This window comes from Musa acuminata, chromosome BXJ1-3, assembly GCF_036884655.1.
Source record: "Musa acuminata AAA Group cultivar baxijiao chromosome BXJ1-3, Cavendish_Baxijiao_AAA, whole genome shotgun sequence".
Classification (NCBI taxonomy): domain Eukaryota; kingdom Viridiplantae; phylum Streptophyta; class Magnoliopsida; order Zingiberales; family Musaceae; genus Musa; species Musa acuminata.
In genome coordinates this window covers 38,798,563-39,076,893 of record NC_088329.1, presented here as the reverse complement: position 1 = coordinate 39,076,893, position 278,331 = coordinate 38,798,563, and the positions used below count along the sequence as shown (strand labels likewise).

Below are 278,331 nucleotides of genomic sequence, written 5' to 3'. Positions count from 1 at the left end.
CTTTATATTTTTCAAAAAAATATGAAACTAACTTTAGACATCTTTTTTCTATGCATTGGATGCCAATTTGCATATACTCCAATTTCTTTATTTATTTTTTTCTAATATAAGGTGTACACTCAAAGTAACAAAGAGGATGCAAGGGTCTCTTGTGTGCAAAAGTTCAGTTCATCCCTTTTGCCTCAACCCAAGAATTTAGATGCAAGGGTCAGGTTTCACATTCCCATTGGAGCTGCCATAAACATTAACACAAATAGACGTTGCATTTTGGGCTTGCTTGTCTTTTCCGTTGTACTCCAAGCTAATGTCACTGAGCTCCACTCCCTCACATGGTGCAGCCACACTGCAAACTAGTTTATAAGCTACTGGTGAGGCAAATGTCCCCGTGATATTTCTATACTTGATATCCGTGATCTTAACCAAAGAAGGATCCTACATAGAGAAAGGAATGATGCACAAATTTCAAGATTGAGTCCATTTAAGAACTCTAATGATATATTTAGTAGTAGTAGGAGCAATAAGGTATACCTTTCCGGGACAATTAGCATTTGGGCAATAGTTCTGATCTATGATGATAGGGTTATAGACATTGTTCATGATGATGTGTTCAAAGAGGAAATCAGTGGCCTTCAAACTAGATGAAGAAGATTGCCATGTCTTGATCCTCATTCCATTTGTTGTACCGGTAAGATTGCATTGCATCACTTTCAGCCCGATGACATCTTTCTCACCAGCATTTTTGCCGAGACTACCGACGCTGATGCCATGGCCAGGACCGCATAACACATTAAAGATGGTCAAATTGGTGCAGCCCGAGCCGATGGAGATGCAATCATCACCAGTGCCGATGACCGAGTTAGCAACCTGGATATTGGTCGAGTCGGCGATGTGGATGCCATCAGTGTTGGGGCTATCTCCAGGAGCACTGATCCTAATGGAATCAAATGTAATATTTCTTGATTGAAAGACATGAACGTGGAAGAACTTGCTGTCGATAAAATTGATGTTGCTGATGGTTGCGTTCGTGACGAAACTAAACACCAAGGTCTATACAGTAGTGTTGCAACAATTGTTAGTGCATTTCAAAGTGAGAACGAAGTAGTGTTAATTTCTGCATGGTTAGAACAAGGAAGACAAGGCTAGCATACCTTCGGTAGGGGTTTGCAATTGAGTATCTTTTTGCATTGGTTATAAGGCCATGCAGAAGCTCCTTGTCCATCGAATCTTCCACCTCCTGAGATAACTAGTCCATTAATGTACTGAAAATCGAGCCAATTTTCTTTGTAAACTTCGAGATGGGTGGATGCTAGTAGCTGCCCTTTCACTTGCATCACCATTATGCCTTTGCAAGGCCCTCTGAAGATTGTTGGACCAAGCAGGTATGCACCCTCTGGGATCACTATCGTTGTTCTCCCTTCCACCGTGCATGCCGCACTCCATGCTGCTTCGAAAGCCTACCATGTCCATAATTGTTACAACAGTGAGTATGAAGTTGTCGTTATAACCAATACAAAATGTTTCTTATGTTTGTCCTCTATTCCACTCAATCTTGCTATAATTTAAGTTAATGAAGATGTTTAAATTCATGAGAAAGAAGACAAAAACTATTGTTTATAGTAATAACTTATAATAAACATGAAGAGCTACCTTTGTGTTATCAGTTTGGCCATCTCCTATTGCTCCGTAATCTTTCACATTGTAAACACCGATAGCCATGTCTACCCTCACCCCACTTAAGATGAGGGATAACAAGCCAATCACAATAATACTTAATTCTACACTCATTATCAAAAGTCTTCTCCGCGATCGATGTATACTCCAAATTAGCACTTTTGTTTGCGTATCAATAATCTGAATGAAGTAATCATTTATATTGAGGGCATGCAAAAGGCTTCGTCTCGTGTAATCAACTTGTAAATATATTTTAAGTAATTTTTGACCACTAAGTTAACGATTACTTGCTATTTATATATATGCTTGCGGTTGAGAAAGATATGTATGATTACTAGTTTGCCATTTCACTACTCTATTCTTGGCCTATTTTCAACCAGAAAAAACCTCTTCCTTCGTACGGTGTTGTCTCCATAATTTGTAAACTTTGTGAGCAATAAACTCTTCCTTCGTAAGGTACTATCTCCATAATTTGTAAACTTTGTGAGCAATATTGGTGTGATGAATATCCAAAATCTATAACTTTTATGCTATGTAGAAAGTGAAAATGAATCATGTATAATGTCATTGCATTCAAAATATTTATGTATGTGAGATGAAAGGATGAATTAAAAGAAGAGCACCACAATCAACATATTAAGTTTTTGGTTTCTGTTTCAAAATTTTTGTATGATATACATTTAGAGGATGAAATGTGATCTAAATATGTTTAAAATATAAAAAAGGAGGTTTGAGCTAATAAGTTTATGGATTTGATTGGATTACGATGAATAATAGTAATTGTTAGATATAAATGAACTATCCCATGAGTTTAAAATTTAAACCCTTTTGGACAAAGATAATTGTGGATTGAATTGATGTCCAATGTGATATTTTTATATGATATCTTAGAAACTCCAATTCTAGAGAACACAAGGCTTGAAAAATTATTTATTATTATATTAAATTTTATGAAATCATATAACTATTAAAACTAATATTATATTTTTGTCTAAGCTACTTTTCCGAATAATTCATCTGTATTTTTGTTTTTCTTTAATCCTTGAATCTCTTTATCATGACAACTTTTTTGTTCTTTTATTAATATTTTTTTATTCCTTTAATGGTAATTTGAAAATTAGGTAACTATATCAGCATGATCAAATATCAAAATTAATCAATCTCTAGTACAATATAGAATTCATTTAAGTAAAAGAACCCAAAATTTTCAAAAATATACCAAGTCAAGTGTTGTTTTAGATTTTATTTAATTTTTTTCATAAAAATGATTGTCCAATAAAATCTCTTCGATACTAATTATTATTATGACTAACATCATAAATGTATGATATCTTTTCTTAGATCATTTTCTTGTTATCATATCTTCTAATTATTGTACCTGTATTATTAAAGTAAGTATTTTTTTAACTATCGTCGTATAGGTAAGTTATATTTATATCGATATTCGTGCTTAAGCAATTAAATTTTATATTCACCTTTTGATATTTTATATATTATCATGTGTAACTTAATGTGCATAAAAGTTTATATTTATAGTATAAGTTAACGATATTATTTTTATCATATTTTATGTGATTGAAGTTTTGTTTAATTTTTTATTTTTTTTTATTTTTGTTAATTATGATATTTTAGATTTTTACTATATAAAATTTTAAATTATTTATATGTTTTAAAGTATTTTCATAAGTAAACATATAGTCTGAATTGTTGGAACAACATTTCAACTATGACCGAGGGCATAGCATTATAACAACTTGATAATATTGATAACTATACTTTATTATTATAATGTCATAAAAATTTACCTTATATTTTTCAGAAAAATATGAAGCTAACTTCAGATATCTTTTTTCTATGCATTGGATGCCAATTTGCATGTACTCCAATTTCTTTATTTATTTTATTCTAATATAAGGTATACACTCAAAGTAACAAAGAGGATGCAGAAGAAGGGAAAGGAACTCTTGTGTGCAAAAGTTCAGTTCATCCCTTTTGCCTCAACCCAAGAATTTAGATGCAAGGGTCAGGTTTCACATTCCCATTGGAGCTGCCATAAACATTAACACAAATAGACGTTGCATTTTGGGCTTGCTTGTCTTTTCCGTTGTACTCCAAGCTAATGTCACTGAGCTCCACTCCCTCACATGGTGCAGCCACACTGCAAACTAGTTTATAAGCTACTGGTGAGGCAAATGTCCCCGTGATATTTCTATACTTGATATCCGTGATCTTAACCAAAGAAGGATCCTACATAGAGAAAGGAATGATGCACAAATTTCAAGATTGAGTCCATTTAAGAACTCTAATGATATATTTAGTAGTAGTAGGAGCAATAAGGTATACCTTTCCGGGACAATTAGCATTTGGGCAATAGTTCTGATCTATGATGATAGGGTTATAGACATTGTTCATGATGATGTGTTCAAAGAGGAAATCAGTGGCCTTCAAACTAGATGAAGAAGATTGCCATGTCTTGATCCTCATTCCATTTGTTGTACCGGTAAGATTGCATTGCATCACTTTCAGCCCGATGACATCTTTCTCACCAGCATTTTTGCCGAGACTACCGACGCTGATGCCATGGCCAGGACCGCATAACACATTAAAGATGGTCAAATTGGTGCAGCCCGAGCCGATGGAGATGCAATCATCACCAGTGCCGATGACCGAGTTAGCAACCTGGATATTGGTCGAGTCGGCGATGTGGATGCCATCAGTGTTGGGGCTATCTCCAGGAGCACTGATCCTAATGGAATCAAATGTAATATTTCTTGATTGAAAGACATGAACGTGGAAGAACTTGCTGTCGATAAAATTGATGTTGCTGATGGTTGCGTTCGTGACGAAACTAAACACCAAGGTCTATACAGTAGTGTTGCAACAATTGTTAGTGCATTTCAAAGTGAGAACGAAGTAGTGTTAATTTCTGCATGGTTAGAACAAGGAAGACAAGGCTAGCATACCTTCGGTAGGGGTTTGCAATTGAGTATCTTTTTGCATTGGTTATAAGGCCATGCAGAAGCTCCTTGTCCATCGAATCTTCCACCTCCTGAGATAACTAGTCCATTAATGTACTGAAAATCGAGCCAATTTTCTTTGTAAACTTCGAGATGGGTGGATGCTAGTAGCTGCCCTTTCACTTGCATCACCATTATGCCTTTGCAAGGCCCTCTGAAGATTGTTGGACCAAGCAGGTATGCACCCTCTGGGATCACTATCGTTGTTCTCCCTTCCACCGTGCATGCCGCACTCCATGCTGCTTCGAAAGCCTACCATGTCCATAATTGTTACAACAGTGAGTATGAAGTTGTCGTTATAACCAATACAAAATGTTTCTTATGTTTGTCCTCTATTCCACTCAATCTTGCTATAATTTAAGTTAATGAAGATGTTTAAATTCATGAGAAAGAAGACAAAAACTATTGTTTATAGTAATAACTTATAATAAACATGAAGAGCTACCTTTGTGTTATCAGTTTGGCCATCTCCTATTGCTCCGTAATCTTTCACATTGTAAACACCGATAGCCATGTCTACCCTCACCCCACTTAAGATGAGGGATAACAAGCCAATCACAATAATACTTAATTCTACACTCATTATCAAAAGTCTTCTCCGCGATCGATGTATACTCCAAATTAGCACTTTTGTTTGCGTATCAATAATCTGAATGAAGTAATCATTTATATTGAGGGCATGCAAAAGGCTTCGTCTCGTGTAATCAACTTGTAAATATATTTTAAGTAATTTTTGACCACTAAGTTAACGATTACTTGCTATTTATATATATGCTTGCGGTTGAGAAAGATATGTATGATTACTAGTTTGCCATTTCACTACTCTATTCTTGGCCTATTTTCAACCAGAAAAAACCTCTTCCTTCGTACGGTGTTGTCTCCATAATTTGTAAACTTTGTGAGCAATAAACTCTTCCTTCGTAAGGTACTATCTCCATAATTTGTAAACTTTGTGAGCAATATTGGTGTGATGAATATCCAAAATCTATAACTTTTATGCTATGTAGAAAGTGAAAATGAATCATGTATAATGTCATTGCATTCAAAATATTTATGTATGTGAGATGAAAGGATGAATTAAAAGAAGAGCACCACAATCAACATATTAAGTTTTTGGTTTCTGTTTCAAAATTTTTGTATGATATACATTTAGAGGATGAAATGTGATCTAAATATGTTTAAAATATAAAAAAGGAGGTTTGAGCTAATAAGTTTATGGATTTGATTGGATTACGATGAATAATAGTAATTGTTAGATATAAATGAACTATCCCATGAGTTTAAAATTTAAACCCTTTTGGACAAAGATAATTGTGGATTGAATTGATGTCCAATGTGATATTTTTATATGATATCTTAGAAACTCCAATTCTAGAGAACACAAGGCTTGAAAAATTATTTATTATTATATTAAATTTTATGAAATCATATAACTATTAAAACTAATATTATATTTTTGTCTAAGCTACTTTTCCGAATAATTCATCTGTATTTTTGTTTTTCTTTAATCCTTGAATCTCTTTATCATGACAACTTTTTTGTTCTTTTATTAATATTTTTTTATTCCTTTAATGGTAATTTGAAAATTAGGTAACTATATCAGCATGATCAAATATCAAAATTAATCAATCTCTAGTACAATATAGAATTCATTTAAGTAAAAGAACCCAAAATTTTCAAAAATATACCAAGTCAAGTGTTGTTTTAGATTTTATTTAATTTTTTTCATAAAAATGATTGTCCAATAAAATCTCTTCGATACTAATTATTATTATGACTAACATCATAAATGTATGATATCTTTTCTTAGATCATTTTCTTGTTATCATATCTTCTAATTATTGTACCTGTATTATTAAAGTAAGTATTTTTTTAACTATCGTCGTATAGGTAAGTTATATTTATATCGATATTCGTGCTTAAGCAATTAAATTTTATATTCACCTTTTGATATTTTATATATTATCATGTGTAACTTAATGTGCATAAAAGTTTATATTTATAGTATAAGTTAACGATATTATTTTTATCATATTTTATGTGATTGAAGTTTTGTTTAATTTTTTATTTTTTTTTATTTTTGTTAATTATGATATTTTAGATTTTTACTATATAAAATTTTAAATTATTTATATGTTTTAAAGTATTTTCATAAGTAAACATATAGTCTGAATTGTTGGAACAACATTTCAACTATGACCGAGGGCATAGCATTATAACAACTTGATAATATTGATAACTATACTTTATTATTATAATGTCATAAAAATTTACCTTATATTTTTCAGAAAAATATGAAGCTAACTTCAGATATCTTTTTTCTATGCATTGGATGCCAATTTGCATGTACTCCAATTTCTTTATTTATTTTATTCTAATATAAGGTATACACTCAAAGTAACAAAGAGGATGCAGAAGAAGGGAAAGGAACTCTTGTGTGCAAAAGTTCAGTTCATCCCTTTTGCCTCAACCCAAGAATTTAGATGCAAGGGTCAGGTTTCACATTCCCATTGGAGCTGCCATAAACATTAACACAAATAGACGTTGCATTTTGGGCTTGCTTGTCTTTTCCGTTGTACTCCAAGCTAATGTCACTGAGCTCCACTCCCTCACATGGTGCAGCCACACTGCAAACTAGTTTATAAGCTACTGGTGAGGCAAATGTCCCCGTGATATTTCTATACTTGATATCCGTGATCTTAACCAAAGAAGGATCCTACATAGAGAAAGGAATGATGCACAAATTTCAAGATTGAGTCCATTTAAGAACTCTAATGATATATTTAGTAGTAGTAGGAGCAATAAGGTATACCTTTCCGGGACAATTAGCATTTGGGCAATAGTTCTGATCTATGATGATAGGGTTATAGACATTGTTCATGATGATGTGTTCAAAGAGGAAATCAGTGGCCTTCAAACTAGATGAAGAAGATTGCCATGTCTTGATCCTCATTCCATTTGTTGTACCGGTAAGATTGCATTGCATCACTTTCAGCCCGATGACATCTTTCTCACCAGCATTTTTGCCGAGACTACCGACGCTGATGCCATGGCCAGGACCGCATAACACATTAAAGATGGTCAAATTGGTGCAGCCCGAGCCGATGGAGATGCAATCATCACCAGTGCCGATGACCGAGTTAGCAACCTGGATATTGGTCGAGTCGGCGATGTGGATGCCATCAGTGTTGGGGCTATCTCCAGGAGCACTGATCCTAATGGAATCAAATGTAATATTTCTTGATTGAAAGACATGAACGTGGAAGAACTTGCTGTCGATAAAATTGATGTTGCTGATGGTTGCGTTCGTGACGAAACTAAACACCAAGGTCTATACAGTAGTGTTGCAACAATTGTTAGTGCATTTCAAAGTGAGAACGAAGTAGTGTTAATTTCTGCATGGTTAGAACAAGGAAGACAAGGCTAGCATACCTTCGGTAGGGGTTTGCAATTGAGTATCTTTTTGCATTGGTTATAAGGCCATGCAGAAGCTCCTTGTCCATCGAATCTTCCACCTCCTGAGATAACTAGTCCATTAATGTACTGAAAATCGAGCCAATTTTCTTTGTAAACTTCGAGATGGGTGGATGCTAGTAGCTGCCCTTTCACTTGCATCACCATTATGCCTTTGCAAGGCCCTCTGAAGATTGTTGGACCAAGCAGGTATGCACCCTCTGGGATCACTATCGTTGTTCTCCCTTCCACCGTGCATGCCGCACTCCATGCTGCTTCGAAAGCCTACCATGTCCATAATTGTTACAACAGTGAGTATGAAGTTGTCGTTATAACCAATACAAAATGTTTCTTATGTTTGTCCTCTATTCCACTCAATCTTGCTATAATTTAAGTTAATGAAGATGTTTAAATTCATGAGAAAGAAGACAAAAACTATTGTTTATAGTAATAACTTATAATAAACATGAAGAGCTACCTTTGTGTTATCAGTTTGGCCATCTCCTATTGCTCCGTAATCTTTCACATTGTAAACACCGATAGCCATGTCTACCCTCACCCCACTTAAGATGAGGGATAACAAGCCAATCACAATAATACTTAATTCTACACTCATTATCAAAAGTCTTCTCCGCGATCGATGTATACTCCAAATTAGCACTTTTGTTTGCGTATCAATAATCTGAATGAAGTAATCATTTATATTGAGGGCATGCAAAAGGCTTCGTCTCGTGTAATCAACTTGTAAATATATTTTAAGTAATTTTTGACCACTAAGTTAACGATTACTTGCTATTTATATATATGCTTGCGGTTGAGAAAGATATGTATGATTACTAGTTTGCCATTTCACTACTCTATTCTTGGCCTATTTTCAACCAGAAAAAACCTCTTCCTTCGTACGGTGTTGTCTCCATAATTTGTAAACTTTGTGAGCAATAAACTCTTCCTTCGTAAGGTACTATCTCCATAATTTGTAAACTTTGTGAGCAATATTGGTGTGATGAATATCCAAAATCTATAACTTTTATGCTATGTAGAAAGTGAAAATGAATCATGTATAATGTCATTGCATTCAAAATATTTATGTATGTGAGATGAAAGGATGAATTAAAAGAAGAGCACCACAATCAACATATTAAGTTTTTGGTTTCTGTTTCAAAATTTTTGTATGATATACATTTAGAGGATGAAATGTGATCTAAATATGTTTAAAATATAAAAAAGGAGGTTTGAGCTAATAAGTTTATGGATTTGATTGGATTACGATGAATAATAGTAATTGTTAGATATAAATGAACTATCCCATGAGTTTAAAATTTAAACCCTTTTGGACAAAGATAATTGTGGATTGAATTGATGTCCAATGTGATATTTTTATATGATATCTTAGAAACTCCAATTCTAGAGAACACAAGGCTTGAAAAATTATTTATTATTATATTAAATTTTATGAAATCATATAACTATTAAAACTAATATTATATTTTTGTCTAAGCTACTTTTCCGAATAATTCATCTGTATTTTTGTTTTTCTTTAATCCTTGAATCTCTTTATCATGACAACTTTTTTGTTCTTTTATTAATATTTTTTTATTCCTTTAATGGTAATTTGAAAATTAGGTAACTATATCAGCATGATCAAATATCAAAATTAATCAATCTCTAGTACAATATAGAATTCATTTAAGTAAAAGAACCCAAAATTTTCAAAAATATACCAAGTCAAGTGTTGTTTTAGATTTTATTTAATTTTTTTCATAAAAATGATTGTCCAATAAAATCTCTTCGATACTAATTATTATTATGACTAACATCATAAATGTATGATATCTTTTCTTAGATCATTTTCTTGTTATCATATCTTCTAATTATTGTACCTGTATTATTAAAGTAAGTATTTTTTTAACTATCGTCGTATAGGTAAGTTATATTTATATCGATATTCGTGCTTAAGCAATTAAATTTTATATTCACCTTTTGATATTTTATATATTATCATGTGTAACTTAATGTGCATAAAAGTTTATATTTATAGTATAAGTTAACGATATTATTTTTATCATATTTTATGTGATTGAAGTTTTGTTTAATTTTTTATTTTTTTTTATTTTTGTTAATTATGATATTTTAGATTTTTACTATATAAAATTTTAAATTATTTATATGTTTTAAAGTATTTTCATAAGTAAACATATAGTCTGAATTGTTGGAACAACATTTCAACTATGACCGAGGGCATAGCATTATAACAACTTGATAATATTGATAACTATACTTTATTATTATAATGTCATAAAAATTTACCTTATATTTTTCAGAAAAATATGAAGCTAACTTCAGATATCTTTTTTCTATGCATTGGATGCCAATTTGCATGTACTCCAATTTCTTTATTTATTTTATTCTAATATAAGGTATACACTCAAAGTAACAAAGAGGATGCAGAAGAAGGGAAAGGAACTCTTGTGTGCAAAAGTTCAGTTCATCCCTTTTGCCTCAACCCAAGAATTTAGATGCAAGGGTCAGGTTTCACATTCCCATTGGAGCTGCCATAAACATTAACACAAATAGACGTTGCATTTTGGGCTTGCTTGTCTTTTCCGTTGTACTCCAAGCTAATGTCACTGAGCTCCACTCCCTCACATGGTGCAGCCACACTGCAAACTAGTTTATAAGCTACTGGTGAGGCAAATGTCCCCGTGATATTTCTATACTTGATATCCGTGATCTTAACCAAAGAAGGATCCTACATAGAGAAAGGAATGATGCACAAATTTCAAGATTGAGTCCATTTAAGAACTCTAATGATATATTTAGTAGTAGTAGGAGCAATAAGGTATACCTTTCCGGGACAATTAGCATTTGGGCAATAGTTCTGATCTATGATGATAGGGTTATAGACATTGTTCATGATGATGTGTTCAAAGAGGAAATCAGTGGCCTTCAAACTAGATGAAGAAGATTGCCATGTCTTGATCCTCATTCCATTTGTTGTACCGGTAAGATTGCATTGCATCACTTTCAGCCCGATGACATCTTTCTCACCAGCATTTTTGCCGAGACTACCGACGCTGATGCCATGGCCAGGACCGCATAACACATTAAAGATGGTCAAATTGGTGCAGCCCGAGCCGATGGAGATGCAATCATCACCAGTGCCGATGACCGAGTTAGCAACCTGGATATTGGTCGAGTCGGCGATGTGGATGCCATCAGTGTTGGGGCTATCTCCAGGAGCACTGATCCTAATGGAATCAAATGTAATATTTCTTGATTGAAAGACATGAACGTGGAAGAACTTGCTGTCGATAAAATTGATGTTGCTGATGGTTGCGTTCGTGACGAAACTAAACACCAAGGTCTATACAGTAGTGTTGCAACAATTGTTAGTGCATTTCAAAGTGAGAACGAAGTAGTGTTAATTTCTGCATGGTTAGAACAAGGAAGACAAGGCTAGCATACCTTCGGTAGGGGTTTGCAATTGAGTATCTTTTTGCATTGGTTATAAGGCCATGCAGAAGCTCCTTGTCCATCGAATCTTCCACCTCCTGAGATAACTAGTCCATTAATGTACTGAAAATCGAGCCAATTTTCTTTGTAAACTTCGAGATGGGTGGATGCTAGTAGCTGCCCTTTCACTTGCATCACCATTATGCCTTTGCAAGGCCCTCTGAAGATTGTTGGACCAAGCAGGTATGCACCCTCTGGGATCACTATCGTTGTTCTCCCTTCCACCGTGCATGCCGCACTCCATGCTGCTTCGAAAGCCTACCATGTCCATAATTGTTACAACAGTGAGTATGAAGTTGTCGTTATAACCAATACAAAATGTTTCTTATGTTTGTCCTCTATTCCACTCAATCTTGCTATAATTTAAGTTAATGAAGATGTTTAAATTCATGAGAAAGAAGACAAAAACTATTGTTTATAGTAATAACTTATAATAAACATGAAGAGCTACCTTTGTGTTATCAGTTTGGCCATCTCCTATTGCTCCGTAATCTTTCACATTGTAAACACCGATAGCCATGTCTACCCTCACCCCACTTAAGATGAGGGATAACAAGCCAATCACAATAATACTTAATTCTACACTCATTATCAAAAGTCTTCTCCGCGATCGATGTATACTCCAAATTAGCACTTTTGTTTGCGTATCAATAATCTGAATGAAGTAATCATTTATATTGAGGGCATGCAAAAGGCTTCGTCTCGTGTAATCAACTTGTAAATATATTTTAAGTAATTTTTGACCACTAAGTTAACGATTACTTGCTATTTATATATATGCTTGCGGTTGAGAAAGATATGTATGATTACTAGTTTGCCATTTCACTACTCTATTCTTGGCCTATTTTCAACCAGAAAAAACCTCTTCCTTCGTACGGTGTTGTCTCCATAATTTGTAAACTTTGTGAGCAATAAACTCTTCCTTCGTAAGGTACTATCTCCATAATTTGTAAACTTTGTGAGCAATATTGGTGTGATGAATATCCAAAATCTATAACTTTTATGCTATGTAGAAAGTGAAAATGAATCATGTATAATGTCATTGCATTCAAAATATTTATGTATGTGAGATGAAAGGATGAATTAAAAGAAGAGCACCACAATCAACATATTAAGTTTTTGGTTTCTGTTTCAAAATTTTTGTATGATATACATTTAGAGGATGAAATGTGATCTAAATATGTTTAAAATATAAAAAAGGAGGTTTGAGCTAATAAGTTTATGGATTTGATTGGATTACGATGAATAATAGTAATTGTTAGATATAAATGAACTATCCCATGAGTTTAAAATTTAAACCCTTTTGGACAAAGATAATTGTGGATTGAATTGATGTCCAATGTGATATTTTTATATGATATCTTAGAAACTCCAATTCTAGAGAACACAAGGCTTGAAAAATTATTTATTATTATATTAAATTTTATGAAATCATATAACTATTAAAACTAATATTATATTTTTGTCTAAGCTACTTTTCCGAATAATTCATCTGTATTTTTGTTTTTCTTTAATCCTTGAATCTCTTTATCATGACAACTTTTTTGTTCTTTTATTAATATTTTTTTATTCCTTTAATGGTAATTTGAAAATTAGGTAACTATATCAGCATGATCAAATATCAAAATTAATCAATCTCTAGTACAATATAGAATTCATTTAAGTAAAAGAACCCAAAATTTTCAAAAATATACCAAGTCAAGTGTTGTTTTAGATTTTATTTAATTTTTTTCATAAAAATGATTGTCCAATAAAATCTCTTCGATACTAATTATTATTATGACTAACATCATAAATGTATGATATCTTTTCTTAGATCATTTTCTTGTTATCATATCTTCTAATTATTGTACCTGTATTATTAAAGTAAGTATTTTTTTAACTATCGTCGTATAGGTAAGTTATATTTATATCGATATTCGTGCTTAAGCAATTAAATTTTATATTCACCTTTTGATATTTTATATATTATCATGTGTAACTTAATGTGCATAAAAGTTTATATTTATAGTATAAGTTAACGATATTATTTTTATCATATTTTATGTGATTGAAGTTTTGTTTAATTTTTTATTTTTTTTTATTTTTGTTAATTATGATATTTTAGATTTTTACTATATAAAATTTTAAATTATTTATATGTTTTAAAGTATTTTCATAAGTAAACATATAGTCTGAATTGTTGGAACAACATTTCAACTATGACCGAGGGCATAGCATTATAACAACTTGATAATATTGATAACTATACTTTATTATTATAATGTCATAAAAATTTACCTTATATTTTTCAGAAAAATATGAAGCTAACTTCAGATATCTTTTTTCTATGCATTGGATGCCAATTTGCATGTACTCCAATTTCTTTATTTAGTTTATTCTAATATAAGGTATACACTCAAAGTAACAAAGAGGATGCAGAAGAAGGGAAAGGAACTCTTGTGTGCAAAAGTTCAGTTCATCCCTTTTGCCTCAACCCAAGAATTTAGATGCAAGGGTCAGGTTTCACATTCCCATTGGAGCTGCCATAAACATTAACACAAATAGACGTTGCATTTTGGGCTTGCTTGTCTTTTCCGTTGTACTCCAAGCTAATGTCACTGAGCTCCACTCCCTCACATGGTGCAGCCACACTGCAAACTAGTTTATAAGCTACTGGTGAGGCAAATGTCCCCGTGATATTTCTATACTTGATATCCGTGATCTTAACCAAAGAAGGATCCTACATAGAGAAAGGAATGATGCACAAATTTCAAGATTGAGTCCATTTAAGAACTCTAATGATATATTTAGTAGTAGTAGGAGCAATAAGGTATACCTTTCCGGGACAATTAGCATTTGGGCAATAGTTCTGATCTATGATGATAGGGTTATAGACATTGTTCATGATGATGTGTTCAAAGAGGAAATCAGTGGCCTTCAAACTAGATGAAGAAGATTGCCATGTCTTGATCCTCATTCCATTTGTTGTACCGGTAAGATTGCATTGCATCACTTTCAGCCCGATGACATCTTTCTCACCAGCATTTTTGCCGAGACTACCGACGCTGATGCCATGGCCAGGACCGCATAACACATTAAAGATGGTCAAATTGGTGCAGCCCGAGCCGATGGAGATGCAATCATCACCAGTGCCGATGACCGAGTTAGCAACCTGGATATTGGTCGAGTCGGCGATGTGGATGCCATCAGTGTTGGGGCTATCTCCAGGAGCACTGATCCTAATGGAATCAAATGTAATATTTCTTGATTGAAAGACATGAACGTGGAAGAACTTGCTGTCGATAAAATTGATGTTGCTGATGGTTGCGTTCGTGACGAAACTAAACACCAAGGTCTATACAGTAGTGTTGCAACAATTGTTAGTGCATTTCAAAGTGAGAACGAAGTAGTGTTAATTTCTGCATGGTTAGAACAAGGAAGACAAGGCTAGCATACCTTCGGTAGGGGTTTGCAATTGAGTATCTTTTTGCATTGGTTATAAGGCCATGCAGAAGCTCCTTGTCCATCGAATCTTCCACCTCCTGAGATAACTAGTCCATTAATGTACTGAAAATCGAGCCAATTTTCTTTGTAAACTTCGAGATGGGTGGATGCTAGTAGCTGCCCTTTCACTTGCATCACCATTATGCCTTTGCAAGGCCCTCTGAAGATTGTTGGACCAAGCAGGTATGCACCCTCTGGGATCACTATCGTTGTTCTCCCTTCCACCGTGCATGCCGCACTCCATGCTGCTTCGAAAGCCTACCATGTCCATAATTGTTACAACAGTGAGTATGAAGTTGTCGTTATAACCAATACAAAATGTTTCTTATGTTTGTCCTCTATTCCACTCAATCTTGCTATAATTTAAGTTAATGAAGATGTTTAAATTCATGAGAAAGAAGACAAAAACTATTGTTTATAGTAATAACTTATAATAAACATGAAGAGCTACCTTTGTGTTATCAGTTTGGCCATCTCCTATTGCTCCGTAATCTTTCACATTGTAAACACCGATAGCCATGTCTACCCTCACCCCACTTAAGATGAGGGATAACAAGCCAATCACAATAATACTTAATTCTACACTCATTATCAAAAGTCTTCTCCGCGATCGATGTATACTCCAAATTAGCACTTTTGTTTGCGTATCAATAATCTGAATGAAGTAATCATTTATATTGAGGGCATGCAAAAGGCTTCGTCTCGTGTAATCAACTTGTAAATATATTTTAAGTAATTTTTGACCACTAAGTTAACGATTACTTGCTATTTATATATATGCTTGCGGTTGAGAAAGATATGTATGATTACTAGTTTGCCATTTCACTACTCTATTCTTGGCCTATTTTCAACCAGAAAAAACCTCTTCCTTCGTACGGTGTTGTCTCCATAATTTGTAAACTTTGTGAGCAATAAACTCTTCCTTCGTAAGGTACTATCTCCATAATTTGTAAACTTTGTGAGCAATATTGGTGTGATGAATATCCAAAATCTATAACTTTTATGCTATGTAGAAAGTGAAAATGAATCATGTATAATGTCATTGCATTCAAAATATTTATGTATGTGAGATGAAAGGATGAATTAAAAGAAGAGCACCACAATCAACATATTAAGTTTTTGGTTTCTGTTTCAAAATTTTTGTATGATATACATTTAGAGGATGAAATGTGATCTAAATATGTTTAAAATATAAAAAAGGAGGTTTGAGCTAATAAGTTTATGGATTTGATTGGATTACGATGAATAATAGTAATTGTTAGATATAAATGAACTATCCCATGAGTTTAAAATTTAAACCCTTTTGGACAAAGATAATTGTGGATTGAATTGATGTCCAATGTGATATTTTTATATGATATCTTAGAAACTCCAATTCTAGAGAACACAAGGCTTGAAAAATTATTTATTATTATATTAAATTTTATGAAATCATATAACTATTAAAACTAATATTATATTTTTGTCTAAGCTACTTTTCCGAATAATTCATCTGTATTTTTGTTTTTCTTTAATCCTTGAATCTCTTTATCATGACAACTTTTTTGTTCTTTTATTAATATTTTTTTATTCCTTTAATGGTAATTTGAAAATTAGGTAACTATATCAGCATGATCAAATATCAAAATTAATCAATCTCTAGTACAATATAGAATTCATTTAAGTAAAAGAACCCAAAATTTTCAAAAATATACCAAGTCAAGTGTTGTTTTAGATTTTATTTAATTTTTTTCATAAAAATGATTGTCCAATAAAATCTCTTCGATACTAATTATTATTATGACTAACATCATAAATGTATGATATCTTTTCTTAGATCATTTTCTTGTTATCATATCTTCTAATTATTGTACCTGTATTATTAAAGTAAGTATTTTTTTAACTATCGTCGTATAGGTAAGTTATATTTATATCGATATTCGTGCTTAAGCAATTAAATTTTATATTCACCTTTTGATATTTTATATATTATCATGTGTAACTTAATGTGCATAAAAGTTTATATTTATAGTATAAGTTAACGATATTATTTTTATCATATTTTATGTGATTGAAGTTTTGTTTAATTTTTTATTTTTTTTTATTTTTGTTAATTATGATATTTTAGATTTTTACTATATAAAATTTTAAATTATTTATATGTTTTAAAGTATTTTCATAAGTAAACATATAGTCTGAATTGTTGGAACAACATTTCAACTATGACCGAGGGCATAGCATTATAACAACTTGATAATATTGATAACTATACTTTATTATTATAATGTCATAAAAATTTACCTTATATTTTTCAGAAAAATATGAAGCTAACTTCAGATATCTTTTTTCTATGCATTGGATGCCAATTTGCATGTACTCCAATTTCTTTATTTAGTTTATTCTAATATAAGGTATACACTCAAAGTAACAAAGAGGATGCAGAAGAAGGGAAAGGAACTCTTGTGTGCAAAAGTTCAGTTCATCCCTTTTGCCTCAACCCAAGAATTTAGATGCAAGGGTCAGGTTTCACATTCCCATTGGAGCTGCCATAAACATTAACACAAATAGACGTTGCATTTTGGGCTTGCTTGTCTTTTCCGTTGTACTCCAAGCTAATGTCACTGAGCTCCACTCCCTCACATGGTGCAGCCACACTGCAAACTAGTTTATAAGCTACTGGTGAGGCAAATGTCCCCGTGATATTTCTATACTTGATATCCGTGATCTTAACCAAAGAAGGATCCTACATAGAGAAAGGAATGATGCACAAATTTCAAGATTGAGTCCATTTAAGAACTCTAATGATATATTTAGTAGTAGTAGGAGCAATAAGGTATACCTTTCCGGGACAATTAGCATTTGGGCAATAGTTCTGATCTATGATGATAGGGTTATAGACATTGTTCATGATGATGTGTTCAAAGAGGAAATCAGTGGCCTTCAAACTAGATGAAGAAGATTGCCATGTCTTGATCCTCATTCCATTTGTTGTACCGGTAAGATTGCATTGCATCACTTTCAGCCCGATGACATCTTTCTCACCAGCATTTTTGCCGAGACTACCGACGCTGATGCCATGGCCAGGACCGCATAACACATTAAAGATGGTCAAATTGGTGCAGCCCGAGCCGATGGAGATGCAATCATCACCAGTGCCGATGACCGAGTTAGCAACCTGGATATTGGTCGAGTCGGCGATGTGGATGCCATCAGTGTTGGGGCTATCTCCAGGAGCACTGATCCTAATGGAATCAAATGTAATATTTCTTGATTGAAAGACATGAACGTGGAAGAACTTGCTGTCGATAAAATTGATGTTGCTGATGGTTGCGTTCGTGACGAAACTAAACACCAAGGTCTATACAGTAGTGTTGCAACAATTGTTAGTGCATTTCAAAGTGAGAACGAAGTAGTGTTAATTTCTGCATGGTTAGAACAAGGAAGACAAGGCTAGCATACCTTCGGTAGGGGTTTGCAATTGAGTATCTTTTTGCATTGGTTATAAGGCCATGCAGAAGCTCCTTGTCCATCGAATCTTCCACCTCCTGAGATAACTAGTCCATTAATGTACTGAAAATCGAGCCAATTTTCTTTGTAAACTTCGAGATGGGTGGATGCTAGTAGCTGCCCTTTCACTTGCATCACCATTATGCCTTTGCAAGGCCCTCTGAAGATTGTTGGACCAAGCAGGTATGCACCCTCTGGGATCACTATCGTTGTTCTCCCTTCCACCGTGCATGCCGCACTCCATGCTGCTTCGAAAGCCTACCATGTCCATAATTGTTACAACAGTGAGTATGAAGTTGTCGTTATAACCAATACAAAATGTTTCTTATGTTTGTCCTCTATTCCACTCAATCTTGCTATAATTTAAGTTAATGAAGATGTTTAAATTCATGAGAAAGAAGACAAAAACTATTGTTTATAGTAATAACTTATAATAAACATGAAGAGCTACCTTTGTGTTATCAGTTTGGCCATCTCCTATTGCTCCGTAATCTTTCACATTGTAAACACCGATAGCCATGTCTACCCTCACCCCACTTAAGATGAGGGATAACAAGCCAATCACAATAATACTTAATTCTACACTCATTATCAAAAGTCTTCTCCGCGATCGATGTATACTCCAAATTAGCACTTTTGTTTGCGTATCAATAATCTGAATGAAGTAATCATTTATATTGAGGGCATGCAAAAGGCTTCGTCTCGTGTAATCAACTTGTAAATATATTTTAAGTAATTTTTGACCACTAAGTTAACGATTACTTGCTATTTATATATATGCTTGCGGTTGAGAAAGATATGTATGATTACTAGTTTGCCATTTCACTACTCTATTCTTGGCCTATTTTCAACCAGAAAAAACCTCTTCCTTCGTACGGTGTTGTCTCCATAATTTGTAAACTTTGTGAGCAATAAACTCTTCCTTCGTAAGGTACTATCTCCATAATTTGTAAACTTTGTGAGCAATATTGGTGTGATGAATATCCAAAATCTATAACTTTTATGCTATGTAGAAAGTGAAAATGAATCATGTATAATGTCATTGCATTCAAAATATTTATGTATGTGAGATGAAAGGATGAATTAAAAGAAGAGCACCACAATCAACATATTAAGTTTTTGGTTTCTGTTTCAAAATTTTTGTATGATATACATTTAGAGGATGAAATGTGATCTAAATATGTTTAAAATATAAAAAAGGAGGTTTGAGCTAATAAGTTTATGGATTTGATTGGATTACGATGAATAATAGTAATTGTTAGATATAAATGAACTATCCCATGAGTTTAAAATTTAAACCCTTTTGGACAAAGATAATTGTGGATTGAATTGATGTCCAATGTGATATTTTTATATGATATCTTAGAAACTCCAATTCTAGAGAACACAAGGCTTGAAAAATTATTTATTATTATATTAAATTTTATGAAATCATATAACTATTAAAACTAATATTATATTTTTGTCTAAGCTACTTTTCCGAATAATTCATCTGTATTTTTGTTTTTCTTTAATCCTTGAATCTCTTTATCATGACAACTTTTTTGTTCTTTTATTAATATTTTTTTATTCCTTTAATGGTAATTTGAAAATTAGGTAACTATATCAGCATGATCAAATATCAAAATTAATCAATCTCTAGTACAATATAGAATTCATTTAAGTAAAAGAACCCAAAATTTTCAAAAATATACCAAGTCAAGTGTTGTTTTAGATTTTATTTAATTTTTTTCATAAAAATGATTGTCCAATAAAATCTCTTCGATACTAATTATTATTATGACTAACATCATAAATGTATGATATCTTTTCTTAGATCATTTTCTTGTTATCATATCTTCTAATTATTGTACCTGTATTATTAAAGTAAGTATTTTTTTAACTATCGTCGTATAGGTAAGTTATATTTATATCGATATTCGTGCTTAAGCAATTAAATTTTATATTCACCTTTTGATATTTTATATATTATCATGTGTAACTTAATGTGCATAAAAGTTTATATTTATAGTATAAGTTAACGATATTATTTTTATCATATTTTATGTGATTGAAGTTTTGTTTAATTTTTTATTTTTTTTTATTTTTGTTAATTATGATATTTTAGATTTTTACTATATAAAATTTTAAATTATTTATATGTTTTAAAGTATTTTCATAAGTAAACATATAGTCTGAATTGTTGGAACAACATTTCAACTATGACCGAGGGCATAGCATTATAACAACTTGATAATATTGATAACTATACTTTATTATTATAATGTCATAAAAATTTACCTTATATTTTTCAGAAAAATATGAAGCTAACTTCAGATATCTTTTTTCTATGCATTGGATGCCAATTTGCATGTACTCCAATTTCTTTATTTATTTTATTCTAATATAAGGTATACACTCAAAGTAACAAAGAGGATGCAGAAGAAGGGAAAGGAACTCTTGTGTGCAAAAGTTCAGTTCATCCCTTTTGCCTCAACCCAAGAATTTAGATGCAAGGGTCAGGTTTCACATTCCCATTGGAGCTGCCATAAACATTAACACAAATAGACGTTGCATTTTGGGCTTGCTTGTCTTTTCCGTTGTACTCCAAGCTAATGTCACTGAGCTCCACTCCCTCACATGGTGCAGCCACACTGCAAACTAGTTTATAAGCTACTGGTGAGGCAAATGTCCCCGTGATATTTCTATACTTGATATCCGTGATCTTAACCAAAGAAGGATCCTACATAGAGAAAGGAATGATGCACAAATTTCAAGATTGAGTCCATTTAAGAACTCTAATGATATATTTAGTAGTAGTAGGAGCAATAAGGTATACCTTTCCGGGACAATTAGCATTTGGGCAATAGTTCTGATCTATGATGATAGGGTTATAGACATTGTTCATGATGATGTGTTCAAAGAGGAAATCAGTGGCCTTCAAACTAGATGAAGAAGATTGCCATGTCTTGATCCTCATTCCATTTGTTGTACCGGTAAGATTGCATTGCATCACTTTCAGCCCGATGACATCTTTCTCACCAGCATTTTTGCCGAGACTACCGACGCTGATGCCATGGCCAGGACCGCATAACACATTAAAGATGGTCAAATTGGTGCAGCCCGAGCCGATGGAGATGCAATCATCACCAGTGCCGATGACCGAGTTAGCAACCTGGATATTGGTCGAGTCGGCGATGTGGATGCCATCAGTGTTGGGGCTATCTCCAGGAGCACTGATCCTAATGGAATCAAATGTAATATTTCTTGATTGAAAGACATGAACGTGGAAGAACTTGCTGTCGATAAAATTGATGTTGCTGATGGTTGCGTTCGTGACGAAACTAAACACCAAGGTCTATACAGTAGTGTTGCAACAATTGTTAGTGCATTTCAAAGTGAGAACGAAGTAGTGTTAATTTCTGCATGGTTAGAACAAGGAAGACAAGGCTAGCATACCTTCGGTAGGGGTTTGCAATTGAGTATCTTTTTGCATTGGTTATAAGGCCATGCAGAAGCTCCTTGTCCATCGAATCTTCCACCTCCTGAGATAACTAGTCCATTAATGTACTGAAAATCGAGCCAATTTTCTTTGTAAACTTCGAGATGGGTGGATGCTAGTAGCTGCCCTTTCACTTGCATCACCATTATGCCTTTGCAAGGCCCTCTGAAGATTGTTGGACCAAGCAGGTATGCACCCTCTGGGATCACTATCGTTGTTCTCCCTTCCACCGTGCATGCCGCACTCCATGCTGCTTCGAAAGCCTACCATGTCCATAATTGTTACAACAGTGAGTATGAAGTTGTCGTTATAACCAATACAAAATGTTTCTTATGTTTGTCCTCTATTCCACTCAATCTTGCTATAATTTAAGTTAATGAAGATGTTTAAATTCATGAGAAAGAAGACAAAAACTATTGTTTATAGTAATAACTTATAATAAACATGAAGAGCTACCTTTGTGTTATCAGTTTGGCCATCTCCTATTGCTCCGTAATCTTTCACATTGTAAACACCGATAGCCATGTCTACCCTCACCCCACTTAAGATGAGGGATAACAAGCCAATCACAATAATACTTAATTCTACACTCATTATCAAAAGTCTTCTCCGCGATCGATGTATACTCCAAATTAGCACTTTTGTTTGCGTATCAATAATCTGAATGAAGTAATCATTTATATTGAGGGCATGCAAAAGGCTTCGTCTCGTGTAATCAACTTGTAAATATATTTTAAGTAATTTTTGACCACTAAGTTAACGATTACTTGCTATTTATATATATGCTTGCGGTTGAGAAAGATATGTATGATTACTAGTTTGCCATTTCACTACTCTATTCTTGGCCTATTTTCAACCAGAAAAAACCTCTTCCTTCGTACGGTGTTGTCTCCATAATTTGTAAACTTTGTGAGCAATAAACTCTTCCTTCGTAAGGTACTATCTCCATAATTTGTAAACTTTGTGAGCAATATTGGTGTGATGAATATCCAAAATCTATAACTTTTATGCTATGTAGAAAGTGAAAATGAATCATGTATAATGTCATTGCATTCAAAATATTTATGTATGTGAGATGAAAGGATGAATTAAAAGAAGAGCACCACAATCAACATATTAAGTTTTTGGTTTCTGTTTCAAAATTTTTGTATGATATACATTTAGAGGATGAAATGTGATCTAAATATGTTTAAAATATAAAAAAGGAGGTTTGAGCTAATAAGTTTATGGATTTGATTGGATTACGATGAATAATAGTAATTGTTAGATATAAATGAACTATCCCATGAGTTTAAAATTTAAACCCTTTTGGACAAAGATAATTGTGGATTGAATTGATGTCCAATGTGATATTTTTATATGATATCTTAGAAACTCCAATTCTAGAGAACACAAGGCTTGAAAAATTATTTATTATTATATTAAATTTTATGAAATCATATAACTATTAAAACTAATATTATATTTTTGTCTAAGCTACTTTTCCGAATAATTCATCTGTATTTTTGTTTTTCTTTAATCCTTGAATCTCTTTATCATGACAACTTTTTTGTTCTTTTATTAATATTTTTTTATTCCTTTAATGGTAATTTGAAAATTAGGTAACTATATCAGCATGATCAAATATCAAAATTAATCAATCTCTAGTACAATATAGAATTCATTTAAGTAAAAGAACCCAAAATTTTCAAAAATATACCAAGTCAAGTGTTGTTTTAGATTTTATTTAATTTTTTTCATAAAAATGATTGTCCAATAAAATCTCTTCGATACTAATTATTATTATGACTAACATCATAAATGTATGATATCTTTTCTTAGATCATTTTCTTGTTATCATATCTTCTAATTATTGTACCTGTATTATTAAAGTAAGTATTTTTTTAACTATCGTCGTATAGGTAAGTTATATTTATATCGATATTCGTGCTTAAGCAATTAAATTTTATATTCACCTTTTGATATTTTATATATTATCATGTGTAACTTAATGTGCATAAAAGTTTATATTTATAGTATAAGTTAACGATATTATTTTTATCATATTTTATGTGATTGAAGTTTTGTTTAATTTTTTATTTTTTTTTATTTTTGTTAATTATGATATTTTAGATTTTTACTATATAAAATTTTAAATTATTTATATGTTTTAAAGTATTTTCATAAGTAAACATATAGTCTGAATTGTTGGAACAACATTTCAACTATGACCGAGGGCATAGCATTATAACAACTTGATAATATTGATAACTATACTTTATTATTATAATGTCATAAAAATTTACCTTATATTTTTCAGAAAAATATGAAGCTAACTTCAGATATCTTTTTTCTATGCATTGGATGCCAATTTGCATGTACTCCAATTTCTTTATTTATTTTATTCTAATATAAGGTATACACTCAAAGTAACAAAGAGGATGCAGAAGAAGGGAAAGGAACTCTTGTGTGCAAAAGTTCAGTTTATCCCTTTTGCCTCAACCCAAGAATTTAGATGCAAGGGTCAGGTTTCACATTCCCATTGGAGCTGCCATAAACATTAACACAAATAGACGTTGCATTTTGGGCTTGCTTGTCTTTTCCGTTGTACTCCAAGCTAATGTCACTGAGCTCCACTCCCTCACATGGTGCAGCCACACTGCAAACTAGTTTATAAGCTACTGGTGAGGCAAATGTCCCCGTGATATTTCTATACTTGATATCCGTGATCTTAACCAAAGAAGGATCCTACATAGAGAAAGGAATGATGCACAAATTTCAAGATTGAGTCCATTTAAGAACTCTAATGATATATTTAGTAGTAGTAGGAGCAATAAGGTATACCTTTCCGGGACAATTAGCATTTGGGCAATAGTTCTGATCTATGATGATAGGGTTATAGACATTGTTCATGATGATGTGTTCAAAGAGGAAATCAGTGGCCTTCAAACTAGATGAAGAAGATTGCCATGTCTTGATCCTCATTCCATTTGTTGTACCGGTAAGATTGCATTGCATCACTTTCAGCCCGATGACATCTTTCTCACCAGCATTTTTGCCGAGACTACCGACGCTGATGCCATGGCCAGGACCGCATAACACATTAAAGATGGTCAAATTGGTGCAGCCCGAGCCGATGGAGATGCAATCATCACCAGTGCCGATGACCGAGTTAGCAACCTGGATATTGGTCGAGTCGGCGATGTGGATGCCATCAGTGTTGGGGCTATCTCCAGGAGCACTGATCCTAATGGAATCAAATGTAATATTTCTTGATTGAAAGACATGAACGTGGAAGAACTTGCTGTCGATAAAATTGATGTTGCTGATGGTTGCGTTCGTGACGAAACTAAACACCAAGGTCTATACAGTAGTGTTGCAACAATTGTTAGTGCATTTCAAAGTGAGAACGAAGTAGTGTTAATTTCTGCATGGTTAGAACAAGGAAGACAAGGCTAGCATACCTTTGGTAGGGGTTTGCAATTGAGTATCTTTTTGCATTGGTTATAAGGCCATGCAGAAGCTCCTTGCCAATCGAATCTTCCACCTCCTGAGATAACTAGTCCATTAATGTACTGAAAATCGAGCCAATTTTCTTTGTAAACTTCGAGATGGGTGGATGCTAGTAGCTGCCCTTTCACTTGCATCACCATTATGCCTTTGCAAGGCCCTCTGAAGATTGTTGGACCAAGCAGGTATGCACCCTCTGGGATCACTATCGTTGTTCTCCCTTCCACCGTGCATGCCGCACTCCATGCTGCTTCGAAAGCCTACCATGTCCATAATTGTTACAACAGTGAGTATGAAGTTGTCGTTATAACCAATACAAAATGTTTCTTATGTTTGTCCTCTATTCCACTCAATCTTGCTATAATTTAAGTTAATGAAGATGTTTAAATTCATGAGAAAGAAGACAAAAACTATTGTTTATAGTAATAACTTATAATAAACATGAAGAGCTACCTTTGTGTTATCAGTTTGGCCATCTCCTATTGCTCCGTAATCTTTCACATTGTAAACACCGATAGCCATGTCTACCCTCACCCCACTTAAGATGAGGGATAACAAGCCAATCACAATAATACTTAATTCTACACTCATTATCAAAAGTCTTCTCCGCGATCGATGTATACTCCAAATTAGCACTTTTGTTTGCGTATCAATAATCTGAATGAAGTAATCATTTATATTGAGGGCATGCAAAAGGCTTCTTCTCGTGTAATCAACTTGTAAATATATTTTAAGTAATTTTTGACCACTAAGTTAACGATTACTTGCTATTTATATATATGCTTGCGGTTGAGAAAGATATGTATGATTACTAGTTTGCCATTTCACTACTCTATTCTTGGCCTATTTTCAACCAGAAACAACCTCTTCCTTCGTACGGTGTTGTCTCCATAATTTGTAAACTTTGTGAGCAATAAACTCTTCCTTCGTAAGGTACTATCTCCATAATTTGTAAACTTTGTGAGCAATATTGGTGTGATGAATATCCAAAATCTATAACTTTTATGCTATGTAGAAAGTGAAAATGAATCATGTATAATGTCATTGCATTCAAAATATTTATGTATGTGAGATGAAAGGATGAATTAAAAGAAGAGCACCACAATCAACATATTAAGTTTTTGGTTTCTGTTTCAAAATTTTTGTATGATATACATTTAGAGGATGAAATGTGATCTAAATATGTTTAAAATATAAAAAAGGAGGTTTGAGCTAATAAGTTTATGGATTTGATTGGATTACGATGAATAATAGTAATTGTTAGATATAAATGAACTATCCCATGAGTTTAAAATTTAAACCCTTTTGGACAAAGATAATTGTGGATTGAATTGATGTCCAATGTGATATTTTTATATGATATCTTAGAAACTCCAATTCTAGAGAACACAAGGCTTGAAAAATTATTTATTATTATATTAAATTTTATGAAATCATATAACTATTAAAACTAATATTATATTTTTGTCTAAGCTACTTTTCCGAATAATTCATCTGTATTTTTGTTTTTCTTTAATCCTTGAATCTCTTTATCATGACAACTTTTTTGTTCTTTTATTAATATTTTTTTATTCCTTTAATGGTAATTTGAAAATTAGGTAACTATATCAGCATGATCAAATATCAAAATTAATCAATCTCTAGTACAATATAGAATTCATTTAAGTAAAAGAACCCAAAATTTTCAAAAATATACCAAGTCAAGTGTTGTTTTAGATTTTATTTAATTTTTTTCATAAAAATGATTGTCCAATAAAATCTCTTCGATACTAATTATTATTATGACTAACATCATAAATGTATGATATCTTTTCTTAGATCATTTTCTTGTTATCATATCTTCTAATTATTGTACCTGTATTATTAAAGTAAGTATTTTTTTAACTATCGTCGTATAGGTAAGTTATATTTATATCGATATTCGTGCTTAAGCAATTAAATTTTATATTCACCTTTTGATATTTTATATATTATCATGTGTAACTTAATGTGCATAAAAGTTTATATTTATAGTATAAGTTAACGATATTATTTTTATCATATTTTATGTGATTGAAGTTTTGTTTAATTTTTTATTTTTTTTTTATTTTTGTTAATTATGATATTTTAGATTTTTACTATATAAAATTTTAAATTATTTATATGTTTTAAAGTATTTTCATAAGTAAACATATAGTCTGAATTGTTGGAACAACATTTCAACTATGACCGAGGGCATAGCATTATAACAACTTGATAATATTGATAACTATACTTTATTATTATAATGTCATAAAAATTTACCTTATATTTTTCAGAAAAATATGAAGCTAACTTCAGATATCTTTTTTCTATGCATTGGATGCCAATTTGCATGTACTCCAATTTCTTTATTTATTTTATTCTAATATAAGGTATACACTCAAAGTAACAAAGAGGATGCAGAAGAAGGGAAAGGAACTCTTGTGTGCAAAAGTTCAGTTTATCCCTTTTGCCTCAACCCAAGAATTTAGATGCAAGGGTCAGGTTTCACATTCCCATTGGAGCTGCCATAAACATTAACACAAATAGACGTTGCATTTTGGGCTTGCTTGTCTTTTCCGTTGTACTCCAAGCTAATGTCACTGAGCTCCACTCCCTCACATGGTGCAGCCACACTGCAAACTAGTTTATAAGCTACTGGTGAGGCAAATGTCCCCGTGATATTTCTATACTTGATATCCGTGATCTTAACCAAAGAAGGATCCTACATAGAGAAAGGAATGATGCACAAATTTCAAGATTGAGTCCATTTAAGAACTCTAATGATATATTTAGTAGTAGTAGGAGCAATAAGGTATACCTTTCCGGGACAATTAGCATTTGGGCAATAGTTCTGATCTATGATGATAGGGTTATAGACATTGTTCATGATGATGTGTTCAAAGAGGAAATCAGTGGCCTTCAAACTAGATGAAGAAGATTGCCATGTCTTGATCCTCATTCCATTTGTTGTACCGGTAAGATTGCATTGCATCACTTTCAGCCCGATGACATCTTTCTCACCAGCATTTTTGCCGAGACTACCGACGCTGATGCCATGGCCAGGACCGCATAACACATTAAAGATGGTCAAATTGGTGCAGCCCGAGCCGATGGAGATGCAATCATCACCAGTGCCGATGACCGTGTTAGCAACCTGGATATTGGTCGAGTCGGCGATGTGGATGCCATCAGTGTTGGGGCTATCTCCAGGAGCACTGATCCTAATGGAATCAAATGTAATATTTCTTGATTGAAAGACATGAACGTGGAAGAACTTGCTGTCGATAAAATTGATGTTGCTGATGGTTGCGTTCGTGACGAAACTAAACACCAAGGTCTATACAGTAGTGTTGCAACAATTGTTAGTGCATTTCAAAGTGAGAACGAAGTAGTGTTAATTTCTGCATGGTTAGAACAAGGAAGACAAGGCTAGCATACCTTCGGTAGGGGTTTGCAATTGAGTATCTTTTTGCATTGGTTATAAGGCCATGCAGAAGCTCCTTGTCCATGGAATCTTCCACCTCCTGAGATAACTAGTCCATTAATGTACTGAAAATCGAGCCAATTTTCTTTGTAAACTTCGAGATGGGTGGATGCTAGTAGCTGCCCTTTCACTTGCATCACCATTATGCCTTTGCAAGGCCCTCTGAAGATTGTTGGACCAAGCAGGTATGCACCCTCTGGGATCACTATCGTTGTTCTCCCTTCCACCGTGCATGCCGCACTCCATGCTGCTTCGAAAGCCTACCATGTCCATAATTGTTACAACAGTGAGTATGAAGTTGTCGTTATAACCAATACAAAATGTTTCTTATGTTTGTCCTCTATTCCACTCAATCTTGCTATAATTTAAGTTAATGAAGATGTTTAAATTCATGAGAAAGAAGACAAAAACTATTGTTTATAGTAATAACTTATAATAAACATGAAGAGCTACCTTTGTGTTATCAGTTTGGCCATCTCCTATTGCTCCGTAATCTTTCACATTGTAAACACCGATAGCCATGTCTACCCTCACCCCACTTAAGATGAGGGATAACAAGCCAATCACAATAATACTTAATTCTACACTCATTATCAAAAGTCTTCTCCGCGATCGATGTATACTCCAAATTAGCACTTTTGTTTGCGTATCAATAATCTGAATGAAGTAATCATTTATATTGAGGGCATGCAAAAGGCTTCGTCTCGTGTAATCAACTTGTAAATATATTTTAAGTAATTTTTGACCACTAAGTTAACGATTACTTGCTATTTATATATATGCTTGCGGTTGAGAAAGATATGTATGATTACTAGTTTGCCATTTCACTACTCTATTCTTGGCCTATTTTCAACCAGAAACAACATCTTCCTTCGTACGGTGTTGTCTCCATAATTTGTAAACTTTGTGAGCAATAAACTCTTCCTTCGCAAGGTACTATCTCCATAATTTGTAAACTTTGTGAGCAATATTGGTGTGATGAATATCCAAAATCTATAACTTTTATGCTATGTAGAAAGTGAAAATGAATCATGTATAATGTCATTGCATTCAAAATATTTATGTATGTGAGATGAAAGGATGAATTAAAAGAAGAGCACCACAATCAACATATTAAGTTTTTGGTTTCTGTTTCAAAATTTTTGTATGATATACATTTAGAGGATGAAATGTGATCTAAATATGTTTAAAATATAAAAAAGGAGGTTTGAGCTAATAAGTTTATGGATTTGATTGGATTACGATGAATAATAGTAATTGTTAGATATAAATGAACTATCCCATGAGTTTAAAATTTAAACCCTTTTGGACAAAGATAATTGTGGATTGAATTGATGTCCAATGTGATATTTTTATATGATATCTTAGAAACTCCAATTCTAGAGAACACAAGGCTTGAAAAATTATTTATTATTATATTAAATTTTATGAAATCATATAACTATTAAAACTAATATTATATTTTTGTCTAAGCTACTTTTCCGAATAATTCATCTGTAATTTTGTTTTTCTTTAATCCTTGAATCTCTTTATCATGACAACTTTTTTGTTCTTTTATTAATATTTTTTTATTCCTTTAATGGTAATTTGAAAATTAGGTAACTATATCAGCATGATCAAATATCAAAATTAATCAATCTCTAGTACAATATAGAATTCATTTAAGTAAAAGAACCCAAAATTTTCAAAAATATACCAAGTCAAGTGTTGTTTTAGATTTTATTTAATTTTTTTCATAAAAATGATTGTCCAATAAAATCTCTTCGATACTAATTATTATTATGACTAACATCATAAATGTATGATATCTTTTCTTAGATCATTTTCTTGTTATCATATCTTCTAATTATTGTACCTGTATTATTAAAGTAAGTATTTTTTTAACTATCGTCGTATAGGTAAGTTATATTTATATCGATATTCGTGCTTAAGCAATTAAATTTTATATTCACCTTTTGATATTTTATATATTATCATGTGTAACTTAATGTGCATAAAAGTTTATATTTATAGTATAAGTTAACGATATTATTTTTATCATATTTTATGTGATTGAAGTTTTGATTAATTTTTTATTTTTTTTATTTTTGTTAATTATGATATTTTAGATTTTTACTATATAAAATTTTAAATTATTTATATGTTTTAAAGTATTTTCATAAGTAAACATATAGTCTGAATTGTTGGAACAACATTTCAACTATGACCGAGGGCATAGCATTATAACAACTTGATAATATTGATAACTATACTTTATTATTATAATGTCATAAAAATTTACCTTATATTTTTCAGAAAAATATGAAACTAACTTTAGATATCTTTTTTCTATGCATTGGATGCCAATTTGCATGTACTCCAATTTCTTTATTTATTTTTTTCTAATATAAGGTATACACTCAAAGTAACAAAGAGGATGCAGAAGAAGGGAAAGGAACTCTTGTGTGCAAAAGTTCAGTTCATCCCTTTTGCCTCAACCCAAGAATTTAGATGCAAGGGTCAGGTTTCACATTCCCATTGGAGCTGCCATAAACATTAACACAAATAGACGTTGCATTTTGGGCTTGCTTGTCTTTTCCGTTGTACTCCAAGCTAATGTCATTGAGCTCCACTCCCTCACATGGTGCAGCCACACTGCAAACTAGTTTATAAGCTACTGGTGAGGCAAATGTCCCCGTGATATTTCTATACTTGATATCCGTGATCTTAACCAAAGAAGGATCCTACATAGAGAAAGGAATGATGCACAAATTTCAAGATTGAGTCCATTTAAGAACTCTAATGATATATTTAGTAGTAGTAGGAGCAATAAGGTATACCTTTCCGGGACAATTAGCATTTGGGCAATAGTTCTGATCTATGATGATAGGGTTATAGACATTGTTCATGATGATGTGTTCAAAGAGGAAATCAGTGGCCTTCAAACTAGATGAAGAAGATTGCCATGTCTTGATCCTCATTCCATTTGTTGTACCGGTAAGATTGCATTGCATCACTTTCAGCCCGATGACATCTTTCTCACCAGCATTTTTGCCGAGACTACCGACGCTGATGCCATGGCCAGGACCGCATAACACATTAAAGATGGTCAAATTGGTGCAGCCCGAGCCGATGGAGATGCAATCATCACCAGTGCCGATGACCGAGTTAGCAACCTGGATATTGGTCGAGTCGGCGATGTGGATGCCATCAGTGTTGGGGCTATCTCCAGGAGCACTGATCCTAATGGAATCAAATGTAATATTTCTTGATTGAAAGACATGAACGTGGAAGAACTTGCTGTCGATAAAATTGATGTTGCTGATGGTTGCGTTCGTGACGAAACTAAACACCAAGGTCTATACAGTAGTGTTGCAACAATTGTTAGTGCATTTCAAAGTGAGAACGAAGTAGTGTTAATTTCTGCATGGTTAGAACAAGGAAGACAAGGCTAGCATACCTTCGGTAGGGGTTTGCAATTGAGTATCTTTTTGCATTGGTTATAAGGCCATGCAGAAGCTCCTTGTCCATCGAATCTTCCACCTCCTGAGATAACTAGTCCATTAATGTACTGAAAATCGAGCCAATTTTCTTTGTAAACTTCGAGATGGGTGGATGCTAGTAGCTGCCCTTTCACTTGCATCACCATTATGCCTTTGCAAGGCCCTCTGAAGATTGTTGGACCAAGCAGGTATGCACCCTCTGGGATCACTATCGTTGTTCTCCCTTCCACCGTGCATGCCGCACTCCATGCTGCTTCGAAAGCCTACCATGTCCATAATTGTTACAACAGTGAGTATGAAGTTGTCGTTATAACCAATACAAAATGTTTCTTATGTTTGTCCTCTATTCCACTCAATCTTGCTATAATTTAAGTTAATGAAGATGTTTAAATTCATGAGAAAGAAGACAAAAACTATTGTTTATAGTAATAACTTATAATAAACATGAAGAGCTACCTTTGTGTTATCAGTTTGGCCATCTCCTATTGCTCCGTAATCTTTCACATTGTAAACACCGATAGCCATGTCTACCCTCACCCCACTTAAGATGAGGGATAACAAGCCAATCACAATAATACTTAATTCTACACTCATTATCAAAAGTCTTCTCCGCGATCGATGTATACTCCAAATTAGCACTTTTGTTTGCGTATCAATAATCTGAATGAAGTAATCATTTATATTGAGGGCATGCAAAAGGCTTCTTCTCGTGTAATCAACTTGTAAATATATTTTAAGTAATTTTTGACCACTAAGTTAACGATTACTTGCTATTTATATATATGCTTGCGGTTGAGAAAGATATGTATGATTACTAGTTTGCCATTTCACTACTCTATTCTTGGCCTATTTTCAACCAGAAACAACCTCTTCCTTCGTACGGTGTTGTCTCCATAATTTGTAAACTTTGTGAGCAATAACCTCTTCCTTCGTAAGGTACTATCTCCATAATTTGTAAACTTTGTGAGCAATATTGGTGTGATGAATATCCAAAATCTATAACTTTTATGCTATGTAGAAAGTGAAAATGAATCATGTATAATGTCATTGCATTCAAAATATTTATGTATGTGAGATGAAAGGATGAATTAAAAGAAGAGCACCACAATCAACATATTAAGTTTTTGGTTTCTGTTTCAAATTTTTGTATGATATACATTTAGAGGATGAAATGTGATCTAAATATGTTTAAAATATAAAAAAGGAGGTTTGAGCTAATAAGTTTATGGATTTGATTGGATTACGATGAATAATAGTAATTGTTAGATATAAATGAACTATCCCATGAGTTTAAAATTTAAACCCTTTTGGACAAAGATAATGGTGGATTGAATTGATGTCCAATGTGATATTTTTATATGATATCTTAGAAACTCCAATTCTAGAGAACACAAGGCTTGAAGAATTATTTATTATTGTATTAAATTTTATGAAATCATATAACTATTAAAACTAATATTATATTTTTTTAATATATTTGAACGAATATAAGGTTAAAATAACTACTAAAAACAAATAATACTATAAACTTAAAATAATTTCATTTGTTAAAATAGCATTGATCCTGATGGAATCAAACGTAGTGTTTCTCGATTCAAAGTTATGAATGTGAAAAAACTTACTGTCAACAAAAGAAATGTTACTAATGGTTGCGTTCATAGCGAAACTAAACACCAAGTTCTATATAGTAGTGTTGCAGTGATTTTTAGCGCAATTCAAAGTGAGAATGATGTGGTGTTAATTTCTACATGGTTATGGCTAGGAAGACATAGCTACCACACTTTGGGTAGGGGCCTATAATTGTGTGTCTTTTCGCATTGGGTATAAGACCATAAAGAAGCTCCTTATCTATTGAAACTTCTGCCTCATGAGATAAATAATTCATTATTATTCTAGAAATCGAGCCTATTTTGATTGTTATACACGAGATGGGTGGTTGCCAGTAGTTGTCCTTTCATTTGCATCACCATTATGCCCATGTAAAACCCTTTGAAGAATGTTAAATCGAGCAGGTCTGCTCCCTCCGAGATCACTATCGTTGTCATCCTTTCCACCGTGCATGCAGCACTCCTTATCGATTTGAAAGCCTACCATGTCCATAATGGTTATAATTATAAATATAGAGTTCTCATGATAACAAATAAAAAAAGTTTCTTATATTTTTCCTTTGTTCTGTTCAAATATTTGCAATTTAAGTTCATGAAGATGTTTAAATTCAAAAAAAAGAAGACAATAACTATTGGTTATGGTAATAATCTATTCTAAATATGAAAAGTTACCTTTGTATTATCAGTTTGACGATCTCCTACTTATAAGTCAAATAATCATTCTAACATTAAAATAAATTATCATTATAAAAATTTTAAATTAAATTATTATTATGCATCATGAAAGTATAACAATCTTAATATCAAATTTTTAAAATATGAATCAAGATTGATTAGAGAAGATTTTACCTCTTCTCGACTTTCCTCTCCTTAGGATCATATCCTCCGGAAATCATCTTTTCAATTCTCTCATTGTTAGGCTCGATACGAAATAAGGAACGAGGAGCCCCTTTATATCAGTGAAAATGCGATCTCTTCCAAAGATAAATAATAATTTTATTTTATTTTAAATTTATTTATATTTTACTCTTCTGTACAAAGATAAAAATATAATATTCATTTCTTATGGTTCACACACAAAAATAGAATATGAACTATTTACATCCTAAAAATCATATCACTCATTAAGAAATAAATTAATTAATAATTTAATTTAGCTAAACAAATTCACTTGTCCACATGATTAAGGAAATTAATTTTAATCATTTCCTTAACCATACTACACAAACAAGTAGGAAAATAATATATATTAAATAATATATTATTTCTAGTAATTAATTTATGGTAAGGGTGAAATTATCGATGATTACAATATGATTTATAATGTGAGGGTCTACATATATGTTACGATGTATGGTCTAGGAGTGAATGTGTTCGCTAGGACATGTAGTATGAGAATACACATATATATTATAAAATATGATGCAAAAGTTCATAGATGTATTATGATTTCAACTATAAGTACTATGATTATCATTGCATAATTGTATTTTGATTTACTTTAAAGTAAAATTTTTATGTCTTTATTAGGTAGTTGTCATACCATTTGTCATGACATGTTTTATGCATTTATAGATATATATGATGTGGAAGTGCATGTAGATGCCATGATGTATGATTAGGAGTTCATAAGTATACTATGATTTTTCATTGTACATACCATGACCTGCACACATGAATTATGATTTACTCTAAATAAGAGTTATATCTTCTTATTATGCATCTTTCATGTTACGAGATGGTACGTTGCTAAAGAGGTCATACTTAAATAAATTTACAATGAAATATCTTTTGCAATCATAGATATGTGAGTATGAAATTGTATGTAGATATCGTGAAATGTGATGTGAGAATTCATAAATCTACTATGTTTCTATTACATGTATTAGGACCTATCCATGCATATATATATCATGATTTATTTTGACTTAGAGCTACACCTCTTTACTCTATATCTATTATTTTATAGGGTTGCAAGTTGCTAAACAAGTCATAAAAATGTGAGATTACAATGAAAAGTTTCATTCAAATGAATTAAGTTGTACGTAACATAATACAAGCTCACTTAAATAAAACACAAAAAAGCTTATATTTACTAAGTCATCACTTATTATAGATCCTATTTTATATATAAGAATATTATTAATCCATCCATATGATATGCAAAGAGGTGAGTAGGTATGGGCCTTTGTCAAAATAGATATAGATAACAACCTCTGAACATATTTTTATGTACATATTTTTTTGGATCAAATATACATATGTGGTTTGAGATTATAAGTTTATAACATATGTACAACTATCAAGCATCACGGTCTATAGGTGAGGTCTTGCATTTAGTTTAGCAATAAAATTTTTTTTTTTCTGCTACCCTCTGTTTGATAGTTGTAGTAAACTAAAAAATATCATCTTATCTCAATCATAAATGTATGATATATGTAGAATTTGAAGTAGTATGTTACATGAAATCCTATAACAAGGCTCAGGTGTGTTCCTAAGACTATATCAGACAACTTAAGTAAACAATACTTTATCTTCGCAAATCCTCTAAGATTGGAGTGCTTTTACCAGGCATACCCCTAATGTAGTGTTTAGAAGATGCATTGACAGCTTGGCACCAAATTTGCGACCAGCTTAGTTCTTAGACTTGGTTAATTTCTGACTCAAGATGTGTGTAATGATTAGAATATTATCAAACTAAAAATTGAAACATATATCTCAATTAATTTGACTAATGCTAAGGCATGACAACTAATAATATAGATTTTTCAATGTATTTGAATGAATACAATATTAAAATAAAAACTAAAATCAAATAACATTGTAAAGTTAAAATAATTTCATTTGTTATATGAATCATTATTTATTTTTTGTTACAAACTTACATAAAATGTTTATATTTTTTAAATAATAAAATATTTTTTTAGTCTATTAAATAATTATGTATGATATATACGTTTATAATTTGCACACAAATACATTGATTGAAAACATATACCATGCTACTTTATAAGCTGACTTGACGAAATTATCATTTACTTATTTTTTTATTATAAATATTCGATAAAACTTTGTAATTCTCAAACCTCATTTTCATAGAACAATAAGATAGCATAAATCTATGTGAAAATTTAAAATTCTAATGATAATTAAACACATAACCAACTATCCTTCATATTTTCTATGGTTTCTTTTTTTCTATTCTTTATCTTTTCCTACATAACCTTCGATGTAAGTCCATATTTTTTTTAATCTGTAATTAAATTGATTATCTAATATCATGTAACATCATATTAAATATGGAAAGCAAAAATTAATTGATCAAAAATCTTAAATGCTTTGTCTAATCTACTTTTCCGAATAATTCATCTGTATTTTTGTTTTTCTTTAATCCTTGAATCTCTTTATCATGACAACTTTTTTGTTCTTTTATTAATATTTTTTTATTCCTTTAATGGTAATTTGAAAATTAGGTAACTATATCAGCATGATCAAATATCAAAATTAATCAATCTCTAGTACAATATAGAATTCATTTAAGTAAAAGAACCCAAAATTTTCAAAAATATACCAAGTCAAGTGTTGTTTTAGATTTTATTTAATTTTTTTCATAAAAATGATTCTCCAATAAAATCTCTTCGATACTAAGTATTATTATGACTAACATCATAAATGTCTGGTCATGTCTTTTCTTAGATCATTTTCTTATTATCATATCTTCTAATTATTGTACCTGTATTATTAAAGTAAGTATTTTTTTAACTATCGTCGTATAGGTAAGTTATATTTATATCGATATTCGTGCTTAAGCAATTAAATTTTATATTCACCTTTTGATATTTTATATATTATCATGTGTAACTTAATGTGCATAAAAGTTTATATTTATAGTATAAGTTAACGATATTATTTTTATCATATTTTATGTGATTGAAGTTTTGTTTAATTTTTTATTTTTTTTTATTTTTGTTAATTATGATATTTTAGATTTTTACTATATAAAATTTTAAATTATTTATATGTTTTAAAGTATTTTCATAAGTAAACATATAGTCTGAATTGTTGGAACAACATTTCAATTATGACCGAGGGCATAGCATTATAACAACTTGATAATATTGATAACTATACTTTATTATTATAATGTCATAAAAATTTACCTTATATTTTTCAGAAAAATATGAAACTAACTTTAGATATCTTTTTTCTATGCATTGGATGCCAATTTGCATGTACTCCAATTTCTTTATTTATTTTTTTCTAATATAAGGTATACACTCAAAGTAACAAAGAGGATGCAGGAGAAGGGAAAGGAACTCTTGTGTGCAAAAGTTCAGTTCATCCCTTTTGCCTCAACCCAAGAATTTAGATGCAAGGGTCAGGTTTCACATTCCCATTGGAGCTGCCATAAACATTAACACAAATAGACGTTGCATTTTGGGCTTGCTTGTCTTTTCCGTTGTACTCCAAGCTAATGTCACTGAGCTCCACTCCCTCACATGGTGCAGCCACACTGCAAACTAGTTTATAAGCTACTGATGAGGCAAATGTCCCCGTGATATTTCTATACTTGATATCCGTGATCTTAACCAAAGAAGGATCCTACATAGAGAAAGGAATGATGCACAAATTTCAAGATTGAGTCCATTTAAGAACTCTAATGATATATTTAGTAGTAGTAGGAGCAATAAGGTATACCTTTCCGGGACAATTAGCATTTGGGCAATAGTTCTGATCTATGATGATAGGGTTATAGACATTGTTCATGATGATGTGTTCAAAGAGGAAATCAGTGGCCTTCAAACTAGATGAAGAAGATTGCCATGTCTTGATCCTCATTCCATTTGTTGTACCGGTAAGATTGCATTGCATCACTTTCAGCCCGATGACATCTTTCTCACCAGCATTTTTGCCGAGACTACCGACGCTGATGCCATGGCCAGGACCGCATAACACATTAAAGATGGTCAAATTGGTGCAGCCCGAGCCGATGGAGATGCAATCATCACCAGTGCCGATGACCGAGTTAGCAACCTGGATATTGGTCGAGTCGGCGATGTGGATGCCATCAGTGTTGGGGCTATCTCCAGGAGCACTGATCCTAATGGAATCAAATGTAATATTTCTTGATTGAAAGACATGAACGTGGAAGAACTTGCTGTCGATAAAATTGATGTTGCTGATGGTTGCGTTCGTGACGAAACTAAACACCAAGGTCTATACAGTAGTGTTGCAACAATTGTTAGTGCATTTCAAAGTGAGAACGAAGTAGTGTTAATTTCTGCATGGTTAGAACAAGGAAGACAAGGCTAGCATACCTTCGGTAGGGGTTTGCAATTGAGTATCTTTTTGCATTGGTTATAAGGCCATGCAGAAGCTCCTTGTCCATCGAATCTTCCACCTCCTGAGATAACTAGTCCATTAATGTACTGAAAATCGAGCCAATTTTCTTTGTAAACTTCGAGATGGGTGGATGCTAGTAGCTGCCCTTTCACTTGCATCACCATTATGCCTTTGCAAGGCCCTCTGAAGATTGTTGGACCAAGCAGGTATGCACCCTCTGGGATCACTATCGTTGTTCTCCCTTCCACCGTGCATGCCGCACTCCATGCTGCTTCGAAAGCCTACCATGTCCATAATTGTTACAACAGTGAGTATGAAGTTGTCGTTATAACCAATACAAAATGTTTCTTATGTTTGTCCTCTATTCCACTCAATCTTGCTATAATTTAAGTTAATGAAGATGTTTAAATTCATGAGAAAGAAGACAAAAACTATTGTTTATAGTAATAACTTATAATAAACATGAAGAGCTACCTTTGTGTTATCAGTTTGGCCATCTCCTATTGCTCCGTAATCTTTCACATTGTAAACACCGATAGCCATGTCTACCCTCACCCCACTTAAGATGAGGGATAACAAGCCAATCACAATAATACTTAATTCTACACTCATTATCAAAAGTCTTCTCCGCGATCGATGTATACTCCAAATTAGCACTTTTGTTTGCGTATCAATAATCTGAATGAAGTAATCATTTATATTGAGGGCATGCAAAAGGCTTCTTCTCGTGTAATCAACTTGTAAATATATTTTAAGTAATTTTTGACCACTAAGTTAACGATTACTTGCTATTTATATATATGCTTGCGGTTGAGAAAGATATGTATGATTACTAGTTTGCCATTTCACTACTCTATTCTTGGCCTATTTTCAACCAGAAACAACCTCTTCCTTCGTACGGTGTTGTCTCCATAATTTGTAAACTTTGTGAGCAATAACCTCTTCCTTCGTAAGGTACTATCTCCATAATTTGTAAACTTTGTGAGCAATATTGGTGTGATGAATATCCAAAATCTATAACTTTTATGCTATGTAGAAAGTGAAAATGAATCATGTATAATGTCATTGCATTCAAAATATTTATGTATGTGAGATGAAAGGATGAATTAAAAGAAGAGCACCACAATCAACATATTAAGTTTTTGGTTTCTGTTTCAAATTTTTGTATGATATACATTTAGAGGATGAAATGTGATCTAAATATGTTTAAAATATAAAAAAGGAGGTTTGAGCTAATAAGTTTATGGATTTGATTGGATTACGATGAATAATAGTAATTGTTAGATATAAATGAACTATCCCATGAGTTTAAAATTTAAACCCTTTTGGACAAAGATAATGGTGGATTGAATTGATGTCCAATGTGATATTTTTATATGATATCTTAGAAACTCCAATTCTAGAGAACACAAGGCTTGAAGAATTATTTATTATTGTATTAAATTTTATGAAATCATATAACTATTAAAACTAATATTATATTTTTTTAATATATTTGAACGAATATAAGGTTAAAATAACTACTAAAAACAAATAATACTATAAACTTAAAATAATTTCATTTGTTAAAATAGCATTGATCCTGATGGAATCAAACGTAGTGTTTCTCGATTCAAAGTTATGAATGTGAAAAAACTTACTGTCAACAAAAGAAATGTTACTAATGGTTGCGTTCATAGCGAAACTAAACACCAAGTTCTATATAGTAGTGTTGCAGTGATTTTTAGCGCAATTCAAAGTGAGAATGATGTGGTGTTAATTTCTACATGGTTATGGCTAGGAAGACATAGCTACCACACTTTGGGTAGGGGCCTATAATTGTGTGTCTTTTCGCATTGGGTATAAGACCATAAAGAAGCTCCTTATCTATTGAAACTTCTGCCTCATGAGATAAATAATTCATTATTATTCTAGAAATCGAGCCTATTTTGATTGTTATACACGAGATGGGTGGTTGCCAGTAGTTGTCCTTTCATTTGCATCACCATTATGCCCATGTAAAACCCTTTGAAGAATGTTAAATCGAGCAGGTCTGCTCCCTCCGAGATCACTATCGTTGTCATCCTTTCCACCGTGCATGCAGCACTCCTTATCGATTTGAAAGCCTACCATGTCCATAATGGTTATAATTATAAATATAGAGTTCTCATGATAACAAATAAAAAAAGTTTCTTATATTTTTCCTTTGTTCTGTTCAAATATTTGCAATTTAAGTTCATGAAGATGTTTAAATTCAAAAAAAAGAAGACAATAACTATTGGTTATGGTAATAATCTATTCTAAATATGAAAAGTTACCTTTGTATTATCAGTTTGACGATCTCCTACTTATAAGTCAAATAATCATTCTAACATTAAAATAAATTATCATTATAAAAATTTTAAATTAAATTATTATTATGCATCATGAAAGTATAACAATCTTAATATCAAATTTTTAAAATATGAATCAAGATTGATTAGAGAAGATTTTACCTCTTCTCGACTTTCCTCTCCTTAGGATCATATCCTCCGGAAATCATCTTTTCAATTCTCTCATTGTTAGGCTCGATACGAAATAAGGAACGAGGAGCCCCTTTATATCAGTGAAAATGCGATCTCTTCCAAAGATAAATAATAATTTTATTTTATTTTAAATTTATTTATATTTTACTCTTCTGTACAAAGATAAAAATATAATATTCATTTCTTATGGTTCACACACAAAAATAGAATATGAACTATTTACATCCTAAAAATCATATCACTCATTAAGAAATAAATTAATTAATAATTTAATTTAGCTAAACAAATTCACTTGTCCACATGATTAAGGAAATTAATTTTAATCATTTCCTTAACCATACTACACAAACAAGTAGGAAAATAATATATATTAAATAATATATTATTTCTAGTAATTAATTTATGGTAAGGGTGAAATTATCGATGATTACAATATGATTTATAATGTGAGGGTCTACATATATGTTACGATGTATGGTCTAGGAGTGAATGTGTTCGCTAGGACATGTAGTATGAGAATACACATATATATTATAAAATATGATGCAAAAGTTCATAGATGTATTATGATTTCAACTATAAGTACTATGATTATCATTGCATAATTGTATTTTGATTTACTTTAAAGTAAAATTTTTATGTCTTTATTAGGTAGTTGTCATACCATTTGTCATGACATGTTTTATGCATTTATAGATATATATGATGTGGAAGTGCATGTAGATGCCATGATGTATGATTAGGAGTTCATAAGTATACTATGATTTTTCATTGTACATACCATGACCTGCACACATGAATTATGATTTACTCTAAATAAGAGTTATATCTTCTTATTATGCATCTTTCATGTTACGAGATGGTACGTTGCTAAAGAGGTCATACTTAAATAAATTTACAATGAAATATCTTTTGCAATCATAGATATGTGAGTATGAAATTGTATGTAGATATCGTGAAATGTGATGTGAGAATTCATAAATCTACTATGTTTCTATTACATGTATTAGGACCTATCCATGCATATATATATCATGATTTATTTTGACTTAGAGCTACACCTCTTTACTCTATATCTATTATTTTATAGGGTTGCAAGTTGCTAAACAAGTCATAAAAATGTGAGATTACCATGAAAAGTTTCATGCAAATGAATTAAGTTGTACGTAACATAATACAAGCTCACTTAAATAAAACACAAAAAAGCTTATATTTACTAAGTCATCACTTATTATAGATCCTATTTTTTATATAAGAATATTATTAATCCATCCATATGATATGCAAAGAGGTGAGTAGGTATGGGCCTTTGTCAAAATAGATATAGATAACAACCTCTGAACATATTTTTATGTACATATTTTTTTGGATCAAATATACATATGTGGTTTGAGATTATAAGTTTATAACATATGTACAACTATCAAGCATCACGGTCTATAGGTGAGGTCTTGCATTTTGTTTAGCAATAAAATATTTTTTTTTCTGCTACCCTCTGTTTGATAGTTGTAGTAAACTAAAAAATATCATCTTATCTCAATCATAAATGTATGATATATGTAGAATTTGAAGTAGTATGTTACATGAAATCCTATAACAAGGCTCAGGTGTGTTCCTAAGACTATATCAGACAACTTAAGTATATAATACTTTATCTTCGCAAATCCTCTAAGATTGGAGTGCTTTTACCAGGTATACCCCTAATGTAGTGTTTAGAAGATGTATTGATAGCTTGGCACCAAATTTGCGACCAGCTTAGTTCTTAGACTTGGTTAATTTCTGACTCAAGATGTGTGTAACGATTAGAATATTATCATACTAAAAATTGAAACTTATATCTCAATTAATTTGACTAATGCTAAGGCATGACAACTAATAATATAGATTTTTCAATGTATTTGAATGAATACAATATTAAAATAAAAACTAAAATCAAATAACATTGTAAAGTTAAAATAATTTCATTTGTTATATGAATCATTATTTATTTTTTGTTACAAACTTACATAAAATGTTTATATTTTTTAAATAATAAAATATTTTTTTAGTCTATTAAATAATTATGTATGATATATACGTTTATAATTTGCACACAAATACATTGATTGAAAACATATACCATGCTACTTTATAAGCTGACTTGACGAAATTATCATTTACTTATTTTTTATTATAAATATTCGATAAAACTTCGTAATTCTCAAACCTCTTTTTCATAGAACAATAAGATAGCATAAATCTATGTGAAAATTTAAAATTCTAATGATAATTAAACACATAACCAACTATCCTTCATATTTTCTATGGTTTCTTTTTTTCTATTCTTTATCTTTTCCTACATAACCTTCGATGTAAGTCCATATTTTTTTTAATCTGTAATTAAATTGATTATCTAATATCATGTAACATCATATTAAATATGGAAAGCAAAAATTAATTGATCAAAAATCTTAAATGCTTTGTCTAATCTACTTTTCCGAATAATTCATCTGTATTTTTGTTTTTCTTTAATCCTTGAATCTCTTTATCATGACAACTTTTTTGTTCTTTTATTAATATTTTTTTATTCCTTTAATGGTAATTTGAAAATTAGGTAACTATATCAGCATGATCACATATCAAAATTAATCAATCTCTAGTACAATATAGAATTCATTTAAGTAAAAGAACCCAAAATTTTCAAAAATATACCAAGTCAAGTGTTGTTTTAGATTTTTTTTAATTTTTTTCATAAAAATGATTCTCCAATAAAATCTCTTCGATACTAAGTATTATTATGACTAACATCATAAATGTCTAGTCATGTCTTTTCTTAGATCATTTTCTTATTATCATATCTTCTAATTATTGTACCTGTATTATTAAAATAAGTAATTTTTTAACTATCGTCGTATAGGTAAGTTATATTTATATCGATATTCGTGCTTAAGCAATTAAATTTTATATTCACCTTTTGATATTTTATATATTATCATGTGTAACTTAATGTGCATAAAAGTTTATATTTATAGTATAAGTTAACGATATTATTTTTATCATATTTTATGTGATTGAAGTTTTGTTTAATTTTTATTTTTTTTTATTTTTGTTAATTATAATATTTTAGATTTTTACTATATAAAATTTTAAATTATTTATATGTTTTAAAGTATTTTCATAAGTAAACATATAATCTGAATTGTTGGCACAACATTTCAACTAGTGACCGAGGGCATAGCCGAATAACAACTTGATAATATTGATAACTATACTTTATTATTATAATGTCAAAAAATTTACTTTATATTTTTCAGAAAAATATGAAACTAACTTTAGATATCTTTTTTCTATGCATTGGATGCCAATTTGCATGTACTCCAATTTCTTTATTTATTTTTTTCTAATATAAGGTATATACTCAAAGTAACAAAGAGGATGCAGAAGAACAAAGAGGATGCAGAAGAAGGGAAAAGAACTCTTGTGTGCAAAAGTTCAGTTCATCCTGTTTGCCTCAACCCAAGAATTTAGATGCAAGGCTCAGGTTTCACATTCCCATTGGAGCTGCCATAAACATTAACACAAATAGACGTTGCATTTTGGGCTTGCTTGTCTTTTCCGTTGTACTCCCTCACATGGTGCAGCCACACTGCAAACTAGTTTATAAGCTACTGGTGAGGCAAATGTCCCCGTGATATTTCTATACTTGATATTCGTGATCTTAACCAAAGAAGGATCCTACATAGAGAAAGGAATGATGCACAAATTTCAAGATTGAGTCCATTTAAGAACTCTAATGATATATTTAGTAGTAGTAGGAGCAATAAGGTATACCTTTCCGGGACAATTAGCATTTGGGCAATAGTTCTGATCTATGATGATAGGGTTATAGACATTGTTCATGATGATGTGTTCAAAGAGGAAATCAGTGGCCTTCAAACTAGATGAAGAAGATTGCCATGTCTTGATCCTCAATCCATTTGTTGTACCGGTAAGATTGCATTGCATCACTTTCAGCCTGATGACATCTTTCTCACCAGCATTTTTGCCGAGACTACCGACGTTGATGCCATGGCCAGGACCGCATAACACATTAAAGATGGTCAAATTGGTGCAGCCCGAGCCGATGGAGATGCAAACATCACCAGTGCCGATGACCGAGTTAGCAACCTGGATATTGGTCGAGTCGGCGATGTGGATGCCATCAGTGTTGGGGCTATCTCCAGGAGCACTGATCCTAATGGAATCAAATGTAATATTTCTAGATTTAAAGACATGAACGTGGAAGAACTTGTTGTCGATAAAATTGATGTTGCTGATGGTTGCGTTCATGACGAAACTAAACACCAAGGTCTATACAGTAGTGTTGCAGCAATTGTTAGTGCATTTCAAAGTGAGAACGAAGTAGTGTTAATTTCTGCATGGTTAGAACAAGGAAGACAAGGCTAGCATACCTTCGGTAGGGGTTTGCAATTGAGTATCTTTTTGCATTGGTTATAAGGCCATGCAGAAGCTACTTGTCCATTGAATCTTCCACCTCCTGAGATAACTAGTCCATTAATGTACTGAAAATCGAGCCAATTTTCTTTGTAAACTTCGAGATGGGTGGATGCTAGTAGCTGCCCTTTCACTTGCATCACCATTATGCCTTTGCAAGGCCCTCTGAAGATTCTTGGACCAAGCAGGTATGCACCCTCTGGGATCACTATCGTTGTTCTCCCTTCCACCATGCATGCCGCACTCCATGCTGCTTCGAAAGCCTACCATGTCCATAATTCTGACAACAGTGAGTATGAAGTTGTCGTGATAACCAATACAAAATGTTTCTTATGTTTGTCCTCTATTCCACTCAATCTTGCTATAATTTAAGTTAATGAAGATGTTTAAATTCATGAGAAAGAAGACAAAAACAATGATTTATAGTAATAACTTATAATAAACATGAAGAGCTACCTTTGTATTATCAGTTTGGCCATCTCCTGTTGCTCCGTAATCTTTCACATTGTAAACACCGATAGCCATGTCTACCCTCACCCCACTTAAGACGAGGGATAACAAGCCAATCACAATAATACTTAATTCTACACTCATTATCAAAAGTCTTCTCCGCGATCGATGTATACTCCAAATTAGCACTTTTGTTTGCGTATCAATAATCTGAATGAAGTAATCATTTATATTGAGGGCATGCAAAAGGCTTCTTCTCGTGTAATCAACTTGTAAATATATTTTAAGTAATTTTTGACCACTAAGTTAACGATTACTTGCTATTTATATATATGCTTGCGGTTGAGAAAGATATGTATGATTACTAGTTTGCCATTTCACTACTCTATTCTTGGCCTATTTTCAACCAGAAACAACCTCTTCCTTCTTACGGTGTTGTCTCCATAATTTGTAAACTTTGTGAGCAATAACCTCTTCCTTCGTAAGGTACTATCTCCATAATTTGTAAACTTTGTGAGCAATATTGGTGTGATGAATATCCAAAATCTATAACTTTTATGCTATGTAGAAAGTGAAAATGAATCATGTATAATGTCATTGCATTCAAAATATTTATGTATGTGAGATGAAAGGATGAATTAAAAGAAGAGCACCACAATCAACATATTAAGTTTTTGGTTTCTGTTTCAAATATTTGTATGATATACATTTAGAGGATGAAATGTGATCTAAATATGTTTAAAATATAAAAAAGGAGGTTTGAGCTAATAAGTTTATGGATTTGATTGGATTACGATGAATAATAGTAATTGTTAGATATAAATGAACTATCCCATGAGTTTAAAATTTAAACCCTTTTGGACAAAGATAATGGTGGATTGAATTGATGTCCAATGTGATATTTTTATATGATATCTTAGAAACTCCAATTCTAGAGAACACAAGGCTTGAAGAATTATTTATTATTGTATTAAATTTTATGAAATTATATAACTATTAAAACTAATATTATATTTTTTTAATATATTTGAACGAATATAAGGTTAAAATAACTACTAAAAACAAATAATACTATAAACTTAAAATAATTTCATTTGTTAAAATAGCATTGTTCCTGATGGAATCAAACGTAGTGTTTCTCGGTTCAAAGTTATGAATGTGAAAAAACTTACTGTCAACAAAAGAAATGTTACTAATGGTTGCGTTCATAGCGAAACTAAACACCAAGTTCTATATAGTAGTGTTGCAGTGATTTTTAGCGCAATTCAAAGTGAGAATGATGTGGTGTTAATTTCTACATGGTTATGGCTAGGAAGACATAGCTACCACACTTTGGGTAGGGGCCTATAATTGTGTGTCTTTTCGCATTGGGTATAAGACCATAAAGAAGCTCCTTATCTATTAAAACTTCTGCCTCATGAGATAAATAATTCATTATTATTCTAGAAATCGAGCCTATTTTGATTGTTATACACGAGATGGGTGGTTACCAGTAGTTGTCCTTTCACTTGCATCACCATTATGCCCTTGTAAAGCCCTTTGAAGAATGTTAGATCGAGCAGGTCTGCTCTCTCCGAGATCACTATCGTTGTCATCCTTTCCACCATGCATGCAGCACTCCTTATCGATTTGAAAGCCTACCATGTCCATAATTGTTATAATTATAAGTATAGAGTTCTCATGATAACAAATAAAAAAAGTTTCTTATATTTTTCCTTTGTTCTGTTCAAATTTTTGCAATTTAAGTTCATGAAGATGTTTAAATTCAAAAGAAAGAAGACAATAACTATTGGTTATGGTAATAATATATTCTAAATATGAAAAGTTACCTTTGTATTATCAGTTTGACTATCTCCTACTTATAAGTCAAATAATCATTCTAACATTAAAATCAATTATCATTATAAAAATTTTAAATTAAATTATTATTATGCATCATGAAAGTATAACAATCTTAATATCAAATTTTTAAAATATGAATCAAGATTGATTAGAGAAGATTTTACCTCTTCTCGACTTTCCTCTCCTTAGGATCATCTCTTCCGGAAATCATCTTTTCAATTCTCTCATTGTTAGGCTCGATACGAAATAAGGAACGAGGAGCCCCTTTATATCAGTGAAAATGCGATCTCTTCCAAAGATAAATAATAATTTTATTTTATTTTAAATTTATTTATATTTTACTCTTCTGCACAAAGATAAAAATATAATATTCATTTCTTATGGTTCACACACAAAAATAGAATATGAACTATTTACATCCTAAAAATCATATCACTCATTAGGAAATAAATTAATTAATAATTTAATTTAGCGAAACAAATTCACTTGTTCACATGATTAAGGAAATTAATTTTAATCATTTCCTTAACCATACTACATAAACAAGTAGGAAAATAATATATATTAAATAATATATTATTTCTAGTAATTAATTTATAGTAAGGGTGAAATTATCAATGATTACAATATGATTTATAATGTGAGGGTCTACATATATGTTACGATGTCTGGTCTAAGAGTGAATATGTATGCTAGGACATGTAATATTAGAATACACGTATATATTATAAAATATGATGCAAAAGTTCATAGATGTATTATGATTTCAATTGTAAGTACTATGATTATCATTTCATAAGTGTATTTTGATTTACTTTAGAGTAAATTTTTTATGTCTTTATTAGGTAGTTGTCATACCATTTGTCATGACATGTTTTATGCATTTATAGATATATATGATGTGGAAGTGCACGTATATGCCATGATGTATGATTAGGAGTTCATAAATATTCTATGATTTTTCTTTGTACATACCATGATCTACTCGTGCACACATGAATTATGATTTACTTTAAATAAGAGTTATATCTTCTTATTATGCATCTATCATATTACGAGATGGTGCGTTGCTAAAGAGGCCATACGTAAATAAATTTACAATGAAATATCTTTTGCAATCGTAGATATGAGTATGAAATTGTATGTAGATATTGTTACGGTAAGTAACTTTTTTAGCCGTGGCCTCGGGGCCGTCGCGGCTTGGTTCGGGTCCGGAAGGCGGTGATCTCCGTGGGGGCGCTCCTCGAGGTCTCCCGGCGGCCGAGCTCGGTGGGTCGGGTCGGCGGTTCGGGTCGGCGGCTCGGGTCGGGAGGCAGCTCTGCCGTAGCTTCGGGAAGAGGCGACACCGTCTCGCACCTGCACACAGGTCAGGCCGGGAGCTCGGCCCGACCCCTCCGACGATCAAGTTAGAGAAATGCGACGGCAGTTGTTCGGGGAATCCAGCCTGACCTCTTCCCTCTGGCTTGAGGACGTTTATAGGGGAACTCGGCATTCTCGGGTGCGCCATCCCGTCGGTCGGGGCCGTATCTCTGATGGCGTCCGACATCGCTGAGGACGTTGCGTATGGGAACGGGGGATCGCAGGGTATGGGCGAGCTTCAACCGCTACCCACTTCTGTCTCGTTCTACTGCGCTGGGTCAACTGAAGGGGCTGTGGGCTCAGTGAGGCTGACGTCCGGACGCAGGCCGTTGCCCTGGTTGCCCTCCCTGGGGCGCCGCGCCTGTCCACGTGCGGGGGGCGTCGCCGAGAGTGGGGTTTACCATTTTTTGCCATATCATATCCCTCCCCCAAAGGAAGCCATGGCTCGGTATCGGACGGTGGGGATTCGAGGCGTGGCTTTTGATCGGTAAGCGGCGGTTCTTTTCGTGGGTCACGATTGGGACTCATGTCTGGGGCAAGCAGGCCGCGCTACGTAGGTGCTTTGGTCGGGAAGCACGCCTCGGGCGGGCTGGCCACGCCGAGATGGTGGTCTCGGGGACATGCGGCCGAGGAGCGCGTCTCGGGCGGGCTGGCCGCGCCGAGGAGGTGGTCACGGGAAACATGCGGCCGAGGAGCATGTCTCGGACGGGCTGCGCCGAGGAGGTGGTCTCGGGAAATATGCGGCCGAGGAGCACGTCTCGGACGGGCTGGCCGCGCCGAGGGGGTGGTCTCGGGAAACATGCGGCCGAGGAGCACGTCTCGGACGGGCTGGCCGCGCCGAGGGGGTGGTCTCGGGAAACATGCGACCGAGGAGCACGTCTCGGACGGGCTGGCCGCGCCGAGGAGGTGGTCTCGGGGACATGCGGCCGAGGAGCACGTCTCGGACGGGCTGGCCGCGCCGAGGAGGTGGTCTCGGGAAACATGCGGCCGAGGAGCACGTCTCGGACGGGCTGGCCGCGCCGAGGAGGTGGTCTCGGGAAACATGCGGCCGAGGAGCACGTCTCGGACGGGCTGGCCGCGCCGAGGAGGTGGTCTCGGGAAACATGCGGCCGAGGAGCACGTCTCTTTTTAGGCGTTGAGAAGTCGTAGTGGCCGTTCTCCACGTCGTTTCCTGCAGCGGCTTTGGGTCCGCATTTATGATGGGGTGTTCGTTGGTCTTCCCTGATGCGAGTGGGTGTGCGGATGAGCTGTCGGCCGCTAGGGGGAGACGAAGGGACGTCTCTTTTGGCGGGTTTTTTCTTACATGAATGGCGTACTCTGCCCGTTTTATGATTTCTGCTGCTGAGTCTTGGACCTCGTAGTTTTTTTCTGCCATCGCACCTTCTCCTCTCCTACGCCACCATCCCACAGTCGCTCCCTCGTCGTCTCTCTTGTGCGTTCAAAAAGCCGGTAAGGAATGTCCTTCTCACCTGTCTCTTCGCCTTCGTCCCTCGACAGAGTCCGGGAGAGCATGCCTCCGTCTTCCCCGGACGAGGAGGCGGCGCGAGCCCTTGAGGCTCTAATGTGGCCGCACGACCTCGACTCGGTGGTGAGCGGGTCGTCGCTGGAAAAGCTCCGGGAGCGTTATTACATCCCGGAGGAGTTTGTCCTGGTTGCCCCTGATCCGGGGCAGCGGTCATATGACCCGATCCCTCGAGGTTTTGCGCTGACCCAAGATGCCCTAGAGGCTGGGTTGCGCCTTCCCCTTCACCCCCTCATTGTTTCCTGCCTATCTCTCTGGCGGATTTCGCCTTCCCAGGTGGCGCCTAACTCATGGCGGTACCTGGTAGCGTTCTTAGGGGAGTGTTACTATGCTAACATCACCCCTACCCGAAACCTCTTTCTCTCATGTTTCCGCCTTCTCAAAGGGCCGGGGGGCTATTTCGTGTCAGGCCGGGCTGGCTTTCGCGTTGGGGGAGCCCCTTCGAATAATAAAGGGTGGAAGGGGCGGTTTTTTTACGTTAGCTGGCCGAGGGATTGGGGCTTCGGAGTTCGGTGGGCGGTGAGGGTGATAGATAACACAGTCCCGGACTTGAGCGACGAGGAGCGTCGGGACTTGAAGAGGCTTCGGGCAATCCTTCCCGGTTCCCAGGCCATCCGAGCTATGACCGAGGAGTGGCTAGCCGAGGCGGGTCTTAGCCCGGCTTTCGGGGGTATGTTTATAGAGGGTGTTCTCCACGTTTTATTTGTTTCCACAGTTTGTGATGGTTTTGCTTGTCTCCTTCGTAGGAATGAAGCTCCTGTCCCTTCGCGGTGGTCGCTCCTCGTCGGCTTCTTCCCCGCGCCAGTCCGCTGCTTCCCCTCCGCGTTCCCCAGCCGACCCGTTGCCTGGTTCGGCGGGTGCCCCATTGGAGATCCCCGAGGGACGTCCGTCAAAGAAGGCGAGGACGACGGGTCCTGGGAAACCCAAGGCGGGGACTACTTCTTCAACAATCGTGGGCGCCAAGCGGACCACTCGGGACGAGGGGCCTTCCCGAGTTGAAGGGCCTAGCCAGGGGGCGGCCGGGAAGAGGGCGAACCTGCCCACGGTGGATGATCTGTGCGGGCTACGCACAGGGGCCGGCGAGCCCCTATGGGCAGCGGTGATGGGCGAGCTTCCGATAGGGGAGGCTTCCGACCCGCTGGTCGCCCGATGGAAGGGGCTGTCCCGAGGGGACAAGGTATGGGCCGGGGGAGATCCCACGGCTACCTTTCTTCGAGGCATGCTCCACCCCGACCTGGCTCGGGACCTGTACACCCTGCCCTCGGAGGCCATGCTCAACAAGGCGGGGAGGTTTCTGACATTGGTAAGCATTTCGCTAACTCCGGTCATCCCTGTGACTGTGCGCTGACCCTTTTTTTCTTGTGGCAGGGCCTCCCTTATTCGACGGCGCTGATGGACCGAGTGCGCGACGCTGGCCAGATAATCTAGGACTTCAGCGAGCGCAACTCCGAGTTGTGTCGTCAACTAGAGGAGATTCGGGCTGGGTCGGGCCCCGAGGCGGTAGCGGCTGCGGAAAAACGCGCGGCCGATTCCGAGGAAGAGGTGGCGCGCCTACGAGCAGAGCTCGAGTGGTCGGGTGATTCGGTCAAGGAGCTGCAGGAGTTCCTCCGTTTGGATCGGGCCGAGCTCCGCCAGTCGAAGTCAGAGGCGCTTGGTCTCTCCAAGAGGGCGGAGAAGGCCGAGGCTGAAGCCCGCGCTGCTTCCGAGGCGTTGGCTGAGGAGGTTCGCCTCCGCCCGTCAAAGGACAAGGAGGCGATCGAAGCCTACAAGAAGTCCGAGAACTTTGAGCTCGGACTGACCTGAATGGGGCGAGTATCCTACGAGTACGGATACAGAATCGCCCTGGGTCGCTTCGGCTCGTGCCCTCCCGGCTCCGAGGTGGAAAGGGATCCGTTCGCCTCTCACCCCGTGGACCTGGAGGTGGACATGCCGGAGGACGTGCCGTTCGACGACCACCCGAAGACCCCGGGAGAGCAGTGAGGGTCGTTTTTGTATGTCGGGGTCGAGGGTGTGAGGTTTTTGTGTATGGGTTTTGGCTTCTGTATCCCCTCCCTTTTAATAAGATGGTCTTTTCCTCCGATTTTCTGTGTTTGCGTAGTGTCTATGTCTTTAGACGAAATATTTCCTAAGGTTTTGTATGTTCCAAGTCCGGGGCACGGGGTCGCCATCCATTGTTGCGAGTCGGAACGTCCCCGGTCGTGATACTCCGATGACCCGATAGGGTCCCTCCCACTTTGGGGCCAGTTTCCCCCTTACTCGGGTGGGGTGGCTGACCTCGATTTTGCGCAGGACCAAGTCCTCTAACTTTATCGATCGGGGTCGCATGCTCCGGTTGTAGACCCTCGCTACGGCTCTTTTGTAAGAAAGGGTTCTCTGGTGTGCGTCGGCCCGTCTTTCCTCGAGCAGGTCCAGGTTTGATCGGAGCCCTTCGCCCGAGGCTTATTCGCTGTAGTCTGCCGTCCGCGGAGTCGGGATGGCTACCTCGGGTGGCAACACGGCCTCGGTCCCGAACGTGAGGCTATAGGGAGACTCCCCGGTCGGGGTCTTGGGGGTAGTGCGAAGCGCCCACAGGACGCTCGGAAGCTCGTCGATCCAAGCCGATCGGGTAGCAGATACCCTTCTCTTGAGTCCGTCGACGATGGCCCGGTTGGTTACTTCAGCTAGCCCATTCGCCTGGGGATAAGCCACCGAGCTGGGCCTCAGTTGAATTTTGTGCTTAGCGCAAAACTCTTGGAATTTCCTGCCGGCGAACTGGGGCCCATTGTCGGTGACGATGGACTGGGGCAGGCCGAAACGGGTTATGAGGTTTCTCCACACGAACCTTTCCACTTGCGACTCCGTGATGGTTGCTAGGGGCTCGGCTTCAACCCATCTGGTAAAGTAGTCCACTCCCACGATGATGTACTTCCGCTGGCCGGAGGCGGGCGGGAGAGGCCCGAGTATGTCCAGCCCCCATTGCGCGAATGGCCAGGCACAGTCGACGGGGGTGAACAGGACCGCCGGCCGTCGGGCGGTGCGGGCGTGCTCCTGGCATGAGCTGCACCGCCGCACGAGAGCTTTTGCGACCTGGCGCATGGTCGGCTAGTAGTACCCCTGTCGGAGTACCTTGTGCGCCAGGGCTCGTTCGCCTATGTGTTCCCCACAGGCTCCTTCGTGCAAGTCGGACAGAACCGTCCAGGCTTCGCTCGGCTCCAGGCAGCGCAACAGGGGGCGCGAGAAGGACCGCTTGTACAGCCGTCCTCCTTGGTGTACCACGCCTGCGTCCGACGCAAGCGCCGAGCTGTAGTTGTATTGTCGGGCAGGGCCCCGTCCTGCTTGAAGCGTAACATCTCCTGTACCCAAGTGGCCGGCGCGCTGTGAGCGACGGTGGCGACGACCTCTATGGCTCGGCGGGGGAGTTCTTCGGTCTCGGGCCGAGCCCAGGGGGCCGGGCCGGACGCCAGTTTAGCCAGGGTGTCGGCTCGCTGGTTCTCGCTCCTGGGAACGTTCGACAATTCAAAATAGGCGAACTTGGCGGCCAGGCTTCTTACCTGTGCTAGGTATTTCGCCATAGTCGGGTCCCGAGCCTCGTATTCGCCGTCGAGCTGCCTAGCCACCAGCTGTGAGTCGGTGATGACGCGTATGTCGGTCACCCGCATTTCTAGTGCCAATTGGAGCCCCGCCAGGAGAGCCTCGTATTCTGCCTCGTTGTTGGTGGCCCTGAACCCGAAGCGGAAGGAACGCTCAATCGAGCGGCCGTCAGGTGTTACCAGTACCAGCCCCGCGCCGGCGCCTTTTGTGTTGGCCGAGCCATCTACGTGGAGGGTCCACGTGTCACGCGGTGGCTCGAGTTCTTCGCCTGTATTCGGGGTCAGCTCCGCGATGAAGTCTGCCACGGACTGGGCTTTGATGGCGGTCCGAGGTACATACTGTATGTCATGCTCGCCGAGCTCCACTGCCCATTTGAGGAGACGCCCTGCAACGTCGAATTTGGACAGAACAAGCCGAAGCGGCTGATCAGTTATTACCTCTATCGGGTGGGCCTGGAAGTAAGGGCGGAGCTTCCGTGCCGACAGGACGAGCGCCAGCGCCAGCTTTTCGATCGGCGGGTAGCGTTCTTCTGGCCCGCTCAGCATGTGGCTGACGTAGTAAACCGGCAGTTGATCGCCGGAGATTTCTTTGACTAGAACCGAACTGACTGCGTGCCGGGAGACAGCAAGGTAGAGGCTCAACTTCTCCCCTGGGGAGACCGAAGCGAGTCGAGGGAGGCTGGCCAGGTGTAGCTTCATCTGCTCGAAGGCCCTCTCGCATTCCGCCGTCCATCGGAAGTTCTTCGGATCCTTCAGGGCCTGGAAGAAAGAGTGGCAGCGATCTCCCGATCGGGAGAGGAAACGCGATAAAGCGACTAGCCTCCCGTTAAGGCGCTGCAGGTCTCTGATCGTCCGAGGAGGCTGCATGTCAATGATGGCCTGTATCTTTTCCGGGTTGGCGTCGATCCCTCTCTCGTGTATGATGAATCCGAGGAATTTTCCCGAGGTCACGCCGAAGGCGCATTTGGCGGGGTTGAGGCGCAGGCCGAACCTCCGCAGAGTGTCGAATGTTTCTGCCAGGTCGGAAGGATGAGCCTCCGCCGTTCGGCTCTTTACGATCATGTCATCGACGTACACCTCGATGTTTCGTCCGATCTGGTGGGCGAACATCTTGTTCACCGTCCTCTGGTAGGTTGCCCCGGCATTTTTCAACCCGAACGGCATAACTTTGTAAAAATATATCCCTTGCTCGGTGAGGAAGGCTGTATGTTCTTGATCTTCGGGTGCCATCCTGATCTGGTTGTACCCGGAGAAGGCGTCCATAAACGAGAGTCGGGCGTGGCCGGCCGTGGCGTCGACCAGCTGGTCGATCTTCGGCAGGGGGTAGCAATCTTTTGGGCAAGCATTGTTGAGACTGGTGTAGTCAACGCACATCCGCCAGCTTCCATTAGGTTTTTTGACAAGGACTACATTGGAGAGCCACTGTGGGTACCTTGCCTCTTCTATGAAACCGGCCGTCAGAAGCCGATTTACTTCTTCTCGGATGGCCAGTTGCCGATCCGGGGCCTGCCACCTGGGCCTCTGTTTCACCGGGCGGGCGTCGGACGAGATGTTCAGGCGGTGCAGCGCGACTTCCGGGTGGACTCCCGCTAGGTCGGCTGGCGTCCAAGCGAAGATGTCGGCATTGGCTCGCAGAAGGCCGACGAGCTGCCGTTGTTCTTGTTCGGGGAGTCCCGACCCGATTTTGACTGTTTGATCGGGCCTTCCTTCGACCAGTGGTAAGTCGATGGTGGATTCCTTCGGCTCGGGGCGGGGGTTTGGTTTTTTTCTCTCCCGGGGGTCTTCCAGCGGGGATTGGATCCTTGCTCTCTTGTTTAATGACACAGCGGCCAAGTAACAGCGCCTGGACTCCCAGGAGTTTCCCGCCACTTCCCCGACCCCATCGTGGGTCGGGAATTTGATGGTTTGATAGTAAGTTGAGATGACGGCTCGGGTCTTGTTGAGGGTTGGCCGTCCTAGAATGGCGTTGTATACCGCGGGGAGGTCGACCACCAGAAAGGAGGTCATCACAGTTTTCGCCTTCGGGAAGGCTCCCAAAGTTAGGGGCAGGGTGATGACCCCTAGTGACGAGATTGAGGCGCCGGTGAACCCCGTGAGCGTTGAGCATACCGGCTTCATGTTCTCCTTTACCAGGCCGAGCTTTTGGAAGGCGTCCCAATAAAGTATATCGGCCGAGCTTCCAGTGTCGACCATGATCCTTCTCACTTGCGCGTTGGCGATTCTGGCTGATATCACCAACGCGTCGTCATGCTCGGCTAGTTCAGGTCCCTCGGTCGGGAAGGTGACTTCGGGGCCTTTTTCAGGTTTGGAATCTTCAGCCCGGGAGGCCCTGGCGTATGCTCTTCCGCCCGCCATGGAACTCCCTCCGGACGCCGAGCCGCCGGTTATGACATCTATGTGTCGCTCAATGGGGCCCTCCGGGCGTGGCGAGAGCTCCTTGTCTGGTCGGAGGTATGAGCCGAGGTGCCCTCGGCGGATGAGCTCCTCAATTTGCCTTTTTAATTCTCGACACTCCTCGGTGTCGTGACCGGGCTGCCGGTGGAAACGACAGTATTTAGAGCGGTCCGCGAGCTCGCGCGGACTCCTCATTGGGTAGGGGTCTTTGAGAAGGCCTTTCTCCTTAATATGGAGAAATATTTCGGTCCGAGAAGAGTTCAGGCCCGGGGGAGGGGACCTAGGTACCGCATCGCTGAGGCCGCCGGCCCTGCGCTGGGAGGTAGCGGGCTGCTGCTGTTGGGACTGCTCTGGCTTGACCCTCTTGCGCTCGTCACGCTTCCCGACCATCCATGCCTCGGCAGCGATGTACTGGTTCGCACGCTGCAACATTTCGGGAACCGAAGTAGGGGGTCGCTCCACCAGAGACCAAAAGAATCGGGTAGGGCGCAGGCCCATCATGAACGCCTGTGCTATCAAAGAAGGGTGAGCATCAGATAGCCCGCGGATTTGTGTGGTGAAGCGGTTCACAAAGTGAGAAAGGGGCTCATCCTCCCTCTGGTTGAGCCCGAGGAGCATCGCCACCGATGGTTTCGGCTTGGCATGAGCTAGGAAGTTAAGCTCAAAGTCCCCGGCCAACTGGTCGAAAGAGGCGATGGTCGCGGTCTTCATATTGCTGTACCACGCTCGGGCTGGGCCCCGCAGGGTCGTCGGGAACGCCCTGCACATCAGGGCATCGGACGTCCTGTATAGCGCCATTTGGGCGCGGAAAGCAGCCACGTGGTCGGCCGGATCGGTGGCACCTTCATAGGCATCTAATGACGGGAGCCGAAAATGCGGCGGGATTGCCTGCTCTTGAATCTCGGGGATGAAGGGGGACCCCTGGTGTTGTTCGGTCCCCGGGTCTCCCCTGGTCCGGCGAACCTCACGCTGCACCTCGTCCAGCCGGCGGCCTACGAGGCGTAGCTGGGCCCACAAGCCCTCCGCCGAGTCTGAAAGTGGGGCTACGGGCGTCGGGTGCGCCGCTGGTTCCTCCGCTCCTCGGCTTCCGGGTTGGGTCGATTGGCCCGGAGGCGAAGCGGGAGACTCGGGGAGCGGTGCGGGGTTTTGAGCGGCGGGCCATTGTCGCGGTGGAGGTAAGGTTGAGTGTGAAGACGTCGGGGGAGAGACCAGCGGGATGATGGTCTGCATTACTCCCGTGAGGGCCCGAACCTGGTGCGTGAGGTCGCAGAAGGCTTCGGGCGGCACGGGTGACGGGCCACCGGGATTGGTGACGGGGGGCGATAAACCCGGGTCGTTGAATAATCGCCAATAGCGCTCCGAGATCGCAGCGGGGCGCTCGTCCCGAATTCCCTCCTGTTGGGGGTGCTCTTCCGTCGCGCCGGTCGTGTGCGACCGGATGGTTGGGAGTTCGTCGGAGTGAGCGTGCGGATCGCTCGACATTCGGACGGGCCCTCCTTCTAGCGCCATTATGTTACGGTAAGTAACTTTTTTAGCCGTGGCCTCGGGGCCGTCGCGGCTTGGTTCGGGTCCGGAAGGCGGTGATCTCCGTGGGGGCGCTCCTCGAGGTCTCCCGGCAGCCGAGCTCGGTGGTTTGGGTCGGGAGGTCGGTTCGGCAGGTCGGGTCGGCGGTTCGGGTCGGCGGCTCGGGTCGGGAGGCAGCTCCGCCGTAGCTTCGGGAAGAGGCGACACCGTCTCGCACCTGCACACAGGTCGGGCCGGGAGCTCGGCCCGACCCCTCCGACGATCAAGTTAGAGAAATGCGACGGCGGTTGTTCGGGGAATCCAGCCTGACCTCTTCCCTCTGGCTTGAGGACGTTTATAGGGGAACTCGGCATTCTCGGGTGCGCCATCCCGTCGGTCGGGGTCGTATCTCTGATGGCGTCCGACATCGCTGAGGACGTTGCGTATGGGAACGGGGGATCGCAGGGTATGGGCGAGCTTCAACCGCTACCCACTTCTGTCTCGTTCTACTGTGCTGGGTCAACTGAAGGGGCTGTGGGCTCAGTGAGGCTGACGTCCGGACGCAGGCCGTTGCCCTAGTTGCCCTCCCTGGGGCGCCGCGCCTGTCCACGTGCGGGGGGCATCGCCGAGAGTGGGGTTTACCATTTTTTGCCATATCATATCCCCCCCCAAAGGAAGCCATGGCTCGGTATCGGACGGTGGGGATTCGAGGCGTGGCTTTTGATCGGTAAGCGGCGGTTCTTTTCGTGGGTCACGATTGGGACTCATGTCTGGGGCAAGCAGGCCGCGCTGCGTAGGAAAATAATTTTAATCATTTCCTTAACCATACTACATAAACAAGTAGGAAAATAATATATATTAAATAATATATTATTTCTAGTAATTAATTTATAGTAAGGGTGAAATTATCAATGATTACAATATGATTTATAATGTGAGGGTCTACATATATGTTACGATGTCTGGTCTAAGAGTGAATATGTATGCTAGGACATGTAATATGAGAATACACGTATATATTATAAAATATGATGCAAAAGTTCATAGATGTATTATGATTTCAATTGTAAGTACTATGATTATCATTTCATAAGTGTATTTTGATTTACTTTAGAGTAAATTTTTTATGTCTTTATTAGGTAGTTGTCATACCATTTGTCATGACATGTTTTATGCATTTATAGATATATATGATGTGGAAGTGCACGTAGATGCCATGATGTATGATTAGGAGTTCATAAATATTCTATGATTTTTCTTTGTACATACCATGATCTACTCGTGCACACATGAATTATGATTTACTTTAAATAAGAGTTATATCTTCTTATTATGCATCTATCATATTACGAGATGGTACGTTGCTAAAGAGGCCATACGTAAATAAATTTACAATAAAATATCTTTTGCAATCGTAGATATGTGAGTATGAAATTGTATGTAGATATCATGAAATGTGATGTGAGAATTCATAAATCTACTATGTTTCTATTACATGTATTAGGACCTATCCATGCATATATATATCATGATTTATTTTGACTTAGAGCTACACCTCTTTACTCTATATCTATTATTTTATAGGGTTGCAAGTTGCTAAACAAGTCATAAAAATGTGAGATTCCCATGAAAAGTTTCATGCAAATGAATTAAGTTGTACATAACATAATACATGCTCACTGAAATAAAACAAAAAAAAGCTTATATTTACTAAGTCATCACTTATTATAGATCCTATTTTATATATAAGAATATTATTAATCCATCCATATGATATGCAAAGAGGTGAGTAGGTATGGACCTATGCCAAAATAGATATAGATAACAACCTCTGAACCTATTTTTATGTACAAAGTTTTTTGGATCAAATATACATGTGGTTTGAGATTATAAATTTATAACATATGTACAACTATCAAGCATCACGGTCTATAGGTGAGGTCTTGCATTTTGTTTAGCAATAAAATTTTTTTTTTCTGCTACACTCTTTTTTATAGTTGTAGTAAACTAAAAAATATCATCTTATCCCAATCATGAATGTATGATATATGTAGAATTTGTAGTAGTATGTTACATGAAACCCTATAACAAGGCTCAGGTGTGTTCCTAAGACTATATCAACAACTTAAGTATACAATACTTTATCTTCTTAAATCCTCTAAGATTGGAGTGCTTTTACCAAACATACCCCTAATGTAGTGTTTAAAAGATGCACTGTCAACTTGGCACCAAATTTGCGACCAACTTAGATGTTGGACTTGGTTAATTTCTGACTCAAGATGTGTGTTATGATTATAATATTATCATACTAAAAATTGAAACATATATCTCAATTAATTTGACTAATGCTAAGGCATGACAACTAATAATATAGATTTTTCAATGTATTTGAATGAATACAATATTAAAATAAAAACTAAAAACAAATAACATTGTAAAGTTAAAATAATTTCATTTGTTAAATATGAATCATTATTTATTTTTGTTTACAAACTTACATAAAATTTTATATTTTTTAAATAATACAATATTATTTTAATCTATTAAATAATTATGTACGATATATACGTTTATAATTTGCACACATATACATTGATTGAAAACATATACCATGCTACTTTATAAGCTGACTTGACGTAATTATCATTTACTTATCTTTTATTATAAATATTCGATAAAAATTTGTAACTCTCAAACATAATACAAGCTCACTTAAATAAAATAAAAATAGCTTATATTTACTAAGTCGTCACTCATTATAAATCCTATTTTACAGATAAGAATATTATTAATCCATCCATATGATATGCAAAGAGGTGAGTAGGTATGGGTCTATGTCAAAATAGATATAGATAACAACCTCTCAACATATTTCGATGTACATAGTTTTTTGGATCAAATATACATATGTGGTTTGAGATTATAAGTTTATAACATATGTACAACTATAAAGCATCACGGTCCATAGGTGAGGTCTTGCATTTTGTTTAGCAATAAAATATTTTTTTTTCCTGCTACACTCTCTTTGAGAGTTATAGTAAACTAAAAAATATAATCTTATCTCAATCATGAATGTATGATATATGTAGAATTTGAAGTAGTATGTTACATGAAGTCCTATAACAAGGCTCAGGTGTGTTCCTAAGACTATATCAGACAACTTATGTATACAATACTTTATCTTCTCAAATCCTCTTAGATTGGAGTGCTTTTACCAAGCTTACCCCTAACGTAGTGTTTAGAAGATGCACTGTCAACTTGGCACCAAATTTGCGACCAGCTTAGAGATTGGACTTGGTTAATTTCTGACTCAAGATGTGTGTTATGATTATAATATTATCATACTAAAAATTGAAACATATATCTCAATTAATTTGACTAATGCTAAGGTATAATGACTAATATGGTAAAACGAATATTAGTCAATCATTTACCAAATGATAATACCAAGGGTTCGAAATTTCATCCTTTATCCTTACTCTTTGATTGAAAACTCGAATGTTATCCGATAAATTATTTAAAGTTTCTAATTCAAACCCTGTATTCACCCCTCGCCAAAAGACAAAGGTTCATGTGGATATCAACTAGCAAAGCATGTAGTTAACCACCTCATTCGACAATGACAACATGTAGCGATTGTTCCAAAAGAACTGCCTCATTTTTCTCTCTTTATATCTTCTACTCTTTGATTGATTAAGCAACAATGCTTTGCGGTCATGTCAATATAAAAACATCAATAATTTTCTACGTATCATGTGCCTTCATAGTATGAATTATTTATGCTCAAAATTCCATGCTGAATCAATCTTAATGGTTATGATGTATTGTGCCTAAATATTTGAATTATAATTAATTAATTAAACCCCTGAAACTAAAATGCATAGGTTTGGTAACAATTAATTTCTCTTATTTCATTTTCTCCTCCTTATAGTTTCCAAAGAAAAATGGACACCAAGTGAGTTTGTTAAATTTTAAGTTTATATAGGGAGGCTTCTTTCGGATAGGTCTTTTGGGAGTTGATTACATTTTACTCCTTATAGTTAAACCTCTTATAGTTAAACCTCTTTAACATTCCAATCGTTAGACTTCAAAAATATACATTAAAATTCTTATAGTTAAACATTTTTAGCATCCTAGTCCTTAGGCTTAAAAAAATTTACATTGAAATTTCTATAATCATAAAAAAAATATAGCATGTGACAATAAATACATAAATGATATAAAAATAATAAAAAAAAGATAATTTTATCGATGGTGATAGAGGATGATGTCATAAATCACTATTATAATGGTGGTCAACGAAAACAATAATATGGTCGACCTTATCAGTGTCACAAATGGTACGAAAACAATAAGCTAAAAGATAGTTTTGACTCGATCTATATCTTTTGTTAATAAAATCAATAATGTTAGGATAAATAAGATTAAATATTTTACTTTTATAATTATATATATGTTAATATAAAATTGAGCCCAAGAAGGGTACCTCAAAATAGAATCATTTATAGTCTTTAAAAAAGAACAATCAAATTGGTTTTACACCAATTCAATTCAGGTTTAGTTTTGATTTGGTAGATTTTTCAATTCAACCTGAACACCCCAATTAATAATGTTATCAGTGACTGAAACAATTATTATCCCTTCTACTATAAATGTTGTGAACTGCATCCCGAACCAACTCATAGCGTTGGTTTGGTGGGATAGAACATGATTTGCTCTACGTTATTTTCTCTCACTGTGAGAGAAGACCCTTTCGTAGAACATCAGATATTCTAATCTTGAGAAATCAAAGCGAAGGTTTTCATGAAAAACCCACACTGGTTTATGTTTAGCTTCATATGTTTACCAAGAGTTGGATCGAGTAGGATGTGTCAAACCTAAACCACAATGACCAGTCATCCTAATTCATTTGTTGAAGGACCAGCACAGTTTTGACAGATTGAACACAACTGGCCATCATTCTCTTTTGATTGGTTTATAATTTGTTGGACAAAGCCACATGATTTTGGAAGACAAATGATGAAAAAGAGTGGTTCTGATAGATACAGACAAGCTCAATAATTAAGTTTGTTGAGCAGCATGAAGAAACCAGTAGAAGTGGGTCATCTTCTGTAACACTCATTGGAATATGGAAGAATTAAAGAATCAAGATTTAAGCTAGAACAGTATTTTCCTGATAAACACATTAACCATATTACTTGGGACTAGGAACTTTTTCTTAACCAACATTATTCTGGGGTTAGGGGTGACCTAACATCATGAGATATAATAAGGATTTAAATCTCAATACAAGTTCAGTAACCATTTGGATTAATATGGAATTGATATATCAAAGCAATGCAACCAACCATCTACAAGCAAAGAGGAAAAGGAGATACAAGAACAAAGAAGTGATGCATAATACAAGATTTGCTGTGTAACTTCATGATTTGCAGCACCAATTTTACAGTAAAAGACCAAACAATTTTGAGATCTAAATGGGTGAAATTCATGTGCATGCATCTTCAATAATCTATGCACTTCAACATTTATAAGAACTATCAGAAGTAGAGTTAAGAGTCATCAAAACACATCACAAGTACCCAACCCAAGAAAATGCTGTTGCCACAAAGCCTTGGACATCAACTGCTTAACAAGATGGAAATAATAGAACCAATTCACAAAGATTAAAATCATTCAGAAAAGCTTTTGCTGACCACCCACCATCAATGACATAAGCAGCAAATTAAAGCACAACCCTTTCCCCGAAGAACAGTAAAAGAATGTTGATGGAGATTTGTTCTCACTGACCCAATTAGGAATATGAAATAGAAGCGAAGTTATCAAGATGAGTCGAAGGAGAGAAAACTTTACTTATTAGATCTAAACTGTTGAGAAATTAGGGTTTGTTATTGAGGAATCGCAAAAGTTTGCGACACTAAATAATTATTGATGCCATTGAATTTTGGGATCAAAAAGATTTTGGTCTAATTCATAATCTTACAGAAACTTATTCCCTTCAACACACTCACCCCAAAAGATCTTGAACTAACATCCATAAGAAGGAAGAGGAGAAGATAACTACCCAAGAAGAAGCCGCAGGCTTACGACACCATGGGCAGGGCGGTGGCGCAGTCGAAGCCGCAGCTGCATCGCGGGCACTCATCGAAGTTGGAGACGGGGAAGGAGGCGGAGAGGGGACCGACGTAGAAGCTGATATCGTAGTCGTTCCTCACCACCTCGTTGATGCCGAACCAGGCGAACAAGACCTTGACGCTCACCCCCTTCAAGTCCATCAGCGATCCCGACTTTACCTTCCCGGTGATCTTCCGGTCGTACTTGAGTATGTACCCTCCCTCCACCTTGAACTCGCAATTCCCGCTGAGGTACACCTCGAAGCCCCCATCCCCGTTCAATATGTAGCTCTTCACGCCCTCGGGGAGGATTCCCTTGGGGAAATCGAACTTCTCCAGCATCTCGTAGGCGGAGGGAGTCTCGGAAACCGAAGCCTCGAGGGCGAGCGCGGAGATCAGGAGGAGGAAGAGACAAGATCGAATTTTGAGGACCGGCATTGCCGACAGGTGGGATTTGGCGACGGCTAAAGACTGGAATTCTTGTAGAGAAATCGGAGAACAAGGAGTAGATGAGAGTTTGGGCTTCAAAGGAAAGGGGTTTTGATGCCGGAGGAAGGAGGAATTGATTTCAAGAGAAGGAAGAAGAAGCGTGGTTTCATCGAAGACGAGAGAGAGAGACAAAAGGGTTGGCAACAGACTGGAGATTTGGATGCATTGGAGTTGCGTCTAAGAACGCTAAAGACCAAAACATATACGTACTCACAAGAGACCAAAATCCTTTCCCCAAACCAATCCATCTAAACTTCATCACCTGGCTAAGACGATCAAAGTTTGTTTTGGATCTTTGCATGCCATCATATGAGAAATAATCGATTTTTTCCTTCCAAGAAAATATTATCTACTGGTCTCTCCATGATTTTCCAAACTCCATATTTTTTTATTTTTAGATTAATCTTTTTATCATAATAAAATTTTGCTTAAATATTAATCAAATGATGATATACGAGACCCACTTATCACGGTTGAAAGCCTGACGTATCTTTTTGTTATACAACTGCCAACATTTTTATGAGTTCCAAGTGTTGTCACAAATTACTCATCAAAATTTTCCCTGGACAATACGATGGTGATATACTAAACCCACTTATCACAAAGTTCCAATAGAAGGTGCTAACTAGTCATATCACCACAAAGTTTTAGGATCAAAACTAGTCTCATTTGTATGACTTGCAAGTGGCACGACCTACTCATCAAAATTATACCAGGACACTAATATAATAGTGATATACTAGACTCATCATAAAGTGCTAACTAGCCTGATGGGTAAAAACTTCGTATCATCACAAAGTTCTGGGATCAAAACTAGTCTCCATCATTTTCCTTTTGTAAGAAGAAAAAGGTTGGTTATGGAGATGATGTTTGCCATGGTGGATTCCATCTCTTTCTCTGAAGAAAATGATTCATCTTGGAAACAAATAATGCTCGACTTGCTAATTCCTGAATACACCATTCTTCTCCTACTACTTACTATGCATGAAGTTGGAAGCAACCCCCTCTAATGATTAACCAAATCAAATTCATAATCTGGCACAAGTTTAGGTAGCAACAAAGATTTCCTGATACATCATCCTAGGTAACAATTTATCTACATTGGCAGTTGGCACATCAGGGATGGAACTCAAGTCTCTCAACTGTTACTAAGAAAAATTTACTACTGCACAATACCAAAAGAAAACTATGGCAGTATCATGTTTTCTTTAACCAGTAGCCTGAAGAAATAAATCCAAATGCATCAAGATAAATTATTTGAGCAATAAAATCATATGAAGAGGCTCTTACTTGACACAAGTCAAATCAACAAGAGAATGATGATGAGAAAGTAGACACCGTTCCATCTTCTGTCAAAATTATGACAATCTTCATTTTCGTGCTGAAACGCTTGGGAAATTATGCTAGTGAAAACACTTGAAATGGAGAAAATTTTGTGTTAGAAATCTTAACTCCACGTGTGAGATTCTTGTAAACATCATCACCTCTGCTACCAGATGGCCTTCCACATCTTACTGGAGCTTTTCTGCAAACAGTTGCTTAGACTGCAATGAAGCACTCATCTACAAAACCAATATTAGGATGCAATGAATCATTCGATAAAGTTGAATCTCACCTGATTAATCTTTAAATTCAAATTCTGACTGCTAATCCATTAACTCATGACTTGGAAAGAACTGCAATCTAAAAGGATGACCTATGCATACTGCAGTGACTCAAAAGCAACAGCAGCTGCAAGCTGCAAAATCTACTTCTTTCAGTAAACACAAGTGCCTTTAATAAATTGGTCTAAACACATGTGCAGCTTTCTATCTCCACCTGCCTTTCACAAATGTCGTTGGGTATAGATGTCGAAATCTATAAAACAATTGGGCCAAGCAGAGTCTCCACCTTCCTTTAATAAATTGCACATAGAGAAATTTGGAGATACTATTGATATAGACGGAGTGCATCTGTCAACAAAATGGCATCTTCTCTTGACTGGCCTGTTTTCCAGACCTTAAAATCTTCATCGAAAAAGCCTTCTCTCATCCAATACCTTAGAGATACCATGTCAAACGGTCCTTGTTCATTGCCAGAAGGGTCAACATAATGCCATGTCTTGTCTTCATCATCAACGTGGTCGCTTATTCGCATATTGACAGTTATCTTAGAATCTTGAACTCCATGGTCTTCTTCGATTTCAATTACATGACCACTGCCAGAATTATTGACATCAGCAGCTTTTGGCAGTTGGCACTCTGCAACAAAGACCAGGTCAATAGAAGAAAGATTATATTCTCATGTAAAGAGTGGAAAACAATGAGTAACAGCTCCATTGTGCAACATCTAAATGAACCAGAGTGCTTTTGTTGTAGAGCTGTGTTATAAGGACAGCATATGGCAGGAAAAAACATAATTTGAGAAATCAGAATAAGAGGTGAGAAATCGGAAAGTTCAAAATGTTCATAAAAGGCAGCAGGTGAAGATGGTTTTTGACCAAAGACGATCGACCCAGCTGAAGTCCAAGTTCGGCCACTGCCCAAAGATTCAGGCCCAGGCTCAAGTTCGGTCAAGCAGCATCAGATCCAATTCAATCCCTCCTAGATCACTAGGAGTTGCACTCGAAGTGAAAAGGCTTCACTGATTATGAGTCTAGAGTCCCCCGCATGGGACTAAGAGTTGGACTCCAATTGAGAATCCTTCTCTAGTAAGAGTCGTCCCCCTCTACAATTATAAATAAAATGGTTTGGCAGCCCCATAGGAGCATGGAATTGAGAGAGAGGTGACAGCAAGAGAGAACCATTTAGAAGTCCGAGATATTGCTCAAGAAGTCGAAGCTTGTTACTTAGGAAGTCTTTTTGTAATTACATGATCAGATATTCTTTTTTCAAGAAGCAATCAAGATCATTTTTCCCTTTTAGTTTTCTCTTCTTCCACCATCTCTATCAATCCTCCCACAGAGCGTAAATCCGCTCAGAGGAAGGATCAAGATCCCCAAATCCTTCCCCTAAACAGAACAAGTGGTATCAGAGAGTCGATCCTCAGCTGTGCATGTTTACGACGAATATAAAATTCAAGTGAACTTCAGGATTTGGAGATTCAACACCAATCGTCGACGAAAAGAGATGACAATGCAATGCAATAAAGTACTCCAACAGCATCGCCAAATCTTGTTGCCCAAGTCACATAGCTCATGCAAAAGATGAAGGATATAATGTGTCGGATCCAATCCCAAGCCAACAAGACAACAAAACGCGACGCAGATAAGTGTGTCGCAGCAAAGACACTCTGTCAGTATAGCCTTGTTATTTATCTTTTGTCTCGTTGTTAACTCTTATTGTTAATAGTTACTTATTGTTAATAACAATGATATTAACTATTGGTTAACTCTTGTTAATAATGGTTAATGGTTGAGTTCTTTAACAATGGTTACACAAAACATGAGTTCTTTAATACTTTTATAGATGGTTAATCTTATGTAATTTGTTGTTTTGGTGGCAATCTTTTGAATAAAAAATTATATGAAACTCATATATTATGTAATTTCTATTTAACGATTGCTTTTATCCTTAATAGTATTTTTTTATAATTGTTATATTGGTAAGCGCCTCGCTTCGCTCCACCGAGCACCTTGGGTGTTTTTCAAACCTTGGCACTTTTGAGTGTCTTTGACAACACTACCTCTTCATGTCAAGAGGGAAATTACTGCTAACATACTAAGGTAACTACCACTACCTTAAGTAGTTTTCCTCTTGACATGATGTAGTGGTTTAGTTAAGACCCCATGATCCTTGTAGTATAACAATGATGAGTCAGTTCCTATAACTAATAGAGTCTAAGTTCATGGGCAAGATAATTAAGTATTAGGTACTATAAATAGTATCTTGCACTGGAAACATGAAACAAGCATTGAGGATTTGTTCTAAGCTTTATTTATTGCTTCATACTAGTGTTCTTGTTTAGTAGCATCTCTTTCAAACACTTGCAATATTTTGTTTTGTGTTTCCTTGTTCTTCTAACCCTATTATTTATGGTATGAGAGTCAAGTTCAAGCTGAACAGGACAATTAGGAAATTATCATGACATCTAATAGAAAACCTATAAGCATTTCTCAACCTCTTATCCATACCTTGGGAAAATGCTATGAGTTTTAGTGTATTAAGATAAAAACTCTATTCAAGTCTTAAATTTCAAGTCTCAAAAACGTTGGGAGTTAGTAGAGAACAGAAACGTTGTTCCATGTAAAAAATCTAATAAGCTATTTTTCTTCATTTAATAGTTTGTTCACCTACTACTCAAGGCAAGTTTAGTTGATACTTCAAAATGAAATTCAAGATTCATCGAAGGTTATTACAGTAAAATTTCAAACCATTCATCGTGATATTTAAATTTGTTCATGAAAAATAATAAATTGGTTCAAGATTTTCCATCACGAGTGACTTCAATTGTTAGACAAATGAAATCTTATGATGAACATCATCATGATCATCTTGTTGTTGTAAAAGTTTTGAGAAACTTGACTCTGAAATTTGATCATATTGTTGCAAAAAAAAACCACTTCTTCATTTGAACTAATGGGTTTGTTGCAAGGTCACTTGAAAAAAAATGAGGAAAAGACATTTCAAGTCAAGGGCAGGCTTCCACTTCAAAAGATCAGGATTTTGTGCACAGGAAATGGAAGAGGAAGAGGTTACTTTGACGGATATGATGAACAAAAGTAATCAAAAGTAGTCAAAGTTTGCATAGCTTTCAGCATTAGTTGTGAACATTTTGTTGCAGCAGTCATGTGAAATGTTCTTCATGTTTTGTAAAGGAACTCTGGACAGTTTGATTGGTCTGTTGCTTATGATGTCTCTTTTCATTTGACAGATATTCATATGTTCCTATCCAATTTAAGTCAAAGATTTCTTATTTCCAAGGAAAGGCGGACTTCAGAGATACTGAAACGTATGAGTTTTTGTTCAAGGATTATTGGGAAATTATAAGAGTGAAATTCAACACAATTATTGCACAAAGTTTAGTCACATAAAGGCATATTATTGGAAAAGATAAAACATACGTAAAAGAAAAAAAAGAAAATAGCAAGTTGTTCATGACTCACTTGCAAGTTAATAATGTCACAAATAATATTTGATTTTTGAATAATGGATATTCTAATCATTTGTTAGGCATTGTTTAGAGTAGAGAGTTAGACCTTGTGATAATGAGCAAATCCAAGTCGAAGAAAAAAAAATAGTTGAGGTGAAAACTAGTCAAGGTAAGGTAAAGCATCTTGGCAATGTTTTCTTTGTTTCTAACTTGTCACATAACTTGTGGCTATGCCAAGTGTGGGACAATTCAGGAATGATGGATATGCAGTTACATTTGACAACGATTCATACACTATCAAACAAAGAAAAACATTTGGTTTAATTATAATAAATGTTTGTATGACTCAAAACAAGATTTTTTACTTGATGTTTCAAATGCTGAAAATAGCATGTGCAAGTCAAAAAAAATAAGTCTAATTTATGTCATTTAAGATATAGACTTGGGCTAAAAGTTTTCAGGCAAAAAAAAATTATTTTTGCCTTTTTAGATTGCCTAAAATTAATGTACATGATGTATGACAAATAAACGAAGAAATCTTGTAAAAGCACAACTCATTGTCTCGAATTAGTTCATGTTGAGCTATGTGGACCTATGAACATAAAATCTTTTAGCAAAAGTTGATATTTTCTATTATTTAATTATTATTATAATCACATGAGTTGGTATATTTTCTAAAATACAAATTTGAAACCTTTGATAATTTAAGAAAATTCAAGGAATTTGTGAAAAGTCAAAGTGGTAGTTGCAGAAAGACATTTCAAATAGCCAAAGATGATGAATTTTTATCTAATGAATTTAATGCTTTCTGAGAAGAAAATGACATTTGTAAGGAATTGATAGAAACATATACATAGAAGCAAAATGGTGTCGCCAAATACAAGAATCGAATGGTTGTTGAAATGACAAGAAACTTGCTTAACAGCATGTAACTTCCAAATCAATTTTGGGCTTACAATTTGTTTACTTGTTGTACATTCAACATTTCACCCATATGGGCTATTCTAAATTAAACTCCTTGTGAAGCTTTGCATGATATGAAGCCAAGGGTAAACCATTTAAAAATTTTTGAATGTATTATTTATGCTTTGGTAGATTCACAAAATCGTTATAAACTCGATAAAAAACCTGAAAAATACAAAATAATTGGTTATTCTTTGTAATCTAAAACATATCGGTTATATAATACCCTTAATGACAAATTTATTATTAACAAAAATTTCAAGTTGGAATTAGGAGAATACTGAAGGTGAAAACACATTCAAATTCCAGATCCAACAAATTCATCATCTGCCAACAAATTCACCATCAGCCTCTGATAATTCCATAGATGAAACTCCATAAAAAAAATAAAATAGATCTTTAGTAAAAATTTATGATTAACATTTACTTTGTTTATTTCAGATCCAACAAACTTTGAAGAAACACTTGAAAATGATGAATCAAAAGAAATGAAACCTAGGAGTTAATAAACCTGCCTAAACACAAAAGGTTATAGGACTGTAATGGTTGCTCAAGATAAAGTATAATACAGACGAAAGTTTTTAGAAGCGGAAGGCAACTATTATAACTCTCAACAGATATGCCACCACCAAACTGCCACCCATACTATATGGGTATTATACGTATTATAACTATTATAACTCTCAACAGATATTGTAAATTGTACCACCAATTTACAATAATAACATGCATAATTTAACCAGAAGAAGATGCATATACTTTGCTTAAATAATGTGTAACTTAAGCCCATGTGAAAGCAGCCAACCTGAAGAAATAGGTGGACCATTGGTAGTCTTCACCTTAGTTTGAGATATATCAGCAACCACTGTTGGAATCTCTTGAAGAAGGCGCTTTCGCTCTTCAGATGTACGAAGCTTTTCTCTTTCATCAATATAAGCAAAAAGTGTAGAAGCCAGAAAAGGTCAAGGGTTAAATAATGTCAAATGAAGTTTTCTAGTTATTAAAAAGAAAATAATTGAATGCATGTTATGTTATACATGGTAAGCATGCATCCATGTTTTTTATCCTAAATCTAAGGATATTCTCTGCGCCATCCTTTCTCATTAGCTCGATCTATCAGTTTTTGTAACTTCAAAACTTCCTTATCAATCCACTGTGAAATGAAATATTTAATCAGCCTCATAAGAATAAAATAAAAGATAATTAGCATATTAGGCAAGAAATGAACTAGAGATCTTGTGATATGTAAATATTTCCTACATCTGTTCCCTTGCATAAAAGAACTATGGTGGTATCAAATAGTAACATGCAATGGGCCAAGAGCCAATCCCATTTTATCTATTGCCAGCATCACTTATTTATTCAACAAGAAATAATAGGAACCAAAAATTACAAATTTGACTATTGTATTTTACACAATACAGATATACATACATGATTCATTATGTCAGCATGAACACTTCTGATCTTCTTTTCAAGCTCTGCCTGCGAAAACAATAAATTTTAGCATATAACAACATAATTACAACAATATACACTTTTGAGCTCTCTGAAGACAAGTAGATGTCATATACACTTTTGAGCTCTCTCAATATACACTTTTGAGCTCTCTGAAGACAAGACAAGTACTAATTCATGAACCGGCTTCAGCCTTTAGGAGCATGGCGGACCCCTACAATAGCTGGAGCGCATCTACTTTTCTTCGCCGCCAAGAAAAGACGAGTTGAGCCTCGGGGAGCCACTCGTAGTAATAGTACAAAGGAATCTGCTTTCCTTTGCCACTAAGAAGAATTAGAAATATATCAGGTGAAAGGATAAGAACGCGATGGGGCCCAATGAGTACCCGGTTCTCACCTCTCCCTCTATATATTTCCTAGTTCAGTCTCTTGCAGGACACGGTCGAAAAACCAGAGTTCTACTTGAGGAAACTAAGAGTCTCTATCCAGTCTTTTGTAAGCATTTTAAGCTTTCTATAGTTCTTTGTGCTTATCATTTCTTACAAATTTCTGGAAGTTCCGCTACTTATTTATGCGCTATTCTAGTTACTGGTATCAGAGCAGCATCCACGTCAAGCCGGATCAGTTACAACACCGCTGATGACGAAACATTCAGCGATGAAGAGGAAATCCGAAGCCATACAATTGCTGTCGAAATCCAACTATCCGACGATAGCGAAGGTGAAACAGAGGAATTACGTGATAACCTTAACTATTGGTTTCAGGATAATCACGTTTCAGAAGGTGGTGGGGAACGGGAACTACCATACCCCCAAAAATTCAAAGAAGAAGTAGTAGCAGCAAGCCTAGAGGAAGACTTGGCAATGGAATATCCGCAACTAGCAAGACTATCTCAGCAGATATACTCATCCTCCGCTGTCTCAAACTACAGACCACCTGCAGATACTACCATGGGGCCAGCAAATTACCCCCAGCAGTAAATGTTGAGTCTACAAGCCAGAGACCAACGTATGAAGGCTACACAAGGCAACCAAGGTTCAAAGCAAAAGATTTTTCAGAAGCTTGGAACCTTCCATCAGTCTTCCAGCAACAAGGAGCCATGTTCATAATCCCATCCCAGTTGGGAATGTTCGACGAGGTATTCATGAGGTGGGAATCTATCACAAAGAATTTGGTTTCCCTTCAAGGATTTACTGACCCACAGGCTAAAATGGAATTTATTGAAAACCTACTGGGCGAATCTGAAAAATTAGCCTGGATACAATGGCGAATGGCGTATCCAGAGGAATACCAACTTCTGATGGCCAACGCTGATGGCACGGGAGGAACTCAGAATATCCTCTCGCAACTAAGAACAATATTTATTTTAGAAGATCCATTTCAGGGATCAACAATCGCCCAAGAAGAAGCATACAGAGACCTCGAAAGGTTATCCTGCACTAACCTGAAATACATTATACAATTCCTAAATGATTATATGAGGCTTGCATCCAAGACAGGACGGTTATTCACAAGCCCAGAGCTCTCGGAAAAATTATGGTCAAAGATGCCTGGAGAGCTGGGAAGGAAGATAAAGGGAGCGTTCGAAGCTAAATACAGGGGAAATACGATAGGGGTCATCCCAAGAATTCTTTTCTCCTACAAATACTTAGAAGCAAAATGCAAAGATGCTGCATTCAAAAGGGCATTAAAAGACTTATCTTTCTGCAGTGAGATGCCAATCCCAGGATACTACAATAAACTGGAAAGGAAATTTGGGGTACGAAGATCCACTACTTATAAAGGTAAACCCCACTCATCACATGCCAGGATTGAGAAGAGAAAGCACCTAATCAGAAATAAAAGGTGCAAATGCTACCTGTGTGGCGAAGAAGGACATTTCGCAAGGGAATGCCCAAATGATAAAAAGAATATCAAAAGGGTAGCAATGTTTGAACAACTTGAGCTTCCTGAAGACTACGAGATTCTATCAGTACAGGAAGGAGAAAACCAAAGTGATGCCATCTACTCCATATCTGAAGGAGAAGACGTTGAAAACCTAGAATATGGTATCCACTCTTTTACTCAAAAAATTTTTGCACTAATTGAAGATGGCAGGACCTGGTGGATAGGACCCGAGTCGGGCTACAAAGCAAGGGTCCAAGTCTCCCAAACCCAAGCCGAATGCCACCATGTGTGGGAAATCAACGGGGACCTACCAGCAAACCTAGAAAAGTGCAACTGCTGCAAACGAATCTCTCAAAGAAGACACAAGAGGCACTGCCCCTTGTGCAAAATCACCTCATGTGGGATGTGCAGCATGTATTACTTTGACAAAAGGACTCCTGTAGCACAAGAAGAACCAGTCAGGTACGAACCAAGAAATCTCCTTCAACAACAGCAAGATTATATTAACCATTGTGAAGCAGAGATTAGGAAACTTAAAATGGCCATAGAGTCAAGACAGGAAAAGGCCAAGGAACTTGAAGAAATGCATATCCAAGCAATTACCACAGCACAAGAAAACCTACGCCTGCAACAGGAAGTACAGGAATGGAAAGAAAAATAGAGCCAGCTTGAGCAAGAAGCCATGGAGGTCGAAAGACTAAGACTGGAAAAGGCTGACTTACAAAGAGAAATACTGGAAAACAAAGAAGAAACTGAAGAAGCATTCGTTCTATTGGCGGAAGAAACCCAGAAGGTCCTATCAGTAAAAACAAAAGAGGCAAGCGGCCCAAGAAAGGCCAAAAATATGTTGTTCAACCTGAAGGTACAAATAGAAATACTAAACATTCCGCCATTCGAAGTTAATGCTATATTAGATACTGGAGCAACAACCTGCTGCATAGACGAGAACGCTGCACCAGACGATGCAATGGAGGCAAATCCCTACACAGTACATTTCAGCGGAATTTCCTCGAAGATGACTGCGAACAAGAAATTAAAGGGAGGTAAGATGACAATAGGGGATAATACCTTCAGAATCCCCTATACTTATGCCTTCGCAATAGAATTAGGAGACAACATCCAGATGATAATCGGATGCAACTTTATCAGGGCAATGCAAGGAGGAGTTAGGATTGAAGGTAACATGGTTACTTTTTATAAAAACCTAACAACTATCAACACCCTGCCTTACATCCCAACAGCCGCAGCAATAGAAGAATTGGACCTAGAGGAAGACGATTATATTCAGATCCAAGAGGCAGTATTTTATTCAGCAGAAGCTCAGCAAAGCGACAAATATATAACGGCCAAGTTCGGAGGCCTATTGGACCAGCTGAAAGTCCAAGGATACATAGGGGAGGATCCCCTAAAACATTGGGGAAAGAATAAAATAACTTGCAAACTGGAGATCAAAAACCAAGATTTTGTGGTAGAAGACAAACCACTAAAACGTTGTTGGATATCGGGGTCATCAGGCCAAGCAAAAGTAAGCACCATCCTTGTCCAGGCAAAAGAGGCTTTCTCCAGGCATGTGAAAGCGTTGTTGGATATCGGGGTCATCAGGCCAAGCAAAAGTAAGCACCGAACTACTGCCATAATTGTCAATTCTAGAACTACTATTGACCCCATAACAAGAATTGAAAAGAAAGGAAAAGAGAGGATGGTTTTCAACTACAGGAGGCTTAATGACATCACAGAAAAAGATCAATACAACCTTCCCGGCATCAACACCATCCTTAAGAAGGTCAGCAATAGTAAAATTTACTCAAAATTTGATTTAAAATCTAGCTTTCACCAGGTAGCTATGCACCCGGATTCTATAGAATGGACCGCATTCTGGGTCCCCGAAGGACTATATGAATGGCTGGCAATGCCCTTTGGTCTCAAAAACGCCCCGGCCGTGTTCCAAAGGAAAATGGACACCTGCTTCAGGGGCACAGGACATTTCATTGCAGTATATATTGACGATATTCTGGTCTTCTCAGAGAATGAAAAAGACCATGCACAGCACTTAGCTCGAATGTTGGAGATATGTCAGGAGAACGGCTTAGTCTTAAGCCCTTCAAAAATGAAAATTGCGGTAAGAGAAATTGAATTTCTCGGGGCAATTTTGGGAAATTCTAGAATCAAGCTACAACCCCATATTATCAAAAGGATCATTGGCTATCAAGAAGAAGATCTCACTACAAAGAAAGGCCTCAGATCGTGGTTAGGAATCCTAAACTATGCAAGAAACTATATACCCAACCTGGGCAGGCTTTTAGGCCCGTTATATTCAAAAACAAGCCCAACTGGAGAGAAAAGGCTAAACGAACAGGATTGGAAATTAATTAGAGACATCAAAAACCTGGTACAAAATCTCCCAAATCTAGAGGTACCCCCATAAGACTGTTTCATAATACTTGAAACAGACGAATGCATGGAAGGATGGGGAGGAATCTGTAAATGGAAAAAACAGAAACATGACCCCAGAAATACGGAAAAAATATGTGCCTACGCTAGTGGAAAATATAGTCCAATCAAGTCCACCATAGACGCTGAAATGCATGCAGTCATGAAAACTCTGGAGGCGTTAAAAATTTATTTTCTTGATAAAAAGGAGATCATCATCAGAACGGACTGTCAAGCAATAATAAGCTTCTTCAACAAGTCTGCTCAAAACAAACCCTCAAGGGTCAGGTGGATGGCCTTTGTGGACTACATTACCGGAAGCGACGTGGAAGTCAAATTTGAGCACATCGAAGGGACCAGTAATATTCTAGCCGACTCTTTATCACGACTAATAAATATTTTGATTTCAGGATAGCCGAACGAACAGATACTCCTACTAACAGAAGCCACCCAAGAGGTTCAAGCCCAGCCGAATCCAAGGGCAGCAATGCACCTGAGTCAACTAATAAACCAGGTGACCTCTTCACACAATACCAACAAGAACTGGATAAGCTCAAATCCAGAATGCAAAGGCCAGGAGGACTCCCACTCAATGAGATGGGACTCGCGGAAAGAAGACTCGGAGCAATTCAAAAGGAAGCCGCCCGACAAGCATGTGAGGCACTTCAGCAATTCAGGAATATCCACTCAATGAAGACAAGAGAGTATCAAAAAAGGAGTGGAGGAAAAGACAACCGGTACAAAGACTGGCTACCAGTTGTCCTCCAGCAACAACAACAGCTGGAAAGAGCTTTGGCGTTAACAAAAGATGTTTCACAAAGGACAGACAGGAATAAGATAAAAACTACTTTATGAGCAAAACAAATATAAATTTTCAAGGAAAAGAAAATAATGATATATGGAAATAACAAATATAAATTTTCAACACACTGTTGCTCTGTGAAAAAAGGAAGAATCACTTGTATTAAACTTAAGATCTATGAAAACCTCAGAGATATTTTGTCAGGAACCACTGAATCAGAATGCATTTCGATTCATGAAGGCTATATACATGCACAAGAAATGTGGGTCAAGCAAATTATTGTACACCTTGCTCAACTAATCCATATTCCATTCAAATATTGTCCTTTCCTGACTTGTACATGAGAATGCAAAACACGAGATGTTTTCTTATAAAAGAATGCAACTTTGGTTTCATTCTTTTCTTAATATCTTAAACAAGGAAGAACATGACATGAAACTATATCCATATCAAGTGCCATGAACTCTCTATACTCTGATCTGCATGCAAACCGCCCAGTTTCATGCATGGTCAAAATTTCACAGTTTCAACCAGTTTGATTACAAACCAATCAGTCTCGACTGAAACCAGTTGAAACATCCCAAAAAGGCCCTTGACATACCAAATTGATCAAATTTTCCTCTACCTGACTATCTCTCCATATCCCCTCTTCAGCTCACCTTCTACACCCAAAAAATTGTCCAATTCGGCCAGTGTTTCAACTTTCAAGTGCTCAACAAAGAGTGTTCCTCAAGGCTCTGACACCAGATGGGAAGGGGAACTAAGAAATCTTTTTTTTTTTCCCTTTTGTGCTGACACAATACCAGTCAAACCAGTGACTAGCACAGAAATGGTATTTGCAAAGGCAATCCTTCATTTTATTTTGTGAACAAGAGATATGATATCTCCTATTCTCCTGCCATGTTCACTTTTGCGACAATATAACAGACAACAGTCAACCCATATGTTAGCCAATCTCTTGCCCTATTGTTCACAAGCTTTTCATACACATGTAAGTTTCGTTCGCCACAAAAAATGTGACCTTCATATCTCCAAATTTCCATCAACAGCTTACGAAATTTACAATAAAACATTTGAAATTATTCAAGGAAATGAAATTATGAAATTCTTCAAAAAAACGACCCATAGTTGGAGTTGGCGGCACCTATTTATTGTAACAAACAATAATTATCAGAAAGATAGGAACAAAATAGAAAAATCTAGGCTCAAAGGTTTTCTATCACAACAAAAATAGTTTAGGAAAGATAAACTTACAACAGTGGGTCTTTTGAAAAGGCCTTTATTGGCCAACTGGAGAAGATCTTCACACTCATCCTACAATCGTAGATATGGAAAGTTTCACTGGACTTGCATAGATACCCACAAGTGTAGTTTACTATAAGAATATGAATTTTGAAACTAGCATCCTAGCAAACTTTATAAAAATAAAACATTCTATCTATAGGCAAATGTCATTCTTCTTTTAACAAATAAATATCCAGGTTACAAAAACCAAAAAGTGAAACAACTTTTCTTGTACAATACATGTTCAACAACCACAGAGCATACCTCATCAAAGTCATCATCGGATAGAAAAAATAATTGAACATCCGCATGATAATTGGAAACACGTAGAACCACATCTGTGGACATTGTGCCTACCTTGTATGTCTGTAGAGCCTTCTTAACACCTGTTAAAAAGTAATTGAATGATAAGTTTTCCAGAGAAACATCAATACTGTCCTTTATTAGGTTTGGAAACTAAAGCCAAGATGGCCTAGTGGCAATACTATTGATATATCATATATATGCCTTTTCTAGGTCCAAACACCACAGACGAAACAATCATCTATTCTTTTTAAGGAAGCAAATCACATCTTGATTGCTGCAACATGCCATTTTCAAGGTCATGAGAAGTGACCCTTTCTCAAACTGGATGTAAATTTGATTAAAAATTTTGTGAACACATGCAAGAGCACTATCAAACCTGTGACCTGCCCTAGCTTGTACCTCTTTTCAGGAACAAAGTAGAAATCTTCAGGATCTACCTTCACCCTCACAAAGCAGCCAGTAACTTTTTCTTCAAAAGTATCAGGACTTTTAAGAAATTCCATAATTAAAGATCTCTTCAAGTACACCGAATTTATGTTTTTCCTAACTATGGAAGCATAACAACTTTTAGGTGCTGCAGAAATATCTTCCTTATATTCCTTTGGCTGTAATTTATGTTCATCATATCCTGTGTTTTGCTTCTTTCGTCTTCCAAATGTGTCACCATCTTCTGAGCTAAAAGAAATTTCTTCATCTGAATCATCATTTGTGGCAAAGTGACTCTCCAACAAACTCTCTATCTTATGAAACTTCACTTTCCTTTTTCTGAATAAAGCATACAGTCTCTCATCACATATTACATTTTTTTTCTTTTTATTATCTGGATCATGAAGGTTGTTTCTATCAATGTAGTCCTTTATTATTTCACATGCATCCAACAGTGTAAGTGGTTCATTTGTGTCTCTACCAACAGATATAAGGAAGTTTATCAGCTCCACTGAACCCCAACTAATAAACACTTTTTTCTTTGACCTGGACCTCTTAATTGGTTTCTTCATTCTACCACATCTCCCTTTCAAATCCTCAAGAAATGACAACCCATCGTCAGAATTAATTTCCAAATCATCACCTTCAGATTCGACATCCTCTTCCTCAAGTTTGTCAGAATCTGATCCACCCTTGTAATTTTCACCTCTTTTAAGAAGAGCATTCGCTGCCTGAAGATCAATCAATGTCAGTCCTTCCTGATCCTTTATTATTTCCCAATAATCCTTGAACAAAAACTCATATGTCTCAGTATCTCTGAAGTCCACCTTTCCCTGGAAATAAGAAAAATTCGACTTCAATTGGATAGGAACATAGGAAAATCTGTCAAATGAAAAGAGACATATACTACAAATCAATCAAACTGTCCAGAGTTCCTTTACATAACATGAAAGATTTCACTTGAGTGCTGCAATAAAATGTTCACAACTAATGCTGAAAGCTATACAAATTTTAAAAGTTGCTAACATTGAAGATCATTCCAGAAATCAATTAAGGGTGCAGAAGCATAAAGTTTAATGCCAAAGGAATCTGTAATAATTAATGAAGATTTATGCAGAGGATACCCCATCTGAATCAACATCTATATTCTCTTCTATTAAAATTGCTAGCTTTAAGCAATTGTTGCAGAAGCCCTTTGTTCTTTTCTTGACTTGCACAAACTCAGCTTCCTTTATGCATGAGTAGCACACAGAGTTCGGGCAGCAGTAACATTGGAGAGCTGATGCCTTTTGGCAGATAAAGCAAGAATGCCAACCTGTCAGGTACATCAGGTCAACAAATCATGTCAAACCAAAGAGAAAGAATGGCATGGAATCACCATATCACAATCTTCATTCAGAGTAACTCCGAAAAACAGATCTTACTGCTGGTTTATCAAAGGCTTGCTACCAAAGCTTGGTTAGAGAGAGTCCAGAACACAGCATTAAATGATCTATCAAGGAAAATTTTCTTTCTATCAAACTTAACATGAAACCTACAGTTTTCCCTATTCTACACAATCAGTCTCACAATATGGAGACTGGGGACTACTCATCAGCTAGAAGGTTTCATAGGCTTATTGACTGCTAAATTATATTCTGGAATACTTTCACAATGTAACAACTGCTGAAGAATTATACCATATGCTGTTTGCCACAACCAGAAATTAAATGGAGTAAACATGTTACACCAAACAGCAGAAAAAACAATGATACTGCAATTTAACCAAAAGATGTAGGAAAGAACTGAGTTCAAGGCATTTACCACAGGTCCAACGTTCATCACTCTCCATGAATGAGGGATCCTTACCCACACATTGAGGATGGTAAGCTTTAAGACAATTCCTAGAAGGAAAATTGCATGATTTAGCATTGTGTATTCCAGCATATATCTCCTGAACCTACTCCTTTCACATTTTCGAGAACACAACCACTAGATCAAATGAATATTACAATGGTCCAAACATCAACCAAAGTTCAACAAAAAAGGTAGATCATGCAGGTGCTGTAGTGCCAGAGAAACATTGATATACAATTATACAGATAGATAGAGGATGCTGATCTGACATAATACACTTTATTGGTTAGGTTCCAGTACCAGTTATCTCAATAACAAGCCTCAACAGCAAAACGTATGACTCAAGAGGATCTTAAATAGTGTCACTAGGACCAACCAATGCCAATTAATCAGTCCATAATTGAAAAAGATATCATTCAGATACATAATTAGACAAAAGAGCATACTCGGAGTAACTTGTTGGGGGTTGTTAATTTCGGACAGTGAATCTATATAAAGAAATGGAAGAATATACCAAACAAAAAGCATTAGTAATTGATGCTGACATGACAGCTGAAGTAAATCATATAAGTTATAGGAGACAAATATAGGTACCACTAAGCACTAACACATATAGACATCAAATATATACGAGACATATAGGTCCCATGGGACAAAGCATTTGTGAAAAACATTTAGGCAATCCTAAACAAATCTACCTGAAAAGATCTAAAGAGGCAGTATAAGACTTGTTATAATAATTGAGTGCATCAAACATGGTATTTAAAGCAGATAATGTTATGTTTGAGTGGACAACAGATGATCAATATGGCTTGGTGACAAAGAAATATCAATAAAACATCCCTTAATTTAGGTTTCAGGTTTGAACTCCCCTAATCTGACAACAGTATCAAGTTATCAAGGGCATGAACAATCTGATGAATAAGCATTTGCTCACATGATGCAAGTATCCAATCAATGGAACATAACCAGTCCACTTCAAGAGGATGGCAATGGTCAAATAACTGACCCTGATTATGGAGCTTTAAGGTTCCGTGCTTCAATTTATATGCACCAAACCAACAACTTTTTCAACAAGTATCTTTTATCATAAACTTCAACTATTAACATTCGTATGTTCTACAAAAAGGACATACAGTAAGATAAATCTATTTGATGACTGAATGCCAATACTGACATTAATTATCATAAAAACGCAATATCTACTGGTAACAAAGTTTTTCAAGATGAAGAAATAACTGCATGATTTTATCAATAAGTACCAATGACCAACCAAAGAAGTTTGATAAGAAAGCTATCAACTAAATAAACCACAATATTGAAGCAGCATGAGATTTATGTATTAGGATATAAACAAATGGCCGATGTAAAAAAATGTGGCCACTAAGATTATACTGTCGGGAGTCAGACTCATGCACTCTACAAAAGAAGTATGGTATTGAATGGTCTTAGTTTACATGGATTTCAGATTACCTGTTTCCACATTGCAGGTTTTGGATTGTCCTACCATCTCTTCAGTATGGTCTCAAAAGAAAAAAAAACTCCAGTGAGCCTAAGAAAGTATTGCTTTTAGACTAGAATTTTCCGTATGTCTTCTCCAAGATTTTTTATAAAATCGCAAATACAATCTGTCATTCAATTATGTGTTTAGAAGAAAGTGACTTATCTAATGCATATTTATTTTAATGTAGTAATTAGACTTGCTTAATATGATATTAACCATCCCCGATATACAGATTTTTCTTTTAACATGTATCTATGAACAATCCAAAACTTAGCTAACTGTTGCAAGTAAACCTTGCTGAATTGATGATCTTCATCCTTCAAAGCTAAATTCTTTAGTATAGAATTTGTTTAGTATATGAATGACCCAAAACAGAATTGTCATCACCTGCTTCCAATCTTCATGGTTGCCAAGTCAGACAACTAGTATATGTCAAATGTCTAAGCTACGCGGAGTGACACACATGCAGCTACACAACATAGACTAATTAGAACCTTGAATTTTGCTTATTTATGACTGACAAGAAAATAAATCTAGGTCATGACAATTAATCCCTCTGTCGAGAGATGACTAATTAACAGTTTGTACTTGTAGAACCAACAGATAGAGACATTATTTACTACCACATCCCCAACGACTGGTTCACTTACTAGACTTGAGCATGCATTTGGCGTGTTATTCTTTGTGTTAACCATTTTTTACGATGTCGGTTTTAGATTAAAGATGTATTAGTAAATGAGAGTACTACCATGCACTTTTTGTACATATATGGAAGGATATTATAATCAAAATACCATCTTCATGTGATTATGCAACAATGAGAACATAATGGGGTTAGCCCTGCAATACTCACAGTGCCCTCCTGCTGAACTAAAGTCCTTTCTCTTCCACTGATCAATTTAAATTTGGATAATATAAAATCTAAGCTACAAATTAACAACATTTTGACGCAATGGAAACATCAACATGCTAGATATATGTCACACAACAAAGAGAAACAAGACTGTGAAGCAACCAAGAAAAAGCTATAAACAGAGTAGTAATAAAACTTTAGCAATTGACCAAGCTGAAGAATTACCTTCAATTTTAATGCCCATTCAATTATAGACAAGTATTAAATAGGTTAATTTTTAAGGGTACAACTCAATGCCATAATTAAGTTGCACCTTTGTAACCAAGGTAACTAAGGTGAGTCATGGAAATAGTTACAGGAGACCCTCCCAAACACCTTATTGGTGGTAGCCTCCTGCACCAAGCAACTCTTTTATTAAAGGGATCATGTTGAAAATGACCGTCCATAGTTCGTAACATCTAAATTTCTGTGATACTTATAGATGAGTATTTACCAGAATTTATTATTAAAAAAAATAAAAATAAAAAATTGAATAGAAAAAGCTTCAGATATTTCATTAGCAGTTGATCTCTCGTGAACAACAAGGATAAAGCAGCACAAGCCCTGATAGAAACCAATTTGATAATGGTAAAGATCTGTTTAAAATTTCGCTGTGCATTGGTGCAAGTCATCAATTTGGCACCATATGGACGGGACCTATCGAACAAGGGCTAATAAATAACGAACAGGCTGCCGAGTTTAGTATAATACTCGATCAAGCAAATATATGGATCACATAGGAGAATATATGGAGAAGAGATAATTATGCTATCAATGAAACGTTGACACCTGAAATACCACAACGAGAGTCAAAAAGGGAAAAATAAGAATGTAATCCCCACAACAAGTTGACATACAGCAATAAAATAAGCCACCATCGATGAGTGTGAAAGTAGGAAAAAGAAGAGAAACGAGATCGAGCTCACTTGAAATCGCAGACCCGCAGGTGCCCTCCATCCTTGCATGTGAAGCAGTAGTCCTCCGCTATCTCCTCCTTGTTCAACTTATTCTTCTTCATCATTCACCCTCCTTTACCCAGATACCGACTAAAGAAAAATTCTTTAAGTTATCCCCTTCACTCCTCTGCTCTAAGAACCCCAAAGACCTCCACAAAACCAGGACTATTTCCCCCACTCTCGTATTGCATGAAACAATCGATCGGAGACGCAGAAATCCATCATTCCTCTCCAAAGTCAAAACAAAATCCAAATTGAGCCCACGATCCAATCGGACTCCCGAGATCAGGGAAGAGCTCACCGAAACCTTTAGGGCGGGTTGGGCGAAGGCGAGAACCCCACGCGGAGAATCCACCGAACGAGAGGGGGCAGTCTCGAGGCTCTTGCACGAACCTCTTCTTTTTCCCTGTATTCTTTCTGTAATGTGTTAATGGAGAATCGCATTTCTCAAATGACTCTTATGTCCTCAGGATGAGAGTGTCACCCACGAGGCGAGCAGCGAAGCAGGCCCGTCCGATGGATAATCGGCGGTCGAGATGGGGAGAACGATGAGGGCGGTGGGGAAAAAGTGTGTGGGCGATTGGGTCGAGGAGGAGGGTTTAAACTTTGAACCGGGTTTGGTTATCTTTAATCGGGTCCAACTCGAGTAAATAAATGATGTCCCAGCTGGCCGTCCGATGGAAAATGGGCGGACAAGATGGGAGTACTGAGGTCGCGTTAAAAACACTCGTGGTCGGCAGGATTCGAACCTGCGCGGGCAGAGCCCACATGATTTCTAGTCATGCCCGATAACCACTCCGGCACGACCACATGTTGTTTAAATTGTTTATCTATAGTTATATTTATCAGAATAATATGAATATTCGTGTGATTAATATTACATATCGGTGGTTTTTTCTATGTTTTAATATTATGTATAGCTAATTATGATTAATATAAGTTTTTATTGTCGGTTAATATAATAATTATTTTTATATTTATCGAAATATGTATATACAATGGATTTTAACTGAATTGGTAATTTCCAAATAAGATAAACGTCACAACCACTTTTGGTTTTCTATGGTAATATTCGTCTTAAAATACTATACTGCTTGTAATTTTGACTTTGGAGACTTAAGCAATGGGGTCTTTACCTTTCAATATGACAAAAATGTACTATCACTTTACAAACATCTTATCGAATCGGCTGATAATTTGGATAAATATTACAAAAATATCTGAATAGACGGCATCATTTCGAAAATATCCAAAATACCGAAAAATCGCCCTATAGTTTTTTATATAATATTTCTAGAGGAAGTGTGATTTAAGCACAAGACTTTACGATCATCTGTCAAAGTTTTTACTAATTAAGTCAATCGATATCTTTCTTAAATATACTAGAAGCTAGTTAATATTGCTATTATAGATTTGTCTTTAATAAGCTTTATCTATTAAGTTTATAACATATTTTTTAATGAATAAATGATGAAGACAATATTCAAGCTCAAGACATTACGATAAACTATTAAAGTCTTTACTAACTAAATTAATTTGTTTATAAATGATAAATGATAGATGTAAGATTTGAGCATGAGACTTTACGATAAATTATCAAAATCTTTACTAACTAAGCTAATTAAGACACTCAAACTGTACTACAAATTAGGAGGAAGAAACTTATGAGAGTGGTGGGGAGATAGTCAGGAGAGGATGGAGTAGGAAGAAGGGAACATATTTGTGATCAATTTATTATTTTAATTTTTTAAAGAAAAGTATTCTTCTTCATATATGCAATATTTGGATTTATCTTGAACTAATCATTACCATTAATATTCATATCAATTATTTGGCAAAGCTTTGACATATCATTTTTTTTTTATGTGCATCTCAAGTATTATTATTTACTTCATCAAAATGCATGTTTAGATAATTTTGACATGATGTGTTTGGTAATGCATCTGTGCTGGTTTGTATATGCTTTGTTATCCATATGAGAGTGATTTGATTCTAATTTGCAAATGTTATACTGATTTAACCTAAATTTAAGCTAATATTAGCTAAGGAAAACTCAGAAATAGGGTTAACTCAATATAGTGTAATATACTCTTTTTTTGGTGGATAAAAATATATGATTGAAGAATGTTGATTATTTCTCATAAATGGGTCAAATTATGTCATTATTCGATTAATCCAATCCAACTGTATCATCTTTAAAATAATTCAGTATGATATCTTTGATAAATAGGTTTGAATCTCTTACGTTACCTATTTGACTTGTGTGTGTTGAGAATAAGACTCGAGTTGGGTCAAATCGTGTCATTATTTGGTTAATCAGATCACGTCAATACTTCAAAATCATATTAAACCAATCTAACTGTATCATCTTTAAAATAATTCGGTCTGATATCTTTCATAAATAGGTTTGAGTCTGTGATAGCCGTAAATCCAGTGTTGATAGTCATAAATATACGATGTGAAGAATGGTGATCGAGAGAAGACCTTTCGTGGGTTGGGAATGTGACAGATTGACTGTTCCAAGTGAATTGGACTAATGGTTTGCATAGATCCTTAGAATTGCATTTTGAATAGGTCAAGAAAAAAATCCTAGGATTCCTTTTTGATCGTTTGACCAAAACAAGTTAGTCTTCCCCATCCCCTCTCTCTCTCTCTCTCTCTCTCTCTCTCTCTAAAGCAACAAGAACTCACCGACCGCGTTGCAGAGAAACGAGTTGACTTGGTAAAGGTTTGCAAGTATCCAACATGAATGAACTGACGGCTGGACCAAACTAGGAGATGACCTCAACCCGGTCAGTACTAAACCTTCCTTCCTCTATCACCTTTCTATTCCGTTTACTTTTCATGATTCAGATAACACGCAATAACTACTGCCCTCAAACTGGACTTCCTACTTCTCAAGTCTTCTTGCCATCAGACCACCAATCGTCGTCCCTTCTCCAGTGGACAGAAAGAAGAGAGAGAACAGTAAGGCATGAAAGAGGTAAACAGGGATGAATCGGTCAATGATTTGCTCGTTTCGTGAAGGAGGACACTCATTGACATGATCGGTCTCTTCCTTCAGCTAATGCATGAATATTACACCCATATCTCCATATCATCCACGCTTATATCTCCGTACAACTCACTCCCCATGGACACGTCACTGTCTCCCGCCTCTCTCCGGCTGACCCTTTCAGAGCTGACATCCGACGATGGCGGTTGCCGCCGCTCCTCGCGCCAGGCGGCTTCCTGCATCTGCGCGTCGACCGCCATCCCCGACTCGGACGCGGCGCGTTGCACCGACGGCGGCGACAAGCAGGCCCACGTCAGCGCCACGGCGCGGTCGGGGAAGTTGAGGCGGCCGGCATGGCTCGGGCCTCTGAGGAAGAAGACGGCGGTGTCGTGGGCCACGGCCGCGGCCTCCGGGGTGGCGTAGGAGCCGAGCCACAGGCGGTCGCCCGTGCCCGGCACGCGGATCTCCGACACCCACTTGCCCCATCTCCGGCGGCGCACGCCCTTGTACTTCGTCTCGCCTCCTTCCTGGCCGTGACTCATGGGACGGGTCGATCGGAGACGGCAAGCTGCGGTGTTCGTCGAAGCACGGGGGGTTTATAGAGGTGAAGTTGATCGAGTTGACGTGAGCCGTGGTCAACGTGGACTTTTTGAAAGCCTGGAGAGGTTGACGGGCATAAATCTGGAACACAGATTAACCACAAGGGTTGGCCGTTGGAACAGGACAGTCAACATTTTCAAGGTCAAACACTTTCGTACGGTCGCCGTTGATGCGGTTGGAGGAAAACATTGCATACTAATGCGAAAAATGTTCCATATGTTTGACCGATTATTGATGATTTAATCTTCGTGACGTGATGTGATTACTATAGAATTATCTATTTGTTGGAAATCCCCAAAGGCTTATTATATTTATGAGATTATGAAACATAGGCAGAAATTAATCAGCATTAGGGAAAATTAAAGGAAAAAAAAAGGTTACATACATCCCTCCAATTGTCACATCACGGATCTAGTAATATTTCAAAGGTATTGACTATGACTGAGGAACCGAACCATAAAAGAAACCAAAGGATTGTTCCACACATGCGGAATTGACTTGGGCAATAGTAAACCATGTCGGCACCTCCCGCTGATGGATTAATTCAACCTGTGGGTCCCAACCAGAAGAATTCAACCTGTGGTGGTAAATTAACTGGGATGAGAAAATCTATGGATGTTTTTTATGGTGCATTAATCACCAATTCTTTGTCATTATGTTTATTATATGATATGATATGATATGATATGATGACAAACTCTAGTAAATACTAGAAAGAATAAATTACATGTTTAATACTAGTTAATATACACTCGTAAATAACATCCATCTAATCTTTTTGTTTATCTTATTCTTGTCGAAACTCATTTAAAATTAAGAATCGTTATATTATCGTGTTGATAGTTGGTATCGATTCATGGATGGACTATGACATGCTTATCAGTACCGATATATTACATCTTGATATGTTAGTATTTATCAATTTTAAAAAATAATTAAAAAAATTTTATCCAGATTTAATGATAGTTTATTATGTTTAATTAATAATATATATATATATATGTATATATGATTAACCTTAATTAATCATAGAATAGATTAACACAATATATATATATATATGTTTAATAATAGAATAATAGAATATATAACCTTAATTACTAATATTAACACAATAATATATATATATATGTTTAATAATATTAACACAATAACCTTATATATAATAATAGAATATATATATATATATGTTTAATTAATAATAGAATAGATTAACCTTACTTACTGTTAATTTGGACATAAATATAAGATAATCGATCAAATTGGGACTAACACAAAAAATCATTTTAATCATGTTTAATCTTCGTAAATATATATTAATATGCCTTCTGGTCGTATAACATAATAAATAAAACTTAGAAAAAAGTTAGTTAAATAACTTTAAATTTGAGGGAAATTTCACTATATCTCGAGTTCCAATCCTAAACCAATAGCTTGATTACCACTAATCACTAGTTAAGAATTTTAATAACAAACAAGAGTGTGAAGGATAATGAATGAAATGGAGAGTGAGTGATAGAAAGGAACGAAGGAATTTAAAGCTCGAAACAGGCCCTAATAATTAATTTGATTATAGTGGTCAAACTTGACTTGATTTGGATCGATATCAGTCAAATATCAATTAATACTTACACAAATCAAATCAAGCCATCTAAACTTAATGGATCTAAAATACCACATTTCAGTTTGGCTTCTTCGAATCATCCTAATGTTATCAACACTAATTGGATTGTTATATGTATTGCCAACAGATTATATGGAGAGCTAACATTCCAATTTAGTATAATTATATGTGAATCAACTATAGTTATGGTGTATAATACATTATATATAATAAGCTGTGGATTAATCCGATAAGGTGTATCATATACATTATTTATAATACACATCTAATCACTTTCTTGTTACACACTGAAAATTGATTTTTCTGCATCATTTTTTCACTGTTTTAGTTCTGTAATGAATTGATCTTAGAATGAGTGTATAGGTTTTTCCACCTTTTAAAAGAGAAAAATAACTATAATATGATTTATTATCATTATTCAAAACAGTTGATGAGAGAGCCCGGCCTACCTCGACATCCAGCTCAGTCGATAGAAAACTTCCAACATCAACTCGTGGACCAAGCTATGTCGACACATCAACCATGACACATTTGTTCTGGAGACATATCAACTCGTGGACCAAGCTGTGTCGACACATCAACCATGACACATTTGTTCTGGAGACATATCAACTCGTGGACCAAGCTGTGTCGACACATCAACCATGACACATTTGATCTGGAGACATATCAACTCGTGGATCAAGCTTTGTCGACTCATCAACCATGACACATTTGTTCTGGAGATATATTTGTTCTCTTTGACAAAATAAACTACAATTATGATAATAAAAGGTCAAATAGTGGGCTAAATATAACTTCATTGAACATCTTCAATGATGATGTCCCGTTTGACAAGAAACAAATGGACTGCATTACCAAGTCATAACGACTTATTATTGCCTTCGGATGTTAATCCAGAAGTTAAAAGGAAGACCAGCTCTTTTTCGTTTTCTTTCTTTTGGGATACAAGAAGAAGAAGACCAGCTGTTTGAATAGAGACTGCAAGTTTCTCCCTCATCTCATAATGCCACTGCCTTGTCTGTGGTCCTGCCACTGCCTTGTCTGTGGTCCTGCCAAAGCTGAAAGCTAAATGAACTGCCAACTAAAAAGCTCAAACAGTCAATGAAGACTACTTCAGATGACAATTAGATCCCATCAATAAAGGGGAGAGGAGGACATGCATGAAGTTGACCCCACTCCGCAAATAAGGGTAATCTCTTTTCTTCATCTGTCCCTTCTGCTGTCTCTTTAAACCTTTTGGATATTTTGTTGGCACAGTCTGCAATGGAAGTTTCAGTATACGCAAGAAGGGTTACAATTTAATGTGCAATACAAACATAGAAGCAACAACACGTTCTGCTCATTGCATGCAGCTTTAATCTCTTTCGAGCGACCTTTGTTGATGTTTACAAGGAGTCACTAGTATTGAACTGGGCAGTACATTGTTGTCAGCCCCTGGTTCTTGTTGTGGTTTAGGAAGAACATCTGAAAGTATTATGTGCCTTGGTAATCATTACTTCTTGTACAAAGGAGATTTAGTTGTTGACTTTATACATCAGTAGAGTTGAGTCTAATGTTGTATATTCCATATGGATGCATTGAAGAGTATATATAACATTGAATCTCATTTGGTACAAAAGAATATTGAAAACAGATTGCTGATACAAAGGAGGTATGGAGGACAGATTAGATGTCCAATGATCAATTATGATAACATCTATTCTCTTAAAAGCACACCAACAGTGATAGAAGATAAAAAAAAACCTTAAGAGTGCCATTCATGCAACTTCATATTCTCATACCTCCAGCTAAGGATTTAACCAAAACTTCAACAATCAGCATATAATAAATAAACAACATGAACAATTAACATTCAGAAGTTACTAAAAGCAGCTGGAAAACAATTTTAAGTGGAAATAGTTAACCCCCTTTTTTTTTGGTCAGAAGTAAGAAGACTTGCCAAGCAGAAAACCAAAAAACATGGTAAAATGCCAAGAAGGTAATATTCCATATTATAACTTTGCATAGATCAGCTTCTACTACTGAAGACTTGAATGAAATACTACCTATCTCCATGAATCCAAGTATTCTTTAGACAACAACAATTTTTTTGCTTCTCCTCATGGCAACAGATCCAATTCCATAACCTATACTTCAACAGCTTCGAATGAGAAGCAAAAAACTGTGGTCGCCAAGTGAATTCTCCAAATGAGAATACACTTGGGGAATACTTGCGATAAAGAATACTTTCGACAAGCAAATTCTGCAGCAATTCAATATTATATATATTTCTCCGAACGAGAAATCACAAGAGGCATACTTGGTAAAGAGCAAACTACTTTGAAGTATTCTCATTGACAAGGCATCCATTACATTTCATTCTGCTGCCGCTTCTATCAACTAAGGTGACAAAAAAATAAAAAAAGAAGCATAAACAAAGAGAGGCACTGAGTGCCAAAAGGATGGCAACAGATGAACTAAGGCATCAGTAAATTAACAAGGCATGATATATCATGATTGCTATGTGATGAATTAAAGCATCAGTAAATTGCTATGTGAATACAAACTTTGTCTGAAAAATTCATGTGCCAAAAATGTTGAATCCATGAGAGTGAACATCAGTCCAAAAAGTTCGAGTGCCAAAATAATAAATCCATGATAATAAACATACACCAAAAGCAATCAGTAAATTCAATATGGACTTTTTCCTCAAAATTCTGATTCCTTTAGAGTCTATAATAAGACATAAAACAAATGTATTAACAAGAAACAAAATGAACAAGCAGACCATTAGAGGTTACTATCTGCATTAGTAATTCTACCAGCACAGCACAGCACAGAAGTTCCATCACAAATGACTGAAATTAATCACCATCTGAGTGTTTCTATTACAACTTAAAGATCGTATGAACTTGTGTCACTAACTACAAACTAATGGATATCCAATCCAAAGCAACTATCACAAAGTTTTTTGAGTCCTAAAACAAAAAATTGACACATGTTAACCTATGATTTGGCAAATCAAAACTGTCAATCAATCATTTGCATTGCAATTGAAAATACTAAAATGTGAATGCCACATTAAGATAGAGTAAACACGGTACTGGCAGTCGCAACATATGACATATGCATACTTTGACAAAACAATTAACTTGCATAAGAAAATATGCTAACATTAATCTCATCAGCAACAAAACAGATAGAGCACATCTATGGAAATAGAATTATCTTAGATATGACAGACCAAAACCATGTAGGACTTGTTTTTGTAACATCTGGGTGTTATCATTGCCTAAACCATCAAAATCAGGAGAATGAAATCAACTATTTAACTCATTCAAACAATCTCCAGCTGCTTTGTTCACCGCAATCATGATTGCCTCACCTTACTCTTCTTAATTTTCTTCACCTTCTCCAAATTCTTTGTCTTCTTGATCTTCTTTTTTGTTCCATCAGCTTTGGCAGTTTCTTCAAGTTTCTCTCCATCATTTTCCTCCTCCACTTGCTTATCCACTTTCCCCTTCTTCTTCCTCTTCATCTTGCTATCTAACGATACACCTGCACTCGATTTATCACCTTCTCCTTCGATACCATCACCATGGTCATCCTGTTCTCCATCATCACAAAGTTCTTTGTTATCCTTCTTGCCTTTCTTCTTGATACTCTCTTTCCTTTTTTCCGTCCCTTGCTTCTTCCTCTTTTTCTTCGTAGCACTCTTCTCAACTTCCTTATCATTGCCTTCTTCACCATTCTCATTTTCCTGCACACCATTATCATTATCCTCTCCTCCTTCATCCATTTCCATGTATCTTGTAATCACTTCATGGATCCGTCCCTTCTTATTCTTCCTCTGTTTGTCCTTCTTCTGGCCAGAGAGCTGCTCATCCACTTCTCCAACGTCGACAACCTCGCTCTCACCATCATGCTCCAGATCTTTCTCCTTATCCACATCCATAGATGCTGGCACGTTGATCTTGAGGCCCATCTGTGGGACGGCCTGGTAGACCGGTAGGGCGACTGAGCCAGCGGCCTTGATGAGGACGGAGCGCACGTTTCCCCACCCCTTGGGCACGTGCTCCACAGCCCCTTCAACGATCGCGTTCACGTTGTCTGCGACCTCCTCCGGAGTCATCGAGGCCCGCCCAACCTTGACGACGGTGCAGGTGCCTTTCGATGGTGGATAGAAGAAGGCGGAGTTGAGGCAGCGGCGAAGCTGGAGGGGCCAGCCGGGGCGGGAGAGGTCGAGCGGGAGCGGGGCCTTCCTCTTGCGGAAGAACTCCTTGCCGATGAGGCGAGGGAGAAGGGGGATGATGCGGCGGTCGGCGAAAAAGAGGTTGTACGAGTCGCAGAGGCGGCGGCGGGCCTCGTAGGGGCGGTAGTCGGAGCGGAGCGATGAGAGGCCGATGACCGCGTCCACGGAGAGGGAGAGTTCGCGGGCTCGGTCGAGGAGGGCAGAGGCGGAGGCGGAGGGGGAGCGGTCGTCGAAGAAGAGGCAGAGGGAGGAGGAGTGGTCGGAGAAGAGTGGGTGGGGGACGGGGAGGAGCTGAGGGTTGACGCGGGCGGATTTAGTGTTAGAGGGGAATCGGTGGAGGGAAAGCTGAAGGTAGAGGAACTCATCGTCCTCGAAGAGCTGCGCCTTGCTGTCGCGGGAGCGGAGCCACTGGAAGAGCGCGTCCGCTGCTTTCGTTACCGCCTCGCGGTTGATGCGAGACGAGCCACTATTGACGGGTGCCGCCGCCCCCGCCGCCATTACTCTTCACAGGGAGAGGGAGAGGAGAGGAGAGAAGGCGCGGGTGTGGAGACGAGACGAAAGAAAAGAGGGGCGACGAGGGGAAGCCGGCCGCGTCCTAAAAACCCTAGAAGGCATCAAATCGGGTTATCGGATTCGGATCCTTACCGGGCACGAAAGATGCAATGTGGACATCACTTTAATCAATATAAATATTTTCATAAATAAATAAATAAATAAATATATCATCTTAATTAATAGTCTTAAAATTATTTCTTTCTACTTAAGTATAGAAAACGAGATAGATAGATAATCGATGAATATGATAAAATATAATTGAAATATTCAAAAAAATTCACATCAGATCCATCAGAATCTAATTAAGGGATTTAAGAGGTTTGTATATGTATATGTTTCTGAATACTCTCCACAATCCATTCAAATTTGATTTAAACATATCAAATATACACAACCAAATACAAAGTAACTCTGATCACCGAAAGGCACGCAATCACATCATCTCATAAAAGGAAGGGTTGAGATGCGCAGTCTCACCCGAGTCTTGTGTGAGTCAAGAGAAGACCAGCAGACACAGAATCCATTGCCATGGATTCCCATATGTATGTGCACAGTGCGTATGGCAATCTGAGCTCTATACATACTGCCACCAAAAGAGAATCCAAATCTCCCTCTCACTCTCTCTCTCTCTCTCTCTCTCTCTGGTTGCACCACCAGCAGTAGTGACGAGTAGAAATAGATCTTCTTTCTACACTGCTATCTCTCTTCACTGGTTCTTGCCAGTCAGTGGCTTTCTCTCTCCTTTTGCCTCCCTTTCTTGGTTTCAATCCGTAGCCAAAAAGCCCCATGGATGAAAGGATCCCACTGCTGTTTACTTCCAGTATTCCCCTTCTGGTGTTCACTCATCTCCCTCCCCTCACCACTCCATGAGGTCTCCAGCCACCTCAGACAGAAAAATATCTGCCTCCTCCTTGCCTCCTTTTCTCGTGTGATGTGATGTGGGGCTTGTGATTCTTGATCTTCTTTGTGGTTGAGAATGCGATTAATTGGTTCATTATCTGTTCTGGATTGGTTTCTGATTTCGTTTGATCTTGATTTGTTTATGATTGCTAGAATTTCTTGGGGGTTCAGTATCCAGTCGACCTGTTCATGTTAAATGTTGAATTTTTAGCCACTTAAATATGTTCAGTCACAAAAATTGTTGCTTGTCATGGTGATATCTTGTGGAGGCTCACAATTGGATGCACCTGTTTGTGCTGGTTTTGTCTTAATTACTATGCTGCATCATATACTGAGGAAAAGGAACCTATTTTGGTGCATATTGTGTGACTTCTGAATCTACTTATAATAGTAATTAGCTAATGGTTACAGGGCACCTTTTACATCACTTTGAGTTGGTGACTATTGCTAAATTGGTTTGGTCTTGCATTGGATGTTTACCAAATACATAAGCCATTGTGGATTCCAGAATAATTATGATTTGTGCTGTCATTGTGATGTATGCCCCAATATAGACTCTCTCCATTAATGAGCAATGGTTTATTAGTTTGGTCAAAACTGTATTAGCATTGAGAAGCAAAATTCTTGTTGTCATTATAGAGTACTTAGAGGCCTAATGTTTTTTTTGCATTGCTCGGTACTTGCCATTTTGAAAGCTGTGGAGCTATTTTCGCATGTATTTGGCTGGATTGTTGGCTGGGAGGCAAAAGTTGGGACCATTTCCGCAAGTATTTCCATTTTTCTGTAGGCTTCTAAACCAAGGTATGCTTTCCTATGTTGCTGGACTGGCTGTTGTAACATCCAATTTTCCAATTTGGTTGATGTCTTGGCTTCTGATATGCATTTTCTCATTTTCCATGATCAGGCAACGTTGGAAAATTCATTTTGGTGAATTTGCTTGTTGAATGAATTGTGTTTATTTTGGAATTAGTTCTTTGATTTTAGCAATCTGCCAATGGAATTATTCATAGTGACACTAGAATTGCACTATACTATCTCTTACCAAGTTGAATATTTATAGATCACACTGACATCTACATTTTTTCCCCCCTGAATCCTGCATTGCCAGAAGCTTTGTGCGCTGGACCACCCCTCATCTGTTTAAAAAGTTGGATTTCTTTTCTTTCTTTTCTTTTCAAAATGGCCAATTGTGTTATCTTGCACTCTTTGCTTTATTTTCCAGTTCAGGTACACAAATAATTTTTTAGCTTTTGATATTCAGAGATACATATGGCCTTCTTGGTTTCCAGCTATGTTCTTGGATGGTCTTCTGGTTTACTATCACTATTTTCTGTGAGTTAATAATTTCCTGCACATAGTTTTTCATTATTTATACACCCCTATCTTGATCTGATAAACTATGCTCATTGTATAATTAAGCAAACTTAGCTCAAGTGCAGGAAAATTATATCAGATTCTTCCATATCATCTGCTTCATTCATAAATTTGAAACGAAATTCTGCTCGCATGAGGCTTCTGCCACAAGAACTTCTTTTTCCTTCTAATAAACTCCATCTTCGGTATTGAGATATCAATGTTGCTGCAGAAATTGTGCGGGCTTCCGGTTTAGCACCTAACCAAACTTTTGTGGAACATGAGAGAATTGAGCATGTCACTCCATTATGATTAATTGGGCACCCATCCAATGGTGGACTGATGGATCTGGGGGGGCGGTCGGGAAATGCACACAGAGGTAATGCTGTTATACTGTTTGTTGAGAACCATATTTATGTATATAATTATATGTTCGACCCTCTCTCTCTATATATCGTATACATGTATGCATATATTTATATGTATGTACGTACCAATCTGTGTATGTTTGTGCATGTGCGTATGCAATTGCGAGCCCCTTTTGTCTTCCTCTAGGAATCATTGATTTCTTTACTATCCAAGTGTACAATGCTAGAACTTGAGCTACTTCTAAATATTGGGAAAAAGAAGCCTGATACTGTAAGTCGATTGATAAAACAAATGCTAAAAGTTTTCTAAGCCTAAACAGGTTGAATTTAGAGCTATATAATGTTCCTAAAATGGAGTTGCAGTCATAGAGAAAATTACATGAAATGTTTTCAGAGATCTGCTGACTTATATAGGATAATTTTCTAATCTAGAAGACACTCTTAAGATGCACTTTGGGTGATTGAGTTTTCAGTTATATTGTTTCATTTCATAAAATTACATGCTGCTGAAATGTTTGAGTTGCAAATATGGCCGTGAGTCACTTATAGTTGTTTCCAACACTATGAAATATTTGATATCAGCTCAGCCTGGAAGCAATAGCAAGACAATGAGGTAGTTGTAGTTTTTACCTTGGAGCAGATATCATCCATAATCAAGATTTTTGTACTTGATGCCGAGAAATTCACTTCATTTGACTTTTTTTTTTTCCTTTTTCTTTTTGAGTGTGTCTGTTTACTTCTGATTGACCCACCCAGGCAACTTGTGCTTTGACTCCTACGGCAGACACTTCCACCCAAGATTAGATTTGCATCCTGATGTTAATGGTCAACCATGGAGCGCTCTAATTAAAAATCTACTACCGCTTACTTTGGAAGAAATTAGTAACTTGCATTTATGTCATATTAATTGTCCTTCATCTTTTTAATAAATATAGAATTGCTCTTGGTTTTGAAGCTGATTTCGATTAGATGTGGTGTTGAAACTTTCAGCAGGGTCTAAAAGTTACTTTTGTTCATTGTTGAATGGCAGCAGTCAGATTCAGTCTTGTCTGGGTTTGCATTAGGAGGATAATTTTTATCACACATGTGATTTAACTTTGAAGGTTTGATATAGTAGGAAGTATGAATAGGTGAAGCTCCAAATGTAATATAATATTTAAAAAAAAAAATCATGGTGATTATCAGTCTCATAATTGTGGACAATTCTTGCTATTGTTAGGCTCAGTGATCGGGAAGAGGAGATTGTGTCCAAGTTGATGAAACTCGTACATTTCAAATATGCATCCGCCTGTAGCTTCACCAAGAGGGGTGTGCAACTGCAATCTACCACTGTTTGCTGTAAATCATGGAATTCCCTCCCTCTCTCATTTGATTACCAACTTCTTGGTATAAGACTGCCATTGTGTCCTCTTGTTTTCACCAACTTAAACCTAACTTTTCCTTAGGTACCCAATGATTATCCTGAAAGAGGCTCGAAAAAAGGAAGGAAAAGAGGAGGTCGAAGAACAATTGGTAGGTGTCAGAATTTCCATTTGAAAATATGTCAAGTAATGAAAATTCATGCCGACACCCACAAACACAGTCGACCAAATCTTTCAGGATCATTGTTGAATTGATTAAAAATTGAATTTTCATTATCCTTCCTTTCCTTGCATGTAAAGATTTATGAATGTGCTTGGGTTGGGGTGGTAACATCGGCAATGTTGATCATGGAATCCATTGCCATGCTTCCTGTTTGAAAATATTTGGTTGAGAATCAATAAACTAAAAGATCAAAATGTTATTAATGCCGATTTAGGTGCCACGAGGTCCAACTAGTCTATTAGATTTCTGACAACTTCTACTTTGATGTCATTCAAATTTAGAAGAGCTAATATAAGATATTTTGCTCAATATAGTATTTTTTTCAATATTCTTCTTACCTGGGGTTATCTGCAATGTGAGAATTTGTTTTGTGTTTGAAGTATTATCACCAATGGTTACTTTTCCATTCAGGAAAATGAATACTTTCACAGAACAGGGATCCTTCAAGCATCAGCTCCAGGTTGGAATGGAACTGCTGGAGTTAATACGAGCCCTATCACAAAGAAAGTCATCAGGTTAGATATTCCGTTGACAAGTATCTTAACGCATGCGGAAATTTTCTAACTTTGATTCTTTGTGATGTCTCTTCTCTCTACCTAAATAATGAACTCTAAACAATGCTTTTAAGTAATATTTGTCATATGACCATTTCCTTCTTGAATATATTTCTAGGATGTTTAATCTAAAATTTATTTTTGTTCTCTAACAAACCATCGAGTTTTACAGAAGCAATATAACTACTTGTCTATTAACTACTCAATTTGTGTATGTGACCAGGAAGAAAAGCTAAGGGATAACCGTGAAACTAGCACCTAAATGAGCCACTGCATGTACTTGTGGAAGCAGAGTTTACAGCAGACATAGTTGACCTTTGTTTAAATCAAGCTGTGACCATATTGGAAGATCTTTTGAAGCCCATGGTACATATAATCTCTCTCGGAATCTGTCTTCATCGGTGTGCATGCTCATGCTTTCTTGTACCGTGCACTTCTGATACCAAATTTTGCATGCAAGCACAATTGATTGAGACTGCTCAACTCTTCATCTTTCAGGTTGAGTCCATGGATTACTACAAGAATCAACAACTGAGGGAGTTGGCTATACTGAATGGTACTTTGAGAGAGAAAACCCTCATATGAGCCCCAGCGCATCTCCCTTCAACAGCACAGGAATGGAACAGGCGATGATCTGAGTTTCTAGTAGATCAACCCAATCTCGATTACCAAATCCAGGTTTTGTTACCTTATCAGAGAATTTTTCTGATACACATGGCTGCTAATTGAAGGTGCTGAGATCAGTAATGGTGCTGGGATCAGTAGCAGGGCTTTGGACCCCAATAAGATGATTTCTAGGCAGTTCTTTGGATTGGTCATATCCTGCGATACAAAAATTTTCTGCATGATAATTGCCTTTAACTTCTGCGCGTGAACGCAGCTCTTGAATTTGTTTAATTACTTATTCTTTATTGTATGTTTGCTATTGTAATAAGTTCAAATCAGAATGGATTCAATGACATATGATTATAATAGATCTTTTTATCTTTGGTTTGCCTATGTGCTACATATCTTTCTTTACTCCGAAATTATCTTCATGAATTCATCAACATCACTGTAATGGTGCCTTCTTACCCTGCAACATCTATTCGTTATGATGCATTCTTCTGGTTTATATGCATTTCCGTTGGACCCAACTGTGACCATAATCTGAGCATCTGCTCACACTCTTTGGTTATTCCACATGACATCTAAAATGCATCTACTTGAAGCATTTTGGATATATGCTCTCTTTTTGTTTATAATATTTTGTTTTTTGTTCAGTGTATTATGTGTCAAACATAATTTTGTCACAGAAAAAATGATGTGCAAGTCAACCTCCATGAAGACTTGATAAGTGCAAAATTGTCTAGACATGATGAATTCATCGCGTCAACGCCAATTGTTCTCTCCTTTCTACTTCTCGTCTTAAAAAATTATCTAATTTAATCATTGGAGGGATAAATTATCTAATTTAATCATCTAATTTAATCATCGGAGGGATTAAGTCTAATACACTTGACTCCAATCATTTTTTACACTCTTGAAAGCTTTCGAATGCGTAATTCAACTTTCCGTATCCTCGTCATCCGTCCTTTCTTCCTCAATCACCCTTCGAGATTTATGCCAAGGGCGATTGATGTCTTTGCGGTAGCCATGGACTCAAAACCTAAGTCGGTTATCGACATAATTCAGATTGACAACGACTAGTCTTGGGCTTGGAATCATCAGATCGGGCTGTCTCTGGATCAACAGTCCACTTCTGGATTAACAAGACTACTCAGGATTGAAATGCTTCTCTGGAGAGTGGGTTTTTAACACATTGACAGTGATTTGGCTGATGATACTAAAATTCAATGTGGAAGATAGAGCACCACAAATCATTTACTTGGTTGATGCATCATGGTGAACTTTGAACTGTGATAGGTCAAGATGATCTTAGAGTGTTGTTACCAAACAAAGGAAACTATCTGCTTACAATCTGGCATATGTCAGCTGAGAAAAATACACTCTCCCGTTCTAGTGATTTAACAGTCTTCATAACATAATGTAGATAATAAAAAGAACTGATCTTAAAAAGTTGTCAAGATCGTTTCCTAAACTCCACCTAATCAGACTCACTTGATTCGGCATCACACAGAAGAAGACTTTATAACAGCCTGTTAAGTACCTCAAGGATTGGAAGAGAAACCGAAAGCGACCGGATGAACTTACTCAGAAGGAGCTTCTGAATGGCACGATGAAAATTTCACATTTGTATCAGCTGAGCCCAACATCATGACAATTTAACAATGAGTGAAAGCACATCCTACCCATTCATCATAATAAAGACAAACCATTTTTGGTGTTATGTTTCTCGATCGCCCTAGAAGCATTTCATCCATGGAATGACATGTGACAGATAACAGATATTAAGTTGCAAACATTAGTGCCCAAGGATAATGCTTAGCAAGTGATGTGAGTCAAGAGTGCAAAGTTTTGGATAGTTTTACATGCATTTACACAGAATTATTTGAAGGTAGGCTAGGGTGCAGTTTATCTCCATTTATCGATCTCTTTTGAGGTTGCTTTTATCAGCTTTCTTGTACTCTCCATAAGTTCATCAAACAGGATTTCAATCTGATTCCTGAAGAAAAAAAAAAAAAAACAAGGAATGATAAACATTAAAGATTTATGCTTGGCATTAAAGTTAAAATGCAACAATTAACGGATGGCGGCAGCAAATATGACTTTTCATCATGAGGACGACATCAAGAGCAAACTTAATGATTAGCCAAGAACTACAATTTAATGGCTAAAACTAATATGCTTGGTAATGTAGTCAATATCAAGAGTTTTAGACCTTGGTTAACCTTCACTGGGTGGAAAAGGTGGAAGATCCAAAAGAATGAATCTGGATAATGGAGCACTAAGACATGGAAATTGTCAGTAAGCTCATCAACCAGGAAGTTGAGCTAAAACAAATTCACTGAAGCACAATGGTCTTTGGACATCTGTAGAACAAAACATGATAATTGCTCAAGATAAAAACTAATAGCTATTAACATGATTTAGTGTCTTCGACTGCCTATATTAGGCTTAGCAAATATCAATGATCTGTGTAAGCAACACCATTATGATGACTTCATGCTTATTTTGTCAGCTAAATTGTATTCAATACTTATCATCAATTTGATTGTGTTGGTTTTAGAAAATCAAATACCTGTTCCTCTCAATGTTAAGATGAGTACCAAAATCGGACACAAAGTTAACACTTAAGAAACAGGATGTCATTCATGATACTTAGTCATGTTAGACTTGGTTAAAAAACAAAAAGAAGGATTACTTACTCAGATGAACCATTTCGCACTTTATGGAACAACTTTCCCACATTTGTATATCTTCGGTTATCATCATATGCAACTCCTCTCCCAACACCATAACCAAAACCTAACCCTATTCCACATCCAGCTCCAAATCCAAATCCAAGCTGTAAACCAGGGAATCCAGCCCCTATTCCTGCACCTGTTTAATGAGATGGAAAGTACAGACATTCATATACATCAGTCAATTCACAAACCATATGTAGAGGCACAATCTTAGGTAGGCTTATAGTTCATATGGCGTATGTACTGCCTAAAGAAAAACCTTTACCACTTTAAAGTTTCAAAATATGATTTATCATTAGATGACACTAAAATCATTATTATGCACATTGATGATTCGCATATTATTATGCACAACAAGAAATCAAATCTATATATATTGGCCTTCTATTATTCGTCGGAGACAGCAGCAACCTGTGGCGGCAATTGCTAATTTGCATAACATATTCTTGGTTGCATATTATGATTCAAAGAACATAAAGATAGCAGGCGCTCATTACAAATCAAAATGCTTATTTTAGTTCTCCCAATCGAGTCCATATCTACTTCACAAACATCTATAGATGAATTTTGTGTCAAAGATCCGTGCTTGCCAACTAACGGTGGATAGGCATGAGAAGTTTTCCTTCATTATAAAAGAACATTCGACCAAGGTTAGCAATACCGCTTATGTTCTAAATCCCGCAATGAGATGGGGGAAAAGGCTATTTCTAGCACAACCTCCTCTGAACTGGTAAATCGTGTCACTGATGTGCAATACATCCTCGAAGCAAAGTTCAAAGATATAGCAACCGAACCTATCAAGAGTCAACCCTTTCCAAACACTAAGGGTTTTGGAGACTCAGAGGAACCGAAACTACCAGAGCTTTCTAGGATCAACCAAAACAAGGGCAGAGAGGAAGGGAGAATTAGTAGAGAAAAGGATACATGTACGAGTACGAGGAGATGGATATAGTGGCCACCACCTCCGACGAGACCGACGCCGAAGCCGACGCCGCAACCGGCACCGAAACCGATGCCGGGCCCAACCTTCCCCAGATCCTTCGCCTTCAGCACCGGGAGCCGCCACAGCAATCCCTTCTCTTCCCCGCCGCCGCCGCCGTTCCAATCCATGGCGCTCCAAACAGCCCGCTCTCGCTATCCGTCCCGACGCCGCTCACTCCCGATATCTACCCGCGGCTACCAAAAATATCTCTTACTGAGTTGGGGTATAAAAGCCACGGTGGGATCCACCGTCACAAAATCGTGCCACTAGAAATCGCGTTCCGTGCCTCCGGCGAGACAGCTGATGGGTGCGAATCGAAGAGACGCGGGTATCCTCAAACGATCCGATCCGATTCAAATTTCATCTAATCCGAATCCGATTTGAACGAACGAAATAAATCCAAATCTTAGCAAGCAATTAACCCATAAAACTTGGATTATTTGCAACGCAACGCATAAATAATCAAAATAAACATACGAGGAGAGAAAATTGGTGGAGACTTGGCACGTTAGACCCAATTTTGGCGGGATTCGCGCCAAATCCAACAGAATCCGAACGGAATAGAGTTCTTACGTGTAGACCGTTACGGAAAACAAGAATCACCAACGGAATGGAAGCAAGACAGAGAAAGCAAACATGATCCGGAATTAGGAAGGATAATAGAGAATAATTCATCTCAACCTGGTAAACACCTAATCCTAACTCTCCTATTTTAATCAGATCCCCCCATTCAAACTCTCGTATTTAAACCCACTGCAACGCCATTTTCCAGTCATTATTCTCTTCAATTCCCCTTTCATAGATTGGGTTAGAGAGAGAGCGAGGAAGGATGTCGAGTGGAGGTGCGACGGCGGAGTTGGTGGTGTCGTTCGGGGAAATGCTGATCGACTTCGTGCCGGACGTGGCAGGCGTGTCCCTTGCGGAGTCGGGGGGGTTCATCAAGGCGCCCGGAGGAGCCCCCGCTAATGTCGCCGTAGCCATCACCAAGCTCGGTGGCCGCTCCGCGTTCGTCGGCAAGGTCTCTGCTCGCCCCCATCCATTTTGGTCTCTGCTCGATCGATGGATCTCGGTCTCCTCCTCCCGTTCTCGTTCCACGAGATATTCAATCTTGTAATTCTGGTGCAGTTTGGAGATGACGAGTTTGGTCACATGCTGGCGGACATACTGAAGAAGAACGGGGTCGATGCCGAAGGGGTTCGGTTCGACCCCAATGCGCGAACGGCCCTCGCCTTCGTCACCTTGAAGAGCAATGGCGAGCGAGAGTTCATGTTCTACCGTAACCCCAGCGCGGACATGCTCCTCACCGAGTCAGAGCTCAACCTTTCCCTCATCAAACGCGCCAAGATATTCCACTACGGCTCCATCAGCCTCATCTCCGAGCCCTGCCGGACCGCCCACCTCGCCGCCATGCGCGCTGCCAAGCAAGCTGGTATACTCCTCTCCTACGACCCCAACGTGAGGCTTCCTTTATGGCCGTCCGAGGAAGCTGCTCGAACCGGCATCAAGAGCATTTGGAAGGAGGCAGACTTCATCAAGGTGGCATTTTATCCCATTTCTGCGGGCAATGCGCCAAACTTAATCGGGTTTGAGTTTCCGCAGGTTAGCGATGATGAGGTTGCTTTCCTGACGCAAGGAGATCCATGCAAAGAGGAAACTGTGAAGACGCTGTGGTACGATGGATTGAAGCTGTTGGTGGTCACAGACGGTGAAAAGGGTTGCAGATACTTCACAAAGGTGCCTTCTTTTTAATATTGTAACCTTGTGCAAGCGTCGGATACACTCGTTTGCTAGAAGAAAGGCATCTAATCATATTCATTTGCTGTGTTTTTTTCGGATTTGGCATGCAATTTCTAGGATTTTAAAGGACAGATACCAGGATATGCAGTGAAAACTGTTGATACCACTGGAGCCGGAGATGCATTTGTTGGTGCCCTTCTGGTTTCAATTGCCAAGGACAACTCCCTCTTCAAGGTTCTTCTTTTCTTCTTTAGCACTCCTTATTCGTTGTCCTGTTTTCTTTATTCTGATCTGCTTAAACACATCATTCATGCTTTTAGAATGAAGAGAAGCTGAAGCAGGCACTTGCGTTTGCGAATGCTTGCGGAGCAATTTGCACGACAAAGAAGGGAGCAATTCCGGCTCTTCCAACTGCATCGATGGCAATGGAATTGGTTGCCAAGGCGAAATGAGTTATCCATGTCCCATATGCTTGCTTATCTCATGCGTTTTCTTGATTATTTATGAACCGAGAAACTTCATCTTGTCTCAATAAAAATTATTCCTAATGGTATCCATGTATTTATCTTGTATTTTATCAAAACCGTGACCCCTTATGTTATCAAAACATAATTCCTGGTTTTGTTTATGCTATTTAATATGATGTGCCTACATTAGCCATTGTTTAGGAACAGTGACCCACCCCTTATCCTACATCAGGCTTTTAATGGATTAATCACCGGAAACACGTCACCGTGTTTCCCTTTCGAAGCCTTTTAGGGCTCTACACATCAAAATGAGATGCTTTGGGACAAATCATTCATTCATGCAAAACATGGTAGGCTAACTTACGAGAACGTTTAATGGCCAGTATAGGCAAACTAATCCTTGACATTTGTAAAATACTAATGCAGTAGCAAAGCGAAACTAGCGATAACAAGATTGATAGAGAAATAGAAAGATTGGCAAATGAGCACTGTAGTTGTGACAAAACTGGATGGTAGAGCAAAGTTTACAGTATCATTACCGAATGTAGTCAAAAGTGAACATTTCCAGGAGGTCTGTCTCCAGGTAAGAACTCTGTCGACAAGGTTGGCATCATCATATCTGCATGTGTTCACCCTGTAAAACAGTTCATTATTTTCAGCACTTTTGCCCCTCGCTTCAGTATATGAGCAGATAAGACCACAGAAAGCATAAATACCCCAAAAGAAAGCAGAAAAGAAGGGCAGTGTATGCATCATTAGATGATTACGTATCCACCACTGTCAAAACTACCAGTCCAAAACAGACATCCAGGAGGTCTGCCTCGAGGTAAGAACTCTGTCGACAAGGTTGGCATCATCATATCTGCATGTGTTCACCCTGTAAAACAGTTCATTATTTTCAGCACTTTTTTCTGGCCCCTCGCTTTGGTATATGAGCAGATAATACCACAGAAAGCATAAATACCCCAAAAGAAAAAAGCGGAAAAGAAGGGCAGTGTATGCATCACTAGATAATTACATATCCACCACTGTCAAACTATAAGTTTATAATGAACATTTGCTTATAAGTTTATAATGCTGTAACCCTTTATGAGAAAAGATGATTCTATCATTTGACTGAAACAATAATGCACATAAGATCCTGATAGTTTATTGCCCTGCACCACATGAATCTTCAATATTGTGAAATGTAAACTAGTTAGTTTAACATATGAAATCATTTTATACTTCTACATATCTAACACCAATAAACAGTTAAAAACATTTAACAGTGAGGAATAACAAACTGCACCTGTTAGTTGTACCATAAAAATGTCCCTATCTGCCCCAATCGATTGAACAACAGAAACTCTTACATCAATCAGATACAACTCATTGATAACAGCATTTTTATCCATCATATTATCTGAACAAAAGGATAGGCCTACAGTTATTTCTTTCAGATTGCTGTTTATGACAAAATTTAGAATATTTGGATAAGAATCACAATCTTAATCAGTCGTGATCAGGAATAATTATTGGTGGAATCTGTGGGTAAGTTCAAATAAACCAATAAAATATCTCAAAATAAATATAAAACAAGAAATAAGTGTGAAAGCCATACAGTAGTAGCTTTAATATCATACATGATAGTTTTTAAATCATTAATTAGAAAAAAAAAAAAAAGATTGAAAACTTGAGAATTTTGTACTACCTCAATGGCTGGTCCCAAGTAGCCACAAGGAAGCACCTCTTTGTCTTGTGCAACCACCTAGATAACCTTTGGCATAAAGATGGAGTCTGATGCTCACCACAATGAATTTTCATAATGCTGTCATAGACCAAACACAAATCTGAAATGAATATGGATCGCAGAGTAATTGATCTCATTCTTATGACAAGTCTCTTTTTCTTTCTGTGATTTGCATAGAAGTACCTTCTCTATTGTAGATCCATGTAGTAGAATCTTCTATTTCTCCGAATCATGTAAGAGAATATTTTTGCTTGTGATGCCATTAAAGTGAGTTTTTCCAGTACTTTATATCTGCAACACTCATTGGAAATAATTGACAGAATGTAGTGAAAGATTACATTAATGGCTGATGACAACTTAATTTTCATTCATTAAGAGATCATACATTCACTTCATTTCAAACAATAAGTAGACAAGGACTTGGTTGTATTTCTAATCACTACTTATCCAAAGACTGACTACCACTGAAATACAGAACTGGTGAGAAACAATGTGAACAATCTAGTGAAAGCAAACATGTCTGATGACAACTTTATTTTGATTCATAAAGAGATCATACATTCACTTCATTTCAAACAACTACTTAAGTAAACAAGGACATGGCTGTATTTCCAATCACTACTTATCCAAAGACTACCACTTAAATACAGAAGAACTAACTAAAACATCAAATAATGAAAAAAACCATAAGAGTTACTGTTCATACAACAACAACACAAATTAATAACACTCGAAAGCAATTCCATTTCTTATTCAAGTCTGGACTAATCTCAATTGCTAGTAAAGCAACTATAAAACATTCCCATAGACCATTCTAAATAAGAAACTATCCTAAATAAATTTATGTCGACATGCATACATACCCACAAAATTGACAAAAAAAATCTACCAAACACCCCAAAAGCAAAGCAACAAGAAGTCTTAAGGTTCTCTTTTTTTTTTAGTTTACCTCCCCGACTTTCCAGTGGCTGCTGCAGGCAGAAGCTATAATTAGTTGGCTGCTATCGTTGCCATCATCTCCTATTCCTCATCATCTTGTGTTCTTCTTATGAAGGATATGCCTCAGTGTTTACAGCCTTGGCTTGGCCATGTCCAAACAATTTCATGTTATAAAGCTAAAGAATAACCCAAAATTGTATTGGCCCAATCCAGATTAGCTGGAACTTATCATGTCAGACTCATACAGTGAACCATTTTAAGATTTATGACAAATAAGAAACTCAAGTTCAATATCAGACAGAAATATTTGAATTTAAGCTGCTTCCAATGAAGGTAATATAATTATTTATCCATATATATTCTTTTTTTCTGCTTGATGATGAAGTAATCTCAAGGAACAACTTAAATACTTCCTTTGGTACTGAAAATACCTAATTGCAGAAGTGTAAAGTGGTTATCGCTTGAATTGCAAGACAAAAAACTTGACTTAGAAAATAGACATTCAACATAAGATGTTAGAGGCATATAATCATTTTTTTTTTAATAAGAGTGTTTTTAATCCAGACATACACAACCGAGATTATCGATTGCCACTGCTATTGAATTTTCAGGAGCCAATGAACAAGTCACCAATCACTTGAAATGGTCTTCACTTCTTTAAAAACATATCTCTGAATTCATCATTTGATTTTGGCTTTTTATTATCTTGATCAGGTTTTGCTTCCGTTTTAGTCTATCCAAGAAGTCTTACAAATGCTCTTGGCGTAGCAAAAGTAACACTCCCGGTGAACTTCTCATTGCTACCATGCTTATCCACAACAGTGATTAGAGAACCATCTTCTATCCTGCGACCATTGCCTCTTGTAAACCTTCTACCTGCATAAGATTGAATCAGGAAGAAGTTTTTATATGGACAGTGATGCTAAAAGTTGCAAAAATCCAAAATCAGCTTGTAGGGGAATTCAATCCAGAAGTAGTAAAATTGATTGGGGACAGAAGTGAGAGTAGATCAACAGGCCTTAATTTATCTGGTAAATTCCTTGTTATGATATTATCATGACGGTTTTCCAAATTCTACTAGATAGTCTAAAGGATTGTTGAAATGAGGTGATCTTCTTGGCAGAAAGGCGAAAATCAAAATGATCAAAATTAATATAAACAGGATTATCAAACATAGTGAATTGCTGAGCAAGCATGGGGAGCAGTGTCCTAAAATGAATAAGAACAGTACTCTTACCCGAGTCAAATGGAAACGGAGGCAGATCCGACATCAAAAGAAAGGGAAAACCCACATCCAATAATGGGTGAATTAAAATACGTGAATACTGTGTTCTCCAACAATATTGCCTAAATGAAGGAAAACAAATCAGATAACAAATTGTCTCAATTTAATATGGTCAAATTTAATAGTTTGAGTTATATTGAGATGATACGAATAGCACATCCATCAGCAATTACTTAGATATAGTAATACATATCCAGATTTTTTTAGGAATATAATAAATAATCATGTTAATCCTAGATCTGCATCCAACAAATCTGTAAAATTTACCAATATTATTCTTTTTCTTCGTGAAATAATTTGATCTATGGATAACGTTATAGAAAAATCATAAATTTCTCACAGATCACAGAGTTTGTATGAAGGTCCTGAATGCCAGTATGTTCCATAGAAGAAACTACTAATCTGGAGAGTACAAAAGCACACAGAAGATGATGCTTTTCAATTGTGTATTCTGCCTATAAACAAGAAAATATGTTGTAGTTCCTTGACAAAGTGTGCTTCCTACAAATTAGTGATAATTTCCTGTTACATGAAATAAATGAGAATGACCAATTGAAGTAGCATTAAGTCGAAAAAAAAAAGAAAGAATAAATGACTTCTGTGGACTGTGGATCTAACTGTAATGATATTTAAGAAACTTTCAATCAGCTAGCAGGGACTTTTGGTTTCATAAATTTGATGAATTTAATAACTAAACTAGCAAAACATCAAGAAAATATGAACTTGATATCTAGAAAAAATTAGGAAAATATGAATTTAAAAACTAAATAATTGGTTTTACATCTACATGTGGAAGACTGATTACTGGGAGCAACATAAGAAAAGCTTAGATGGCTCGTTCACAATTTTCAGGTTTTCCTGAGAATGATACCACAAAGCTGGGATAAAGATTACTCTGCAAGAAGTGATCGAACAAAGTCTTAAGATAAGAACAACTTAGAGTTGCAAAAATGCGATTGATCATATAAATAAGCATTTCAAGGTGACAAACAACTGAAAAAGTCACCTTAGCAAGGGTATAAAAAATTCATTGCCTTGGAACTAAAGATTATAATTCACATAACAGGGAACATATATTGTTATGCATAATGCAAGAACTTTCTTACAGGAGCAAGACTTTTCTTGAAGGATATTTCTTACTGATATGTCTTCGTATATATTATCAGGCATCTTTGGACTAAAACTAGATAACCTTCAGACACAAGAGATGTGCATGTATCCACAAAAAAAGGGAACAAATTGTATTATTTTGTCAAAAGTCCATATAAAAGATGAACTTTCTTGTACAAAACATTATTAATGGGCTTATGGCATATGACAGAATTCCTTGCTTAGGTTTTGGCACATGAACACTCATATTCAAGAATACAAGTGCATACCAAAGGAGTTTGAAGGTGTCTTCCATCCGTACTTGTAACTTTATCAAATCGAACAATTATTTCTGAAAAGGTTGGTCTCACTATAGGCTCGGGATTCCTACATTCTTCAATCAATATGCAAAAAAAAAAAAAAAACATACTCTAGACACGATTTGTTTGTCATCAGAAGTAAATGATATGGTGAATGTCTGTTTAACCACTGAAAATGACAAAGACATGGAGAAAAATTTTATAATGATTGATTCCGTCATCAAATTCAGTGGCTAGTGTAGAACATCACAGTTTGAATGAACATTATACTCAATTCATAGTAGGTATCAGCCAAAACATGAAGTTTGATTGGTGGAGTGTTGTTATGTTATATAAGAATTCCTCAAGGCCCTATAAATGACATCACTAGCTTTGGCACATTCTTACATTTTTCAAATTCAAATTTCAGTACAGAGTTAATGGTTTCCTAACCATCCTTACAGAAAATAATTATAGGGAGCTCCTATTTGCTTTGGACAATCTTTTGAAAGTAGGTAGTTACATGCCTGGCAATTTCAAGAGCAATCTAAGAACTTAATAAGGCTGCAGAAGTCCCTGAGTTTTAACAGCGAAGAAAATCAAAACATAATATGTAAGGAACTGAGATGAATATCATAAGGCTAAAGATAAGAAGATAACATTGTGGTAAGATGGCCATGAAAGTTTTCAATAGAAAAGCAAGAAAGATGCATTACTTATATATCATAAGGCAGTAAATGTTGTATACTTCCACGTTGCCTTAGCACTTGGCATCTGCAGCAGCCTACCAAGCAGTGAACAGGCTGTGAACAATCTAATTTGTATCAGTTGATTCTTGTTCTTTAACTTGACATTTAATGAACATGTGGAAGTAAAAAGGAAACTACATGCAGCAGAAAGATGAGATTTTTACCTTGCTACCCCACCGATTTCTGGCATCAACATTGGCTTTCCAGCAAAGCAAAGGTTCAAGACATCAACGTGTCCCTCACATGCCGCTATATGTAGAACCGTCCTACCGTCCAGATCAGTGCTGCTCACGTCGACGCCGTCCTTCAGGAGCACCTCCACCCTCTTTTCATCCCCATGGCAAGCCAAGAACGTGAGCTGTATGGCGGAGTCAAGGTTCTCCGGCACCGTGATCTCCTCCCTGGGGAGGTTCCTGCTCCCGTGGTTCGGATCGAGCGAGGATTGCTACCCGAAGATAAACCTCATCAGGTTGGCGACCTGCGGGTCGAAGGAGAAGTTGCGCCGGAAACTAAATCTCCCGCTTCTCCTCAAAGAACCCACCGAAAGCTGCCGCGCTTGAGCTGGGCCGCCACCTCCATCTCGGTCGGTCTCAGCACCTCGAATCAAAGCCCCCATCTCTCACCAATCACCCTAGAAGGGAAGAATCACGTCTTTCGAAGAGTATTCGGAAGAAAACGAGGGTTGCGATTGGATTGGCAGGGAGGCAGGCCCCGGCTTCAATCGATAACCGGGGATGAGATTGGGGATGGAGGAGAGGAAATTGGATGTAGGTGATGAAGGAGGAGATGAGGGAAGGAAATGGAGGGGGGACTTTGGGGGGTGGAAAGGAGGTTGCAGGCCCTAATTTTTCTGATAACGGGGGACAAAGCAAGCAGCTATTTATTCGAGCGCGGGTGGGGAAGGCGCGGGGAATAACGGTATAGTGTGGCGTTGGCGCCTAATTTTGAACACCCCCTTCACGTTTCAAAAAGGGAATATAAAACAATTTTAAAAAGGTAATATTGGCCATTTTATTTTTTCATTTCCCCTCTTTAAAATTATGTCATAGTCATGGTTGATAAAAAAAATTAATTATTCATCAATAATCAAACCATTTTGATAAAAAATTAATTATTCATACATACTACACATACACTATAGTAATAATATTTTGATCGACCGGAAGAAAAAAGAAAAAAAAGAATGAGAAATAAAATTAAAAAAATATAAAAAAAGATAAACAATAAACAATAAGTGGATGATGGTAGAAGACGATAATCAAATAATAGAGCCACAAAGAAATTGGAAAAGCTTATGACGAGCCCTAAAGAATCGAGGGTTTATCATATTTAAATTAAAATATTATTTTTGATTAAATTAGTTTAAATCATCCAAAATGGATTGAGTTTGCATATTAGTTTGGTTCATGCTCGGATCAGTAATATTGATTGATTTAGACGAAATAAAATTTCTAATATAGATTCAAGTTACTTATGTTTACGTATACGTGATAGAGTGTAATCATATACCTAGTATCATTTGACATTCGTTAAAAGAACCTTAATCAATCAAGTTAAGAACCAACCTTATTACTGTATCAAGATCCACCCTCGTTTTAATTATGAACTATTAAGGACAAATAATTAAATCTGAACCATAATATGCATAATGGTTTCTGGAGTTTATTCATAAGAAAGAAAACTACTAATTCACCTTTCCAGGAAGAAAGACTTGACTGATGATTAGCTTGATGTTTATAATTTACTTGTGTTGCCAAGGCCTCAACCAATTTGCTCAGCTATTAAAGGGTAAGCATTTATTTTCCAAGAGATGAATATGATAATGACAGAGTAAATAATGTTTATACTCTGTGCTTTTTTAATTCCTGTTTTTTTCATATATATTTAGTTGACTGGTTGCTTAGGCCCTAGTTTTTTGAGCTTCTCCAACACTCGTTGACCTACAAGTTGGTCAACTGCTACAGATGCATCACCTTGCTTTAGAGAACAGATGTCATAAAAGTCAACATAAGGTGTAAAACCAGGCATTCTAGTTTTATAATGTTTTAACTTCTAAGACCATGATTTTAGATGTAATTTCTCTGTCATATTTCATATATGTCAACTTTTAAGATCCATGAAAGAAAAAATATGTGATATTTGAAAGAACTTTCAATCTCAAAAGAGTATGAGAATCCTTGTTAATTTCTTACTTAGTTGCAGCCACAACATAGACCTTGTCATTAAAAGAGAGATACATCTTATGACACCACAGTTTATAGTATTATTAAATTAGACCTATCAATTTAATGGATCAGTTACCATAACAAATATAACTATGATATCATTAAACTTGATATGATTTCTGCTACACTAATTCATGTATTTGTAATTTAGGTTGATGCAGAAGAACTGCTACATGATTGACTATATGCATTAATGCTATAGGTCTTCAGGATGTTGTCACCTTGAAAGGGGTGGAGTGCATGACTCAGTTGGATGTTAGATCATGAACATCATCCATGACCTATAAAATCATGACACTGGGTAAGAGATTACAAGTTTGAAATGATTCAGTATCTGTTCTACTGCTTTACATCTTATCCAAAGTCCAGGACATGCTTAATTTTTGGAACTCAATCTCCATTCATTTTTCTGAAATGCAACTTTGTTGAAGTGGAGGATTCTTCTCTTTCATCTGAATAATTAATCCAATACATTGACTGCAACCATCTTTGCTCCTCTACTGCACTATCACATCAGTCTTCTCATTGCTTCCCCAGACATATGTTAGTTATCTTGGAATCTATGAGAATAATATTGGTGCCAAACCTGTTGACATGCAGATACCTTGGCCAGGTTGAGGAGACTTCAGATGACAAAAGGACTTGGAAAATTCATATCTATGGCCACATAGAAGCTGCATTTTAGGTTTATATAGTTGTTGGGTATGCTGATGCAAAAGTAGCAGAAGAGCTATATATAGTACTGAATCAACCTATCATCATCGGATCAAGGGGGAGCATGTTGACTTCTTGCCTTGGTGGCCATTTCTTTGCCTCAGAAGCCTCTTCATTTTGGTGCTTTACTTTGACAGCAAGTCATGCAAAAGAAAAGGAGTAACAGAGAAATGAGTGAAGGTCAAATATTTGATGGTGATTCCATGTATTATATAAAAATGGGAAAAGAATTCTTTTATTGTTTTGGAAACTCTCATGTGAAAAGTACATTTCCTACCGCATACTACACACATGCATTTTATCCATGATATTACATGTCATTGTAGTCTAATTAAAGTGAAACAAGTTTGAGATTCTAAACATGGAATTGGCTATTTTGTTCTTTTTTACTCCAAACGAGCCTCATGGGGATGTGTTGGATTAATCGATGCAAGTAGGAGCTCGATGTCAATGAAACTGCAAACTCCAACACTAGATCTTGCCTGCTAGGCTTTCACTGTTCATCAGAGACGACCTCACTGACTTTTCAAGTCTACTGGTCTTCTTTGAAACCTATGTATATGTTCTTTAAAGAAGACATAGGAGATCTGATCATACTCCATCTTGAAGTCCTCTCACAGGCTGAACAATCCATGTGTTCATGCAATCTAGCAACCACATCATTGTCATCTTCTCAGATGACTACCAGCCATTGGAAACTGCTATTGCTATCCTCCTTAATCCTTCTCTTTTTCTGGCTGAATACCATGTGCGAGTTAAGACTCTCTCTCTCTCTCTCTCTTTCTCTCTCTCTGCTTTCAATGGCAGCAAGTGGCAGTGAGACAGAAAGCATGTATTTAAGGAGGACGATACGGGGTGTGAAGGTTTGTGTCTTCTCCTCTTAATGATCTGCTTCCTGTTCCCTCCGCTTTCAACTTTTCCTACCCCTCTCCTTTTTCTCTTACAGTGTAGGAAAGCGTGCAGCTTCGCCAAATTCCAAGAAGAAGGAATGGTCAAAATAAAGAGCCCATGGTCTTGGCGCTGTCCAATTAATGCTTCCATCCCCCCATCATTAATTGCTCGGCCCCCCGTCCTCCTCCTCCTCCTCCTCCTCCTCTCCCTTTTAACTACTGCCTTGCCTTTTTACTCATGGGAAAAGAGATGTAAACCTCTATTCTCCTCGAATGGATCCAAGTGACTCCCTTTTGTTTTCTCATCCATGTGTCACATTATTCTCTTTGTAGGGATCAGTGCCCAAGTTCGTCTTCCCTCCTCGTCTCTGTGACAGCTACACACCCCTGAGAGCATGATGGAAGGATGCAGGAATATCTTTATCCCCCCCTAACTCTCTTTCTTCCACTGATGATAAGAAAACATGGCCATTGCTGCTTCCGAAAAGGCTGAGGGATTCACGTACAGTTGATCCTACCGGGGCGACCGTTCCCATGCACGTGGGCGTCGATCGTGGCCGTCAAATCAGGGACGTACGTCTGTGTTATTTGATTGGACGCGTCGTGGGTAGAAACCCTTTTCTTATTCGTTTGCACTGCCTATCCGTATCTCTCGTCCGCGTGAGGAGGGGTCAAAGGCTTTGATCAGTATTTTTGTCGTTTAATCACTGGCAGTCACGGAGATCGATCCTTCATCATATCTCCTACCAATATACGAGCTCAAAGATGCTCATAACCAGCCATGAGAGAGTTTGAACTCCGATACTTCAATGATGCTCAGTAAATACGCCTTAAATCCTATGCCACTGACTTCTGTTGCGTTCACTACCGTTTCCTGAAGAGTCGAACACCGTAGAGAGAAAGAGAGAGAGAGAGAGAGAGAGAGAGTCAGAGTACAGGGTGTTCATTTGAAGGAAACAAGGGGATAAACGGAAGAAGAAGAAGAAGAAGAGAGACGAAGCATAATGAGGATGGATGGGAGGGACGAGGCATGCACGGGTCACATCCGTGGGTTCACCGGAGTCAGAAGCCGGGGTGGCGCATGCAGCAGGGCAAGGGAGGAGACGTGAGCAGAGGCGGATCACATTGAAGGACGCGGAGGGGTCATCATTGCTGAGGCACGTCACCATTGTCACCGCATGTAAGCGTGTTCTCTTTACTGCGTCTTTCGAAGGCTGCAGAGGTGAGGGCGAGAAAGAGAAAGCCGAGACATGTATCGTTCTTCCACGTACAAGCTCATGGATTTCTTCGTCCCTTCAAATCGCCTGCTGCTTCATCTGGTCTTGTTGGGTAGGTGGGGATTGGTGATGACGGTACGTGCAAACGGTGCCAATACATTTAACACCCCACCCTGTGCAGAATGGCATTTTGGGGAGGCCTTCATGGCTCCTTTCATTAATGCCTCCCACCCTTTCTGTTTCAGAGAGCCTCGCCTTTCTTGTCTCTCCTGCCATCCTCTGCAATATGCTTTCTGCCTTCTACACCTCCCTCCCTCGTAATCTGCATTTTTACCCACATAAACACAGAGAGAGAGAGAGAGAGAGAGAGAGATTGTAGTAATGCATGGGATCAAAAAAGTCAGTCTTAATTTGATCTGAGGCATCTTTTACATGCCTTCGCCTACATCTTACTCTAGCTTGGATCTTCTCAGCAAGAGTGTCAGATCCACAATAAAATGATATGAGTGAATGAAGAAAAGATATATACACTTTCTGTTTATTAGGATCGATTCCTTACATAAATCCTTAAATAACATCCAAGCTTTTTTTTCTCATGCAATCTAATGGATAGTTGTATTGCCAACTCATAGATACATTGCATGCATGAACCGTTTGTAATCTACTCAAAACAAAAGGATAGAGAATATAAAAGCTGCTATGAGTAACAATTTGGTTATCTAATTAAGAACAGTGCAATAAAAATTGATGTATCAGTATCCAAAAGTCAGGAAACTGCAACAGGAGATCATAGAAAGACTAGCATTGTTACATATCAGGATCAAGCGATAGAAATGGTCCGACTTTGCGTTGAAGGAAGGAAGCCACAACTTTTCTTTGTAGTTTTGACTGGTTGTCAAAAGCTAAGACTCCCAGGATATGCTTCTACCTCAGTTTCATTGTTCTCCAGTTCTTTGACCTGCAACTTCCGCAAGTTGATCCTGTGAGCAATATGTGCAGCAGGAAAACAAGTACGCAGTAGAATTCTTTCCTTGTCATATGATCAATCTAAACATAAATCTGGGACATGAATTAATGCAGTGAACCTGCTATGATCAAACATACCCATATGATCAAGTACAAAAATTGGATCATCTTATGCAGTGAATCTGCTAATTTATTCTAAGGTGTTTTTGAACTTTATAATGACAAAATAAGGCAAGTATCTGAAAAGATATGGTAGAAAAGATAAAACATAGAATCATTAATCTACAAAACAATGTCTCTCAGTAGCTGCAAAAGCATTCTGTGATCTGACAACAATTTAAAGTGCCAGGTGAAAATTTCAGTGGTATCAACAATCTCCATTTAATCGTTCACCAGTTAATAAAAATCTGACAATGATAATTTAGAATGTAAACAATCATGAAATATAATCTCCACTATGCTGCCTTTATGGAAATATATCTTCTTTTTTAGGTAAAGAAGGTTGATCATCTCATAAATATTCATGCAAGTAGCAAATATGGTTTTAGATATCCAATCAGCACCTTTAAGGTTTATACTCATAGCACAATCAATAGTCCATTTATGGATTTGGGGTATATAAAAAAGCTGTAGCTGATATCAAAATGTGCACTTCTCAGAAGCACTATGTTGAACTCAGAATCCTTTGAAGAACATCATCATGAATTGAATGCTTCCCTTGGCTAATACAGTAAGTTTTGGTGAGCAAATGACTCTGTCAATACCATAGTCATTGCAGTTTAATCAATTCACCGTTTGATGCTTAACATCTGAATGAAAGTAAGATTGCTCCCACAAAACTTTGTTCAAGAAGGAATTATTCATGGAAGGGAGAGAGAACATAAACATTAAAAAAAAGGTAAATAAATTGAATGATCTTTGCTGTTCTTCATGAAGGGGAAAAAAGAGCAATTAATTAGATGTAGTTTCAGAAATACTTCTGAAGTTACATCATCTCTTTTACATTCTTATATTTTATTTCATAGCAGAAAAAAGAACATAGGTTTTCAACCTTGATTTGTACTATAATTCTGAAAATTACAATCATATGTTTGTCTTTATCTTTGGCTTCTCTTTATGCTGTAGAAATTACTTCTATAGTTCAATAGATACTAATCTATGTTCCTTGTTATGTGTAGATAACAAATAACATGCTGTCTTCTCTATTACTTTGGACGCCACAGCAACCTCAGCACTAACCTCCAAAAATAAGCATACAAGAGAAGAAGAGTCCGTGCAAACCTGCTTGAGGTCTCTACAAAGGACCGATGCCTGATCGCTCATCCCCGCCGGCCGCGCTGGGTCTGGGGAACTGCCCACCGAACAGCCCAATCGTGGCCGCCGTCGTCGCGTTCATGGCCGCAGCCGCCAGCCCTGCATCGTATGCGCCGTTGGCACCCAGCCTCGCCGCCAGATCTGCGTCGTAGTTCCTCATCATCATCTGCTGGCTGTGGCTTGGATCCCTCGCAGCAGCCGGGAAGCACTGATCCCGCCCCAACCCGAACCCGGGTACGATGTAGCCATGCCCCCTGGCGGCGGCGGCCGCTGGGGTCGTTGCACCGAGGCCGGTGGTGGAAGCCGCGGCGGCCGCGGCCACGGCTGCAGCGGACTGGTACTTGGAGAGCTCGGACTTGGCGAAGGAGAGGTCCATCTGGAGCTGCCGCAGCTGGTGCTGGAGGATGGAGATGACGCCGACGCACCCGTAGACGGGGTCTCGGAGCCGCATGTCGGCCTCGTACGCGAGCGAGTTGACGGCGTCCTCGCGCTGGTAAGGGTGCAGCTCGTTGAGGAGCTTGGTGACGTTGCTGGCGCCGAAGACACGGTGCACGTGCACGAACTTCTGCGGCTGGTCCGGCGGGAAGTAGGGCGCGAACACGCAGTCGGGCTGGCACTTGCGGCGGAGGAACTTGCAGGCGGCGCACGGCGAGCTCGTCGCCGACGGCGATGCGGACGCCGAGGAGGACGAGAGCGGGACCTGGGCCGACGAAGACGCCATCGTCCGCAAGCAGAACTCTTGATCTGAGGAGAACACAAGAGAGAGAGAGGAGGGGGAGGGGAGAGGGGAGAGATCGTGATATTACATGACGAGAAGAGATAATATTCTAAGGAAAGAGTAATCGCACGAACATGGAAATATGAACTGGTAAGGAAATAATAATCGATACCATTTCCATCAATGGGAGTAGGAAAGCAATAAATCCAAAACAAGAGGGATTTGGATTCTGATTTGGCCTCAAACACCTCAAGAGAAAGGAAAGAAAAGAAGAAAAAAGGTAGAAAATATGTCCAGTCTGTGGACTCCATAATAGCAACAAAGAAACCTATAAGCCAACTGTGTGTAACCAAAGCTTTCTCCTACTTCAAAGAAAGTAGGGTTCAGTGTGGTATCTGATCTACAGTTCAAGTTTACATATACTTTGAGGCAAAATTCGGAAATAAATAGGAGGAGGAAGAGAGAAGCGAAGCGATGCAGTGGAAGGCATAGGATCATATACCTTTTGATCCCCGCAAATGCTCGGCCCCGCCCTCCGCTCGCGGCTGTTCCTCCTTTTTTGCCTCCCTGTCGAAGTCGTGGGATTAAGAGGCAACAGCAGATGGAGGGTGTGCAAAAGCGAGTTGGAAGAACAGATAAAACGGGGTGTCGAGAGAGAGAGAGAGAGAGGATGCACCAAAAGATGGTGGAGAGAGATAGAAAGAGAGCTGCAGAAAGGAAGCAGCTAAAGATGGTGGGGGAGATGGGGCGGTGGAAAATTTTGTGAGAGAGAGAGAGAGAGAGAGAGAGTGAGAGAGATAGAAAGTTGATGTGATTGATGTGGGATGTATATGAGATCGAAAGGATGAAAAGTTGCTGATGTAGTTGTCTTCTCATGATTGTTATTAAGGAAAGAAGAAAATTGATGTGATTGATAGAAAGATGATAGTAAGAACAAAGAATTCGTTTTTGTTCTCGTCCTACTAAATTATCAAATTGATGCGACTAATAGAAAGGGGATGGTAAGAACAAAGGATTCTTTTTTTTCATTTTTATCCTTATCCCACTAAATTATCAAATCTGTTTTATTTTCTTATAATATTAAGTGATGAAAATAATATTCCTAGAATTTTGTTATTAATAGTATAGTTTGATAGACTAGCTTGATGTATTTTCATCGATTTTTAATAGAGAATAAGAAAAAATCAAAATTGAAGAATGCATCACTTGTTCGGGAATCCAAGTTCGAACGGAATCAGGTTTGATCAAATTTAGTTAGAGAACCTTAAAAGATTCAAATATGGTGTAGCTAAATTGATTATAGTCGAAACAAAAAAAACTATCAATTGTTCTAAATCCAATTTCGAGTTGAGTTAGGATTTGATAAATTTCAATTAGGCGATGATGTTAAAGTCATTTATTTCGAACCCAAATTTGACTCGCTCCATCAAAAAAGTCTATTATCACCCATGATAAAATTATAAAATTAATTTTTAATTATATTATATGTATCATTAAGTTGAGACAAAAAACAAAAAAAAAGACTGCTTTTTATCACAATCAAGATTTTTATTATACTTCTTAATCCAAATTGGGGATAGTTCCTTCCAATCTCACTACCCTCCTCTCTTCTCTCTCGCTCTTAGAATTAATTGAGATGTCCAAATGCATGTATACCAATAAATGCATGAGGAACAACATGTGATAACAAACCACTTTTCTGTCTCAATATATCCACCCCTATGAATGTACACATTGAAGAATGACATGTCATGATAACCACAACTCATCCCACCCTCCTACTCACTTCAACAATATGTAGGAATGGTCCACAACAACAATAAGAATAATAATTATGAGACACATGCAATGAAGAGGAACAAAAATTGTGGGGCTCCAAGTGGAGAAAGCATCACTTTCAGCTCTAAAAATTAGGTGAGCATGGTACATTTCAGCTATAAATTCATGTTACATGAATCTAGAATGGTGGACACATATGTGCTACATATCATAATGTTACAAATTTGCGTAATTCAATTTCAAGCTGTCTAATAAATTGTACTCTGAAGTCGGTAGAGTAGGGCCTATAGATAGTCATTTTGTACAAACTCGAGGTAGAATCCTATGTTTAGTCTCACATTGGAAGTAAAAGAAGATTTGATTTAAGGTATAAGGATTTGAAAGATGTACTGACATTGGCTTGAGATTAAGTATTTTTAACCGATCATTCCTTCGAGTCAGATCATACGACAAAACGCTAGTCTTATAATTTGAGAGCTTGAGGCCTACTTGTGAGACAACAATCTATGAGGATATTGTTCGACTTTGTTGAACTAGATTTGCTTATGTGTGTGATTGATCATATTACCGTAACATTCTGTTCTTGATGCATAACATTGAATTAGGTGCCTAATTTTCTTGAGGGCATGCCTTACCTCTAGTGGAGTGCAAGTTACTTAGTGCAATTCATGTGGCAAAAGAGAATTCTTCATATTAATATGACTAATAATTTCCGTCAATTATAGTTGTCAATCTCTCTATAGGAATATAGAGAGATTGGTGTTCCATAAGATGATAAATCCTTGAGTACATCTTATGGTCTCAGTCATCATCTAAATTGAATGCATGATGTATGTAGCACAATTCCAAAACAAGTTTAAAGTAGATTAAGCAGAATTAATGAGTATTCTAAATCTATGTTTAGAGATAAAAATCAAAATAACTCTAATGAATATTCAAACCCGAGAATCTGATTGAGATGGACTAAATAGTTAAAACAATAAATGTTATTAAGAGTATTTTTCCTATTTTTCTAAATACAACTGTTTCATGCAACATTATCATTCTATTGAAGTGTCAACTGTTCCATGGACTGGTAGGAACCAATTGGGGTAGTCCACCATTTGCCATAATCTCTTCCTGCCATGAATGTATTCACATCATATAAAATCATCAATTTATTCATTTTTTTCTTCTCCAACAATTTTTATTTAAAGACCAATAATTGCTATAAAATACCTACAAGTAACAATTATAAACAAGTACCAAAAAAAAAAAATACACATGTTACGGTGGATAACGCATACGAAGAGAGATGTGATTTTTTTTCTGGCAAAGGTGATTAGTGGCGAAACCCTAAACCCTTGGTATTTTCGACCTTAACTTAAGTAGATCCGGTGCACTACCATCAAACCTGATATTTTAATACACAATTTAATTTGCAACACATACAAAATATAATTGCATGTACATATTTTTTTAATCATTTTCTTTTTCAAAATTATGTGTGTATATATATATATATATATATATATATATATATATATATATATATATATATATATATATATATATATATATATATATATATATATATATATATATATATATATATATATATATATATAGAGAGAGAGAGAGAGAGAGAGAGAGAGAGAGAGTAAATGATATGCTTGCAAATAATCAAATCCAATTTTAACGTGCAACCTCTTATGAGTACCACATATGACATCTTAATCCAAAAGTTCACTTGCAATATATATGTAGAGATATAATTGCATGTGTACATGATATAAATGATTAGTTTGCAGATAGTCAAGTCAAATTGTAACTTGAACGCAGCTTAGAAGTACGACATGACCTTTCAATATAAATGTTCAGCTGCGACATGCAAAGGTATATGGGTATATCATTATTATTATTACTTATAGAGAGAGAAGGAGGGGAGAGCTAAGTTGACGCACACGAAGAGTATTCTACCGAGGTGACCGATCCTTACCCTGACCCTGCTGACTCAAGTGCTTTGACTTCATTGCAAGACATGTCAACGTCACACATAGCGACCTTTGGGAAGTGTGTGTGATCTCTTCAGACCCCCTCCTCCTTCCATGCTCCATCTTCCTCCTCTTCTTGGGGATTGGTGCATGGCCATGTGCACATTTTGCTAACGTTCTACTCGTCGTTCTTTGATGGCAAGTTTTGGCCAAGCATGTGCATCGATCAATGTGAGTTTGACATGCTTCCTCCTGTCGACGGATCCCAAGAGACGCTTCCGAGTATCATCGTAGATGACTGTTCACACCTCGAACACAAGATCTTTCGACTTGATATTTCATGGTAATTCTCTGGAATTAATCTACCAGCAGCAGATATAAACGCGACTCGAGTACGAGAATGTGCGTCCAAAGACGAGGACGTCACGGCGGTATGCTGCAAGGTTGGTATTCCATCGAACACCCCATTTTCTTCACCTCGAAACCCTAATCCGAGAATTGTTCTCGACATTTCCTATGGGATTTGGGCTGTGGGTTTCTGCTACTGCAACACATCTAACCCATGTAACCTGAATTCTTGGTAGGTATTGTGAAGCATAGCATTGGCATCATTTACGGGCACACTCGCGGGTGGGAAGAACATCAATATTAAATTAAATTTTTTAATTAAATATGATTTTAATTTAAAAGTTTTAGTAACTTTAATTTTTTCTATGGTAATTAGAGTCAAAATCTTGAGTTTACTTTTTCTATAATTAGAGACTCGTGTAAACTTTGTATACACAATTGGAAAGATAGATGAGGTATCACCAAAAAGATTGTCTATAAATTTTATCTCTTCAAGAGATTTTCTAATGTGGTATCTGATAAAGGACCATTCGATCGATTGATCATTGGTGTGACTCGTAGGCTCGTAAGGAATTGTTCGCTTTCGACGGTGGGTATACCGGTACAATTTTACCCTTTCAAAGCTCGTGAACTCTAAAAAACACATTTGAGAGTAAGAGAGATCCAATAAACTTATGAGTCATTGGTTCCCATACTCCACAATCAATGTGAGACTAAATGATCTTATTAGTATCAAAACGTTTGATCTTAAATACCAAATTAGATCTTGAAGAAATAGATCAAGAGAGAGAACAATCATGGTGAAAAAAGAAAAAAAATATAAGAGGTGAAACTTATCCCATTAAGAAATTCGTTAAAGAGTCTTTTTAGAGAGAGAAAATCAAAGAAAGAAATAATAGAGAAAGAAAATCCAAGCATAAAGGAACTACAGAGAGAGTAAATCTAAAGCGGGGAAAACTATAGAGAGAGAAAACCAAAGAGAGCAAAACTACAGAAAAAAAAAATCCAAGAAGAGAGAAACTATAAAAAGAAAAAAAAAATTAGAGAGAGAAAACTTGGGAGAAAAAAACTATTAAGAAGAGGAATGAAAAGAAGAGATCTTAAAATGATGTTGTGAATAATTATTCACAATATTGATGAATAGCATATTTGATTGCAACGACTGAGGAGATACTACGATCAAGATTGTAGTAGGAGAAATATGATTGATGGAATAGGAATAGATCACTACGACATCAATTAATTTGATAGACAAAGATAGGTCGATTGAAAGTTTGATCATTTAAAAATAAAAGATTAAAAGTATAGAAATTTACTGTTATAAGTTATTTTGGATTCCATTATTATCAAGATTTGATGAAAAAGATTAATGAAGATGGAAAACCATGATGAGAACTTTTCTTTGATGATTTTAAAGATATGATAGATGACAGAGATCTTATACTACTCTCCAAAGAACCGAAAGAATAGTTCATTTTCAATATAGAATAAGATAAAAGAGCAATGAAGCTCATCACTCAATTATTCCTAGATAAAAGCATTATTTCATGGATCTCTAAAGCTAAGACCAGAAGAGAAGTATGATTGATCTTAGAAGATACTTATAAAAGATGTATATATCCTCTTATGTTGTTTGAAATAAAAAAGAATTGTAAACGTAGAACTAGAACAAAGTCAAGATCTCTTAGTAAAAGAAAAACTTCTCAAGTAACCCTTAGAGCAATTGAGTTAAAACTTCTCAAGTTCCTTGTTGGCTGGACTCTTTCAAGTAACCCTTGGAGCAATTAAGAGGCAGAAAGCCAAGTTGGGTGGCAGATTTCCAACAATGTTGATGCCAATTGTCTGCCATAATGTTGTTGTATGTTTGATGTTCCCATCAAGTCCCCATTATTAAGAGAAGATACAAATATGCTGTCATCATCTTAAAGAATACTATTGCATTTATAGTTAAATTGGCTTGTACTTATCTACATATTCTGGTGTCATTTTGCTGCGCATAGCTGAATCCCACAATGACTTGTTTCAACCAAAACAGCAATTGGAGACAACAAGCAGAAGAAATCAGAAGATGAAGTTGACTTCTCTTTTTGTCATATGGAGGAGCTGCAATGAATGAAGAAATTTGGATAAGCAACCCATGTAAGGATGTGAGGTGTGTGGATGTATTGTGGCAAACTCACAGCAGCAATACATTGTTGATGAAAATTCTCAACCAAATTAGTGTAACGATAAAGTTGCTCTTTTGCGACCAAAGTGATCAGATTCATCTTTTTTATAACAACCTCCATCATATCAACAGGATGGGAACTACAACGAAGTTGAAGCCACTCAATATACCAAATCAAAGTATATGAAGTTAATCTCGGACTACTACTATTATTGATCCCACTGAGCAAGCTCTCAAAAGATCAAAAGACAAGAACGATGCACGGAAAGTGATCATTCAAGATACCAATGTGAAAAATGCATGACATTGTTAAGCATGAATGAAACTGATTCCCTCAGGGGTAGGTAAGTGAAGTATACATGGCACAAGTGGTTCGTTTCAAGCAAAATGACATCAAGAATTTGTCTAATAGGCGCAGTTTAATCTGATGCAGCAAGGCATTTAACCAGAGGCATGGAGACAATCTACAACTAATGCTCTCTGTGACACCAAGTTACTAAATATGGAAGGTTTGTAAATCTGGCTCATTCATCTGGCTTGATCATTGCCAAAAGACTGAGCCAAACCAATATCATTGGGTGCTCAACTCAACCTAGATGAAACCAGTCTTAATTAAATGGGACAAAGTGAAACTGCAATAAATCAAATGAAACCATTGCAGAGGTTATCTTTGAAAAAAATACTAATTTGGAGAAAGAAAAATACCATTTTTGAATAGCATCTTGAAGAACTCACTCTTCAGACGTGTGTGGCACATCACTGGGTTTATTACAAGGTAGGAGCCAGGCAAAGAATCCAACATGAGTTTTGCGGTTCAACCTTTGGTCAGAGTATTCAACTAACATGTTCCACAAGTCACCAACCGTCCATCCATGCGACAAGATCCATTGTCTCACCTGTTGCAGTGGTCGACACATAGTCACCCTCGAAGATTAGAATTCTGAAAAAAAGGGGCAGTATGAAATATAGTGGCTCTCTTTTTGTCCATTCAGACATCAAGAGTTGCCTTTAGACTTAAATTACCTCTTCTAATCTTTGCAAAGCTGCTTCACCAAATGTGTAATAATGGATGAAGGGTCTTAATGCCTGCATCAGGGAAATGAATTAAAATTTAAAAGGTTAAAATAAAGTGATATGAAGAAAATATTATAGCATTCACAAAATGTACATCCGATACAATATGACCAGATAGATCTACAGATAAAACCATAAAAGTTCAAGACTATGGTAATCCCTGGATTTATCTAATAAACATTAGAATGTTTCTACAAAACATTTTAATACATTCTGAGATTTCTCTAGTCAAGACAGCACAAAAAAAGATGACCAAGGATGTCAAGTTAAAGTCGGCATATCACAAATTTGCAGTTCTATGTGGCAAAATGCAGTGCAAGCAGCTCCATGTTTATACTAGGTCACATTTTATAAGCTGTTACAGAATTGAGATATACACATTTATCAAGTTTCCCAAGCTATGTAATTTCAAAGGGGAAAAACTCCAACCACTAGTGGAAAGTACCTGTGATGCAGCAAGCCACTGGATTATACTCTTTATTTCAGGATCACCGCCAAAAACTCCACATCCCCAGTTTCCAGTTGCAATTCCAACATTATCCTGTGAGTCCATCACTTGGGAGCTTTCACTGTCACTATTTCCTTCAACCTCACTTCTATTTTCATTTTCAGAAATCCCAGTGCTCTTCTCTTGGTTAGAACTATTTGCATACCACTGACAAATATGCAAAAGCAATAATGAAGAATAGCAAAGGGTTCCAGCATGTACAGAAGGGAAAAAAAAATGAAATTTCAATGTAAGAACATTAAAACACTTTTAAGGAGTCAGAACTCAACTTCAGAGAAAAACTTCAACAAGGAAAAACATAGAAGGTACAGGAAAACAACAAATGTTTTTGGCCCCAAAGATACTGAGATTATGCAGATTTTGTGAAACCCAGTATGGTTGATTCAATGTCATTTCAGGCTTTCAGCAAAGATAAATTATGTTGAGAACATTAAACAGTATGTGCGTTTTCTCCGGATCTTTGTTTGCTAAAATTTCTGGCAGGATAAATATAGCAGGTTGCATTAGGAAATTCATCATTGTTGTAAATGATTGATGAATATCATTTTTGCATAAACTAATGTCTCGAAATAACCTTTAGGCGACGCTTGTACACTGACTGGTCCAAGAATCCACAGAATGCCTTGTTTGTCTCCCTAATCAACAGAAATAATTGCATAAGAAAAGGTATAATAAACCAATATAAGTGACGAAGAAATATTATCATAAACTCATCTTTAATAAATTTATCAGGAAGGACTAAACAGGATGTACTATAAGAGACATACTTCTTTCATCTTCATTTGTTACTCTACAGAAAAACAAAAACACTGCAACTTAATGTTTCCTGATACTTAATGCAGATTTCTCAGAAATGAATCACAAATAACATTAATTAGTCTGAGATACAGACACTCTAAATTCAAGAAACTTGATTCTTGAGTAAGAGATTCTGTTTGAACCTTTGCATGCATTATAAAGAAGGAAAAAAAGAAAGGAACAAAACAAGGGAAACCATAGTTAAGGATCTAATCTTATGTTTTTTCACACAATATTTTCCTATTTAAATTAGTTTGCTGGATAGAATTCATAATAATAATAACAAATGCAAGTACAACAATTTCAGGCTTTTCTCTGGACCCCGGTTATGATGTACTAGTTAATAAGATTTTTATTGGAATCTGCATCCGTCTTCACTTTCCTTCATACTTATGATGTACTAGTTAATAAGATCTCAGAGTGCATTATACAGTAGGTATTATCTACTACGACAACTTCACACAGACTCAAGTTGATGTCATTACTATGATATTTGAATAGTAAATAATTGTTTGTTGTTTTTTTTTGTTATTCTAGGCAGATATAATGATGATGCCGTCATGAAATTCAGCCTAAGCAGACATGGCTTGGTTACCTAGAGGTCTTAGAATAATAAAAATTTTCCAGGAACCTAGTGGCGTGTGTTTGGTGGCACATTTGATACACTTTGTAAAGATGCTGAGTATTTGTAGGACCAGGTGCCCAAAATAGTAACTCCCACAAGCAATTTAGGTGAGACCTTGGTCGTTACAGAAGTCATACGATTGAATTGATCCCAATATGTCTGTAATTTAGTGACATCAGAGTACAAGATCTAGATGGAGTCAATCATGGGTTTCTTGTGATTACCAGACCATATTTGCTAGACCACCAGAATTTGTATAGCAGAGTATATCAGGATCTAACATATGTATGTTAAGTTGTTAACCATTCACCGTATGTGGACACGAAAGATCTTAGGCACTTACAGGACCAAGCGACACACAACTCCCACTTATGCCTAGCACTTTCCAGTGAGGAATTGTATTGCTATGAGATGCAACAAGTTGACTAACTCCTCGTCATTATTCTTCCATTGGTATAGCAAAAATCTTCTTATGGAGATGAATAAATATGAGATGTAACCTCAAAGCAACAAATGTTGATTCTGAAAACTATATGTTTATGATGGTAGGAAAGTTCTAAAAGATAACAGCAATAGAATAAAGCATGGAGAATACTTAATTGATAATGAGATTTATCTCTGAAATAGAGAAAAAATAATTCATAAGAATATATTCCACGAAAAAGTTAGCATACCGTACAAGGCCTTCAACTTCATATTGCCACATTCTCGGACTGCATAAAGCATCTATGGCAGCAATCCGTGTTTTCCGTCTGCCTATTGAATCATATGGTTTGTTATCCAGGTAGTCACCAACAAATCGGAATGAGGAACCATATCTATCAAGCAAAGAGACGACAAGTGACAAAGAATTAGGGAGATCCTCAGGATAGCTGTGATATGTTTCATGCAAGTAACAACGAAAATGAGATAATAAATATATAGAATGCACGAACACCATGACACTAGTATAGATATATATTGTAAAGTTAGTCTGGCATTTATGGCTCTACAATATGCAGGGTTAAGAGGTTACAATAACACAATACGTTTTGGAATATCCAAATTATAAACAAATAGGTACTTATGCAACCACAGGTTAAATTTTGTCCTCTTTGACAGTGATTGCAATGCATTAAAAACTATCAGATTTCCATCAAACATAGCTGGCAATGAACAATCACCAACATATGCATGTGGCAACCCAACTTTTGGGAAAAACTACAAGACACAAAGAAGCACAAATCAACAAATATGATAGGCTACAAACCGCCCATAAAGATATTATCAAATCTGAAGAATATGGGCCAATCAACAATGGATTAGAAAAAGAATGACAGAATTTACTGAACTATAACAAAATTATTACAATTATAAAATAGCCAATACGAAGATTTAAACCTTAGGGCTTAAAATGTGTCATATACATGTAAAAGAACTAAGATAAGTAATGGGAGAAGAGGTTTTTTTCTGAAAATATCAGAAACCCAATAATCCTATTTCAAGATACATCTAAAACCATTTGACACAACTCCTAATGGCTTAAGGACACTCCTAATCCAACCTACAACAAAAATAGGGCTAAAAAATATTAATACAACTCAAATTTTGATCATAAATTGAATAATATCTATGATATCAATCTTGTGAAAATCAAGTGGGTTTATCAATCATTAGCATACTGAAATTAACATGTAGCAAGTACTTCTTCAATGGTGAATTTGTCCAAGATGACACATGTTGGTCAAATTCAGGTGCATTGGAAAAAGTAGTTGCTAAGTTATTGCTGAATCACGTTATTATTATTATTATTTTTTTTTTTGCAACACTCTCGCCAATCAAATTCGGGATAGATCATGGTGAGCATATTGCTTTCTTAAGTGCTTCCTACAGCTTCGAGTCACGTAGCTGCTGTTGCCCTGATTGATGACAGGTCCGTTCAAGCTACAGGATTTCTCACCAATAATGCCTCCACATCGATCAAATGGCCTTTCTCTTACTTCAGGTAGCCTTGATGGCATGGCCTTTCTTTCACTTCAGGTAACCATCTTGGCTTAGCTTGACTCATGGATTTTAATCAGATCACATTTGTAAAAGCAAAAAAAAAAAAAAGAACCAAGTAAGCTATTGCATGGTTTTCACTAGAAATGCAAAATAGCAACATTCCTACAAAATATTTCGGACCCAGCAAAGTAAATAAGTATGTATATAGTAAATTTTATTCTTGTTTTGAGTGTACATAAGCAACTCACAAACATGATAATCTATACATTTCACAAATGTACCTACCCCATGTAACAGGAAAACCTCTCAATACCAATAATTTCAATAGCCTCATTATCTTCCATACAAGCCATGAAAAGCATGCCAACAATTAGTTCTGGATTTATCATGAATCGGATCTCTTCCTGTTTGACAATGCAGTGAGACAGCCGTTAGATTGTTAAAGATATTTTGCAGTTTACACAGATGGATGGCCCAGTGGCAAGATGAACATATATATCATTTATTTAATCACCCACAGGAAGGAAAATTCATTACCATAAAGCACTTATTTCAGACCAATAGCTATAAAATAGAAAAGCTACAACACTCAAGAACCACCTTTCACCTTTGTTTTTTGGCTTTTCATACCAAGGTCCATCATTTCAGGTACTGGTGCTGTACCAGTAATTGCGGGGACCAGTGTAGCACCAGTCCAGATTGGTGTACCGAGTGTTGATACACCAGTATGCACTGAATTTCGGTACATGCTAAAATAATGTTAGAAAATTTTAGAAAAACTATTTAAACCTAATTTCTCCCCTTTTCTAGTTATATACAATCAAATTATACAGTTTCTTTTGAAAAATAAGTTATAGATTAATGAAAATCTATCATCTAGAGAGGCAATACAAATTGCAACATTTTCTTATACAAAACTGAGCCTTGCTCTTGCTCTGTTAGCATATTTAACTCTGATATTGCACAAACCTTCGTGTTAAGCACGCAAGAGACCTTCCCTGATAAATCAAAATAGACAATTGTAAACAATATAAAGGTCTATAAAATACTAAATGAGAGATGCACTTGGGATACATGCTTGTTGCCACATTCTGAGTATTTCTATGTGAGAAATGCACTTGGGGTGTGACACATATAAAGGGTGGTTGAGCATAGTCATGCACATTGATCCTCGTTTACTGCCTAGAGTATGGCCTAAGGCCCAAGAGAATGGCTAAAATTGTATTACAATGATAATTTTCCAACACATTGCTATACTCACAAGAAGAACTCTAGATCTGGCATGACCCAAATCAAAACTACATAGACTTAACAAACATATGAAGACCAACACCAAAAATGTATTCCATGGATTCTGATAAAGCTGAATATGGAATATCTTGCATTTCATAAGTTTTTGATGATTTTTATTGGACTATACGCAATCTATAAATCATTAAATGCCCAAAAAATTAAACAAAGAAGAATGGCTTAGTGCATTAGGCTACTGCCAATGTGGCATCTATAGAGGGTCACTATATGCATCCTTGCTTGGATATTGTTTCCATGACTAAAGTCCTAATCACCCAGGCCATAGAGGTGTAACATAAACAAACCTACCTTATGAGCTAAGGTCAACAATCTCACAATGAATTTGGGTTTGGCCCAAATTTGAACATTATCCTGGTGAAAACTACAGCCAGAAGCCTAAAACTTGAACAATTCAAGCCACTTAATGCAGCTCACAAGTCTAACATAGTAGCACCTCTATGTACTTTAAAGTATAAACACTAAATTTGTGAAAGATTAAAGGTAGAGTTTCCTCTATAAGCACAGAAAGACACAATCAAAAGCGTCTTTACTAAAGAAGTAACATACTCAACCTTCAAAAATTTCCCCAACTACATCAGCCATATGTCTATTAATTACTTCGACATCAGCTACCTCACGTACCAACAAGCCCATGTTCCTATGCATTTTGCAGTTATCATCTTCACCATGCCATAAACAACTTTCCTCTGATGGAGGATTTGCTCGGACCTTGCCAATGGCATGCCTTCTATCCACAAAAATAAACTAGTTGTGGTCCTAGTTAAAAATGAGAACCTAAGCTAGCCTTGTTTGCATTTCCATCATTTAGGCTCATTTTAATGATATCCCTCAAGGACAGTCTTTTGCATTCTGAAGTATAAGATATATGCTGACAGTAAATTTCATCAATGGCTAAAATTAAAAGCATTGACAACAATATGGCTCACGAAATTGTGTCTAGTCTTGAATTGTATGATACAATGTGGCTCATCATATTGTCATATAAAAGATATATAAAGGAAATGCTAATTGGTTTTGGATATATCTCTCTGAGCAACATCAGACTAATGATAATTGTAAGGCATCTATATAAGCTTTAAACCTGCTATCACCTATTTATAGCCATAAATCCAGGCTTTAATTGCATTACTAGATTATCCAACAACCAGACTATAAAATTGCAAATAGTAACTGCCACCAAGCAGAATCAAAAGAAGCAACTAGACTGACTTTGGCAGATAATATGACTTATGCAAAAAGTTCAAGGAAAACCTGCACACAGCCCCATTTAAGGGCACCTCCTCCAAGATACTCATTTGCAAAATCTACTTCAATAGCTTCATGTGGCTGATCTTCGATCAAGCCTGAGGAAAAGACCTATAAAGAAAAAGATATGATGAGAATTTCAGATGCACATTATAAATTAGCATGCTTTACTGATGCAAGAATTCAGATGCACAGCACAATTTTACCTCAAAAGAGCACAGAGGAACAGTAGATGTACTCCAGTTAGCAGATGTAGGATATGTAACGCCGTGATCACTGCTTTCCCGAGGAAGAACTTTTCGCTCAAAGGAAACATATCCGGTGGGCATTCGTAAGCATATCCTCTCAAAGAAGTGAACAAGGCATCTTACTTTCTGTTCTTGACAGTGTTTTCCATTACGATTAAGTGAACTAAAAAAATTGACATATTCAGTCATTTCAATAGCAACATGGCAGAAATATGCAATTAAATAACTAAAAAAGTGAAATAGTTCACATCACATCCAATATGATAAGGACACGTCAAATCATCAAATAAAAAAAGGAGATACAAACAATGGGGATTGCACAAGAGAGTAGGATGGGGAAAAGAGGACTTGGCATAATCAGGAGCACAAAGTTATTGGATAACTCACCAACAGAACAAATATAAACACTATAAGATGATGCTTACTGTCAATTGTAAGGTATTATAAAGGCAATCATCTATGAGATATGCTGCAAACACGCTTAAAATAAGCATCAAGGTCAGGCTTACTATAAGGTGAGCGAATGAAAGATCAGCAGTTTTGAGGATCATCTCCTTGTAATATACTTAGGAATATGGACAAATGATTGAAGCCAATTAAACTGCCTAGCTACTGGTAGAAAACTGCAAGTTTCAGAAGTCAACTGTGCCTTCATCCTATTTATCTATACCTCTGAATGATGCTAAATCGCATTTCAACATCAGTGAGGTTGACTCACGCTGTAAATTTGGACAGTGAGATGATTAAAAATTGTTAGCCATGTCAGGCCATGATTGTGGGTACGGAAATGTGGTACAATAATTTATTTGATACATAGTAAAAAGAGTAACCCTAGTTGGTATGCTACTTTAAGTTGTTTGGGATTGTTTATTATATATGGATATAATATATCATTCGCCACTCCTTTACTCAGGATAATCAACTCATATGCCTTATGTAAGAAATAAATTGACAAACAAAGAGCAAATGTAGCATATAATTTTTATATGAAACTACATATAAAAAGTAAAAGGAAAACAATTACTAAGGATTTATTTAAAATATTTTAATTACCCATTTATGGGTTACTTATTCATGTACCTGTTGTGCATCAGTGTGGCCTCCTTAAATGGGGCCAGGCCACATCTAATTAGGCAGGTGTTAGTCACAGCTCTAATTCAAAAAATTAAGCTGCTGGGTTTGAAAAGCTAAGCCAACGATGAAATCCCAAAGATATGAGAGAGAGAGAGAGAGAGAGAGAGAGAGAGAGAGTCTCTCCTTCCCCACCATACCCTCACCTGTAGCAGAGGCTCATAACATTGATGGTGGATATGCAAACAACAACAAGAAAGAATGGTGGGTGGCAGTTGGTTAGTTTTTCTTCCCTCTCCTCTTGCTCCCTCTTCTCCTCCTCCTCATGTTAAAACTGAGGAATTTTCTTCTATATTTAGCTTTTTATTGATTTTACTAGAGATATGAGTCACATACAATCATGACCTAGGACAAGAAAGTCACATGAACCGGGACATGATGGGTTCATGGTTCCATGGGTGCTATATGGCCATATGAGCAGAGCTACAATAATTTCCATGCAATTGAGAATAGGCTTTCAACTGATGAATTTTGCGGTGATAAAGCTGGTTATATAGGTAGTGCAGGATTCTTAAAACTGTAGGCTGTTATCAGATGGGTCCAGCTTCATCATATGCTGCATCACAAAATCTAAGGCAAAACATAAGAGTTACAACTTTGGTCTTCAAAGTTTTTCATCTGTATTATAAATATAAATTTAGTAGGTAGATAATTGTTGCTACTAATGATCATATAACAATGTAAATATACATTTGTGGCAAGATGTTTTCAGATTAACAATTATAATTATTAATTAAAGCAAGTATTGAGAGTCAGCATATACATACATGACTAAAAACTAAAAGTTGCTTGCGTTATGCCAAGGAAATGAAACTTCATAGGCCACTAGCTAATGAGACCTTTTCTTTTCAGAGCAAACCTAAAGATACACATAAAGCATAATGCTTGAAAGAAAGTTTAACTGAAATTAAATCTGTCCTGCACCTGTTGTTATCTAAGAGATATTATGTCAAGTGCGACTTTACTTCATTTGCTTGAATAAAACTGAAATGACAAAGTCAGGACAATACAGTCCATGAATGTCTAAGTGCACTTACAAATATAGCGTAAGGACTAAGTCACTACAAAATTTCAAAATAACTGTCAGAATCTAAATGTACATAGTTTTCTGTGCGTGACTTTCAGAATCCATTCAGTGATCATTAACGAAGAGATGTGTACATATGCAGAACTAAATTTTGCCATCCAATCAAGTAGAATATAGCATAATCATATAATACCATAAACCTCCAGGGATAAAGAATGAGTCTAAGAGCCAGCACAAAGTACTTACGCAAACAATACATCGAAATTGATGATTGGAGGACATCTCACATCCCTATCACTAGTGGGAAACAAGCAAAACATTGCACAAGAGAGCAGAGCGGCTGTCAATTCCTGATGAGGCATGAAACGCCAAATCAATCAGGATACTATATGTATCAAGATACAAAAATGTGAGTAAGATATACAACAAACAATCCCATTTAGCTCAACATCACGGAAAAAACCACAATGGAGAAGAAAGACTGAGTAAAAACCAAATGGAACACTCAATCGTTGGGTTGACCATTTAAAATTTTTCACCTGATTAAGAAACACTAAGCCTGGTTCTTGAGGTCCCATGAAGCGAAGCCCAGCCTTTCCTTCACCAAACATTTCGTCGGACTTCAGATAATGTGCTTCTAAGAGAGAAGGTAAACGTAGCAACAGTCTAGCCATCCCCGGAACGACCTCTTCGAACCACACCCTCGAATCCATCGCAGACATCATCTGCCAAAACGAAAGGAAAAAAAAGAAAGTCGATTCACATACTAAAAATTCGGTTATTCTCGCAGGTAAACTGCATACTAACAGCTCCCTATGATATTCTTTACTTAAACTGGTCAAACCCGAGCCCCTCAAAGACAGAGGAGGAGAAGAAAAAGAAGAAGACCTCATCAAAGAAGAGGGCGTATCCAGAAGCGGTACGTGGGGTCAATTCCCGGGAGGAGAGGCCGAGGGAGTCCCTGAGGTCGAGGATGGCGTCGAAGAGGACCCCGCCGGAGCGGACGCGGCTGACAGCGGGGCCCAGGGCGAGGGCTTTGAGGGCTTCGAGGGCCTTAGAGGGCCAGAGGAGGGTGGAAGATCGGAGGAACAAGGGGAGGAATGGGAGGATGGAGTTGAGATCCTCCCTCTTCTCCATGTCGACGCTCGAAATCGCGCAGGGGAGAGCAAGCAAAGACGAGCGAAGCCAAACCCCACGACTCCGCCGTGACTCGTTTTAATGCTGGTCAAGATTTTGGGTCGGAACAAAGCTCGGGCCGAGGAATTTTCCGGATGATACGGAACAAATCGGGCCCTCCATTATCCAATATAACATCTCAGCCGTTCATTCGTCGACTGGCTCTGGCCATTAATTGAAGAAAGTATCTCGTAAAACCTTAATGATGTGTTATTATTGTCGATTTTACATTAATTTAAGAAAGTATCTCATAAAACCAAAATTATCTTTAATACTTTCACTCTTTTGCATGGAACCGATCGGTCCACAAGTCTATGGGAGGGATTAATGAACTGTCAAATACAAAGGATCTGTCATGTCAATGATATTTTGGGATACAAGAAAACTAAGAAAATTAATGGAAAATTAAAAAAATGAAAAAGTCAGAAAATAATTTTTAAAAAACAATCCAAAATATATAAGCCTAATTTAATTGACATGTGAGAGGGAATAGCATAGTGTAGAACTGGCTTTGAGATCGAATTTTATATTAGAACCTATCTATTGCAACATTTGGAGTTTAATTGGTATATAATGACCTCTTTGATTAATGCTTGGGTTCTTATTGGTATATAATGTCCAACTAGCTTTAGAATTACTGTTAATTGAATTAAAATTTTAGTTTTTCTTGCAGACTAACGAGCATCACTATTCGAGACATCTCATCCTAAGTGTTAGAGGGGCTATTGGTTGTTGGAGAGTTGGAGCTACCATTAATTGGACTAGTTGAGTAATTTGGGAGATTGACTATATCATCTTGATTAATATTTAAACTTTTTAAGTGAAATTCAAGAAAATCTCTATAAGAATCATCATATGAGTGGGGATCCGTCTGTACGATAAGAGAGTATGTCTCGAGAATAATAAGTATGGATTGTTGTTCATTGTGGTGAAGAAGTAATTGGTGAAAAGCAAAACGTTCTCACTAGAATGCTCATTTAGCAAGTCAATAGGATGATGTTTTTACGATATAAATCATCATTTTATGATCAAAATAATGTAAAAAATATCAATGATCTAGCATCAACTTGACTTAGTTCGAGCTAAGATACACAAGAATTTTAGGTACAGTCAAAATGCTTCAAATGCTCAATAAAACGTCAACTAACACAAAAGAAAATTGAGATTGGATGAATTTTTGTCTATATGACACTCTAATTAGTAACAAAACAAAAATTTAAATTTAAATAAAATAGTAACTAACCTAACCTCAATTATTGTGTCATAATGAACTTTTTATAATGAGTTCAATAGAAAAATAATATTTTATGATGTGAGTGAAATATTCTATCAATGATTTATATTGGGCTGATGTCTATGCTATCTCTTTTGTGTTGACTATGCTATCATGTGTATGTTAGAATGAATATTCTTACATCTTTAATGATAAAAATGTTTGTGTATTACTCACCCTACATCATTAAAAAAAAAAACCATGATTACTTATTTGCACTAGTTTCTTCAAAGATTTTCATTGATATTTATTTATGGTTTAATTAATGATAAAAATGATGGTATATTACTCACCCTACATCATTAAAAAAACATAATTACTTATTTGCACTAGGTTCTTCATTTTCATTAAAATTTATATATGGATTTATATAAGTTTTTTCCCTTCATAGTCTATTTTTTAGTGTTGTTCGTCCACAAAATATTTAGCTATTCTATTTTCTTAGGCACAATGTTTATTTATCCAATATCATTAGAAGAAATTTCTCATGTTATTATGTGATTCCCTCACAATTCCGAGCCCCATTCTCTAAATTCCTTTTTCAAATATACAAAATTTATATATGAAATAATCTACCAACTAATCAATTTACTTTCACAATAAAAAAAAAGTCTACTAGCATTGCTATAAGTTTTTCAATAAAAAAATAATTTTTTTTGAGAAAACATATAAATCACTCTAAGAATTTAGTTCATTATAACTTGAGTTGAATATATATATAGTTCAATCAAAAAATAAAGAAAACAACTAAACTTGATGTAGATATAACCCACCTTGTGATTCAATCACTTGATTTCTTATTTTTCATCAAATAAAAAGGAATAATATCCCTATATTTAAAGGAAAATATTACCTTTCATGTATATACAAAAACCTAATGCCTCTAAGATAAAAAATGTTGAGATGGATATATGAAATTCCTAAGAAGAATAAAAAATTTTATTAATAACTAGGTGTAACTCCACTACAAAATAAAATGAAGGAGAAATATATGTGTTCTCTTAAGAAGTTATAAGTTGGGACAACTAATATTAGCAATGCAGTGAGAAACAAAGAGAGACCTAAACATATTTTAATGAATATTATAAATAAAAAATTTAAATACTCTTGATTTGAGAACTTAATAGTGATAAATATGCATGTGATATATTGTAAATAATTGAGATATTATGGCTTGCTGTGTTTTTCTTTGTTCTTTAGTACTCTTTGATTGGTGACATGAGTGGCTCAGTGGGCATTCTCAGACTGGTCCAAGAACTGGATTTAGCCATCTCAAAAGATTGTAGGAGCTTAGGTATCATTGTCCTATCAACAACAAGAAAAGATCCAGATTAATCAACTTTTACAAGTTGGCAAAAGCTTAAAACATATGGGTGCATGTGAGGACATGCTTATCTTGTTAACCACTCCATTCCATCTGTGCAGAACTGCTGTGGGGGGAAGAAGCTTTGTTGCAAACTGAAGTCACAAGCTTTGTTGATGAGGTTTTTTTTCTTCTCTTTCTTGAACTCTCCAATCCACCCTTCATCATGTCATCACAATCATCATAAAGTGTGAGAGGATTGCTTCTTGGGAGGGTGCTGTGTGTTGGGTTGATGCTGCCTTTTCAGGGTGCCCATCTCTTCCCTTCCCTTTCACCTCCTTAGAATGATTCAGGCAACTCCTGGTTTTTTCATCTTGATTTATTGATTCATATTATCGTAATTCATTCTTATATTTTAAGGCGTTATCTTATAATATTTTATCTTAGACGAATTAATATAGAGCATAAATGATAAAGATAAGCGACGAAGACGAGAATTAATCTTAACTAGCTAATTTAGTTCGACGTTTTCATATTGATAGTAAGATAATCTAATATCTAATGTTGAAAAATATAAATTTTGTTAAATAAAAATATTTAAATTATGTATTTATCTTGATATTAATATATTTACTTCAACATATTGGGAAATATTTTTTATTATTAGCATTTTAGTATATTTTGATGAAACTGATTCACTCATCGCAGGCCGATTCAATCAGTCTGTGAGGTGAGGTGAAAATAATAAATCACTTTTTTTTGAGGTGTGAAAGAATACAAATATTAACAAAGAAAAGTATATTATTTTATATGTTTACTTTGGTATTTGAAAGATTTACTTCAGTAAAGATAATAATATGTAAAAAAGATCTTTTTTTGTTAGTGTTAGACCAATTTTTGAACTAAGTTATACTCATCAATCACATCTCTATTTTCAAAAATAAAAAAAAAAATCTATGGTAAATCTTTCTAAAAAAACTTGCTCTTTTGTAGAGAAATCACTCATCATATGATGTAGCAAAAGTGACAGAGTCTCCACAGCTTTGAACTATTATTCCATCTGTTCATGGCAGCATCAGCTCTCACAGTAAGAAAAGATGATTCTGGAAATAGATTGAAAGAACTACAATAAAAAGAAGAAGTTGAGAACCACAGTAAAAGGTAGATCGAGCCACTCGAGTTTTCTCAATCTTTATTGAAGCAGATAAAAGAAATATGCACACAAGAAGAACAAAAAGAAACACACAGCACCTGCACGTAAATGTCCCCACAAAGGAAATAAAGCCGATAGAATCCACAGCAAGCAGTGTGCATGAAGAAGAAGGAAAGCTACTTATTCCATGGCTTCTTTTTACTCCAACTGCTGGAGATATAATATGGCTACATCGATCGCCATGGCAGAGAGGCAGGCAAACGGCAAGCTCTTCTGCCATGGTGATCCTGCGTTTGGCCCCTTCGTTCTCCCTGGTTCGCAGGCCTACCACCGTCTCCATGCAGCACTCCGATCTGAACACCCAGAGAAAACGATGGAGGCAGCCTCATGTGTTCTTGGATACGATGGACACCACCTTGTGCCAATCCCACAAGGACTCGCCCCTGTTCCCCCCTCTGAATCAGGCAAGTTCTTCTCTCTTCTTCGTCCTCGTGTTGCTGTTGATCTCACGATGAGGGAGGTTTGTGGCAGAGTGTGTTGGCAATCATATGTGATGATGAGCCAGGGACAAATCTGTACCCATTGACCAAGAGAAGATCCAAGTCTGCCATCCCCGTGTCTGCACATTACAGGATCATTGACTTTGTGGTGAGCAACTGCATCAACAGTGACATCACGAAGATGTATGCTCTAACTCAGTTTAACTCTACCTCTCTAAATTCTCACATATCGAGAGCTTATTCTGATGTTAAGCTGGGGAAGGATGGTTTTGTGGAGGTGTTGACTACATACCAGAGCGCTGAGGACCTCAGTTGGTTTAAGGTCTGTTGTAACATGCACCATCCTCATCTTCTACTTCATCTTCTTGATGTTGTTGAGAGCACCGAGACTGATGCACAGAGTTTGCCTTTTGTGATCGTAGGGAAATGCTGATGCGGTCAGGAGATGGTTGTGGCTGCTGGAAGAGCATCAGGTGAAGGATTTCTTGGTTCTCCCTGGTCACCATCTCTACGAGATGGATTACAGGAAACTGATCAAGGCTCACAGAGATAACAGAGCAGATATAACTATTGCGATGGCTAACAACGATCGAAACTACGATGCAAGTCATGATTTCCTTCTGCACACCAGCAAAAACCAGTTTCATGGTCTGATGTTAGCACCAGCTTCAGTTCACAGTCCATCTGCAGCAGTAAGTTGTCATCCTTCATCAGAGCAAGAGACTGCTCATTGCTCTATGAATAAGAGAAACCAAGATATGTCAATGGCTTTCTATGTGCCGAACTAAGTGATCATTGTTTTTTCGGATTAAGGTCACAACCACTACAAAATACCCGGTTTCGAATGCTGAGAACATGGGGATATATGTCATCAGAAGGGATATTTTGATCGAACTTCTGCAGGAGCAGCTACCAAAGGCAAATGATTTTGGAACAGAAGTATTACAGGGTGCAATTGCCTTGGGAATGAAGGTTGGTACCTTCTTGTTTCAGCTCACTGATTTGTTCCATTGCTGTAACATAATTCTCTTATTCATGGATCAGGTTCATGCTTATATGTTTGATGGACATTGGAATGATCTCAGAAATATCGAAGCATTTTACCAGGTCAATATAGAGAGCATAACTAGATCGATGAGCACCAAGTTAGTTCTTCTGCTCACAGAACAAGAGAACAGCTTTAGTTTCATCTCTCTCTTTTGTTCTGCTGACAAGCTTGTCTTGGTTGCAGCTTCCATGGCAGGCATCCTGCAATCTACACATTGCCAAATTATCTGCCACCAACTACAATATCCAATGCACTCATAAAGGACAGCATTATTGGTGATGGTTGCCTCCTAAATGTAGGTGACTAGCTTCTATCATCATCAAGAACTTTAAAGCAAATTATAGCACTGCAACTGTATGATTGATTCATGTGTTCATTTCGTATAGTTGCAGCGATCCATTATGAAGACAAGATCATCATAATTATCTGTGCTTGTTTTATGATTGAGTTACATCTGTGTGCACATGTTACAGACTTGTAAGATAGTTGTTTATGATCGAATAACCAGGCTATAACCTTCTATGTTTGATTATGTTAAGAGTAGAGGTGCAAGATCAGTAACTCTGTGATTGGCACGCGAACATATGTCGGTGATGATGCAGTGATCAAGAAATCTGTGGTTATGGGGAGTGACATCTACGAGGTGCGCCCTCTGTAAGATTCAAAAGATACAAATTAAACAGTATAGTTGTGCTTATTTGTATGGATACATCAGATCGAGAACTTATTTCATATAATTCCATGTTTTCTTGACCTTATGAAAAAGATTATTCTTCTCACACAAATTCACAAGTTCATATTTTGTTGCTACCAATCAACGCTTTTTCGATTGCTGAACAGGCAGATGTGAGTTGGAACATGACAAAGATGCAACGCTCAGAAATCCCAGTTGGAATTGGTGAAAAAGCTCATGTTCAGAATGCGATAATTGATAAGAATGCGAGGATAGGAAAGAATGTCAAGGTGAAAAAAAATTCAGACGTTTTATTCGGTTTGAGCTTATCAAGTTCGCAAATTCTTCTTGCGAATGAATTGCAAATATTTTGCTTTCATAAGATGTTTCATCTACATACTGAAACAGACTATAACAAGTAAATCCAGAAATCAGAAACTTATTCTCAAGCAATTGCAGTATTACATTCAGAGCATCATAAACAGATATATTTGTAATCTGAGTTTGATTGGCTCTATTTTGATGATTGCAGATTGTAAACAAAGATGGTGTCCAAGAGTGTGACAGAGAGGCATCTGGATACATCATATCTGGAGGCATTGTTGTTGTCCTCAAGAATGCAGTCATACCAGATGATAGCATCCTATAATTCCTCCACATAGTTTAGCTCAGATTTGTTGTCGAATTTAATTAAATTTTGGCCAAACAAGGAATAGAAATTTATAGAGAAATACTGGCATACAAAAAATTTAGGAGCCAAAGTCACTGTTTTGATCCATGTATTTTCCTCATATGAGGGAACACAAAAAAATTTTAGTTCAATAAAGAGTCATACAATTCACTTCTATTCTTAATAAACAATCAGTGCAAATTTCTTGCAATATTTCAGGGATTTGTTTTTGTTTGATCAAAGGTATTATAAAAGTATGCTACAAATTAATTACTAAATAAAGTGTTTATTTATTTATTTGCTTGGCAGTCTGTAAAATTTTTCTGCTTAGACATCACTCAAGTCTTCAGGTTTGAACATTAATCTTTAAAATCCATCATCATTGATCACAGATAACTTAAGATTGTCTTGATATAATACTCCTATTATTATTATTATTATTGTCCTACCATTACAAGCAATCCATTTTTACAAAACTTCAACAATGACTCGATGTTTTCGGCTTCAAAGAGAATGTGGATCTCAAAACCTTCAAACTTACAACACAAAAGCTAATAAACAATGAATAAAACAAGGCATTGATTCTTTATTGGAGGATTGATCTCAACTTGGCTTTGGCACATGAAATGATACAAACAAGATTTGATGTACTAAAGATTAATATTATCACATTGATTTGTTTAGTAAGAAAGAAAGTAACTACAACCAATGGTGGGGCTTCAAGCTTCAGCCTAATTTAAGATAAATCCTGATAACATGAAAAGACAAATCAAACTCTGCCTCTATAAATCATGTAATATTTTCTCTTTGTTACAAATCGAATGACAGAAGTTCTCCAACAACACGATAAAGTTCACTACAAAACATATCACATTAATAGTGGCTGCTAAGAGTAATTCACTCAGTTTGCATCTGAGAAAGCTCTCCACAGAGCAGGAAGAACCAAGGCATCTTATTTCCATGTTCTTCTTTTCTCTCTCATCTGAGATTTTGCTCTGTTCAAATCATGGAAATACTCAACAAAGATGCGTTTGCCATGGCAAATCCGAGTCCTTGTCTCAGCTGCAGTATTTTAATGGATTGCAGACAGATGGATATCTCTTGGGATTCCAAAAGGCGGCCTTTGTAGTCTTCTGGGTCTGCATCTCAAGGATTGGTGAACTGGCCTTGTCCATGTTCACTTCATGGAGCAAGGGGGAGCTCCCCTTGGGACTGAAGCCCTGTGGCTCAATGCCGGTCATCGTGTTTCATTCTCAGTCATGGCATCTTTGACACTTCTCGAGGCCTAGAACTGATCTGTCCTCAACCTCAGCAGCAATTCATGACCGCACGCACTCATTTGGCAATGTTCACTTGTTTTACATGCATTAACTCGATATCTTTATGTAGGAAACTAATCCTGTTGTTTTGGCCAGGTTCGATGTCTCGAATATCGGATTTATAGACTGGATTGATACAGATCTGATCTTTACCGATGTACTAACACATGATATAATAAGGATTTCGATGAGGAGAGTTCATTCGAGGCTTACGAATGCTTCCTTATTATATATAATAGAGATATTATTATATATGAAAGATCAGTACCACCTCAATGTAGCAGTTCATGATGCTGCAGGTTTTGATGACATAGAAACAAGAGAATCTACAGAGATGATTAAGGTAATGTGGAAGTCCAATTAATCTTCTTGGAAACATATCATGAAAAGGAATGCAGATCATAATCTGCATTCCACTTGAAGCAAGCCAGGGGGGAGGAACCTTGCTCCATTGGAGGCAAACTTGCTGATAAAAAATGTGTTTCATGTCACAACACCTCATCTCCTTCCACTTGAAGCAGGAAGTCCAAACTTGCTTACTTCTGGTATGATGACATGCAGTGTATCCACCCCAAAAGTCTCCTAAACACAGCTGCAGTTGCCCATGAACAAGACAACCTCATCCATATCATGATCAGAACCCCTCTTGCCATTCTCACTGCCTCCCTCTCTCATCTCTCCGTTGCTTCCTTTAGAGAAAGAGAAGACACCCAGGGGTCACATATGTTCCTTGATCTTTGAGAGTTGAGATTTTGAGTTGCCAAAGGGCTCCAAATTACTGAAGCACATTTAGGAAGGTGCTGCAAAATCAGACAGGTAATGGTTTTTCGATCTTGTTTCTTTTAGTATTTTGGGAATGATTGGAGTGAACAAATAATTGTGATGTAAATGTTCAAAGTGTTCTTGCCTGTGATCAAAACATTTGATGTTAAACTGTGAAGTAGTTATTGGAACTCCTGGGTAACTTCTTTACAATGTTCATGAAGATAATCTTTTTCTTAATAGATGATGAACTTGCTGCCTATTTTTGTCACATCATGTGTTCATGAAGAACTCTACTTCTCTTTGAGTCATGAATTCATTGTATAACATATTGACAAGTTAAAGTCAGAGTTCAGTGGCAAGGCTTTATTTCGAATCTTATTTGCTTGAATGCTTTGTGAGCTTCAAATTCTAAAGATATATTGTGATCTACATTCCCAATCTTCAGGCAAACTTTTTGGTGATTGAGACTCTGTGACTTGTGAAGAACCTGAAAGCTGTATCAAAAGTCAGAAACTGAAGGAGCATTTCACTTGCACTCTGAGTCGAGGTTTTCTGCGGTCTGCAACCTTATTACAGTGGTAGAATGGAAAGAAGAGAAAGGAGAACTTTGACTGAAAGACCAAGAGTGGAGTTCATGAGGTCCCAATCACAAGCCAATGCCCCAAGAAGATTTCATTCAAGCTATTACACAGTGGAATCCTTCTTTATCCTTCTCTGCCTCACAGTCTCACTGCTAATTCTTCCTCTTATATTGCCACCATTGCCTCCACCCCCTTTCTTGTTGCTGTTCATCCCAATAGGTCTGCTTTTTGTGCTACTGTTCATGGCTTACATGCCCTCACAAGCCCAGGATGTCACCTCCCCCTACTTGGAATGTGCTGAAACTTTCTCATGCACATGAAATTGGCCAACTGCGCAGATTTTGTAATTTGTTTCAAATCTATTCTTAATAATGTTCAATTGCAGAGTAAAGTGGCAAAATGTGGTCATTGTTTCAGAAGAAGTCTTGTCTGCATCATCAAATTTCTACTGTTCATCCAATCTAACCAATCTCCTTGGAGTTGGCCATGATATAAAATCTAAGTAGGCCTCAGATGCTTGATAGTCTTGTTATTATCATTATTATTATTTTTGTGATGGATTGCTAAACACAAGCATTTCACTTGCAATCAATTGGCAATAACATTTCCTTCAAAATTTACATTCAACAAAAGAGGGTTCTCATTTATTCTTGATGAAGCAGGTTCTCATTTATCTGTAAAAAAACAAAGAAAAACTTGTGATTGCAGTCCATTTATTCATCCACACTAATGTCTATCTCATGTTCTTTTGTCTCATCAAGCAAAATTATTTCATGATTGGGTCATCAAGCTCAAATTTGGATCAACATTCATAATTATAACATGTGTAGCACCACCAAATTTAAACAAAAATTAATGAAAATACATTATAATCTCCATAAGAATATAAAAATAAATTTATAGTGAAAAATATGAAAATAATGATTTTATTAGGGATATGTGTATCTATTATATATAGAGAGAAAATTCCCAAAAACACCCTGAGTTCACCATCTAAAAGACAATATTACCCTGCGCAGCATCCAGGCCTTCGTCCCTGCCGTCAAGATCGTGGCGGTCGATAGTCGATAACGACGTCCGCACTGGTGCCAATGGCTCTGCCCTCACCCACTTCCTTGTCCCGGCCATGGACGACCTCCATGACACCCTCACGTCTCTTGGCCTCAACCGCGACATCGTCGTACTGTCCTCGCCACACCGTCCTACCAACCCTCCAACGTAGTCTTCCGCCCGGACCTCCCCCTTTACATCTACCCCTCCTCGCATTCCATGCCGACACTGGCTCCCCTCTCTTCGTCAACGCCTACCCCTACTTCGTGTACGCGAAGGATCCATTCGACGTCACACTTGAAGAGACTCTCCTCGACCCGGTGTCTGTCGCCTTCACCGACCCGGCCGCCGACCTCAGCTACGCCAACCGCGCCATTGCGGTCGTAGCGTCGCCTTCCTTGAAGGGCGACAGGGTCGGGGTGCAGGAGTCAGAGACGGGGCCCGGAGAACGCAGCACGATACAATGGCAAGCTGATTCAACCGGTGGTAATGCAGAAGGGGACGTCGTTTTGGGCCTACATCTTCGCCCTCTTCAACGAGAACCAAAAGGCCGGGCCGTCCTCCGAGCACAACTGCGACCTCTTCAAGTCTGACGGCACCACTTATTCTCGAAGAAAGAATTTGCCCAATTAGGGGGACGACAGGGCCTCACGAGACAGGGTTGGGGCCTCGCAAGGGTGGAGGCAACCACATCGGGGCAGAAGGTGGCCACAACGGGAGAAGGGGATGACAGGGCCTCGCGGGTGGTGGGCAGGGTCTCGTGGGACGACAGCGTCGCGGGGCGATGACAGGGGAGGGGGACGATAGGGCAGGGCCTCGAGGGACGGTGGCGCGACGGGGCAACGACAGAGGAGGGTAATTTCGTCTTTTAAAAAAATAAATGATACGTGAGAATAAAATAAACAGAAATATTTAAAAGAATAATTTATAATTCATGGCAGGCTAACTCGGATCAGGTTGCTTGGGTTATTCGACCCGCTAATCTTAGCCCAATCCGGTCAATTTTATCGATGTTTACTTGATCGTCTGAGCCCAACACACAATTCTCTTTAAGCCCGGCCCGAGGTTCAACCGGCCTAATTCGCAACTCTACCGCACGCCCTAATTGTTTCTGCCCATCCCATTAGACCCGGCAACTCTCGGCCTAAGCGAGAGAACCAAAACAGAGTCGCCACCTCTTGGCCGCTGCCTTCTTTGTCAGTACCGTCACGACCGCCACTATCACCGCCGCCTGCTGCGATGAAGCTCGACGTGGACGCTCTGCGGTACCTTTCCAAGGACGATTTTAGGGTTCTAACGGCCGTCGAGATGGGCATGAGAAACGTATGTTAATCTCTTCCATTCCATTGAATCCATAAAGAGCGAAAAAGAACTTTCTTTTTTACTTTCACGAATTGTTCCTGTGTTTTCAGCATGAAATCGTACCAGCCGAGCTCGTCGATCGTATAGCCGGCCTCAAGTAAGCCTCCAAAACATCGATTTTTATGGTATTGACGAATATTGAGATTTCATGCTTGCGATTCAGGCACGGGGGGACGTACAAGGTGTTGAAGAATCTGTTGAAGCATAAACTCGTGCACCACGATTCATCCAAGTGTGAGTACACCAGAAGTCAGGGATTTCAATTTCGAATTTGTTTCGAATACGTGGAATTTACTTGTTTTGTTGCCTTTCTCCGTGCAGATGATGGTTTCCGCCTCACATATCTTGGGTACGATTTCCTCGCTATCAAAGCACTTGTCAATCGTGGTGTGGTCGCTGCCGTAGGCCGTCAAATTGGCGTAGGGAAGGAGTCTGGTATTCTATTTCTTGTTAGATTAGCAATGCGTTCATTTGTTTTCACGTTCTTCTTTGCTTTTTCTCTTTGCGATAATTGTGATCAAAACGTTATGATCTATGTCAAAAGACATTTTTGAGGTAGCCGCAGAAGATGGGACAATTATGGTGATGAAACTGCATAGGCTGGGGAGAGTATCATTCAGGGCTGTGAAGTCTAAGCGTGACTATTTGAAGCATCGGAGCAGTTACAACTGGCTCTACTTGTCACGGCTTGCTGCTCTCAAGGAATATGCTTTCATGAAGGTCTAGTTCTTTCTACACTGTTTTCCTCTTAGAATTTTTGTTTTGTCTTTATGACATTGTTCACTTCTGTGGATGAAGGCACTAGGAGAGCATGGATTTCCTGTGCCAGATGCTGTTGACTGTAATCGGCATTGTGTAGTCATGTCCCTTGTCCAAGGCTATCCACTGTAAGGATCTTCCGGGGAGGCATGAGTGTTTGCTTTTCTCTACATGACACTGACTTCTATAATTATCATTGTAGTTTAGGGAGGCTTTTATTCACTTGGGATTTTTGTCTGCAGTGTCCAAGTGAAACAGTTGCAGAACCCAGATGAAGTATTGGAAACAATTGTTGGTCTTGTTGTTTGTCTAGCAGAACATGGTCTTATACATTGCGATTTTAATGAATTTAATATCATGGTACGGATGTTTCTTGATAGTCTCTTGAATGATGTGGAGGAAAGCACTAGCTTCTCTGTACTTATTTTTTTCAAAATATCTGATCCAAATTATGTCAAATTTCTTTGTCAACACTTTTGACTTCAAAATGACTTGGACGTCCATTTTCACAGTTGATATTTGTTTTTTAATATTTTGTCCCTACTTAAATTGTACAGGTATAGGTATTTTCTTTTTGAGGGGGTGGGGAACACAATTTACCCACCTACAGTGTGACACTAGTTACCAGTGCTTACCTGTGATTAGAGGAGGAATACTTAGCCCACATGAGATCTGATCCTTGTTCCTTGGGTTTTCTAGTATACACATGACATCAAATTCAAAACGTGAATGATACATCTGTTGTGTTATCAGCTCTTCCTCACCAATATTATCAGTAAAAGAGTTGACAGTGCTTCAAATTGATGAAACTGTATTTATATCTTTTAATTAAGTAGGGGCTGCTGACTAGTTTAAGGCTGAAATGGGGAAGCAAGACCTTAATGTCTGTAGATATGAAAAACAAAGACCACCTAAACAAAACTCGGTTGATTATCACTTTTTAAATCATAGTTAGGAAATGTGAAGTCAGACACTACCACAGGTTGGGTAGACTGTATTTTTTTCCTTAAAGTAAAGCTAGTTAGTTTGTGTTGGATTATTCCATTTCGTCAAGGATAAACATGCTAGTTAGTGCATTTCAAATCATATCTGGGCATGCAATATTTTCAAATATTTGTGTGTCACATCGACCTGTCTGGCCTTCCTTGTAATTTTAGCTCAATTAAATTTTTTTTGAGCTTTGATATGTGAGCATGGAAGGATTGTAGATCATGATGGTTCGGGCATAATTTTGGCACTTCCAAATTGTCCTTGCTTTTTAGATGCACGACTTGATTATAACTTTAAAATGCAAATGGTTACAGGGTGTCAAATATGTCAACTGTCTAATTGAAGTTCTGGCAACTGACCTGTGTTCATCTGGATATTTGTGGGTGATCTTCTGTACTAATGAGTGTTAGATGGAAACTATATTGGTGAATTTCGATTTGCAAGTATGCAGTGTTTTCCGATAGTTTGGTGCCCTTTAACAAAGGAATCGTCATTCCCATGAATTACCAGACAAGGACCTACACTTTCTTTTGTCAAATATTTAAGAACCTTTTGTAAAGCCAGATAATTGTTCCCTTTTTTTTGGTCTATGACTTAACTGTAAAGTGAATATATTTTAGAGTGATGTTTATTTTTTTGAAACAAGACTGAAAAAGAGACTATGATGGTTTTTTGGCAAATTGGATATCAGATTGGAAAAAGAGACTATGATGTTTTTTGGCAATATATTTTTTTGCATATCTCTGGTCTTCTTATATGAAAAAATAAAACAACAATAATCCATAATGTAGCAATTATTTGGGATGGCTACATAGATCTTTTCTTGTCACTGAGCTTTATTTAAGATAATATCACTTGGTGAAGTAAGAGCAAGCCAGTTCACTTTCTATTAGGTTTCCCTTTGCTTCTTCTCACACCATTAATTCTAATCATGCTCACTTTATTTAATTGGGGGAATATGTAGGCCTTTTTCAAACATGAATGTAGTGTCCTAAATAGTTTTTGTTTTCAATTTATACTTTTTTAGTGCTATATCTGATTGTTCATGTGTATAAGAATTCTTTACTTTATCTTCTCCCACCCTTCCATCTCAACAATTTTACTTTTGCAAACACTAACTTTTTGTATATGTCATCTTCTAACTTCTCAACAATCTAATCTATACAACGTGGTTGGCCTCACAGTTAGTTGGCTGTCCTATATCCATATGTTGTTCAATTTCTACTTGTCTCATCTTTCAAATCTTAGTATCTCTTGTAGTAGATTTTCTTTTTTTTTTCTAAGCAATAATAACTTTTGCCTTTACAAATTTGTGTTCTTTTTTCTTCACTTGCATTTTATGTCTGTTCTAATTTTGTTCTGTGGTTGCCTTTCTAGATAGATGATAATGAACAGGTCACCATGATTGATTTCCCTCAGATGGTGTCAGTATCTCATCGCAATGCAAAGATGTATGCGTCTCTTTTTTTTGTTCATTTCTCGATTATAAGTACTATTGTGGCATTAGTCAAGGTTTTACGCATCGGTTGGTCTGACCAAGTATTGGCTGTGAACCATATAGTTCGATATTGATACAATTTACAAATATTTTATTATTTAATGCAATGATACTGTATGGTACGGATTGGTATGCTATCCGGTATACCAGTAGTGTACTAGTCTGGTAGGTTACTGAAACCAGTATTGGACATGGTATTTAATACTCGACATAGATAATCAGCAATTTATCATTTTTAACCACTGGATACTATTCTTAATGGTTGATGCTTGTGACCGTTCCTAAATCAATTTTTTTTCTAGGTACTTCGATCGTGATGTTGAGTGCATCTTCAAGTTCTTTAGTAAGAGGTTTGTAGCCAAATATGCAAAATTGTACTTTTGATACTTTATTAATTACCTGGTGTTATCGATCTGGATAGCTGTTTTCTTTCGTTCATTAAGCCTTTTTTTGTATATTCTGTTGATGATCGCTTTTGAGCATTCATTTTTTTTCATTTGTAAGTATGACATTTGAATCTTTATAGCTGATACTGTGGCTTGATGCAGAAGCTAAATTTCTGGCAACATACAAAATAATCAGCCCAAACTTTTAACTAGAAAATTATGAGTATGAAAGAAACAACAGAAAATAAATATTGAAATTCAAATTGACCTTTTGTTGTTTTCAAGAATAGTATTCTATTTGTTAGTAACAAGTATTTCCTCTCTTGTAATTGGATTTTTATATATTATTTTCAAACAAGGACCGTCGCACCATGCCGTGCCAACCAGTGGAATTGGTTCCTTGGCAAATCAGTGTGTTCCGGTTGGTAATAGCATATCATGTAATGGTGTGTACACATTGGTTTTCAGAAAAAAAATGGTCGGAAAATAAAAGTTTTTTATAGGTAAATTAGTATATAAATTATGTTTAGATAAGAACAAAGAGTATCAAGCTATAATGAATAGAAATTTTAGGTTATGAGGAGGAAAAATTGAATTTATCTTTTTAGATCTGTTGAGAAACATTGGGGTGAGAGAGTTATAGTGAGTGAAAGAGGGAAGGAGGGGATCTAAAGCCCCAAAAGAGGTCCCAATCATCAATTTGACCATTGGGGTCATACTAGACCCGTTTTGGATTTGTATCATTTAAATTCTGATCAGTACCTACAATACATACCTGTATATCGACCGAGAAAGGATACGTTTTGACCACAATGGCTAGATATGATACATGCTCTGTACATACATTTCATATTTCTGCATACCATCCGTAATGGGCTGGTCCGCGTACTGGTCAGCTTGTGGACTGGTACGCACTGCCTGTTTCATACCATTTTGGACAGTATGTCAAACCTTGCTTTCAAAGGGTGTGGCCCATCTCTATAGGAGGATGAAGTAGGCCAGTTCACAAATGGGGCAAAGAACTTGCAGATGCCTGCTCAACTGAAAGGGGCACCTCTTGGTGCATTTGGGGCAGTGATGATTCCTGAAATTGACTCTATTGGCGTATCCTTGCTTGCACCAAGCAGGCAGTACCAATTAGCTTTTTCTTTAATCAAAGCATGAGATGTATACATCTTTAGTTGCTTCCTATATTGTTTAATGTAGTTGCCAGTTGACTCATGTATAATATTTCTAGCATTGCCAGCCCTTATGTTATTTCTTTAATCTTTTAAACTTGGAAGCTGAGTGCTTCTCTCACTCCCTTTTGTTCTCCCCTTCCTTCCATTTCTTTGTTCCACTTCCTTTATTTTCCATACACAGTCATTGCTCAATTCCCCAGACTGGGGCCATACCTTTTCAATCGAAGCCAGGTAAACAGGCCATGTAAAGAGCCACCTACTGCTTAAGTTGTTTAAATGGCCTTTGTGGTGTCTAATCCCTTTATAAGCTGTTGAAAGGCTACATTGCCAGTTGAGTGTGTCGGTGGCAATGATAGTGGATTTATAACATACTGGCTAATGACAAAAACTTGGTCTGTTGATATGAACATGCAATATAGTGCTCTATGTTGATATACATCACTGGAAATGCCAAGTTTTTCTTAAATTTCAGAAATACTATGTGTTCCTTGTGATTATGATTGCCTATAGCATTGAGGACATATATTCCTGAAATTTTAGATTTCAAAAGAGTCTAGATATAGTTTGTAATATATATTGCTTTCATGCTTTGTGCTATATGCATTTTGCTGAGTTGTTTCCTCAGCATTTTTTTTCTCCTTCCAGGTTCAATCTCTCATACCAAGAGTCTGAAGACGAATATGACGAGACAGAAGCTGATGTTGAGGAAATTGAAAGGCCATCCTTTTCTTCAATTGCTAAAACAACTGGTTTCTTGGACAAGGAACTTTCGGCCAGTGGTTTTACACGAAAAGATCAAGATGACATAGAGAAGGTAATGGGATATGCATTCACATAGTGAACAATTTACTGCCATTTTTTCAGTTGTTCAGTTCTGTTATAATATATCAATTATTAAACCATGCTATTGTAATTAAGTTATTGCTTAATAACAGCAATTTATGGTTGTTGCTTTCTTAATTTGCCAGTCTTATGGCTTGTGATAATAATCTTGTCATTGTTTTCCATACAAATTGCAAAATTTGGCAGCTTTTCACATAGTAAATCAATCCTATTTATTGCTAAAAGTAAAACCATATATTGTCGGAACTTTTATTGTCGGTTTTGGTGGTACTATTATTGTATCATATCTTTAACCTTTCTAGTCTACTATATTTTCTTGAATCTTTGATATAAATCTGGAGCTCATCTCTAGTGTTTAAACTTTAAACCATCATTTAATTTGTTTCCATTTTCTCGAAGTAGTACTGATAAATTTTATACTATTTCATGCTCTTATTAAATTATGATAAGTCTTTCCTATAAAAGCTGATCCAATGGGTGGGAACTGTGAAGTGGCATCCATCTTTCTCATGCTAAAAGCAGCATTTTTCACATGAAAGATTGATTACAGAGCACTGAACTTATCATATTTTGTCATTGTCCTATGGTGGTGCTTAGGATTACAAATCCTTGTTTGCGCCCACTTTACTCTTTCTAAGGATTATACTATTGTCTCAGCATATTTTATGCATGTATTTTGAACTTTCTTTCTGTGTACAGTTTATCGAAGGAGGAACAGAGCAAAAGGATACTACAAGTTCTGATGATGAAGAACTTGAAGACCAAGAGCATACACATATAGAAGCAACAGATGATTCTGTAGCTGAAAATATAGATTTCTTGGATTTAGAAGATCAGGTACCAGCAAATTTAACCAACTTTGAAGTTGCAAATTGCACCAGTTTTAATGACTTTAATTTTAACAATCACCATGAACTGCTATATCTTTATACCCAATGAGTGTCTTTGACAACCACATCTTGCATGATGACAAGAAACAGGAGGATGCTGCTGCTTCATGTAATGTTAGCATACAGAATGAGGACGAAATATTGCAATCAGGAGAAAAGGTGCACCATTTATTTGTGGAACTCTTCAATATACACACATTAGACTGTTCATATTTATTTAATATTTTATATTATCATTACTTTTCTCAATTTTTGAGTGGGTGCTTATTCTAGAAAACATGTAACTCACTGATTTGTCCCTCCACCACTCAACATGAAACTCTCTTGGAAAGTGAACTTTCAAAATTTACTTGTTACAATTTTTGGCATAACTTCCATATTGTTTGGTTCTCTGTCCCAAGCTGTTAAGATGGTCTGAAAGTAACTAGTGACAACTATACATATCTAGTTCAATTATAAAGTCAGCTTATGAACATGCAAATCATATCTGCAAGCCTGTACCCATGTCTGATGAACTCAGATATTTATTTTTTACATGTTATGCAAAATAACTCGATCAAGAATCTTTTTGGATATCTAATGTGTGTGGTGTGGCATTTTGTGTACATCCATGTTTGGCATAAATTGGTAGGCTGTCAAAGATAAAAGCAATCAGGATCAGATGAAAATCATCTGAAATTATTCTTTAAAACCATCTGATCCTTGTACTGGTCAGCCATTGGACCATTAAAACCGATCCGGAAATTATTCCTTGATCTGAAATTAAATCCAACAAATAATTTTGATAATCTACAGACTTGGGATGGATACCAGGTTGAGTTGGTTTTATACGTATTATTGGGTATGGATCAACGATGTATATCCAACAAGATAGCTCACTGGAACCAACTTTGAGGACCCATACCTGCAATTTTGAGTTGTCGTATCATGTTATTAGCTTCAATGACAGCCTTAGTTTTTAGGTTGATAAAAGAACCAAGCGTTGGTATTAGATTTCTCTGTTTATTTGACTTATAAACTCTTAAAAGAACAACTAAATGATAAAGACACCCAAAGTTCAAAGTTAGCAAGAAATGAAGATGAGTTGGATGTCTAAGGCACAGAAAAACCCAAGCTTCAAGTGCACCTAGGAAGAATTTATCTTAGTTGAAAATTGCAATAGTAACGTATTTTATTATTGGCTTCTATTTTGTAATTTGTTTTTAAATTAATCATGAACTTTCCTGGAATATGTGTTGAATTTTGTGAATTAGTTAATAATAAGTGACTAATTCTGTTTGATTCTGATCGAATAATTGGCCACGTAAAATCTTGTGAATCATACAGGCCTTTTGATTATTTGAAGTATTGTGTTACTGTAGCAAAATTATTTTCATATAAAACTCACAGGCACACGCAACCAACTATGCAAGCAAACCTAGAAGTTCAGACAATTAGAGGAAACTTGTCTGCTTTATTTGTTTGGTACCGTAACTCTGCTTAGCTTGTTTGTATCATAACTTGCCTTTCAACTTGTTTGATTATCTTCTTTGTAAGACCAACACATTGCACTCGAGCAAGTTCATCTCCTCAATTAGCCATAACGTATGAAGATAAAGCTTCTTACAGTTGGTTTATCATATCAGAACTTGTCGACATCGCACATATTTCTTAACTTTTTTTGACTTCGGAGACATGTTGATTGTTTGTGTGTTGAGCATTTTAATTATGTTCACTCACCGTGTTGCTGTTACCTAAAATAGCTGGTTTATATGTTTCAGGAGAACAGTGATGAGTTAGATGATGGTGATGCTGAACTAACGAAGCGCCTCAATAAGCAGAGAAGGCGAGCCATAGCAGCTTCTCAAGGCACGCGCAAAGCCCTGTCAAGAAATTTTTACAAGGACAAGGGTGGCAAGTCTGCCCACAATTCAAAGATCCAAAGGCAATCATGCAATTGGTGACAGTAGTTGGTTCACTTGTTCCCAGATCTGAGTGTTGGCAAATGCTATAAGATCTGATTGATCTCACAGATCCCTCAAGACTAAGATTTATTACAGATCTCTACAACAGGAATTTTGTATGTTTAGCAAGGCTTTTATAGTTGTACAGTAAAAGATGCTGTATTCAATCTCTTTTTTTTTTTTTCCTGTTCTCAAGATGACTACTAAAAGATCAAAGAGTTTGATCAGAAATTTTTTGTTTGATCAAGACATCAGACTGGATGATTGATTAAACAGTAAGAAATGAGGTTTTTTTTTTTCTGATTATATATCAGCAAGCTTGATAATTGCTGGCTAACCCCAGTGGATTGAAGTGGCAGAGTTTGCTGTACTTGAGAAAGGTGGGTTTTGAGATGGTTCTTTTCTGATGTAATTTACAAGTCCTATGCAATTTATTTTTCCCAAAATTTTGATGATGACACTGCTACTAAATAATGTCACATGTAAATGTTCTCTCTTAAATTTCAATAGTTTGCATTGTTCCTCATCCTTTTTTTTTTTTTTTTGTAATCTGACCACCAAAAGAAAGACAACAAAAAAGTTTGAACATTCCCACAATTAAGCTACAGATCAATCGAGTCTTTGAAAGTCTGAAATATTTAGAACTTGTTATCCTATTTTAAACTTCTTTTTACTATACTATATAAAAGTACTATTATCTTTATTACCTTCTTATCCTCCCAATATTTTTGTTGTCTTAGCATCCTCTTCATAAGAATTATTTATGATGATCTAACTTTATTGATACGAGACTTATATCAGGACCAATAATATTACTGTAATATGTCAGCTACCATGCTGTGGTCGCCATCATGTGCACAAGATAGAGGCCATGCCTTATCCGACAGTAAGATTTGACTAGCCCACGAATGATTGTAGACTTGCAGAGCATGCGCAACGCCATTCGAAGACCCTACACCACCTACCTGCCATTCCACAGATCCTTATGAATCATGCTCACAATGCAGAAAACGAATGCCTAAATCTCACAGCAATTCAAGTTTGATGGTTTTACCATGCTCAATTATCCTCTAAATGCTTCTCTCTCTCTCTCTCTCTCTCTCTCTCTCTCTCTCTCTCTATATATATATATATATATATATATATATATATATATATATATATATATATATATATATATATATATATATATATATATATATATATATATATATATATATATATATATATATCTATATCTTTTCCTACTGAAGATGTAAATGCCTAAATCTCATACCAACCCAAACTCAAGTTTGCTGGGTTAACCAAGTTCAGTTATCTAATAAATGCTTCTCTCTCTCTCTCTCTCTCTCTCTCTCTCTATGAATTACATTCTTCAACTGTAAAATGTGAATGGCTAAAGCACAAAGCAGCTTAAGTTTGATGGTTTTGCCAAGCTCATTTGTCCACTAAATCAATCAATCAATCTCTCTCTCTCTCTCTCTCTCTCTCACATACACAATTAGGAGAAAAATATGACAATTCTCGTCCTGAATCAGCAAGGTTAGATGTTTGAAATCTTCCTCATTCTCCTTGGATCAGGGAGGATCGAGGAACCTTCAAATCAAAGTTCCCCTAGTGATGATGGAATTGGGTGCATGTGTCTGCACCTTTTCAAGTCATTCTTTAGTGTTTACTAGCGGTGCACACTGGTTTCTCTCTTTTCGGATTTGAAGGCATCCATCCTCAAAGCACATTGAGTAACTTCTCATTTCTTTGTAAACTGGAACATACCAAATTATGAGGGAAAATAGAATTGAATTGAAACAGTTCAGATCCATCTGATTTGTTTTTTATTTCAGTCTCATGTTTCAGTTCATTCACTACAACATCAATACTCAAAAGGCAAAGACAAACAAAGGCCATGGAGATTTCTACTCTATAAATGGTGCATACAAGATTTACTTATGTCTCATATAATTTTAAGATTTACTTATGCATACAACATTAATAATAGAACAAATAATTTTAATATCTAAATACATTGGTGCATACAAGATTTACTTATGTCCCATATACAATCACCAAAGCATCATAAAGACAATTTTTTTCAACATATATTCAATATATTATAAAACCCATGAAGCTCATAGAGCAAAATCAAAATTCCACAAGGATAATTTTTAGGTGAAATTCTGATACAAAATCCATTATTTCCTATGTAAAGTAATACACAAACACACATGGCATAGATATGTGGGGATCTAACACTTAACTCCTTTTCTAGAGATGAGTAATACTAATTAGCTAAGCTATGCATCTAAGCTATACTGAGATCAAGATAAAATAGTTCAAAACTATATTCAAAATGTTTTATGCCACAAGATAATGCAAGCCCTTTTTTGTTATGGCATAACAAAAACATAAAAAGACCTAAACTTGCATGAATTTTAGTTTCTAACTCTTTGATATTGTAGATCTTGTTTGTTTCTCATGGATAGGATTAGGGTCTTAATTCAAACTACATATTATTTTCCTTTTGATAATTAATGCAACTCATATACTTGTTAAATACATCTCACATTGTAACTACATCCCCATTCTTTGTCAAACATGAAATCAAATAAGAAGTTCTTTATGTTCCAATTTTCCAAATAAAAAAAAAGGGGGAGAGTTTAAGAGTAGAAAAGACAATGCTGCACTCACATGCCTGCACTGTTTCTCACATTCCCTGTCCATCCCCAAGAACTTTGTCTGCAAGTCTTCTACAAATCATGGACTCATTATTTCATGTGCAGAAGTCAAAGAAGAAGAATCCAAAACCTATTCCAGGTGGTGTTTTTTAACCCCATTCTTATTGTTCTTATACCTTTCTCTCAAAGTTACAACATAGATTGGGAGGAGCACCCAAAGGTTCATCATAAGACAATTCCAGTGGAAACTTAGTAGAACTACAAGCTTAAATCTACTTCACACATACTATTATGTTCCTACCACTTTGCATGTGTCATGCAAAAGCAATCACTTGAAGCTGGTGTAGTCCTTACCAGCCTCACAAAGAGGATTCCACCACTCCCATAGCTTCTCTGAGATCATGGGCAAAGACATGGGCAGCTGGTTGAGCTGGGGCTGTGGAGGCATCGGGAGGAGTTGATTTGGCTGCTGCTCCATGAAGCTTTGGGTGTAACCTACGAACCTGTTGAGCTCCTCGATCCCAGGCGCGGAGACGGAGGAATTGGCGGAAGCGAGAAGGGAGCATGCGGGGATCAGAGCGATGCTAGTGTTCTTGGCATGGTGAAGCGAAGTGCTGTCTTCTTCCATCGATGTGGTCGAGCTCAGAGAAGGCATCGACGCCGTCGAGCCATACACAGTAGAGAGAATGGGGGACGCCAAGTTGTGGGTCGTGCTCGCACCCTGCACTTTTGGCACCTTCTCCATGGCTGATGTCAGTGAAGATCCAACTCCGGAGGCTTCGAAGCCTGGCGGTTGCCGGCGGGGGGTGTGTCTTTTGTCGATTCCGGTTCCGCGAGAGGACGATGGCTTGGAAGCAAGTGTTGCAGGGATTTGGCAGTGATCTTCTACTCCAACTCGTTTGTGCACTCGACAGAGTGAGATCTCAGTCTGCACAAGTGGATTGAAGTTTTCTTCTTCTCGTTAGGTATCAAGAAAAGAAGAAATCTGAAGAAGAGAGGCTCATTCTCTGAAGAGAAAGCTCCCAAAGTAATCACAGCAAATAGGATTCGAAAACCTAATAGCAAGAGAAGGGATTGCTGATTTTGATTTTTTTATTCTCCTTCTGGAAATGAACTTTTAATTCAGAGAAAGTGAAGATCGACATTACAAAAACAAAGATAATATGAGAAATAATCAAGTATTACGTATAGCACAATTCAGAGAGTATGAAGGAAGACAATTGAGGCATGATGAATTAGCTCAACAAGTGCATGAAAACAAAGAAACCCCATTTTACTTCTTGTTTTTCTCTCTCTTATCCTATTTTCAAGAGAGAAAAAATGAAATCTTTAAAAGAAGAAAGAAGAAAGAAAGAAGAAATCGAGAATTTAAGAGGAGGAAAAAAAAGAATGATGATAATTAGCTTGAGGAATATTTACCTCAAAAAGGCCTTTGTTCTTTAGGGTTTTCTTCATTCTCTTTCTTGATTGTTGGATGGGGTGAGGGGGAGGGGAAGGAATACAAAGAAGCAAATCGAGACAGAGGCAAAAAGTAACAGTCATTTTAAGCAGATAAATGGTTGCTAAAATTCCATGCAAAAAAAAAATTGTTATTCACTGACAATGTCAACATGAAACTCTCACGAGCAGTAGAGATCAGCACCAGTCCTTTTGGGAGATGAAAGCGTGCTCGAATTAGAATCACAGGAAAGTTCCACAGATAACCTCTTTGTTAGGGTTTCTCATGCCTAATCTGCAGACCCAGATCTAACCACACGGTTCTGATGATGACAAAGGAGAGGGAGTTCCTCGAGATTACCTTTTGGTGTTGGTCGGTCTCGCTGTGTGGCAGGCGGTACTCGTTCATGATCCAGCTGGTTCTGATGCCTTTAGGAGCCTTCCCGGAGTAGAAGACGAGGGTCTTCTTCAACCCGATGGATCGGTGGTTCTCCGCTTTGATCATCCGGTCGGCGCCCGTCGCCTTCCAGTATCCCGACGTGGTCACGCGGTTGGGTCGATCCCCGTTCCGATACTTGCGATCTCTCGGAACGTAGAAGTACCACTCCTTCTCTCCGATCGTCGCGAATTCTGTAAGGAAGAGAATCAAACCACGACCAAACGGGGAGGGGAGGGGAGGGGAGGGGAGGAAAGAGAGATGGAGCGGCGGCGGCGGTAGCCAAACCGGGAAGCTCCCATGGGTCGTAGCGGTAGAGATCGAGGAAGGTTATGAGCTCCACGTTGAACCGCTTCCCCTCGACCTTGCGGCGGAGGTAGAACTCGATCAGCTCCTCCTCGGTGGGATGGAAGCGGAACCCGGGCATCACCAGGTCATGCTCGTGCCCGTCGCTGCCGTCGTCCCCGCTCATGGCTGCTGCAATTGCCATGAACAGATGCAGTCGCGGGTCATCAAACCCCTTCACCTCTCAGCTCAATCCTTTTGTAAGTACTCGATCGCCAACAAGTACGCCTCGTTCTGATCCGACCGGTAATCGGATGAATCTCACTGACTGCCAGATAAATTGTCATGGACACTGTTAACTCTTCAGATTCGTCAGTTCTATCTCTCTCTCTCTCTCTCTCTCTCTCTTCCGTAGCTTGGGGAGGACCCTACACGGAAAAGGAGGTGCATATGGGAGTAAATGAGAGGAAAGAGACCGCTGAAGAAGAGGACAGCAGCTCTCCACAGCCAGACCTTTTTCTTCCTTCCTCTTCAACTTCATCTCGGTTTCCTCAGCTCTCAAAGATTCTGTACACTCGGCACCCAAGTCTTTCTTTCTCTTTCACCTACATGCATGCATGCATGCCTGCAAAGACCATGGGAGATCTCAAGGATCGCTTTTAGGATCCGCTTTGGCAAGTTGCTCGAGTTGCTGTCAGGGGAGGGCTGAGACGAGGGAGAGGAATTCTACTGTGGAGTTTAGGTGTGTGAGGTAATGAGATCAAGTGAAGACCGTGACAACCTTTTACCGCCAGGCATCCGACCAACTTGTGGTGGTACACACTGCACACCTTTTAACTGCGTAATCTTCCCACTGTTGCGAGGTTCTATCATCACAAATGATTTGTGGGATGTTAATGTGGAGTTGGGAACGATTGTTGCAGGAAGTATGAGAAAAATGAAGTCATCTGCCTTCAAATCACAACAAGTTTCGATGAGTGGCGTGTGATTAATGATTAGCAGTTTCCCTTTAGATTGAGATGAAAATTTGGATTGGAGTATTAGTCAACTATATATAGAAAAATTATATTAAAATATTGAAATAGATATATGGAGTTACCGAGAAAGATAGAAAGAACATTTTTATCCCTAAATCATTAGGCGTAGTCTCGATAGATATAATAATTACTACTAATAGTCAACGAGAGATAGAGGAAAACCCAAGAAATTATCATAACAAAGCGTTGGGATCAAAGAGGCGCAACAATTTGTGAGTAAAGATGAAATACGATACAGAGAATTAGGCACTCACAACTTAACAAATTTAGGTTTTTAGATTACATCTTATTTAATTTGTAGCTTAACTTGACAATTTATTTTTTTTTAATATCAACATTGTTAATTCTTTTCCAATACGATTAGAAGAATTATTAGTTTAATAATTAGGGGAGAATTATTCTTCGATGACATGGAATAGAAAATGGATTAGAAATTGGCCTCGCATTTCGAGTGATAACTTAATATTTTTGAATTGCTTCGATATCGAATAATCATGTATAATAATGGTGATCAGTTTAATTCAAAGGTGATGTCAAACTATTTGACCATGTATGGTATAGTTGACTTAGACCCATGCAATTCAAATAGTTCAACTTATAGTTGACTTACACCCTTCTTTCTTCACCACTCGACCACCTATTATTCTTTGTTCCTTCTCAAATACTAAGATGACGTTTGTATGAGAAAAGATGAGAAACTCCAAAAGCATAATGTGGTGGTACACTGTCAAGTCAACCCTATTAAACTTTGTTTCATGTGAACCTCCATGATCTTTGCCATCCTATCTCTCTTTTGATTGGCCATACTTCAAAACTTCATCGTATTGTGATCCTAAGATTTCAAGCAACAAAGGTTGTCCCAAGAACATATGCAACTATATCACCTAAGGCAGAAAAACCTATATATCTCTATTAATGCAAGATTTGGCTGCCTGTTCTATATGGCGAAGCCGATTAAGGACCTTTTATACATTATATCTCGAGAAATAAAATATATATTTTACATAAAATTAGCAAAAAACTTTGTTATATCTTGAGAGCTCCCATTTATAAGGAGAAGAGTCGATCGTGCGTAATTTGTATAGATGTCACTTAAATCGAATCCATTCCTAAAACTTTAAGAGATCGTGACGTTATGAATTCGATAGTACGATCGATATTACAAATGTTAATCAAGTACTCGACATGTTGATCGTTTACATGTTCTCATTTTAGGCAAATTGATCCCCCTATAAGCTCCACTTTTTCATCATGTTCTACATGCTGGATGAACAATCAATATAATGTCCATATTTGTTCTTTAAGTCTTAGATTAACATTTTATCATTGATTCGCCCATTTAAAATTTTTGTATATGAATGAAAACACTGTTACAATGTTCCAAAACATCTTAAATAATTTGTATTTGCGATTGTTAACTTGATATTGCATGGAATAAATAAATGACAAGTATATGAAAAATGAATAAGCTACATATTAGTCCTATGTTACTAAAGTCACTAAAGACTCCAAAAGTAGGTAACATATATTTAAGTTTAGCATGGAATACTAAAATAATCAAGTATTTCTATAGTATTTAAGTTTAACATAGATTAACCATTTCTTGTAGAAATAATCTCAAGTACGAGCGTTATTTTTTATTGTAAATCATGATCTTAAAATTGTTAATGAAAGATAAATGACGAAGACGAGATTCAAACCTAATATCTTATCATAAAAAAATGTCTTGATAGATGCAAGATAAACTTCTACAACACAGTGGCATGTTACTCTCAAGTTGATTCTTCCAAAACTCGTGAGGTATGGAAGACCATGAAAGCTTTGTGTAATGCATGCATGTCGGCTGTGGTGGTCCTCAGACCTCATGCAAACAATCTCATCAATAATACTTGAATAAACGGAAAGAAGCACCAACAACAACAGCACGAGACAAATGAGAGAGAAGGAGATCACACCAACAAGGAAGAATTGGATCATACCAACTAGCGAGTCTTAAGCGTCAACATGAAGACCTAATTCATCGTTCGCAATTAATATACCGAGAAGGACCATATCATGAATTCTCAGTAGAGGACGTAAGCAAAATCATGTTGATTTCCATTAGAGCTCATCTCGTGCATTGACTTGTGTCTGTGCATGAGTCCCTCGAGCTGCACCAAAAGCAAAGTGGGTCTCGATGCATTGTTGAGTAGAAGAAGCCAATTTAGTGACGTCGGTGACTTCGGCGCGTGCATGGTATCAGCATCAGAGATGTCAGTGGGGAGGGGGAGGAGATGTAGAAGCGTGCACGATTGCCATGGGAGATTAGCTAGGGTTTCACAGGTCGCCATTATTGACTGCTGTAGAGATACATGCCATGGTCCCCCTCGCCGAGGCTCATCTCTTTCTCTCTCTCTCTCTCTCTCTCTGACAACAATGTTATCACACAGAGAGAGAGAGAGAGAGAGTTTTTATGGCATGATTCAAAATCTTCTTTAGTCAGAAGTGGGTTTACTTAGAATCTTCGAAACATGTAAACTCTGAACTGGAAGTACAAACGTTTGATTTATATCTCTATCGAACTTACTGTAATTATGGCTTCCAAAAGTTCCCAAAAATGTCCAAAATCTAACAGGAGCCGACTACTACATTATTCTTTTTACAGATAAATGTTCTTTTGGATGATGATGATGAACACTTTTTCACATGAATCTAAACAATCAGGCTTCAACAAGGTGGAAATAAGGTGACGTAGGAACATGGCATGTAGTCCGTCATATCCATCCGATCATACTTAAGATAGAATCTTAGTTCTAGGAGGCTAATAACATGGTGCCGACAAGAATATTGACTCGATGCCATGATCAAGATGAGCCGCTATCCTATAACCATAGCCCGATGGTTCGATATTCGACCTCATGACTTGTTGATCGTCGGAATTTACCTTAGCGTCAATCGAATAATTACCTTATCATACTATAACAGATACTTTAAGTGCATTCTATGGATATTCTCTCATTCTCTTACTTTTGCTATATGATCAATTCCTCTGAATTTTCTATCGTTTTAAGCATCGGAGAAATCTTTATCAGGTAGACCCCTAATGAAGCTTATGTAGGATCTTTGCCTAAACTCCTAACTTTTTTCTTGAGACAAATTTGGAAAGCGAATCGTGTTTGACTCTTTATATATTGGACAACCAAAATCTAATTTAACAACTACGATGCTAAGTTTTGTATATTATATATGATGAGTCTAATCCAAATCTAGCCTAACCACATCTCTCAAACTCCTAAACATCACAAGAGAAACAAGTCCAACATGCCAACATAAATATGCTAAAATGATAAAACAATGATGCAGTGATAGGAGATAACTATTTGAGCTGTCATGTGAGAAGTTGTGACATAAAGGACGCTTCACTATCCTTTGTACTCCATGGTTTCATCTTAGATTTGGCACATACTGACCATGGTCACACCAATCAACTGTACTAATACTGTGATTATTTCTAATAATTATTCAAAACTGTCAACACAATATCTCTCTCTAGAGAGAGAGAGAGAGAGAGAGAGAGAGAGAGAGAGAGAGAGATTTAGTTGTGAGTTGAATCTACTACCCAATGAAAGTTTACACTGTTCATCATCAAATGCAAATCCGGTTTTGTACCAACTAAAGCATATATTATACTCCAAATTGATAACCTAAATGTAGTGGGCAGTCCAAGTTATGCTAATTATTGATGTTTGGAGTTACACTAAATATAAGGCAGCCCTCAAAACCACTACTACAAAGATGATCATTCATTAGTTATCATTCTCAGCAAGCATATGGAACAGTTGCCGATCCATAGCTAGATTGTACTATGTGGTTTAATTTCTCTAGACTATCGTTGGTTAGAAATGCTACCATCACCATCACTACCTACAAACTTTGTCATAGATATGAGACTGAACTTAAGGAAACTGTGGCCATCGCAGGAAGAAAGATATTTGATTTGTTCGGTGAGAGGTAGCATCAACATTGTTCTTGTGATCTCCACAATTTGGGCGGTTGTAGGCCCTCATTTCATCTCACCTACCTCTGATGCACATTGTGTTTCTTCTGCTCTCACTGTTGTTAAGGTGGTGCTTCATCTTGTTCTTTGCTTGTGATAGTAGATAAAGGCGTCTTCTTTTCCTCCTTTTCGCCTCTAATAAAAATGAAACATATATTTAAGCATGATGAATGATCAACAGGAAAGACTATCTATCTTTGTTTTTTGTATTTTGATTCATAATGCAACTATGTGGATGCCAAAGTTATTTATGATCCTTCAATGACACCAAGCATTCTTTTTCTTCTTATGCTCTGTAGATATCATGTAGATGTTGTTTTCATGTTACAAGTGGATCAATCAATTCAATCACGACCTTGTCTATCTACATACATCTATCAATTGTGTGTGTGACTTGCAACTTTCTCCATCATCTTTGATCATTGGATCATGAGTTGAAGATCTTGAGAAAGAAATGCCCCTTTTGTATCTCTTTTGCATTGATCTCAAGATCACCAACTCATGATTCAACCACCATGAGTCGAGAGGAGCAAGTTAAAAATAGATGGAGTTAGACTTATATCTGAAACACTGAAAGCTTGATCTTAATAACTCGATCGATCATGGAGGTTCACAACTAAATATTAGCTCCAGTAAACATGATCACAATTACGAAAAAGCTATACATGTAAATTAAAAGCTCATGATAGCTGAATGGGAATCACTGCACAAAGTTGTATTTGGCTATAATTGCTAGACATGTAAATCAAATCAAATTCTTTTTTAAACTCTAATAAATAGAAAGAGATGAATCAAAGAGAAAAGTTGCCAATTCTTAATATGGATCACATAAACATCAAGTTGCACTACAACATGAATTTTTTTGTCTTATGCTCCTACCCTTGATGTTAGTCATCAATTCCTCCCTTGACGACACAGTCAAGCTCTACAACAATTAATTGTCATGTCTTCTGGACTCATCAAAAATTCGATGGCCAACCAAGAAATGAAAGAGCAACCTACATCGATACCTATCATCAATAAATTCGAACCTATCTCCGCAAAAGTAGGTTCTCGACAGAAAATTTAATCCATATGTTAACCTATATGCATCAAGCTTCGTGATACGCACGGAACTAGGACTGTCATGTCCGTTCCGATGTCAATTACAAATTAATTGCTAAACGATACGATCATATCAAATTGATGGAAAAAAATGAGTTCTTGCACATTCTCGATCATTCTAAGAACCTGGCCATGTTCAAGCCATCGAGAGAATGTGAGAAAAGCTTATGTTGACTGCTATAGTTAACAGTAATGAGTTTACAAACTAATCATTGAATACACAACTTTCATGCATTATCTAAACTACAAGTAGAATTACATGCAAAGAAATCAATGTAAGACGTAAAACCATCATTAAATCTCAGTTCATAGTTCAGCATCCTCTTAGCAGAGCATGAGAAATATTTGGTGCCCTAATTGCATGACCAGAAGAGAAGGGCTGTCTTTCAATGCATATGCATTGCGTACGTTAACACATAACAATGCACTTCTATTATAGTGCACGGATGTGTGTGAAGCAACGCCATTACAGCTTCTGCAACTGCCGCAACCTCACACTTGGGAAGAAGACTGAGACGAGTCGGAGTCGCTGAAGCATTCATTTCATGCGGTGGTACTTCGTCTGCATTACTACGTACGGTGAGGTGGTGCCGCTGTTGACAGCCCGGTGGTCGACGGAGGCAACAACCAGCGGTGGAGTGGGTGGAGCCGCCGCCCACGGTGTAAATGGCGGAAGAGAGATGGGGGGAGCGATCACATGGGCCAGTGGATCCAATAAATCCGGACATGGGCGATCTTGACGTTGACCGAGGGTTTGACCGTTGAATGTTGACCGAGTTTGACGGGGCATCCGTTTTGTCGTGTGCTCGGTTCCGTGGCTACCAGGGCGTGTGCGGATCGGATCCAGGTGGATTCCATCTAAGATCCGAGTCCGACAAGGTCACGTGGAATCTGTTTGATGTCATGTATGAATTTGAAGTAGCATTTAAACTAGCATGTCTAATTTCAATGTTGCACACATTTAAGTATAACTACTATTAAGTTGAATGTTCAATTCGATTATTTGGAAGTGGAAATATAAAAAAATATTGTAGAGATTATTTGTTTGTTCTTCTTTTTTTGTTTAACAGGGCTCGACCATCTAAAGTAAATATGCATGAAGTAGATTTTTCATGGGCTATTTGTGGCATCTTCAGATTAAAAACTAATTAAAAAATAATTAAATTATTATCTTATAAAAATTAAATTTATTGATGAACTTTAACTTAGTGGTCATGAAAGGATATTTGAGAGTTTTAATTGATAATCATAATCCAAATTCACCCCCAAATAAAAAAAAAGAAAAAGAAAAAAAAGAGGGAAAGGGTTAAGAGAGTGTTACCCGATCAAAGTGGATGAAGAGGCTAAAGAAAATGAATCTGTATGTTGTAGAGCGTGAAGGAGGCCTCCAACAGGCCAAAATGTCAGATGTCCTCAGTGTAACTGCCAGAATAGAATGAATGTGAAGTATATATACACTGTTGGAGGAAGGAAAAGAAAAAAGAATTATTTGGTAAAACTATTTTCCAAAAAAAAAAATACTTTCACTCCAAAGAGTTAGAAAGTCTCTTTTTTGGACACCAATAACACAGCAGTCTTTTTTGGAAGCTATTCCAAGAAATGGCAGTATTTTTTGGATCCATTGCATAGTGTATAAAAGGAATCATGCATCTCCTTCTAAGTTTATTTGTATGCTGAACTCTTAAGATAGATCATAAGTGTTACAGAGAATGGATCTGCAAAACACAATATCCGGGAACACCCTCGCTGTGCTGAAGTATGATATTGAAAGTTCAGGAGGAAGTAATTTGAAAGAGATTTCTAGAACCTCCAGGATGCAGCACTGTCCTTAACATAACAATATGACCCATCAGAGAAATTGCAATGAGAGAAACAATGACTGAATACACATGGGCTGATTGAAAGCTACAAATGAGGCAGACTGTCATAGGTGGCTTATGAATCGAAGAGGAGATACGAGATTCGCTTCTCATTATGTGGATTGCATGACCAATTCACATTTGTGAATGCAATTCTCAGGCTATAGCTTCAGTGGTGTCAATGAATTGTCATCCCAAAAAGCAAAAGTCAGTCATGTTGACTCGTTCTCGGACAGCTTTCTCTTAAGATCTTTTAGAGCATCAACTATTTCTGGGCCTAGGTTGTGCTGAAGCAATTTCCCTTGAACAGATGTTGACCTGCCAGTATGAGATGTGTAAGGACACAACACCCACCAATCTACGGTTACTAGAACTGGCTAGCAATAATGAAGCTAACAAGCAGCATTTAGTTGCATTCGCATGACAGAGAATGTCATAGAAGTTTGAGGTTTTAGTCTGCACATGAACAGTTTCTACATTTCTCCAGTACTATAGAAGGAATTAAAGTACACTATATCTGATGATAATTGATATAGTAGACTCATGGCACAAGCTGACTAGAATAGATGATTGTGTTGAAGCACTTAAGATGCACATTGATGTAATCGATAAGTGTGTAAGTCATATTTACTAAGTCTTTGCTGTAAGGTGGCTGACAGGATGATACTTAGTCAAAGATCAGGAAGATTTGGCAAACCTCACCAAGTAACAAAAGATTTTACCCAATGACCAAAGTTGTACCATAGTTACTCGTGCAGAAGGCACATACTTACACCAACAATTGCAATGAAAGGGGTTAAGAACCCATTGGCAAGTGGATCGGAAAAAGAGAAGCACAGGAAAGGATAATTCAATTATATCAGCAGTATGACTACTTCTGTTTCCATAAACCCAGTTGCATATGTTCTGGTAGAAAGATGAAGGTACAAACAAGCATGAACAAACAATAAAACAAAGGAGCAAAGAGTTCGCAAAAATCAGACCTATGTTCATTCAGTATTTGCTCGAACTCCCTTTGTGAAGCCTTTATCTGTAAAATGGTTAAAAATAGATATTTAGTAAGAAAAAAACCAACAAGGAGATGTTATAGCATTTAAAGAAATGGAATCGGTTTATTTGCTTCAAATATGATCAATGAAGCAAACACTACTGCATGATAATTGTGGAATCATCCACATTTCTCATAACAAAAAAAAAAAAAAGTCATGTAGTGTGCAGCTTGTGGAATAATCCACATCAAGTGTGCTACTAAAGTCAAACCAGTTGATCAATGGAAACACCAGAACAATTACATTCAAAAAAGCATAAAAACATCAGGCATCTCTCTGCCTCCTTACCATGCACCCTTTACAAACACATACTGGTTTGAGACAATTTAATGTTATTCCATCTCTAAAGAAGTATGACCAAATATATGAACTAGTTTATAATCTGCTGCAAAGCATACATCTGTAATCATTGATCATTTCCAATTATCACAACCTGATGGAATAACTGAACTGTTAACTTGTTGATCCTGAGGCCTGAACCACTTGCCCAAAATGTTATATGCTCATCAGACTAAGTCCTTATACCCACTTCGGAGGTAGGACTAAGTTGGGGTGTTATACGTATTCTTGTTGATGGCAAGAGATAAGAAAGTGAAGTATAACCAAGGAAGTTTAAGGGGATTGCACTGATGTATGTCCCACGATTTATATGCCATGTTTCAGAAGCACCTGACCTTTTTTAAGCATTACTCCCTAGATAAACCAAAAAACTTTCTTCCTTAAAAGACCACCATCACCAATCGAAAAGTTGATTAACGATGTGCAAATTGCACTGGTATGAAAGTTAGAAGGAAAAGTAAATTTAACAATTCAAGGAATTATTCAGGATGGATATAAATGAAAAGAAAGTCAACATCCCTCACCTCTGACACCAATGCTTTGCAGCTCCAAACAAAAGCACCCTAGACAATGTATTACAGAAGTAAACATACATAATCAATATGTAAAGAAACAGGATGAGACAACAGTCAATAAACATAAGGTGGTGATGGAAAATTCAAGTTCTTCATAAAAAAACTATTAATTCTAAACTACAGCTTTTACAGAATGAAATCTAAAACAAGTGATTCTCAAATTGATCTGAGAAAATGTGCATACAGACAAGTCCACCAAGACTTTTTCTAATAACATAAAATAAAATGTTCTGATGTTGAAGAAATTGTAGGTATTTAATCTTTAGAGGGAAAATGAAGAAAAAATATTGCGACCAGAATAAAGTGACCAAGGATCCCCTTGGTTCAGTATTATAAAAGACATGGAATTCTCAGTATCACTTTATACAGAAACTTAGCCAGGAGTCCAAAATCAGTATGTTTTCAAAATAACAAATAATGAAAAAAAGTTCCAAACAATGCATATTGTGGAGCAACTGGAGTCTTCATAACTCACTTTTAGAAGGAAAGATGCAATTAACCTACATATCTTACTGCAATAAGAAAATAACCAATCCCATAACTACCATTAGGATTCAACTGCTGGTTGGCCCTCTCCTTTCCTAAACTAGAAACCAATGCAGATAGACCCAATTACTCTATAACAATTGTCAAACTGAATATCAGAACTATGAGTCTCCATGTAAATTAATCATATTAATGTGGAAAGGACAACATTAAGATTTAAGACCTAAAAAAACTTAAAGCCAATCAAGCTGGTAAGTCTTCAAAATCATTAATTAATTAGTAAAGTGCATACTGCCCCATGAGCTGCTTGCTGTTGGCATACATCAGATGTCACAACCCAGACTTTTGGGCAGCCATCAACCTTCAAAGCAACAACCTGCATGGACTAGTGAATGGTTGGCTGCTGTGTCAAATTCAAATGAGCGCAAGTAGGTTAGATCACAAGGGCCAGAACTCACAAGAGTAAGAAGGAAGAGATAAAGAAAAGGCCTATCTTGGGAGGTCAAATCTTAAAGAAAGTACAGACAACATATAGATGTTTAGACCATACAGCGTAACAATTGGGCGCTGAAGATAGACCAAGTATGTTTTTAGCTATCCTCCATTTAGCAATACATTATGATATTTACAGCCTACTGAAACCTAGCACAATGACCATCTTGAATTGTTTCTGTTCATACTAAACTGCTTGATAATACCCTAATTGCACGTACAGGATATAAGAAATTGGCATAATAATACAACTTAGGCATGGTACTATACAATAAAGTATATGGAATTGAGATTAGAGTGTCAGCTAACAATTGAATCAGGCAGGGCTTTGGTCAGGGGCAAGTTCCTTGTGAGAACCTGAAATCAAGCCTATGATCTTACAATGGGAAGCAAGTATGAATCTGAACTGTCCAATGTTTAAGCACAGCCATGGTGAGGCAAATCACGAGGGATCCGCACTTGGTGACAACCATTGCCTCTTCTATTTCAAGAGAACAAAAGAGGCAAGCAGCTGAAGTGAAGAGGGGGAAAGTTGCGGACAAGTTTAACCCTAAGATCCACTGGCCAGATAGATAAAAAAGAATGAACTAAATCATTTGAAAAGGGATGGGGCATGCCTGGTTCACACTCAGATAGGTAAATACCATCCAATATATTTCGGTCTATATGAAATTAGGAGCCATGGTGCATACTGCTTACTAGATACTCTTCATTAATGTTCTGCTCATATATGGCATATCACATTTGTGCATATTTGGTTTTTTATAAATTTATCCTAATAAATGATATTTATTTAATCAACATATTGATATTTGTGCTTCTTCTGAATTCTTGTATTTCCTATATTCATACTCATTATGATTTTTTTTCAAATCACCGATCGAAATCAACAATTGGAAAATGCATTGGTGATTGGACTAATTGTTTGGTTTGTGGCTGATTATTATACCTGTGCAATCACTGAAGAAACTATAAGAAAATAGAAATTCAACAAGCTCTATATAATGATTTATAGAAAGTCAATAATACAATGTGCTTTTCTTAGAAGTTGAGTCGAATCACATCAAGGCATGACAACTCTATAGTCGTTTGATATTAGGGATGACGAGTCATCAAATTGTAACTAGCCTCACGAAGCTTTCCAAGACATTGGTATAAGGACTTTTGCAAAAGGTACAGTATGATTAACCTATTTATGGTTAATCTATATTTGATCTGATTGTATATATAATTAAATGGCCTATAATTCTTTTGTGATACCTGACCACAGAAAATGAGCTATCAGTAATAAATAAGCCTAATTAGTTGCTTATTTAGTTCATTTTTAAAAGACAAGTTGCTTGTGAATTGCATATTAAAACTCTTATGTAAAATATGTTGTAAAGAAACAATAATTTCTTAGCAACCTTTATGTGCCTTCCTTTTAGTATTCATCCTAACATGTGCAGGACATGCAGATACAAAATGAAACTTCACTACTGAACAAATTGCATACCTCCTTTTCAATCCAAGCATCAGCGCATGTGTCACTTGAGAATATTACATCAATCCTGCTTACAAAAGCACAATAAGTCATATAAAGCTAAAAGTATAACCGTTATTTGAAGACAAAATTAAATATATCAAAATGCATGATTTTCAATTCTATCCACTGTAAGCAAGAAGATCAGTACATAGGCACCCAATAAACCTACATACCTGCTTTTAACCATATTATACTAAAATAAGTAACTTTAGAAACTTCTAGGTGAGTTCAGTAGATCAATATTCAGGAAGTTAGTAGGAATAGAAGGAATCTTTCACATGTATACATCAATAAATCATTTAAGAGATTAAGCGCTACCTAGGCAAGGAAATTTGGAGAACAATATCATCACAATAAAATGTAGAATGTCATGGTAGACGGCAACACCAGTATTCATAGCATGCTATTCAAGCTCCCTCCCTCTATAGCTTGCTCAAGCAATGCAAGTTAACAAAGAAATGATGGCAAAAGGGCATAAAAAAAATAAAAACTAAATACTGACCGACATCAGTTCATCGAACCATTAAACACCTACAATAAAAAGTAGGTATCAACATGTATTTGTGCTTCATCGAACCATTAAACATTGGTTGGTATATGCCAATGTGACCAATATTTCAAACCTTTCTATATCCCAATTATTGTCATTAAGGTTACATCTACAAAGTAATTAGAAGATGCAAGATTGTCACAAATTTCTTGAGCAAGATCTAAGTCGTGGCTAATCCACTACTTAAGATAATATCAACAAAGTAAAAAGTTTTTCATATAGTTAATCCTCCAAAGTGTTCAAAGGTATATATAGGATTTCTGTAATATGTCGATTAGAAACAAAAATTCTTGCCAGAAAAGAATGCATAACATTGAATTATTCAACAACCTTACCCTGCAAAACTTTCCTTATGAGTTGGAAGTCCAGACGTCATTGCATCAAACACCACGACAACCTTTACTTCTGTATTGCTTGAAAGTGCAACACCGTAAGATGTAAAAATAATGTCACAAATTTTAGATTAAGTTTTAATGATCCAATATAAGTAACAACATAAAATTTCAATTTGTAACAGCATTGGGTATAGCCAATCTTCAAACAGAATCATTGACTTTATTACCTAAGCTCAATAGAATTGGTTCTAACCAGAATCTCCAATACTCAATTATCATTTCCTAAGTTTATTCTTGAAGCAGAAGGCTCTTTTCTAACAAGTTCATTGTGCATACTATTTTTAGTCTAACATATCATCAACAAAAGCAAGCATCCACAAGCATTGCGCAAGGAGTAATAGGAATGTAAAAGAATTGCATAGTGATTTCAAGGTATATACAGTTTGTAGAAAGAAATAATGCAACAATCTACAACTAGAAAAGAACAAACCTTTTATTACACTAAAAGCTATCAGCTCATCAATCAGCTTCTGGCGAGCAATATCTAGTCTTCCCTTCATGAAATGTTTCTTCAGCTTTGCCCAATAGCCACATACATTGTATCCATCCACAAGAAGAACCGGAACAGAAGTGTCCAAGCCCTGGTTTGTACTAGACAAGGAAAATATATATATGTGACTCAAAATGAGGACTTCTGACTAACACTTCAATGTCAGCCCAGAAGAAAGAAGTTGCATCAATGAACTTTGTTCAAATAAGTAAAATGAGTACTGACTAGTATAGGTTTGTAGTTGGGTCTTTATATAGCTCTGTGTCTTGTGGAAGCTCTTCTTTAACAACCTTCTTTTTCCGATAGCTAGTGGCCGGCCTAGGGGTACTTGATTTATGACTTTGAAGATCCTAGTCCAACATAAGAGATAAAAAAATTGCTTGACAATTGTCAACGGTCATCTTGGCAAACTCAAATATCATTGATTTTATGGAATGGCAAATTTCAGTTTTCATGTGTCACATTAATTAACATACTGCACCCTGCAGTAGATTACACCCTGCCCATGGAATAATTCAATGTTCCAAATGCAGTCCATGTGGAACTGTGGATTAACATATATATATATATATATATATGAACACTCAACTAAGGCAGACTTAACAGGTCATTGCATTGGTGCAGATGCAGAAGCAACCACCCTTGATTATGGGCTTTTTACATAAATGAAGAGAAAGATAATGCAATACCTTCCATAACCTTAAAATTTGTAAGTTTTGCTTTACATTGGATGTGATCCTTGGAGGAGCTTGATCAGGGTTCTAGAAGCAGAAATACTGGTGTCAATTTTTAGAAGAAAAAGTTCAAATCCATATACGAGATATGACTTTCAATGTCTTGGAAGTAACTGTTTCCAAAAATACCATAAATTATTCAAAATAGCAGCAGGTAAAAGTCAAAACATCACAATTTCACTAAATATGCTGAATGCAACTGCTGCCCTCATTTGTATTCAATATATGAATGAATCTTCAAACTAAATCCTAGGGAGGCATCATAAGTGTGGATTTATAAGTGTTAATTAATGGTAGTATGCAAATTTTATAGAATTAAGATTTTCAAAACAAATTCGGCAACACAAAGTGTAGAATAGTAAGGTAACATGTTCAGATGTACATTATAATATAAGGATAAAAAAATAAGCAATGTAACTAAGAAAGCATTTTACATGGAAATCTTATTTTTTATAAGGGGATTTGGAAATATATAGGAGGCACTTGTCACCTCTCACAATTGCCTCATCACATGACCATGTCACTTCACCACTGATCCTGGCTCAAGTATTGATTTACTTCATATTGGCATGCTTGGCCGTTTTGCATTCCTAACAGAACCTATCAGAAATGTTGCCTAAAAATAATGGCAGAAGTCAATTAAAGATGCTAAAAATTATCAGAAAACCAATGTGAATAACCATACAACAGGAGGTTGAACCCATAAATTTGATGCTAGTTGGATTGTACTCCATAATCCACACCTTGGAGTTAAGATAACATATGAAAGACTAGAGACTTATTAGACCCACAACCTTGCATTTCTATCAATTTCTAGTGGTGGTATTCCATTATAGTCCAACTTTGAGCAGTAGCAAATAACAAAACTTTACATACATGATAGATAGATCACAAATCTATATCTTCCAATTGACATAGACATTTCCAGAACATTTAAAGATAGGAATGTATCGAATAAAAATGGTCGTTATTGCATATCTCTACACCACCTTTCTAAATTGATCTTGCAGATAAATATAATTCAACATAATATGTGAGTGTCACATACACGGCATCTCTTTTGTTTGTCAACGGTTCTAGGCAATTCAAAAATCTAAATTTAAAGAGAAAAAGAACAGTATGATTATTTTCTTGACATCATTTCTAGAGAGAAAAAACATGACAGGAACTGAATTTTGTCGACACATTTTCTTCCCGTTCCAGTTTAGAAATGCATGCCTATATTTCCAATCCCAGAAACACAAACAATCGACATAAAACAACAAGGATTCAACCTTTGACCATATACAGCTACCATTCCGCGAAGCCACACATGAACAACTTTGGGCCAAGCCCTAACTTATCTGGGCAAGGGCAGCACCAAATAGCAACGACGAAATTGACCCATTCCAGTTCCCATAACTGAATGGCCATCATAAAGTGTGGGAAGGGAGGAAGAGACATTGACCTTATGGTTGTTACTCTTGGGTTGGGATTTCTTGCAGCTAGCCATGACGACATGGGGAGAAGAGGGGGAGGAACAGCACGGCGTCAAGACGACGGCGCTCAGTCTCATATCACGGCCTGCTCCTCGCATCCTCACTCATCTCTTCCCTCCTCTCCCCCTTCCCCTTCCTTGCAGAGCTCCATTCCTAAGACTTGCGTTTTTTCTGATCCCTTCTTTTGCGTGCTGTACACATCCACGCAAAATTATACTCTTCGCTACCCTTTCTTCGATTACCGGCACATTTACTTGTGCATCGTCACCCGTTGACGTGGGTCCCGCTGGGGCCCATACTCTTCGGTCACAATCATCCATCACACCATGATGGACAGCTTTTTGCTTTTATTATTTGGCCAAAAAATATTACCGATCCGAGTCATCGGTTCCGATATTTTAAAAAAGGTTTATAATATTTTGTAAAACCCTATAACTATCTTTCAATTTGATTGTTCTTTGAAGTATAATTATTTGAAACCTACTGAGATATATATATATATATGTTCAACTATATGTGTTTTGACAAAGGTAACAAAGAAACACCATAAATCTTATGCATGAGACATTAGACCAATCTATGGTATGATGATAATTCGATTTCTAAGGTACAATGTACTTAAGGATATTTTAATAATTATAACAAATATAAAATTAGAAAAACTCAAAAAGAGAGGGTTTTGATGGGAATTACCCAATATCTTAATACCAGACATATTATATCCAAATCTATAAGCACAAAATATGTTATTTTCAAATATTGAAAGGTTAGATATGTAAAAAAAAAAATGTGACTATAATTTATAGAATCTTACAATTTACAATCCCATACTATTGATAATCCCTTCAAAATAATAAAATTATTTATTTTATTATTTATAATCATAATATTATCATTTTTAGTTCATCTCACTCTTTACCCATACCATCAACGCTCACTATCAAGGAGAAAGAAAAAGAGAAGGAAGAAGAATATATATATATATATATATATATATATATATATATATATATATATATATATTTATAAAGGGATAATTTAGAAATATTAAAAAAAGTTAAAAAAATAAAATTATAAATAACAAAAAGAACTATATATAGTAATCTTCTCATCTATATTAATTGATATTGCGCTCGCCCAAATAAATGGGAAGAAAGACGAGGGTAGACGATTTGAGGTGAGGAAGTAGTGGATTGTGTTATGGATTGCAACGAACCACGTCGCTTTGGATGTCACTGCAAGATGAGGCAGATTGGAGTCCGAACATTTGCGGCTGTCGATCACACCAAGACCTGCACAAATCACAACCGCTAATTTTAGCATAAGAAAAATATCAGACTGGACTGGATAATGATCCAATTCAACACAATCAATTCATGAATAAGAAATGTCATTTGCATCATATGATATTAAAAGCTTTAAATTAAATGGTTCTCCTAAAAGCCCCAAAAATGTTCTGAATATTTACTTTATATATATATATATATATATATATATATATATATATATATATATATATATATATATATATATATATAATATTATTAGAATAATGATGACCAAAAGAATAGCAAGAATATGGTAGGTACTAATTTAAATTTTTTAAAGCTCAAACTAGCTATGGCTAACTAAATATTTAGTTTTTTGAATGGATATTAAATGAGAAGTATGCCCATGGCATTTATATATATAAAGCTGATATATTACTATATTACTTTTTTATAAACAGATAAAGATCAACGTCAAACAAACTATAGACATAGGGCATATTGAAGTGACTAGATTTTATATTGACCTTACAGTGGTTTTAGCAAATACTCCACATGAAAAGAAATGAAACTATTATAATTTTATGATGTCAGGTACGAGAGATTATTTAAGTGACTACATTTCTTTCCTTCAGATTGAGATTTCTTGTAACCCACTAAAATTTGTTTTTGATTAAAAAACACTACATTAAGTAGCTAAAATAAGATGACATAAAAATAACACAACATGCAACCAATTACAATAAATCAGAGCTTAAAAAGAAGCCACACCTTGTTAGAATTCAGGAAAAATAAAGGGTAATATAGCAGAGAAAAAGTATTCTTTTGAGAACCCATTGGAGGAGTGTAGTGCATCTAAACTCAGAATAGCTCCTAAGCCTTCTACCATGCCCTCATTTCTAAGTTTCCAAGGATGCTTTAGAATGACCACCAAATGCACAGAAATTAGCAGCACAAGCCACCATCTATCTATAAGTCACAGAAAACTGCATTAATGACTTACACATTGGAAGTAAAGAGAAGGCGAGTGAAACATGCCAGGGTAACAAATTTTTATATATTACATGCATCTGGGGAAGATAGTTGACCAAGAGGAAGTGGGTTATATATCTTTTTGCCATACGAGCTTCTATCCTTGTGATGAATGTTTAGGTCGTATGAGTCCACCCACCACTGGACATTTAGCCTCAGCCTCGTTATCAAACTTCTTTTACACGAGTGATTTTGGTTGGATTTAATAGTATCCATGTAAGCCAAAGAGCAAAACTAGATAGGACGGTATGCCCATGAAGGCAGACATGAGAATGCACCTTAGCTTCATATCAGGCTTGATTGACCTGCTTGCCAACATCTTCCTCACTAGACTTCAAGAAGTGTGAAAACCATAGGGCTGATGATTTTGGATACCTAGCAAGACCATTTTTATAGTCCACATAAACCAGCCCAAACCTTTTAGTATATCCTTGGGCCCACTCAAAATTGTCCAAGAATGACCATGCAAAGTATCCACGTACATCGGCTCCATCCCTGTTCCAAACACAGCAAATAAGACTATTATATTTGTTTATTCAATCGAAAGGTAACTTTATATATATTATGATGTCATGTCCTAGGAGTCCGCTACAGAAAGAAATTAGAGGCATGCATAACAATGACAAATTCTCACTTCACAAAACAAAAGAAAATTTCTGATAACTCGTACTAGAGCGAGTTCCTACATCGTCACAAATTCACATTTACAGAAGACAACACACGTATCTAGAAATGATGTTATGGAGCAGAAGCTGTCCCTTCACAGAAATCCTATGATGGTCTGATTGTCCGGTTTGCCCATCAATTTTTGGTCAAGGTGTAGTGGGGGATATTTTTCACAAAGAAGTGATACGTGAATGCCAACAGTTGTGTTCCACATGAACTTCAAAAAATTTTTAGATCAGTAGTGTAAGTTTGTTAAATCAGATAGAATAGCTAAATTTGCAACACTATGGCCATTTTTCTATCCTTGACTAACTTTGAGAGATGTCTGGTTGACGAGTCAGAACTTTTGGCCCATGCGTTTGTTCTGCTTGCATTTTCAGCTAAATTTAACCGAGTCTTTCAGTCTGCCTTCTCTACAAAGCTCCAATTTTTCACTTTACTTTTTCCTAATGAATAACTGGCAAAAACACACTTTCTTAGCTCATGAGAGCTACCACCTTTTCAAGCTTGTGCACTGCCCACATGTTGCTGGACAGAGCAGCCAACTCAACACCAGAGGGATGTGGTACAGACACATCTTCCAGTCATCAGCTAGACTGTCACCTTCTTTCATTGTCTATAACAGATAATTGTCCTCCCATGACTGATTCAATTCAATCTATATCATTAATAACATAACAAGGCTATACCATTAGCATTATGCACACACCCAGCCAACCTACTGGCTGACCAATTTAATTGAATTCTCTTCTCTTAGGAGTTGCATTCACCAGGTAAAGCCACAGTCAAGTGCTAGTCTTCCAAACAAAGGCACATAAGGGTTGGACAATGCCTCAAGGTCTGCGTGTGGCTCTTTGGAGGTGCAGAAGAGACAGAAAGCCAAGGATTGTTTTATTTTTTTCCCTTATTAACCTAAATGATCTTATCAGTATAATACTCCACATGTCACCTATTAGTCTATGTACAGGACTTGATTGTGGCTTCACCATATAATCCTTTCCCACTATCCTAGGCAACCATCTACTTCTGGAGGAACTTCTGCTACTAGTTCATGATGAGATCCTTCACAATTTGGGCTAAATAATAGGCACCCCAACTATGAATTCAACAAAAGCTACAAGAAGGGGTAATAGCAGAAGAGCACAAAGAAAAGATGGTAAAGATATGTGCAAAGCATCTATAATTATTTTTGGTCAAAACACCTATAGGATTTAATTGAAGAAAATACAAATATTCACTTCAAATACATACACATATATTAACAGAAAGAAGGATGCAGATATACAGATTTCCCAATAGGATGCCCCTATGCATTCAAAGTTTTATGATCTCATTATTTGTGGCTTTCTATCTTTTTATGAATTGTACAAAACTACAAATTACCAAGAATATGCTATTATAACTTACAAGGCATTGTTGCTTGAAGACAAGAAATAATCTGACTACACCTATGATGCCAACCTTCAAACATACTTTCGTCCCAGATTTACTTAATCTTAACAATTGCCTACCATAATAACCTGCTAGAATACCTAGAAAGAGAGCAGTTAACCAGGATACTGGGATGACGTAAGTTTTGAATGACAACATTTGTTTCAATTCGGAGGTGGTAAGCATCCAAATAAATTATTTACATCCACATGCTAAGGAATTTTACAGTGAGCTTCTAGGTGTTTTGTATTTCAAAATCATAATCATGGAAGTTCCAGAAAGAATTTCAGACTTAGAGATCGAGCATATAGCTCACGGATGGTCTCAGTTCATCTTGCATTTTTTTTTCAATTATTCTGCTTTTCTTCCATTTTGGTTTGTTACAAATTTCTCCTTCCATCAAGCCTGCATTCAAGAACCTTTTTAACTTTTTTGTAAAGATTTGTTAATTCACAAACAATTATTTAACTGAGGTAGTCTTTATCCCTTTGCCAAATAGACTTCTTTTTATTGTTCTGACATGTTACATAAGAAAATATTAACAAAAAATGGCCTTTTTGTAACAATAAATAGACGTTAAAGACCACATTATTTTACTAGATATTGCACCACATGTAATGCATCTTAGCAGCATGTAAATCACCAATTAACTGGAACTCACACCTTAGTAGCATATAAAGTCGATGATTCATGTTTAATGCATTTGTAGTTACAGGCACTTCATTGGAATTTGGTTTTACAATTTGCTTCATTTTGGAGGTTAAAAATAGAAAGTTTATTTTCTCAGGAAAAGCTTGAGTGAAAAAATATCATTAAGATGAAAATTGCATTATACGATGTGTGCTTGATGCATGCAAAGCAGATTGCGTATATGAGCTTTTCCAAATAAAAATGATTCAGATTAGTGTCTAAAGGCAGTTGTACACATAAGCAAGGGCAGAAATGCAACTCGGATATCATGTATCTACAGTACAAAACATGTGCAGTGAAATTCAATAAGACACACATGAACGAGATGTAACCACTATAATTTACCTGATTGCTTGTGCAACAGCTGCAAGGTAACTCTTAAAGTATTCAACTCTCAGTTTATCATCTAGGACCTCCTCAAGAATTGCTGTTTCGGTTTCTTCTTGATCCATGCCTGTCAATTAGTGAAGGAAATTGATTAATTGTATACAACACTATGAGAAAAGCAGACTTATTTGGAACTTCATAACAAGATGCAACAGCATGGCTGATTATAAATCCCAATTTTACATGATAGTTCAGAAAAAATGTTAAAGAGAACAAAATAGCAGTCTGCACTTCAAAGTAATAATTTTCTAGAAGCTTTTGTAAGTTCAAATAATCATAACTGTAACATTAACAAAACTTACTAAAGTCTATGAACTGATTGAAACTTGAAATTTGAAACTATATTTAATTTATCAGAATCTAACAGAGTGGAATACTTTCCTATTCTTTTGCTCCTTATAAGCTGCCAAGTAGGTTTTTTGTTGGCCTTCATTGATTAGACTAAAGGATTACACATATTTAATTTTTTTAGGGTCCATGAATATTTTCCGAAAAGAGCAACATACGATGCAATCTGCATGAAATTCTTAGAGCCATGCAGAATATGACTAGAATGTGTCTTATGAGTAGGCGGAACAGTAATAAGTCTTTATATTCACACATTTAAATTTCAAAAATGCACAAGGAATAAATGAAGAGTTACCATTCTCAGTAACATAAATTGGAGGATTGTGGTAATGCATTGCTATGTAGTTAAGGACCTTCCGGATGCCCCAAGGAACTACATAAAGCCAGTCTGATGCAGCCTGCAATATACTATGTTAGCCCAAACAAAGTTGGTCACATTTATAGCAAAGAGATTATCCTAAAGGAAAATATTTATCTCACTTGTAATATTTCACAAAACCAGTGAAACTAGAGTCTTTCAAGTGGAATACATATGAGTGTCTCTAACTTTCTATATGAGAGAGTTCTTACCCTTTCACCAATCGCCTCCCCGCATTGCCATTTCTCTGTTTCACAGAAAAAAGAAAAAAAGGAAAACAATGATGTTAATATTTTTCCTACGATAAAGGTTATAATATGTAGTTGTAAATGATGATGTTAAAATACTTGGAAACCATGATTGCTCCTAAAAGGATTCCTTTGATTGTTTATGATGCTAACAAATTCAACATAAATTAAGGATTGGCATGGCCTAAATCTCACAGAAGCAGGTCTGATGTTCTGGTAATCCCAGCTCTTAATGTCACTCACTTAGATCGTCTTAATGTTACATGGATGCCTTCTTCAATAATGAATAACATTAAGACACAACTCTAGAGTATTAGGGATTTTTTCTCAGTAGAAAGGAACTAACTCTAGTGTTACACAACTTATAACTTGAGACAAGGTGATTAGACCAAAATCTGAAAGGGGCTTAAAAATTCATGATCTAAATATTACTAAATATGCTTTATTGGTACAAAGGACAACTCTCTACCTTAATCAAATAAAGTAATCTAAATTAATATTGTTTTAGCCATAGTTTACAATCTCGTACCAGAGTACCAACAACACACGATGCACCGATAAGTACCAGAATTTCAAAAAAATGGTTGAAAAATCATATGAAAATGAAAAACCCTGTTCCAAGGTTTTTTTCTCCTATTTTATCGGTAAAAAATTCAAATTAAATAAGAATCAATAGAAATTATAGTCTATAAGGATCAAAATTAAAAATTCTTATTTTTTCAAATCCATCAAAGAACTCATGGTCCTCCGTCAAAGATCGTTGCTTCCATCAATTAGAGAGATCAAATGTTTAAGTATGTACATTGAGAAAAAGAGTGATAATGAGAGTGAGAATAAGAGCGAGAAAGTGAGAGAGGAGGTAGGGAGGGGGCTTATATAAGCCTCAAAGAGCTCCGAGTGGTCAGTTTGACCATTGGGGACTGGTAAACGCCATTGAAGGTTGGTATCAGTCAAAATACAACCATATGTAATAGTCAAATTTCGACCATATCAGCCAGTGAACCATCTAGAATGTCATACCTTGGGTCAAACTGGTATATTCAACCCTATTTCAGGTACCGATGCTAGGGGGAACCCACCATTTTCGTACCATGTGCCCAGCATTGCTGTCCTTAGTTTTACCCAAATATGGGTTGTTGGGCCCATCAAATATTGTTTTCAACTCTAAAATCAGTTGGTGTTGCAGATTTTTCGTTGAAACTATGAAGAAACGACTTGAGGGACACACTCAACTGATTGGAGGTGGAAAATCCATAAATACTCTCGAAGACAATGGACCTTTCCATAATTCTATTTTGCTAAAACCCACTTTTGTTAATCCTTTTAAGTTTTAACATTATGATACAAGGTATTAGACTTGATAAAGAAAGGAAATTGGAATAATAAACAAATTGAACAGATATTTAGTTCTATTACTCGTGGGTTAGTCTGTAGAATTGGCATATCTCATTCCATGTGATGAGCTGTGGATTTGGATACCTGACTTGAAGAGTCTTGTCCTACCAAGTCAGATCACAAATTTTTGTCAGAAAAATGGGAGACTTGGTGAGAATTGTTGATGCTTCCAGCTATTCCTCAAGTATTGCTTCTCTGTTAGAAGATGATTCTGTCTCCTGACATCAGACAGATTGGCAAACTAGGCATTGTAGAGGTACAAGTTTGTTATCTCTGATGCTCATGTGGATGTGCAATCCCGTATTTATTTGATTGTCCACTTGCTAAGAGAAATTGGAATATCTATGAACAAAAAATGGATATCAAGTTTGAGTTCTTTGAAGATTCCTCCTGGAACATGGCTCAAGTAGGGACATGATCTAACCAAATTTACGCTTTATGGAAGGCTCAAAATGAAACACTTTTTAGAGAAATTAAAAGTTGATTGTCTCCTAGTTTCTATCAGGTATTGCCTATGTGATGAATTGTAAGCCAATCCAGGATTCTGAGGGATGTAGTGATAAGATATGTCAGATTCGAGTTGAATAAGATAAACCTACTAGGGATGGCTGTAAGATAAACACAGATGGTTCCGTGTGTCAACAGCAACAAGAAGGTGTTGGCTTCGTAATCAGAACTAAAACTACCTTTTGTTTGTTGGCAGTTGTCTGTTCATTCAAAATGGAAGCAGTCTGTACTATGAATTGGTAGCAACCAAAGAAGAAATTATACATGCAATCAAGGATCGCCGTTTTGGGTACCGACCCGTGATCACCATTTTGGGTACTGGACCCATTTCGGTGATCTAGTCGGACCAGTATGTATTGGTCAATACCGGTGTACAGACACATGGTACATATCGGTGTTTTGAATAGGAAAAAAAATGAGAAGAGGAAGGGGTGGAGGAGGAAGAGGAGAAAAGATGAAGAAGGAAGAAAGAAGATGAGTCAATGGAGGAAGAAGAGGAAGACGCAGAAGAGGACGAGAATAAAGGAGGAACATAAAGAGAGAAGATGAGGTGATGGAGGAAAAGAAAGTATAGGAGGCAGTGGAGGGAGAAGAGGAAAGAGGAAGAGGAAGAAGAGGAGGAAACACACCCATCAACGGCACACGATGAGCTGCATGTGGTAATGGCGGGACACGCTTGCATTCGGGTGAAGAGGGTCAGATTGGATGTGTATTAATGGGTCAGAGCGGACTGCCGAAACGAGGGCGGCCTGCGTACCGATTCATGCCTAGACAGGTACATATCGCTTGTTTCATACCAATTCGGATGAAACAGGCAGTCCTTGCATGCAATGCAGTGAAGATACAAAGAACTGAAATTTTATAAGATGCAAAGTACTAGTCAATTATCAAACAAGAAGATAACGCCACCTTGGGCTCTTAGCAAAGATATCGAGATATTTGGATGTTTTGTTGAAGATAAAAGCTCACATGTACATAGAGGAGAATAGGACAACTGGTTAGCTAACTTTGCAAAGAAATCCAAGGATTATGTGATTTGAAAAGATGAGCAGCCAGCTGAATTTATTCATAAGCAAGGGTTTCGTACCAAATAATTGAAGCAAGTAAATTATATTTTTCAGAAAAATAAGATATGAATATTATCTCCTTTTCTTTTCTGTTTCTCAAAAGCAACTCATCTTTCTACTGCCCTTGTATCATTTAGCATTAAAAGATCATATTCGTTTGATAAGACCAACCTGTCAATGACTTGTCAAACTTGACATTTATATATTGAACATAGGCCAACCTAACTGACCTCATGATCTCAAGTTGCATCTTTAAGTTGCCAAACAGGAAAACTAATTTAACAAACTTCAAACCAAAGATTGCTTGTGCTGACCATGTCAGCTTGTGCTGGTCAGCGTTCTAGTTAATACTGTCTTAAGGCTTGAGCAAGATGGATGAGATGAAGATGAAACATATCAAGAACAAGATACATATACCACAAATTGATATCCAAATAAGCAATAAGTTTAACTTTTGTCTATTAGCTTGAATTATAGATATTACAAATTGAAAAATACTATAGCATAAACATTGTAGTTTATTTTACACGAGTTGTAACCTGAACTGTGGAACACACAGATTGGCTAACTGAGGAAGAGTCTAGGGTTTGGTTCAGCCCTGAGGTGGGAGTTTTGACTGGGGCTCTATGCCCAACACTTTTGCAGCTACTGGCTATTTTATAATATTTTATTTTCCTTAAAAATATATATAAATAACAAAATTATGTACATAAATGGATCATGTGGCATAAGCAAGTTTCACAATTTTGTTTGATGATACTACATCAGTTAGGGCTCGGACCCATACCATACCGGTGGTGTATCGAGTGTCTGTACATCAATGCATATATACCGCTTTCAAAAAAACATGAAAAATCGGAGAATAAAGAAACTGCCCGGTTTCCCCTAGTCCGCGTACTGGTAAGCTATCAGAATAGTGAATACTGCTTCTAGTGAGAGAGTTTAGAAATGGGCATAACAACATTTGTAATGCAAGAATCTGAACCACACAAAAAGGATAATCAGCAGTGATGGAAGTGTTTAGAAATAACAACATGGTTAATAAGAAATTTGAAACATTGAAGATGCATGTCATGTAGGGACCTGGATTTTCCACATCTTAGTGAGAGAGTTTCAAATGGGGAGAGGCTCAAAATCTATGCCTTAGTGTAATTTGAGCTCATGTACCTCCGATGACACTGATTAGCAACTTAGTATGCACCTTGTGGTCATAATGATAAACTCAAACCTAACAACTTAGCAAATACCCATGTCAATCAAATATTTGCCCCATATATAGTAGTAGTTGGAGCAGAAACCAAAATTAAAGGGAGAAATAATCCCAGATCCATTACAAGGAACAAAATGTTATTAGAAGCTGGAGTTTCCATAGCTCAATCTTTCATTCTTTCTTCCTTTCAATTCAATCTAATATTTTCCTAAATCTTAAACTTGACCACAACTTCATAGTGCTAAATTTATCATGAATTCATGATGTCGATTGTTTCTGATCAAAAGACCATAAAATTGTATGAGTCTATTGGTGCTGCTTTAGAAAAAATGACAATAGATATGAGATGCACTTACAGCAGATGTACTAGTATTACAGTGCTCATGGAACTAAAATATTTCACCGAAACCGATTAGTTAATATATGATGAATGGACTAGTCCATCCTTAAGTGTCCATGTAATAAATGAAAAGAATGAGATCTATGTATCACAGTATAATTTTGAAATATTTTTAAAATTCTGCATTAATGAATAATTGCTTTTGTATAAAAAATATTATGTATCACAGTATCTCCTGGAACAAAAAACATCTTCCAGTTTAAACAACATAATGAGAGAACTCATTAAAATCTTGATAAAGATACCTATCCTCTCCATTTGTTGTGCTTGATAGAAATGGATATCTCCTGGGTTTTCTACATGAGCAATGAATCTGGTTGTATAATGGTTCAGACCAACGAAGTCAATTGCATTCTGCAATAACTCCTTTTCTGCCTCTGAAAATTTGGGAAGCCGATCTCCTAGCCTCTCACGCATAACCAAGGGGTAGTCTCCATAATATATTGGATCCAAAAACCTTCAAGAAGATTTTGGATCAGAGGTTTAAAAAAATATTAAAAAAATAATATGTAAATTTTGTTATTCTCTCTAAAAGTTAGCAATCAAGCAAATGACTATTTAAATATATTTTTGGGAATGATAAAAGGTGCATCCTTTCTCTCTCAACGAAAAAGAATATTGACTAAAAAGCACAGCTTATGTGTAAACAAAGATCAAATCTTTTAATTTTCCAAATTTTACATTCTTTGTAGAAAAATATCTACTCTGAATAGAGTCATAAAATCAATAACAATAGTTCAACAAGCAATGCAAATGCATCTTCCTGTTAAATGCTCTCTAGAAGGTTTTAAATTAACCTACTTGATTATTTAAGAAAGAAAAAAAAAATATCTTAAATCTAAAATGAAAGAATATGATGAAGGTGCAAGTCAATTTCTAGATAACAATAGGCTTTTATTGATGCATATAACCCTAATAAAATAATTCCATAGCTCTTAGTACAATTAGTTGCGAACATTGGAACTTGAATGAATACAAGAATGCTCAAGTAACAACCAAGCTAAGAAGTATGGACACATCAATTTGGTGGGCGTATCTGTGTCAGACATGGATATGTTGCCTACAACTACACAAGTGTCCGACACATGTCTATTATTTATTTATTTATTTTAATTTTTGGACACGTGTACCCATGTCAAAATAACTCTCTCTCCCGCATCCCCGTGTCCTTCCTCACCACTTCCGCGTCCTTTCTCACATGTCGCACACATGGGCCAATGGTATCGAGGCAGTAGCTTTATGCAGGGCCCATGTCCCTTTTAGAGCGATGGAGAAAACAAGTGCATCGACACTAGGTCTAGTGGAGTCACATTGCCTAGGTAAGTATTTTTATTTTATTCGTAAACAGTGAGGGATCGAAGACATATTAGTTCAACGGACGAGGGCCCTCGTGGGGCCCAACTGATGGCTCAAGGCGAGTGGTGGGTTCAAGCAATGATCAGCGTATTAACATTTCTCGCTTCTTCCCATGTCGCAATTCAAGGAAAGAGCAGGATGTCAAGCATGAGAGAGCAAGATGTGAAGCGTGAGAATTCATCGATTTGCTACATTGGTCTCTAGAAAAGATGGGAATAGTAGTATTTTATGTATACTAGATGTTATTTGCATACCAAGAACAACACAACAAGTGATTTAGTAGTACAAAACCTCAAGAGAAATTGTAGTAGGAATATGTATATATCTATAGCCTAATAGCCTGGAGCACCACCAAGAATGGTGGTCCAGAGCTCATGTGGGAGTAGAGGTATGAAATCTTGGGAGTTTGGAGATTTCTTATTGAACCTGGAGATCATCAATGTTAAATCATGACCCTCTATCACTGATAGCAAAACGCGAATCATACAACAGGATTAGAATACCAACGAAAATAAGGGATTCTAGGCTTCCAATGATAGAAATTGTGAACTTGTATGATGATATTTATTTGTTCACATTGTTGTGTCTATAAAATTGAAGTATAAATACTATAAAACTCATGTTAATCGAATATTATATATATGTTAAAAAATACATGTGTCCTCGCCATGTCCTTATCCTATTTTTTCTTTTAAATGACATGTCGCCATGTCCGTGTCATATTGTGTCCATGTCCGTGCTTCTTAGCAACTAAGTAATCAAGGTTTTAAAGTTTTGGTTGTACCGGTTGATATAAACTGATGTTTATTGGTTTGATGACCAACCAGTATGTGGACCAGATGATTGAAACCAATCTATTTTGAAAGATCTTTTCATCCAGTAAACAATCATTACATGATCAAAAGATTTAAAGTTATTACAATCAGGAAGTTCACTCAATTAAGGGCATATGCAAAGAAATAAGAACAATGTTCTTTTCAAGTATTCTTTTTATGAATTTTTAGCCACAGTGCAATACATTGGCAAATATAGGGAAGAATGGAACCTTATACGAGAGTTTTGGGCTTTTCAAAAATGAGGGCAGAAAAAATAACGAACAAATTTAAGAAGAAAAAATTCCTGGGATCTCAATTGAGAAAGATTGCACTATGCATCGATCTATACCCTCAAAGCATTTGAGTTAAGGTTACCAATGAATTGTGGAATTCATGTTTCTATTAGTGGAATTATTCCCATCTAGCTCAGATGCCCCAAGTTTACCCTAAATCAAATATTTTCCATATCTGCTGCTGTTGGGAAGGGCTTTGAAACGTTTCACAAAACATCTTTTGGATAAGAGAAAAAGAAGGAATCTTTTGGTTTTACATTATATGGACCAGGTTGCATTGATAGGCTTAAACTTTAAAGTATGTTTTGCTTTATGTTTTAGCAAAGGAAATTTGGGTCAGGGTGAACCTTAATAATAAAGAAATATATGCTTCATTCAAACCTGATTTGACTAGCTGGTAAGTCAATGTTGTTAACAGAAACCTAATCAGTGAACCCCATCGATCATCTTAAAAAATTTTCGATAAAGCACTGAGTTATCCTGAGAATAATCCTAATCAAATCTAGTGAAAGTCACTTTTCTGCTTATAAACAAAACTGAAATCCAATGCATCTTTCAACATTCCTTTTCTTTGGAGAAGAAATTTTCCAACTTTTAGGAATCTAAAGGTGCCAATGAACATATATATCTTCTAAATGTTAGAAAAATGCCTGATATTCATCTGACAGAAGAATACTGGTAAACCAAGTCAAAACTATTCTTTAAGTTTGTTTAGGTTCCATATACCGGGAGTACAGCCCCAGCATATAACATTCCAACAATGGACCGGGAAGCAGACTAGGGTATTTTGCTTGGTTCAATTCAAAAACAGGTGTCCTACTCAATGTTTGACCATTTCTGTTAATTATTGTCATTTGATATGGCATAGATCTGAGGGGACCTAGATTATATCCCTGTGGATTCATCCTATATCCTCAAGAATGTGCCTAAATATTGGTATATTTAAGATCGATCCATGCAGATCTGACTTAGATCTATGCAGATCTGGCCTAGCTATATGCATATCTTGCCTAGATCTGCACTTATCCAGGTCCGATCTATACAGATTCAGGCTCAATTTCCAATATTTATAAATTTCTATAAGTATATGTATGTATCTTAAAATTATTTTTTTAATACATCGTAGGATCTTATGATCTTATGATCCAGTCCTATGATCTGAATTTGTGACCCTTTTATGAACCTAGGTAGAAAAGCGAGTTTGACAACCTTAATTTCAACACTCCTATTTGTTTGACAACTGTCTTTGTTTTACATCTCATTTAGTATTCTATAGATATATATTGTTTATAATTGTCTATTCTGATTCATTCAGAAAGGTCTCTTGTGAGCTCAACATGAAAGTTTTTGTAATATCATTGTTAAATCTGCTAACAGAGCAATAGCAAGAGCAAGGCTACCAAAAAATGTCTCAATTTGCATTGCCTCATTAGATGAGAGACTTTCATTACTCTTATATCTGATTTGTCAAAAAAAAGAAGCCTAATTTGATTGTATATAACCAGAAAATTAGAGAAATTAGGTTAAAACTGGGTTTTTTTGGATTTCTAACAATAATTTAATGTTTTCTCAAAATCTGATACATACTGGTGTACCAACACTCATACACCAGTATGGCTGTACCAGTCCGCCTAGTGACCAGTACAGCACTGGTGTTCAAAGTGGCAGACCTTGGTAGGAAGTGACATCAAAGCAATAAGGATCCTATATGGCATGATAATGCGGTTGTCATTTACGGCACTGCTGCATGGAGTGCCATCATAATGCCACTATAATTGACATTTCAAAGCAAAGTTGGATGCCTAGAAAGCCCTAAAACCATAACAGAAAGCGCAAAGAGAGGATGACAGCCTAGCACTTAAGCTGCCCATCTATGATGAACGCTTGGGTTACAAAGGGTGATCCTGATGAAGACCCAAGCTTGCAGCAAAGATCCATGTATCACAGAGCATCAATCCATGTATGAGGTGGTAATGAGATACTGAAATAGATTTGGTGGTTCCTCTCAGTATTAGCTTGCTGCCTAGTAGCACTAGACTTGAACATTAATAGACATCAACCTTGTAAACAGTTAAAGCATAAAACCACTAACACAAACTATGATCTTCAAATTTTCCCTATACGCAAATGCCAAGTTGAAAATATCATAAACTGACATATGTACAACTGCATTGAATTTGATAATGCTATGTAAGGGTGTTGGAGAAGAATCTATTGACCTTAAGAAGCAAACATTGAAACCAACATCTTGACATTCTATTTCAAGACTTTCCTAAAAAAGAATACTCTTTCAAGACCAATATATAACATATTACCAATATATTGTCATTTTCAAGAAACAAAATGATATATTTCTTAAAAATGAACAAATTGATATGTGATTGTATACGAGAGAAGTGATCATATGCTGAAACAATTCTTTTTGTCCTGCTTAAATTCCCCTTTAATAGAACAGGAAGCACTTGCCTCTCGGTTCTCAGCAGTTGTAGAAGAAATAGACATTTGTTTATATATTCTACAAGGAAGATGTATATGTATGCTCTTCTATCATATTACAAAAGAAATGTCCTTAATTCAGACATTTAGAAATTTGGATAAAGTAAAAAAGTTGTCACTAGACAGGAAAAACTTGCTCTCAGATGCTTATTATAATCCAGAATAACAAGAGGAAGCCATAAGGTCCCACTCATTTAAAGATGATTACATGGGCTCTTTTTCTTCCAGTGAGCTCTGTTGATGGCAATATCAATAGTTAAAATAAAATCCAAACCTATTTTTATTGTTTATCTTTATTAAAAATAATAAAAATATTTTTGATGGCTATTAGTCTAAGTTAGACTTATTTATATTCAGCAACAAACACCAGCATGTAATGCATAAAAAGAAGCTTCAGCATGAAATATGGAAAGACCAATACCAAACAGAAACTAAAGAAAATTTACCATCCAAGTTGGAAATCCAACCGCCTATCAGCAGCAATTTTATCTTCCAACTTATCAGAATATGCTTCTGCCCATTCACAATCAACTGCAATGCCTATTTCACCACCTTGTGCAGCCTGGAGCAAGCAAATACTACTATACTCAACAGAGAATTCAACTAGTTTGACTTTTTTCTACCATCAAGGATTGATATTATATCCAGAATGTTTGGTTAGGAGGCATTATGTAAAAATTCAACTCATTAGCAATATTCTATGTGGTGAAATTGTCTTGGATGGTAAGAAAAAGAATCTGAATGTGCTTCAATTGCTTTAGAATTAGTAGCTGAAAAAAAGTTACATTGGCAGATAAACCATTTTAAGTGTTTAAAAACCAAGAAAGAAAAAAAAGAGTTAACTGGGAAAAGCTGATAAACTAATCAGAGATGGCACCTTAAATTTCTTCCTATAAACAGAAACAGCAGCTGCATGAGCCAAAATTTGGTGGTGAGCAGCCAGATAAGGTTCCACAGATGAATTTTCACGTCTTCCAGGAGCAAAGATTCCACAACCATATCCATTTACAGCTGTTTGAAGAGGTTCATTGATTGTAATCCAGTGCTTCACTCTGTCTCCAAACTTTGCAAAACAAGCTTCGGCATATAATGAAAAATAGTGTCTGTCCAGTTTGATATAATATCAAGTTAGAAAGGTCATCTTAGTGTTTTCAGGATCCATAACTAAAGTTTCAATCATATTAATTGCTTAGATTAGTAAATACTAGATATCATACTATGAACACTGTTAGTTTTAACAGGAACTGGGTTAAGGAATTTGCTAATACTGTGGTTGCAAATATTAACCAAAACTTTCATATAGAATCTGTGACATCTATCAAGGTGTTATATAATAATGGTATTGGGGCTTTATCCATAAAATGCATGAACAAGATGATGGAAGATTGTTGAATTTTTAGTATATTTAAGCTCGTCTTTTGTTTTCTAGGAAGCAAGATTTTCAACCAGTAGTCTGATGGATGAACTAAACCGAAAAAGGAAAACAATAGATGATAGGTGTAAAAGTAGGTTATCAAAACAGGAATAGGTTATCAAACCAAGAACTTCTAGCTTCAGCTTCTTCGTAAAGAGGAAAAAGGATAGAGAAAGTGAGAAACTATATCGAGTGGTCGAAATTATAATGCAATAGGGTTGAACACAGAACAACCACCTAACCATTCCTATGTAAAGTTTGTTTATCCTTAAAGGATTAGCTAATTGAACACACAAATACAAATAAGCCAAAACAAAATTGCTAATTCTGTGAGCCAGAGGACAAAGCTGATTTTTCATCCATCAATAAGAATTAACAATTCAAAAAATGTTTTGAAGTAGTTGGTAAATGGAACATGGATGAAACAAGAAAGTCAAGAAAAGTAACAGCAGCTCACATCACCTTCCACTAAATTGTTTATGCAGACAATCTTATACTTTCCAAACTTAGAATGTAAACTTATGTGTTTCAATGGCCCAAGAAATGCATTTGTGACCTTGGATGTTGCAAAAGGTTAAAGAAATGCTCACTAAGTTCCACAGAACATGCATAACTTTCAAAAGATCAAGCTTTGTCTCCAAATCAAAAGTTTCGCAACACCCCAAATTTAGCAAAGGTTAGTAGTATTTTCTTTAGCGTATCCTTTCTTATTGGGTATATAATTGGAAGACCCAAACCAAACAAAAGGACAACAGATTTAATCAAAGCACCAAATATCACAATGCTTTACCAAGTTGCCTGTTTTGGTCAGAAACATTACTAAGCTTGTGATTGGCTGCTTAGTAGTTTGACAAAAATTATGAGCAAAGACATGGTTAAAAGGATCTTCTAATTTAACTAAATAACTCCAATATTTTCTGCTTCAAGGTCATACATCATAACAATGTTGAAGGACAAAACATAATTTTTGCAGCAAATTATTTATATAAACATGAATAAACACTTACCAGGATTACATGAACATATTAAATATGCTCATATATTTTTCCATCTATAGAATGAGCTCGCTTGAAGCAAGAAAAATACAGTTTTAAGGAAATAAATTTGTATAGTAGGAAAACAAGGAACTTAATGATGCTAGGAAATATATCTCTACTGTAGTCACTTAACGGTTTGAAATTTTCTACTTACACAATCTTCTCTGATAGCCATCCTCCTATGGACTCATGAAGAAAATATGGAAGATCCCAATGATATAGTGTCACATAAGGCTGTATACCTGCAGTTAAGAACATGTAAGTGCAAGTTCTTATGGGTATTTGAAAGATCAAATGGGTGATTGGCAACCTTTTTCTAGTAGGAAATTGATCAAATTGTTATAATAAGCAACCCCATTCTCGCTGATCTTAGTTCCTAATCCATCTGCCAACATGACACAAACAAAGTCAATTGTAAGTTGTAACCTGAATCACCAGCAGATGATCGAAATGTAATATGCTGTAGCAAAATATTGTACAAAAATGTTTTCACTAAATTGAATGTTACAGAAGTTATTTTTCCTATCTGGTAAGCAAAGCAACAGACTGAATCCTTGAGCAAAGTTTTCATAATTTCACTTGGCATTTTCCTCTAGAATTCAGAGATCTCAGCCCCCTATTCTTCAAGTCACAAAACTTCTATCTCAATAAATTCTATACACGTTGGATGCTGCACATTATGATATTATCCAGATCATTTTTGCCTCAGTTAAACCATTAATATGTGTATACCATGACACAAGTAGTCAGTTTAAATCTTCTGTCAAGGTTTTATATGCATTAATTTTCGCTGAATGAACATGTAAGCTCCCACTTCTAAACCACTATGCCATGGTGGATCTTCATGACAGAAAAAGTATTCATGTAGCAACATTATCCACCATAAAATGTGTTCAGCCAATTTAATAAGAGGCTTGCCTACTTGATCTAACGAAAATATTCATCTCTACTTCTTTCAATGAATTAGTAAGCTGTAGCATGAATTTGCATCATGTTATAACTAGATATCATATACAATCGCACATGAATGTTCATAGCAATATATTCACATTTATGTTTCATACAATATTACATGAAAAAATAAAATCTTGCAATGCCTTCTGCAATCTAGTAACTAAAATATCTTTCTATGTCCAAGAGCCTAAGTATCCACAAACCAAAATCCAGCCTTTTTATAAAACTCCACTATGTAATTGACAATTCTAGGGTTCTCAATTTCGATGTGTACCGTCTGATATAGGTAGTACGCATCGATCTAAGGGGATACAAGTACGTAGACCATCCACTACTGGGAGAACTAGTATTTTGACAGGTATCGAGGCATACCGACTGGTACCGTCCCGGATTTTGACTTTTATCGAGACGTACCGGTCGGTATGCCCTAGCGTGGTAGGTGGAGGTATTTTTAAGATTTTAGGGTATATCGTCGATACGCCCTAGCATACTGACGATACATACGGGTACGTACCATACCGAGCAAAGCTCGGTATGCCAATATAGACCAGTATTCAAAACCCTGGACAAATCCACCAATCATTTTAAGAATTACCAGAATTCTATGCAAACTATAATTTCAAGCTTAAAGTACTAGCAATGGAAAGAAACATACCAGGGAATATACGAGACCAAGATATGGAAAATCGATAAGCACCAAAACCTAACTTGGCCATAAGCTCCACATCTTCCTGAGCACCAACAAAATAGTGCAGACAATAACAGAAAGCATAGTGAAGTGAACTTGAATAACTAAACAGATGCTGAACTTGATAAACTAAACACTAAACAGCATATCCACCATTGATCCCTGGCCTCAAGCCTTTCTTTACTGTAGAGTTATTTTGAGTTTTTCTTCAAGCAACTTTGAGGATTCCACACAATAGTACTAGAACTTCCTTATGAGGTGTTTCATGGATTTAGACATATTGTTGAATCATATAATGTCTTTAATACTTTCTAATTTGTCTTCTTACTCAGTGACTTTCATCATATGATTCATCCCTAGCCACGTTCACCACCGCTTACTCCAATAACAAAAAGATAAAGTCAAATTTATGGATCTGAAATGAGAAAGCAAAGGTAATGGACAGGTACAGAATTTAAAAAGTAATCATAATTGGACTAAAAGATAAAATAACATCAGGAAAAAATACAAAAAAATGGAATTAAAGAAAGTAAAACTAATAAATAGGACATAGTGGTACAGGAAGAGGAGGGGGAAGAGCAAAAGAGGAAGAGAAGGTGTATGGCAATGACCGACAACAGACGACCTAGGCTCTACATGTACAGTGAAGAGGGCTCGTGTTCACAAGCCCCAAAACAGCAGTTGTTTAATAGTATTTTTTTCTTCTTCTAATGGGTGGAACCAAACCGGACCGCTCGAAATGCAGGTGGTCCATGTACCAGTTTGTAGACCAATACATACCACTCATTTCGTACCACTTCAAGTGAGGTTCAACATGAAGATTACACCATGAATAACTAACATATGCTAATCAGATACATACAAGTTGGTCCAACATGACAGTATACCATTGAATAAGATTTTATCAGCTTAGATGATTGTGCAATCCAGGAGTATCACAGAAAATCAACTAATAAGCTTATCAGGGAGTCAAAAAAAGAAAAAGTGACTGACCTTATAGCGATGGTACTGATCCACTGCAATTTCTCCATTACTCCCATCCTTTATATTCCCTAATGATATAAACAACAAATCAGGTGGATAAGACAAACTGGAAGAAGTGAAAAAGACATGAGAAAAGACCAAACCTTTTTCTTCTGAGAAAATATCCCAAATACTATCACCTTTTCCATCCTCTCTTCTTGCTCCTTCAACCTGCAAAAAATGAAAAGAATAGATAATTATGAAATTATGATGGCGATATAACTTCAAAAAGGTACTATGATTGATATGCTAAACGTGTTATTTATCATAGGCCAAAGCACATAATACTAACTGCCCTAACCAAGGAATGTAATTTTGTCCAGACTGGTATGTACATTCAGTATTTACTGGTCTGGGCATTAACCGGCACATAGATGGCACAATTTTGGGTAGTCCATGTGTGACACAAGTCTTGCTGCCTGATAATCCCATTGAATTAGGCTTTACCACTTTGCCTAGGCCTGGTAATGGGCTTGAACTGGGCAGCAAGACCAATTTTCATTTTCTTTCTCTATCCTCAACCCTAAAAGCTAAAACCCACACCACTCCCCCGTGTCTCTCGTGATCCCTCCCCCATGCCTCTCGCAAACTAAGAATGCATGATGTACACCACCTCCCACCGCATGCCACTCGCCACATGCTGGTAATCCTCTCCTCATCCTTGTTTTCACTGACTCCTCCCTCTTTCCTCCGTGTACCGCAGTATGTTGTGATGTATCAATATCTCAATGTGTCAGAAGGGACAAGGTCTGGTCATGTATCAATATAGATTCGATATCCAAAACTGAAAAACCTATGCCTTAACTATTGCCGATTAGATGGCTAAGTAAATAGAGATATGAGTGAATCCTACATGAACCAAAATCTCAATTTTTTTTTCTTTTTTTTCTCTTTTTTTAGAAACCTGGAGCCCAATTTTTTTTCTTTTTTTTTCTCTTTTTCTAGAAACCTGGACCCCAATTTTTTTAGAATCCTGCATTCCAGTTTCCTTAGATGATTACAAGGTCATATTCCAAATAAGTTAATCTCTAAGGAATTTTTCTTGTATCTCCTATTATTTGATCGAAAAAGAGTTTCATTCTTTTTTTATCGTTGTGAGATCCAAAACGGCCGGAGCCTGGAACGAAGGGGAGAAGATTGCAACGGAAAGGGGTTCGCAAAAATGGCTCCGAGAACTAGGGAGATTTAATTGAAATTACCTGGTAAGCGGAGGTGGCGACGCCGAAAACGAAATCTTCAGGGAAATCGCTACGAGATACCTCGTCGGGAATGCCGTCGCAACCATCGATCTCGCTCCGCCTACGGGCCATCGGCAAGGGAGTGAGGTGGAGAAGCAGTAGGGTGTTCGGACACCGCAGTTGTCGGTTTTTGCTGCGGGCCTTTGACAAAAGTAGGCACGAGAAAACGAGGCGAGCGACGGCGGTTTGGCGAGAAACCCGTCATGGCTTATATTAAGAATAAATTTAGAATAAATTCTCAAAAAAACTCTGTAAGTTTTGAAAAATTCACAAAAACCCGTTATTTTGAAAAAAAATTTTAGAGTACTCATATTTTTAAAATAATAATTTTATCCTTGTATCACCCTTGGCTACCTTTGCCTTCGTCGATAGCCACCATTGCATACGAGCCGTTAGTTGAGCCCTAAATCATCTATCTACCTATGTGCAAACCGTTAGTTGAGTCCTAAATCACCTACCTACCTATGTTGTAGTTGAGAATGATAAACAAGACATATTGGGGTGAGTTTGATCAAAAAAAATAAGAGAAATAAAAATAAGACGATAAATCAAGGAGACGTGAGCATTGATGTAGGATGAAGGCACAATGAGTCCTATATCGCCTGCCTACCTATGTTATAGTTGAGAATGATAAACAAGATATATTGGGATGAGTTTGATCTAAAAGACAAGAGAAAGAAAGATAAGACGATAAATCAAGGAGACGAGAGTATTGATGTAGGATGAAGGCACAACAGGTCCAACAAAAGCAAAGATAAAATAATATTTGCACACAGGAAGAAACACTCTTATGATAATTTTTAAAAATAAGATGTTGTACAAAATTTTTTTAGAACTTCAAAACTTTTGTCAAAAATTTTATAATAAATTTATGCACGTATCTTTGGCTCCCAATCGATATAACTGATGCTACTATAAGAGCCACAAAAACTCTTTTATTTTTTTTGTTTCTCTCAATTCACAAATCCAATAGATTAGAACGATCAACCAACACTTCATTATTCACCAAAATTTTACCAAGCTAATTGCAATTAATTATCAAAAAATCATCGAAGATTTGTAATGTCTAAATAAACTAAGGGGCATACAAACAAATAAAAACTTTTGAGGGCAAACACATAAAATACTTAATACTCATCCGCATTGATGGGCACACGCATGCAAAGAACTCTCATATCTCATGGGGTATTCATGCAAAAGAACTCTTTTCTTTAATTTCTTTTTGCTTATTGAGCAACTCTTTTGGTGCATGTCTACACTTGCGATGTTAGACGTGTGCCTTCTTAACAGGCGCTTCTTTTTACCTAGCTAGTATGAACAAATGTCATCCAAGACTCTGGTAACTGATGCTCCATTTATATTGTGGTGGGTCACCGATCATCACCACCTCAAGCTAGTTGAGAGCTAAGGTTAGCAAGCTGCATATAAAAAAACTGCATTCGTAAATTGTAGTGGTACACAGGGGAGAAGAGGCAATATGTACATCTAAATCAGCAAAGAAAATTTGATGTACCTGGATACACTTCAAAATGGAGAAGACACTCTTGCAGAATCAACCCACGATGGCCTCTTAGCATTGTAGTAAAAATGTGCAATCATTTGCACCAATTCATCTGATGTCCTAAACTCTACAAATCCGACGTGGAAGCATCAATTAACTATCTGGCAAAAAAGGCAATTCATATTTTGATAAGCTTTTTATATTTGAACATCTCTGACCTTTCTCTCTGTAGAGAATCTTGTTTCCTTTCAAGAATAATAGCTCGGGACACGCTTTGACATTCAGAGCATAAGCCAAGTCTTTCTCAATGTTGATGTCAATCTTGATGGTCTGCAGCACATAGTGTTGCATCACTTTTTGCCATGGTCAAAATGTGAACACAAAGGAAAAAAATGACAAGTTTTCAAAAGTAGAAATGCCTCATAAGATATCATTAGATATCAGAAAAGAGGTTTGAACTAATAAATTTAATAATGAAATAACCGGCGCGTACCCTTGGAGGTAGTCGATCCTTAGCATCCCAATATACCTTAGCTGCCTTCTCCAGCTCCTTTAACAACTTCCAGTTATGAGCTGCCCTGTGAAGCAGCAAATAGAACATTCTCAGAACACAGCAATCAGGTGCTGATCGCATAAGAAAATGCAAACTTGCCAACAAATAATGACATGTGCACAATTCCAAGATTTTTGAACACATCATTTAACTGTTTTCATTTATTTTGAATTGAAATATGCCCTTCCATGTAAGTCAGCCGCTCTTGTCAATTCAGATCAAAAATTTTAAGACCTTGGATGGAAATGACTTCATTCCTAAACTCATTCGGGTTATCCCTTTACCCTCTCTTCGTTTGCTCATGCCAACTACTGTAGATTGTATATTTTAAATTTGACACTGACAGTATAGGTTCAGCCTCAAGGGTCCGATGAAACATTGATGTTGTAACCCTCCTTACAGCTCAAAATCATGCATAACCTAACTTTTTCTAAGATACCCATCAATAATGCATCGGATAATTAGCAGATAAGCAAGCGCCGAGTGACTGGTTTGCATTGTGTATTAAAATCCATGATATGGGTGCCAATCTGGATTATTCTTCCATGCTTATGAAACAATTTACAGTCTGCAATGAGTGGTCACTCGGTAAATTTAACATCATTATATAATACTCAAAGTACCCAACATATGTCACCATATGATTGTTTCTCTTTTCAGTCCATAGAGAAACAGATTATTTCCCGTTACTACATTCCTTTTTCACACTAGATTGCAGAATTTATGTTTAAAACATAACCTTCTTCCAAATCTATGTTGCCCACTCTAAATTCCATGCCTTTGTTACCCAACCCTAGTCTACTAGACAAATAGACAAGGCTTCACATGGAGAACAATCAAAAGACGATGCCTACGCTAGTTTCGGAATCCACAATGAGGACTCTTATAACACAAATTAACCATACGATAACAATTGGGCACTCAACTGCTTCCAGTATCTCCCGATTCATTTGATGTCTTTATTTTACATTTACAATTTTTTGTCTAACATGGAAGGACTGGGCATCACTTGACTCACAACAGCAGGTTCCAGCTGAGTTAAGAAATTCATCTCCATTCACACATCTACAGACTTATACATTGAAATAATTTACTCATGCTGGTATTCTCCAACTCAGATTTACAATAATACTTGGCATTGTGAGCACTGGAGCCTTTCTGCTGTAACTTGTACTTTCATTTACGTTTCCTCCCAAAATTAGACCCATTCTTGGGTTATATAAAAAAAAATCATTATACAGCCTGCAAACTGCTAAGAAACGTGCTACATTCTTGTCGAACTGTATGGGTTTATATGCAGTACCTAGAAATCTAACAAAATGTGGATGGGATCAGCAATTAGCATTTCATATTATAACTCTAAATGACCATGAAAAAAAAAAACCCAAAGAAAGCAACTCCATCCAAAATAACATCTTGCTTTGACCTCTCACAAGTTGTTAAAGCAACATTCACTACTCTGTCACAGCTTCATCCCCACACAATTATCGTTTGGCTCTTAAGCATCTACACGATATGATTGACATTCCAATACACCTATTATAATCCCACTCAAAAGACAAGAGTATATCAGTTTCATCGTTCATGAGTACGAACATATACAAAAGAATCAAACTGCAGAGGAGAGCGAGAGCGAGAGAGAGAGAGAGAGAGAGAGAGAGAGAGTATCACCTGTTATAGCGTTCGAACACGAGAACAACGAGAGGGCTCGGGTGGAAGGCGAAGCTTTCCCACTCCAAGCAATTGATCTCTTTCACCCATCCCTCATCCATCTCCCCCTCCCAATCGATCTCTACCCCGTCTTCCACCACGTTCTTGATCGGGTGCTTATCGAAGTACTCCGACGCCCTGATTCCCCACCCGACATCCGCATCCAAAGGCCAATCCGGATCGTCCTCCTCCACCACCACCTCCTCCTCCGCCTTCCCCTCTCCCTCCAAGCCATCCTCGGTCCTCCTCTCCTTGAGCACCCCTTCCTTCCCCTCCAGCACCCCCGCGCTTTGCTCCCGTATCGAAGCGAACGTTCGCTCGAGCCGATCCCTCACGAAGTCCTCCACCGCCGCCGCCTCGCTCCTGCGACCGCGCCTCGGCTTGCCCGGTATCGTCGTGGGGAAGGCATCGCCGGCACTGGGGCCGCCCTCGACGGCCTCGGTTCCTTGCGGCGGTGGGTCGGGCTTCGGCGGCCGACGGCCTTTGGCCTTAGGTTTAGGGTTTGAATCGGCGGCAGCGGCCGATGCCGAGACGTGGGAGGAGGGGAGACGCCGAGGGGTTCGTGAAGAGAAGGTGAGAGATCGGGAATAAGGGTTACGGTTTGGAGAGAGAAGGAAGAAGTGCGGGGACGACGAGGAATGTTCCGATCGGAGACTGTACAAGGTTTCAGGAGCGAGGGTCGGAAGCAGTGACATTTCTTCCCCTCCTGAGGCGTCGGGGACGAGCAGGATAAGACGCGGTAATATATAAACGTTTTGTTCTAAAATATTTCTTATTAAAAGAAAAACATTAAACTCTAACAGCCGTTGATTAATTTCGGACTAATTTCATATTATCTTTACAGTTAATTATCTTTAACATCATGATCTTACAGTTTTAAAAATATTTAAATTCTTTTTTCTTAATTTTGATGATGAAAATACTGCATCCGAAAATTAATATTAAAATAAAATTAAAAAGTAATTGTATAATATTGTTTTAATTAATATTAGTTTCTTCTAATGTAATTTCTATGAAAATACGTCAAGAAATCAATATTATTTTTCTTTTGAACAACGGAAATAATATTACAAAATTATATTTTTAATCGTATGTTAATATTATTTTAATATATAATAATAAATATACTATTTTTACTGATAGAATCGACGACGAAAAGAAACAAGATTTAATGTTTTATGTTCAAAACATTCGTAAGAATAAAGATCTCGATATAATTTTTAAAAATATAAAAATTAAGATATTAAAAATAATAAATTAAAATAATTGATAATTAATCTGTTAATAATTTTGGACGATTAAAAAGGTACAGATTATACAATTTTTTATGTATATTTCCAAAAAAATTGAGTTTCTTTGAACATCAAATCAAAATACGTGGGATCAAAGAAGCCACGAAGATTTAGCTATAAGCCACAGGTTTTTTCTAACGCAAGCTCCAAGTGTTCTAATGAGAAAAGAAATAGAGATGGATGTCCAACTAAAGTAAAAAGCGAATATAATCCAACGCCATAAGAACATTAAATAAAACTGTGAAACAAGGAATCATCAAAAGCGTGCACATACGACCAATGGCAACATGCAACGCAAGTTTGTGTACTTTTTGGGGTTCAAAGGATCAATATTTTCATATTTAGCAATAAGAATGATGACCCATAAGAAATAATCGTTTTTGCCAACAATTGACTGCTAAGACAGTTCTACTTCAGCAAATCATGAGTGTCAAAAATATGTCTATGAAGATGAGAATCGGGACAGCATCAATGATCGAATTGATGTGAAATATTTTTCATGTTCCACAAGCTTGGAAGTCCCTCTTGAAAAGAGTACAGATCTCAAAATATAAGCCAAAATAACATAGTTGAAGAAAGAACCAACCTTGAACGATGAAGTGTATGTGCTCACCAATATTCCTTGTTATTGATAAATATTGTGGTATCAAAGTCTCCCCAACTATGACCATTCTGACTCCCAAATTGCATAGTGACTGGAACAAAGATGCCATGATACTCGACGAAAGTGGATTTCCTACCATGTAAAAGCTGGCAAAACATAAGATGGATAGGCATCATATTTGCGGGCCAGAGATTGGACCGCATCGAATCCAGCAGTTTCTCCAAAGGTACCAATTCCAAGTTCTGTGGCATGGATGCCACATGTGATAAATGCTGATGCAATCCCAGTTTTATTTGCGCCTTTTATGTCATGATGAAGGGAATCACCCACCGTGATACAATCGCATGCATCTACACCAACCATTGCCATGGCTGCTGAATATATCACCTGAAGCAGGAATCACATCACGTTAAATCAAACATGTTTACAGTAAACACTAGGTAGAAATCTAGCATGTGTATTTTGAAGTGCAGTAAAATATCATGCAATTGACTGCATTCATATTGATGTGATTAGTACCTCAAAAACAACAGAACCAATTAACTTCTTTAGCCAGCAGAATTAACTTTATATGCCACATATGCATCATTCTATGAAAAATCCGCCCCATAGAAAAAAGAAAACATTAACTTGTATACGTCATCTGGCTAAATGATGAAGTAGAAGCCTTAAATTATTCATTTAGCGCCTTAGCTTGTGTGGTTCCACCTTAAACCTATCTATTGTCTTTGCTTACTCATCATCTGCATATATGTCCTCTACATCACTATAGAGAATGGTTAAGAAGCAAGTTACATAATTGAGGCAAGGGTAAGTACACATAATAACTAGCAAAATGTCACCTTTTCTGGCTTTCCCATCCATTTTACTTCACCACCAAGCTTTTCATATTTATCTGCCAGTGTTCCTACAAGAGAGGAAGAGATAATATTACTCGTAAAAAGCTATCTGAGCTCAGAGTGAATTGATACAAAAATTGGTAAAGAGAATTAGTTAATAAACTAATCTAAGATTAAAGATATCAATAAAATCTACACGCAATAAGAGTATAGGGCCAACTTCACCAGGCATAACACGCAATGCTCTAGCTTCAACAGTAACATAATCTGGATTTGCTACTACCATGGGAATTTTTCTTTTGGCACACATCTCCAGGATTTGCCCAAGATCATCAAGACTCATGGGTAGTGATTCGCCGGAAGGAACACCAAGTGCTTCTGTGCCATGAGCAAGTACAAAATCTGCATCATCCACATTGCTCACAACTTGCAAGCCCAAGCCCTGTAAGGTCAGATCACAAGCATCTACTAAATGTGCCTTCGGTTTATCAGCAAAAAGAATGCAAGCTATATTCTGTCATTGTTAACTAATGTGGACTCTCTTAAAAGGTGATGGTTGTTTAATCAGGTCATTCGATTTCTTTTCTCACTATTATGTTGCTTGATTGCTTTTATTTTTCGATCACAGTCTTAGAGTCACAGTTTAAAAAAGGAATCGGCATGTTTTGTCCAGGTTCTAGAAATTTTATGGCATTTCCCAATTAAGCAAATTGAGATAATGTGTGAGCTCTTCGGACTGGCACATCATGGTTACACCACAATTGGCACTATAAAAAATTAGTGTATACCTCTAACCCTACATCTGAGTTAACTCTTTTCTGTCAATTGAACAGAAATTGTGATGAAGCAACCAGTATAAGGCACCAACCAACCAAGATTAATGTACAGACCCCTAACCTTAGTTCTGAGTTAACTCTTTTCTGTCGATGTAAAAACAATTGTGATGAAGCAACCAATATAAAGCAACAACCAACCAATATGAATGTGAATAATTAAAGGAAGAAATTTCAAAGTTCCGAATCTTGTTTTTAGTCACCTTTTCTTCTTCATGGGCTTCAAGGGAGGTAAATTACAAGATCATCAGTCTTCAGAGGATATCTTTGAACCTTCAATACAACTAAATGTAGATGCATAACAGCCAAGAGTAATCCATACGCAGCTAATATCCAGATTGCCACATGCGAAAGTTTAATGATCACTAAGAACATAAAAGTTCTAGAATCAAATACCAGCACAACTTTAGTTGAGATGATAATTTAGTGTTCAACTTATGCACTTAAAATGATGCGAGTTTGACATGCAAAAGTTTAATGATCATGAAGAACATAAAAGTCATAGAATCTAGTACCCACACAACCTTAGTTGGGACTTGGGATGATAATTCAGTTGTTCATCTTAAAGAAGAAGATTAGCATACCTCAAGAGAAATTGCACCTCGATCACTCCACGTCATGTGAATGCAAGATTTTCCGAGTTTTGCAAACCATGGATCATCCCTCCTGATAACAAAAGGGAAATGACACTAACAGTGATAATAATATCCTCTCATTTGCTAAATCATTTTTATAATTTTTTAATCATTTAAAAAGGGTCTTATCGCTAAAGTTACAAAAACTATAATCTCTTCTCAGATGTTTAAAATTCTGGTCTGTTCATCCATGTAAATGTTGAGAAATAATGTAGCAGCTAGTTTAGATGCGCAAGCATGTTTGCAATTTCAAAAAATCCATGAAAATTAGCAATTAGTAATAAATCTAGACTATCTGATATTCATAGTAGATGCAATACACTAGCCCTTCATCCACAATAAGATTCTTATTCAGATAATACCTTTAACTGGAGGTTGTTGATCCTCAGTCTGTGATATCTAATTTATATAAACAACTTTTCTTCCAGTCTCTCTTTCCCTATCATTTTGTTTTATTATTGTTCCCCTTCCACAATTTAATAAAATTTTATCTCTATCATTCTAGTCATCTATGGTAAAATCTTTACTCTTTTTCATTTCATGTTTTCCCTTTTTCACGTGACTAGATCCTCACAACTGTGTATTTCTTGTACCAAGCAATATATATCTGCTTTGGTTTTACTCTTGAACAACCGATAAAACATAGTTAGAAATCAAATTCAACTAATTAATTCTTCAATCCAGCAAATGCTCCTATCTCATGTACAATCAATTTTTTATGTAGTTATCCACAATTCCACATTCCATTCTGACATGTGGCCATACACCTACTCCAAGGGCTTAAGGGTGCATTTGGAAACACATTTAAAATGTGCATTGAGGGCTCAATGCATATTTCAAATGTGAATTGGTGTTTGGTAAACATTTTTCAAATCGCATTTGGATTGGATGCTACATTGTAAATGTCCAAATGCGGATGCTACCCTAAGGTAGCATCTGCATTGGAGCATTTGTGGAATGCTAATATATTTTTTTGATTTCCTAAAACACCCTACTATATTATCTAAAACCACAAGATTGTCATTATATAATAGAAACTCAAACCATAATTTTCTCATCTCTTCTCTTTGATGTTGCCCCTTCTCTCACAAGTCCACCTCCGTCGGGTCGCCTGCTCCATCTCACGCCTGTTACGCCGAAGGACGCCTAAGGTATCATTCTATTGCATCCTCCATCTTTCATTTCCTCTCCAAAATGTCTGGATCCTCTACTGTCCATCTTGTTTCACAAAAGAGACAGATGACATTCTGTTCTATCATTCCATTGATTCCTTCTCACTGGTTTGCAGTTGCTAAACTGCAGATTATTACAGATCAAGTCAAGGAAGGGTTGGATGACTAAAAACACTAGTATTTAACTAATTTTTAATGAACAAAAGACTACAATCTGTGGGCAACATGGGATTCGTGGCTGGTTATCATCAGATACGAAGCATAAATTCTATTGTAATGTTACAACCTGAGTGCTACAGTAGTGTACCATGATTTAAATATATTGATTTATTCTTGCATCTTCTAAGGGATAGATGATTTGACTTTATTGGTTAAAATTTTTACACTATAAGTTAATAGCTAGGATCGTGATCCAACAAACACCTTGGGAGAGTGCTCATGATAACAGATGATTGAATTGTACTCCATAAATGATTTCTTGTCCATAAACTTTAAGCTCTGCATCAATTTCATATTCACTAATAATCACTAAATATTAACATTCACATGGATGGTGTTGAGAGGGACTTTCTCTAGATATTGTGCTTATATAATAATAACTTTAAGTTCTGCAAAGCATATTCTCCTTTGGTTCCAAAAGCTAACAAGTTTTCCAAGTATAATTTTGAGGTATCTGTCACATAATACAAACATGGTCATATCTTGTTATCCATTTTAAATTTTTTGTACCTTTCTTACATTGACTACTTATTTATTGTTGTTGTAAATAGGGGTGAAAAATATCCCTCTTTGATATTGATTTTGTCACAACAGACAAGAGAGAGAAGAGAGGAGAATAAGAGAAGAACAACGATTGTAATTGAGGGAGGGGAGGAATGGGTAACGTACCTGCAAAACATTGGATTTAAAATCCATTATGTTCATGGGTTTTATTTTGGTTTATTACTGCAATGAGAAATTTTTTTTTATTTAATAGTACATATATTTCTGTATTATTTGTACATAAAATTATTTGGTTATTTCTTTGTTTCTTTTTCAAAATTTCAGTAAAAATTACTTCATTGTTCAATCTTTATCCTCAATCCAATCCAACCAATCCCAAATCCAATCCTACAAACATGGAAATACCTGCATAATTTATTTAGGTTCCCTTAAGAAACACAAAGGATGTATAAGTTAGCAAAGCACGAATACCAAAAAAAACACATGATGATCTATAACACACCCAGTTCCTAAATTAAAAGGTTGAGAATTACTGATACAGAAATGAAAAGCCAAATCTATTGACTATCACAAGATGATATGGGGAAGATCGATGAAAGAGAATGTCAGCTAATAATAACAATCACACTCTGATCTTATAAGCTTATGCTCTGTTTCATAATTCGTATTTAGTATTCAGATGCATAAAAGAGAGAAATCAAAGATCTTAATCAATTGGAGAATATATGGATTTGTAAAAGTTCCATCACAATAATATACATTAGGTTTGTCAACTAATGTCCAAAGGCAGAAAAAAGAAACCCTTCAGCAAAAATGTAGAAAAACTATCAGATCTGCAAACCTGGCACTGTAACCAAGAGGTCCAAAACATCTCGTTATTATTTAAATTTTAAATTGCTGCAGAAGTGGGAAAACAGTAATGTATCAACTTGCAACCATCAAGAATAACAGGAATCTGACCTTAGAAGATATTGATGAGTCAACTCTCCACTAGTGATGGCACCAGAAAAAAGAGAAGAATTAAAACCAAGGCTTTTTAACTTCTCTATCGTTGTACATGATCTCCGTGAAGAATTGCTTATGATCACAAGTTTTGCACCATGTTCAGCTAGCTTCTCTACTAAAATGGTACCATGTGGTCAGTAACAAAACATGAAACCACCATTTATTTAGAGCAAGCTAATACTAAAGCAAGAAAAATACGGCATACAAGTATAAATGGCTCCAGGATAAGGCTTTTTCCCATCATGAAGAACTCCAAATTGATCCAAGAACCATCCCTGTCACAAAGCAAGAAACAAGCATTAAGCTCTAGGCACTTTACTGCTCGGTTATTACTATCAGCTATCTAATATTTAATCTTTGATTTTTTTTGCATTCTTATCAGTTTTAATATGAATGCTCTTGATTTAACTAAATAATTGCATTATGCAAAACTTTAAGGACAGGAAAGATCCATGTTACCAACCTTAAATAATTGGGACATTATGGCTTATTGTAATTGCTGTTGATGTTGTTGTTGTTGTTCTTGTTGTTGCTGTTGTTGTTATTATGTTGATTGTTATGGGATTTCTTAAATGATAAATACATGAGGTCATACCAACTATACACTGCAAAACAGAGGTCTGTCAGCCCAGCTATACTGGGGTAACATTGACCTATATAAGGTCATATCATACCAGTGTCAGCTTATCTTGACTCAGAACAACCGGGCCCCCTTAAAAGCTTAAATTAATTATCCCGAACACTCCAATTTTTTTCTTGTGAACTTTCATTATTCATTTCTGCTTTCTTAAGTTGATGAACTGAATTTCTACATAACTCCAAACTTTTAGTTAGATTAGGCTTTCTGATATTAAATGATAAAGTATGTCATGTTTTGGGGTTTCAATATCCTGCTCTATAAACAAAATTGATGCCTTCAAATGCCAAGACTATTGTTATATCATCTGGATTCTAGATTGCTATCCTAGGTCCTTTGGTTGACATTCGTCAACACAAACATTTTAACAGAATGGAATATTGTAATGCTTTTGCTAAACTCTGTAACTTCCAGGTGACATGCAGTGATCAATATGACGTCCCTAAAGCCCATGAAACAGCACCACAGGAACCAATATCAGAAGCTAAATGGGACCAATATCAAAAGCTAAATTCTGCAACCTTCGATTTCTACTTAATGGAACCTGCAGATATCTGCACCTACACAAATTCAACTTACAAAATAGTTAAAACAGATAATTTCTCTTCCAGAGCTCATAATAGGATATGGATGCTAGTGTTATTAACTCTGATCTGCATCATGATCAGAGATTCACTACAACTTTCATCGTATGTGATTTTTATAAGGCAGTTATAAGCATCCCAAAATAATGCAATGGAATTTAAATTCAGTGTGATAAACAAAAGTAGATGAATTTTTGTCCAGATAACAATGGGGTAACAACATACAGTGAGTGGGACAGGTGTGACAAGTGCGCCCTAAAGTTCCCTAGATCTCTTTTTGCATATGGAGTTCCAAAATGAATATATTAATTGTCTAAATATACCCTCTATAATTTATAAGCTTACATATTGGTTGCCTTATGTGTTTGTCTCCTTTTTTTTTGTAAATTGATAGATTCTAAAGTAAAACTCAATTAAATTAGATCTAGGATGCCACCAAGCATTATAAACTGTTATTGCCCCATGTGTTAACTAGCCAAATCTTACTGCCCGAATAACGAATAGAGAAACAAGTCAGCCTGCATTTGGTCGTTTTTCACTTGTCTCTAATTAACAGTAAGCTTATGATTCCCAAAAAAGAAGCAGCCGGGGAAAATCATACTACTCCAAGGAAGATAAGGGGGGAAGATCATACCTTGAACCGACCAGACTCAGCTAGGGTTCGGATCCCATCCAAAGACTGAGGAACCTCCACGCTGCTGGCCATCCTGCTACTGCCTTCACCGCCGCCGGGAGCGATCAAGCACCTCGCGGCCATCCGCCTCACCTCAACCCGGCGCCTGAGATGGACGCCAAAGAATGGGACTGCTGGGATTCTTAAATCGGCACGAGGGTACAAGAACGGGTCGCAAGGGAGAGAGTTTGATACCGTCGGGTTCGAACGGATCGCTCGGCGAGAGGAGGAATCGAAGGGAAGTGGGAGGGCAGCGACGACGGCACCGATCTCATGTCCCCTCCACGCCCACCTCCCACACCCGTCATTGCTTTTTATTGCTAGAAGCACAAGACACACTTCAAGATTCGCGCTACCAGATGTACTTTAAAAATTGTGCTACAAAGTGGGGGAAAATTTTTGAATTCTTAAAATATTTTATGTAATATTCTTGAGAATTGCAGAATTTGTGTATTTTTAATAGTTTGGATAATTAAGAAAATTTTATATCACCCAAAAATTTAATAATATGACATATTCCAAATTATATTATTCTTAAAAATTAAAGGTGAAAGAAATTATGTTCAATATATGAAAATTTTGAAAACATTTCATGGGAATTAAAATCCTTGATAATTACAAACTTTATGTATTTGATAGTGTTTGGGTTAAGCTAAAATAAAGACTATTATAATGATTTTAGTTCTGATTTGAATTGTTAAAATTTTATATTTTTTAAATATAAATATTTTTTAAAAAATATTAAAAATATATAATTTAAGTTTTTTTTAAATCATCATCAAGTCTGAATCGAAATCATTGGTTCCAATTAATTAAATTTTGGATTCAAATCAATAAATCATCAATTGATTTAGTTTCGATTCCGACTCAATTTCGATTCGAACTCAATGACACTACCGAAAACTAATATATACCATATTATTAAAAACTATATAATCTATTTTGTTCTTAAAGGTTGACACAAAAACTGTGCTGCAAGGCGAAAGAAGAAATTATTTACAATTATATGAAAATTTTAAAGCAATTTATGTGAATATTAGAAGATTTAAGTATTTATAAGAAATCATAAAAATGTATATCTCACTCCCAAAACCTAACAACATGTCCTATTACCAAAATTTTTGCATTCTAATTCGATCTTAAGAGTTCATTATCATGTGATTATGATAAAATAATAATAATAAATACCAGCTCTTCTTGGAAAAATGTACTCATAAACTCAAATAGGAATTGATTTTATGAAACATTTAATTCCATAAAAAGGGCAATTAATTGGCAAGTGGTGGGGGTGCCATAAAACTATACAAGTCGAGAAGTTGATGGGATCTCATTGGATCACTCTATTGCATTGAATTGTATCATATACAAGATAGATTAGTTCCCTCTATGTATGATTCACATATGATCCAATAAGTTTATTGGATCCATAAAAAGAGAGTCTCTTCCTATTTAGAATAAAACAAAGGATCTTACCAATTGTTAGAGTTGATTTGTGGTTTTCTGATTTCTGAATATAATCTGATATATATATATATATATATATATATATATATATATATATATATATATATATATATATATATATATATATATATAATGCATTTTTTACAAAAAAAAAACACTATTATAAAGTAACTCTCACATAGAGATCTAAGGCATAAATATTATTTCAAGCTAATTATATAATTCAATCTAAGGCATAAATATTATTTGGAGTTGATTATTTTTAGTATTTCAGTTTCTATACTTTCAAAAATCGTAAAATATTTAACTCCATTGTTCCAACAAAATCTTTTTCTCTTGATTTTTAATATTATAAAATTAATTTTTAACTCTATTTAGGGATCTTAATATTTCACTTTCGTAAGTATAAGAATTTCAATATAACTTTCGAAATTGTAGGGGTCGAAATGCTAAAAATAACTAATTATATGGGATGATGTATAATTAATCTTATTATTTTACACAGTTGTAGGGTCACTATTTACATAGTGATTTGATGTATATACGTTTACAAGATTATTGCAGAAGCAGCAAACATGAATCTTAAGCAACTCTCAGAGATCTGAGGGCACAAATATTACAGCAAAATATTACTACCGAATAATAGGTTTTAATTTCCATTGAGATTTGATGTCGAATGTAGAATGCTTTTCTTTGCACAAGTCAGAAGCTTCCGATCTATACATTTGCAAGTCTATTGCAGAAGTAGCAAACATGAATGTAAATTATATTTCGGACAGAGATCTCAGGCACAAATATGACAGCAAAATGGAGTCGGTGAGCTGAGGAACTTCATGGAGATGGCTCGTTGATGGACTTGCCTTGCTCCCTCAGCTTGGCGACGGCTTCTTTCATGGCCTCCTTCCGCTTCTTGCTCGCCAGCACCTTAGCCAGCACGCCGCTCACGTTGGGGTCGGCCTTCTCCTCCGGCGGCGGCGGCGGAGAAGGACGCCGCTTCACCGCGTGAGCGCCTTGTGGGGCCACCGAATAAGCGACTCCGACGGCGACCAGGCCGTAGATGAGCTGCCTGGAATCACATTGGACGGTAGCTAATTAACACCCGCCTTATCCACATCAATCGAAGCAAGGAAAGAGGAGAAAGTGCTACCGTCTGCGGTGGAAGCGGACGGCTCCGTCGCCGCATTGTGGTTCTGCGAGATGCTGACGCCGAGGGACTCGCTGCGTCGCGGGGGACGAAGGAGGAGAAGTCGGTCGGGGAAGCAGCGGGAGGGAATGGGCCATCGTACGATCGCGCGGTCGGTGGTGCAGTAGTAGTAGAAATCGGATCCTTTTCGTGTCGACAGGAATCCAGAGAAAAAGGGAGTGTGGATAGCGTGGTGGTCCAAATGCATGGTTGGGACGCCCGCCATTGGCTGGCCTCCGGATAAGGTTTCTCACACTGAGATCAGGACGCGGAAATTGCTTTTGTTTTTTGTTTTTGTTTTTGTTTCACATTTCAATTCCCAAAACATGCAAAATCAATTTTAAGGATCTTTGCAAGAACAGTAGAGGCAGTGTGCAGTCAATTAAACAATATGATATCTAACATATGAATTGTTTTTTTTTTCTTCTGATTTAGAGAATTGTTTCAATATTTTCTGATTTATTCAGCCACCGAACAATTTATTGTTTTCCTATTTTTCTATTTATTTTTTACTTTCACCTATAATATTTTGCTGACATTTGAGTCTTTAAATAGGCCCATAACCTATGATATTATCCCAAGATACTATTTTTAGGATCAAATAAAAAATAGTGTATCATATAAACGGACTAGTCAACATGAATTGAATTTTTCATAAAAGATTCGAGTTAGATAGATATCTATATTTGTTTTTCTAATTTAGATAATTTTATATTTATTTAATATCTGAAAAGTTTGTGATTTTTTTTAATTTCTCCATGTTTTTCTATTTCTATCAAAATATGATGGATAAATGTAATATTTTTAATATTTGAGCTTCAAAATAGGTCTGCAACCAATAGTAAAAATTTGGTCAAGAAAATTTAATTGCTAGTATGCAAGACACTATTTTTAGGGTTAAATTAAAAAATAATATATCTCACAGAAGGATGGATTAAAAGAGCCTTATTTCTTTATGAAAATTTTGAATTACATCCAAATGGACATTATTATAATTTTCTAATTTAAAATTTTCTGATATTTTTGTGATTTATTCAGTGTTTGGACAATCAATGATTTTTTTTATTTTCTTCATATTTTTTTAAATATGATAGATCCATATAATAATTTTTAATATTTGAGATTCAGAATAGGTGGACAAATTATAGTAAAAATTTGGTATAGGAAATTCAACTCTTGGCATACAATACATTATTTTTGGGATTAAATAAAAAAAATAGGACATCTATTATAGTTTTGAATTGCACCCAAATGGACATATATTATAGTTTTTCTAATTTAATTTTTTAATATTTTTTCAGTTCATTCAACATCTAAACAATTTATGATTTTTCTATTTCTTCATGATTTTTCTATTTTCCACCAAAACATGATGAATCCATGCAATGTTATTTACATTTGAGCTTCCAAATTAAAAATTTCAGAAAACTCAAGTGCTGATATGTGATAAGCTATTTTTGAGGTCAAATAAAAAAATAGTGTATCATATGTAACGACTGATCAAAATACCTTGAAATTTTCATTTTATTTATTCACTATCAGAATAGTTTATCATTTCTTATTTTTTTTATATTTTTATTTCTATCAAAATATGATAGATCCATGTAATATGATATTTTTTTTAATATTTGAGCTTCTAAATAAGTCTAATTTGATCTATAAAACTTAACTCTTAGTATATGATACACTGTTATTGGGATCAAATTAAAAAAGAGTAAGAAGCACAAATCATTTGTCAAAATCTATTATAATTTTTAGGATACCATTTAATTGTACCTAAATTAATATATATCACACATCTTCTATATGGGAATTTTTTTTTTATATCTTTTAATTTTTTAATATGTAAAATAGAACATATATTGGAAAACAGAGAATCTATATATTACAAATCTATTTGTCACTGAAAATATATTATAGCTAAGCTAGTTCAAACATACTTTTGACAACGGGTCAAAGTCATCACAAGTCTCACTAAGTATAATTTCTCGTGTAAGAAAAGTCTTTAATATAAGTAATAATCATCTTTGATGAATAATCAATATTTACTATAACTTAATTTTTGATTTGATATGAAATGAAAGAACTATTGCGTTCATTATGATCTCTTCATGAAACTTGATAATTATGAAACTATTAGTTCCACCACGATCTACTATTAGTCATTTAAAGTTTTAACTTTTACCTTATAAATTATAGTTATAACATGTTTGATCTCAAATTTTCTTCAAATGATATGGTCATTTAAAGTTTTTTCAAATTTATCCTTATCTTGAAATATTATACAAGTAAGTTATTTGGGTTATAAAATAAATATATAAATAAAAAATAAAATAGCTTAAATAACACATCATCTTGAAACATTATAGGAACAATTATCATCTTCATCATCTTGTTTGTTTGTTTAATAATAACACATCATCATATTGACTATAATCATATTCAACAAATACTTATTCAATATTATCATATACGTGATAATTTAAAATAATTTACTAAATAGCAACATCTAATGCATCATAAATATTACGATTAAATGTCACATTCAATCTCTTTTTATATTCTTTCATTTTCAAAGACATCACCACTATCATCATTTTCATCAAAATAAAATGGATCGAGCTATTTAGTAATTAGCCTTCACCCAAATATGATATCTCATCTAATGTTTGTCTATCAATATCATCAAGAATAAAAAATACTTCTTCTAGATTTTATAGAAGAACAAAATCAAACAGAGAATTTAAATATCAGGTTGTTAATCAAACAAAATGGTTTATATACCACTTTATCCTTTTTTATCTTGTCTGAATAACTATTAAATTATTGAATAATATTAAAATATTTTATATAATATATTTTTTTTATCTTTTTGATTGAATGTTTGATAAAGAAAGAAAGAAAGAAAGAAAAAGGAAAAGGACCACCCACCACCCATGTATAAAGTTAAGTTAGAAAAAAAAAAAAAAAGGAGAAGAACAAGAAGAAAAGAAACAAAAAAATAAAAAAAAACAAATGGTGGTCTTTACTTTGCAGATTTCCTTAACAAAGTTAAACCATTGGTGATAAAGTTAATTATATAGGTCTAAAAGTCACTGTTTTGGATAAAAAAATAATAACTTAATTATCCAGGGGTAAAAAGATAAAGTTGTTTCAAAGTAGTAGCGGATAAGTGCACATTAGATTGGCCCGTGGAACAGTTTGTCGCACCATGGGCCGAATTCGTGGGCCGTGTGATGGGGACCGACTTGGCCCGTATTAGCGGGCCGGCTCGTCACCGACGTTGAGCTTGCCGCACCGCCCCAGAACCCTAATCCCGCGTATATATTCCTTCCCATTTATCCATTCAGTCAATCGATCGAAGAGGAAGAGGAAGAGGAGGAGGGCGTCGGCATCGAGGATATGTCGGATCTGTCGGCGTCGGGCATGTTCGTGCCGTCACAGACTGTGGGCACGGTGCTGTGCTGCATCTGCGGGGTGGCGATGCCGCCCAACCCGGCTAACATGTGCGTGGGCTGCCTGCGCTCCAGGGTGGACATCACCGAGGGTCTCACCCGCCACGCCGCCGTGGTCCACTGCCCCGAGTGCCGCTCCTACCTACAGCCGCCGCGCACCTGGCTCCGCGGCCTGGAACCGGAGTCCAAGGAGCTGCTCGCCTTCTGCCTCCGCCGCCTCCGCCTCCCCCTTCGACGCGTCCGCCTCGTCCACGCCGAGTTCATCTGGACCGAGCCCCACTCCAAGCGCCTCCGCCTCCGCCTCCGCGTCCAGGCCGAGGCCCTCCATGGCGCCATCCTCGAGCAGTCCCACCTCGTCGAACTCACCGTCCACGACCGTCTCTGCGACGCCTGCTCCAGGTCTCAGGCCAACCCTGACCAATGGTCCGCCGCCGTCCAGCTCCGCCAGCACGTCTCTCACCGCCGCACCTTCTTCTACCTCGAGCAGCTCATCCTCCGCCATAGCGCCGCCACCCGCGCCCTACGCATCGGGGAGACCGACCACGGCCTCGACTTCTTCTTTGGCTCCCGAAGCCACGCCCTCAAGTTCGTGGACTTCATTACCGGCGTGACCCCCGTTCGATCCCGCTCCGACAAGCAACTCGTCTCCCACGACCCCAAGAGCAACCTCTACAACTACAAGCATACCTTCTCCGTCGAGATCTGTCCCGTGTGCCGCGAGGACCTCATCTGCCTCCCGCCCAAGCTTGCGAACGCCCTCGGCAATCTTGGCCCTCTAGTCCTCTGCACCAAGGTCACCAATTCCATTGCCCTGCTCGACCCGTTCACCCTTCGGAGCGCCTTCCTCGACGCTAACCAGTACTGGAGGGCTCCCTTCAAGGCACTGCTCACCGGCCGACAGCTCGTGGAATACATCGTTCTCGATGTCGAGGTGGAGTCCGCTGAGGTTTCCGTCGGTGGCTTCCGGTACATGCTGGCCCATGCACAGGTTGCGCGTGTGGCGGATTTTGGGAAGAACGATACAATGTTTACCATAAAAACCCACCTCGGTCATCTCTTGAATCCGGGGGATTATGCCCTCGGCTACGATCTGTATGCAGCGAACAGTAACGACTTTGAGATCGAGCAGCATAAAGGTCTTATTCTGCCCGAGGCTCTTCTGGTGAGGAAGAGCTACCAGGAGAAACGGACAAAGAATCGTGGAAAGGCAAGGTCTTGGAAGCTGAAGAGCCTGAACATGGATGTGGATACTACCTCCAAGGGCAGAGCCGATGAGGAGAAGAGGAATACTGAGTACGAGGAATTCTTGAGGGACTTGGAGGAGAATCCTGAAATGAGGTTCAATATATCTTTGTATCGTAACAAAGAATATCAGCCATCAGAGATGGCATCTGCGGCTGATGGGGAGGATGTTCCTTCGATCCCATTGGAAGAGTTGCTTGCTGATCTTGATCTCAGTGAAGACGAGGAGAGTGAAGAAGCCGGCAACATGAAAGAATGAACCGCATGGTAATACATGTTAGTTGGATCCTTCCTACTCTTTTCTGAAAGCATTTTGCCTTTTCTTTATTATTTTCCTCTAGAATAACCTGAATCTCTCAGCTTAAGCTTATACAAAAGAATGGTTGGTTCAAAGTTTAGAGTTTGTCACCATTTTGTATTAATACCTTACGTCTGTTCCATGTAAATGTTTGACTGTGGTACTTAATTGGCTCTTTTTTGTCCTCAAGAGTCAATAATTATATTATGTTTGTAGGAGCTAGTCCATTTGGTTGCACAAGTCTGTTGCAGTAATTTACTTTGATTTGATAAAACTGAAGTTCTGTTTTAGGCTTGCATTATGTTGCTTGCCTGTTTATTTGTAGTCTTCCCTTTTATGGGTCCGAATATTCCTTTTGAACCAAAACTTATAAATGTATCATCTTCGTTGTATAATGATCAAAGTTATAACACAAAGCTACTTGATGATGACCAGCATAGAACATTTGCATATTGCAATTACCAGGCTAAAATATGTTTGTGGAGTTCATGCTAAAAATGATGTTGAAGGTATAAGGTTGAATCTTGATCTTAGTGATTCTTATGTCAAGCCAAGATGGGGCATGTTACTGAGATTCTTGAAACATAAAAAAAAAAAAGCAAACATAAAAAACTTGTAGATCATTATTTGTTTTTAAGTGAGTCAACTTGGATGATTGCTTCTGCAGGTGTCGTGATTGATACTTTATCCATCAGATAAATCCAGAAGAGTTGGTTTTTGTTGGGCATCCTAAACCTGCATAGTCGAGATGGCTATAACCGATGACCATAAAGTATTTGATTCAGTGAATCTTGAGAGAGTTTGAAATTAATATTTATCCAAGTTTTTTGTTTAGCCAGTGGATTCCTGTATACACACTGGATCAAACAGCCGGTTATTCCCTGTCTATTGAATTATCCAAATACTATTAGCAGGAATACCAGTTCTTCTTATTTAGCTGTATTTCTAACATGCAAACAGACTAGCAAGAATTTGAATATTTCAATATTCTTTATGACTTAAAATACTATTATGGCATACTTCCTTTGGAAATGTTGGATTTCTGATGGTTTTAACTGCAGTTTGGATTAGATCTGCATTTGAATTTGGCCTGTGGTAGAGGCATAGAGCTCAATAATGATGATTTGCATCTGGTATTTATTTCTTTCCTGTGTTATATCTTCAGTACCCAAATCAACCAGACTTAATATCCTGTTGTTGCTCTGAGAATCACTGACCTGTGGATTTAGACTCATAGGTGTTGACTGGCTATTGAAATTAGATATTCATTCTTGAAGACCTTATTATTTTCACTACCCAAATCAACCATGCTGAACATCTTGTTTTTGCTTTGTGAGTCATTTACCTGTAGATTCAAACCCTCTCAAGATGTTGGCTGACTATTTGAATTGGATATTAATGTCTGAGGCCATTAATTCCATCCTGCTACTGAGAATTCTCATAAAAAAAATTAAAGATAATATTATATAAATTTTGGACATAGATACCACACCTAATAATTGGATGTAAGATGACATATGAAAGGACATTTGACTGTGCTCACATACACTATTATTGCCCTATTATTGGCTTTTAGTTCTTAGTATTATATAAATTTTGGACATAGATACCACACCTAAGAAATTTCTCATTTACAATTAGTGCCCTATTATTGGCTTTTAGTTCTTAGTATTCTACTAAGATACTGTTTGTCATTCAATATGCATGCAAGCAACATTCACTCACTCCCAGTTAGTCGTATGATTTTTGATTGGCATAAATCTTTAGGATATAGGGTTGGTTGCTACTTCCTACAATGGCCTTAATTTGAAACAAGTGAGACAGCCTATAGTGTTTTACAATAATATAGAAGCCTCAGTTGTTCTTTTTAAGCATGAATTAGTGATTAGATTTAACTGAATTTAATGGGATTTCAGTATGGATTCACCATTTTTTTGGTACTAAACCATGATTAAACCATTTAAAGGTAAAGAACAAGATAAACATATATACTAAGTCATACATTTGAAAATGTGCATTCACAGCCTTTGATATTGCTTTTGGTCCTCTCAGTCATCTCATTCATTTCATGTTGGAGTTCATGTCGCTTCATGTTCTTCCTCAGTTGTTTTGTACCACGGACCTCACAGTCAACATGTTGGTGGCAAGTCCTGATATGAGCTTTAAGGCATTCTGCACTTGTGAATGTTCTCAAGCAACCAGATTCTCAAATAACTTAGTTAGCTAACAGAGTTAATAAAAGGGAATTAGTTTCACATATGATGATATTACAATGAGAAAAAAATCAAGTATATCTGAAAGCGAATGTGACCTGATAAAATAACATCTTAAATTTGCTTGGGCTAAATAAATCCTAACAAATTACAGCATATGCAACAAAGGAAATTGGAGAATTATGCAGATATTATCCACTTAATATAAACATTATATATATTCAAAACCAAACATATACCCTAACATGACAAATGAGATACCTGAAGTGAATAAAAAGACTTGCTGATTGTTTTTGTACAATTTGCATGAAAATGTCGTAATATCGAGATCCGTAACTGTACATAACATATCATTGTAAGAGAGAAAAGGGAGCGAAGAGAAAAAGAGCAAGTCGCGGGGAGCCTGCTTCTCTAGGCCTACAAAACTGTAAGGATCAAGAACCTAAAGCAAAGTGATTTACCATGTGTATCTTCATGCTTCTTCAACTTTGAGGGATACTTGAATGTCTTCCCACATCCAGGTTCATGGCAAACATATTGCTTTTGACCTTCGCGAGAAGACTCATCTTCATGAATCTCTCATGTGCCTTTTCATGTCAGCCTTTATTCCAAATTTGCAATTGCAATTGCTAACAGGGACAGTGAAAAGTCCTCCTTGGTGCGTCAATGAGTGGCGAGTCAATTGGTCCTTTCTTCTATAACTAGCATGGCAATCATCCACCGGGCAGGAAAAAGGTCTCTGTGCCAAAATGAGAAGAATAACAAACAATGAAATCAACCAAGGCCAAGACAATCAGCACCAAGACCACATATCCAAACAGAAGTGAGAATGGAAGAGCATTAACTAACAATAAAATTGCATAGCTATAATAAGAAATTCTAACATGTAGGCAACTTTTTCTCATTCTGATCTTTAAATAGCAAGTCACTTGTTATAGCAAAAATATCTGCATGTTAGTATATAAAAAATATATATAAAAAGAATATAACAAAGAATATATATAAAAAGAGATAACAATTGCATGTTAGTAAGAATATCTTCATGTGGTTGTGTAGTTAGTTAATTTCAGGAAGCAAAAATAAATGGCTTAAACAGAAAAAAAGTTATCCCAAATTTGGGTGCCTTTCTAAAAGACAAGAAAACATGCTGGCAGGTCATCTTCACAAGGTCTCAACCATCACATGACTCTAAAAAATTATGGCCAATTCAGTAACTTGCCGGCAATTTGGAGATAGTCTTAGTAGCATCACAAGGCCATTTAAGCATCAAGAAAAAGTCAGTGGCGTAACTTCTAACAAGTTTTGATATCAAAAATACCAAACTCAACAGATAAAGTAAAACAGTTAAACAGACCTCATTAAAATGCCTGATTGAGGCTTTCTTGATGGAGCTTCACAGGAGGTCCCCCATCCTGATACTAGTCCATTCAAGATTCTATGGAGCCTCTTTGCATTTTGGAGTTTGTCGCATGAGATCCAGTGCTTCACGCAAAATCAAACATGTTTCAGTAGCCCAACTCTTATACCTGCAAAATCATTTTCCTTTAGAGTTTAGACAACTTAGAATCATCTAACAAATAATTGCAGTTTCTCTGTTTAGTTAACCTACTATGCTGTTCTTCCTCTTAACTGAAACATGAATTTACAAGAGTTTATCAACATCTCATTCTCATCATTTTTAAGTATTGTACTGACATAAGTATATTATCATCAATAACTAAATTTATATTTTTGAATAGGCCCTAAATTGACCAATTTTTCAAATGAAAAAAACTCATGGCAATCTGGTCAAAATTTGTTATTTATTCAGAAGATGGTTAATATCTCAACTCATGCATCTGTTTGTTTCTACCACAAAAATTTAAAAAGTACACCAAAAGCAGGTGGCTAAAAGTGAAATTGACATAAGCAAACTCTCTATGAATAATGTTTTGAATGTATCTCAACAACAAGGTGCATCCTGGTTAGATGGAACATATTATTCATCAAAGGTAGAAGATTAAGGCAGTCTGTTGGCCCAATCAGAATTAAACTTGGTTTAAATAACTTAAGCAAAGTCCTAGAATATGGAGGGACAAAAAAATAAAAAAAATTGAAGTCATAGCGAATTTGCAAAAAACTCAAAGAATCAAGCAAGAATGCTAGTTACATTTTCAATTGACCAGCAAGGTATACCAAGCAAATCCAATGAGTCCAAAACTACAATTTTAAGGAGATAAGAGAGGTTAATGATGATCTAAGATGAAAATGAATCTCTTCACATCATTTCAATTCAAGGGATTGTGGCAGAAACCTCAATGCAGTGGCTCAGCATATGCTGCTTCATATGTGCTGGTTTGCGGAAGGATGCACCACACTCCTGGCATGCATGTTGCATTACACAGTCCACCTTGTTTATGCCTTCAACTTCATCAGATTGTGTCTCTTCCAATTCAAACTAAATAAATTTGAAAAAACAAAAAGGAACATATTATAGATGAGACACTTAAGAAAAGCTAAAGATGGTAGGATTACTTACATTATTCCATTTAGTCAATTCAACGAGGTTAAAAAATATAGGCAAAACAATTCCCATAGATTGAAAAGAAGTGGCACAATATACCCGGAAAAAGATAAAAATGGTGTTATTGCATGAACACAACATATAAAGCATCTGAAGCCTAATTGAAACTCATGTTTCTTTCATGATAAGCTAGTTTCATTAAAATATCAAAATGAATAAAAAGTATCTAGAATAAAATGATGCAAAACCATTGAAAAGGTGAATGGATGAACCTTATGACTGGCAACGATGTGCGACCTAATAAGATTTTTCTGTGACCTACAAATACCACAATATTGACAATAGTATCGTCTGACGTCCCTAAAAGCTCCCTCGTTGGTGTCATTGGGCATCTTATTGACCGAATAACATGATCCAGTTGAGACCATCTACAAAATCAGATGGTAAACTCAGAGTACCAGATAAAACTATTAGCCATTAATTGGTAGAACATAATTTCAAAAGCAGAATTATACAGAAAACATGAAACAGAACATCAATAGATCAAATAAAGAGAGCATAAAACAGAACATATTGCAACAAATCCACTGAAGGCTAGAAATTAAAATTTCAGTCCCGAATTGGATCGATCTCGTCTTAATCAACGAGAAAAACAGATATGGACTACAGATTGGAGATATGCCACATGTAAATATATTTCTTTAGAAAAGAAAGGGATATTAACAAGCCTAAGAATTGCCCAAAACTAACGAGGAACATTATCTGCAAATACATTCAAGAATGATAAGCATCAACGAAAAATCAATCATATCAATTAGTAAGCAAACAAGAACCTCAAGAAAACGGACCAAAAAATTGGATATCAACATGCAAATCAACCAAAGCTCAGGTCTTCCACTAAATAGGGGTAACTCCCCATGGAAACGAGAAATCCAAAAGAACCAAAGCAGGTTAGCAAGTACAGTCACCTTCTAGCCTACCTTCTTCCGATAAGCCAGAAGAAGAGAAGGAGAGGCAGATTCAGCGTAGAAGCCGCCGGCCAGCGTGGATATAGCAGCAAGCGGGCAGGCGAGGGAAGAGGCGGGAGCGCGCCACCAGTATGCGGCGTTCTCGCGGAGAAGACCCTATGAGCCCCCACTGTTCGCATGTGTGTGTGGATTTACACTAAAGCGGATCCAGACTTCATCGGATCCGAAAAGAAACTTCCGGATCCTAGTTACACGGATCGGATCAGGATCCGTAGAGCCCGTTCCCCTTCTCCAAGTCCGAGAATTAGAATGTTCTGTGGGAATCATTAAGCTAAACCATCTCCAATCGTAGACGGATCGGGTCAGGATCCATAACACCCGTCTCCTCCTCCAAGTCCGAGAATTAGAATGGTCCGCAAGAATCATTAATTTAAACCACTTCCAATTGCCGAAGTAGCCGACTTGGCAGTCTATATATAATGGGAGGCCGTTGCACTGTCCATCTCTCCGCTCTACCCATGGCGTCGAAGCACCACCTTCCGTCGACGGAGCCCGACCAAGGACCGGCCGCGAAAAGGAGCCGGCCGGAGCCGCCTTCCGGGCCTCTCCAACCCGGCGCCAACCCAGTTCGCGTCGAACTCAACCCGGCCGACTGCGACCTAGGTATTCATTCTTCCGCTTGGTCGTTCCCAGACCAGTTATGTCTTGCATCTACGGCTTGGGTTGTCCTAGTTCATATTTCTTCTTAATTCTACGTCTAAGGGTCCTGATGTGGTTGATTGTCTTTAATTTATGTTGGAAGCTCTTTTAGCTGGTTTTGATCGGAAAGGCCTGTCAATTTGGTGAAGTTTTGGGATTTTATTTGGATCCATAGCTGTCCGTTAGGTGCCATGGAAAAATTGGTCCTTTCGTTGAGAGGAAGTAATTTTGGTCGGGATACTAATTTTAGTGACTTCATGATTAGTGTTGATGGTAGAGTTTTATGGTGTGTATTCAAATTCTAAAAGGAATTAGCTCACCTTAGAGCTATTTCGTTTTTTTAGTATGCTCAACCTTCAAGATGAAGCTTTTAGCTTTGACAATTTTAGTTTAATTTAGTTTATTTTTTTTATCGTTTAACCATTTATGGCAACATCCTTGAATAATCCAAGGCAGAAATGTCATTGTTGCTGTTGCAGACCATCTTGGTTGTGCTAAGATATCCCCAAACTGCTTCCACAGAGGAAGCAGGGAGGGCTTTGTTCTTGGATTCCTTTCTTAAAGCAATGGCCAGCTTAGAATTGACAGCAATGCTGTGTGGGCCTTCATGTTGAATGTCAATACTGGTATTCTCCAAAAGTTTGTGGTAATGGAATTGGTATTTGAACGTGGGGAGAACTTTTTCTGTGTGATGCTAGTGTGCATGAAAAGTGAGATGGATAACCTTGGATCAAGTTTTGTTTAGACCCCATAGCTTAAGAAATGGACATTACATAAAGAATATTTAGGAAGAAATGTTGAGAAGGGCAACTAATTTAGAAATTATTGATTTTGGAAACTTAATATGGAATGATGGGCAAATGGGTGTGGCATATTCAGGTTGGCAAGGGAACACCTTTCATATGAGATCTGTCTTTTTTATATATTTATGGATTTCTCTCTCATTGCAGCCATAATTTTCCAGTTATGCAAATTTTTTACTTTATGGATTTCCTTTTAATGATAGAGAGGTAGAGAGAGAGAAAAGAAAAAAAAGATAATAACAGGAAGATAATATAAAGAAAAGGATAACTATCAGACTCGCTCGAGCTCAAGGACCAAACTCCCAGGATGAAGGCCTCGCACCTCTCGTCTTACATGTGGACAATGGAATCATACCATCGGAAGCATAATTGTTGCTTCGCACCACTCACACACAAGATGGGAAAAGAACACGATTCATTGATCTATTACAATGAATAAGCCCTTTTTTATAGGCTCAAATACAAAGCTAAAAAAATAAAAAAATAAGAAAAAATATGATCACATCAAACAAATATACAATTTGTCTCTTCCTTTGAAAAAGATAATATTCTTGACTTGATTTGAGGGACAACCTTCCTTTCTTGATGATATTATTAATTGATAGACTTCTACCTTTGTAGAGATGAATATTTAAGATCTCCAATCAAGATTTGCAATCTTCAATTAATAATGAATTTGATTTCTTCCACTTTTCCTGTATTTGTTTTCTTTTTCTTCGCCTTGATTAGATGTTGTGATGTAGGACGAGAGCAACATAATGTTTTTTTTGATACTAGAGAAATATAAAAGAGAGGAATAGAAGATAGCAACTGAAAGATAATAAGAAAACAAATGGATACCAGTATGATGAACTTTAACCAATCTGTCTAGACAAACTTTGATACCAATCTGATGTAGGACGAGCAAAATTTTCTTTTGATAATAGAGTAATGGAAAGAGAAGAAAGAAAGATAATAAATGAAAAATAATAAAAAAAATAGATAACTACCAAACTTGCTCTAGCTCAAGGAATGAACTCCTAGGATGAAGGTCTCGCATCGCCGCACGTCAGACTTGTGGATGATGGAATCATATCATCGGAAACATAACTGTGGCCTCGCACTACTCACACACAAGGTAGGAAAAGAACATGATTCATTGAATCATCTTTGGTTCATGCATTGCAATGCTATAGCCCCTTTTTATAGGCTCAAGGACAACAATAAAAAGGAAATTATAGAAATAAGAAAAATTACAATTGCTTCAATTCAAATATACGATTTGTTCCTTCCTTTGAAGAAGATAATACTCTTGACTTGATCTGAAGGATAACCTTCATTTGTTTGACAATACTATTAATTGATAGACTTCCATATTTATAGAGATAAATCTTTAAAATCTTTCATCAAGATTTACAATCTTCAATCAATAACGAATTTGATTTCTTGCAGTTTTTGCATTTGTTTCCTTTTTCTCCTCCTTGAGTATGTGTTGTCATCTGACAACTTATGACATATTATCACGGACAAACTTTTAAACATGATGTTTGATGTAATGCTTATCTATGTCCGTGTCTTTTGGTATGTTCATACTTTGCCTAGCGTGTAGAGGGATAACCGAAGGCTTAATAGTCCTATTTTAGTTGGGTTTGGTGACCGTTTTAGGCTTATAAATAAAGGTTGTGTCATGTGGACACTTGTGAGAGATTTTCGGTCTGTAGTGGACCATTTTACCCTTTGTTGTGCAACTGTTCAGAGCTTGTAAAGTCTGTTTGTAATTTGCATTGTCTATGAAGTGTTTTCGAAAATGTTTGCTTGTGAATCCCGAATGAGGCGTTTTCTCTAACCCGTTCTCTCTTTTGTGGGTCCTAAGGGACATAGGAGGCTTTGGGGAGGCTGACCTTTGCGGACGGACACGCAAGGGTGCCGCACGACTTAGGCAAAACCAGCTAAGTCCGTGACAATATGCAAAATATATCTTACTAATAAAATTTATTCAAATAACTTATAAACTAAATTACTCTTTCATCATATGCTTCCGCTACGTAGGAACTCGTCCCGAGTTCAAACAATTGAAATTTTGATTCGCTATGATAGTGGAACATCTAGCTAAATCAAAAGCTCTTATACCAATATGATGATAACGACTCCTTAGATCAATTTTGGAGAAGTACTTTAATCCCGCTATCATGTCCAACATCTCGTCAAGCCTAGGTATGAGAAACCTATACTTAATTATGATTTTATTGATGACTCGACTGTCTACGCATTCTCCAACTACCTTCCTTTTTAGGTGTAAGCAATGTAGGAATTGCATAAAGACTTGACTTTCTCTAATAAAACCTTTCTGTAGGAAGTTCATCCACTTATTTTTTTAGTTCAATATGTTCTAAGGGGTTCATCCTATAATGTGGCAAGTTTAGAAGAGTTGACCTTGGGACTAAGTCAATAGCATGTTGAATGTCTCTAGGAGGGGGCAATTTATCAAGCAATTCCTCATGGGTGAGATGTTTAAATTCTTTAAGAACCTTATCAACTTCCTTGGGTTGGTCCTAGGATTCTTCAGGTGATGATCTTTGTACTTCCCTAGTCATAAGGGCATAAATTATTGCCTCTTATTGGCTTTCATGTTTAAAAGATTTTTGTTTAACAAATGAAGGGGTTTATCCTCTTGTGGCATCTGTGAAATTTTATTAGCCTTAGTTGGCTTACTTTGGTTTAATATAATCTTCTTTCCCTCATGTTTAAGCACATAAATGTTGGTAAATCAAAAACAGGTCACATCAACGTCAAAGAGCCATGGTCGTCCTAAAAGGATATGTGCAACTTCCATTAGAAGGACGTCACACCAAACTTGTCTATGATAAGTTGCAAACTTAATAGGAACTAGACAACATTGGTTAATAAGGATAGTGACTTTATTTACCCATGCTACTTATAGGGTTGAGGGTGTGTTTCAGGTTTCAGTTTTATTCTTTCAAGGGCTCCTATGGAGACAACATTTACACTACTACCTCCATCAATGATTACCTTACAACTCTTGTCACCCACTTTAATATAGGTATAAAAAATATTGGTTCGTCTCCTCTGCCTTGGGTGTGGTTAAGATACTTCTCATGACAGTAAGGGTTGCATCGTCATTTTCATTAGCTAATCGGTCTTCATCACTAGCAACTTCTTTAGGGATGTGAGCTAATTCATTTTCAAGTATTTCATTATTTTTAAGATCATTTCCTATGTGAAGGGCTCTCGATGGGCATTGATGTGCAGAGTGTTCTTGTCTTGTGGCAATTAAAGCAACAAGCTGAGTTGTTGCTTTGTTTTAAAGTTTCAGTAACAATCTTTCCTTTGTTGTCTTTGGGACATCTAATGGTTGGATCACTAAATCGATTTTGAGTGGAGGCAGTGTTGGAAATTTTAGAAGACTCATCATTTTTACTGACCTTGTGTGTGGCAAACTCCCTGACTTGAAAACTGAACCTCCTAGGGACATAAACCTTAAGATAATGTTCATACTCCAATATCATATTATATGCATATTCCAAAGAGTTTATAATATGTGGGATTAACTCTTTCCTAATTTTAAGCTTTAGTCTAGTGCGAAATCGTGAGATAGTTTGACGAGTAGTCTTTCGAATGTCACATCTAACTATCAATTCAGCAAATTTATTACTATATTCATCTATAGACATTGTTTAGATGTAAGGTTTGGAGTTGATCCATCAAATGTTCTTGGTAGGATATAGGCATATAATTTTCTTTTAGTTTTTCTTTCATTTCATCCTGATATTCTATTGGAGTTTGACCTCAACGTTGATTTTTTTTTCAATATTGGTCCAATGGAGTTTGGCTTGACCTATGAGTTTCATTTTTTTGCAAAGCGTACTCGGTGACCTTCTGACATGTCTCATACAAATTGAAATAGCCATCCATATCGGACAACCAATCAATAAAATCCTTTGGGTCCAACCTGCCATCAACGTAGGGTGCTTCTACTTTGACCAATTTTCTGATGTCATCATTAACTTCCCTAAGATTATGTCTACCATGACCCAAGCAATTTTGGTAATTCTCGAACATGTCCAAGTTGTACATGTGTTATGATGGTACTAGTGGTGGAGCACGAGGCATTTCATATGCTTTTTTGGGCTTGTACTTGAAATGTTGTGAGTGATTTCTAGGACTGTTGTTTTTTTCTAATGTGATTTTTCTCTTGATCCAACTTAGTATGATTTGAGTTATCATCATCTTGAGTTGGATCTAGGACCCTTGAAGTTTCAGCCTTCTCAACATATTGTCTATTACCAAAGGAAACCATAGTAGTATACAAAATGTCTAAGCAAACTTGATGTCAAGCAATTCATATGCAAAAGATTCATGAATAGAGGTGCGAGGCCTTTATCCTAGGAATTTGCTCCTTGAGCCAGAGCGAGTCTGGTAGTTATTTTCTTTTTTTTTCTCTTATTTTCTCTTTTTTTTCTCTCTCTACCTCTCTATCCTCAAAAGGAAATCTGTTGCTACTCGTCCTACATCAGATTTGGTATTAGAGCAGGTTCCCCACCATGTCTACCAGAAGTGATCAACCTTATAACGATCTTTTGACTGATAGAGAAAGAGATGAACTTTTGTGTAGTCTCAGCAAAAGGTTCAAGTCTTTTGAACATGAACTACTTGACATCAAAGTTTGCCCAGATACTTTGTCTATTACCATTGTTTCCTTTGGAAAGAGACAATATGCTGAGAAGGCTGAAACTTCAAAGCTCCTAGATCCAACTCAGGATGATAATAACTGAAATCATACTGAGGCAGATCAAGAGTTGGACCAAGAGCAAAATCACATTCTAAAAAACAACAGTCCTAGAAATCACTCACAACTTCCCCCTGATCAAGTCGGAGGACTTGGAGCGAGTCCAGAATTACCCCCTATATTCCTCTTCTATCCCATCCTCAACCATCTTGCAACGAAGACCCACAAATTGATCTCTCAACATTCGAAGTCAATCAAAAGGGTGTCAAAGAGCTCCTCCTTGATGATTTTGGTATGTGATTGAACTTCTGCTTTGTTTTTTATTGTTTAAATTAATTATTCTGCAAATCGGGTGTGTCTTGCCTCCTCTCTCTCTGTTTCACCCCTTTCTTTTTTTATTTATTACCCACCTAACCATCTTTCTCTTCATATTAAGCATCCCTTTAGGGTTGTCCTACATCACTTTATTTTCAATATTTGTCCTATTTCAGATTTTGATATCAATGGAAATGGCCTTCAAGGGCAAGCATTGACTGAAGAAGGATTTGCATACTGCTGGTCTGGTGCCCGAGCAAATGTTGGAATAATTGGAGGGAAGTACTGTTTTGGCTGCAAAATTATTTCTGATCAGGCAGTTGACATGGCTGACACGCCGCCAGATAAACAACATGTGTGCCGTGTTGGTATTTCATGGGCGGCTGATCCTGTTGGGAACCTAGGAGAAACAACAAACAGTTTTGGATTTGGTGGAACTGGCAAGTTCTCAAGTTCCGGGAAGTTCTCTGATTACGGCACCAAGTTTGGTGTTTCTGATACTATAATTTGTGCTGTGGACCTTGACAACAAGCCATTGGCTTCAATTGGGTTTTCGAAAAATGGGAAATGGTTGGGTGTTGCTAGGCATTTTGATGCAAGCTCAAGAGGGCTTGGTGTGGTAGAGCTGTCACATCAGGGTCTACCATGGGAATCTGCACTTTTCCCACATGTACTTTTGAAGAACGTTGTGGTTCAGTTGCAGTTTAGCATCGAAGATGGATTGGTTCCTGAAGAAGGTTACAAGCCTTGGGCATCTGCTCTTCAGGATGCCAATGCAGTAATTGGTCCCACGTTCACAAGCCCTAGTCAATGTGAGGTTATAATGATGGTTGGTTTACCTGCCTCTGGGAAGACAACGTGGGCAGAGAAATGGATAAAGGAGCATCCTGAGAAGCGATATGTTCTGCTTGGAACAAATCTTGCTCTGGATCAAATGAAGGTTTGTGGTTTAGAAGGTTTCATGTTTTCACTTGTTATTATATGTTATGTTTTCCTAAGCTTATTCTTATTCTGGATTCATAAAAAGGACTTGTTGATAATTAGTTTCTATTTCAGGTTCCAGGACTTTTGCGTAAGCATAATTATGGAGAACGTTTTGAATGCCTTATGGATCGAGCAACTAAAATATTTAATACTTTATTAACTAGGGCCACCAAGACACCACGTAATTACATTCTTGATCAGACAAATGTTTACAGGAGTGCCCGTAATCGCAAATTGAAAACATTTGTGAATTACCGCAAGGTAGGGTCTTGGTGAATTCTATTCTATTAGCTTCTGTGCAGGAGCAAAATTGGCTTTGCATGGGGTGTTGAAATACACTAATCTCAAATTCATGACACCTTTGGTTTATCAGATAGCAGTTGTTGTTTTCCCTACACCGGATGAGCTTAGATTTCGAGCAGAAAAGCGTTTTAAAGAAATGGGAAAAGATGTACCTGCCAAAGCAGTAAATGAGATGATTGGTAACTATCATTGTATCTGAAAAAGAAAAAATCTTTATTATATTGGTTTGATTTTTTTGTGAATTTTTTTTAACATATTTTCAGTCAACTATGTTTTACCGCTGACCAAGAACATGCATGGTTCAAATGAGTTATTTGATGAGGTACCTCTTCAAGGTTCTATGCATCAATTCATTAGTGTTTCTCATGGGATAGCATAGATTGATGACATATTGCTTTTTACCCTTGAAGGTTATTTTCCCAGAAATAGGGAGGGAGGAGGCACAAAGACACTTGGATGAAATGAAACGCACACTACTGTCTCCTAATTTAAGCGCAAAAAGAGATTTGTCACCTTTTGCTCATGAACATTCCATTCGATCATTCCCTGTTCCTAATGTAGCAACTGTGGAAGCTTCTCCAGTTTCCCACTTCCCACGTAATGTTTTGTTATCAAGAACTAGAGATTATATTCTCATGATCTGATCTAAATGTCTCATTTTGTTCAGATTTAGATTTATGGGCCATTCACTTTCTTGTTAACACTTTACTGCAGGTGCTAGTGTAAACTTGTCAGCTTCCCACCCCTCTCTCTTGGTTCCCTGCCATGATAGCTCAAGTAGTTTCCAAGTAAGTACTTGCCATACTCATTTTTACGTGATGTGAATTTTCAAGTGCAGTTGATGGTTAGGCAACTCAGTTGATGAAAAGGGTAGAGGATGATCCTTGCCTTGCTGTAATATGATGTGTATTTATCAAAAGGCTTTTCATCTCAATCTTATCAGAACTAAATTTGGTGTTGGATGCTCCAGGATAATACAATGTATTCAAGTCGTGGCTCCTCTGGGGATCATCGGACAATGTTAGGATACACTGGTTTGCCTATGCAAAGTGATAGTGCATATAGGGACTACTCAAAGTATGGGGTTACTTCATGTCATGGTACCGATCCTCTTCCTTACGCGAGCTATACTGGTTCCAATTTTCCCACTGGAAATACCTATGACAGGAGCTCAATACCTTATGGTGACATGAGCCTCTATCAGACATACAACACTGCAGATGCATTTAGAAGACCTAGTTTCGACGGTTTTAGCTCCTCTGCAAAGGTTATTAACTATGAAAATCCATTGACACCAACCTTGTCCAGAAGTCCAGTTGGACAACTTCTTGATCCAGGATTTCCACACATTCATCATCCAGCTGCTAGGGAACCACCATACGAGTGGCGAAGCCCTGCCCAAAGCACTCATGGTAGGAGTTGGAATCTTGAATTCTTTTAAACCCATTTAGATTTTTTTATTACTGATGCATATGTCTTGTTATCTTTACTTCTATGCTCAGAAGGATATTTAAGAATACAGATTTTTCAAAAAATGCAGGTTCAAATTATGGAGCTCCACTACCTAGACCTCCTTATAGAGACCCCCCAGACCAAATAAACCCTCGACCTGGTCAATGGTATCACTAGCGACACCATGGTTGATATTGTCATTTTTTTCTTTTTCTTTTTGCTCTTTTTTATGGGGAGTTAAACAATTTTTATAATATGTATTCTTAGTTTATGTGTGTTTTTTTAAAGTTGATCCTTAAATTTGTGCAGTCCTGCACAGTGATAAGATCAATATTTTTTGGAACTATGCCTTGAATATTGTCTCATGAGTCAGGATTTATTTTTCTATCCGAAGTAGGAAAGACTCTATTTTAAGGCGGTATCCCTAGTTTAATTGTCCAAAATATGCAGCTGAGATTGTTCTGTGAATTTGGTGAGCCATAAATTTTCTCTTTGAGTATTTTGATTTTGATTTGGAATGATACTTGTAATCAAAATGGTGTTCTTGTTCCAAGCAGTAGTTCAGGTGGATTTCTGGCCTCAAACATCTCTGGCCAAACTATATGTCAGTTGATATATTCATTTCATTGAAGGTTCGTGGTGTGATCCAATGATCCATATAATTTGCTGCATTAGATATTTGACTTATTTAACGCTTATATTTCGTGTACAGAATGTATCTCGAATTGATACCTAGCAACCTATCTCACACTCTGACGTGAACACTATGGGTTGACACGGGAAGAAGGCTTAACTGAGGGTTTTTACAGGTAACTTTTTCTTAAGATAAATAGTTTGAAGTATTTATTTTTCTTACAGGTAGTAGCAACTTACGTTTTCTTACAGGTAGCTTTTTCTTAATTATACTGATAAATAGTTTGAAGTATTTTTATCTGAAGATCTTATCATCAGGAAATATTGGAATATGAATTGGCCAAGGTGATTATCTTATTGTTAGATTTATTATTTTATTTACCAAAATAGCATATATTTTATATGATAATTTTTATATCTAAAATATTATTTTAAATATGATATATGAGATTAAGGTTTGTTATTGTTTTAATAATTTTTTTAATCTAAAACATTAGTATTAACGTGATGTATTAGATCCATTTACTAAGGGTTGGAGGTTTGAGATATGCATTATGAACCAACAACCATATTTCATTCGAAATTTCAAGTGATAGTTACTAATAACTCTGAACAATTAATTGGACTATAATACTGATAATACTTAGGGTTTGGAATGAGGCATCTTAAGAATAAGGTTTATTATATAGTGTAAATAATATGTTTATGCTTGGATTAATTCAAATAGGCTTTTCGAATTTAATGTCCAAATCCAACTCGACATTAGGTTAGATTTGTCAGACTCGGGTTAGCCTGACCGATTTCAACCCGATCCGGTCCGCACCGGTCCGGCCCGGCTAATTCGTACCTGGCATAAATTAGGATACTAGGGTTTATTCCCGTCTTCTATAAATTAGGATGTCGCGGTCCCTCTTCCGCCACTTGGATATGGATTTTGTGTGGCTGTGGAACTACAGAGGGAGGAGGCGAAAGATCCGCGTTTGTGGGTTCGCGATCCACCACGCAGCTCCGCCGATCGTAATGTCAGTTCGATCTTTCTTTCATTTCCTGTGGTTTTTGTTCTTTTAATCGCTTTTCTTTCGTTTCCTGTGTTTTTGCGCCGATGCACGGTGCACCCCGGGCTTCTCTGAAAGTCGTATGACGATCGAGGCCCCAATGCCCGTGCGAGATTGAGTTTCCGTTCGGTGTTTCAGTTCGGTTGATGGTATCCCACGACTGATCTGTGTCAGTGACGGCCAAATTTAAGATCAATTTTTTGAAATTATTTGGATCAAATTGATGGTTTGTAGTGTGTATCTTAATATGCTTTAGAAAATTAGTGTTTGAAAAGCTGCTAAGCCGGACTTCTTAAGCCTCTTGAGGAACTTCGGTGGGTTTTCCCGTTTCTTTCCTTGGATTTCTTCTGGTTGAAATTATTGCAGATGATTGAATTAGAATCCGGGTCACCTGTGATGACATATCCACATTTTGGAGGTGTAGATGGGTCCAAGTCCCTGTTTTGCAGGGAGAACCTACTTGGAGCTGCTACATTCAGATGACATATCTGGATTTGTCTGAGGCACTGCAGTAAAACCCAGCGTAGGATTCTTTCAGTTCGTCTGTGTCAATATACTAGTAAATTTCAGAACTTTTTGAATCGATCTAATGACTTTTGTTGGTCTACCATTGATCCTTTTTCGTTTGCTGGTTCTCGTTTAAGTCTGTGATGAGGCCTTTCTCGGTAGCCTTTTCAGCTATCCCCTTTTTCGTTTTAAATTTCGTTACTCTTTTGGCTTCCATGTTGTAACTATTTGATCATAATTATAATTAGTATCTTTTTTATTTTTATAATATTTTATGATAATTAATTATTAAAATGAAAAACTTTTAAATAACTTTTGTGATGAGTTAAACTTTTAGAATCACTGGGATAAAGATGATTGATATTTTTTAAAATTTTTATGGTAATTAATTATCAGAATATAAGATTATTTTGATATGTAACTCAATTTGTAACTTGGTTAAATTATATTAAATCAATTCAAAATTTTACAGAGGACACATATCTAAGATGATTAGTATAAATTTGTATTTATTAAAAATATTATAATAATTAATAATTATTTAATATGGCTATGCATGAGTTGCAAAATGATTTGATTTTTTCAAACAAATTACTAACATCTTGAATGATCCTTGGTTATTTGATATCTCTTTGTTTAAATCCAACTCATATTGAAGTCACTAACCTTCCTCTTCGGATAACTGTAGTAATATTTAGGATAAGGTTATAAACAAGAATGATTTATCTCATCTTGATCAAAGTTGATATGATTGGTATAGCTTTTGGAGATTATTTATTTCCCCATGTACACAGATATTTTGTTGAACTTTCCATAACTGATAGGCTTAATTATACTTTGCCCTCTTTGTTATCAGGAATCAGAATCCATTGTCAACATCACCTCAATATCACTTTCTTTTACACAAATCAACCTGGTCCCAAGGTGATGAGTTAAAAGAAGGTACACATTTAACCAATAGTTACTTTTAGCTGTCATTGCCAACTAATTTTAATTTTTATGAAAAGCAATGAATGAATCTATATTAATAAGCAGCCCTGTGGTGGATATGGACTTTAGGTCTTATTTACACTAGCCACTATGCTAGATCAATGAAACCTGAAGGCACCCAAATGACCTTCTCAGGGTTAGATAAAGCTCAACACTGATGGTTCCTCTTTTTGAATCGATCTAATGACTTTTGTTGGTCTACCATTTATTTTTATCTTACGGGATCACTTGGAGCTTGTTTAGAAGCTGAAAAAATATATGTCTACGACAAAATAGATATATAATGTGAAGCCTTGACGATTAAAGAATGCATACTATTTGCTTCAGATTAAGGTATCCAACACATCTAATTTAAAACTGATTTTTCAGCATTTCATGACATATTTACCAAGGAAACTAATCCATCTTGACATACTTGCTTCAGATCACCATTCAATAAATCAAATAACTTCTTTAGCGATTTTATTTTTTATATTATTATAATGAATATAGTCGAGTAGTTAATTGAATGATCAATAATGTTAAACTTTGTTCAAATAAAGTTCATTTACTTTAATGTTATTGGTTTTACTAATAAAATAAAAAAATTAAAAAAAATTAATGTTCTAGTGGATGATGGTAGATGGTAGATGGTGTTGGTGGCGGTGGACAACGGTATCGTTGGTAGACATGTGTGTTTGTTATGGATGAGAAGAGCGACGAAGAGAGGTGAGGGTCATTTTACATCTGTATCGACATCGACGCAATTATCGAGTGGTGAAAGAGTTGCTCGACAACTGCGTTAACATCGATGTAGTTGTTTAGTGACGAAAGTGACTTGGTATTTGCATTAGCGTTGACGGAATTGTTGAGCGATAAAAGGGTCGCTCGGTATTTGCGTCATCATCGATGTAGTTTTTGAGTGATTAAAGGGCCATCGATGGAGATGCAAAGTAGCTCTCATCTCTTATCGCTGGGCTCCTCATCCACAACAAACTCGCGACCTCGTCGTCTTTCACCACCACCACCGATGTCATTCGTCATCATCAATTCGAATGTTAAAATTATTTATTTATATTTTTACGAGTAAAATCGATAATGTTAAGATAAATGAATCTGATTTACTTTTGAAATAGTAATGTAATTTTTTAAAGCATAAAAATTAAGATATAAAAAAAACTAAATAATATGTAATTATTTTTAAAAATATATAATTAAGTATTTCCACCTATCTGCTCATAACAAAATCAACCTAATTTTTATCTTGCACGATCAGTCGAATTCCGATCAGTCGTAGACCAAACATTACTGACCGGCAAAACCTGAAACCTTGTTTGATGTAGAAGTGGGTGGGTCTCATATTTGATTGAGACAATAACTTACAACTTAGAGTTGAAGTTACAATCATCATTCGCATCTGCATTGTTATAGAATTTAAGTGGTCACCACGAGGGAGACCCTCCACCTACCCTTTTGCAAGAAAGCCAGAGATCACACCAATACCCAACAACTCTATATCTATGTATATGTGGAATATAAACTTACCATCAATCAAGTATTATGTTAACAAGATAAAGATTTTTGTACCTTGATCAACGGAGCTGTTATATTATCGTCAAATGAAAAAAATAAAAATATCTTTTTTAATGGTTCAATTATTGTGAGAAAATTTTTTATTAGAAAAAAGGATTCATATTCACTTTTTTTAAAATTATTTCTCCGGATTCATTTTCAAACTCATTTTCGATGCTAATAGGCATGCTTTCCAAAGAAATACAAATAAAATCAATATGATTGTATTGTTATTATTATTATTATTATTATTATTATTATTATTATTATTATTATTATTATTATTATTATTATTATTATAAAAATGATATATAATAACATAAAATTTTCCTCTTCAGAAAAAAAAGTCAGATTGGGTTAGCTAACTAATTAATCGACTCTCTTTGTTTTTTAACAAAGAAATAATTTTATAATCATCAAAATATGTTAGATAATTGTTAGCTAGGCAGCTAATTGCTCTACTTTCCTTTTTAATAAAAATAATTTTAAAATTATTAAAATATACCGATAATTAAGAATATAGTTATTTATAATACAACTATATTTAAAAATATATTAATAATTGCAATTAATAGTTAGAGAAAGTGATTTGAGTGAAATTGTAGTTGTGAAATGATTTGAGTGTTGGTAAATAATAAATAAAAAACTATATTTTAAATATACATTGACATAAATATTATTTAGTAAAATTATATTTCAAAATTTTATTGAATATTTTATGATAAATTTATACTTCTAATATTCTTAATATTTTATTTTAGTTTTTTTATTTAAATTAATAGGTAAAAAAATAAAAAAAATAAAAATAAATGCATATAATCCTATAAAAAATTTGTATGGTCTAGAAATATAAGAAATAATAAATATAATAATATATAATATTTAAAAATAAATAAATATAATTTTATCTTATAAAAATTATAAATCATATTAATTTCTCACTAAATCATTTGGTAATATTATAGTCTTTGATAAAATTCTAAGATATTTTTAAAATTTAAAAATTATATTAGAAATGCTAACAATATCCCAAATTAGCATTAGCAAAATGGAACATTCCGAATATGATTTAAAAAATATATATATCAAATTCTCATTTACATTTGAAATATGTATGGAAAGTGAAATTTGCATTGGGGTCTCAAGACATATTTCAAATGTGCTTGCAAATACATCCGAAAGACTTAACATTAATGTAAAGTTGGATTATCCAAATACTAAGTTTCAATCATTTGGGATTGATTATATGGATTCTTTATTATTATTGAGTTATATAAAAAAAAATATAATTAATTAAATTAAGAGTACTAAAAAATTATTTATAATTTTTAATAAATTAAAGATTTAGTTTTATTAGATGGGATGCTGTTTAATGCTAGACATTAATGACCCAATGTAATCTTGCATCTTTTTTTATCAATAAACAAAATAACTATATAAATAGCTATAATATCTATTTAATTATAATTATAATAATTACTTCTCACAAATTAAAGTGAATTTGTTTGCGACAAACTTATATTCAGATAAAATACAAATAATAATTTATCTGGTAAGATTCCAAATATTATATATATGTAATTTAAATTTATTTTTTTATCATATATAATTCATAGCTTCAAATTTTAGAGGTTAGCCACGTACGTGAATTAGGAATCAAGCAAAAGAAATCCACCAACTGCTGCTCTCTTGCAGCAACAAACACGGCGTGTTGGTCCGTAACGGAGGTGGTGGAACAGAACACCCTCCCGAATCCGTACATTCTCTCTTTCTCTCTCTCTCTCTCTCTCTCTCTCTCTGCTCGCTTCTTCATCCTCCCTCTTCATTCACTGGCCATCGCCCAAAGTCCTCGTCTTGGAGGAATATCGTCGTGGTTTTCTGGACGATTTCCCTCCGACCACCGGTTTTCGGCTAGGTGTGCTCTCTGATTTCGCTGCTTCCGTCCGTCCTTTTCTTTTTTATTTGGTGCATTTTAATGCGCGATCTCGGCGAAAAGATCGATCTCTCCGGTGCTTTTCCTCCATTTCTGGTGTAGAGTGGTCAGATCAGAATGGGAGGATTGCGTGGATGCAGAAATAGGTAGCAAAACTGTTTATTTTTCCAAGAAATCGTTCTATGTTCGAGTTTTTGTTCTTCCTGTTAACTAATCAGTTCCTGGCGAGTTTCATGCGTTCTTTGAGCTGTTTTGAGGAACGGAGTTGAGAGAAATTTTAGATTTGGGAAGCATTTCCGCACCATCAGGTCTGTTCTTGTGAGAAAAGATCGATTTTTTCATGGATCTTTAAAGTAACTGGACTCTGGAATTACTGACAGATCAGAAACTCAATATTTCTCATGGACACCGATTGTTGGATAGATTGGATATAGAAAATTCCTTCTTAAGAAGTGGCTTTGGTTCTGCTGCCGCCGCTTCTTTCTTGTTCATTATTCTCTCCTGATATTTCCAATCGTTTCAGAGAATTGGAGGTGTTCCCGTTGTAGAGTCTAAAGGCTGCGGAGCATCTTGGAGATAGCAACACAACAGTTGATCTATCAAGTGGTGAGTAAAAGTATGAGAAAGAATGGGAGCCTTCATCTAGGGAGAGCATTTAGTGACAGAAGATGGCTTATTCCATTCTTTGCAAGCTTGCTGGTCTCTTTCACTCTCTTCATGGCAAATGTTCTTGGGCTATTTGCCACTCACAATCCTTGGGATTCATTGTCCTTCGATGTTAGTTTAGATGTTTCTGAGGGTTATAACATAGAGCCAGAAAGGAAAGAGCCAATGGACCAGACAGTAGCATCGGAAAATGAAGCTCCACGGATAGCTTATCTGTTAACTGGCACAAAAGGTGACAGCCAAAGAATGAGGAGAACTCTGCAAGCAATATATCATCCACGAAATCAATATATTCTGCACTTGGACCTTGAGGCTCCTCCCAGGGAAAGGATAGACTTGGCCATGTATGTCAAGGGCGATCCTTTGTTTAGTGAGGTTGAGAATGTACGTGTAATTGCCAAAGCCAACTTGGTGACATACAAGGGCCCAACAATGATTGCGTGCACCCTTCATGCGATTGCCATCCTGTTGAAGGAGAGGTTAAGATGGGACTGGTTTATAAATCTGAGTGCATCGGATTATCCTCTTATGACACAAGATGGTCAGTTGTTGTTTGATATTTAGTTGTTTATATTCTCATTTCTTCTATTGATTGAACTTGCATTTGTCAATTTCAACAAGTTATAGCTGCTGATAAATCTTTTATATCATGTTTTGTTGTACAACTTCCATGGCATTCTTTCTTTTACTATGTCAATGCCAAAGAGGAAATGGAGGAATTCGAACTTGTAATATATTACAGTTTTGTTTATCTTCGCTGACCATTTCCTTCATGATTTTTATCTTTTTAGAAATTGAAGTTTTTGATTAAAACCAGCGGCTAGAGTGATAGTTGCAACTCATGATTCTCCCTTTTCCACTCAACTTTTGTCAATAGAAGCCCCTAGTTGAAGTGAAAGTTCGAGATGGCACTCACCCCCCCCACATTTTCTACACAAATAATTTGGTGAAAAGTTTTTGTAAAAGTACTTTATTTTTTTAAAACAATAAATGGTTGATTCACTTTATTGTAGCTACTTATACTGGATTAGTTTAGATGATTCTGTTGATACACATTCTCTTTAGTCTTTAAGCATCTAACTAATATTGATGCTAAAAAATATTGGGGGGAAAATTCCATCTACAAGTATTGGCTAAAATAAGGCTTGAAATGATCATAGATCAGGGAGCCCTTGACCCAACGGAAATTACCCTGAAATGGTGGAACCAACATTCTTGACTATTATTAATTAGGAATCCATAGTTTCAATTAAACTGAGAGCTAATTATGACCATTTAGCAAAATGAAAACTCAAATCAAGAGAACCAAATCTTCAATAGAGCCATTTATCAAGGACTTTGCCCTTTGAATGTGAAGAGTTTCTTGCAGAATCAAAGAATTGTATCATGTATGGCCATAATTTTATTTACCCCAATAATGACTTATTTGATGCTTTGTCATGGTTTTTAACATGGAATCATCGTCTTAAAAACTTTTCTTCAAGAAATAATCTAATAGATCCGATTTCCTTGCGCATCTTTGAGATCTGCCACGTGAATTGGGTTGTGCTGACAAATTGGATCTGTTTTAGTATGCATTAGTCATATTGTTCATAAACACATGTATTATTTTCATTAATACATAGATTCCATCAACTAATAATAAGCATGGAGATTAACTTTCTTTTCAAGAAGAAAAACAGAAGAGTGCATAGCTTATGATTTGAGTATCCATACATGTAACTACTATAAAATCTGTTCCCATTTTAATAATGCCATCATATCTTTGTGTAGCTTACTTGTGTTAAGGTATATGTGCAGATATACTACATGTTCTATCTTCTTTGCCTAGAAACCTCAACTTCATTGAGCACTCACCTATTGCTGGTTGGAAACTGTAAGTTTAAGGCTATTTATTCTCACTTTAATTTCTTACTAAAAATATAAAATTTTCATGTAAACAATTGAATACAGGACTCAGAGGGCAAGACCAATAATTGTTGATCCAGGTCTTTATTTGTCCAAAAAATTCAACGTTTTTGAAACCAAAGAACGCCGTGAACTGCCAACCTCTTTCAAATTGTACACTGGTAAGCTGTTTTACATCCATCAACTTGAATTTGTTCCTCTGTTTGACTATTCTTTGTATCCGCATCATGAAATTCTGATGTCCTTCTATGTGGGTAATGATGTCTAGGCAAGATTCTTGTTCCTGATTTTGTCTGAGAGATTGAACATCTTTAAGGATCTAATGCACCCTTTCTGTTTCTATTTTCAGTGCATGCTAAGTGCAGACTGTAGCTTTTGATCTTATAACTTGAGTTCAACATTGATACACAGATCATAGTCTCATAAAACCCATTAGCAAGGTTTTCTTTCACCTTGGTTTGATTATAACCTATTTAGTGTATGTGCTATCTACAATAAAGCACCTCTTTCATTACATACATTGCAACAATTATCACATGTTACATCATCGGTTACTGCTGGTATATGTAATAGACACCACCACTAACCTTGTACCAAACGTACAAATTCTCAATTTTATGTTTTCCTTTACTCAGAAAGTGTTTATATTATATATAGATTACTGACTCATCTTGTGTGCAGGTTCAGCATGGGTGATGCTGACTCGGAACTTCCTTGAGTACTGCATATGGGGTTGGGAAAACCTTCCTCGAGTTCTCCTGATGTATTATGTAAATTTTATCTCCTCACCTGAAGGTTACTTCCACACTGTCATCTGCAATTCTGATCAGTTCAAGAACAGTTCGATAAGCCACGACCTACATTATATTGCCTGGGACAAACCTCCAAAGCAACATCCACGATACCTTTCCACCAAAGACTTCAACAAAATGGTAAAAAGTGGTATGCCCTTTGCTCGGAAGTTTGGAAAAGGAGATTCAGTTTTGGACAAAATAGACCGTGAACTCTTGGGGCGATCCGATGGGCAATTCACCCCAGGTGGGTGGTGCAGTCAGAGATCAGATGGGGCAGAACAATGCTCATCAAGGGGTGACGAGTCCAAGTTTCTGCCAGGTCTGGGTGCTGAAAGGTTAGAGCAATTGATGAAAAAGCTTATGTCCCAGGATTTCCGAAACGGGAGTTGTTCCTCATTGCAGTATGATCAAACTAAGAGAGATTGGATTCATAGAAATGCAGCTTAACAAGAGCAAACCCACAATTCTTGGTTCTTTGCACTATATACTTCATGATATCTCTGAGATGTCACATATGGCATAGCATGAGAGAGTCATACCTGCATCATTGTTCTGGAAGGACTATCATCAAGCATTTGGATCAACATAGCTTTGACTTCCTAATCTATGGATGTTGCAGAAGTCAATTGAGTGTCTCAATGAGTTGGAGAGAGAAATGCATACCGATATCACATATATTGAAATCAAAGCTTGGGGCCAAGCTAAAGAGAAGTGAAAGCTAATGCATTATGGCTCCTAGTTTGTACTTTTAGATGAACAAATTGTATCTGACATTGAAAGACTAGAATTTTTTTTCCTTGAATTTTGATATTCTAAAAGATCTTATTTCTTTCTCAAGCATAGTTAAGACATGTTACTATATCAGAGTTAGTTGAATATCAAAGAAAATTCACAATTTAAGTTTTATGTATTGAGTTTGAATCGGTTCCTCAGGGAAAATATTAAGAATATAAATTTAAGATTGCGGATGAGTAATTAAAATAACTCTTACTATAAAGTCAAAATCATTTTCATCAATCAGCTTGAATAATGAGTTTTTATGTCAAATTTTTTTAGGCATTACAAAAGACAAACCCAAACAAGTTAATGTTTTATAAAAAAAATAAATAAAAATTATTATCCTCTATTTTGTAGGAGAAGTTACAAAAATAATTTAATTTAAAAAATATTATTTCATGTAATCTAATCATATTATATTCCTAATCCTTGGATAAAAAAATTAATATTTTAATATTTAAAATTTAATATATACTTGTCAAATTATAGTACAAAAAATCCGAATATAACAATTTGGACGTCACTTCCTGTGCCGGGATAATGTTACCGGAGGGACAACCGATACGAAGCGCGAAACGATATATAACCCCGAAACGTCATATAGCGCTCCCCCTCTTATCCGCCTCTTACGTTCTCTCTCTGGTTTCTTCTGTTGTGGCCTCGCATGGAGACGCTAAAGCCGATGCTGCCGTCGCCGTTTAGTCTGCCTCGCGGTTCCTCATCCTACAGAAGCAGCATCTGCAAGACCCTTCCACTCTCCTCCGTCCCCGCCGCAAGTTCCGCAACAGCGGCGGCGCGGCCTCTCGCCTCCTCCTTTTTTGTTGCAAGAAAGCTGTCGAAGCCATCCCCAGTTCCCCTCTCTGGTCAGTCCTTCTTCCTCTCTCTTGCTCTCCCTCCCGCGCTCTCTTGAACGATTCATCGCAATTTTACGCTTTTATTAATCCTGTTTCTTTGACACCTATCATAAGATTATCTCAAATCGAGAGTGAATGTCCTCCTATTATGGTTGTCTTATGGCATACTAATCTGACCTTTTTGTTTAGTCTAGTCCGATTTGCAGCTTCTGGTGGTCAATCAAGCGTGAGCGTCAGTCCTGAAACAGCTGAATGGGCGATGCAAGGTGTGTTCTCACTTTTGGATCATTCGCATCATATTATTAAGCTTGATTTTTGGTAAAGTCAATCTTCTTTTTCGAGGTTTTTGATGATTATGGTGAGAAACTTTTAGTTAAAAACAGCAACAAGCCGTAATATTCCAACTATTTGGGGTCTTTTGCTGCCATTTAGCTATGTACAAGGGAATATCCTTATTTAAATTAAACTTTTTAATTACCAATACATGAAAATAGGTAGAGGTTTATATTGAAATTCCACTGTTTCTAGTGTGAAGGATCTCCCCAGAGGTTTTTATTAAGATAACTCTAAATGAACCTTGAAGCATTGAGATCAGACATGAACAAAATATTAATGATTCAAACAAAAAATATAGCAGAATACAGGGCCTTTGTTTACAACCCTTGTATCTGTGCCATTAACATAATGTCAAACTTTACTAATAATGACTAATATTATTATTTGTACATATTTCTTGTGCTATTAACTTCTCTCATTTCTATTTGTTAGATTGCAACTTTGCTGATTGTCTGCTTGCAATTTTTTGTGTTACTGAGTCTGTCCGTTAGTACTTTCTCTTGTTTACTCTTTTAAAGGGAACCCAAAAGTCCAATAATACTAAATTGGTTCTGGCAACTGCAGATTTTTATGCCTTGCGAAAGGATGTTGAAACTACTGCTCAGCGTGTAGAAGAAATAAGAATATCTGCTGGTCTGGAACGTTTAGAAGCTGATCTTGCTTCACTAGAGAAGAAGGCTGCAGATAGTTCTTTATGGGACGATCGTTCGAAGGCACAGGAAATACTTCTTTCCTTGACTGATGTAAAAGATAAAATCAAATTTCTCAATGATTTCAAATCTCAGGTTTTGAATTTGTCAACTTTTTGCTTGTTTCAAGCATTATATGACATATAACATTAATAAATGTGTAGTTGGTGTGTGAGTAACTCATAGTCATAAAACAGTAAGAAAAGTATCTCTTTCCAATTGCACAAACAGTATACACACTTCAATTTTATCTCAACCAATGATTGCAATTTCAAGTATTGCACCCATGTTGATTACTGGCTGAACCAGTATGAGTCCAGTACAATTTAACATACTGATGTATTGGTAGACGGTAGGTACTGGTACTTGAAGGGGGAGGAGAACAAAAACAGAGGAGGAGATGATGCCACCGGTGGCTGCAGTATCAGTATTTTACTGGATTGGTTAGTTCAAAATTTACCAAATATCCACGCACTGGTTGGGATCACTTGGTAATAGATGGAATCTGTTGCACTAATCTGGAATTGACAGGAATCACTTAATAAGATATTATTAATTGGTTGATGATTAGCTGCAACTGGTGTGAGATCAGCTGTGATTAGCTTAGGATCTATTGAGAATGATTGAAGTTGATCATGATGACGATGGAATAATTTCTATTAGCCAAATATCCACGCACTGGTTGGGATCACTTGGTAATAGATGGAATCTGTTGCACTTATCTGGAATTGACAGGAATCACTTAATAAGATATTATTAATTGGTTGATGATTAGCTGCAACTGGCGTGAGATCAGCTGTGATTAGCTTAGGATCTATTGAGAATGATTGAAGTTGATCATGATGACGATGGAATAATTTCTATTAGCCTAGATCATTCAGTAACTGCATATCTTGGCTGATCCTTGAGCTGTAATCATCTGCCCAAGGAAATGGGGGCTTTAGGATCACTTGGATCTTCCCATTTTGGAGCTGCCAATTAGCTGATTTTGAAATGTGTAAGAATCAAGGATTTTGAAACAAACATCCCTAAGATATAGATATAAAAAGAAGCTGCTACTTAAAACAAGTTGTTCACATGATGGGAATGGTGAGGCTAGAATTAGAATATCAATAAAGCAAAAAAACAAACATTTTACCTATCTTGCCTGCCACGTCTACATGACCCAACATATTGCTTCCCACCATTGTCGTCTCAATGAATCATGACTGGACACGGAAATAAAAAAAAAATTTCCTTTTTGGAACATGGTTAATGATGTGGCATCCCAGAGACGATCTTCACTGTGTCCGTGTTATGTATGACAATCTGTTTATGAGCATTGGCTTATGCTTGAGGAATAGTCAGATACTTTGCAGAAATAATGTGCCTTGCTTGTGTTGTCCTTCGGCACATTGGCATCTAACAGTTACTAATTGATGATATGGCAGTTGTGATTTGTAACTGTTTAAATAATCGAGTTGTTTTTTATTTAAATGTCACGAGCTGAAAAAGAAAAAAAAAGGTGAAATTATGATATTAATGGTAACTGTTGATACTTGCCCTTTGTTCTAATTTTATCCATTTTGAATTAGGTTGAAGAAGCTGAAACAATAGTTAATCTGACTGAGGAGTTGGAAACAATTGATACTGGTCTTCTTCAAGAGGCTTCCAAGATAATTCGAGAACTAAGCAAGGCTCTTGATCGGTTTGAGTTGACACAACTTCTTTCTGGGCCTTACGACAAGGAAGGGGCTGTAATTACTATAACAGCTGGTGCTGGGGGTACTGATGCACAGGTATGCAACCAATCCATTTTTCTTCTCCAACAATTTTTGTTTTTGTTAACTGGACAGTTATTGCTTCAAAACTTGTTTCCTTCTGACTCTTGTAATTAATGCTTTTTAGTAATTAGTCATATTCTAAGTGACAAAAATTACGCATGGATAGTTGTTGTTCATTAACTCCTGGTGATGTCTTTTAGTTCTGGATGGGTTTAATTGTGTCTCTGTTCTTGGACAATATTTAAGAAAAACTGTTTATGTTGATGGTGTTATAGGACAAATGTTTGATTTGCTTCAAGGTGCAGACATCTGTGCATTTTTGGAATTGATATTTTTTCAAATGGAGTAGCAAAGGTTGTGACTACTGCAATTGCAATTTGATCCCTTGTAGATGAAACAATGAATGAGGAGTTTAGGTTTTGGGAAAATGTGAAACTTAATTTACTACTCTGTTAATCTTCATAATGTATAATATTTAACATATTCATAGTACAAAATCCTTTTAAAGGATTCACCTGAATTATTAGTACTATAAGTAATAATGGATGATATGACATTGATTATCTCTTCTCAGTTGCTGTTGCAAACCTTTCATGTGTTGCTCTCTTCTTGTAAGACTTTTGCTTTATCTTCAGTGCAGGATTGGGCAGATATGCTACTTAGGATGTATGTGAGGTGGGGAGAGAAGCAAGGATACAAGACCAAAGTGGTTGAGAAATCTATGGGCGAGGAAGCTGGAATTAAATCAGCTTCAGTTGAACTTGAAGGTTGTTTTGCCTATGGATATCTATCAGGGGAGAAAGGAACACATCGAATTGTTCGTCAGTCTCCATTTAATGCTAAAGGACTTCGCCAGGTAATCCCACACCCTTTTCTATTTGTTGATCTGTCATTGTTTTTGGAGAATGAAAGAGAAGGATAAGTTCCTTTTATATAAGGATCATTACTACTTCAAGAATTAATATATTATGCGTACAGAGTGGTAGACCAACCTGTATGACCTGATATTATTAAACATGATAATAAAAATTATTAAAATAAATCTTGACCATCACCGAGCTTTATGGTTTGCTACCCAGTCTTTGATTGAACCGATAAATACCAGTTGCTACATTTTTTTCTGACTAATATTTGAAACCTTGGTATAAACCATGTTAAAACACCAAAACTTCTGCTTATGCCGGCTGGCTACTGGAAAGGGAGTGGTGGTGCCAAAGGTTCTGGACCTGCATATAAATCTGTCTGTGATAAATACAGACAACAGTCTCCTTGCAATTTACCCAGTTCTACCTATTTCTTCTGAGCCATCCGTTCACCTCCAAACTTGTTTGGAATTACATCCACTCAGATCTGATGGTAATCTGACATTTTGCTATCTCTAAATCCAATCCAACTATTTAAAATGTCCCATGTGGTGTGTTCCTTGCAGTGTTGATAATTTGCTAGATAGGACACTTTGTATGTTGCATTCTAGAATTTGTTCTGATTTTGTGCTTGCTTCAATTGTAACATCACTTTTGCTCTTCAGCAACATGCATTGTTGTCATATATGTGGAAAATGAGCTTCACTTGCATGAATCTATCACAGATGATATATTATCTCTATTCTGATTGTTTTGATAAGGATACCTGCAGACGAGCTTTGCTGGTGTTGAAGTTATGCCCCTTCTTCCTGAAGAATCTCTAGATTTAGACATACCTGAAGAAGACTTGGAAATTAGCTATTCTAGAGCTGGAGGAAAAGGAGGACAGAATGTCAACAAAGTGGAAACAGCAGTTAGAATTGTTCACATTCCTACTGGTGTTGCAGTTCGTTGCACAGGTTTGTCTTATGAAAGAATTAGTTTTAAGACCAATTTAGCCTTTTCACTAAAGCAAATAAACATCCAAATAAATTATGTTAGAAAAAAGATATTTCAGAGTAAACCTGAAACAAAAATCTGCACCTAATTAAATATCCAGTGTTGGGTGTGTACTTGGTATCAAATTATCAAAGTTCATTCACAATATTGACAGCACAAAATGCATGAGATCTGGCTAGTAGAACACCTTTTTCTTGGTAATTGCAGCATTTTTTTTTTTTGTCTCAGAAGGCTTTGGTTCATTTTGAATCAGGAAATTGGTATAATATAAAAGAATGATTGCCTTCCTTTTCTGACATCTATGATATATTTGGTCAGATTGAATGTTATCATCGGGAATAATTACAATTGTTGACCCTCAGACTATATGATACAATATACATGAACTGGTGTCAAATATCAGGCCTCTGAGAAGAATCCAATAATTGAATCTCCAAAAATTAAGACAGGACATTTCCGTAGTGTATAGATACTTGTACAAGTTTCATGTGGATGTCTACATTTACTTAATGTTTAGCTCGAGAGTTTATTTAGATTCAACTAGCATTTCAGAAAGAAAATAAAAATCTAGAACTGTTAAAGAAGGCAGAAAACTTAGTGTTGGATATAAAAGTTTTATGTCGAAGTGCTAAAACTTTTAGTGTGGTAGTGATACTATCCTGGATAAAGTTTCAAGGAGAGCGGACCCCCAATAATTGGAACACTACAATTAATTACTGTTGTTGTTGTTGTTGGATAAGTGTCAATTAGTGTCTTGGAGCGCTGTCAAGTATCTGATAAATTTTGTCTGAGATGAACAATTCAGATGTGGACTGTACTTATTTATCAATGTGCTGCTGCTATCTCAAACTAGAACCATTCCTAACCGAGGATAGCAAATCTAAATAACAGTATGGAATTTTTTTCTTCAGATTTTTCTATGCTAATTTTTTATTAAAAATCCTTCATAGCCTAGATCTTGGAATCTTGTTTTAAATTTAATATTATATATAATTTTCAAATCATTGATCACAAATTTCTGTTTAAGGCTATTCTTCAGGATCAGTTAAGATATCACACATACTGTATATCTGTATGAAACAACAGGATAAATATTCTTGTATGTCATAGATCTGTTTTTTACCCTTAAATTAAATATCTGATTTCTTTTAGTGAACTTATCACATCTGAGCCTTTGGTATATACCATATAACTAGGGAAAATATTGCAGAGACTTAGTGCCAATACATGTTGATAGTATTTTCAACTCAAGCATACGTTGGATTTTACTTCTGGGGCTCCCCAGTTTGCCACAGATGTTCATGAATACTGGTTTATGTTATTTAAGAATAGTACAATTCTTAGTTGGAGGTATTTTACCTAATTAGGCACTAATTTCTATCTGATCGACCTTTTTGATTCCAGAGGAAAGGACTCAGTTGGCTAACAAGATCAAGGCCCTGAGCCGTTTGAAAGCCAAGCTGCTTGTAATTGCAGAGGAGCAGCGTGCTTCCGAAATCAAACAAATAAGAGGAGATGCAGTGAAGGCAGAGTGGGGTCAGCAGATACGCAATTATGTCTTCCATCCATACAAGCTTGTGAAAGATGTGCGGACCGGGTACGAGACATCAGACATCTCGTCGGTGATGGACGGGGATCTTGAGTCGTTTATAAAAGCTTACCTCAAATACAAGTATACTACCAGTTTCAGTGAAGCGAGCTTAAAATAACATATTGCGTTAATTTATTTCGCCTTATTTCTTTATTTGTCGTTTATGTTGGCAATCACATTGTTACTTGACATTTAGAATACGTATCACTTTAAGCAGCTTTTAGTAGATAAAGAAAAAAGTTGAAGTTCTCTCTGTATGAATCTCATCTGATTCTTCTCTTCCTTGTACTTATTTCTGAAGTGCACCATTTCCAAATCTCCTTTTTGGCCACTGAGAATATAAGATCATAGTGTGTAAATTTATACTATACTATGAAGTCAGGAATCACACTCGTATGTTGGGATCACAAGCACTAGATTTTGAAGCACTGTCTTACACATCTACCTGATTGGTGGGACTAATCTCAGACCTTTTATCTCAAATCTGAGATGAGTAGTCCCAAATGTATAATGATTGAAGTTGAATCATACATTATATTGTGAAGATCCCTCATGATCAAATCATTGCAGCTTATTGTAGAGCTGTCAATACTTCTGGCCCCCTTCAAACCAAATGTTTGAAGTCTTATGGGATACCTGTGGGTCAAGTGGGATTCTCAACAAATCATCTTCTGGCTTCCCAGATCACGTCGAACTCATCGGATAATCAAGAATATTTTGGATTCAAGAATGTTTAGGATACTTACTTTTCGACGAAATTTCCCGGTGGGGAAATGATTTCCCTGCAGAGTTTTGTTCTAATATTTTCCTGTATTTTGATCAGGATGAATGAATGAATAGTTCTTTTCTTTCAAAGAAAAAACAAAAACAAAATCATACTGCAACTCTTACACACAAATGTTATCATGTCTCTTTTGCAGAGTGGATTGAGAAGAAAGACTTTTTTTAAGAACATTGTGTATAAAAAGATGAATTAACTAAGAACTTGGATTTGAAGAAAAGTAGGATCAATAAGTCATCAAGCAACTGAGAGCCCTCATTTGAAGAAAGGTAGAATCAACGAGTCTTGGAGTCTTTACTTCCTGTAGAGCTGTGGTGCAGATCGGACTCAGTAGAGGCTCTTGATAGTTCAGGTGGGCTCCATCAATCACATGGGAGGCACCATCAATTGGTGCATGAGCATTTGGCAGACACAGGGGATGGCCATTGTTGGTACTGAGTCACCTAAAGGACATGATTGCAAGTTTACTTGGGACAGATTCACCTGCACCCAATTTCCAATCAACACAAGCAACTCAACAAGTTTTGGAGAGAGAGAGAGAGAGAGAGAGAGAGAGATCTTCTGAACCCAATGTTTTTACACCTCCAAATTTCTCTCTCTAGAATCTATCCTAGAAGAGAAAAACTCAAACAATGTGCTTTTTTTTGGGCTTCTGTTAGAATATATTACTTGGAATAACAATTGATTCCTGCATCATTAAAGAAATACTATATTACTCAGAAGATGCTAAATGTTATTTCCAATATTAAACACTTTAATGCTAAACCTATGCCCTTAGATCTCTCACACTAAAAAGACTTACTTCATGAAACTAGAGGAATATATATAGCCTGATTAGCCTTTGCTTGCTTGATAATGTTCCTATTAACATTGTTTAACTAAACTTATCCATTCCATCTCTTCTTCATCATTTTCTTCTTTATTTTTTTCTCACTATTTCCTCCTCTTCTTTGTGAGTCCTCTCTTCTTCTCTCTCCTAAAGAGTGTTAGTGTGTGCTGATATAATGTATGTTAATATGCTGGTACCCATGGTGTATACGGGTCCCACTTGAGACCATTATGAGGTTTGGTACAAGATTACAAATCTTGATGATTACAATATTTAATTTATTGAACTAAGTTGGTTTACATGATTAGATGGATCTACTTTCATTTTATCTAATAATAATCTTATAAAAGTTTTTATTTTCATAAAAATATTAATTTCCAATATCCATCCATATTTTAACCATCTAATTTTTATTCAATAAATAATATCATCATCAATCCATCCTTTTACTTGGAGTTTTCTTTTTTCATCCAACCAAAAATAACTAAAATAAAATTCTAATTTTATTTTGGGTGATTTTTTGAAAAAAAAAACTTCCTTTTTTTCTTTTTTTTAAAGATATCATCTCTTGTTTTTAATTTTTTCATATAGTATCTTTATTTTTATAATCTAAAAAATACCTTCTCTTCACCATCATCGCTTTTAACGTCACCCGTTCTTCCTCACTCATCGTCTTTGTCCTGCTGACACTACTCACCCGTCATCTTTATTTTTACTAAAACAACAAGGTTCTTACCTAAGTCAATGGTCTTACCGTAGGTCATCGTCCTCCCTTTCACTGCTTCATGAAGTGATGAGGGCAATGGCAGTGGGCTATCTTATAGTTAGTAATTACATAAGGGCCAATGATTACTTAGACATCGTGAGAGAGTTGACACTGCTCACCCGTCATCTTTATTTTTACTAAAACAACAAGGTTCTTACCTAAGTCAATGGTCTTACCGTAGGTCATCGTCCTCCCTTTCACTGCTTCGTGATGAGGCCATTGGCAGTGGGCTATCTTATAGTTAGTAATTGCATAAGGGCCAATGATTACTTAGGCATCGCGAGAGAGTTGTGATAGGAAAAAGAGACATTACAAGTGATAGAGAAGAAGTACAAAAGTGGAGGTGAAGAGCACAACGGAAAAGGACATACCTCCTAACGAGGAATGGGAAACTAGGACGGAGACAACAAAGAAATGACACCCCATGAAGTGAGCGAGATAACACGATCGACAAGATGGAGACACAACAAGGGATAGACAAAGGATGGTGACCGAGTAGAATGATTATTAAAAAAAAATAATACGAGAGAATTTCTTAAAATTGAGTGTTATTGGAAAAATTCTTAAAAGTTACCGATTTATTTTTCTAGAATTCGACGAAACAACATTTCTTTGGGCAGTTTGAGATAACATTGGAGATGTGTCGGTCTTCACTTACAGCTCTCTGCCCATCAATCATTACTCTCCGTATATATAGTTGGGATACTGTTGCGTTCACAGCGCGCTCTGCTCACCCGTCCTAAGGGATGTGATCGATCGTCGGCTTCTTTGCAGTACGAGAGAGTGGATTTCCACTCAAAAAGGATTCCTCTTTGGGTCGGATCACGAGGAATCAATGCACCTTTCCGCATTTATGCCCTCTCTCTGTCTCTACCTATCTTCATCTTTCAACGACCCTTCGTGAACTGAGAACGGAGAGATTGATCGGGTGTCTCGTGGAGAAGATCGGGAAAGGAGGCGCCTTTTTGGATTCATCTCCGACTCCTGGGCTCCGAGCGCGCGAGCTTTCCGCCAGAGTTCGTACCAAAGGTTGGTTTTGTTGTGGGTGGGCCATTTCGATCTTTCTCGATCAGTGACATGGCAGAAGGAAGGGTTTTCTCTAACTTTGTTGATTGATTTCGACGGGGATTTTTTGTACTGGAGATCTGTACCTATCGGTTTCTTCTCAATTTTGTGGAAAGATCGGATCCTTTTCATCGGTTCTGCAAGGAAAACGTTTTTGTCGAACAAAGCCTGCAACTATTCTCGTTTCTGAGGGCAAGATCCGATGCATTGTACGAGGAGTGTCGTCGTTTCTCTTGGTGAATCCGATGGAGATAGTTGGATCTCGATGAATCTCAGAATCCAGCCTCTGTGACTTCATCTCTTTGATCGATTTCCCTGGGAAGAAAATTTTCCCTTTTTTTCTCGTCATCTTACTGGATGTGTAGTTCAATGCACATTTGACAAAACCAAAGTTTACTTCTCCGCTCACGTTGTTCATTTGAGAAAATAATCTCTCTCTCTCTATTGTATGATTGATTAGATCTCTGGAGACTCAATTTTGCTCAGTCTAAATGAGTTTGATTTCCAGGAAATTTTATTTTTGAAGTCTCTGGTGATCCATACCATGGCTCACTGCACAAAACTCGAATTTTCTGATCTGGTTCTGCCTATTTCGTCATATTTGGTTCATCTCGTTGAGGTTTCTCGATCTACTTCCTCGTGAACAATTCTGATCTCTGAAATTTTATGTGCAAGTCAGTTCTGATAGATCACTGTCTTTAGTCTTTTCTGTTCAAATACCACTAGTTATTACTTGATTCCCATAATGTGGTTGGAGGATATGATCTTTTAGCATAGGAAATGCTGAAATCAGCAATCACTTTGCTCTGTTAGAAATCCACATCTGGTTTTGTGTCATGCTCCTCTGTTTCACTTCAATTCTCTACTGTGGGTTGCATTCATATAAGCTGTTCTCTTCTCGCCTCTTCTCTGAAATGAAATATACTCTGTGAAAATTATAAATTCCATCATGGCAATCTGTTCTTATTTTTCACATCCTAAGGATGACTCCGTTTGTCACTCGGAGAACTTGTGAGGTCGTCCAGTCTTTCTGTTTCCTAAAAGCCATTATCTCGGTAATACCTCCTTGCCTTAAATTTTATCCGGGATTGGAATCATCTCATAAAAAAACTGCTTGCTTGTACCTGATTCGCTGGACAATTTTGAAAGAACAAAATTTGCTTGATATTTGTGTGTTCTGGAGCCATCACACAACTGATATATCATACTAGTTGCTTTAGAACATCTACACCTTTGATGGTGGAACAATTAGAGAATAACTAAGGAGAACCTGCCCTGGTCCCGAAGCTCGATCAGCTTTCTTGTTCATGCTAGCATTGATTGCTATTCATACTCAGATGCTAATTCATTGAGTATCCAAATGTTTTCTCCTTTCCTGCAGAGTAATGTGCTTTAGAATTGCAACAAATGGCTTCGTTGGTCCCGGGTGTCCTTATCAAGCTCCTTCAGCACATGAACACCGATGTTAAGATTGCTGGAGAGCATCGGTCGTCCCTCCTCCAGGTTGTGAGTATTGTTCCTGCCCTAGCTGGAAGTGATCTCTTCACCAACAGAGGCTTTTATCTGAAGGTCTCTGATTCTTCCCATGCAACATATGTTTCCCTGCCTGATGAGCACAATGACCTTATCTTAAGTGATCAGATCCAACTAGGCCAATTCATTCATGTTGACTGTCTTGAGGCAGGCTCCCCTGTGCCCATTCTTAAGGGTGCGAGGCCACTTCCTGGTCGTCATCCATGTGTCGGGAACCCTGAGGATCTCGTAGCCACCAGTTCTCTTGGTTTCCTCAATCCTGAGAAACCGAAGTCATCCAATTACTCAAAGCATAACAGCAACAAATCTTCAGAAAATGACAGGAGCAAGTTGGGCAACTCAAAGTTACCTATTAAAATGCAGGAGGTAGAAAAGAAAAGGGCTTCACTTAGCAGGTCAAGCTCTTTACTTTCAAAACAATTGGTCACTGGCAAACTGGAAAAGAAGGTTTCTATCAGTGTGAGATCAAAATCAATGCACTTGAGGTCAATGCCTTCATCTCCAACAAGTGTCTATTCTTTGCCTGGATCATTTGAGATGTTCTCCAGTGAAATCAAGAAGCAAGCACAAGCCAAAAGACTGGAGAAACCCACATTATCAAGGGTGGGTTTGTTGGAGAAGGCAGCGTCTGTCTTGAAAGTGACCAGTGCTGGAAGGAAGTCCTCTGCCAGGAGCTTACAGGGAAATATGGTGCCAAGCATTGGGTTAGTGCCAAAGGCATTGAGGAAGAGCTGGGAGGGGAATGTGGAGGTAAAGAGAAGGGGTAGTTCTATCACCAAAATAGCCAAGCTCGAGATGAGAACTGAATCCAGGAGTGCTTCTGTGAGTTAATTTTATGAGTTGATCTAACTGATTTTTCAATATAATTTTTCAGTTGCTATCAGTTTGGGTAACACTATGGATTTTTCAAAGCTAGGTGCTATATCTGCTTTATTCTTTGTTTGTTTTTAGTGGAAAGAATGAAGTTAATAGTTAGTTTATAGAAGACGATTCTAATATTTTCATTGTGACCATTTCTCTGCTTATGTGAAAGTCATGCTGTAGAAGCTATAGATATAAAGTAATTGGATACTCATCTAACTCTCTATAGAATACAGGTCGATTATTTATGTGGAGTTTTTGTTGAGTTACAAAATAGAATACTGAAGAAACTAGATAAGAATGTATGCTAGTGCAGTGTCACAATATGTGCACCAACCTATGCACTTGTAATACCTGAACTATCAAGGTTAAAATGAGATCCCCTTAGCATGTATTGTTAACTTGCAGGCTCCTCGACAGAGGTCATCAATGAATGAGAAACTGCTACTTAAGGAGGATTGCAAGATTCAAAGTCCTGTTAACAAAGACATCACAAGTGCTGCTGAAGATGATTCTGAGAAATCAGCTAAACATAAGACTTCTGTTGTAAAGAAGTCGCCAAAGTCTTGTAACAGTCTAAATCTTGCTAATTTAGTCAAAGTTGTTCCTACTAACAGAAAATGGACAGACGGCAGCATATCATGGGCATCACTTCCATCATCTCTAGTAAAACTAGGAAAGGTATGACTAATAATACTATGTAATATGACAAAATTTTGCCACTATTATAAGATGTTTGCAATTGTTCCCTACTTTATTTGTGTTTTCGAAACATACCATATTATTATCCTAATCATTATATAAAATTATTAGGTGCTACCTAGGCATAAATTGCACCAACTCTAGGCCAACACATGAACCACTCTTTGTGCACGACTTGGTCTCGATGAAGAATTTTTATTTTTTTATTAAAAATATCCTAGTCATGCTGTTTGGCTATAATTTATACTAACTGAATATTTATAAAATTTAGGAGCTTTTGAAGTATAAGGATGCAGCACAACTTGCTGCTGTTGAGGCTATACAAGAAGCTTCTGCTTCGGAGAGCTTAATTCGGTGCTTAAGGTAATTATCTTCACAAAATTAGCTGTTCTATGCTTTTTTTAACTGATGAAACCATCCATGGAATTGAGATCTCGCATGTTAAAGTATCTTTCATGTTCCATTTTCTTCTCTTCACAAAGATCTAGTTTTATCTACTTGGACGCTGTGATCTATATTTTAGCGTAGCTTGAGATATCTTAGTATCTAACATGAACATCTTGTGATAGAAAGTTTTTGCATTGTACTTCTAAACCATTATTTATGAATTTATCACATGATGACCATTTTTTATTCGTTAGCTTTATCTATGAGAAATTATACTTTTTGAGTATTACCAATTTGAAAATTTTAACAGCTTCATCAGCTTTTTAGCTTAATTTCTCAGGCAAATGTTGGAAAATGTTAGTTAGCTGATTCTTAATGATGTAAATTTTCTCATTAAGTTCTTAGTTTTTTCTAGTCTAACATCTTTGAAAAAAAACAAATTTGCTTGCTGCACTCACAATTAATGAGGACCTTTGGACTTTACTTTTTTCGTTTTTTTCCTCCCCCCCTGTGATTGCTATGTCTAGTGCTAGTTCAGTTCTGGAAGTCATTATGATGACTGTGAACACTATTTGTATCCGGTGGCAAAGTGCAAACAATCAAATCAATCATTTACTGTTTTGTTCATGAAACACTGGTGCAAGAGTGTCAAATGTTGCTAGGCAGAAAAGGAAATCTGAGTGCTTTACTAGGCCGAAGTTTTCCCTCTAATATCATCCTTGTTGTTGAGGCAATAGTTTTGGTACTAAAAGTTTTACTTCTCTTCAAAATTTTGAAATTGCAAATGAATTTTAGATTCTCCTACTCCAGTCTCTAAGAATGAAGGCACCCAAAAGGATTGGTCTAAGCGCAAAGTGTTCATCTAACAGCCAACTGATTTCTTGTTCTTGAAATGTGAATCCTTTGCATCATATATTTATTTCTCTTCGGTATGATATGAAGTTTCTAAGAATGAGGCTCCTTATGGTGACCAGGTTCGAATTATGAAAACAATCTCTACCTATATTTTAAATCAGAGACGAAATTTTCATCCCCTGGAAGTTGATGCTAGTTAGATTTTCTATTAACTGTTTCTTCTAACTATTGACAAACCTGAATCATAATGCAATAGATCACTTCATTGCTTCACTTGCAGTATGTATGCAGAGCTAAGTACCTGCGCCAAGGAGGAGAGGCCGCAGTCAGCCGTTGAGCAGTTCCTCGCCCTCCACGCCTCCCTCTGCAGCGCCACCGCCGTCGCTGACTCGCTCTCCAAGACCATACCAGCATCCCCGACGGTAAGCTCACCGGATGCACCCCCGGTCGGTGACCAGATCCCCGAAGAAGCCCTGAGAGTCTCAGCTAAGAACCGCCGCCGCGCCGCATCCTGGGTTGGAGCGGCCCTCGCCACCGACCTCTCCCCCTTCTCCCTCTACAACCGCAGGACCTCCGCTGACTCCATAGTCTCTCCGTCGGTGGTGGTCCTTGACGGTCCAGCAAAGACCTCCGCGGCCGCTGCGGCCCCCTCGAAGGCCTGCCATCAGTCGAAACCCCGGCCGTGCCCGGCGTCTTCATCGGCTGCCAAGGGGAGGGCCCGGGGGGCGGCGCCACCGTCGCCGCCGCCGGAGTGGGAGCGCGGGGTAGGGATGGAGGATGGGGCGGAGCTGGCGCGGCAGCTGAGGGAGGAGGCGCACTCGTGGTTCCTGGGGTTCGTGGAGAGGTTCCTCGACGCCGACGCGGCCGCGCCGGGGCCCTCCGACCGGGAGCAGGTGGCGGCGATGCTGTCGCAGCTGAAGAAGGTGAACGACTGGCTGGAGGCGATCGGCCATCGGAGGAGGGAGGGGGAGGCGGAGGCAGACGCGGAGGTAGACGAAGCTGAGCACGGGGAGGGCCCCGGCGGAGGCGTGCCGGTGGAGACAATCGATCGGCTGAGGAAGAAGATATACGAGTACCTCCTCACCCACGTCGAGTCCGCCGCCGTCGCGCTCGGCGGCGGGGTGCAGCCGTCGCCACTGGACGGAGGTCGGCCGGTTCAGTCCAAATGACGGATCTGGGCCTGCGTGAATCACAAAGCAGCCGTTCCATCGTCCGCCGGGGTCCGTTCCTGCACGCATCACGAAGCATGTTACTTTCCTTTGGTTCGTAGAATACGTGTTTGAATTCTATTGCGTGGGCGGGGCAAACCGTGTTGCAGAGGAGAGGCTGGTCATCATTCATCATTGGATTTCTTGTTCTATATGTTGGGACGCAGAACATATCTGTAATAAGTCCCTTTTTTTCCTTTTTATTTATCCGTGGCATTTGTGACTATTGAAGGCTTTCACATCAGAAGCAAAACAAGTCCACACGCACGAGAGCAGCTGCATGTTTGGTCATCTTACATCTTATGAGACCAATAAAGCAATCTATCAGCAGTATCCAAAAACATATGAAGAAGAGCAATGGAATTTGGAGACATATAATGCTTCGATTTGTTCAGAACTGTTAGCAAATTAATTCATCTCATTTAAGCACGACTGAGAATTTAGAAGTTAGATTTGATTCTTTGAGGTAAATATCATGATGGAGTTCGATGTTGCTTACAATACGCTTCAATTTATGCAAATTTGCAGTCTAATCTTCTCCAACTCTTGCGATGCAAACGCATCCGTTTTATGATCCCCAAAAACTACATATGATTCATACAGTAGAAAGCTGTGATCTCATCGTCGAATATTGTGAGCTAAGTTGAGATGGAACGCATCAGCAGAGGTTATCCATCAGCAGTGCAAACACCATGACCGCAGCCATGAGCGCAGGTACCATGCCAACAGGAGGCCGATGCCCGTCTCCTGCCCTCGGAATCGTGTCAGGGAGCGCGCACTCCTCCCCGTCGAAAAACACCCTCGTCGGGAACCCGTCCCCTCGCATGATGTTGATCCCCGGCGTTGCCTTCTTCTTGAATGAGATGACGGACTGCTGCTTCCCGGGCAGTTTGAAGTCGTCTGGGCTCTTCCCCTCGGTCTGCGGCAGCAGATAATTCATGTACTGCAGGCCTTGGAGGAAGATAGTGTTGTTGATCTCCGACAGCTTCGTCCCGTTGAAGGAGTACACGTTCTCGTAGCCTTTGTAAGCTTTCGGGATGCGGACGGCGGCGAACCAGTTCTTGAAGGTGTAATCTCTCCAGTTGAACAAGGTGATCCTGGCCGTCCATCCGCTGCGGTAGTTGGACATGATGTGCCAGTTGATGCTGACGCCGCAGGTATCCCAGCACGGCAGTCGCTTGGGCAGCGAGGTGTGCTTGATCTGAGCCCAGGCCCTGGCCTTCGCGCTGCGGTTCTCCGCAGGAATCAGGAGCGCCTCCGGCGGCAGCAGCACCGCGGGAGCTTTAGGGTTACAGGACGCTTCCTCAGGGCAGCCGCACGCGCAGGTGCTGCATGGCACGACGGAGTCGTTGTAGTAAGCCGAGAAGGTGACGCAGCAACGCGACTTCCTGGCCTCCGGCCTCGTGATGTTGCAGGCTACCTGCCAACTGGCCATGGCGTAGGACGTCGACATGAGGCCGCTCGGGTCCGGGAACTCCATCGGGCTGACTCGGATCGGGGGGCCGCATTTGTACTGCGGGTTGAGGAAACCGACGATCTTGAAGTTCTGAGGAGGATAGAGCGCCGTCCTGTTGAGGTCCGGCTCTATCTTGTACACCTGCATCTGGAAGATGGCCTTCGACTTGCTTATATCCATGATCGGCGGCAGAAGCGTGCCATTCTTGCAGCAGTAAGGCAGCCTGCCGATCTGCGAGTCGTTGGCGCGTTCCGGCGGCAGGTCCACGATGATGGGCTTCTTCTCGCAGCTCATCACCGGGCTGAAGTCGAGGTCCTTGTAGTACTTGGCCGCCTCGCTGTAGATGCAGTCGGAGAAGTCGTGCCGCAGCGTGTAAGCGCCCTTCATGCTGTAGATGAACTCGCCGCGCTTCCACTCCCAGGTGAGGTTCCAGTTGTCGAGGCGGCCGAGCGGGCTGTTGTTGTCGATGGTCACCTGCGCCATGTAGTTCGAGTCGTACGCCTGAAGCACGTCGTAGGCGATGGTGAGGTCGGCGTGCTGCCGCGGTAGGAACCTGGTCTCCGTCGGCTTCGCCTTCTTGTACTTCTTGTTCTTCACACAACACACGAACATGTGGCTATCTGAGAAACACCGAGGCGTTAGACTTAGCGTGTCATCTTAGGTTGGCGAGAGAGATCGACGATTTGCTCATGCATGGCGATATATACGCATACCTTTGCGAGTAGGTTTCGGGCAGTCGAATCCATCGTTCGTTAGCTTGATCGTCTTCGGCATGGGAACCGCCGGCGACTTCACCCCGAACTGCGTCCCCGTCATCTGGATCGTCACCATGATCTGGTTCATGTCACCCGCGGTATCGATCGAGTTCAGCAGGTCCGCCTGCGGGTACCCCGACAACGACGTGCCGTTGCCGACATGCGCGGGGTAGTCCGTGCCGTCCATGATCACCGCTCCCGACGCCGACACCAGGATCTCGTCGTGCTGGAACCCGATAAATATCTTCCACGCCTTGAGGTCCTCCGTCATGGCGTTGAGGACGGTGGCGATGGACTTGAAGGCGTACGCCTGCGCCGACGCATTCTTGACGTGGGGGAACTCCTTGGTTCGCGATTCAAAGGTGTAGGTCAAGAAGACGCCATTGCAGGAGTCTTCCGACTTGGGATGGTAACCCTCATCTTCACCGTCGTAGTCCTGTGCGAGCACGTCGACATGGACGAGGATAGAAAAGAAGAACACCGCAAGGAGAAGCGATCTCGGGAGCGGCATTCTTCTTTTCCTCTCCTCTATGCTTGTCGTCTGGGGAAGATGGTCTCAAGGAGGGAATGGACGATGAGACATGGGGATGAGAGCATTTGGAGGGTGTAGGTTGTGTGTGTCCGGGAGAAGATTGTGGTGGTGTTCGTTCTCTTTTATCGGTCGGTGCTATTTGGGAGGAGCTTGGCAGCACGACCAGGTCAGATGTATTCTCCTCCTCTGGAGTCATCCTACAAAATTGGAGGCATAAAATGCATCTGGTTTCTGAGACTACCTCTTTGCATCCAATATGTGTGATTGCTGAGATGGGACAGATTGTTTGTGTAGACGTGCCATTCCTTCATTCATCTCATGCCATTTCATGCACTAAATGAGTCACTGTTTGAGCCTCGAGGAGGATGGATGCATTTGGTTGATGATATTGGAGCCTTTTGGAGCAGTAGGAGAGCCAACTAAAATAATTAAGCTCAGGTTTATAATAATTAATCAATGTAATATCATGAACTAATTCTTATAATATGAGGTCGGTGTTCTTATAATGAGGCGTCACTAGGATTGAAGATAAACTTGGTTAGGAATTTGGAGGGCCCTGATTGATATGGTCAATATTGATCGTCAATCTGACTTGAAATATTTCTCGTATTTAGAGAATATTTAGAGAGGTAAAAAATTCTTTTTGAGGTGATGCAATCACAACCTACGAGTGTCATGTATCATCCGAAAGATCGTACCGAGTATATGTAACAAAATTCCTCTCCGATGGTCAATATGTTTTTTTATATCAAAAGTATATAATGACTCAAATATTTATTTAACAATTTTGAAATAAAATAAAGCTACAAATATTTTTTTATAAGTGTAACTATTGTAACTATCAATTTAACAATAAAATATTTATTTTAATTGAATATTGATATTATATGTCCAAATATGATCGTTGTTGATAGGGGAAATAATGGCCGGATGGTGCCATGACGACGGCCCCACCTGGGCACCGGACTGCCCGAGTCTGAAGACAATAATGTTGACTAAACCCGCGCTGACAACTCTCGCTATTACGCAGCGACCCCCGACCCCGCATGGTTGACCACGACAAGGCAAGGCGACGACCAGCTCCCGCCCATACCCTGCGGCAAACCATTCCACCACGCGACCCCAGCGGCCGCGTCAGACGCCATCAGAGGTACCATCCCGCTCCAGCGGGCAGTCACATCCGATAATGCTAAATCTGTCTATAAATACCCCCGAACTCTCAAGAGAAGGGAGGACACTCTCAACACACTCAATACACAGAGGTTTCTCCCCCTCCTAAACCCCCTCCACATCTTTCACTAACCTGATCATCGGAGGGGTCGGGTCGAGCGCCCCGACTCGACCTTTGTGCAGGTGCGGAGTCTTCGGAGATCACCGCCTTTGGAGATCCAGCAGACCCGAAGGGCTCCCCCACCCATAGACCACCGCCTTCCGGACCCGGACCAAGCCACGACGACCCCAAGGCCACGGCTAAACAGTTACTTACCGTAACATTTTGGCGCTAGAAGGAGGGCCGGAATGTCGACTGGTCAACGAACCCACCTTGGCGATCCCTCAGCTGCGAGGACGCACTTGGTCGAGACCCCGGGAGATCATCCCTCGCGGGAGGAGCCCCAAGACGAGCGCCCCGCTACGACTTCAGAGCAATATTGGCGCATGTTCAATGACCCGGGCTTGTCGCCGCCCGACGCCACTGTCGTGCCCCCATCCGTTTCCCCCGAGGCCTTCCACGACCTTGCCCACCAAGTGAGGGCATTGGCATGCGTGGTGCAGGCCATCGTTCCGCTCATCCCCCGGCCCGCGGACCAGCCCTTGCATCAACGAGAGCCCGCCCCTCGGGAGCACGCACCGCTCCCCGGGGCTTCCCCTTCGCCTCGAAACCAAGCGACTCGGCTCGGTGACCGGGAAACCGTGGGCACGCCGAGCCGCCCCGAACCCGAGCGGCCACCCGCGAATTCGACCAACATCCTACAAGCGCAGCTGCACCTCTTCAATCAACGTCTTAACGAGGTACAGCAAGAAATCCGCAGGTCGAAAGGGGAGCCTGGAACGGATGGATACCAAGGGTCCCCGTTCGCACCTGAAATACAAGATCAGGCCATCCCACCGCACTTTCGGCTCCCATCCCTGGACACTTACGATGGCGCCACCGACCCTGCGGATCATGTAGCCACGTTTCGAGCCCAAATGGCGCTATACGGAACCTCTGACGCCCTGATGTGCAGGGCATTCCCGACGACTTTGAGGGGACTGGCCCGCGTGTGGTACGGCAACCTCAAGGCGGGAACCATCTCTTCCTTCGACCAGCTCGCCCGGGATTTCGAGCTCAACTTCCTCGCTTACGCCCGCCCGAAGCCATCTGCGGCGTTACTCCTCGAACTCAACCAAGGGGAAGATGAGTCCCTTTCCCACTTTTTGGACCGTTTTACGACGCAGATCCGAGGGCTCTCGGACGCTCATCCTTCCCTATTGATGCAGGCATTCATGATAGGCTTACGGCCCTCCAGGTTCTTCTGGTCCCTAGTAGAGCGACCCCCCACGACTGTGCCCGAGATGCTTCAGAGGGCAAGCCAGTTCGTCGCTGCAGAGACGTGGATGGCCGGGAGACCCAGGGGACATAGAGGGACCAAGTCAGAGCCGCCTCGACACCAACAGCCTGCAACATCTCGGCGTAGGTCAGACAGGTCCGACCCGCCGACTCCGAGGCCCCCTCTCCCAGCTTTGAATTCATCCCGAACGGATATATTCCTTCATTTAAGGGAGAAAGGATTGCTCAAAGAACCCTACCCGATGAGAAACCCCCAGGCGTTGGCAGACCAATCGAAATACTGTCGCTTCCACCGGCAACGTGGGCACGATACTGAACAGTGTCGGGAGTTGAAAAGACAGATCGAGGAGCTCATCCGCAGGGGGCACCTCGATCAGTATCTCCACCCAAACAAAGAATCTTCGCCACGCCCGGAAGGGCCCGTCAAGCGACACATCGACGTAATATCGGGCGGCCCCGCGTCCGGCGGGGACTCCATGGCCCAAAAGAAAGCATACGCCCGAGCCGCCTCAGTTGAAGCTCCCAGATACGCGCCCGGGCCCAGTATCACCTTCCCGGCCAGGATGCACGAACAGGCCGAACACGACGATGCGCTCGTGATATCAACCATGGTCGCCAACGCACAGGTGAAAAGAATCATGGTCGATACCGGGAGCTCGGCCGATATACTATACTTCGACGCCTACCAGAAGCTCGGCCTACCCAGAGATAGCATGAAGCCTGAGGACACCGGCTTCACCGGCGACTCAATCTCGCCACTGGGGGCGATTACTTTGCCCCTGACACTGGGAGTCCCACCGAGGTCAAAGACAACGATGACCACCTTCCTGGTCATCGACCTCCCCGCCGCATACAACGCTATCCTCGGTCGGCCAACACTCAACAAAATCAGAGTCGTTGTCTCGACCTACTATCAAACCGTTAAGTTCCCGACCCCCGCCGGGACCGGAGAGACCGCAGGAAGCCCTCGAGAGTCCCGGCGCTGTTACTTGACCGTCGTCTCGTTACCTAAGAGGCCCAGGGTCGAGCCACCACTGGTGGACCCCCGAGAAATACAGAAGACGGCTCCACGCGTTGGGCTAAGGGGAACCACGGTCGCTGTACCGCTACAACAAGATCGCCCGGAACAGACGATTAAGGTCGGGTCAGAATTGCCCGAGCAAGAACGAAAGCAACTCATCGGCCTCCCACAAGAAAACGCTGATGTCTTCGTGTGGTCACCCTCTGACATGACAGGCGTTGACCCGGAAGTCGCCCTGCATCACCTCAGTATCTCCCCCGACGCTCGTCCGGTAAAACAAAAGCTGAGGCGGCAAGCCCCAGAACGACAGATAGCCGTACGAGAAGAAGTAACTCGCCTCTTGAAGGCGTGCTTCATAAAGGAAGCCGGATACCCGCAATGGCTGTCCAATGTAGTCCTTGTCAAGAAAGCAAATGGAAGCTGGAGGATGTGCGTTGACTACACCAGCCTTAACAAGGCATGCCCAAAGGACTGCTATCCCCTACCAAGGGTCGACCAGCTGGTCGACGCCACGGCAGGCCACACCCGCCTCTCATTTATGGATGCCTTCTCGGGCTATAACCAGATCAGGATGGCACCTGAAGATAAAAAACACACGGCCTTCATCACCGATCAAGGGGTCTACTTTTACAAAGTTATGCCCTTCGGACTGAAAAATGCCGGTGCAACATATCAAAGAGCGGTGAACAAAATGTTCGCCCGCCAGATCGGACGAAACATGGAGGTGTTTGTCGACGACATGATCGTAAAGAGCCAAGAAGCCGGGACTCACTTAACCGATTTAGCCGAAGCTTTTACTACACTCCGCCAGGTCGGCATGCGGCTCAACCCCGCAAAATGCGCCTTCGGCGTCACGACAGGGAAGTTCCTCGGATTCACCGTGCACGAAAGAGGGATTAACGCCGATCCAGAGAAGCTCCAGGCGATCATCAACATGCAATCACCTCGGACGATCAAGGACCTGTAGCGTCTCAACGGGAAGCTCGCCGCCATGTCCCGCTTCCTCGCCCGATCAGGGGATCGCTGTTTTCCCTTCTTCAGGGCATTGAAGAACCCAAAAGGTTTCCAATGGACGGCGGAATGCGAGGAAGCCCTCCAGCAAGTAAAGCAACACCTAGCCAACCTCCCTCAACTCGCCTCGGTCTCCCTCGGTGAGAAGCTGAGCCTCTACCTGGCTGCCTCTCCGCACGCAGTAAGCTCCGTCCTGGTCAAAGAAAGCTCCGGTGACCAACTCCCGGTCTACTACACCAGCCACATCCTTAGGGGCCCCGAGGAACGATACCCCCCCGATCGAGAAGTTGGCGCTCGCCCTCGTGCTGTCCACCCGGAAGCTGCGCCCTTATTTCCAAGCTCACCCGGTGGAGGTAGTGACAGACCAACCGCTTCGGCTGGTCTTGTCTAAGTTTGATGTTGCAGGACGGCTTCTCAAATGGGCGGTGGAGCTCGGCGAACATGACATTCAATACATACCCAGGACGGCTATCAAAGCCCAGTCCGTGGCCGACTTCATCGCGGAGTTAACCCAGGACGGGAGCGGGAGCCTCGCACAACCTCCCGAGGCCTGGGTCCTGCACGTCGACGGTTCAGCCAACTCAAAAGGTGCTGGCGCGGGGCTGGTGCTCCGGGCCCCCGACGGGCGGACATTCGAGCGTTCCCCCTGCTTTGGGTTCCGTGCCACTAACAACGAGGCGGAGTACGAAGCACTCATGGCAGGACTCAGATTGGCCCTCGAGATGCAGGTGGACGCCCTCCACGTCCTCACTGATTCCCAGCTTGTGGCCGAGCAACTTAGCGGAGGATACGAAGCCCGCGACCCAACCATGGCAAAATACCTGGCACAGGTGAGGGACTTAACTGCAAAGTTCCTTCATTTTACATTGTCTAATGTCCCGAGGGGGGAGAACGAGCGCGCCGACGCGCTGGCTAAACTGGCCTCAAAACCTGCCCCCGAAGTCGGACCGGAGCTCGAGGAGCTACCCGCCCGCGCCTTCGAGGTCGCGGTCGCGGCTACCAGCAACGAGTCCTCCTGGGTACAAGAACTGCTACGCTTTAAACGGGACGGAGTCCTTCCGCCCGACAAAGCATCAGCCCGGCGCCTGCTTCGCACACATGCGTGGTATATCGAGACAGGCGGACGGCTCTATAAGCGGTCTTTCTCGTACCCCCTCTTGCGATGCCTGGAACCCGGCGAGGCGCAAACCGTCCTGGCAGAGGTACACGAGGGCGCCTGCGGAGAACACATCGGCGGACGGATCCTAGCACATAAAATACTCCGCCAAGGCTACTACTGGCCTACCATGTGCCGGGATGCGAGAACACATGTGCAACGGTGTACCTCATGCCAAGAGCACGCCCGCACGCTTCGTCTCCCCGCAGTCCCGCTCACTCCTATCGATTGCGCGTGGCCGTTTGCGCAATGGGGTTTAGACATCCTCGGGCCCTTTCCTTTAGTCGCAGGACAACGGAGATACCTCATCGTCGGTGTGGACTATTTCACAAAGTGGGTCGAGGCCGAACCATTGGCGACAATTACGGCACAGCAAGTAGAGAAGTTCGTATGGAAAAATTTGATTACTCGGTTCGGCCTGCCCACAACCATCGTCACAGATAATGGGCCGCAGTTCGCCAGTCAGAGATTTCGGGAGTTCTGCGCGAGACATGGAATCCGCCTGAAGTATAGCTCGGTCGCTCACCCTCAGACGAACGGGCTAACGGAGGTGACCAACCGGTCCATCCTAAACGGGCTCAAAAGAAGGGTGTCCGCGGCTCAGACAACCTGGACGGACGAGCTCCCGAGCGTACTATGGGCGCTACGTACCACTCCAAAAACAGCAACGGGGGAGTCCCCGTACAACCTTGCATTCGGAACCGAAGTCGTCCTTCCCCCCGAAGTAGCCATCGCCACCCTTCGAACAAAAAGCTATGACGAGGGAGCCTCGGACGAAGGACTCCGGGCCGCTCTCGACTTACTGGAGGAGCGACGCGCCGACGCGCATGTGAGAGCTCTCTCCTACAAGAGGGCGGTCGCAAGGGTTTACAATCGAAAGGTACGAACTCGACCCATCGGGTTGGGCGACCTGGTCCTGCGGCGGACCGAGGTCAGCGATCCAACCCGACCAAGAGGCAAGCTGGCCCCCAGTTGGGAGGGCCCCTATCGGGTGACCGAAGTCATCGGAACCGGCGCATTCCGACTCACCACAATGGAGGGTCAGTCCCTACCAAGGACTTGGAACGCACAAAACCTCAAAAAGTTCTTTCCATAAGACTCGGACGGTCACGAGAGCCGAAGCCCAGACAATTAATTGAGAAGGAAAAAAGGAGCATGTTCATTCAAAAACAAAGGAGGTGTTACAAAAATAAAAGCGAAAATACAAAGGACATCAATCCTCAGGAACATCTGGGCTATCGTCAAAAGGAACCTCTGTTGGCATGTCGACGCCCAGATCTTCAGGGAAGGAGCCAAAAGGGTCCTCCACGACCTCCGAATCGGGATAGCGTGCCTTAAAACGGGCAAGGGCCACCCGGTACCCGTACTCATATGAGACCCGCCCGGTCCGGACAAGGCCTAGTTGAAAACCCAAAGAATCCTTGTAGTCCTCGATCAGCTTCTTGTCCTTCTCCGGCCTTTGGCTGATCTCGGCCTCCAGAGCCTCGGAGGCCCCCGACGCCTCGGCTTGTGCCTCCTCGAGACGCCGAACCAGCTCGACGGAGTCAGCCCTCGCTGAGCGAGCTTCCGCAACCGACGCCTTCAGAAGCACCTGGAGCTTCGTGTTGCACTCCTCAGACGCTTCCAGTCGCGCCCGCAACTCCGCGAGCCGCTCAACAGACGCTTGGAGCTCGGAATTCAGCCGCGTCGCCTCCGCCTCCGAGTCCAAGGCACGCTGCTCGGCCGCCGCCACTGCCTCAGGGCCTGCCCCGGCCCGAGCCTCGTCCACCTGCCTCCGGAGCTCGACGTTGCGGCTGCTTAAGGCGGCGATAACTTGTCCCGCGTCTCGTACGCGATCCATCAAAGCGGCGACATAATGGTTGCCCTGAGGAAAGGGCAAGGATAAGGTCAGAACCGCGCCCGTTCGAAAACAGGTAAACCGAGGGACGAAATGACGCTTACCCATAACAGAGACTTGGTTGCCTTGCCAAGCAGAGCGTCGGAAGGCAAGGAATACAAGCCCCGAGCTATATCGGGATGAAGCCCACCTCGGATAAACCTGCCCGCAATATCCCCGTCGGCCCACACCCGGGTGCCTCGGGTAAGACCATCCCACCGCGCCACCAGCGGGTCGGTGGCCACGCCGCGGGGAAGAGCACCCATCTCCCGCGCCAAGTACGACTCATCCTCCCTTAGCGGAAGACAAAGAAGTTCGCGGACGGAAGGCTGGCGAGGCGCCTCTGTCGCCACACCCCCGCTCGTTCCAGCCTCGCCTCCCCCGAGACTTCCTGCGGCACCTTCCACCGCCGACGCCACCGTAGTTCCCACTGCCGGAGCTGCGACCACCTCGAGACCTCCGCCCGATGGCTCCCGCGCCCTCTTCCGAGACCTGCTCGCCTCGACGTCCACAGGGGCTTCCCTTGTACCCACCTTGGCGACGGAAGGCGAACGGCCCGATGCGGCAGAAGTCTTCCCCCCACACAAGGCCTCAAGGCGCACCATTTCTGCCGAGAAAGATCAGGACAACTGTTAGTCAAACGAAAACACGCAAGAAAAAGAAAGAAAACCCCCAAAGGAACCGCTCCTCGGAGTGTACCTAGAGGTACTGGGCTAAGACCCGCCTCCACTAACCACCGCTCAGACATGCTCCGGATGGCTCGGGAGGCCGGGAGGATTTCTCTAAGCCTTCGAAGCCCTCGGCGCTCATCGTCGTCCAAAGCCGGGGTGGTGTTGTCTATCACACGCGCCCCCCAACGGACCCCAAACCCCAGTCTTCCGAGCGGCTGACAAAAAAGAAGCGCTCCTTCCACCCCTTGTTGCTGGAAGGGGCCCCGCAGACAGATAGTAGCCCCCCGACCCCTTGGAAAGACGAAAGCAGGAGAGGAACAGGGCACGGGTCGGGGGTTTGTTGGCGTAATGGCACTCGCCCAAAAACGCCACCAGATTGCGCCACGAGTTCGGCGCCATTTGGGATGAGGAAATACGCCACTAGGAAAGGCAGGAGACTATGACGGGGTGCAAAGGGAGGCGTAGCCCGACCTCGAAGGCGTCAAGGGTGAGGGCAAAGCCCCTAGGAATCGGGTCGTATGCACGTTGGCCAGGCTCGGGAGCTAGAAGGACAAACTCCTCCGGGACACCATAGCGATCCCGGAGGAGACTCAGCAATGACTCGCCCACGGTGGAGTCGTGGTCCTGGGGCCACATCAAGGCCTCTAGGGCCCTGGCCGCCTTCTCGTCCGATGACGAGGTAGGGTTCGACGAAGCTGCCGTCCCCCCGGCCTTCGACGAAGCTGCCGTCCCCCCGGCCTTCGACGAAGAGGAAGAGGAACGGGAAGAAGAGGACACCATCCTTACTGACCTTTGGCAAAGGAGGAGGAACGATTGGCACAAACAAGACGATGAGACACGAGGCAGCACGACACACACGGAGGAAAAGATCTTCCCCCTGCAGCCGGCCTCACGCCACTTATAGGCGGGCCGCGTCCCGCCAAAAGCGGTGACCCTTCCTCTCCCGAAGTCTGCTGCAGGAAAGGAAGGCGTCACCTCGCCATAAGTGCAGCATGACATGGCAGAGGGCCGCGGCGTGGCACGGATACCAAGGCATTCATCATGCCGGACTCGGGGACACTAATCGAGACAGACTTAAAGGCATTAATCACGTTTAGCCCTAATCATATCAAGCTCGAAGCCCGGCGAACGCCGAAAAGGGACGGCCCCTTGACCTTCCCCAGAGAAAAGCGAGCTCGGCCGCCCGCACGCTCAAGCGGCCGAGTCGCCAGTCAAAATAAAGCCCCGAGGCTCACCAGCGAGGTCAGCCCGCCTGAATCCTGCTCCTCGGTCGCGTAATGCCCGAGACTCACCAGCGCGGTCAGCCCGCCTGAATCCTGCTCCTCGGTCACGTAATGCCCGAGGCTCACCAGCGCGGTCAGCCCGCTTGAATCCTGCTCCTCGATCGTGTAATGCCCGAGACTCACCAACGCGGTCAGCCCGCCTGGGTCCTGCTCCTCGGTCGCGTAATGCCCGAGGCTCACCAGCGCGGTCAGCCCGCCTGAATCCTGCTCCTCGGTCGCGTAATGCCCGAGGCTCACCAGCGCGGTCAGCCCGCCTGGGTCCTGCTCCTCGGTCGCGTAATGCCCGAGGCTCACCAGCGCGGTCAGCCCGCCTGGGTCCTGCTCCTCGGTCGCGTAATGCCCGAGGCTCACTAGCGCGGTCAGCCCGCCTGAATCCTGCTCCTCGGTCGTGTAATGCCCGAGGCTCACCAGCGCGGTCAGCCCGCCTGAATCCTGCTCCTCGGTCGCGTAATGCCCTAGGCTCACCAGCGCGGTCAGCCCACCTGGGTCCTGCTCCTCGGTCGCGTAATGCTCGAGGCTCACCAGCGCGGTCAGCCCGCCTGGGTCCTGCTCCTCGGTCGATGCCCGAGGCTCACCATCACGGTCAGCCCGTCTGAATCCTGCTCCTCGGTCGCGTAATGCCCGAGGCTCACCAGCGCGGTCAGCCCACCTGGGTCCTGCTCCTCGGTCGCGTAATGCCCGAGGCTCACCAGCGCGGTCAGCCCGCCTGAATCCTGCTCATCGGTCGCGTAATACCCGAGGCTCATGCTCGCGTAATGCCTAAGACACACTGGACCACAGGTCGCCTCATATTGCGTTGACACCACGAGGCGCAGCCATGCCTCGGACCCCCTCCCCTATCACGACGACGCATGGCTCCTTTCGGGGGGGGTATATGATAGGGGAAATAATGGCCGGATGACGTGCCATGACGACGGCCCCACCTGGGCACCGGACTGCCCGAGTCTGAAGACAATAATGCTGACTAAACCCGCGCTGACAACTCCCGCTATTACGCAGCGACCCCCGACCCCGCATGGTTGACCACGACAAGGCAAGGCGACGACCAGCTCCCGCCCATACCCTGCGGCAAACCATTCCACCACGCGACCCCAGCGGCCGCGTCAGACGCCATCAGAGGTACCATCCCGCTCCAGCGGGCAGTCACATCCGATAATGCTAAATCCGTCTATAAATACCCCCGAACTCTCAAGAGAAGGGAGGACACTCTCAACACACTCAATACATAGAGGTTTCTCCCCCTCCTAAACCCCCTCCACATCTTTCACTAACCTGATCATCGGAGGGGTCGGGTCGAGCGCCCCGACCTGACCTTTGTGCAGGTGCGGAGTCTTCGGAGATCACCGCCTTTGGAGATCCAGCAGACCCGAAGGGCTCCCCCACCCGTAGACCACCGCCTTCCGGACCCGGACCAAGCTGCGACGACCCCAAGGCCACGGCTAAACAGTTACTTACCGTAACAGTTGTCATCCAAGTATTTATTTTAATCAACACCTATTGTATGTCCAATATGATAGCAGATGGTAAATACCTTCCTATAACTCATACTGGTTTCATAACGCTTACTTATGATACTATCATATTTACACTTAATAATGTTTTATGCACCTCTAATATTAAACGTAACTTTATTTCTGTTTCTTAGTTTTATAAACATAACAATACTTCAATTGAATTCTTTCCTTATTTCTTTTTTGTTAAGGACTTGAGCATGGGGGCATCCTTGGTCCAAGGACCAAATAGAGGCAACATTTACGAATAACTGTCAGCTCCATAAATAACCCAACCCATTGTTCATTCTTCCATTGCGACTCCAGTTGATGTGTGGCATCGTCGTCTTGGTTATCTCTCGTCCCTTATTCAGCAGAAATTACTTTCTCGTTTCTTTCTTCTT

At 37.7% G+C, this 278,331-nt stretch overlaps 36 protein-coding genes, 2 long non-coding RNA genes and 3 other non-coding genes across 69 annotated transcripts; 13 read left to right on the top strand and 28 right to left on the bottom strand.

Annotated features, from left to right (window-relative positions):
• Positions 1–195: 195 nt before the first annotated feature.
• LOC135638871 (exopolygalacturonase-like) lies at positions 196–1,716 on the bottom strand. Its single transcript, XM_065152383.1, has 5 exons — positions 1,648–1,716; positions 1,335–1,454; positions 1,149–1,234; positions 529–931; positions 196–432 (listed from the first exon to the last, which is right to left on the bottom strand). Exons 1-5 carry the CDS (start codon positions 1,714–1,716, stop codon positions 196–198), a joined length of 915 nt encoding a protein of 304 aa, XP_065008455.1.
• Positions 1,717–3,681: 1,965 nt separating this feature from the next.
• On the bottom strand, positions 3,682–5,202 carry LOC135638863 (exopolygalacturonase-like). Its single transcript, XM_065152372.1, has 5 exons — positions 5,134–5,202; positions 4,821–4,940; positions 4,635–4,720; positions 4,015–4,417; positions 3,682–3,918 (listed from the first exon to the last, which is right to left on the bottom strand). Exons 1-5 carry the CDS (start codon positions 5,200–5,202, stop codon positions 3,682–3,684), a joined length of 915 nt encoding a protein of 304 aa, XP_065008444.1.
• Positions 5,203–7,167: 1,965 nt separating this feature from the next.
• LOC135638858 (exopolygalacturonase-like) lies at positions 7,168–8,688 on the bottom strand. Its single transcript, XM_065152360.1, has 5 exons — positions 8,620–8,688; positions 8,307–8,426; positions 8,121–8,206; positions 7,501–7,903; positions 7,168–7,404 (listed from the first exon to the last, which is right to left on the bottom strand). Exons 1-5 carry the CDS (start codon positions 8,686–8,688, stop codon positions 7,168–7,170), a joined length of 915 nt encoding a protein of 304 aa, XP_065008432.1.
• Positions 8,689–10,653: 1,965 nt separating this feature from the next.
• On the bottom strand, positions 10,654–12,174 carry LOC135638856 (exopolygalacturonase-like). Its single transcript, XM_065152354.1, has 5 exons — positions 12,106–12,174; positions 11,793–11,912; positions 11,607–11,692; positions 10,987–11,389; positions 10,654–10,890 (listed from the first exon to the last, which is right to left on the bottom strand). The coding sequence occupies exons 1-5, from the start codon at positions 12,172–12,174 to the stop codon at positions 10,654–10,656; spliced, it is 915 nt and encodes a 304-aa protein (XP_065008426.1).
• A 1,965-nt stretch (positions 12,175–14,139) lies between these two features.
• LOC135638851 (exopolygalacturonase-like) lies at positions 14,140–15,660 on the bottom strand. The gene is made up of 5 exons (XM_065152343.1): positions 15,592–15,660; positions 15,279–15,398; positions 15,093–15,178; positions 14,473–14,875; positions 14,140–14,376 (listed from the first exon to the last, which is right to left on the bottom strand). Exons 1-5 carry the CDS (start codon positions 15,658–15,660, stop codon positions 14,140–14,142), a joined length of 915 nt encoding a protein of 304 aa, XP_065008415.1.
• A 1,965-nt stretch (positions 15,661–17,625) lies between these two features.
• LOC135638849 (exopolygalacturonase-like) lies at positions 17,626–19,146 on the bottom strand. Its single transcript, XM_065152335.1, has 5 exons — positions 19,078–19,146; positions 18,765–18,884; positions 18,579–18,664; positions 17,959–18,361; positions 17,626–17,862 (listed from the first exon to the last, which is right to left on the bottom strand). Exons 1-5 carry the CDS (start codon positions 19,144–19,146, stop codon positions 17,626–17,628), a joined length of 915 nt encoding a protein of 304 aa, XP_065008407.1.
• A 1,965-nt stretch (positions 19,147–21,111) lies between these two features.
• Positions 21,112–22,632, bottom strand: LOC135638846 (exopolygalacturonase-like). Its single transcript, XM_065152326.1, has 5 exons — positions 22,564–22,632; positions 22,251–22,370; positions 22,065–22,150; positions 21,445–21,847; positions 21,112–21,348 (listed from the first exon to the last, which is right to left on the bottom strand). The coding sequence occupies exons 1-5, from the start codon at positions 22,630–22,632 to the stop codon at positions 21,112–21,114; spliced, it is 915 nt and encodes a 304-aa protein (XP_065008398.1).
• Positions 22,633–24,597: 1,965 nt separating this feature from the next.
• Positions 24,598–26,118, bottom strand: LOC135638841 (exopolygalacturonase-like). The gene is made up of 5 exons (XM_065152319.1): positions 26,050–26,118; positions 25,737–25,856; positions 25,551–25,636; positions 24,931–25,333; positions 24,598–24,834 (listed from the first exon to the last, which is right to left on the bottom strand). The coding sequence occupies exons 1-5, from the start codon at positions 26,116–26,118 to the stop codon at positions 24,598–24,600; spliced, it is 915 nt and encodes a 304-aa protein (XP_065008391.1).
• Positions 26,119–28,084: 1,966 nt separating this feature from the next.
• On the bottom strand, positions 28,085–29,605 carry LOC135638837 (exopolygalacturonase-like). The gene is made up of 5 exons (XM_065152307.1): positions 29,537–29,605; positions 29,224–29,343; positions 29,038–29,123; positions 28,418–28,820; positions 28,085–28,321 (listed from the first exon to the last, which is right to left on the bottom strand). Exons 1-5 carry the CDS (start codon positions 29,603–29,605, stop codon positions 28,085–28,087), a joined length of 915 nt encoding a protein of 304 aa, XP_065008379.1.
• A 1,964-nt stretch (positions 29,606–31,569) lies between these two features.
• LOC135638835 (exopolygalacturonase-like) lies at positions 31,570–33,090 on the bottom strand. Its single transcript, XM_065152303.1, has 5 exons — positions 33,022–33,090; positions 32,709–32,828; positions 32,523–32,608; positions 31,903–32,305; positions 31,570–31,806 (listed from the first exon to the last, which is right to left on the bottom strand). The coding sequence occupies exons 1-5, from the start codon at positions 33,088–33,090 to the stop codon at positions 31,570–31,572; spliced, it is 915 nt and encodes a 304-aa protein (XP_065008375.1).
• A 5,447-nt stretch (positions 33,091–38,537) lies between these two features.
• Positions 38,538–40,058, bottom strand: LOC135638830 (exopolygalacturonase-like). The gene is made up of 5 exons (XM_065152293.1): positions 39,990–40,058; positions 39,677–39,796; positions 39,491–39,576; positions 38,871–39,273; positions 38,538–38,774 (listed from the first exon to the last, which is right to left on the bottom strand). The coding sequence occupies exons 1-5, from the start codon at positions 40,056–40,058 to the stop codon at positions 38,538–38,540; spliced, it is 915 nt and encodes a 304-aa protein (XP_065008365.1).
• Positions 40,059–41,450: 1,392 nt separating this feature from the next.
• LOC103974168 (polygalacturonase-like) lies at positions 41,451–50,291 on the bottom strand. Its single transcript, XM_065152285.1, has 7 exons — positions 50,141–50,291; positions 48,433–48,579; positions 46,627–46,755; positions 46,450–46,535; positions 45,830–46,348; positions 45,631–45,733; positions 41,451–41,620 (listed from the first exon to the last, which is right to left on the bottom strand). Exons 1-7 carry the CDS (start codon positions 50,289–50,291, stop codon positions 41,451–41,453), a joined length of 1,305 nt encoding a protein of 434 aa, XP_065008357.1.
• Positions 50,292–65,001: 14,710 nt separating this feature from the next.
• On the bottom strand, positions 65,002–65,916 carry LOC103979164 (uncharacterized). The gene has a single exon (XM_009395219.3). The coding sequence runs from the start codon at positions 65,680–65,682 to the stop codon at positions 65,215–65,217; it is 468 nt and encodes a 155-aa protein (XP_009393494.2). The 5' UTR covers positions 65,683–65,916; the 3' UTR covers positions 65,002–65,214.
• Positions 65,917–66,778: 862 nt separating this feature from the next.
• On the bottom strand, positions 66,779–85,962 carry LOC103979165 (uncharacterized protein At5g08430). 3 transcript variants are annotated; one of them, XR_010492999.1, is made up of 11 exons: positions 85,517–85,957; positions 82,162–82,241; positions 81,483–81,673; positions 80,309–81,191; positions 79,891–80,012; positions 79,597–79,656; positions 73,201–73,251; positions 72,849–72,919; positions 72,572–72,711; positions 67,349–67,973; positions 66,779–67,258 (listed from the first exon to the last, which is right to left on the bottom strand). XR_010492999.1 is itself a non-coding variant. In XM_009395220.3 (10 exons), the coding sequence occupies exons 1-10, from the start codon at positions 85,609–85,611 to the stop codon at positions 67,663–67,665; spliced, it is 2,004 nt and encodes a 667-aa protein (XP_009393495.1). In that variant the 5' UTR covers positions 85,612–85,956; the 3' UTR covers positions 67,328–67,662. The 3 variants fall into 3 exon arrangements, 1 of the variants encoding a protein (XP_009393495.1); XR_010493000.1 differs by lacking the exon at positions 81,483–81,673 and having other exon boundaries at positions 85,517–85,962; XM_009395220.3 differs by lacking the exon at positions 66,779–67,258 and having other exon boundaries at positions 67,328–67,973; positions 85,517–85,956.
• Positions 85,963–86,274: 312 nt separating this feature from the next.
• On the bottom strand, positions 86,275–86,356 carry TRNAS-AGA (transfer RNA serine (anticodon AGA)). Its single transcript has one exon. It is a non-coding gene; the product is annotated as a tRNA-Ser (tRNA).
• Positions 86,357–88,406: 2,050 nt separating this feature from the next.
• On the bottom strand, positions 88,407–89,083 carry LOC135638821 (ethylene-responsive transcription factor ERF019-like). Its single transcript, XM_065152273.1, has one exon. The coding sequence runs from the start codon at positions 89,081–89,083 to the stop codon at positions 88,625–88,627; it is 459 nt and encodes a 152-aa protein (XP_065008345.1). The 3' UTR covers positions 88,407–88,624.
• Positions 89,084–93,899: 4,816 nt separating this feature from the next.
• LOC103979594 (putative ribosome biogenesis protein C8F11.04) lies at positions 93,900–95,571 on the bottom strand. The gene has a single exon (XM_009395765.3). The coding sequence runs from the start codon at positions 95,495–95,497 to the stop codon at positions 94,118–94,120; it is 1,380 nt and encodes a 459-aa protein (XP_009394040.2). The 5' UTR covers positions 95,498–95,571; the 3' UTR covers positions 93,900–94,117.
• A 464-nt stretch (positions 95,572–96,035) lies between these two features.
• LOC135628784 (uncharacterized) lies at positions 96,036–101,319 on the top strand. 5 transcript variants are annotated; one of them, XR_010492991.1, is made up of 8 exons: positions 96,036–97,255; positions 97,716–97,786; positions 98,040–98,186; positions 99,395–99,513; positions 99,621–99,687; positions 100,171–100,274; positions 100,537–100,679; positions 100,812–101,319. It is a non-coding gene; the product is annotated as an uncharacterized LOC135628784 (long non-coding RNA). The 5 variants fall into 5 exon arrangements; XR_010492988.1 differs by having other exon boundaries at positions 96,036–97,601; XR_010492985.1 differs by lacking the exon at positions 97,716–97,786.
• A 1,368-nt stretch (positions 101,320–102,687) lies between these two features.
• On the bottom strand, positions 102,688–104,844 carry LOC103979166 (glycine-rich protein 5). 2 transcript variants are annotated; one of them, XM_065135684.1, is made up of 4 exons: positions 104,623–104,844; positions 103,622–103,796; positions 103,135–103,200; positions 102,688–102,918 (listed from the first exon to the last, which is right to left on the bottom strand). In XM_065135684.1, exons 1-3 carry the CDS (start codon positions 104,768–104,770, stop codon positions 103,140–103,142), a joined length of 384 nt encoding a protein of 127 aa, XP_064991756.1. In that variant the 5' UTR covers positions 104,771–104,844; the 3' UTR covers positions 102,688–102,918; positions 103,135–103,139. The 2 variants fall into 2 exon arrangements, with proteins under 2 accessions (XP_064991756.1, XP_009393497.2); XM_009395222.3 differs by lacking the exon at positions 103,135–103,200.
• Positions 104,845–105,456: 612 nt separating this feature from the next.
• Positions 105,457–106,948, top strand: LOC103979168 (fructokinase-2). Its single transcript, XM_009395223.3, has 5 exons — positions 105,457–105,660; positions 105,768–106,178; positions 106,242–106,376; positions 106,497–106,613; positions 106,700–106,948. The coding sequence occupies exons 1-5, from the start codon at positions 105,472–105,474 to the stop codon at positions 106,829–106,831; spliced, it is 984 nt and encodes a 327-aa protein (XP_009393498.2). The 5' UTR covers positions 105,457–105,471; the 3' UTR covers positions 106,832–106,948.
• Positions 106,949–118,688: 11,740 nt separating this feature from the next.
• Positions 118,689–121,673, bottom strand: LOC103979169 (protein ASYMMETRIC LEAVES 2-like). The gene is made up of 3 exons (XM_009395224.3): positions 121,486–121,673; positions 120,233–121,009; positions 118,689–118,943 (listed from the first exon to the last, which is right to left on the bottom strand). The coding sequence occupies exon 2, from the start codon at positions 120,984–120,986 to the stop codon at positions 120,246–120,248; it is 741 nt and encodes a 246-aa protein (XP_009393499.2). The 5' UTR covers positions 120,987–121,009; positions 121,486–121,673; the 3' UTR covers positions 118,689–118,943; positions 120,233–120,245.
• Positions 121,674–126,934: 5,261 nt separating this feature from the next.
• LOC135628769 (poly(ADP-ribose) glycohydrolase 1-like) lies at positions 126,935–138,419 on the bottom strand. Of its 2 annotated transcripts, none has more exons than XM_065135674.1 (12): positions 138,089–138,419; positions 137,740–137,925; positions 137,447–137,550; positions 135,001–135,205; positions 134,801–134,905; positions 132,524–132,642; positions 130,930–131,073; positions 129,407–129,467; positions 128,770–128,979; positions 128,274–128,336; positions 127,956–128,146; positions 126,935–127,186 (listed from the first exon to the last, which is right to left on the bottom strand). In XM_065135674.1, exons 1-11 carry the CDS (start codon positions 138,335–138,337, stop codon positions 127,982–127,984), a joined length of 1,611 nt encoding a protein of 536 aa, XP_064991746.1. In that variant the 5' UTR covers positions 138,338–138,419; the 3' UTR covers positions 126,935–127,186; positions 127,956–127,981. The 2 variants fall into 2 exon arrangements, with proteins under 2 accessions (XP_064991746.1, XP_064991739.1); XM_065135667.1 differs by having other exon boundaries at positions 127,986–128,146.
• Positions 138,420–141,916: 3,497 nt separating this feature from the next.
• LOC135637810 (inactive glucose-1-phosphate adenylyltransferase small subunit 2, chloroplastic-like) lies at positions 141,917–145,176 on the top strand. 2 transcript variants are annotated; one of them, XM_065150624.1, is made up of 9 exons: positions 141,917–142,753; positions 142,859–142,927; positions 143,028–143,297; positions 143,419–143,577; positions 143,650–143,750; positions 143,837–143,948; positions 144,198–144,296; positions 144,494–144,616; positions 144,859–145,176. In XM_065150624.1, exons 3-9 carry the CDS (start codon positions 143,121–143,123, stop codon positions 144,973–144,975), a joined length of 888 nt encoding a protein of 295 aa, XP_065006696.1. In that variant the 5' UTR covers positions 141,917–142,753; positions 142,859–142,927; positions 143,028–143,120; the 3' UTR covers positions 144,976–145,176. The 2 variants fall into 2 exon arrangements, with proteins under 2 accessions (XP_065006696.1, XP_065006690.1); XM_065150618.1 differs by having other exon boundaries at positions 141,917–142,927.
• A 1,383-nt stretch (positions 145,177–146,559) lies between these two features.
• LOC108952337 (uncharacterized) lies at positions 146,560–148,052 on the top strand. The gene is made up of 2 exons (XR_001977140.2): positions 146,560–147,131; positions 147,526–148,052. It is a non-coding gene; the product is annotated as an uncharacterized LOC108952337 (long non-coding RNA).
• A 700-nt stretch (positions 148,053–148,752) lies between these two features.
• On the top strand, positions 148,753–149,304 carry LOC108952269 (putative glucan endo-1,3-beta-glucosidase GVI). The gene has a single exon (XM_018822756.2). It carries the CDS (start codon positions 148,753–148,755, stop codon positions 149,302–149,304), a length of 552 nt encoding a protein of 183 aa, XP_018678301.2.
• Positions 149,305–149,833: 529 nt separating this feature from the next.
• LOC135628758 (serine/threonine-protein kinase rio2-like) lies at positions 149,834–158,860 on the top strand. 2 transcript variants are annotated; one of them, XM_065135651.1, is made up of 13 exons: positions 149,834–150,034; positions 150,124–150,170; positions 150,237–150,307; positions 150,395–150,508; positions 150,618–150,793; positions 150,872–150,960; positions 151,075–151,192; positions 153,200–153,273; positions 153,623–153,670; positions 155,533–155,701; positions 156,430–156,567; positions 156,705–156,779; positions 158,381–158,860. In XM_065135651.1, exons 1-13 carry the CDS (start codon positions 149,951–149,953, stop codon positions 158,561–158,563), a joined length of 1,386 nt encoding a protein of 461 aa, XP_064991723.1. In that variant the 5' UTR covers positions 149,834–149,950; the 3' UTR covers positions 158,564–158,860. The 2 variants fall into 2 exon arrangements, with proteins under 2 accessions (XP_064991723.1, XP_064991732.1); XM_065135660.1 differs by having other exon boundaries at positions 149,835–150,034; positions 156,711–156,779.
• Positions 158,861–161,366: 2,506 nt separating this feature from the next.
• LOC103979172 (NAC domain-containing protein 35-like) lies at positions 161,367–163,716 on the bottom strand. Its single transcript, XM_009395229.3, has 3 exons — positions 163,397–163,716; positions 163,034–163,302; positions 161,367–162,163 (listed from the first exon to the last, which is right to left on the bottom strand). The coding sequence occupies exons 1-3, from the start codon at positions 163,596–163,598 to the stop codon at positions 161,564–161,566; spliced, it is 1,071 nt and encodes a 356-aa protein (XP_009393504.1). The 5' UTR covers positions 163,599–163,716; the 3' UTR covers positions 161,367–161,563.
• A 4,735-nt stretch (positions 163,717–168,451) lies between these two features.
• Positions 168,452–179,764, bottom strand: LOC103979173 (uncharacterized). Of its 6 annotated transcripts, none has more exons than XR_010492971.1 (11): positions 179,512–179,762; positions 178,020–178,091; positions 177,556–177,680; positions 177,271–177,431; positions 176,781–176,850; positions 175,866–175,920; positions 174,171–174,254; positions 173,342–173,380; positions 172,413–172,459; positions 170,892–170,992; positions 168,452–168,601 (listed from the first exon to the last, which is right to left on the bottom strand). XR_010492971.1 is itself a non-coding variant. In XM_009395230.3 (10 exons), the coding sequence occupies exons 1-10, from the start codon at positions 179,638–179,640 to the stop codon at positions 171,642–171,644; spliced, it is 888 nt and encodes a 295-aa protein (XP_009393505.2). In that variant the 5' UTR covers positions 179,641–179,761; the 3' UTR covers positions 171,222–171,641. The 6 variants fall into 6 exon arrangements, 3 of the variants coding, with proteins under 3 accessions (XP_009393505.2, XP_018679266.2, XP_009393506.2); XR_010492970.1 differs by lacking the exon at positions 168,452–168,601 and adding an exon at positions 169,726–170,461; XR_010492972.1 differs by lacking the exons at positions 168,452–168,601; positions 174,171–174,254 and adding an exon at positions 169,726–170,461 and having other exon boundaries at positions 179,512–179,761.
• A 556-nt stretch (positions 179,765–180,320) lies between these two features.
• Positions 180,321–202,034, bottom strand: LOC103979174 (beta-glucosidase 4). Of its 4 annotated transcripts, none has more exons than XR_010492966.1 (15): positions 201,825–202,034; positions 200,730–200,796; positions 200,596–200,654; positions 199,570–199,645; positions 198,271–198,345; positions 198,115–198,202; positions 196,387–196,612; positions 195,956–196,071; positions 190,795–191,006; positions 185,935–185,969; positions 185,660–185,762; positions 184,975–185,083; positions 182,121–182,337; positions 181,582–181,779; positions 180,321–180,834 (listed from the first exon to the last, which is right to left on the bottom strand). XR_010492966.1 is itself a non-coding variant. In XM_009395233.3 (14 exons), exons 1-13 carry the CDS (start codon positions 201,933–201,935, stop codon positions 182,133–182,135), a joined length of 1,482 nt encoding a protein of 493 aa, XP_009393508.2. In that variant the 5' UTR covers positions 201,936–202,034; the 3' UTR covers positions 180,321–180,834; positions 182,121–182,132. The 4 variants fall into 4 exon arrangements, 2 of the variants coding, with proteins under 2 accessions (XP_009393508.2, XP_009393507.2); XR_010492969.1 differs by having other exon boundaries at positions 181,582–181,775; XM_009395233.3 differs by lacking the exon at positions 181,582–181,779.
• A 988-nt stretch (positions 202,035–203,022) lies between these two features.
• Positions 203,023–206,350, bottom strand: LOC135628731 (thioredoxin-like fold domain-containing protein MRL7 homolog, chloroplastic). Of its 2 annotated transcripts, none has more exons than XM_065135594.1 (5): positions 205,589–206,350; positions 203,858–203,942; positions 203,583–203,694; positions 203,377–203,491; positions 203,023–203,281 (listed from the first exon to the last, which is right to left on the bottom strand). In XM_065135594.1, exons 1-4 carry the CDS (start codon positions 206,320–206,322, stop codon positions 203,388–203,390), a joined length of 1,035 nt encoding a protein of 344 aa, XP_064991666.1. In that variant the 5' UTR covers positions 206,323–206,350; the 3' UTR covers positions 203,023–203,281; positions 203,377–203,387. The 2 variants fall into 2 exon arrangements, with proteins under 2 accessions (XP_064991666.1, XP_064991660.1); XM_065135588.1 differs by having other exon boundaries at positions 203,160–203,296.
• A 1,014-nt stretch (positions 206,351–207,364) lies between these two features.
• LOC103979177 (uncharacterized) lies at positions 207,365–214,946 on the bottom strand. The gene is made up of 8 exons (XM_009395235.3): positions 214,820–214,946; positions 214,586–214,730; positions 212,936–213,005; positions 212,686–212,845; positions 209,780–209,861; positions 208,588–208,804; positions 208,366–208,430; positions 207,365–207,910 (listed from the first exon to the last, which is right to left on the bottom strand). Exons 1-8 carry the CDS (start codon positions 214,930–214,932, stop codon positions 207,656–207,658), a joined length of 1,107 nt encoding a protein of 368 aa, XP_009393510.2. The 5' UTR covers positions 214,933–214,946; the 3' UTR covers positions 207,365–207,655.
• Positions 214,947–216,717: 1,771 nt separating this feature from the next.
• LOC135637798 (uncharacterized) lies at positions 216,718–217,428 on the bottom strand. Its single transcript, XM_065150602.1, has 2 exons — positions 217,236–217,428; positions 216,718–217,154 (listed from the first exon to the last, which is right to left on the bottom strand). Exons 1-2 carry the CDS (start codon positions 217,367–217,369, stop codon positions 216,920–216,922), a joined length of 369 nt encoding a protein of 122 aa, XP_065006674.1. The 5' UTR covers positions 217,370–217,428; the 3' UTR covers positions 216,718–216,919.
• Positions 217,429–220,628: 3,200 nt separating this feature from the next.
• Positions 220,629–223,270, top strand: LOC135628711 (uncharacterized). 2 transcript variants are annotated; one of them, XM_065135565.1, is made up of 2 exons: positions 220,629–222,235; positions 222,934–223,270. In XM_065135565.1, exon 1 carries the CDS (start codon positions 220,674–220,676, stop codon positions 222,225–222,227), a length of 1,554 nt encoding a protein of 517 aa, XP_064991637.1. In that variant the 5' UTR covers positions 220,629–220,673; the 3' UTR covers positions 222,228–222,235; positions 222,934–223,270. The 2 variants fall into 2 exon arrangements, with proteins under 2 accessions (XP_064991637.1, XP_064991645.1); XM_065135573.1 differs by having other exon boundaries at positions 220,629–222,244.
• A 1,471-nt stretch (positions 223,271–224,741) lies between these two features.
• Positions 224,742–228,323, bottom strand: LOC103979596 (uncharacterized). Its single transcript, XM_065152259.1, has 7 exons — positions 228,288–228,323; positions 227,963–228,106; positions 227,255–227,410; positions 226,773–226,916; positions 226,629–226,678; positions 225,834–226,005; positions 224,742–225,218 (listed from the first exon to the last, which is right to left on the bottom strand). Exons 1-6 carry the CDS (start codon positions 228,321–228,323, stop codon positions 225,915–225,917), a joined length of 621 nt encoding a protein of 206 aa, XP_065008331.1. The 3' UTR covers positions 224,742–225,218; positions 225,834–225,914.
• Positions 228,324–228,431: 108 nt separating this feature from the next.
• Positions 228,432–237,653, top strand: LOC103979597 (uncharacterized). Of its 3 annotated transcripts, none has more exons than XM_018824058.2 (9): positions 228,432–228,613; positions 234,670–235,433; positions 235,550–235,738; positions 235,851–235,959; positions 236,044–236,102; positions 236,191–236,377; positions 236,495–236,568; positions 236,751–237,192; positions 237,321–237,653. In XM_018824058.2, the coding sequence occupies exons 1-9, from the start codon at positions 228,469–228,471 to the stop codon at positions 237,407–237,409; spliced, it is 2,058 nt and encodes a 685-aa protein (XP_018679603.2). In that variant the 5' UTR covers positions 228,432–228,468; the 3' UTR covers positions 237,410–237,653. The 3 variants fall into 3 exon arrangements, with proteins under 3 accessions (XP_018679603.2, XP_018679604.2, XP_064991600.1); XM_065135528.1 differs by lacking the exon at positions 228,432–228,613 and adding an exon at positions 230,786–234,470; XM_018824059.2 differs by lacking the exon at positions 236,044–236,102 and having other exon boundaries at positions 236,204–236,377.
• A 1,114-nt stretch (positions 237,654–238,767) lies between these two features.
• Positions 238,768–248,071, top strand: LOC135584802 (beta-glucuronosyltransferase GlcAT14B-like). Of its 4 annotated transcripts, none has more exons than XM_065135533.1 (6): positions 238,768–238,887; positions 240,284–240,369; positions 244,425–245,108; positions 246,368–246,443; positions 246,521–246,636; positions 247,157–248,071. In XM_065135533.1, the coding sequence occupies exons 3-6, from the start codon at positions 244,520–244,522 to the stop codon at positions 247,714–247,716; spliced, it is 1,341 nt and encodes a 446-aa protein (XP_064991605.1). In that variant the 5' UTR covers positions 238,768–238,887; positions 240,284–240,369; positions 244,425–244,519; the 3' UTR covers positions 247,717–248,071. The 4 variants fall into 4 exon arrangements, with proteins under 4 accessions (XP_064991605.1, XP_064991612.1, XP_064991623.1 ...); XM_065135540.1 differs by lacking the exon at positions 238,768–238,887 and adding an exon at positions 238,909–239,443; XM_065135551.1 differs by lacking the exons at positions 238,768–238,887; positions 240,284–240,369 and adding an exon at positions 243,445–244,209.
• Positions 238,968–239,108, top strand: LOC135639282 (small nucleolar RNA snoR134). Its single transcript, XR_010496897.1, has one exon. It is a non-coding gene; the product is annotated as a small nucleolar RNA snoR134 (small nucleolar RNA).
• LOC135639463 (small nucleolar RNA Z278) lies at positions 239,310–239,425 on the top strand. Its single transcript, XR_010496955.1, has one exon. It is a non-coding gene; the product is annotated as a small nucleolar RNA Z278 (small nucleolar RNA).
• Positions 248,072–248,666: 595 nt separating the features above from the next.
• On the top strand, positions 248,667–255,398 carry LOC103979181 (peptide chain release factor PrfB1, chloroplastic). 3 transcript variants are annotated; one of them, XM_065135502.1, is made up of 7 exons: positions 248,667–248,909; positions 249,095–249,166; positions 249,801–249,979; positions 251,500–251,703; positions 252,329–252,544; positions 253,324–253,510; positions 254,955–255,398. In XM_065135502.1, exons 1-7 carry the CDS (start codon positions 248,711–248,713, stop codon positions 255,257–255,259), a joined length of 1,362 nt encoding a protein of 453 aa, XP_064991574.1. In that variant the 5' UTR covers positions 248,667–248,710; the 3' UTR covers positions 255,260–255,398. The 3 variants fall into 3 exon arrangements, with proteins under 3 accessions (XP_064991574.1, XP_009393515.2, XP_064991581.1); XM_009395240.3 differs by having other exon boundaries at positions 249,801–250,021; XM_065135509.1 differs by having other exon boundaries at positions 248,857–248,909; positions 249,090–249,166; positions 249,801–250,021.
• A 2,722-nt stretch (positions 255,399–258,120) lies between these two features.
• LOC103979183 (uncharacterized) lies at positions 258,121–264,507 on the top strand. 2 transcript variants are annotated; one of them, XM_009395241.3, is made up of 5 exons: positions 258,123–258,546; positions 259,964–260,937; positions 261,385–261,657; positions 261,950–262,041; positions 263,201–264,507. In XM_009395241.3, exons 2-5 carry the CDS (start codon positions 259,990–259,992, stop codon positions 264,087–264,089), a joined length of 2,202 nt encoding a protein of 733 aa, XP_009393516.2. In that variant the 5' UTR covers positions 258,123–258,546; positions 259,964–259,989; the 3' UTR covers positions 264,090–264,507. The 2 variants fall into 2 exon arrangements, with proteins under 2 accessions (XP_009393517.2, XP_009393516.2); XM_009395242.3 differs by lacking the exon at positions 261,385–261,657 and having other exon boundaries at positions 258,121–258,546.
• A 156-nt stretch (positions 264,508–264,663) lies between these two features.
• Positions 264,664–266,953, bottom strand: LOC103979598 (COBRA-like protein 10). The gene is made up of 2 exons (XM_009395770.3): positions 266,298–266,953; positions 264,664–266,204 (listed from the first exon to the last, which is right to left on the bottom strand). The coding sequence occupies exons 1-2, from the start codon at positions 266,848–266,850 to the stop codon at positions 264,787–264,789; spliced, it is 1,971 nt and encodes a 656-aa protein (XP_009394045.2). The 5' UTR covers positions 266,851–266,953; the 3' UTR covers positions 264,664–264,786.
• Positions 266,954–278,331: the final 11,378 nt, after the last annotated feature.

Excerpts from the sequence above, each read along its gene's own strand:
- LOC135638871 (XM_065152383.1), bottom strand. The coding sequence starts at position 1,716 with ATGGCTATCGGTGTTTACAATGTGAAAGATTACGGAGCAATAGGAGAT. Across the intron at positions 1,235-1,334 it reads GGCCTTGCAAAGGCATAATG|GAGGTGGAAGATTCGATGGA; the intron begins GTGATGCAAGTG and ends TAGTTATCTCAG. Across the intron at positions 932-1,148 it reads ATTGCAAACCCCTACCGAAG|GATCAGTGCTCCTGGAGATA; the intron begins GTATGCTAGCCT and ends TGATTCCATTAG.
- LOC135638830 (XM_065152293.1), bottom strand. The coding sequence starts at position 40,058 with ATGGCTATCGGTGTTTACAATGTGAAAGATTACGGAGCAATAGGAGAT. Across the intron at positions 39,797-39,989 it reads GCCAAACTGATAACACAAAG|GCTTTCGAAGCAGCATGGAG; the intron begins GTAGCTCTTCAT and ends TGGACATGGTAG. Across the intron at positions 39,274-39,490 it reads ATTGCAAACCCCTACCGAAG|GATCAGTGCTCCTGGAGATA; the intron begins GTATGCTAGCCT and ends TGATTCCATTAG.
- LOC135628731 (XM_065135594.1), bottom strand. The coding sequence starts at position 206,322 with ATGTCACTGCTTCCGACCCTCGCTCCTGAAACCTTGTACAGTCTCCGA. Across the intron at positions 203,695-203,857 it reads AGGATCGACTACCTCCAAGG|ACCATCAAGATTGACATCAA; the intron begins GTACGCGCCGGT and ends TATGTGCTGCAG. Across the intron at positions 203,492-203,582 it reads GATTCTCTACAGAGAGAAAG|AGTTTAGGACATCAGATGAA; the intron begins GTCAGAGATGTT and ends TCGGATTTGTAG.
- LOC103979597 (XM_018824058.2), top strand. The coding sequence starts at position 228,469 with ATGGCGTCGAAGCACCACCTTCCGTCGACGGAGCCCGACCAAGGACCG. Across the intron at positions 236,103-236,190 it reads CAAATGAGTTATTTGATGAG|GTTATTTTCCCAGAAATAGG; the intron begins GTACCTCTTCAA and ends TTACCCTTGAAG. Across the intron at positions 236,569-236,750 it reads ATAGCTCAAGTAGTTTCCAA|GATAATACAATGTATTCAAG; the intron begins GTAAGTACTTGC and ends TGGATGCTCCAG.
- LOC103979173 (XM_009395230.3), bottom strand. The coding sequence starts at position 179,640 with ATGCGAGGAGCAGGCCGTGATATGAGACTGAGCGCCGTCGTCTTGACG. Across the intron at positions 178,092-179,511 it reads CCAAGAGTAACAACCATAAG|AACCCTGATCAAGCTCCTCC; the intron begins GTCAATGTCTCT and ends TTCTGCTTCTAG. Across the intron at positions 177,432-177,555 it reads CCAACTACAAACCTATACTA|TACAAACCAGGGCTTGGACA; the intron begins GTCAGTACTCAT and ends TTCCTTGTCTAG.
- LOC135637810 (XM_065150618.1), top strand. The coding sequence starts at position 142,787 with ATGTATGCTCTAACTCAGTTTAACTCTACCTCTCTAAATTCTCACATA. Across the intron at positions 142,928-143,027 it reads AGGACCTCAGTTGGTTTAAG|GGAAATGCTGATGCGGTCAG; the intron begins GTCTGTTGTAAC and ends TTGTGATCGTAG. Across the intron at positions 143,578-143,649 it reads CAATTGCCTTGGGAATGAAG|GTTCATGCTTATATGTTTGA; the intron begins GTTGGTACCTTC and ends TTCATGGATCAG.
- LOC135628758 (XM_065135651.1), top strand. The coding sequence starts at position 149,951 with ATGAAGCTCGACGTGGACGCTCTGCGGTACCTTTCCAAGGACGATTTT. Across the intron at positions 150,509-150,617 it reads TGGCGTAGGGAAGGAGTCTG|ACATTTTTGAGGTAGCCGCA; the intron begins GTATTCTATTTC and ends CTATGTCAAAAG. Across the intron at positions 153,671-155,532 it reads TTCAAGTTCTTTAGTAAGAG|GTTCAATCTCTCATACCAAG; the intron begins GTTTGTAGCCAA and ends TTCTCCTTCCAG.
- LOC103979172 (XM_009395229.3), bottom strand. The coding sequence starts at position 163,598 with ATGGCAATTGCAGCAGCCATGAGCGGGGACGACGGCAGCGACGGGCAC. Across the intron at positions 163,303-163,396 it reads CGACCCATGGGAGCTTCCCG|AATTCGCGACGATCGGAGAG; the intron begins GTTTGGCTACCG and ends TCTTCCTTACAG. Across the intron at positions 162,164-163,033 it reads AGACCGACCAACACCAAAAG|ACTGAGATCTCACTCTGTCG; the intron begins GTAATCTCGAGG and ends CCACTTGTGCAG.
- LOC103979165 (XM_009395220.3), bottom strand. The coding sequence starts at position 85,611 with ATGATGAAGAAGAATAAGTTGAACAAGGAGGAGATAGCGGAGGACTAC. Across the intron at positions 72,712-72,848 it reads GAGAAAGGATGGCGCAGAGA|ACTTTTTGCTTATATTGATG; the intron begins ATATCCTTAGAT and ends TCTGGCTTCTAC. Across the intron at positions 67,974-72,571 it reads TGGTCCACCTATTTCTTCAG|AGTGCCAACTGCCAAAAGCT; the intron begins GTTGGCTGCTTT and ends TCTTTGTTGCAG.
- LOC135638863 (XM_065152372.1), bottom strand. The coding sequence starts at position 5,202 with ATGGCTATCGGTGTTTACAATGTGAAAGATTACGGAGCAATAGGAGAT. Across the intron at positions 4,721-4,820 it reads GGCCTTGCAAAGGCATAATG|GAGGTGGAAGATTCGATGGA; the intron begins GTGATGCAAGTG and ends TAGTTATCTCAG. Across the intron at positions 4,418-4,634 it reads ATTGCAAACCCCTACCGAAG|GATCAGTGCTCCTGGAGATA; the intron begins GTATGCTAGCCT and ends TGATTCCATTAG.
- LOC135637798 (XM_065150602.1), bottom strand. The coding sequence starts at position 217,369 with ATGGCCCATTCCCTCCCGCTGCTTCCCCGACCGACTTCTCCTCCTTCG. Across the intron at positions 217,155-217,235 it reads GTCCGCTTCCACCGCAGACG|GCAGCTCATCTACGGCCTGG; the intron begins GTAGCACTTTCT and ends ATGTGATTCCAG.
- LOC103979596 (XM_065152259.1), bottom strand. The coding sequence starts at position 228,323 with ATGGATCCTGACCCGATCCGTCTACGATTGGAGATG. Across the intron at positions 227,411-227,962 it reads TTCTGGCTTATCGGAAGAAG|ATGGTCTCAACTGGATCATG; the intron begins GTAGGCTAGAAG and ends CTGATTTTGTAG. Across the intron at positions 226,679-226,772 it reads TGCTGAGCCACTGCATTGAG|TTTTGGACTCATTGGATTTG; the intron begins GTTTCTGCCACA and ends TTAAAATTGTAG.
- LOC135628769 (XM_065135667.1), bottom strand. The coding sequence starts at position 138,337 with ATGGAGAAGAGGGAGGATCTCAACTCCATCCTCCCATTCCTCCCCTTG. Across the intron at positions 135,206-137,446 it reads AATTTCGATGTATTGTTTGC|TTCACTTAATCGTAATGGAA; the intron begins GTAAGTACTTTG and ends CAATTTTTTTAG. Across the intron at positions 128,980-129,406 it reads TGTACAAGCGTCGCCTAAAG|TGGTATGCAAATAGTTCTAA; the intron begins GTTATTTCGAGA and ends CATATTTGTCAG.
- LOC103979177 (XM_009395235.3), bottom strand. The coding sequence starts at position 214,932 with ATGACGGGTGTGGGAGGTGGGCGTGGAGGGGACATGAGATCGGTGCCG. Across the intron at positions 208,805-209,779 it reads GAGGTGCAATTTCTCTTGAG|GGCTTGGGCTTGCAAGTTGT; the intron begins GTATGCTAATCT and ends CTGACCTTACAG. Across the intron at positions 207,911-208,365 it reads GGATGGGAAAGCCAGAAAAG|GTGATATATTCAGCAGCCAT; the intron begins GTGACATTTTGC and ends TTCCTGCTTCAG.
- LOC135628711 (XM_065135565.1), top strand. The coding sequence starts at position 220,674 with ATGTCGGATCTGTCGGCGTCGGGCATGTTCGTGCCGTCACAGACTGTG.
- LOC135638849 (XM_065152335.1), bottom strand. The coding sequence starts at position 19,146 with ATGGCTATCGGTGTTTACAATGTGAAAGATTACGGAGCAATAGGAGAT. Across the intron at positions 18,885-19,077 it reads GCCAAACTGATAACACAAAG|GCTTTCGAAGCAGCATGGAG; the intron begins GTAGCTCTTCAT and ends TGGACATGGTAG. Across the intron at positions 18,362-18,578 it reads ATTGCAAACCCCTACCGAAG|GATCAGTGCTCCTGGAGATA; the intron begins GTATGCTAGCCT and ends TGATTCCATTAG.
- LOC103979164 (XM_009395219.3), bottom strand. The coding sequence starts at position 65,682 with ATGCCGGTCCTCAAAATTCGATCTTGTCTCTTCCTCCTCCTGATCTCC.
- LOC103979598 (XM_009395770.3), bottom strand. The coding sequence starts at position 266,850 with ATGCCGCTCCCGAGATCGCTTCTCCTTGCGGTGTTCTTCTTTTCTATC. Across the intron at positions 266,205-266,297 it reads CCCGAAACCTACTCGCAAAG|ATAGCCACATGTTCGTGTGT; the intron begins GTATGCGTATAT and ends GGTGTTTCTCAG.
- LOC135638821 (XM_065152273.1), bottom strand. The coding sequence starts at position 89,083 with ATGAGTCACGGCCAGGAAGGAGGCGAGACGAAGTACAAGGGCGTGCGC.
- LOC135638841 (XM_065152319.1), bottom strand. The coding sequence starts at position 26,118 with ATGGCTATCGGTGTTTACAATGTGAAAGATTACGGAGCAATAGGAGAT. Across the intron at positions 25,857-26,049 it reads GCCAAACTGATAACACAAAG|GCTTTCGAAGCAGCATGGAG; the intron begins GTAGCTCTTCAT and ends TGGACATGGTAG. Across the intron at positions 24,835-24,930 it reads ATGCTAATTGTCCCGGAAAG|GATCCTTCTTTGGTTAAGAT; the intron begins GTATACCTTATT and ends TTCTCTATGTAG.
- LOC103979168 (XM_009395223.3), top strand. The coding sequence starts at position 105,472 with ATGTCGAGTGGAGGTGCGACGGCGGAGTTGGTGGTGTCGTTCGGGGAA. Across the intron at positions 106,179-106,241 it reads AGGAGGCAGACTTCATCAAG|GTTAGCGATGATGAGGTTGC; the intron begins GTGGCATTTTAT and ends GAGTTTCCGCAG. Across the intron at positions 106,614-106,699 it reads AGGACAACTCCCTCTTCAAG|AATGAAGAGAAGCTGAAGCA; the intron begins GTTCTTCTTTTC and ends TCATGCTTTTAG.
- LOC135638858 (XM_065152360.1), bottom strand. The coding sequence starts at position 8,688 with ATGGCTATCGGTGTTTACAATGTGAAAGATTACGGAGCAATAGGAGAT. Across the intron at positions 7,904-8,120 it reads ATTGCAAACCCCTACCGAAG|GATCAGTGCTCCTGGAGATA; the intron begins GTATGCTAGCCT and ends TGATTCCATTAG. Across the intron at positions 7,405-7,500 it reads ATGCTAATTGTCCCGGAAAG|GATCCTTCTTTGGTTAAGAT; the intron begins GTATACCTTATT and ends TTCTCTATGTAG.
- LOC135638837 (XM_065152307.1), bottom strand. The coding sequence starts at position 29,605 with ATGGCTATCGGTGTTTACAATGTGAAAGATTACGGAGCAATAGGAGAT. Across the intron at positions 29,344-29,536 it reads GCCAAACTGATAACACAAAG|GCTTTCGAAGCAGCATGGAG; the intron begins GTAGCTCTTCAT and ends TGGACATGGTAG. Across the intron at positions 29,124-29,223 it reads GGCCTTGCAAAGGCATAATG|GAGGTGGAAGATTCCATGGA; the intron begins GTGATGCAAGTG and ends TAGTTATCTCAG.
- LOC135638856 (XM_065152354.1), bottom strand. The coding sequence starts at position 12,174 with ATGGCTATCGGTGTTTACAATGTGAAAGATTACGGAGCAATAGGAGAT. Across the intron at positions 11,913-12,105 it reads GCCAAACTGATAACACAAAG|GCTTTCGAAGCAGCATGGAG; the intron begins GTAGCTCTTCAT and ends TGGACATGGTAG. Across the intron at positions 11,693-11,792 it reads GGCCTTGCAAAGGCATAATG|GAGGTGGAAGATTCGATGGA; the intron begins GTGATGCAAGTG and ends TAGTTATCTCAG.
- LOC108952269 (XM_018822756.2), top strand. The coding sequence starts at position 148,753 with ATGGCTCTGCCCTCACCCACTTCCTTGTCCCGGCCATGGACGACCTCC.
- LOC103974168 (XM_065152285.1), bottom strand. The coding sequence starts at position 50,291 with ATGGCGCACCCGAGAATGCCGAGTTCCCCTATAAACGTCCTCAAGCCA. Across the intron at positions 48,580-50,140 it reads CCGGCCTGACCTGTGTGCAG|GCTTTCAAATCGATAAGGAG; the intron begins GTGCGAGACGGT and ends TGGACATGGTAG. Across the intron at positions 45,734-45,829 it reads ATGCTAATTGTCCCGGAAAG|GATCCTTCTTTGGTTAAGAT; the intron begins GTATACCTTATT and ends TTCTCTATGTAG.
- LOC103979174 (XM_009395233.3), bottom strand. The coding sequence starts at position 201,935 with ATGGCCCGTAGGCGGAGCGAGATCGATGGTTGCGACGGCATTCCCGAC. Across the intron at positions 196,072-196,386 it reads TTTATAGGAAGAAATTTAAG|GCTGCACAAGGTGGTGAAAT; the intron begins GTGCCATCTCTG and ends TGCTTGCTCCAG. Across the intron at positions 185,970-190,794 it reads ACAACAAATGGAGAGGATAG|AGAAATGGCAATGCGGGGAG; the intron begins GTATCTTTATCA and ends TCTGTGAAACAG.
- LOC135638851 (XM_065152343.1), bottom strand. The coding sequence starts at position 15,660 with ATGGCTATCGGTGTTTACAATGTGAAAGATTACGGAGCAATAGGAGAT. Across the intron at positions 15,399-15,591 it reads GCCAAACTGATAACACAAAG|GCTTTCGAAGCAGCATGGAG; the intron begins GTAGCTCTTCAT and ends TGGACATGGTAG. Across the intron at positions 15,179-15,278 it reads GGCCTTGCAAAGGCATAATG|GAGGTGGAAGATTCGATGGA; the intron begins GTGATGCAAGTG and ends TAGTTATCTCAG.
- LOC103979169 (XM_009395224.3), bottom strand. The coding sequence starts at position 120,986 with ATGGCGTCTTCGTCGGCCCAGGTCCCGCTCTCGTCCTCCTCGGCGTCC.
- LOC135584802 (XM_065135533.1), top strand. The coding sequence starts at position 244,520 with ATGAGAAAGAATGGGAGCCTTCATCTAGGGAGAGCATTTAGTGACAGA. Across the intron at positions 245,109-246,367 it reads TCCTCTTATGACACAAGATG|ATATACTACATGTTCTATCT; the intron begins GTCAGTTGTTGT and ends GTATATGTGCAG. Across the intron at positions 246,637-247,156 it reads CTCTTTCAAATTGTACACTG|GTTCAGCATGGGTGATGCTG; the intron begins GTAAGCTGTTTT and ends TCTTGTGTGCAG.
- LOC103979183 (XM_009395241.3), top strand. The coding sequence starts at position 259,990 with ATGGCTTCGTTGGTCCCGGGTGTCCTTATCAAGCTCCTTCAGCACATG. Across the intron at positions 260,938-261,384 it reads CTGAATCCAGGAGTGCTTCT|GCTCCTCGACAGAGGTCATC; the intron begins GTGAGTTAATTT and ends GTTAACTTGCAG. Across the intron at positions 262,042-263,200 it reads AGCTTAATTCGGTGCTTAAG|TATGTATGCAGAGCTAAGTA; the intron begins GTAATTATCTTC and ends CTTCACTTGCAG.
- LOC103979181 (XM_009395240.3), top strand. The coding sequence starts at position 248,711 with ATGGAGACGCTAAAGCCGATGCTGCCGTCGCCGTTTAGTCTGCCTCGC. Across the intron at positions 249,167-249,800 it reads AGCTGAATGGGCGATGCAAG|ATTTTTATGCCTTGCGAAAG; the intron begins GTGTGTTCTCAC and ends TGGCAACTGCAG. Across the intron at positions 253,511-254,954 it reads TGTTGCAGTTCGTTGCACAG|AGGAAAGGACTCAGTTGGCT; the intron begins GTTTGTCTTATG and ends TTTTGATTCCAG.
- LOC103979166 (XM_009395222.3), bottom strand. The coding sequence starts at position 104,770 with ATGGATTGGAACGGCGGCGGCGGCGGGGAAGAGAAGGGATTGCTGTGG. Across the intron at positions 103,797-104,622 it reads CGGCGTCGGTCTCGTCGGAG|GTGCAGGAATAGGGGCTGGA; the intron begins GTGGTGGCCACT and ends CTCATTAAACAG. Across the intron at positions 102,919-103,621 it reads GTGCGAAATGGTTCATCTGA|GAATCAGATTGAAATCCTGT; the intron begins GTAAGTAATCCT and ends TTTTTTCTTCAG.
- LOC135638835 (XM_065152303.1), bottom strand. The coding sequence starts at position 33,090 with ATGGCTATCGGTGTTTACAATGTGAAAGATTACGGAGCAATAGGAGAT. Across the intron at positions 32,306-32,522 it reads ATTGCAAACCCCTACCGAAG|GATCAGTGCTCCTGGAGATA; the intron begins GTATGCTAGCCT and ends TGATTCCATTAG. Across the intron at positions 31,807-31,902 it reads ATGCTAATTGTCCCGGAAAG|GATCCTTCTTTGGTTAAGAT; the intron begins GTATACCTTATT and ends TTCTCTATGTAG.
- LOC103979594 (XM_009395765.3), bottom strand. The coding sequence starts at position 95,497 with ATGGCGGCGGGGGCGGCGGCACCCGTCAATAGTGGCTCGTCTCGCATC.
- LOC135638846 (XM_065152326.1), bottom strand. The coding sequence starts at position 22,632 with ATGGCTATCGGTGTTTACAATGTGAAAGATTACGGAGCAATAGGAGAT. Across the intron at positions 22,371-22,563 it reads GCCAAACTGATAACACAAAG|GCTTTCGAAGCAGCATGGAG; the intron begins GTAGCTCTTCAT and ends TGGACATGGTAG. Across the intron at positions 21,349-21,444 it reads ATGCTAATTGTCCCGGAAAG|GATCCTTCTTTGGTTAAGAT; the intron begins GTATACCTTATT and ends TTCTCTATGTAG.